This window comes from Amblyomma mixtum, chromosome 10, assembly GCF_055824585.1.
Source record: "Amblyomma mixtum isolate Tamu chromosome 10, ASM5582458v1, whole genome shotgun sequence".
NCBI classification, from domain to species: Eukaryota; Metazoa; Arthropoda; class Arachnida; order Ixodida; family Ixodidae; genus Amblyomma; species Amblyomma mixtum.
This window is the reverse complement of record NC_143021.1, coordinates 83,425,920-83,707,791: the sequence shown is the minus strand read 5'-3', so window position 1 is coordinate 83,707,791 and position 281,872 is coordinate 83,425,920. Positions and strand designations below refer to the sequence as shown.

Below are 281,872 nucleotides of genomic sequence, written 5' to 3'. Positions count from 1 at the left end.
CGCATGCTTCGAACGATGCCCAGCCCATATCCCCTTGTACCGCCTCGTTTATGGTTTTGCCATGGGCACCTAGCACTAATCCTCCAAAAGCTGCCTGATTTTTCTAGTCCCTGCTGAACTTCTGCCCTTAGGCACAAAACCACATTCCTGAAAGTAAGCCCTGGCACCATTATTTATTTGCAAACACCTCTCAGTACATAATATTGGTTGTAGCCCATAATGTACTATGTTTCATTATCCCGGCATCTCTTCGCCCTTTCGTCCTCACAGACTGTTTGTGATTTTCCATCTTTATCTGTCCTTCGTTTAGCCATATCCCGAGATATTTGTATTCGGCCACTCTGGGTATTTCGTGGCCGTGTATTGTAATCACCTGATCAGTTGCACCGTTGAAAATGATGATGTCTGCCAAGTCTTGAAGGCGCTGTCTGGCAGAAGAATGTTCTCGTCGGCATACTATATCAATACAGGTCTCTCTAGTTGGCCCCTTCGCCTGCAGGACACAGTAATCCGCGTTTCTATCCTCCCTGATGTACAGCATAAATAGGAGTGGCGATAAAGGACATGCTCGCTTAAGTACCGTTTTAACCGAAACTTCTGCACCTTCTATTTCCCACCAATTCACAGCTAATTTGTTCTGGTTGTAAATTTCTTTGAATAAACACAATGCTTCACAGCCCACACTCTTTTCATGTCTAACTATTTCGGACAAAAAATTTGAAAATTGGAAAATTGTTAGGTACTTTTACGGAAATATTGAAGGTAATGATCCATTCTTCTGACAGGTAGCAAAATCTCTCTTTTGCAGCGTTTCCATAGATCGCATCGAACAGTTAAGAATGCCAGAGAAAACCAATGGGGAACTCTTTTGACGGCAGCAAAAACGTTAATGGAAAAAAAATCAATACCGCTGTCGGGTGATCTGCGGATATATTGATTGTTATAATGAAATCTTTCATTGCATGAAAAAATTGTGTTCATAAGGCTTCCGGCTCAAAAATGCTTTTGTCAAGTATTGTTGGGTATGTTTCAAAAATTTACCAAACACTGCGTGACTTATATTGTCATAAGCCCCTTTCACGTCTAAAAACCCCAATGGCAGCGCTCGGTCTTCACTTGCAGCATTTGCGATAATTGGGTGACTGCGAACAAGTTGTCTCTTCTGGGATTTCTTCACTTCTCAGTACCTCACTTAAGTAGCGTACAAAGTCCTTCGTGAAGAAGTCCACTTCTTCACGAAGGAATGGAATTACCCTAATTGGTATTGTGTCCTAACCTGTTGCTGTATGCAAAGGGGCCCTTTCCTCCGCTTTTTCCCAGTCTAAATGGTCTACGTCCAAGCGAAAAACCTCCTGTTGGTAAAAGCCTGCATCAAGCTGCGTTCCGACAGCGCCATCATAGCTCGGGCTGATGAGCACGAGTTAGCCCGAGCTCTCTACTTCCGGGTAACCCGGCGCGCCAGCTGTGCGCCGTGTGACGTCACCCGCTCCTCGCGCATGCGCAGCTTGACCTTTCTAGAGCTCCGCGAAATGGCTCGGCGACTAGCGTAAGGTTCCTTTCGCATAAAAAAAAGCAATTCTGGCTACGTGCCTGACCCCTATACTAATACACTATACTAAAGAGCAACGCACGTTAAATTCCAGAAGTAGCGTATGTAACGCGAGCGTACGGTAACACTCGATTTGAAATAGCGTTCGGCGCAAGCGCAATACGAAGCCCGTTATCTATTTGGGTACCCTCTGTCTGTCTGCCTATGTCTGCGTACAGTATACTAAGACTGCCAATTGAATAATTTTGCGAAGCATGCGCACAGCCAGCCTATAGGTGCCTAGTGAGAGTGAGGGACTGTGCCCCACAAATTGAGAGGCGCACAGGGGTCACGTGACAGCACCATTCTCTAGGCCGCTTAGAGCCCTGACCACTCTTCCAGGGCAACCCAGAGCTCGCATTTGGTGAGCTTCCTTTTTCGTAGAAGGGTTGAAATGCGGGCCAGTTGGTACATTGTAAACTGAGAAAAAACCAGTCACACAAGACGACGGACAAGAAGAGAGTACACACCACAACGACTGGACTAACAACTGAAGTTTATTGGAAAAAACATGGTCCGAGCAAGGCCAGCAGAGCATGCGCAACAGCATCATCACTAATCACTGCGCAAAACTCTCTTCTTGTCCGTCGTCTTGTGTGACTGGTTTTTTCTCAGTTTCCTTTTTCGTTTCTTTTACCTCACTGCCGCTGGCCATCCCCGTATTGGAAACAGAGCTGGCTGCCAGCTATGACGTCCAGACAGCCGCAGCCACAGCGAAGGAAAAGAAAAAAAATTATGCCCAGGCTTAGCTTGGTTAAGGCAAGAATGCGTTGCATATTGCGCGGTCTTTTTGCGCGAGGTATTGCTTGGCGGCACTCGATTTTCTCAGCAGCTTTTCCTCCGTGACGTACGGATGCATGGATAGGAGCGCCCCCTTTGAAACGGGGCGGTGGCAACCGCCACCATGCTCAGCCTTTTTTTTCGTTTTTTTTTATTTTTTCTTCTTTTTTTCTTTTTTCCTTTTTTTTCTTCTTCTCTTTTTTTCCTTTTCTTTTTCTTTTTTTTTTGTTTTCCTGTTTACCGTGTTTGCATTTCTCACCAAGAATCGCCATCATCTTTACCTACGGTTTTTCCTCCGGCTGTCGTGACGTCACGTCACGTGGTTTGGTGGCTGCCCGGCCGCGCCCAAGGGCTGAACTGAGTGACTGCAATATGCTACGCATAAAAGCTACGGCTCCTGGATTGAGAGTAGTACGGACGGCGCGAAAACAACAAAGACAAAGGAGACACGAACACAACAGGACGGGCGCCCGTCCTGTTGTGTTCGTGTCTCCTTTGTCTTTGTTGTTTTCGCGCCGTCCGAACTACTTTCAAGATATGAACCAACTAGCCCAAATCAAAGTACTTCTTGGGCTCCTGGATGACGTTCGCTTCCTCTGATCTCAGCTTGTTTGTACGCTTCTTTCATTTTATTTCACTGACTGCTCTGTTACTGGCACTATTCGCTTTTTATTACTTGTGTTTATTCAATTTCCTCTGTTGCGTTTGTTTTGTGCCTCCGTATGTATGCGTACACTCCGGTGCCCAAGTTGGCACTGTTTCCAATAAATATTTATTCACAGCAGGCAACCTGTTCACACCTTCAACCTGGGTGGCGTACAGCCGTTGTTTTCAAACGCGCTTCCCTTCATCCGCCGCCAGTGTCGTGAAGCCGTATACATTCGGCACCCGCAGCGAACAGCACGGTTGTGGGCAGACAAAGGAAGCTCGTAGGATGTTCATGCAGAACAGTGCACTAGCAAGGCGGGCGCTGTCCATTTTCATCATAAAGAAAACGCTCGCTCGCTGTTGTCACCCTGCGGCAGGAGCTCTGGGAACGCACTGGGAGCTCCTTACACGACGGCTGGGAGTCGCTTCGAGCGCGTATTTACCCACAGTTGTTCGCTTCCCCCCAGGGCGTGGTGTTCGCGGCGTGGGCGCCCAAAGTGGTCGACATCGCAGTGTGTGCCAGCCTGATCCTGGTCTCGTTCCCGCTGCCCGAGACGTTCAAGGCGCCACTGCCGGACACGCTGCACGAGATCAAGCAAGCCAAGTACGGCGCCTACCGTGCCCCTTTTATTTATTATTGGATTGTTTCCGCCCTCCATGTGGCGCGGCAGCAGTACGGCATGGCGGACGAGGCGGTGATTTTATTTATTTATTTATTTATTTCATAATACTGCAGGCCAAAAGATTGGCCCATGCAGGAGGGGCTATACAAGGCATTGAAAATGACAAATACTAAGAAAATACATGGGGTTACAAACAATGAGCAGAATAACGAAATACAACGCTCATTCACTCGAGAAAATGCTTCTCAAGAGCTTTACTAAAATCTGAGGACTGGAAAATGGCCTCGGGAAGAGATTTCCAGTCGGAAACAGTCCGTGGAAAAAAACTGTGCTTGAATGAGTCAGTCTTTGCAAAAATTGGTTCCAGCGAATGAATTCGTGAATGGTGTGTTCGGCGCGACAATTGTTTGAGAATTACAGGGCGGGGTATGTTTAGTTTATGTGTTAAAAGGTTATGCATAAACAACAGATGGTAAATTTTTCTGCGTACTTCAAGTAATGGAATATGGTTGGTTTTCATTAGCGTTGTGATAGCGTCACAGTGTGCCTATGGTTCAGTTCGGCCTCATTAGGTATTTTCAGCGAGATCTGCATCAATCGCTGACACGCAAGCGCCACAAAAACTTTTGCGAGGTTGACACATGCACCAAACTCAGCTTTGTAAAGTGCAGTAAACATATGAAATCAATTAGTTTTTCACGATGTAATTCCCTGAATAATACTTGTTAATCTTCAGCGTACATTGCTCACGTATGCAGCAATAGAGAAGTGATCGCGCATGATGGGGCAGCAGAAATTAGATCGTATTTTCGACCAGTGGTAGATATGGCGTAGCGAGCAAAAAGGTATGATATTTCAGTTTTTAAAATTTACCTTTTTTTACCGCACTAATATTTGCGCACGATGTCGGTGGGACGACAGAATCAGACTTTTTATAGAATAGCAACGAATGTTTACTATATTAAGCGACAATTTGTACCCGCTTACTTTACTTACATATGATGTACCCACAGGAAATTTATTGAAGAACTGCGTTCTCCGCTGCGTGAAGGTATCGACAATTATATGATTTTTTTTTATTATAAAGTGAGGCAACAATTTTAAGAATGCGTTTTCACAATACCCTAATGCATCAGTACTTCACGCGCAAGCCTTTTCCGGCGAGCACCGCTTGACTCCGCCGAATCATGGAGTCCAGGAATCTGTCAGTGAACGTCTATATCGCAGGGTCTCCACTCTTGTAGCAGCTTCTGGACTTTCTCCTCGGCGCTGCTGGCTTTTTTTGTCCCTCGGACGATGCGCGGCGCTTATCCAAACGTATTTAATTTAAGTAATCGCAGTAGGCTGGCTTGGCCACTCCATAAGGTCCACCGTTCTCTTCCTGATCCAATCCTTCAAAAGCGTAGAAGAGTGCTTCGGGCCATAATTTTGCCGAAGCACATCCAAATCCCAGATTCTTGCGTGCATATGGAATCATAGCACTTTCAAGAATGCCCTGATCAGTCTCTTCGCTCACGGTACCTTAAATTCAGTCCACGAGCGGAGAATCAGCCCCGTGCCATTACGTTCCCGTCTCTGTGGTCTAACGTGAGAGGCTTATAACGAGGTCCATGCATATAAATTGTGTTTGGAGAAATATACACAACGAATCCCATCATCCCCGCATGACAGGAACTTCGATGCGTCTAATGAAATCACTATTTTTCATTCGCAACATAACCACACTAGGTGTTCCTTTCTCTACTTCATCCTGGAAACCCAATTCTTTTCACAGATGTGCCGGGTTTGAACTGGGCTCCCGTCGGTCAGTTGAGCACATTGGACATGGCGTCTCACAGTACATGGAGTTACTGTGGAGCCTGATAACGGGACCATGCAGTACTCCTTCGGAAATGTCGATAATAATGAGTCTGGAGTGTGTTAGGCTCCCGCAAACAATGTCTTTTTCGACAACTTGATTCTTCTCGCGTGTCTCTTGCGATGATCGAAAGACTAAACCTCCTGTTAAACAATATCTCGTCAAAATTAGTGAAAAAGTGGACTGAGCTGCTCTGAAAGCCAGTGAAGGCTGATGGTGTTTCATCCCTTCATCCCATAATTGTGGCTGTAGATAATTGTCATTTGAGCAGTCTTGATAACGATATGTTAACATCACACTCTGCCCAGTGCTTATACAAATATTCAGTAATGCAAGCTGCAGAATATGTTACCTGAAAGTGACAGCAAGCTAAAATTAATTTAGAACAGAGGAAAAGTGAACACAATGGGAAAGACCCATGAAAGGAGAAAACTGAAAAATGAACTGAAAGCAAACAGTTACGCCCACAACAACCCCTGACAAAACAGGGCATTGTTCCATTACATATTCAGAAATAACAAATGCCTTTTTTTAGATCTGTCATACTTTGAATTTATGTAAAAATTTTGAAAATATATATTTTTGTTCCCTACTGTATATGAACGGCTCCATGAGCCGCCGCGGTGGCTATGGTGCTCGGCTGCTGGCCCAAAAGACGCGGGTTCGATCCCGGCCGCGGCGGCTATAATTTCTTTGGAGGAGAAATTCTAGAGGCCCGTGTGCTGTGCGATGTCAGTGCACGTTAAAGAACCCCAGGTGGTCGAAATTTCCGGAGCCCTTCACTACGGCGTCTCTCATAGCCTTAGTCGCTTTGGGACGTTAAACCCCACAAAACCAAACCAAACGGCTCCATGATCAAATTACCTGATGCCAGTTTTCAAGGAACATTTGCGTGTTGTTCAGCTACACTGCGCAACACGTGCGAGAAACGGGAATGCAAATGTGAAATTCACGCCCTTCGCATCATATTTCCTCAATCGCGGTTGGGCCGAACAGACAGGTTTTTCTTCGGGATTTGCAAGACAACCTTATCAAACAACTGCGACACGATAAGGTCGCAGTGCACAAGATAAAATCGTGCGAAACTGAAGGAAAAGCTTTGGTTTCTTTCAGTAAACGTCCACCACAAAATATCCACCACAAATGAATATATTTCATATGAACATAATTTTAAACAGTGGACTTGTTTTTATGCAGTTGTGGTCCCCTCAAATTCGGTACCTATCAATGCGATTCGCTACGACGGATATAACGAACAAAACCATCAACAGGAAAGCACTGATGACGTGGCTCACGCCATCAAGAAAGTGCTTCGCTGAGAAACATGCGTAATTGGCTGAAGCGCCCCTACCGACCTCTCCAACCGACCGGGTCACGGAATTTGTTCGCTTTTTCTTAAGAGCAGGAACAATACGTTTTCTTCCAACATTCACTAATTCAGGCATCTAGAAATAGCATGAAAAACAGTAGAGAACACAAGATCCTTCTTAAGGGTGTGATGCGATAGCATTAATGGGTCCTCTGCGTATTAATCCGCAGACACGGTCATTCGGAGGTCATTCGGACACGGTCACGCGCAGGAAGAGAACGAAAGGCAGAGTGGTTAACTGCAATAAGAAACCGGTTTCCTACCCTGCACTGGGGGAAGCGATGAAGGGATAGAAAAATGAACACGTAAACAGAGCAAGAGAAATATCTTGTAGCAACATAGCATAGTGGGCGAGTTGGTATTGCATCTTTAAGGATGCATCGTTTTAGTTGCGCTGTTTCGTTCCTTAAAGAGAAATATGTAGTTAGTATGCGAAGTCACTATGCATGCGTTGAAGTCGGAGCCTATCGTGCAGACCCGACGCACTGAAGCAGGAGCAGTGCCTGGAAGGCCTTCGTCGCCGATGATCGCCGCGGCCAGTGGATGAGAATCTTCCTCAGTCAGCGGGCGTGGATCTAGACGCTCCAGAGAAGGGCAGAGGGTCTGTCTTTCGGTGCCGTATGCATGGCATACACAAAGAATGTGGGCTATAGTCTCGTCGCACCCGCAGATATGGTACATGCAGGGTTATTAACCATACCGATTACAAAAGGAGTAATGGTTGGTGAAAGCTACGCCAAGCCACAGGCGACACAGTAGAATTGTTTCGCATCGTGGTAGTCCGAGTGGAAGCCGGAAGCCCAGGTCAGGGTCCGTCCAGGGATCCTAGGCGTGGGTTGGAAAACTGTCCCGAATGGGTATACAAAACGTATGACGTCAGTTAAGGCGAAACATGCCATTCTGATAATTGAATAACACACAAATCACACACAAGAGCAAGAATCTTGGTGAACTGCTTTGGATGAAACTGAACAGACAAAAAGAAATGCTTGCAGGCCGCTTAGAAAGCCAGTCGAGGTGCTTCCTGAAGGATGCTGTAATGACTCAAGAAAGATAAACACACAGTGTCAGACAACGGCGCTCCTCAACACACCAGCTACCGATGGCACTGCCTGATGAAACATTGCTAAAATCTTATGCGGCGTGGCTCCGCAGATTGCTGCTGCAAGCAAAATTGCAAATGCAAACTCTTCTTCCTTGGTTTCATTTTAACACGATAGTGTTGGGCGTCCCGTTCCGCAGAGAAACCAGCGCAGCTGCTGGCATTGTCGTGTAAAAAAATTCGCTGTGGCTTAGCTTGGTTAAGCCCGGTAATTGCGAAAGCAATATCCGTACCTACGCCATGGTTCAGCTGGTAGTGTAGCTGGTGGTGGTGCTTTTGGTTAGACTTGTGGTGATGCATCGGTTATGTAATCCAATCCAATCCAATGCAATCCAATCCAATGTAATCTAATCTATTCTAATCCAATTCAATCCTATCCAGTCCAGTCCAGTCAGGCCGCCGTTCATGTGCACCGCCGTCGCACACGGACGGCGCGAGATCGCGAAGCAGTGTTAAGCCGCTGGTGGTTGGCACAGCTACTGCTTTCTAGCGACGTGAGCCGAGCCTAATCTCTTCAGCTGGATGGATGGATGGATGGATGGATAGGAGCGCCCCCTTTGAAACGGGGTGGTGGCAATTGCCACCATGCTCAGCTTTTCTTTATTTATTATTTTTTTTGTTTACTGTGTTGGCAATTCTCATTAATATTCTCCATCAACTTTGCCTACGGTTTCCTACTATTCTAACCTTATGCCACATCTCTGCTTTTCAGCCACCAATCCTCCAATCGCTTTTTGCTGACTTCCACTGCAGATTTATTTACATGACCATTGTTATCTTTAAACCCTAGGGCCTCAGAAAGAGTGACTGTGCCTGCATCGACATCCGGATGGATACCATCACATTTGATTACGAGGTGTTCAATTGTTTCCACAGATCTACCACACACTGCACATGTGTCATCTTCTTCGTTAAATTTCTTTTTGTAGCTGCGCGTTCTAAGACACCCTGATCTAGCTTCAAAAAGTAGGGCACTGCCTCTTGAGTTATCATAGAAAAATTCTTTCCTGATCTGCCTTTTCCAGAATCGATATAGTTCTACACTATGTTTCTTTTCCATTGAATTCATCCAATTTTTAACTTCCGCGTTTTTAACCTGTCGTTTAATGCTCTTTCTTTCTCCGTCCTCATGACCGGCATACTTACTGGCTAGTTTTCTAGTTCTTTTCCGCCACTGTGAGTCAACGTTCTTTCTGTATAAATATTTAAATACCTTAGCTGCCCATCTGTTATCGTCCAATTTCCTCAGGCGTTCTTCATATAGTATTTTACTCTTAGCTTCCCGTGCCTCGAACGATGCCCAGCCCATATCCCCTTGTACTGCCTCGTTTGTGGTTTTGCCGTGGGCACCTAGTGCTAATCTTCCAACAGCTCTCTGATTTACGTCTAATCTCGACTGAACTTCTGCCCTTAAGCACAGAACCGCATTGCCGAAAGTAAGTCCCGGCACCATTATTCCTTTCCAAATACCTCTTAGTACTTCATATTTCTTGTACCCCCATAATGCCCTATGTTTCATTATCCCGGCGTCTCTTCGTCCTTTTGCCCTAAGAGCCTGTTCATGCTTTTCCGTGTATATCTGCCCTTCGTTTAGCCATATCCCGAGGTATTTGTATTCGGCCACTTTGGGTATTTCGTGGCCTTGTATTGTAAGCACCTGATCAGTTGTATCGTTAAAAATCATCACACCTGATTTAGTTGCGCTAAAACTGAATCCTAGAGCGTCTCCTTCGTCTCCACAGCAATTAACCAAAGTTTGTAAATCTTCCTGGCTATCTGCTAACAGTACAATATCGTCCGCATACATTAAACCCGGGAGTCGCTGCTCAACTACATTTCCGCCTAATCTGTACGATAGATTATAACCCAGATTACTTTCTTCTAGCCTTCTTTCCATATTTATCACGTAAAGCATGAACAGCAGCGGTGATAGAGGGCAACCTTGCCTTAATCCTTTGTGCACCCCTACAGTTGTGGTACTTTTGTTGTGGTACGCCACAATCGCGCTCCTAGCGGAGAGCGCAGGAGTTAGGCGTCGGTGGTGGCACCGCCGCGGCTTGCGACTGCGCGAGTCGGTCGCCCTTCTCTTCGGCGTGACGTCACAACACCTGTTACGCTCCTAGCGGAGAGCGCAGGAGTTAAGCGCCGGTGGTGGCACCACCGCGGCTTGCGACGGCGCGAGTCGGTCGCCCTTCTCTTCGGCGTGATGTCACGCATGACGTCACACAGAGGTCAACTAAAGGTCAATGGTGGCACCGCCGCGCCACGGCAAAGGCTGAAAGTGCAAGTAGTAAAGCTTTCGCTTTAAAAACAAACGGAATAGGTCGAGAGGGTCGTGACGTCCGAACCACATTACCTCGCGCGAGTGATAGACCTCTCCCGGCGTACGTCACGGTTGACGTTTCGAAGGAGGGGCGAAGGGCGTGGCTTGAAGTGGTCGGCAAAACATTTTGCAACTGGCTGTTTGGCGCAGTGGATGTGGCCTCGCGCAGTGACAGTTTGCTGTTTTTCTCAGTGCGGTCGCGTTGTTGCTCTAATGATGGAAGAAGACCAACCGCAGATATTCCTTCCACTTTCCGAATCGCGAAAACCGGCGAAAAATACGTACTGGAGCCGGACAAACAGCAAAGTGACGGACGTCAAGCGCTGTCAAGATCTGCGGCATGCATTCGCTTGTAAGCAGAATTACTGGGCTACTCGTGCGCCGATGTATTTTCCGGTGAGCAAGGAAGGACTTAGTTTGCTTTGTTATCTTCCCGACCGAATCGCACTGAAATAATGACCGTTCGAGCTCTAAAAGGCGCGCATGGCATGCAACCCCTGGAAGTACTTCTAGGTAGTCATTTGCAGTTTATTCCAGTGCTGCAGATAGTTTTAATCACAAGACGGCTCTCAAGGGCATGCCAGCACGTATTCCTTGGCCGCTCGAGTACAGAAGCATTCCAAACCCGTATCGTAACATGCCACGCTAGATCAAGCGCTGCCATGTTCGAGTCGACAGTTTTGCTTGCGTCATTCAATGCGCTTTTAAATAGTGCTTTCTGCGCGAATATTATGCAATGGTGTACAAAACGCGCTTAATTACCCCGCTATTTTGCGTACAGCTGGTTCTACTGATGCTCACCGCTTTGGTTGTTCCGCACTGCTCTTACCCAGGGTGGTATACGTTCTAGCATTGATATGTTTCTCAGGCAGAACGTAATCTAAACGACGTGTACTGAAAACGTCCGTACTTGAGAGAAAAATCGGCCGGCCAAACACGGTTGGTGCTGCTGCCATAACTCGCTCTCTAGGGGCCACGTGCATTTCGTAGGGCTCTTTTGTGAAAGGCCTTTAGAACGCAGTAACCGGTGCCGCTTGACAACGTGCTCTTGCCGAAATGCGGTAGGTACAGTGCCTGCGCACAGCACGGGTTAGGGTTGTTCGATCTAGTTGTACGAAGATATCACCTAAGTGCACGTTTGCCGGATACTTAAAATTATTCTTCCGGTTGACAGTCGTTAATTGGTCTGGGTAACGGAGTGCCGCGTGCATGGGCCTTACTTAAACGCAATTAAGCAGAATTTCCCTTTTCGTTAGCCTCCACGTTGCTGCCCCATAGATGAGTACCCGTAAGATACAGCTGTTGTATACTTTTCTCTTGAGGGACATTGGTAAACTGCCAGTCATGATCTCAGAAGATTTGTGATATAAGCTGCACCCCATTCTTATTCTTCTACTTATTTCCCTCTCACGATTCGGATTAACGGTCACTACCTTTCCTATATACACTTACTCCCTTACCACTTCCAGCCCCTCGCTACCAATTGTAAAATGCTGTTCCCTTCTGAGACTGTTGAACATTTGTTTGGTTTTCTGCAAATTAATTTTCAGACTCATAGTACTGCTCTGTCTGCATAACTCATTAATCTAGTTTTGCAGTTCATCTCCTCAGTGTCTTAACAAGGCAATGCCATCAGCGAACCTCAGATTATTTCGGCATTCTCCACCCCAATCCAGGCCTCGGAACACCCCCTGTAAACAGGCGGTGAATAGCATTGGAGAGATCGTGGTTCCCTGTCTGACACCGTTTCTTATTGGAATTTTATTGCTGGCTCTCTGTAGGACTATGGTAGCTCTGCATCTGCTATAGATATATTCCAGTATTTTTAAAGGACATCTTAATTTAAGGGCAGGGCAGCGAGTTATGGAAAGAAAAACGATAGATGTAAAGTTAGAGACCCGAAGCGGGCAGAGTGGGTGAGGTAACCAACGTGGGTTGATGACATTCCAGTCGACCACAAGAGCAAGAAATGGGCTTGTGCAGGCCATGTAATGCGAAGGCAAGACGGAGTGGATTCCAAGAGAAGGCAAGTGTAGCAGGCGGTGCCAGGAAGATAGGTGGGCGGATGAGATCAGCAAGTCTGCGGGGATAGGGTGGCCGCAACTGGCACAGGACAGGGTTAATTGGAGAGACATAGGAGAGGCTTTTGCTCTGCAGGGGGTGTAGTCAGGCTGATGATGATGAATGCACAATTTCAGGCTGAAAAATTGGGCAGCTCCCGACGCTCCACACAGGTACACCGGACCCGAACGACCGCTTTGTCCAATCAGGCCTGTTTTCTTCCGGCAGGCCCCCTTGCCAACGTGTTCCCCTGACACTACATTGTTTGCAAACAGGCAGGAATCTAGATCAACAACCCACGACGATCACGCAGTACAAAAGCGATGACGTAACCGCCCTCTTTCTCATTGCTCTGCAGGATGGTGACGTGATTTCACGGCGTAGTGTCTGTCAAGAACGAAAAAAAAAATTCCGCTGAAATGAAAAAAACGGGATCATGCCGAGACTCGAGCTGCTGCCCTGGGGTTGTGAGCCGGGCGCGCTACCCTTCGACCACTTTTTTTTTCTTTACTGCATTTTCACAACGGGTACAAAGAAGTAAAACATGTCAGCAACACTTGCACTGACACGGCAGGTTAAAATTTTTTCGGTTCAACCAAGTCATCCAACACATTTAACCAAGTTGGCTGATCACGCAGTGCCTGATACACTTCCCTCAGACGCATGACACCTTCAATGAAATGCTCGCTTGGAGATCTCACAACTACTTCTGCATTGTTGAATTGTGTCCTTGTTTTCCATAAACTATGGAGGCCAAGGAGCATAATAGCGTCATAAGGGATGACCTGCTTTCCTACCGGTAAGAACCTGATGCCATGCGGGTGTAGCGGTAAATCATTCTTTAAGGTTCTTTGAAGCACATCCCAGAAGAAAAACGCATCCCAACAATCTAAACACACGTGATTTTCAATGCAGTACCTCTCCAATGTCACTAGAAAAAAATCTGTATAAAGATTTAATTGAATCAATGTTCCCTGTACCCATTTACCGATTGTCAAACTGCGGAGGCCCAGGAGCAGATGTGCTCAAATAGGTTAAAAGAATGCCAGTTTACCCATTTTTGAAAACTTTCTTCTTCAAACTTCACACCGGAACACTGTCGGTCAAAACATGGATGCACGATAAAGGACTCTTTGTCCCTTGGTCAACAGATTGTTTTCTATGTAAAAAACCTGCTACCCTTCGACCACCGAGGAACGTTCGTTCGACGTGTTTAAAGGAAGGCCTCGTGTGTCTCGTTGTAAACAATGAAAATAAACACAAGTGATATATACTGAAACAAAACAAATAATAAATGAAATATAAAAGCAGCGTCCGTGTCTGCCAAGCGATATGCAAAAAGGAGGCCTCTAAAGGCAGAGCTTAAGTGTCCCCGAATTTTTCATCAATCGAAATGTTTGACAGTCCATGCGCTAGCTGAACAGGGAAGCAGCCCATATCGGAGAACCATACATTATAACAGCATGCATTCTACCACCGAGCAGCGGTGAGCACTGCAGTGTAGGCAGCATAGAGAAGCGACACTTGCACCGCGGAGTGGCGTCCGCTGGGGGGCGTTGCTCTGCGCGCTGACTGTTCGAAAGCGCGCGTCTTTCGGCGCGAGACAGCCGATAATTGCTGAGCTCCAGTGATGCAGACAGTAGTTAATCTCGGTTTAGAAAATTTAAAAACTGATATGGCTGTTACTAACGGGCGGCTACAAATGCCGCCTTGCTGCAATAGTTATAAAGTTAATTACTAGGAATCAGTCGAACAGCGTAGTAATTAACAGTATTCATCTGTTTTCTGACGCCCGCTCAGTCTGGTGTTACTGTACTGCCGAAGTTGACTTCATACCTCAAAAAGCCGATTCCTTTTTAAAAACCTAGTTTTTGGACCGTAACAAAATGTACCCTTGGCAATGAGCCACAGGCTGTTGCTACAGTTAAGGGCCACGCGGGCACTGCGAAGCCCTTTGCGAATCACGTCCTTATGCTCAAAGACGCCTGGTTTTTGGTCGGGTGTTTACACCATACGAATACATCTCAAGACAATGCAGCAGCAACACCAAGTGACCATTGTGATAAACAAAACCTGCTGCTGCTGATATAGTGAATAGTTCGGTAGTTCAATTTTAAAACCCTCACTTTAGTCATCTCATGAACCGCGACAGGTGCTAAAGTTCTACGACCGTTTCACGCTTGAGCTGCACCGTGCAGCTGTGTCGCTGCTCCTTTCAGGTTTTGCTTCTTTGGGGCAAAAAGACGCCTTTGCTAGAAAAGCTTCGAAGAATTCCATGTGACGGGGGTAAAAATTATTCCAGGCTATTCCAAGCAGTCAGGCAGCATTCTGTTCGATTCTAATTAAATTTTAACAATTGAAACGTCATCGATGCGTCTTCTTCGGTAGGCATTAGCGCAGGCAGATTTGAAGTAAACTTCTTGGACATACTATGCTCGCTTGGCCGAAAGATCACTTGTGTGCCAATTGATTCCGTCCAGTGCAGAGCAAGCGGGGCCACGTCACTCTGAGGTGAACTGTGCGAATTAGTCTTTTCTTTGGACGTGTTACTCGCAATTATGTTCTGTTTTCTTTTTTTTCGGTCACGGGTACAGAAGGAGTGCCAAAGACAACACAACAGAAGCAGAAGCCCAGCCACTGCGGTAACAAACATCGAAGATGCGATGCTCCCCAAGAAGCAAGCCGGCCCTTATCGACTACTGAAATGCGACAATAAAAAAACTAGAAAACTCCGGCTAAAAGCTGTCTGTTCAGCAGCTTCCTGTCGTCATTTATCTCAGCGAAAACGGTCTCACAACCTGCGCTGCCATTCTCAGAAATATCTGTCGATTACCAGACATCGGTCATCTTCGCATTCGAGGCAACGCCTCGCGGAAGACGTCTTCTCACTCGTCGCGACTTGCTTTCAAGGGTCCGTAGTTTGAATGCTGTGTTGCGCAGCGTTTCGTGAATTTCGGACAAAAAATTAATCATGAATGACACTTCTTCCGCGGTGAGTTCGTGGGTTTAGAGCTGTCGACGGCGGCATCATTAACGACATTCACAGGCGTCACCTGGACTACAGCTCGAATGCTACGAGCAACAGCGTAGATAACTCGATCAGACGCAATGCGCACGACTGAGTACATATCAGCTATTTATGAGAAATATATTTATTCGGATAGAGCTCGAGTCTGCAGTGCAGTACCGCCCGCATTCAGGACCATCGAGCAGAATTCCTACGCGTCAAAAAAGTAGAGAGTTGTAAAAGATTTTCTTGTTACCAAAACGAGACTAAATTACAAGGTCAAGAATTTCGGTGCTTCTGGCGTGTTTGATAATATCATACTTTAAAAATCTGTTTTTGTTCACTGCGGCAGCTGCCAAGAGGAGTAATACAGGACGCCGCGGATCGTAGCCAGCGTTACCAATTGCAGTTTTGTTAAGTTGTATCCTACTATAGCAGCAATGTTATCTTTTTTTTTGGGGGGGGGGGGTGGAAATAAAGCGCTATTCATATCACGGCTAGGGTGTTTTTTTTTGCGCCAACTAGGGGATGCAGAAAGTAATAGTCCTCAAAATAATGAGTTAACAAGGTGTTGTCGAAGGGGTGTGACCCGATGAGCAAAAGCGCGAACTTTCGCTTCTGAGCCGATTCTGCACGTGTCGAGCGTTAACAGACCACCTTTCTTCTCCCAATTAAAGAGCTACGGCACGCAGCCATTTTTTGTTCCGATTGGAGCTGCTTCGGTACGCGCTTCACCTGTTCGAACATGCTGCCAGAAGTGGCATGTTGCCCACCAGGACAGAAACACGTGCGCTGATGATGTAGGCCGGGAGAGGTCTATTTATTCTCAGTGCTCGCTTTCTACGGAAAGAATAGGTGATTGCAAGGTCCTTCGAATACCCGTTTCTTTGATCGCCAGAAGCACTCCTGACAAGGGCGTGCACGTTGGGCGCCAGCGCGGCTGAATCCGGTTGTGAGGACAGAGAAGGTGGGGCCAGGCCGCCTGCTACCCGGTTGAGGCGTCGATGCACTGCCTCCTCACATGCTGGGGAGAGGCAAGCGAAGCGGCAAGCAGACGCAGTGAACTGTGCTCTCGCTTTCTGCTACTGCACGCAACTATCGGCAAAGGGACGCCTGCAGCCAGGAGGTGGTTCACACGCCCCTTGTCATCAGAGTTCCTTAGCTTTGCCCTGCCATCACCGCTTTCCCGACTCTGTTCACCGGGGAGGCGGCGCTAAAGACGAACCGTAAGCTACTTACCTCGTCGCTCACATGGCGACCCTGACAAAAGGCGTCGAAAAAGCGGAAGTACTAATGGCACTGCTAAACTGACTTGGCGTTGGACGTACGTCTACCGTGCTTGTTCATGCAGAGTAAGAAACCAACTGGGCACGGCGGAGGTAAAACAGTGCTCCCCTCTTTCCGCACTCACGAAGAAGGCTACACAAATCAGCCTCCAAGCAGGCCACTAAAGGCGCCAAATTTTCATGGCTAATTCTCAAAAATACACTGCAGTGGCGCTGTTTTTTTTTTTGCTTCACGGTGTTCGCGGTATTTTTTTAGTACCTATAGGAACAGAAAAAAGGGCGCTAGGCTGACACTGTTGCCAATTATTTCAGACCGGCTTAACCCCACAGTTACTGGACTTGCCCTGAACGGAAGCCCCTGGTTCAGAATTGCCACTGCTGTTAATCGTTCCTCTCAGGCCCCTGTGTGCAGAAGCGGGTACAGGACTAAAGGGAGACCGGGAAAACTTGGATGTTCGAGAGAAAAAAAAAGAGGAAAGGCACTGAACTTAGGGAATTACGATCAGACTAGAGGGAGGGATCTTTCGGCGGAGGCCCCCAAATGTTCTTGTCAGCTGTGCATGCGCCCGATGTGGACGTCTGCTTGTGCCTATGCTGTCGACTATGCTTATGAAAAATGCAAATTGTCCGCGCACTTATTTCTTAAGTACCACTTTTGAGCCGCAGGTTAGGCTGTCACCAATTGATTACGTTGAAACCACCGGTCCTAGCGCCTGTCGCAGCGGACGCTTTTCCTGCTTATCTTTTTTTTTACACAAAATCTGCAACAACGGAGCCACATTCTGTTTGCTTCCCTTACAGGCTGCTGTGCGGAAAGGAGAGGTTCTTACCTTCCGATCAGATACTTTTGCTACAGCTTTTCGTTTTGCATGTCTTTTCCTCAAATTTTGACTTCACGATTTGCCATGCTTTGACGTTTTTGCCTTCACAATTGTACCATAGTTTTGCACGCATGATCACATGAAACTTTTTGTAAAAAAAAAGAAATCCTCTCCTGTAATGCCCACAGGGCGCAATGTGGGTAGTACATGAATATACGAATAAATAAAAGCACGCGAGTGCAGAAAAAAAAACCAAGACAATATGCCGTAGTGGCCAGTCGAGCGGAAGAAGTGGCGTAACAGCGTATTTACCGCCTCGCTCCCAGAGGTGCCCCAGAAAAGCCGACGACCATGGAGGAAAGAAAGAACTCGAGAGAGGCGGTTACGTCACATTTTTTGAATACCAACGACGAAAATATTGTTCGGTTCGTGCTTTAATGGCCGTTAGCCATGAACTAAACAGAGTACAGATCGCATTCAACGTGTGCTAGGTAGATCTCGTGTTTCCGATCCTATGCACACAAGCGGGTAAATTCGTTGCGTGCAGGCAGTTGTTCGAAACCTGCGACGTTTTGAAACCTACTTCCTGGACATATTCACGGTTTTAGAAAGCTGGCACATTGAGCGAAAACAACGGGTCATGGTGTTGACATTTATTTATTCGAGTATCAAGCATGATACAATACAACGTCTGGTTCTGTATTAATTCGCGTTGATACTTGCAGTGAACACCCATTCTACGGTACCGTGCTTGACCACAAGTGTGCGCCTCTTGGAAATTTCCGTTGAACGATGGGCACCTACCATTAACTGGTTGTACGCTTGCACCAAAGCACAGATTCTTACCAACGTTTTCGATTAGCGCCTCCACATCTGCTGGCTTTGAAATGTCTCGCTGGAAAAACTTCTTTCCTCTTACATAAGGTTCAGCCGCAACAACAGACTTCCTGACCAAAGGTGTCACCGCACTTCCTTTTTCACTGCCGTTTCGGTTCGCGAATCGGTTTTCAGGGTAAAGTAGGCTTAAGTGAGTGGGGCCCTTAGTGCTAGTGCACTAAAACTGGAGGGGACAATTAAGGCCCACCTTAAGGGCATTACGCAATGGCATTAACGTGTTAACACCCACATTTAGGCGACATTAGCCATTCTCAACTTTACATTCATAGGTCGCTGGGAGTCCTCATGCCACTCCTGGTGCAGCGGTTAAGTGATGACAGCTGCTGCCACCGGAATGGCTTGTGAGGGCCAGGTAGCTCTTCCCGAGCTACCTCTCAATACCAGTCATTAACTGAACTGCCACGGTTGGCAGTTTACTCGTAATCCGGTGGCCAGGTCGTGACGACGGCGCAAGGTCACGTGACCTAGGTTCCCCCCCCCCTGCCACACAGGGACAGTGGCAGACACTATAGACCTCCTTCACCCCGCGACGTCACGAAGATGCGGTGGCGCTGATGTCAGTAGCGACTTTTGCGCGGTAGGCAAAACAGGTTCCGCCTGGCTAGCCTGGCCGTGCCTACCGCTGGCCGCATGGAGGAAGAAAAACTAGGAGGGACCATGACGTCACAATCTTGAAGCCTAGTCATAAAAAATATAATGGAAAGCATCATGGGAAATAGGCCCTCACGTGACAAGGCAGTGGTAGCTCTTAGCTGGATTTCGGTTTCGGTTTCGCTCTCTCGCTGTACGAGCAACTACGCGACCATCTGCTTGCGTTCACTGACGGCTCCGTGGTGAGCGCAAACTGCTCGCTCGCCGCAGCGGCCACCATCCCCGAGCGACGCGTGCGCTGACTGCGGCGCAGTGGAGACACTTGGAGCACATGCTCCTTCGCTGTGCCGCTTCTGCAGTGCCGCGTCGCGAGATTCTCGCGGCCTGCAGGGCGCTGGGAATCATTCCGGACAGTCTCGAAGCGCTCCTGTGGCCGCGCGGCACTGCGCGCATCCGTGATATTCTAGCCTCTATACCCGTGACAGAACAGTGGTGAGCCTCTGTGCGTTCATCGAACAGGCGGGCTTGACTTCCCGCTCGCTCTTTGCCAGGTAGTGCACGCGTGACACGAACGCTCCGTGGGTGCTACCTCCGACGGTATGCGCGGCCGGGCGCCCCACCCCGGCCGCTAGTGCAGTATGCCGCGCGCGCGATTAGTCCGAGACAGGACGCTACGAGCGCGCGGCTATGTATACATACAGTTTACTTCTTTTTGTAAGTGATTGTGCGCAGTGGCCGGGAGACCCCGCGCAGGGGCAGACGTAAAGCCGCCGGCACTCTCGACAGCGAGAGAGAGAGAAATACTTCACTGCTGAATTTCACGTCGGAACCGCCTATGTGCGCGCGCGTATTCGGCACGACTTGTGCCTTGAGAATAGCGGAGAACGGAGGGCCCATGGGCGGGCCGAAGTCCGCCTGCCCGAGAAATAGAATCTTGCGCAGCGCGCCGGAGCGCTCGTTCAACACGTCCGTCCGCCGTGAGCGCTCTGGAAGCCGCTGCACCCTTTTTTAGAGGCTCGTTTCTTCGCCTACTCTCGAGTTCTCCGCTCATAGCATGCGCTGAAATAAACGCTCCGTATGTGTGTATAACGACGAAAGGAATTCCTCTCCATTCTCTTTATGAACCACAGTTGAACAGTGACGAGGTCGCGGCCGCACCCTTTGATGAAAAGTTTACCCGCAGTTTTCTACAGTGCACCCAAAAACTCATGAGTGTAATCAACAGAGAAGCGGAGCCTTCAGACAACCTCGAGCTCGGTACGCATTCCGCCAAAGCGCTGCGCTGCGCTACTTCGGAGCACGGACGTTCACTAAAAAGCACCGCTAGCTGGCAGTCTGGTAACTGTGGAGGAGGGCCTATTTCCCATGAGTCAGTGCGCAAAAGGGCCCTCGGCAGCGGCGTCAGAGGAGGATGGCTTGCAGAGGCTGAGCGCACTCCCTCCTAGTTTTTTTACCTCCATGGCTGGCCGTGCCTACCGCTACCGGATGGCTGTATCATGCCTGCGCACTGCAGAAGCAGCATGTACTTACCAGCTGCGTCACTGTTGGATCCGCGTAGTATCATAAAATGGAAAATTAGATTAGCCTTATTAGGTTTCTGGCAAATAAATACCGCATTAGGAAATGGGCCGCGGTGGTAAAAGCGCGAAGTCTGGGAGTCGACCGGCGCTGCCGGTGAACGTACTTCACAGCAGGGAAATTGCTGAGCTCATTCACCTGAACTACAGCATGGTATGCTTACAATTGCGCAAGGAAAAAGAAAGCATGTATGTAGCTGCGCACGCATTTATCACCCTGAGCTGGTGTGCACGGGCGCCAGCAGGGTCACTCACCACTAAGAAGTGCGTTATTTTGTTGATAGCACAGCATGTTTTAACGTGTGTAGAAGTTATACGAACGTATAATGGCGCGTTGTTGGGCATTAAATATATACTTGAAACTATTTCTTAACATGACCAACATAATTATTTGATTCTAGTAGAAGTAAGTCTCGTATGTGGCAATCTCGCGCGATCACGTTGGCATGCTTCGAACAGTGTACTTTAAGTGTGCTAAAAGCCTCATTTCATTGCATCATGCATGTGCCATAAGCTGCTTCATACATGATCGCGAAGCCTGTTTGGAAAGAAGCAACCGCAGGCGGGCTGCCATCAGAGGCACGTAGCGAGATTGACAGGGGATGAGGCAATGAAAAGTGTTTCCTTTATTGATGCATGCGATATGGAACCAAATTTGGTGCAAATATGAAATTCCTCTGCTAATTTCAGTACTGCATTTTATTTTCAGCTATACCTGGTACAGTTCTTGGGTAATTATAATTAACACCTTCGTCAAGTCACATCGGGTCTTGAGTGCCGCCGCGGTGGCCCAGTGGTTATGGTGCTCGGCTGCTGACCCGAAAGACGCGGGTTCGATCCCGGCCGCGGCGGCTGAATTTCTTTGGAGGAGAAATTCTAGAGGCCCGTGTACTGTGCGATGTCAGTGCACGTTAAAGAAGCCCAGGTGGTCGAAATTTCCGGAGCCCTCTACTACGGCGTCTCTCATAGCCTCAGTTGCTTTGGGACGTTAAACCCCATAAACCAAACCATAAACCAAAACATCGGGTCTTGAATAACTAAGTAGAAGGTGCAGAAATTTTTTATGCCAGCATGTTCCCAAAGCCCTGTTCTCTATAATGGCTGTATTACTTTTTTTTAGATTGTCAGTACTTTTTCATGCATTAGTCACATGAAAACTTTTCTTATAAAAATAACTAACATACTACTGCTCCCGTAGAAAAAAAGTCGAGAGATTTATTGCACTCCTCAACATCTCTGGAATCGTTCACGACAAATAGAATCATTCTATTTCCATTCGATCCAAATTTAGGAAGGGGTGAGTGATGCCAATCCCAGAAAATGTGGTAGATCGCAGAACAAACATTTAGGTTCATTCCCTCGTTTATGGCCTCTTCGCTTTCGCTTTGGTCAAAGAAATGCGGCACTGAAATAAATGGAACCTCTGATCCCTCTTCTTCGAAGTAATGCTACCATTGGGGTGCTCCGTAATCGGAAACCCGCAGAGTTCGCGACGTGCCAGGACCATCAGGAACCCCATTACCTCAGAGTTTTTGGCGACCACAGATCTAAAAACCATAACTTTATGAATTTCTACTGAATATTTTGCTGTAATTTTTCGTCACCAAACAGAGGAACCAGGGCTAGGAAGGAATATAATTTCAGGAATCCAAAGTTTTAACCAAATCGACCAGTTTAAGACGGGGAGAAGTCGGCCTTGCTGGTGCTTGATCTGACGGCTAAAAACAGCGGTTACGCGAAACAGATGAGATCGGGACACGATCGACGCTGTCCTCACTTTTCGCACTGCGCAACACGTGTGTCAACAGACGGTGAGCGCACGTCGGCTGTGCCGAAAAAACGCCAGTGCTTCCCTCACTACTGCCCCGAGGTAAACTCATTCTGGCTAGTGCAGAGTGTCAAAAACTTGTTATTTTATTCAATTGTTAGGGTAGAAACCAACGGCAGAAATGCTTTCTAGCTATAATACAATACATGAAAAACGCTGTACATGGCCAACGTGAGCCCGTATACTTCGAGGAATACTAAGTTGAAAGCATCAACTATTGCTATGATCCTCAAACCGAAAACGCGCCGACAAGCCTTCAAAACAGGCACAGCTCCACCACAACTCGACGCCACTCCCTGGCCTCTTGCCTACCGCGAGATCGCTAGCGACTGCAGCGCCACCTCGCTTGTTTGTTTGCAAACATGGAGGAGGTCTATATGCGGAACATAAATATTTACAGGAAATAGAAATGACACGGTGAAACCTTATGCACACTGTATATTATTTGCAAATTGCAATTATTACAGTGGCGGAAATTGTTCAAGCACCAACCATTCATTATAAAAATGACGTTTCGGCCCCGCTACGGGAGCCTTGTTGGAAAAAGAAGTATTCTTTCACGGGTGTTAAAAAAATTGAAGGGGACATTTAAGCTCTGCCTTAGGGTATAACGCGATAGAGTAATTGGTTCAATCCCAGAAGGTCATTCTCTACTTTATATTCATAGATCCCATTAACTTCCCCTGGTATACAGACTAGTATTAAAGAACAAGCAGACATTTTGGGTCAACATTTTTCTACAGTTTTTACTTCATCACGCTACACGCAGTCATTCTAAAAATACAAAAACACAATCGAAAACAAAGGCTCCCTATAGCAGGCAGCACAAACGAGCCCTAAAACAATTTCATTACACTTCAGGAAATTCAGAGAGTACTGTCTATAGGTAAACAAACTGCACCAGGCTCCAATGAAATTCATTATGAAATGCTGTCCCATCTATCTGAACCCTCTGTAGAAGTTCTGTTAAAATTGTTTAACAAAATACAGATACTAGAAAAAACAACAGCAGCTTGCAAAAAAGCCATTATTCTTCCATTCCTAAAACCAGGAAATCCACCAACCTCCCCTGGTAGTTACAGGCCTATAACACTTTCAAGCTATCTAGCCAAATCTTTTGAAAGTTCTCAGTATTAGGTTAATGTTTATTCTAGAATCCCGTGAGATTCTTAATATTCACCAATGTGGTTTTAAAAAACCATGCTCTACAGCTGACCATCTCGTCCGCCTGGAACCCAGTCAAAAAAAAAACCATTGGAACCAATTGGACATTCCAAATGGAACCAAGTCGACATTCCCATTGGTTCCAATTGGATTTCCCAATTGGAACCAATTGGTTCCAGTGGTGTTTTTGGACACCCGACCGACTGGACCCAACTGGACCAGCCAATTGGACCCATTAGGCCAGGCAGTTATTTCACCCAGAAAATATTCACAAAATATGTTATGTTCATTGAGAGAGGTAGTTAAATGTTTGTGAATAATATGCTCTAGAATCTTGGACAAATATTTCTACAACGATCTGAACATATTATAATATGCAAAAGGAAAACTCATTTGTGAGGACTGCAGGGAGATGTCGTGCCTAGTGCCAATCAACATTGTTCTACAGAATTGAGATTAACATGTTTTTATGGAAATCAAAGTCAACAGGCACAAATACACCACACGCAAGCAACATTCAGGCACTAGTAGCATATATTAGCTCAATATGTACATCCAGAGAACATACTTCTGTTCTAACTTATATACCCCATTTGTGAGGCTCTCATGCTGGGGCCAGTGACGCTTGCCCACTGAGCGCAGTTATTTAATTTAATTTCAGCTGCAGTGGTGGTGCAGATGATGAGTACAATTTAGTAGGTTAAGCTGCTGATAGCTCTTATTATAGGAACCATATTGGTTCTACCTTGTTTGTCAAAAATGCAAACATTCATTTGGAAAATTGGGTGCAGTTGGGCGGTCCAATTGGATGTAATGGGTAAGACCAATTGGGCCCACCAATTGGAAACCCAAATGGTCCAATTGGATAGTCCAATTGGACCATCCAATTGGAATACCATTCCAATTGGAACCAGTTGGAAACTCAACTAGTCCAATTGGAACCATTTGGAACCAGTTGGAAATCCAATTGGTTCCAATGGTTTTTTTTACTAGGAAAACATAGTCCGAGAGGCGTTTATACACAGACAACACTGCCTTGCTGTCTTTTTTGATATGGAGAAGGCATATGACACAACATGGACGCTGGGGATTCTTCGTGACCTGGCAGAGCTTAGCATCCGCGGGAGGATGCTAAAACGTTTGAGCGACTTTGTGTCCAACCGTTCATTCCAAGTTCGTCTTGGTGCTAACCCCCCTCCCTCCCCCCCCCCCCCCCCCCGAATTTTACTCAGGAGAATGGTGTGCCTCTTTGAATGGCTTTTTTCCAAGCTGCTGGTATTTTTTCAGGGATTCATTTTAAGTACTACATTGCTCATAGTAAAAAATGAATTCCTAAGCCAACATATTTCCACAGTCCATTATGTACTCAGACTACGCCGATGACCTTCAAATTACATGCACACTCACTATAAACAAATTAGCAATTTGGGCTAATAGAAATGGTTTTAGGTTTTCCCGCAAAAAACAGTTGCTGTTCTTTTCTCACTCCAAAGAGGACTGCAGATTGATCCCACCCTCCACTTGAATGAAACCGTACTTCTAGTAAAACAAGAACACAAATTTTTAGGCTTAACTTTTGACAGAAAGCTCACCTTCCGACCACACACAAAACCCTAAAAAAGAAAGCAACCCAATCCCTGAATATACTCGAAGTACTGTCACAAAAACGCAGGAGTCCGATAGGATTTGCTTATTGCACATCTATCGATCAGCATTGCGCTGTTTCTTGGATGCATAGAATACGGGTCTGCGAGGCCATTGTGCCTTAAAAGGCTGAATCCAGTACAAAAACCTTGGTTTGCGCCTCTCAACTGGGGCATACACATCTCCCATAAATAGTCTTCATATAGAAGCAAACGAGCAGCTCCTCAACAACAGGAGATTAATGCTTGCCTGTGTGGGTACGTACTGAAAATAAGATCGCTACAAAAACATCTGTGTTACCCCACAGTCGCATTTATTTATTTTATTTATTTATTTATTAGTTACCTCCATCACCCCGCAGGGCATTACAGCAGGGGGGTACAGACTTCATTACATGTATAAAAAATTATTGCAGTGCATGGAAAAATGCATCATTAGATATGTGATGTATACAATGCTCGATGGCAAACTGTTCTATTGTAGAAAAAAACCAGCTCTTACAAACACGGACAGAGGACAAGGGAAACAGACTGACGGCGCCGTCAGTCTGTTTCCCTTGTCCTCTGTCCGTGTTTGTAAGCGCTGGTTTTTTCTACAATGGATCACCACCAACACGCCCAATCCTCAGTTCTTCTGCAAACTGTTCCAGTCTCGAACAGTTCTAACAAAAAAAGAATAACGCAAGACGTCACCCTTGCAAGAAAATTCCCTGACCTTCAAGCAGTGGTCCAGTCGCTTTGAGATATAATGAGGTGCCTGGATATATTGTTCGCGGTTTATGCCAGTTTTCGAATAATAAATCTCATGGAAAAATTTCAGTCTAATGCACCTTCTACGGTCCTTCAACTCTTGCCATTTAAGTTTTCGTTTGCTTTCCGTCATACTAACTTGTCGATTACAATTACCAAGAACAAATCTAACAGCCTTATTCTGAATTTTCTCTAATTTGTCTACACACTCAGATGTGTGTGGGTCCCAGCAAACACATCCATATTCAAGTATTGAGCGTACATGACTGATATATAGCTGTATATCTAATCTAATCTAATTTTGTATCTAAAACAAAAACTAAAGCAATTAAAATGAACATGTGCCTGCTGAAACGCTAGTGAAGCTGTTTAAGGTGCTCTACGACAGGCTGTGGGACAATCAGAGTGTCGATATTTTGAGCACACGCTACCAAGCTTCATTCAGAATGCTCCACAGAAGTTTTGGAAACAGCTGTGCAGGAAAAACAAACGTGTCGACCAAATTCTGCACAATGGTGTTCTCATCACCGATAAAACAAGCACTGCTGAGAATTTTAATAGATATTTCCAGTGTCCTCACGAATTCAAATTCAGTCTTATGTCAGCCTGCTGTATCATGTCATCCCGAACCAAGCATTGTATCTTCTGCAGGTGTGTTTTCAATGTTGTGGAACTTGAAAATAAAAGTGTCTCGTGGTCCGGACGGAATTCCAAATATGTTCTTGCGCCGTTATAGTGAAATTTTATCCCAATTTCTAGCCATAATTTTCCATGCGAGCCTATCAACATGCACTGTTCCTTCGGATTGGAGAGTTGCGCGGATTGTGCCAATACTGAAAAAAGGTACAGCCTCATCTTTTACTAATTTTCGTCCAATATCAATTGCACCTTCTATTTATAATGTTATCGAACACATCGAAGCCATTTATATAACTTCCTTTCTAAATGACAGATACATTATATCGTCCCACCAATATGGATTTAGAAAGGGCTTTTCGACCCTCACTCAATTAACATCTGTAGTTCATAGTTTTGCTGGCAGTCTAAACAAGTCAGGGCAGATGGATGTCATTTTTCTAGACTAAGAAATCTTTTGACCTTATTTCACATGCCAAACTAATACATAAGCTTGAAAATATCGGGCTTCCTTCTTTCATAATTACCTGGGTTTCTGCTTACCTTTCTAACAGCGCCAAGTTCGTCAGGATTGATGCACATTGTTCACACTGCCTTCCGGTCCCTTCTGGCGTGCCGCAAGGAAGTGTGCTTGAACCATTATTGTTTTTGGTCTACATCAATGACATTGCGGATGTACTTAGTGAACCAGTGCATAGGCTTTTTGCCGATGATTGTGTTTTGTTTCATGAAATCAGATCCTACTTAATTCTAACCTTCACAGCATTCACTCATGGTGCAGTCGATTGGAGATGAAGGTTAACAATGACAAAACAGTCTTTATGAAGTGACTAAAAAACAAAGCAGCCTACCATTTCCGTATGCCCTTCCAAATCATCCGCTTGAAGAAGTTAGCGAATAGAAATACTTAAGTGTTGCTATAACCAATAATCTTAGCTGGAATAAGCATATAACCAACATATATGTATGTCATCCTTTTGCAAACTTCGTTTTCTTAGGCATAGATTAAGGTGGCCTTTCTAGTGCAAAGCTTTTAGCCTAGACATCCATAATCAGACCAAAACTTGAGTACGTACGAGTGCACCGTCTGGGACCCTTACACAAAACATAACATTCTGGCAAAGGAATTGATCCAGCGAAAATCTGTTCGATTGACTCTCCAACCACTCTTATGGCGCAACACAAAATACAGACATTGCAAACACGAAGCAAAATTCAGATTGAAATTCCTTTTCTTACTCAAAAATAACAACATCTCCATGAGCCCCGATTTAGTTCTTAAACCGATCACAATGCGACTAACAAGACATAGTCCCACGGAGTCACTAACACCGTGCAGCGCTAGAATCAATCGATCCTTTCTAATACTCATTTTTTCCTCACACAATAACTCAATATGGATTGAACTCAGTGGATTCTTTTCTGGCACTCTTGTCCTTTTATTCTGTAGGCTTATGCCTAAGGAGCAAAGGAACTAGCAGCTGACTCGGATCTCGGGAAGAATAGAACTGCCTGCCGTGGCTTCACGCACGTGCCACAGTTCCGCGCTGTCGTTATTTTCTTTCTCGCGCAAGCGAGCTTTGGCTGTGCCCTAGGTGCAGCCAGAGGAGGGCACGACAGGGCACCCCGCTTGACGTGAAGTCGAAACCGCACTGATGGCCGGTGGCGCAGGCGGGGAAGAGAGGAGTCGGAGACCTCTTTCGGGGGGCAGCCAATAGAGGGCGGCACTGCGAGGAACTGGTGGAGGAGGTGCTCTTCGGATCACGCGTGGAGACCGGGACCGACTGCGAGAGCGACTGCGTAAAATAGATGAGTACTTTCCTTTAATATCTTTAAAAGTGTGTTTAGTTTTTAAGCTGTTAGGGGAAGTGCAGGTTAAGGAATAGAATTTAGGTCAGTGACCTATATTCGGCCCGGGCTATTTGGCCGGCCGGTTTTTTTTTTTCAGTGCTTATTTGTGCGTTATAACTTTTAGAGAGGTAGCTATTTTTTTCTAAGTGATCGATCGGCATTTGCGGTAGGCAGAATTTTATTTTGTTTGTGCACGTGTTTCCAAGTGTTTTTGTCATGAGCCTGTAGATACCTTAGCATTGGTGGAAGCGATAATCGCTTGTTGCTAAGATGGTTAATTAAGGTACTGAAGGTTAGGTGTATGGAGTTGAGGCGTCGGTGAATTTAAAAGAAACGCAGTTCGATTCGGTGGAGGAGGCCGAAGGCGCAGATTTTATGTGCAAATTCTGCGTATTAGGTGCACACCTGGACAGGGCTTAACAGGCGAACAGCAAACTAGTGCTAAGGATGGATGCTCTAGAAACAGAGTTACAGGTAGAGAGGGCAGAGAAGCGCAAGCTTCAAGAACAGCTTTGTCAGTTGGAGTCAAAAACGGCTGACACCGCCATTGGAAGCCACAATGGCGGGCATTCCAGCGCCAGCCACGTGGATGGGGCTTGCACTGACATGGACAGCGAGAAGGACATGTTCAGACAGGAACAGCTACGCACAGGTGGCAGCTGGGAAGTCGAGAGGCGATACTGAGAAGGGGAACGAGCTAATTCCAGGAAATGAGGTCACAGTCGCTGATAAGAGGCATCAAGATCAGGAAGTTAGGAGGGAGGGGCAGAGTACTCTAGTGCTGATCGCTGGTGACTCAAACATGAGGAACTGCAAAAGAGCTATTCTTGACCCTGTAAAGGGTGATAGGCGGGTAGCAGTCGGGGTGTTTCCAGAAAGGACAATGGACGATGTTCTGAGAGAGACAAAAAGTGCTCTTTCCGAGAATGTTGCAAGGCATAACTTGGTAGTGGTAGCGGCGGGGCTAAATTATGTCCTGAATGGCGACGCCGCACATGTAGGAAAAAGATTAGCAGGAGTTGACGATATAAGGGCGATAGTACAGCAAGCGCAGATCGTGGTGTGTACAGTGCCGGAGGTACAAGGAAGGAATAGAGAGGTTGCTAACGACGTTGTGAATCTTAATCGAGAGATAAGGCAGTTAAGCCTCGAGAAAGGCTTTGAGGTGGTAGACATAAACAAGGAAGTGCACAGAGCAGGCTTGGGCAGAGGCTTTCGACGAGATGCCATCCATTTCACTGGAAGGATAGGACGGTAGCTTTTTATGGGGGTCCACGGTGGCTCAGGACGTAGGGGTAGGTAGAAGCGGAGTAGTAAATGTAACAATGGCGGCTGAGCCCAACAAAATGGCTACTAGAATAAGGCCCAGAAAGAAAACTACGAAAAAGAAATTTAACGCCAGGATCACTTACTTAAACATGCAAGAGGGTAGAAAGAGAGCGAAATGGCTAGTATTAGAACAGCAGTTAAAGGACTGTAACGGCCTTTATTGACAGTTATGAAGGCCGGTTAGAGCGGGCAAGGACAGGTCCGGTCCCGGAACAGTTCACGCTCTCGTCTCGCGCCGCGCGTCGGCTTTGCTGCTTCAGCTGCCGATCGTCGTCTTCTCGTCTCGCGCCTCGCCTCGGTTCTGCTGCTCTGACTGCTGATCATCTTCCTCTTTACAGGAAGAATAAGTAGGTGTGTACGCTCTATGCGAGACACATCTGAGGGATCTAGAATAGAGCACTGCACGGGCCTCAATCTGAGGACCAAGCCCGGCCCGGGCCCGAGACCTGGAGCCCGAGCCCGGCCCAGGCCCGCGGCTTCAAGCCCGGGAATTATCGCTCTAGCGAGCCCGGCCCGGCCCGTGAATCCCGGAGTGAAGCCCAGCCCGGGCCCGGCCCGTTTCACAGTCACGCTTGAGGTATACTGCTCGCTCTGAGCACGTAGACCGCTACTAAACCGATAAGAAATTGGCCGACAAAGGTTCTGAAACCACAGTTTGGCTTGCAGAAAGTTGGTTCCTTTTAACCCAAAAGTGAGTGATTAAGCGTAGTGCTCGCCAGGACCGTCTTTTGGGCAGTGATCTCGTGTTCCAGATAAACTCTGAAGTTCCGAAAGCCAAATAAAAAGGGCTGCATACGTGCGTAAATGACTATTTTCCATTCCCCCATGATTTTAATCAGTTATATTTTGCCGCCGGGAAGTATAAACATTAAAGATGCCTAGCACGCAGTGGGATGACATTTGTTTAGTGAACGCGATCTTACAGGTTGAACTCATAGCTGAACTGGTCGCCTTTCAGCAGAAACGAAAAGCTACAAGGCTTGAGTATTTCACGGTGTGTGTTTTGTAGACTATAAGCGTCCTAAACTAAAATGTTCTTCGCAAATGCATTTCTAATAGTGTATGGGTATGTTTTGTGATGACGAAAGATCAATGGGCCATTAAGACCGGTTGAATCTTACTCTTACTGGTGGAGCAGAAGATAACGCGCGGACCACGTGATAACTTACAGGGCAAAACACTTGTCATCACAACCAGGCTGAAGAAGCGAGGAGGGATAGATGTGGTTACGAGATGAGATTTACAAACTCTCGCGAGCTTTTGCGGCTGTTTCATTTACGCGAGACATTCCGGTCAGCATGATCAAAAAGAAAACCAAACGCGCTTTGTGAATTTTCTCTCATGAGAAAAGTATAGTATAAAATAAAAGCTATGTTTTTGGGGCTTAAGGGCCGAAGGGGAGTCAGGCTGTGAGAGACATCGAAGCAGAGGGTTCCGGATCATTTGGACCACATGGGTTTCTTCAACGAGCAATGATACTACAAAGTACATGGCTGTCATGCTTTCCGCCTAAACAGAAATGCGGCCGCCGAGGCTAGGAGAAAACCCGGATTCACACTAAGCCACCGCGGCGTGGAAATAAGGAAATAAAAAAATGGCCTGGCTTAGCTTATGGTTAAGCCTAGGATGCGAAGCATACCGCCGGAGGAGGCTGCGCGTCCGCAAGCGAGCGCACGAGTTGAGCCCCAGCTTTCACAGCTGTTGTGACGTCAGCGCCCCTAGCGGAAGAAGCGGGAGTTAGGCCGCCGGTGGAGGCTGCGCGTCCGCAAGCTAGCGCACGAGTTGAGCCCCAGCTTTCACAGCTGTTGTGACGTCATATCACGTGGTGCGCCGATGTAGGTCAAGTGGTAGCTACGCGGCCGCGCGCGGCGCAGCAAGGAAGAGCTCGGTTGTGCGGCTACTATGCTTCGCATAATAAGTCAATGAATAAAGCGTAGTTTTTTTCTCAGCGCGTACTGTAACCCATAGCTCATCCGTGTCGCTGCTCCAATGCCGCAGTTGTGTACTTCACTCCGCAATAGTGAATGAATAGTCGGACACCAGCCGTTTCTGTACGGACCCAAGCCCGACTCGGGTCCGCAGCTTTAAGCCCGAGCCCGGCCCGGGCCCGCAACTTCAGACCCGGGCCCGGCCCAGGCCCGCCAAAACAAATTATGTCCCGGCCCGGCCCGCGGGCCGGGCTGGGCCCGGGCTTTCGGGCCAGCCCGAGCCCGTGCAGTGCACTAATCTAGAAGATCCACCTTTAATCAATGGCTATGCCTGGGAAGGGTGCAACAGAACCACAACGGAGAAAAAGGGAGGAGGAGTAGGTATGCTGATACATCAAGGTACTGTCAGTGTCAATTGAAACGCGAACAAGCCAATTGAAACGCGAACAGCACAAATCGCAGATATTAAACTAGGGAGGCAAAATACATGAGCAGTTGATTTTCCCATCGAAGCGGAAAAGACCGCTCTTCTGAAATGTTAATAGCCCACGCCTATATTTCACCTCCATCCTCTAATATGCTTGATTTTTTGTGCTCCCGTCTCATGTGTTTTGTTCGCATTTCATTTGACGCTGATAGTACAATTGCTGGTAAAAGGACATGGCTAGGGGTAGTTTATTTAGGGACCGGGCACAAATGCAGGCAAGAAAATAAGGATCTAGTTAAGTGCCTCAATGATGATATAAAGCAGTTTGGAGACGGTGTCGATATTATTCTGCTTGGAGACATGAATGGCCACATCGAGGATCTGGATGGATACACAGATTGTAACGGGAAGTTAATGCTAGACTTCTGTGAGCGGCACAACCTAGTTATTGTCAATAGAGAAACTAAATGTGAGGGACAAATCACGTGGGAATCCCGTAACAGGCGGACAACCATTGACTACTGTCTAATGTCGCAGGGCATCTATAGCAAGCTCGCAATAATGGAAACAGACAAAGAGGAGAAGTACAGCCTAGGAAGTGATCATAAACGTATTAGTCTACAGTTGGGAGCCCTAGTCAAAAGAGAAATGCAGCGAAGTAGAAAAGACAACGCAAAATTAAATGATGAACAAATAGCGCTAATATCAGCCGATATAGAAGAAGTAATTGAGAAACGCCACATGGAAAATTGGGATTATAATCAGTTAGAACTGCTCATCGCTACTAAAATGAAACAAGTGAAAGGAGTAAACCGCTGGAGAGGAAAGAGGAAGCCACGAAGCTGGTGGAATATGGAAATTAAGGAGGCCATCGAACAACGACGGGTGGCTTCAAGGGAACACAGAGAAGCAAAGAGGGCGCAGTTATCTGAAGAGGAAATAGGCGAAAAATCGGAATCTTATCGACAAAAGAAACAGCAAGTTCAGGTCCTAGTCCAGGCTAAAAATAAAGCAGTCCGCTGATAAATGGCTGGCTGAAGTTCGCGAGGCAAATAAAGGGGGCCAAGAAAATTCTGGAACCATATAAGCTGGTTGGGAAGAACAAATCAAAGAAAGCACGAACCGATTAAAGATGCTGAGGGAAAATGTTTAGAGGGAGACGATGCTGTGAACTACATTACGTAATTTATAGCTGCGTCTTTTAGCAACGACAATGGGGTAATCCCCCCAAGTGAGGCGGTAACACAGGACAGCAAAATAGAGAACAGCTTAGAACTGACTAGTCTTAACTGGAAAAAGGCAGAAGCAAATATTCCTAAAGCCACATCTGCAGGGATAGACGAAATTCCAATTAAGCTGATTAATGAACTGGGCCCAAGAAGCAAGGAAGCGCTGGTAAAAGCATTGGAGACAGTCATAAAAAATAAGCAAATTCCACACAGCAGGAGACAGAGTAAAATGAATTTGATTTGCAAAGGGAAAGGAGATGAACATAAAATCCTTCCGTCCGATTACGCTAACATCTGTTATGTACAGGCTGGCAATGGAGACGGTGAAATTAAAAATGCAGTCATGGGTAGAAGGTAATCGGATACTCGGGGAACTTCAGAATGGGTTCAGAAGGGGTAGGCGCTTAGATGATAGCCTGTTCATGCTTACTCAATGCATAGAAATAGCTAAGGCGGAAAACAGACCTCTGTATTTAGCCTTTCTGGACATAAGTGGTGCATACGGTAACGTGAACAGGGAACTCCTGTGGAGCATATTAAAAGGTTTAGGTATCGGCCATGAGGTAATTGATTTTCTACAGGAAATCTACCAAGATAATAAAGTTGAAATTACATGGGAAGGGAAAAAAAGTACCACAACTGTGGGGGTGCAAAAAGAATTAAGGCAAGGTTGTCCTCCATCACTGCTGCTGTTCATGCTTTATGTAGTAAATATGGAAAGAAGGCTAGAAGAAAGTAATCTAGGTTATAATCTGTCGTACAGATTAGGCGGAAATGTAATTGAGCAGCGACTCCCGGGTTTAATGTATGCGGACGATATTGTATTGTTAGCAGATAGCCAGGAAGAATTACAAACTTTGGTTAATTGTTGTGGAGACGCTCTAGGATTCAGTTTTAGCGCAACTAAGTCAGGTGTGATGATTTTCAACGATACAACTGATCAGGTGCTTACAATACAAGGCCACGAAATATCCAAAGTGGCCGAATACAAATACCTCGGGATATGGCTAAACGAAGGGCAGATATACACGGAAAAGCATGAACAGTCCCTTAGTGCAAAAGGACGAAGAGATGCCGGGATAATGAAACATAGGGCACCATGGGGGTACAACAAATATGAAGTACCAAGAGGTATTTGGAAAGGAATAATGGTGCCGGGGCTTACTTTCAGCAATGCGGTTCTGTGCTTAAGGGCAGAAGTTCAGTCGAGATTAGACGTAAATCAGAGAGCTGTTGGAAGATTAGCGCTAGGTGCCAACGGCAAAACCACAAATGAGGCAGTACAAGGAAATATGGACTGGGCATCGTTGGAAGCACGGGAAGCTAAGAGTAAAATACTATATGGAGAACGCCTGAGGAAATTGGACGATAACAGGTGGGAAGCTAAGGTATTTAAATACTTATACAGAAAGAGCATTGACTCACAGTGGCGGAAAAGAACTAGAAAACTAACCAGTAAATATGCAGGTCATGATGACGGAGAAAGAAAGAGCATTAAACGACAGGTTAAAAACGCGGAAGTTAAAAATTAGATTAATTCAATGGAAAAGAAACATAGTGTAGAACTATATCGATACTGGAAAAGGCAGATCAGGAAAGAATTTTGTTTAACTCAAGAGGCAGTGCCCTACTTTTTGAAGCTAGGTCAGGGTGTCTTAGAACGCGCAGCTACAAAAAGAAATTTAACGAAGATGACACACGTGCAGTGTGTGGTCGATCTGTGGACACAATTGAACACATCATAATCAAATGTGATGGTATCCATCCGGACGTCGATGCAGGCACAGTCACCCTTCCGGAGGCCCTAGGGTTTAAAGATAACAATGGTCATGTAAATAAATCTGCAGTGGAAGTTAGCAAAAAGCGATTGGAGGATTGGTGGCTGAAAAGCAGAGATGTGGCATAAGGTTAGAAGTGTAGGAAACCGTAGGTAAAGAAGATGGCGAATCTTAATGAGAATTGACAACACAGTTGAACAAAAATAAAGAAAGAAAAGCTGAGCATGGTGGCAACTGCCACCACCCCGTCTGTCCGTCCGTCCGATTTGAGATGGTCCAAGCGAGGTCTCCATGTAGGACAGCTTGAGGCTGTCTATTCTGACTGTCTCTTCGCGGCCATTTCGGAGGAGGGTGGCAATTTTGAGGGTGCAAAGGACATGGAATGGTCCGTCATAAGCCGGGGTGAGTGGTACTCGTATAGCGTCGCGGCGAACGAAAACATGGCTGGAAGTGGCGAAGTCCAGGTGAACAAAGATGGTGCGGCGGCGGTGAGGGCGAGGCGGAATAGGGCGGAGGTCGACTAGACGCTGCAGGAACTCATGCAGCTGGGCAGGTAGCTGCTCTGATGTGAAGAAGTCTCTGGGTAGACGCAGGGAGCTACCGTATACCAGCTTCTCTGCAGCGCACTGCAGGTCTGCTCGGAGAACGGCCCGTAAACCCGGGAGCACAATGGGCAAGGCATCAACCCAATGTGTGCGGTTGGGACGGGTAACGAGGGCAGCCTTCAGCTGGCGGTGAAGGCATTCCACCATGCCGTTGGCGCACGGATGGTACGCAGTGGTGCGGCAGTGCCGGGCGCCGAGAATGCGGTTAATGGAAGCAAACAGTGTGCTCTCAAATCGGCGCCCAAGGTCTGTTGTCATGGTGTCAAGACAACCAAAGCGAGACACCCACGAAGAAGTGAAGTCTCGGGAAACAGTCTCAGCGGTGATGCCACAAATGGGAACAGCCTCTGGCATCGTGTGAAACGGTCGACCATGGTGAGTACGGTAACCTTGGCGCAAGGGTAGAGGGCCCACAATGTCGAGATGAACATGGTCGAAACGACGGGAGGGCGGGGGGGGGGGGGGAGGAAGGCCTGGGGAGTCTTGGTATGACAGGAGACTTTCGTCGCCTGGCAGGGGAGACGTGCACGTCCACGTGCGCACATCGCCATTATTACCGGGCCAGACATAGCGCTGGGTGAGAAGGTGCCGAGTAGCCCGAATGCCTGGGTGACAAATGTTGTGGAGCGAGTGGAAAATGGTGCAGCGAAGTGCAGCCGGAACAAAAGGGCGGGGAAGGTCTGCTGAAAGATCGCACCACAAGGGCTCAGCCAAGCATGAATGAGGCACAAGCCGCAGTCGAAGGGACCAGGGGTTCTCTCGAAAAGCCTTGAGCTCGGCGTCATCCTGCTGTGCGGGAGAGAATGCAGCCCAGTCGATGGTTGAAGCTGGAGAGTCAGCAGCTTTACGCGAAGGGCATCGGCGGCACTGTTGTCGGCACCCTTCACGTGACGGATGTCGGTTGTAAATTCGGAGATGTAAGCGAGATGACGGAGTTCACGTGACACGACTCTGAAAAACTACTAAATCGCCATTGTTCCGAATTTTTGGGCATCACCCTCAACCCCAAAACAGTACACCGCACTCACCGTCTTGGGTGCCACGAACCTGATCGCTGCCGTCCGTTAATTGCCAAATTCGCACTCTTCAAAATGAAAGAAGAAATTCTACCTAATGGCCGCAAATTCAAGGAGACTGCTCCGTCGGCTAAGATTTTTCACGTCGCATTCGCAATGCGCGCAAGCACCTAGTTACCTTCACCAAAAGCAAGACTAACAGTTTTTTCTTTGCGATACAAGACCCTGTTAATCGGTGCTCGACGATATATCTTCGACGAATCATCGCAATCTGTAAAACAGATACCATAGTGGTTGCCGCGCCGCAAGCTTCCAGACGCTCATGTACCTGCCACCCCCCAGCCTAATCTTTCCTTTTCGACGATTTTCACTAACTTACCCAGTTTTCTTCCGAAACGCAAAATCATCTCCAATCTTGTCTGTTCATCTGCTAGTAACTTGCTGATACTTACCGAAACATGGCTCACTAATGACATCACTGATACTGAATTAAGTTCTTGCTGACTTACCGAACTTTAACCTTTTTCGCAAAGATCGTACATCCGCTCGAGGCGGAGGTGTCCTCATCGCAGTTAACAATCAGTTCTCATGTACAGTTATTAACATATCAGACCTCATGATAGTATGGCTACTTTGTTGCACCGCGCCCCAATCCGTACTGCTAGGCGTTTGTTACAGAGCGTCAAATGCCAACTCTGATTTTTCCCGAACACTTAACGATGTGATCAGTCAATTATCGAGGAAATACCCAAAAGCACACATCATTCTTTTTGGAGACTTCAATTTTCCAGGAATCAACTGGCAGACACAGACAGCAGTCGGCAACAGGGAAGCAAATGACTTCAATTGATGTCTGTCTAAACTTCAACTTAACTTAAGTGGTATTTGAACCGACCCGCATTGCAGGAGGGTTTGCAAACATCCTCGATCTAATCCTAACTACCCTCCCTGAAGCCTTCTCATCTATCACTTATCTACGCGAAATCAGCGACCCTAAAGTGAACCACGCCACATTTGTGTTCCACCCATCACGACAAAATCAAAACAAAACTATTCGCCTATACGACGAAGGAAACTATGAAGCCTTTAGTCTCGAATTAAGCCAATATCGCACAAAATTTGAAGCATCTTTTCACGATCATTCAGTAAATGATAATTGGTCCCTTTTTAAGAGCAAGATTAGTGAAGTAACCAACATACATCCCCAAAATAAGCTTCCACTTGGATCGCCAAAAACCATGTTATACCAAAACAATAAAAAGGCTTGACAATAAAAAGAAACGCCTTTTCCGTGCAGCAAAATTCAAGTTGTATGCCAACGCGCCCGCACCGTCACTTTTTCTGCATCCTTTTTTCTTTGCACTGCAAAAGAATGGGATGGCCTTCCCTACGATGTTGATGCCATCACCTGTCCATCAAGTTTTGTTCACAGTTTAAATATGCACTTCATAAATACCATGTAGGCAATTATATTCAATCAATATTTCCCCGCCGCGGTGGCTCAGTGGTTACGGCGCTCGGCTGCTGACCCGAAACACGCAGGTTCGATCCCGGCCGCGGCGGCTGAATTTCTTGAAGGCAAAGTTCTAGAGGCCCGTGAGCTGTGCGATGTCAGTGCACGTTAAAGAACCCCAGGTGGTCGAAATTTCCGGACCCCTCCACTATGGCGTCTCTCATACCCTCAGTCGCTTTGGGACGTTAAACCCCAACAAACAAACAAACAAACAAACAATCAATATTTGTACTCCCACTCCTTATGTAATACCCCCGAAGTGGGGTCTTTAAGGTAATAAAGTGAAGTGAAGTGAAGCTGGCATTTTCGTCTTCTGCAATGGAGAGTATAAAATTAATGCACTTTAACCAAGACCAATACAATTTTAAATTATTGTACTAAATTTTAAATTATTGTAATTAAAGCATTAAAGTTTAGGAGAACAATGTTTGCTCATGCTTTTGCACCGTGAACGTCGTGCACAAAAGTGTGCGCTGGCGCCACCCAAAGCAACGCTACCAACCTTGGGCAACGCTTGAAGGCCCATGAAACCTTGATAAGGGTTCTGTGCTGCTCTGTTGACTAAATGGCCATCTGAATCGGCTGTGTAGCAGCGCTCAGATGCCTTTAACTTTATATATTTATCGGTTCAAGGGCCTTCTAAATGTCCGTTTGACAGGGGTATTACAGACAATGCCTCTTGGCATAAAAAAACCATTTTGACTTTATTTTCTTCTCAAAATAAACAAAAAAGACACTGATGAGAAGTGCAAGCATCTTTACCTTTGCCCTCTCAAAATTCCTAAGGTGCACACCGAGCCACCAAGTAAAGAATACGATGCACTTTGAATACATTGCATATGTTCATTGTAGTACATTTATTATTTATATAAAAATGCAGTCTGTACAATTAAAAATGAAATATGATTCAACACTAAGCAAGGTAGTAGCCTGTTTGGATGATCATGCTTTCCTCAGCCTTGGATGCGTACAGTGTCACATCCAAACCTTCGCCTCCTGCCACCATGACCACGTCGTCGTTGTTCTTTCTGTAAAAAAAAGACACATACAACATCAGCATAAGAGTGCTGTGAAAAACAAAATGTGCACATGTGCTTTGAATGAGCAAATCTGCAGTGGTGAACAATGTGGACACCTTGCATTTTGGAAAAACTACTTTCTGTTTGAACATTAAAACCTAGGGGTGTTCAAAATTCAAAATTTCGAATACAGTTTAAATATGTTGGTAATTCCATTGGTATTCGATTAGAGAAATTGATATTCGAGAATTTCTGAATATTCGGCAGCGCCTGAATATCGCGTCCAACTTTAATAAGTTTGACAGTGATAAGACCGCAATACCTGGGCAAAATATCCATAGATAGAGTTTAAGAAGTCAGGAAAAGAGTACAATGGTGTCCTCTTCACTTTCTTCATTGTTTATTGTGCGGACCAATCACAGTTGAATGCTTTTAGGCTAAGGCCTAGTGCGAAATCCTGCAAGTGGGCGTTCCCACATTTTACACATGATAACAAGGTGACTGAGCCACCCTTTGAACAATCACAACACGAAGATGCACGGTTTTTGTCTGATCCTTTTCTAACATGCCTATACTCATGGCATTCATCTCGTAGCCTTCACAACTCTCCTAGAGTGAGCTCAGCCATTTCGTTTTGGTCAACTGCGGGAAAGCCCACTTGCGACATTTTAAATGGGCCCCTGAACGGGGCCCAAGTCGAGGTGTCACCAGTAGGGGCAAGCAATCACACAAAAATCACACCTACTGACTGATGCATTGTGACAAGCCCGCCTAGAACGTGCGCGCAATGATAGATGTGACGACCGTAGTTTGTTTCTGAGCTTCGCTGCCAATGTGTGGCAAGATGGCGACTATCGGCCACATATTCGCCATCCGTCCTAACTGACCTGCGCGCCACTTTCGGATGCTGACTGGTGTGTCGCTGGCCATTTCTTCACCTTTTCAGAAGAAGACCCGTCGTTCTGATGTCAATGTGCGTTTCTCACTGTTATTTTTTTCTCATGCAAAAACTACGCGCTCCTTAGGGGTGTTTGTGTGATGAAGCCTCCTCACAGAGCTTCACTGCATTTTTTGCAATTTTTTTTATGTGTGTGTGGAGTGGAAGGGGGGCGTCGAATAATACGGGCATTTCTTACGGCCCCTGAAAGTCCATCATGCTATTTTAGTTGCCAGTCATGTGTGGATTCATGGATTTCATTTGCAGTGCTACACAACAGGCGCCATTTTTTGTTTCCGTAGAAAACAAATATTTTTTCGCTTTGATAGTACTTTCATACCTTAAGAAAGACAATTTGTTATTTTCCAGCACAAAATACCAGAGGGCAAAATTTTACGGCAATGTGCAAGATATCGTACAAAGTGTCGCAGCAGTTGCAAACAAAAACATAGAAGTTACAAGATTTGTCAGGTAAGCACCCGAGGGATCTCCGAATAGACTTCTGTTTCGAAGATGCTCACTGACACAGAAATTGAGAAAAAAAAATTTACTTTACGGCCGGTGGCAAAATCTGTCTGCACAAAAATTACACACCTCACTATTTTGTAAAATATTATTTACTGCATTTGCTACAGGGCATAAAAAACAACCTATATTGAATATGAATGATGCTAAATTCACCTGAAAGAAAGATATTATTGCTAGGTGCAGCATACTCTCTGTTAAAGCTGCCAGTTTACTCTGTACACAGTCATGTACAGGTGCCATCAAAAGTAAATGGAAGGCAACATTGGCGAAAAAATTTAATGACTGCCCCCCCCCCCCCAATTAATGCATCCTAGAATACACATGTGCAGTCTAATTGTGATCCTGTGAATTGCACTGTGCACCAACAAACATGGGCCATTATGCTTTAGATTTAAAGAAATTAAATTTTTTTGACGAAGTTGCATTCCATTTACTTTTGACGGCGAGTGTACACAGTGCCTGAAAGGGTAATGCTGTCTAAAGAGGTAGTATACATTTCTGTGCATGCCAGGTTTTTCAAGGGGCTCTGCAACACCTCTTGAGCACTTATATAAACTCGTTCAATAGCTAGATTGTTTTGTCATGAATACCTGAAACAAATAATGCCCTCACACATGCAGCAGAGGAACCACAATCACGCTCAAAGGTTGGCAAGTCCTTTCCAGTGACTTTTCAAGCATGCGCCCTCCTCTGTTTCACGTATCTAGGATTATAAATGGCTATTGGTCAGACTCTTTCAGACGTCACACAGCTGCCGCAGCCTGTCAGCTGTGTCAGGATCGAAGCTCCGGGTATCAAGGCACCCTGGGTGGGGTCGGTGGAAGAGCGTTGACCTTTCAGTGTGACGAGGCGAGAGGGAAAAGCGCGAATACGTTGAAATTCAAATTTTGACCACAGATAACTTCGCTTCTATACCAGATACATTAAACAACATTCTTGATGGAAGATATTCATGAAGCGGTGTCATTTAAGCATAGTGTATTGAACAGTGTTGCAGGGCCTCTTTAAGTAAAGCACTGAGTTTTCAAAGACCATACACTGCTTTGAAAAAATAAGGACAACAATATTTACCTATGCATTTTTCCCTGAAATTTTGTTTTCATACTGAGCAGATTTGGAAAGCATTTTTTTCTTCATTATCGTATTGAAAAATTTTAATATTCACAAACCCCTGCTAAAATGAAAATGCTTTCTTTGTGTGACATCTGCATCTTTTTCCAAAAACTGCAGCAGTTAACAGAATGCCATGGTAGAACCACCTTCTGCTGGTTGATCCTAAAAGAGGCTCCGAACCACTTCAACACACCGCTGCTTGGAACTGAACAAATCAAGAGGCCTCATCTCCTGTGTGAAACTTCGCCAAAAAGGTGCTGTGAAGATTCCAGAGAAACTGGCTTAGCAGACTTATTACTTGCACTAGGCCATCAGAACAAATGGAGCAATGATTTCTATGCCAGCTGTGAAACTCTGAATGCGTTGCCAATGACATTGCATGCAGCTCTGAAAAAAATTTCTGAAAACCGCAAGCTGTTACTCTTTCATTTTTCTAGGCATGATTTTCCAGCAGTTGCTCGACAAAGCTTCTTTGCCTGCCAAATGGAAGGTCGGAAAGGCGATCCCATTCCACAAATCAGATGACAGGCATTCTCCGTACAACTACCGCCCTACTTCCCCACCAGCATTCCAAAGTAGAATGCTAGAGCACGCACTCGGCTTAGATCTGGCTAGCTTTCTCGAAACTGATTTTTGTCACCACTGCAACATGGGTTCCGAGGACATATTAATGTGAAACACAACCATTGTATCATTTACGCCTAAGCTAAAAGCCATCCTTGACTGCTAATCTTTAGATTTTTACAAAGCATTTAATAAAGCATGCCATAATCTATTAATGTTTAAATTACATCGATTTAACATTAATCCTAAACTTCTGGCTTACCTTGAATGCTTTCTTTTTAACCGTTCACAACTGGTTTTGGCTAATGACCCACACTCACAACCAAGTGGAATACAGTTGGGCGTACCTCTAGGATCCGTGTTGGTCCTCTCGTTTTCTTAATTTACATTAATGATTTACGTTGCTGAGTTTCCCCTGACATTCACTTATTTGCCGATGGCTGCATAATCTTCAGGAAAATAATGCGTGAGACTGACATATCCACTCTTCAAACTGACTTTAACGCTCAATCCACTTGGTGCCAATTATGGTCAACGGAATAAAACATCAACAAATGCAAATTTCTGCATGTGTCCAGAACGTCTAACTTGCTACCTTTTTGCTACCTTAATAATGTCCCTCTAGATCTTATTTCTTCCAACAAATATTTTGATACCCATATTACACTAACAACCCCACATCATCTGTAAAAACTTATGTAATTAATAACGCTAATTTAAGCTGGAATACCTAAAATGTAATCTTGCTAAGGCACCTTCTTCCCTAAGATTACTATTATATGAATCACTAGTCTGCTAGAATATGCTACAGCAGTTTTGGATCCCTTTCAGCAAAACCTAATGCATTCATTAGAACATGGAAAATGATCATGGAAGACAGTTGGGCTAGTTGGTGTTAATTCGTTAGTGACTGCGACATTGCAACTAGCGTGGAAAGCACAAGGACAGCGACAAAAGGAACCGACGGGACAGCACGCTAGACTTCAACTGACGTTTTAATGCACACATAACAGATTTTTACACTTCTATTCAGCGCATGCTCAGGAGACTGTACCCCCGCCCCCTTCTCTTTATCACGAAGCAGGTTGTCATAACAAAGAGTAAACATTTAAACCAAATTGACGCGCAAGTTTTTTGACAAATACATTATCTCTTTTTTCGTGAGGGCTACTGAGGGTGTGCTCACGCACTTGTCCCCTGCCTTATCAATGCAAAAAGCTTCAAATATCTCCCTATCACCCTGCCTATGAAGCCGCCTCAGCACTCTCGTGTCGCTAAAGAGTGGAACGCATTTTTCTTCATTACCGCCTGTTGTTTTTACTATGCATTTGCGGCAATGTGCGGCCAAATGGCCCCCCCGCCATCAGAGCTGCGACTGTAGTCCGGTGTTTTCGTAGCCTTTCGTTCAGGCACTGGCCTGTTTGGCCAATATAACATTTACCACAGCTCAGTGGGATAAGATACACTACACCGAAGGTGCAGTTCACAAACCGCGTGGCGTGTTTTGTTGCGCAGGTTTTTGCCTGGTAAGCATTGTTGACCATTCGGCACATCCTAGACAGCTTTTGTGGGGCTGTCAAAACGACAGGGATGCCGCACTTTCCCGCGGCCTTTTTGAGGCGATGGGACAAGTTGTGCATGTAGGGCACAGGCACCGGACGTCCCCCCAGGCTGTCATTGCAGCAGCCTGCTGTCTTGCGTCCCTGTCGGAGCTCTTTAATAAGGCTCTCAGCGACAGACGCGAGTATGCTGTCAGGGAAGCCAGCGCTACGCAGACGGAGGACCTGCTGCTCAACACTCACGTTCACTTTGTGTTCACAAGACTTCTGAAGAGCGGCTCTTAGGCAGTTCAGTGCTATCCCTCTTTTTACGGTTCTCGAATGGGCCGAATTATAGCTAAGAACAGGCTTTTTTGAACGAGGGAAGTATGTCCAGCATAGTGAGCTACTACTAAAGCTAATGCTGAGGTCAAGGTAACGTAAGCAACCCTCATCAGGAACCTCACGAGTAAAACTCAGACTCTTACCACATTCTTGGAAAACACTAAAAACACTCTGCACAATGTCATCTCTTCCATCAGGCGTCACACTTTTTAAAACAACAAGATAATCATCAACATATCTAAAAATTTTTGCAACAAAAGTCTTGTCCAGACGCGAAAAAATTTCTTTGTCAATAGACGCTAAAAACAAGTCGCTTAAAACCGGTGCAATACGCGAACCAATACATATGCCTTGCTTCTGCAAGTAAGAAGCATCGTCAAATTCAACAAGTGTAGAAGAAAGGTAAAAGCTAAGCAATTCTAAAAAATTATCTGCTGAAATCCCAGATGAATTTTGGAAGACAGTCACACCCAGCGCTTCAATTCGCTCTCGGACAGCTGTGCAGAGTTGTGTCTGTGGTATAGAGTAGAAAAGATCTACTACGTCAACGGAAAAGGCATAAAACGCATCACAGGTTTTTTCTTGTCTCGAAAGGAAGTCTATTACCTGATTGGAGTTCCGAATTAAAAACGGGTCATCCGGAGTCAACAAGTTAAGGTGTTTTTGTAGAAACTTGGAAAGCTCTCCCTGCCAGCAGTGTTTTTCAGTAACTATTGCCCTAAGAGGTATCCCTTCCTTATGGGTCTTAGCAGAAAAAAATAAGCTCAACCTATCCCTTTCCGAGCCCCCAATACTTTTTCCGAGTTTTTCAAGGTTCATGTCTTGGCATAGGGCTGACGCTCTTTTCTTCACTTTAGAAGGATGACTCATAACGCGGACGAAATTCTTGCTTATAGCTGCGGCTGCTTTCTCACCAAAAACTGACTTAGGCATAACAACAAAACCGCCCTCTTTATCAGAAACAAGCAAAGTCAGTGAATTACTCTTTAAGAACTCTACCGTATTTTTGACCGCTAATTTTTTTGCAGATTTTAAGGGACCTGAAGGAAGACAGTCGACGCCATCTGACACACACCTACACTTTTCTTCACTGCTAGCACGGTTCGCTATGTTCCTTACAATACCTAGAAGAGAAGCAGGGTTCTCTTCGGGCTCAACGCAAAATTTTGGACCAAGTTTTAACACTTCTTCGACCTTATTAGGTAGCTTCTCCAGACCAATACAAGTTACCGGTGCAGCCCTAGCAGGCAATTTTTTGCTACAGGTAGCTTCTCCAGACCAATACAAGTTACCGGTGCAGCCCTAGCAGGCAATTTTTTGCTACAATTTTTTGCTCCGTCTGCGTAGCGCTGGCTTCCCTGACAGCATACTCGCGTCTGTCGCTGAGAGCCTTATTAAAGAGCTCCGACAGGGACGCAAGACAGCAGGCTGCTGCAATGACAGCCTGGGGGGACGTCCGGTGCCTGTGCCCTACATGCACAACTTGTCCCATCGCCTCAAAAAGGCCGCGGGAAAGTGCGGCATCCCTGTCGTTTTGACAGCCCCACAAAAGCTGTCTAGGATGTGCCGAATGGTCAGCAATGCTTACCAGGCAAAAACCTGCGCAACAAAACACGCCACGCGGTTTGTGAACTGCACCTTCGGTGTAGTGTATCTTATCCCACTGAGCTGTGGTAAATGTTATATTGGCCAAACAGGCCAGTGCCTGAACGAAAGGCTACGAAAACACCGGACTACAGTCGCAGCTCTGATGGCGGGGGGGCCATTTGGCCGCACATTGCCGCAAATGCATAGTAAAAACAACAGGCGGTAATGAAGAAAAATGTGTTCCACTCTTTAGCGACACGAGAGTGCTGAGGCGGCTTCATAGGCAGGGTGATAGGGAGATATTTGAAGCTTTTTGCATTGATAAGGCAGGGGACAAGTGCGTGAGCACACCCTCAGTAGCCCTCACGAAAAAAGAGATAATGTATTTGTCAAAAAACTTGCGCGTCAATTTGGTTTAAATGTTTACTCTTTGTTATGACAACCTGCTTCGTGATAAAGAGAAGGGGGCGGGGGTACAGTCTCCTGAGCATGCGCTGAATAGAAGTGTAAAAATCTGTTATGTGTGCATTAAAACGTCAGTTGAAGTCTAGCGTGCTGTCCCGTCGGTTCCTTTTGTCGCTGTCCTTGTGCTTTCCACGCTAGTTGCAATGTCGCAGTCACTAACGAATTCATTAGAAATGCCAGACAATTCTGCAGATCTCATTTACAACTGAACTGCCATCATTTCTACAGTGAAATTAAATCTCAGCCTGCCATCTTTGGTACCTGCCGTGAGGCCCTTAGACTTTCTTCTTTCACAAGATATTTCATCATCTCTCCCTTCGTGATGAACTGATCTCAGCCCCCCAATACATTTCCTCAAGGTTCGACCTTAATAACAAAGTCCCAATTCCATTGCACAAAACCAATGCCTACCAATTACTTTTGCTGGACTGTACCTTTTTTGTAACCACGACCCTTTATAATGCCTCTGGCCCTGAGAGTATCCGAAATAAATAAATACTGCAGCAACGTAATCCTTTGCCACCGCCTTCGCATCGGTGGATGAAGAAGAGGATTAAGAGGCATGAGCTGCATGGCATGGAGTCCGGAGCATCAGGATTCCGAGCGCTTTAGAATAAACCTGCTCTGGAAGCCGGTTTCGAACGACCATGTAAGAGGGCAGCCCTGTGACAACCCGCATGGCCACCACCAGTTATGTACTAAAGGACATGAAGCTGCACTAGCACGCGCCAAGAACGCTGCTAACTTTTGCCTCGGCCAGACGCAGCCGCCCCCACTCCGTCAAACACACGCTGGCAAGACCTCGATAAATGCGGTCACACACTAGGCAACCTACGCAAGTCAATTTGCTTTCCTCTACAGCACCACTCGTAGCCACAGTTCTGTTTCAAGATGATAACAAGTGCTTATCAATGTGCACTGGTCACTCATTTCATGCAAGAATCGAGTAGTGCCACTGGTAGTACAGAAGCACAGAGCAGCACAGTACCCACAGCATTATTTATGCAATGCAAAGAAAACGGACTCCAATGTATCAGCAACTTGAGTAAATCATGTACGACAGCCATGTTTGCTTCCTCCCGAGGAATCTGAACCAATTGAGGAGTGGAGCTGAAGAGAGAATTTACAAGAACTGACTGAGGAATGCGAACGAGCATTCATGGAAAATACAAGTTCAAAGTACTTCATGTAGCATTCAGCTTAACACGAGGAGCACAGTGAAGAAAGAAGGAACACGAGACAATACACAGAGGGTAGACAACCCAAAAAGAGTGAACTCTCGAACCGCTCAGTCAATATCATTGAAAACTCCTGGGCTAGTTTACAGCAATGTTGAGACTCCGTGTAAATACTGCCTTGTTCTATACTAAGTGCAAAAAAGTTATGGAAACAACAAAGCACAGGCAGGAACACAATTGTTCCAGCATGTTGTTCTGAACTATTGTTCAGAAAATCACTCTCATTTCATTTTGTGTTATGTCAACTCATGAATGTGCATCATCAATCATCAGCCTGACTACGCCCATTGCAGGGCAAAGGCTACTCCCATATCTCTCCTGTGGCCACTGTATCCCCACAAACTTCTCAATCTCATCCGCCATCCAAACTTTCTGCCGCCCCCTGCTACGCTTGCCTTCTCTTGGAATCCACTCCGTTACCCTTGAGGACCAGCGGTTATCTTGCCTTCGCATTACATGCCCTGCCCAAACCCACTTCTTCCTCTTGATTTCGACTAGGATGTCATTAACCCGCAAATGTTCCCTCACCCACTCCACCCCTTCCGACCTCTTAATGTTACACCTATCATTTTTCTTTCCACAGCTCGCTGCGTTGTCCTTAACTTAAGCTGAACCCTCTTTGTTAGCCTCCACCTTTCTGCCCCATAGGTGAGTACCGGTAGGATACAGGATACGGTTGTATACTTTTCTCTTGGGGGATATTGGTAAACTGCCATTCATGATCTGAGATAACCTGCCATATGCACTCCACCCCATTCTTATTCTTCTAGTTATTTCCCTCTCTTGATCTGGATCAGCTGTCACTACCTGCCCTAAGTAGACGTATTCTCTTCCTACTTCCAGCACCTGGCTACCAATTGCGAACTGCTGTTCCCTTGCTAGGCTGTTGAACATTACTTTGGTTTTCTGCACATTAATTTTTAGCCCCACCGTTCTGCTCTGCCAGTCAAACTCATTGACCACGCTTTGCAGTTCATGTCCTGAGTGGCTTAGCAAGGCAATATCATCAGCGAATCGCAGATTACTTAGATATTCTCCCTTAACTCTTATCCCCAACTGTTCCCAATCCTGGCCTCGTAATGTGCAGGTCACACAAATTTGCTTGGCTTTACTAATTTTGCACACAAATGCCAGAGTATGCACCTGGCAAAAATTTCTCCATTTTAAACTAAACTACCATTCAAAACCTTTCAAACTTTAGCATGAAAAGAAACACACCCTTTCGTTCTCTCCAAAATTTGGTCAAGATAGATCACTACACCATCATTGATAATATTCTTGTAATACTTTTTCAATGTATCGCAGCATCACATTTCATATCAGTGTTCTAGAACATATCAAATGAACGTTTAAGTTTGCCAAGCAGACAAAAAGAGAAGTTGTTTTAAAGCTCGAACACCTTTTTTTTTACATGCATTTTCAGTGCTTACATTCCTTGTGCAACCCTAAAGCAGCACATGTTGGTAGATGTCAGTGCAGCTGAACAGCGGTGGTTGGTAGTCTCTTTTTTGTCCACTTTAGCACCCTCTGCAGCACTCTTGCTCACGCCCACAGCATGCAGATTTTTAGGTTGTGTTCTATGGGCCTATGCATGTGGCAAAAAAAAAAAGAAAAGCAAAGGCCATCTTGGCCTCCACACCATGCACAGAGTTGAAAGGCTTGCACTTCTCCATGTGTCTGCCCTGTGGTGGGAATGCCCCAACTGCCTTGCCACAGGTGTCATGACTACGGCCCCTAGTTTCTCACGATTCCTCGAAAAAGTGGTGGATTTTAGTTCTTTTCGCCCAGCTGTGTGTTAGCACCCACAGTCTTTCTTTTTATGACACTGTGTCAACGAATGTAAGCACTGATGGGGCTGTATAAGGAACGAAGTTCTGCTGAAGCCTTGACATGTTTGCTCCCCCATCAGTTCAAGCAAGCCAAGACCGTCAAGCGCTGTGGTTTTGGTAGCAGCATGCCCGCATGCTCCTGTAGGATCAGTCATAATACAGCTCCATGTAGAAAGCAATAGTCCTGAATTTGCATGAATATAACTCGAGTTTTCCTTTTCCTTAAATCATCTGCTTCAGAAAGTACCTTGCATTATATTTCGAACCAAACAATAGATATAGCACTGATTTTTTTTTTTTTCACTGTTCTTCGAGATATCCACAGCACTAGGCTCAAGAAAACAAACTTCTTAATGAATCGAGGCAAAACGCACAGCAGCTTCTGCGCAAACGATCACATATGCCTAAGGTGTGGAAAGCATTCCATGGAGCACTGCAGATTTTTCATTCACACTTTGTGGAGTTTCAAATTTACTGCCGCAGAAATTTAGAGGCCTTAGCCATGGCTAGCATCCGTTGACTATGACTGCAATAAACTGGCAACCCCTGCTCACTACGCTTTGCTTACATCAGGGCGGTCAGGCCTTTTAACTAATCGAGGCTTGCCTCGTCTCTCCCTGTTGAGCTTGTTTTATCCAGCTCTGAACACATATCACATTTAGCTCTTTGCAGAAGTGGGCATATTTCAATCTAAAGAAGTGAGAAGCCAAGTTCCCAATAAGGCACCTATGATTTTGAGTATTTCCCCTCAGCCTACAGCCATGAGCAAGTGATTTCAGCATCACAGAATAAGTACACCTATAAAACTGAACTTCGTATGTCTCTCTTATTCTGTTGTCCTTGTCTTTTTGAGCGCTTTCACTATCATAATGGAAAACCAACTTGCCCACTCACTTCCATTATTCAAAACTTTGTAGACAGGTTCTTCACTCATCTAGAAATGGAAAAACAAAAACAAAAACTACAAAAAAATGGATGTTTTTCACACATCCCGCTGTCAACTTGGCAGCTGCCTTCCATTACACATGCAAGGAGTGCAAGCAAGAAAGAAATGGAAAGTCTTGCCTCCAACATGTAAAGGCAGCAATATCCGGGATGCAGGAGAAGCGGCTGCAGTGCTCCTGCAAGGAACCGGCAACGCGCTGCCAAAGTCGAAGCCGCTGATCGACACCTGCCGACACAAGCCAATTGCCCCGGGGAGCCAGAAACTGTGCGCCTGCATAAAAACCAAGAAGTGCAATGCAAATTTGTTCCAGCAAAAAAAACCCGGCCTGCAATAAGCAAACACATGGCAGCAGTGTGTGCCATGAGCAGCCGCACGATGATCATTCGCGCAAGTCACTCGCTAGTTTTCAATCCACTGAAAAATGTAGCTTGTTAACTTGGAGAGCTATTGCACGTCTAATTTTTTATTACCCCATTCCATAAAAAATCTTAGGTGATTTTTGGTGAATCATTTGAATGCATTAGGCGCCAAACGTTTGGTATGTCTGAGGTTGACACAATAAAGTTCGTTATATCCGAGGTTACACACAAAAGCTCATTATATCCGAGGTGGAATAATAAGGTTTGTTACATCCGAGGCACGACAGTAATTTTATTCGTAGCCCGGTGGGCAGATGGCCACCTGCCACTGGACAGATGGCACTCGCCATTTCCTTTGCACAGACCCTTCCAGTGCTGGCTCATTCATAACTCAGCCCTCTTATTGCAATGGCAGTCTCAGCCACCACCAAGTTATTGACAATTCAGTGCATTCTTTCATGCACCATACTTCAACTTACCCACTACAAAATCAATACACAATAGCCACGCTTTGCAACTCCTCCTTTTTTTTCGTAATAATTTGCTTGCACCTTGTTTCCTATGCTACAATTTTTGCATGAGTTTGGCGTGCATGAGAGTTACTTAAAATAACTGTATGCAAAGACTTGCACAAACACATATGGCATGTGCAAAAGCTCCACACTTGGAGAGCATAGTATGATTCTGTGGAAGCCATCACAGTGAAAACTGGCACCCTTTGCCAGGATGTGATTCCACTGAGGTTAACCACCTGTTAAGAGCTAGCTAGCACCGGCATACAAAACCTCTGTAATGTGGGTTATTCCACACAACATTTCAATCCCTCACATTGTCCAGATGTCACTTAAGCAAACAGCAGCAGACCATGCTTCCACAATGCTCTATGCAATGCCCAGCGATTATGCCATCTGAAAGCCAATAAATAATAAAACTTCATACCTTTCTTTTCACTTTCACACACTCTATCCTCTCACTTATCACTTTCCTATATTTTAGTGCGCCCAAAAATTTTGCACTTTAGGTATGTGATGATAGAAAAAGCCACAGCGTCAACGGAATGTGCTAGGCATGTACAGAAGAGCGTGTTGACACAATAAAGTTGTGTCAGATTTGAGATGACAAAGATTCTAGGCAGGAGTACCAATGTAAAAGCCCGGCTTGTCTTAGAGGCTTTCCATGTTAAAAAACTATCTGATCGCTGCGTAAGTGATGCTTCGTTGCAGATCTATGATGCTGAAGTTTCATATCTTGATTCGTTTGTATAAAATTGCGGTCTTTGTGATGTGTGTGCCTGCTCTACCTTTACGCATGCGCTGTTTTTCTGTATATATGCTGTTGTTGTTTCACCCCATTAAACAGTTGGTAGTTGCGCTCGTGAACTGTTGTATGTGTTTCTTTCTGTGTCCTGTCTAAGTTGTTGCGCAATTCACTTATATACTAGGCATGTAGTTTGCTTGACAGCTTGGTCTTGCCTTTCCATCTGCCAGTGTTGTTTAAGAAGTGTTCTGAATCTGTGCATATGCTAGCTGAGATGTCACCATTATGTGCCATAGATGATTATGGAAGTAAGAAATATTACAATACAATGGGACCATGAGTCCACATTTTGAGAGTTCAAATGTGTGGCGACTATCTCTATAGAGTCAACCACCACTCAGCACCAATTATCAGTTGCACCTTCTAACACAATGCAGCTGTGACTGAAGTTAACTGCCACAGACATGATAGCAAGTTCCTATGCTAAAGGGTACAGAACACTGTCCAAATGTTATTGTGACTTCATCATCATCAGCTGGGTTGCACCCACTGCAGGACAAAGGCCACTCCCATATCTCTCCAAATAACTCTGCCCTTCTTATCATCCGCCCATGCAACTTTCTGCCGTTCCCTGATACGCTTGCCTTCTCTTGGAATCCAGTGCATTATCCATAACGGCCATCAGTAAACTTGCATTTGCATTTCATGCCCTGCCCTGCTCAAGCCCAATTCTTCTTGCTTATGACTAGGATGCCATTAACCCTTTCCGGCCCAAGTTAAAACTGTTCAATAAAAAAAAATTGGTATCCAGAGACTAGCATGTGTACGAGGAAGATAATTCTAAATGATCAGAAAATTAAAGTTCCGTCAGTTCTTTACAAGTTTTCTTGCATGATTCCACATGGAATCAGTGGACTTCGTGGGTGCAAAATGCTTAGTTTTGTGATTTCTTTGTAGATTTAATTAAATATCGATTGCTTTCAAACTACGCTTGTCTCTGCTAAGTTGATAAGCTAACAAGGGAAGGGGAATGAGGGGCTCGTTATAAACATGAAAGAAGCCAACAGCCACAGACACCAAGGGGCACAGGGGATATTTAATTGATTTATTTATTTTGTGGTGTTGATCAATTTAGAATGTTAGTGAATATGTTATCGCTTACAGCTAATTGATTAGAAAAGCAGAAGAAAAAACAACCACTGCCGCCGGTGGGATCCGAACCCACGACCTCCGAATTACGCGTCCGGTGCTCTACCTCTGAGCTACGGCGACGGCTGTCAAATCTTCTGCTTTCGGGGGTATTTATGTTTGCAAGTAACCTAACCTTGAGAGTGTTCATCAGCGCCACCCACGTTCATAAGCGGCGGACGTAGAATGTCCTGAGTTACCGCAGGTGCGACGTAGAACGTCATCGAACGGAGAGGGTGGAAGCTGCGTGAGAACCCTCTTATGCTTCCTATGGCGTCAAGGCTGCCAGAACCGAGGCCCTCGCTAAGCAATTAAGCAAACAAGGGAAGGGGAATGAGGGGCTCGTTATAAACATGAAAGAAGCCAACAGCCACAGACACCAAGGGGCACAGGGGATATTTAATTGATTTATTTATTTTGTGGTGTTGATCAATTTAGAATGTTAGTGAATATGTTATCGCTTACAGCTAATTGATTAGAAAAGCAGAAGAAAAAACAACCACTGCCGCCGGTGGGATCCGAACCCACGACCTCCGAATTACGCGTAATTCGGAGGTCGTGGGTTCGGATCCCACCGGCGGCAGTGGTTGTTTTTTCTTCTGCTTTTCTAATCAATTAGCTGTAAGCGATAACATATTCACTAACATTCTAAATTGATCAACACCACAAAATAAATAAATCAATTAAATATCCCCTGTGCCCCTTGGTGTCTGTGGCTGTTGGCTTCTTTCATCTGCTAAGTTGAGGTTGCCACAGTTCTTACCAAGAATACGCAAGAATGACAGGACACAAAGCTTGCACATATGTTGCTATTAGTGCAAAAGCACTATTCCGAAGGGTAAACCCCGAGCAAGATAGTGCGATGTTTGTGGGTTTGTGCCAAGAAGCAAATAAAGATAAATAAAATAAATATCCGCAACTGGGATTCAAATCCGTGGCAGCGTGAACAGATCAGCTTTGCTGACCACTGCGCGAGAGCCCTAAGCTATCACCGAAGCCGAACATGCCCCGTGTTAAGCTGCAATGCATTCTCGCATTGTGCATTGTATATTCTCATTTTCATCAAATTCCATCTGCAGCGTGAACACACAGACAGAGAATTCGCTGTCTTAATCACTGTGATTACCGGTCATGCAAATTTGCTTTCACACATTAAAAAAATTTAGGCAAAAAATCATTCCTTTTTTTCATGGTGTGCGGTCCTATGCAAGCGGAATTCTTGAGCTGAAGACAAGCACTGGCTCTTTTGAAAGATGCCATATAAGAGGCAGGGAGACCATGCTCCAGGTATCCAAATTTCCAGCCTCGAGCTCACAGCATCTAGCTTACAGCACAGACTAAAAATTTGTACTAAAAATTCTCAACCAATAAGTCGATGCAGAGGCATTTGAAGTATTCATACAGTGAAGATGTTCCTTGCAGTGGGGGCTCGTATTCTTGATTTCCATCTTGATCAGCAGTATGAAGCTGCATCCACAATACAAATTTTTCTGTGATGACTTTTTCAGTCACACACATGAACTGTTGGGCGAGTAGGTCGGCCTTTTGAAGGTTGAAAACTAGATGGCTTTCCTTTGGCGGCTTTCAACTTCCGGTGCAGTTGCACTACCACTCAGTTCTGCATCATCCTGCAGTTTTCAATTTGCTTCCTTGGCCGATATTCCATAAAGGTTCAGTGCTTTTGTTTTATGCTTTGTCTTTGGGTTGCTGCTGTTGACCTACGTGCTACGAATGCTATTTCGTGTTCATCCGATGAATCAACCCCTCAATGCATGTGGTCGGCTGCTCTTGAAACTTCTTCCTTTTTTCTTCATGAAGAGTGCCTGCACTGAATGTAGACATCTTCTTCAGAGGAAAAAATGTCCACTGTTGCATATAAACAGCGGAAGAGGCGACACATGACATAAGCAGCTACAGGCTACTCAAATACCATCCCATTGCTCATTCTGTACTCCATCTCATAAGTTCCTTGCAGCACTATGGAAGGTAGAGATCTCCTGAATCAATCAGGAGAAAGCGTTAAACGTGCACCTCCACACCTCGCTGTCTGCTCGTGGCATACACAGATATGATTAGAAAAGAGTACAAATCACCGCTGTCTAAAAACCATAAGAGATTGCATTTACATATGCTAAACGCAAGCATTTTACGGGACGTTATGCCTTTATCACATTCCTACATTTGGTTCAGCGTATGCGAATGGAGATGCAAAGATAAGCTCAGCCTAGTGGTGCCATCAGGTTGTTAGAATGGGAACCATTTTTGTCAATGAATTGGCACTCCCTTTAAGCCTAGAAGCGACAGAATCGTCATTCTAAATAAAAATTAAACAAATTTATCGCTCATACGTTTTGTTATAGGCGAGATAAGGTGAAACGAAAGCCCGGCGCACCATTTATGGTCAGTGAACTTAGTGAAAATGACACTACCAATGACGAATCCAATCTTGAGAGAGGAGTCTTCCTTCGAAGGGCGCAGTCATTTAGAAACAATCTTTTAGCGTAGGCAACAGCCATGCATGATTAACTTGGAAAATAGTGCAGGTAATGCAAGTGTACGGCAATGCTCGATTTGAAATGGTGTATGGCACAATCCCACTATGAAGCACGCTATTTTTTTAGGGCACGTTATCCCATATGACCATTCTGGAATGGCACTACATACTGCAGCGCCAGAACGTTGCCTCTACACTCATCACTGGTTTGGTAGTGCTGCAAGGAACTACTGAGATGAAGTGCACAATAGGGCCGCCACGTTCCACTGATTCCATTTGAAATCATTACTTGCGAAATATTTTAGTGCTATTATGTGTCGTGCCAAAATAATTTATTTTGGAGGAGTAACATAAGCGTTACTTGTACCCTTCAAAGTGACAAGAGAAAAACAAGTTTTCATTCTTCTACACAAGGAAGGACATCGCACCAGGTGATGGTGCCAGCAAAGCGTACACAGTCTCTATACCCCCTTCGTACCTAATAGCAAAGGAGGACCAGGCACCGGTGATGGTGACAGCAAAGTGTATGCAGCTTCTATATCCCCTTCCGACCTCCAGCAAGGGAGGACCTGGCACCGGGTGATGGTGACAGCAAAGTGTACGCAGCTTCTATATCCCCTTCCTACCTACTGGCAAAAGGGAGGATCTGGCACCAGGTGATGTTGACAGCAAAGTACGCAGTTTCTATATCCCCTTCCTACCTGCTAGCAAAAGGGAGGACCTAGCACCGGGTGATGGTGACAGCAAAGTGTACGCAGCTTCTATATCCCCTTCCTACCTAATAGTAAAACGAAGGACCTGGCACCAGGTGATGGTGACAGCAAAGTGTATGCAGTTTCTATATTCCCTTCCTACCTAATAGCAAGGGAGGACCAGGCACCGGTGATGGTGACAGCAAAGTGTAAGCAGCTTCTATATCCCCTTCCTACCTAATAGCAAGGCAGGACCTGGCACCAAGTGATGATGACAGCAAAGTACACAGCTTCTATATCCCCTTCCTACCTACTAGCAAAAGGGAGGACCTGGCAGCAGGTGATGGTGACAGCAAATATACGCAGCTTCTATATCTCCTTCCTGCCTACTAGCAAAAGGCAGGACCTGGCACCAGGTGATGGTGACAGCAAAGTGTATGCAGCTTCTATATCCCTTCCTACCTACTAGCAAAAGGCAGGACGTGGCACCAGGTGATGGTGACAGCAAAGTGTATGCAGCTTCTATCTCCCTTCCTACCTACTAGCAAAAGGCAGGACGTGGCACCAGGTGATGGTGACAGCAAATGTACGCAGCTTCTATATCCCCTTCCTGCCTACTAGCAAAAGGCAGGACGTGGCACCAGGTGATGGTGACAGCAAAGTGTATGCAGCTTCTATATCCCCTTCCTACCTACTAGCAAAAGGCAGGACCTGGCACCAGGTGATGGTGACAGCAAAGTACACAGCTTCTATATCCCCTTCCTACCTACTAGCAAAAGGGAGGACCTGGCACCAGGTGATGGTGACAGCAAAGTGTACGCAGCTTCTATATTCCCTTCCTACCTAATAGCAAGAGAGGACCTGGCACCGGTTGATGATGACAGCAAAGTGTATGCAGTTTCGATACCACCTTCCTACCTACTGGCATATGTCAGTCAGGTGAAAGCCCACTAACATGGTGATGAATTGCAAAAACTACTGCAAAAACAGCAGGACTTTCTTCCAACTGGAACCACTGGGCCTGAAAGGGTCAACCCACTCTTGTTCCCTGACCCACTTTGCCCTCTTCCTGTCTCTTAATGCTACAGCTATCATATTCCTTTCCATAGCTCTTGCATTGTCCTGAATTTTAAGGGGTCATGACAAGGCCTACCTACAAATCATGCGTTTATGTTGCAGCTACTAGCGACGACGTTATTATGTGCACTTCTAATATCTAACTCATCAGTTTAAAGAACAAAACATGCAATAAAATTACGTCTTTATAGTCCGTTAAAACAAGCAGTGAGAGGCGCAACAGATAGGTCTCACAACTGTAAATGTGTTGAATCTGCACGTAGGTCGACTCCTCCAATTTCCGATGGCCATTTCTGCAGAAAGTTGACACAGCTTCAATGCACTCCTTTTTATTTCATGTAATGGCCTTTTATGTTCGAAAAATAAAGGACTCTGAAAATTCTTCATGTGCTGAGTCAACTTTCTTTATGTACCGAAAAGCTTTTGAAATATTCGCTTCAAAAGAACCAAAAGAAAAAAAACACTTCACACAGGCCTAATATTTACGAATGTCTTATGCATCATTCAAAAACAAAAATATGATATGCAAATTTTGGTGCCTCTGCCTCTTAAATCAGTGATGCAGAATAATTGGTCATGGCTTTCCGTGCTGTGTGGTTTGCCTTATTTTTGCTTGCCATGTTTTTCCTTTACATGCTGGCTCACATCACAATAAATCATTTGGTTGCTGTCAGTCCAAGGGTCTGTCTCGTTCTTTCTTGTCCCACCTTCATAGCGCTGTTACATCTTTTTCTGTCAACTTCATGTTTATTAGAGCTTCTGTTGTAAAATAAAGGTGGACAGAAATGTTAAAATTTTTATAATGCTTGATCAGTACAAAGAATACTTTAAAACTTTGCTTACCTCAAAATTTTACACGGTGAAAAGCGTTCGGTGTACTTTTACTCAATGGGCATCAATGCTGACACACATTGGCCAAAAAATTAAGAAAAACAGAAAGCAAGTACCACCAACCTGTGATTTGGGTGCAGTGTGCGCTGCTGAGGACCTGCTCTTCCAAGACCACGATCGAGTTGTCCTCAGTGAGGAGGTAGTTGGTTAGAACCAGGGCATTGTCATCACCGCCTGTCACTACGAGCAGCATCCTGTCTATAAACCAGTGCACAGAGGCATTAGAGCAAGCATCAGTTGCGGGCGCACATGAATGGCAAACAATCAACACAATGACAATACAGCCCCAACAGTAACAACGATTTAGCCGCACATACTGCAGAGCACAACTTGTGCGCTCAAAGGCTGACAATATAGCTTTTTTGAAAACCGTGAGGCGTGCCTTCAAGGAACAGCTAGGAAAAAATCAACCCGATTACTGCTACTTCACTTTTTTGTGGAAAAAATGTTCCTGAAAAACGAAACATGAAACAACACTGTTTTATTACAGTGGCTGTTCCACAAGACATTAACTCTTTAAGACATCAAGTATGATTAAGGCTCCTAGTTTTCTGCTGGTGCATAAAAAAAACTGATATTTCATAGAAAGTGTAACACATGCAAAATAATGGCTGGTGGTTTAGCATTGCTAAGCACGAAATATTGTGCGAAAGCACAGCTTTTTGCCGGTGGACACCACCGCCAAATACCTGGAAGAATGACTGAGGTGTCCACTGACCCAGGGAGCCAGGTATGCGCATCTTTCAACTTTTTCATTGTCAATGACAGTTTACCCAATGTAAGCCAGAGGTCTATGCTCCAGTGCGGCGTTACTGCAGCAATGTTGTCCTGCAGTGTCAATGCGTATTGCTCTAGTGCCGTGTTTCTGCCACAGCGTCGTCCACGCCAAAGCAAGCAGCACACATATCCCTGTCACTACCACCACACAGCTCAAAGCACGAGTATTAGTTTGAAAGCAGTATTAGTTGATGAAGGAGACGATGTGCAATGCACAGCGCGAGAGTGTGTTGCAGTTTAACACGAGGCGCGCTCCGCTGCGGCGATAGCCTAGTGCTCTTGCGCAGCGGCCTTTGAAACTGATCTGTTTGCGCCACCATGGGTTCGAAACCCTGTCGCAGATATTTAATTTATTTACTTTTATTTGCTTCTTTCACTTGGCACAAACTCACAAACATTGCAAACCACTTGGCAAAAATCCATAAATGCTGCAAGATATTGCTCGGGGTTTACACATCGGAATACACAATTTCGGTGTACTTTTACTCAATGGGCATCAATGCTGCCACAAATCGGCCCAAAAAATAAGGAAAACAGAAAGCAAACAAAAGTAAATCTTGTTTTCAGCATCATGAAGACACATACATTCATCATGAAGACACATGAATACTAGATTCAAGTAACTGAATGATCTCTCTTATGATGCCCCAGTCCACAGTGCACATTATCTGCTGTGCTGATCGTACCCGCAAATGGGACACAGCCCTACAAAAGTCTCGCACCCACTTGCCACTCACTTTCATTCCTGGTCAGCCCAGTACTGCGACAGGCCCCAGCAGTGATGCTGAGTGTGACCGGCAAATAAAAATGGCTTTTGCCTGAGCTATTGATATTCCTTTTGAAAAATGATAGTATTGCGACAATTCCCATAGAAGGCTGAGGCTGCTAGAACTGCTGCCCTTGAAACACTAGCTTGCTTGAGAGAATGGGGGAGTAAGCATGTTAAGGCATCAGCAGAACTTCAGAATCAAAATCATGCTTATTTAACATCATGTCGATGTTGGGTGCGTTGACAAAAAGCCAGTGAAAGGCTTGACGAGGCTAACGCAACCCATAGAAGCATTGCAGTGGTACAAAACATCAGAGCACTTTCAAAGAACAAACAAAATATATAACTTTATTCCTAGATGCAGCTCTCGAGAGAGTTCAGATGACTAAATCTGCATCTTTCAGTGATTCTAACCAATGTCCACAATATAATAAAAAGGAGAATGTGGCCGCTTACACAAAATTCTGCAAAAACTTATTTTTCATGGAATTACTAGAAACTAGGGGCTTTAAGCATGAATAAAGCCTGAAAAGGCTTCATATTTTCAAACCTGAGAAAATTATGTGCCACAGCTTTGCAGAAAAAAAAGCTCACCAGGGACACTTAAGACGGCTTACGTGTGAGAAGGTGCAAGCCTGCCTGCTCACTTCGTGAACGCAGTTGCCGCGCGCTGTGACGTGATGCAACTCAATACCATGAACCTGGCAATTCTACCTCTGCATGGCTCTACGTAGCCGCCACGCCCCTTCTGATCTGCACGCTAACTTTGTAAAGGCAGTCACCGCTGTATACTGCGGCCCGCACTCTGCCTTAATGGTATGACACGATAGCTAATGGGTTTAATGCCCATACATGCAGAATTGGTTGCCCTCTACTTCACATTCATAGAGGAGTTTTCATAGCACTGCTGGCACAGTGGTGCAGCGGATAAGCGGTGCGCCGATGCTCTGGGATGGGATGGCAGGTGCTGATACGAGTGAAATTTGTGTGATCCAGGTTGTCCAGAGCAACCTTGCTCGACCAGTCATTAATTTAAGCGCCACCCGCCAAGACACCATCTTTTATGGGTACCATCAAGTGTTATCCCTCACACTCTCTCTCTCTTTCTCACACCCACACAGAGAGAGAGAGATGGATTTTTTTTTTTAATGGGGCAAGTAAGGCTTATGCCTTAAAAACGAAATTAAAGGCGGCGTTTATACACTTTGCAATGCATGCATTTGTGCATAGGAAGTTGTATTTTGCATGACTAGCAAACATACTGTCAGATATTACATGGTCATTTTGTTGCCACTGCATGGTGCTCCCCTAAAGGGGTCAACCATGCAAGTGCAGTCAGTACCAGAGCTGCTGTGCAGTCAACGCACTGCAAACCTTACTCGGAGAACACCTGGCACCACAGCCTTCTCCATCTTCACAGAAAGAACGAAATTCTACCAGCCTTGTCACTGAGACAATGGAAGTATTGTGGAATCTGCTGTGAAATTTATCCCAGACATGCAACTGACAACTTCCTCGACCAGGCCTTGCATGATCGTTTTGTGTGTGGCCTAAAGTGAGAAGGCATCCAACATGCCTTGTTTTTGTGGGAAAAAGGCTTACCTTCTAACTTTCTGTGGAAGAAGCCAACAATCTTTGAGGCCAGAAAAGGCATAGGAGAATGTTACTTTTTATACTATTTCTACTGAAGCTTGTGCGAGAAAATTAATTGGAGAATTCATATAAATATAATTTAGAAGAAAAAAAAGCGCCCGTCTATGTGTCTTCCTTCACTCCTCATCCATGTTCGCGCTGTTATTCAGAAGAAAAAAACCACATGCTACCAGTGAGATCAAAATCGACAAGGTTGGATGTCATCGGTTTGGATCCCACTGGTTACATGTGGTTATCTTCTACTCTTCCGTTCATATACCTCATATGTAAAATATTCCCCATCTATTTTCTCTAATCACCAAAAGCTGCAATAAAAATAGGATAAAAAGTAGGGGCGCATATTGTAAATTTCGAAAACAAATCGAATATGTTTGTTATTTGGTTCATTTTTGATTTGAGAATTTCTGCACATCCGGTAGCAACTGAATACTGTCGACAAGGAGGCTGTCAAATTACAAATGCTGTCATGAATAGAAGATAATAGGATACTCGGAGAACTTCAGAACAGGTTCAGAGGTGCTAAGATGATAGCCTGTTTATGTTTCCCCAATGCATAGAAATACTTGCGGCAAAAAAACAGATCTCTGTATTTAGCCTTCCTGGACATAAGCGGTGCATACAAGAAAGCCAACAGGGAACTCCTGTGGAACATACTAAAAGATGAAGGTGTTGGTCAAGAGATAACGGATTTTCTAAAGGAAGTACACCGAGATAATAAAGTGGAAATTTGAATGCCAACAGAAAAGAAAGATGACAACTGTGGATGTACAAACACGATTAAGGCAAGGCTGTCCTCTATCATCACTGCTGTTCATGCTTTATGTAATAAATACAGAAAGAAGGGTACAAGGAAGTAATCTAGGTTATAATCTGTCGTACAGATTAGGTGGAAAATTGGTTGAGCAACGGCTCCCGGGTTTAATGTATGCGGACGATATTGCACTCTTAGCAGATAGCCAGGAAGATTTCCAAACACTGGTTAATTGTTGTGGAGACGAAGGAGATGCTCTCGGTTTCAGTTTTAATGGAACTAAGTCAGGTGTGATGATTTTCAACGATACCAATGATCAGGTGCTTACAAAAAAAGACCACAAAATACCCAAAGTGGCCGAATACAAATACCTCGGGATATGGCTAAACGAAGGGCAGATATATACGGAAAAGCACGAACAGTCTCTTAGGGCAAAAGGACGAAGAGACGCCGGGATAATGAAACATAGGGCATTATGGGGGTACAACAAATATGAAGTACTAAGAGGTATTTGGAAAGGAATAATGGTGCCGGGACTTACTTTCGGCAATGCGGTTCTGTGCTTAATGGCAGACGTTCAGTCGAGATTAGACGTAAATCAGAGAGCTGTTGGAAGATTACCACTAGGTGCCCACGGCAAAACCACAAACGAGGCAGTACAAGGGGATATGGGCTGGGCATCGCTCGAAGCACGGGAATCTCAGAGTAAAATACTACATGAAGAACGCCTGAGGAAATTGGACGATAACAGGTGGGCAGCTAAGGTATTTAAATACTTATACAGAAAGAGCGTTGAGTGACAGTGGCCAGAAAAGAACTAGGAAACTAACCAGTAAGTATGCCGGTCATGAGGACGGGGAAAGAAAGAGCATTAAATGACAGGTTAAAAACGCGGAAGGTAAAAATTGGATTAATTCAATGGAAAAGAAGCACAGTGTAGAACTATATCGATAATGGCAAAGGCAGATAAGGAAAGAATTTTTGTATAACTCAAGAGGCAGTGCCCTACTTTTTGAAGCTAGGTCAGGGTGTCTTAGAACGCGCAGCTACAAAAAAAAATTTAATGAAGAAGATGACACATGTGCAGTGTGTGGTAGATCTGTGGAAACAATTGAACACCTCATAATCAAATGTGACGGTATCCATCCGGATGTCGATGCAGGCACAGTCACTCTTTCTGAGGCCCTAGAATTTAGAGATAACAATTGTAATGTGAATCAATGTGCGGTGGTAGTTAGCAAAAAGAGATTGGAAGATTGGTGGTTCAAAACCAGGGTGGTGACGCAAGGTTACAAGCTGAGGATTAAAGTCTGTATATAAAAAAAAATGGAAAATTTTTAATATAACACTGTTAAGTTTGACTTGCTTAAGGAAATAATAAGCAAAAAAAAAATGGCCATGGTGGCAAGTGCCACCACTTCATTTAAAAGTGGTTGGTTTGGTTTGGTTTATGGGGTTTAACGTCCCAAAGCGACTGAGGCTATGAGAGACGCCGTAGTGGAGGGCTCCGAAAATTTCGACCACCTGGGGTTCTTTAACGTGCACTGACATCGCACAGTACACGGGCCTCGAATTTCTCCTCCAAAGAAATTCAACCGCCGCGGCCGGGATCGAACCCGCGCGTCTTTCGGGCCAGCAGCCGAGCACCATAGCCACTGAGCCACCGCGGCGGCGTCATTTAAAAGTGAATGCTCCTGTCTTCCATCTACACATCCATCCAATGCATGGAACCACCATAGGCACCAGGGACGTAGCCAGGGGGGTCAGAACAGCCCCCAAAATTTATGAGCGCTGCATTCCCCCCTGTCCCCCCCTCCTTTAGACCTTTTTTTCGCCCCTGCTATTCACACCACATAGACACACAAAATGAAAAAAATTGGCAGTGGCTTAGCTCTGGTTAAGCCTGGACAGAGAAGTGAAAAGCTGCAGTTATGCTTTGTTTGACGTCATGGCTGTCGCAGTTCGCGCACAATGCACTGGGAGCATCACGATAACGGTATAGGGAAGCGCGTTATATAGCCCTCCTTCCGCATGCATAGCAACGGTGTTAAACACGCGGCTGCAGCGAAAGGGCAAATGGTGGCGAGGAGGCGAGCGCGCAGTAGCCAACACCCTAGCTACCACTTCCGGGTCTTCTTTTCCTCCTTCCATGGCGAATGTCTGCGCGTCTTCTACGGCCGCCGCCGCTGCTCACACGTTCTCGCAACGCCTTGCGAAAGAACCCTCTCCTCTTGAGACGGCGGCGGTGAGGGGTAAACCGGTGGCGAGGAGAAGTGGCGATGTAGCGCGCGCCGCGGCGGTGCCCAGGGGTGGCCCACGCGAAGCGCAGTGTTGACGAGCCTAGTGAAGCTTTTCGCTTCAAAACCGAAAATAAGAAGAGTGTCGGTTCGTTCACAAAAGTAGTTCTGGTTCTAATGGGAAGCGGAAGCTATTTCAGAAAATAGCCACTCTTCTTTGCCATTGCACGACGCATAGCAATCCTTTTAACTATAGGCCCAGTTCACCCAATACAGCATACCTTTTCTCATCAGCCTGTTTATTCATCTTTTGCAGTGTTCTCAGATGGTCACAAACTATCGCGCAAATTAAAAGCGCATCTACGTCTGGGCGCAGGTTCACATGGTAAAAGTTTTCACAAATGCCACTCGTTCGCAGTTGCTGACTTTCTTGTAGAGCAGAAGCTTTTGCGTTATTGTCTATTGTCTGACAATATTGGAAATTGCGCGATTTTTCGTACCAGTGCTTTTTTGTGAGCAAATAAATGTTCTTTATGAATCAAGTCATCGGGGCCCTGTGTGCACTCGTATTATACAGATGCTACAGTGAAGGCAACAACTATACGTTTGGTTTGATTACAGCAGAAAAATGACATACTGTATGGGTGCAGGCTCTCTTCTTATTTTTACCGGCGGTGAATAACATCCACCGAAAAATATTTCTGGCTACGTCCCTGATAGGCATGTAGGGCAGCATGCAGCTATAGTTGGGTACAAATCAAGAACGGAGCAGCAAGTATCCTTCAAGTGAATGGTCTGGACCGATTGTCATTACATTTCGGTTAAACTCATTTCACGGAGGCATCTGCCAGTCATCTGTGACTTCACATTAGGGGACTAACCGTGACATCATGAAAACCGGTCGCTACCACTGGCTGGAGGACCTCTTTTAAGGGACATTTGCCAGTGCGTTCTTGAGGTGTACCTGACAGTAGCTGGCTTTCGGTGCATCGTTTTCACGATTTCTAGCTTTGTTTGCAGTGCAACTATTACCTAAATGCGTAGACCAACGTGCATGTATCATGTGCACATTACAAACTGAATGCTGTGAAGGGACACAGGACGTTTAAAGGGGCTCTGAAACACACTCAGAGGAAAGTACATAAACTCGCTCAATCACTACATTCTCTCATCATGAATACCTGAGCCAAATAATACACTTTTACACGCAGCTTGAAGCCACATTTGACGCAAAAGTTTGCAAGTCTTTTCTGGTGACTTTTTCATGTTCGCACCCTACTGTGTAATCCTGTTCAGATATGGCTATTGGTTAGTTTCTTTCAGGCGTCACCATGGCCAGTCAGCACAGCGTCGCTCCAGTGGGTCAGGAAGCTCCACCACCCGGGAAATTCCCGTGCCTGTCAGCGGTGGGGCCGGTGGAGAAGCTCCAACCTTCCAGCATGCAAAAAGTGACGAGAGGAGAGGGAAAGGCGCGAAGACGCTGGAATTCAAATTTTGACTACAGACAACTCAGATTCTGCAAAAATGCATTTAAAAATTCTTGCTGGACGATATTCATGACGCGGCATCCTTTATCATTCCAGGCATATCGCACTTTTATTGAAAGCCCCCTCTTAGTGCATGCGGGCTATGCTTTAGAGGAGACAAGTTCAGTGCACTGGTATTTTAATGATTTGCGTGGATAACTGCATTTTTGTGCAAATGATTCAAGCAGCTATAAGACCCAACTCTACCTCTGTGGCCTTCATTATGACCCTCAGAACATCATTAGCTGCTACGAGCAAGTTCTTCACGGTTACAAAGGAAGGCAGGCGCTGAGGAAGCTCACAGTGTATCACTTATTTTTCCTAAAGGTATGGGCCACCTCTCCCCCAAGGCGGCAAAAAAGCCACCTTGTCTTGCCTTCCTTCAAAGTGCCTCCTGCAGCGAACAGCGGCTTGATTGCACCCAAGTTTCCACGACTGCAGGAGACGCATGTACACTGGCAGGTCAATACGCCAAACGTTCCTCATGAACATGCGCAGAAAATGTATCCTGTCGCTCTAAATGTAGAAATCATTTCACTTATTCTACATGATAATTTCATGACAACAGTTCTGCCACACAGCTCAAGAACAATGCGTGAATACTAAAAAGGGATACTGCAACATGAACAGCAAAATGAGGAGATTCTAGCCGAGAAAGGCCCAATACCAGCACTGTCAATTTTAACGAGAGAGCATTAAGGGTCCTGCTCAGTGGAAAATGCAGCAAAACAAGAAAAGTAGGTGGTACACCTGTCATCCGGGTCATGTGATGTTATCACAACCTGCCCACCATGGTAGGTGGCAGTAAATGACTGGTCGCTGAGGAAGGGCAACCCGCGTCTCACAAGCCGTGGCTGTGTTTGAAACAGCCACCTGCCGAGGCCTCCTCACTACTGTGCCAGTAGTGGTATAAGGGCTCATCACGATCTACAGATGCAAAGTAGAGAATGACTAAATCCGCACGTAAGGGCATGTAGGCAGAACCTCAGAGAAGGAGTACTCACATGGAAGGGATCTCTACTGGCCTTGCATTATATTTTTAAGGGTAGGCTAAACGTTATGTGGTGGTGACAGAAGGAACAGTGTCCATGTTTGGGAAGGGTCATTCCACGCCAAACGCTCCAGACGGTGCGCTCAACCACCTCCGACTTGTTAAAAAAAAATTCATGGCAACTTACCACAACATGTGTAATCTAAGCCTCAAATATTTTTGCCTCAAAAAATTTATTCGTGAGGCGAGCTCAGTTTGAAAGTTTCAAAAAGGTGTGAAACCAGGCATCACTCAATAATTAATAAAAATACAAATTACAAAAGAACACTCTATAAATCTTTTAATGACATTTTCACATATTGTGGCTTTCGATGTGATTCAGATCATAAATTTTTGTACAGTATAAATATTTTTAGAATTTAAATAAGATGCAAAAATTATAATATTTTGACATTAAAAAATATGTACCAACTTCCCATCGGAAATCAGGAAACATCCATCTTGTTTACTTAGATGTCTATTACCTATAAAAAATGTTACAGCCAATGAAACTGAATACGTCAAAGTAAAATAAAATACTCAAGTTGCAGAAAGTGCGTTTTGAACCATAACACGTGTTTATTTCACTGTGAGGTGGTCCGAGTAAAAATACAAATGATGGCAGGTTTAGTAGAAGAAATTATTGCCTTTCATTTTTGAAGATTTAATCAAGATGATTTTTGTTTAAAGCGAGAAAAAATTGCTGAGGCTCAGCTTGGCTAAGCCTTGGGAATGCGAAGCATCCCACGGTGACGGCGCGAGGTGGAGGCCGGCTCTCTCATCCGATGTCACGTGGTGTGACGTTACGGTGTCACGTGGCGTGATGGCTAGGGGTCCCACGGCGACGGCGCGAGGTGGAGGCCGGCTCTCTCATCCGATGTCACGTGGTGTGACGTCACAGTGTCACGTGGTGTGACGTCACGGTGTCACGTGGTGTGACGGCTAGGGGTCCCACGGCGACGCCGCGAGGTGGAGGCCGGCTCTCTCATCCGATGTCACGTGGTGTGACGGCTAGGGGTCCCACGGCGACGGCGCGAGGTGGAGGCCGGCTCTGTCATCCGATGTCACGTGGTGTGACGTCACGGTGTCACGTGGTGTGACGTCATGGTGTCACGTGGTGTGACGGCTAGGGGTCCCACGGCGACGGCGCGAGGTGGAGGCCGGCTCTCTCATCCGGTGTCACGTGGTGTGACGTCACGGTGTCACGTGGTGTGACGTCACGGTGTCACGTGGTGTGACGTCACGGTGTCATGTGGTGTGACGGCTAGGGGTCCACGGCGACGGCGCGAGGTGGAGGCCGGCTCTCTCATCCGATGTCACGTGGTGTGACGTCACGGTGTCACGTGGTGTGACGGCTAGGGGTCCCACGGTGACGGCACGAGGTGGAGGCCGGCTCTCTCATCCAATGTCACGTGGTGTGACGTCACGGTGTCACGTGGTGTGACGTCACGGTGTCACGTGGTGTGACGTCACGGTGTCACGTGGTGTGACGGCTAGGGGTCCCACGGCGACGGCACGAGGTGGAGGCCGGCTCTCTCATCCGATGTCACGTGGTGTGACGTCACGGTGTCACGTGGTGTGACGTCACGGTGTCACGTGGTGTGACAGCTAGGGGTCCCACGGCGACGGCGCGAGGTGGAGGCCGGCTCTCTCATCCGATGTCACGTGGTGTGACGTCACGGTGTCACGTGGTTTCACGGCTAAGGGTCCCACGGCGACGGCGTGAGTGGTAGCTTTAGCAATATGCTTCGCATAAAAAATTTTTGAAGTTGAGCTTGCGTGCCACAAGTTGCATCATGTCTTTAACACTTCACCACCGCGGAGCACGGCACCTGGCATGAGAAATTTATGGCCAGGTAAGCACGACACTGTCGCTTGCCGTCATTCGCAGTCAGGCATCTTTGGGCTGAAGCCAAAGCAGATATCGCGTGACATCCGGCAGGTGGTATGCAATAAGCGAGATCATTTGGGAAATTGGAATGGACCCGCTTTGTGCCACGTAGCCAACAGCAGAAAAACCAGGGTCTCCAATGTGCTGTCTCGCGTCGGCCACGACGAAGGAATGACCAGGTGGCATGGCAACTGTAACAGCAGTTCTTTATTTATGTCCGAATAAGATCAGGGTGCCTCAGAGTGCACGTGACCGAGCGAAGTCCTCACCACTGCTTCGAGTAACGTGAGATATGTTGGCAGTAAGCATAGCCTGTTTGCGCAAAGGTACCTCACTCTGGAGTGACCAAATGTACCGTGGCACCGGTGTGCAGTGTCGCCTTCTCCTTGCACCTTCTACACATGTCAAGGTTCTCACAACAATAACTGAGTGCGGCATGAATACACTGAACAACAATCTCAATGGTGCATGTGCTGTCTCGGCAGCACTAAGAAAATCTTTTCCCATCAATATCTACATCAACTATAGAATGTTCTGATGCCTGCATGCAGTGGAAACCTCAACGAGGAATGAGAACTGTACATTTCGTCTTGCCACAGTGTCGACAGCGCTGTGTTCTGAGGCGAAGAGGCACAAAGAGATCACATGAGCTCAACGTCAGAATTTTTTCCCCTCATTTTAAACAAAAAACACCTTAATTAGAACTTCCGAAATGAAAAACAATAATCTTGTGGTGTATGAGAACCAAGCAGACACCATTGCCCAGTGTCCACAAATATATACCTTTAGGCCCACTTCGCCAGACGGAAAACCAGCCTCTGTGCCGAATCCCTTCTACCCGTACGTGCGTAAGTTGTCGTTAGTCTTCTTCTTTTTCGGCCGCACCATCGTAGCAATCGCGTGGTAGGCCGCTACAGGGCCCCCCGTCTAGCAAGGAAGCCGTGAGCGTGACGAGTGGAAAACAGGGCGAAATGCACCGGCCCAGTCAGGAAAGGATGCGGCAGCACAATTAGATGAGTCTTCAGAGTCGAAGTAAGCAGGCTTCAGGCGATCAATGGAGATATTGTCCTCCCGGCCGCTGAGAAGCAGCAGAAAGTACTTGCTGCGCCACTTGAGGACATTGAACGGGCCGGCGTAAGGGGGACATAAGGGAGGACGCACGGCTTCGTTTTGCACAAAGACGTGCGTGCAGCTCTGAAGGTCGGGGTTGACGTACACACGACGAGTAGACTGTCTTGGACGAGGAGGAACGATGTCAAGCATAGTGCTGCGTAGACAGAATTGTCAGTGGGAAGGGTTAGGGTTAGGGAGGGGCCGAAGAATTCACCTGGGATGCGAAGAGCGGTGCCGAACGTAAGCTTGGCGGCCCTGGAGAAATGGTCACTGCGAAGAGTGGTGCGGATGCCAAGCATGACGAAAGGAAGGCGCTCAAGACAGGTTGTAGGGGAAGTTGAAGACATGAGTGAAGCCTTTAGTTGTTGGTGAAAACGTTCGATGACGCAATCTGATATCGAGTGGTAAGAGGCTGTTTTGATGTGGTTCACGCCGAGCAGCCGAGAGAGGTTAGCGAACACTGCAGAGTCAAACTGATGACCACGGTCAGTCGCAATGGTGGAAGGTACACCATAGCGGATAATCCAGAGTGAGTAGCACTTGAGCTATCGACTCCACTGTGGCGTCCTTGAGGGGCATCGCTTCGGGCCAGCGGGTAAATCTGTCAGTGCATGTTAGCAGGCATCGATGGCTCCGGCAGGAAGGAAGAGGACCGACGATATCAACGTGAAGGTGGCTGAAGCGGGCATCCAGGGACGGGAATTCGCCCAGTGGACTCATATGGTGATGGACCTACGCTTGCCTCCGTTGCTCTACTAAACTCGCCATCATTTGTATTTTTACTTAGACCACCTCATGGTGACGTGTTTATAGTTGAAAGCGCACTTTTCTGCAACTTCAGTATTTTATTTTACTGTGACACACTCAGTTTCATCACCTGTAACATCTTTTGTAGGTAATTTCAGTGAAAGTAGCACATTTGTTGTGATAGAGAGGTAATCCATCGATAAAGGTGAACTTGAATTTGTCCCCCTCAGTGTGGCAGTAACTGCTGTTGAGCTCTCAAAAGAGGACTTGGACTTCGCTACGAACTTGCCTGCTTCAACTCTGTGATGTGAGGGGAAGCTAATGTCAGGCTGCTCAGGCAATTTTACAAGACAAGCTGCCCAGAACATCACAAGCCTGTACAGCTTGCTCGTAGAGCAAGATGAATTCAGCGCACAGCTGCACGTCACCATGTCTGCCCCCGGCACTTGCGCTATGCCCCTGTCTGCGAGATCTGAGAGGAAACACAACTGGCGGCAGAGTGTCACAAAATAGAGAAGAGGCAGGCAAGCACAGCTGCTCCAACAGAGCAAAACCTGCATGTCAGCAACAAACCTGACTGCTGCCTCAAGAGCAGCTAGCATCCTGTCTAGTTCTCTTGTCCTTGTGCTTTTAACATTCGGAATGCTATACCAACTAGCTCAAGAGTCAACTAAGCAAAATGTGATAAGCAAACGATTCTCAACGAAAAAGCAGATGAAACAAAATGGCTCACGCTTTAGATGCTGCAAGCAAAGGTTGTTGGCAATGTGAAATACCTTCATTGTGAAAACTAACAAAAGAGGCTTTTCACGCTTCTGGATGTGATCCGGATGAATGAACTTAAGAAATAAATAAACTCAGGAGCAGTTTAGTTGACGAGTGTGACCTAGAAGCAAACAGCAAACAAAAAAAGCAGCAAAAGTCTCGGTTCAAGGCTCTATTTGCTCATGCTTTGCTCACTGTCTCGTGGATGTCAGCAACCAGTGTACAGGAGATGCCACATGCACTTTGCTGTGATTCGAAGAATCACTGACTTCAGTTGCCTTTGGAGTAACCTTTTGAAGTTGCATACGTGGAGCTGCAACTGAAAAGCCAACACGACTCCCAAGCGGAGTAATGTTCACAGCTTCTGTACTCCCCATGCCAACAGATCTACTCTTTGCAGATGATGCTGACACTGTAACCATCAAAAACAAGACTGAAATCCTCGGAGGTGTTCACAATTACTAGAGTTGCTAACAACAAAATTTGAAGGCTGAACTATGGATTAACCGCCTGCAGCGACATTCTTTGGGTGGAATCTGCAAGAACCTGTATGGGGCCCAAGAGCCATCAGAGGCACATTCACCACATCTGTAACCAAGTTCTTTGTGCAAGACAGCAACACTGGCACAGAAAGGCTGCCAGTGCAACTATAAGATTTCTGGGAATGTATATGGGTGCTCTTAACAAAAACCTAATGGTGGCAGTGATATTGACACCGCAGTCTTTGAGCAATTCAACTGAACCTTGCAGAAGAGCAATGGCAGACATGAGATGTGCTTTTCTTGGCGGAGAAATGAAAGTGAACCTGATGTGTCCATGACGAAGCACTCACTTGCTGTGACTGCACCATAGGTAAATGACTGATGGATTCACAAAAGCAAGAAGCATCAGGACCAGCTCATCTTCCACTGCACAAGGCCATCATTGGTAAAGCCCTTAACTTTCTGCAACTGAAAAATTGTAAATTCCGTGGCCGCACAATAAAGAATCTGCACAATTCTTCAGATGCAAAAATAAGAATTCCCGAAATTTCGTGAGAAGCATAAGACACATGAGAGAAACATGCAAGTTTATTTTTTGAGCACATGCCTGGCATGCTGCAGAGGTCCCTCTTCTAAAAATAAAAGGTGATTGTTGTAACCCAGCATCAAGGAATGTTTCCTCTTATCTTGACTCAAAGGATGCTGAGTGTTTAATACTAGATCTGCATAACGAATGAATGGTCCCTCGTGTCAACAGAGTGGATTGTGATAGCCAAATATTTAACAGCAAGGCAGGAGAGTGTTGGGGTCACTTCTTCCATTCCAGCCAAGGACGTTGAAATCTTCACCATGTTAGCCTTGCTTAGAAAGAAACCTTCAGGTGCACTTGCCGCTCAGCAGCTAGGACTGGTGGTTTCTAAGTTTGCAAGCTCCAAGCTTTTTTTCTTGCAGAAATATAATCTGCAGTGCCGGGTGCCGGGACACATCCGGGGGGGGGGGGGGGGGGGGGGGGGAGTTGAGCTCCCCTGCCTAAAAGTTGACAATATGGTTCCCCGGAAACAAAGTAGCAATGAAAAGTAAGGCTGAAAACAACTGAGTGCAGGGGGAGCAGAGAAAGGTAGGGAGGGAGGGGGGTGGGGCAAGGGGAGCAAACTGAGAGAGACGGGAAAGGAGGGAAATGACCATAACCTGCACCACACACACCAAAGCGCCCTGCTCGCAGTATCTGGAGAGCACCCAACAGTAGTGCTGTCACTGGCTACGATTTAGAGTCACATTATGATTACGCTATGGTCTTAATCTTACACTATGGTCTTAAGTAAAGAAAGGCAGCCAGCTTGAAGACATTCTGGAAGTCGCGGAAGCCAAATGTCCTTCAATTATTTGCGTATGCCAGCGCACCAGATACGGCGCGTGTAGCACGTTGGCAAATATCTGGTAGGTACATATCTGGGTGCAGCGCTGGCACTTATTCACGTCCTGTGCTGCGAGCATTTGCAGACCGGTTCCGGCATACATGTGGGCACGCACGCTTCGGAAGTGTCCATAGTCGGACCTTTAGTGATCGTCGTCGTCGGGTGCACAGTCTTCCGAGGGTCCCTTGTCAGAGATCTTTCCACAGAAACACGTCTTCTGCACCATGCAGCATGTTCGATATCGCGCATTTCTTGAAATCACAACTGGCGAGCTCCTCGGGAGTGCTGGCCCAAGCATTCACGATCCAACTGCACAGAATGTCTGGAGAGGCCTGTGTCTGGCGACAGTAACTGCAGGCTCTCCATACCTCATCCAGACCATGTAGCAATGCTTCATGCAGTACTGATGTTTTCAGCAGCTACGATTACTTTCCTTTTAAAAGCAGCCGAGTACTACTCTTGTGATCCCAATACCATGGGAGGTGCAATTGTCTTGGGTGTCGCGAGGTCAGGTCAGTGCAGTGAAATGTTGTCGAAACTTAAACTATTACACTAAAACTAAAATTTAAACCTATGCCACTGCTAGACAGCACCTCCTGTTGCTTGTAGCGTGATGATGATGGTGCTTGATAATAATGAAACTGGACGAAAACTGTTTGGACCTGCATGTAATACAAGGTGAAAATTTGACAAGCTAAAATCTGAAAAAAAAAACCTTGTACTATACAAGGGTTTTTATGGTACTTAGAAAGCAGGGTAATCAACTAACACACAAGTCATTTTCAGCTTTGAAAATTGGCCCCCCCCCCAAAAATAGGTGAAGGAGTAGCTCATCAAGAGGTGCATGCACTGAGTGCATCCACATCGGCGAGACGAATAGCTTCCCGGAAGAACTGCGACAACACAAACATGATATCCAAAAATGCGAAGCTGGAACCAGCAAGATGTCAATGGGGGCTCTGCCAAACATGGACATCCCGTGCTGCAAAACGCATCAACTGGTCTCAAAACCAAGATGATCTCTCCTGGCCCACGTGATGGATGATGTACCAGTACACTCTGAGCTGGCGTGCAGTAGAACCCTTCTATAGTAAAGTCACTTGGACCAGCAAAAATCTTTATTATTGCGTAAGCAACATTACGACAGGTTTCAGCCCGTCGCGTCGGGGCGGCCGCGAGGCACGTTTGACTTTGAAGGGCGGCGCGAGGCGCGCTCGCGCCGCGCTCTCGCCAGCTGCGGAGTGTGGAGAGGAGGCTGGAGAAAGGGGGGGAGGGTATAAAATGCGTTCGCTCACTTGCCGGCTCCATCGTTATGCCGCCTGATAAACAGAAAGGGAGGCTACGTCGGCTTGACGAAGCCAGGAAACGACAACGGAGACAGATGAAGAACGCGAACAGCGCCTTTCTAAGCGGCACGCTCAAGGCGCTGCTAGACGGGCGCACCGCGCCTCTATCGAAACCGAATCGTCTACAGCCGGTGATGATCCCAAATTGAACGCTATGGATGCTTACGCAACCTACCAGGTTTAACCAAAGCTAAACCCCAGCAAATTTTTATATCAGGGTCTTGGTGATGGCATGGCTTTGAGGATGCTCTCTGGCTACTTACCAAACACAAAGTGTTGGCTTGTAAAAGAAACAGTCAGAAATGCCTTCCATCCTGCTTTTATCAACCCCTTATGTGATAATTATTTATTCTCAGTTATCACATTTTATGTTATCACGTTTTCAGTTTCGTCTACGTCTTGTAGAAGCACTGCATTTGCATGAATACAACGTGGCTACAAATATAATACCAGTTTCACTCTGTGCAAAAACCAAAGCTTTGTGTGAACACAGCATCGTCTTCCACAGCCTCAGCGTCATTTAAGAGGCAATAGTTAAGAAATGTGGGGAACAGTGAAAGGCAGAAAAACCGCCCATGAAGTGCTGCCACTGCCGTGCTGTAAACGTTCGCCCTTTTCTTCCCTTCTCTACTCATCATGGCACATTTACTAGCTTTCATTCCTCAGCGAACTGCGCCACCTTCTCTCTACACTCATAGCCGGCTTAACTTTTTTTTTTTCCCCCCGTGACGACTGCGTGCTTTGCCTCAAAGCCCAAAGCCTTCGAAAAGTTCGCTTCTTCTCGCACTCTTGAGCTTGATGGTGAAACCACCTCAAAAACTGCTGTTCTATTGTCTTGGATATGCATTTTCGGAAACTCTGGGCGTTGGCCTCGCGATCCTCGAGTTCAGCTTGCCGCGATGTCATCATTCTACAGGAAGTGTGTCACCACGGCTAGACAGTCTTCACTACAGTTGTTTCTTGTAAAAAAAATCTTCACTGTAGACGAAAAAATGCACAGTCATCTATGGGAAGCGAAATAGGACCACAGTGTCACTTTACTATATCCGTGGAGTAGCAGTGCTAAAGCAACGCCTTGAGGTAAGTTCACTCAGCTCAAAAAGCTTAAAAGTAAAGAAAAAGTTTTGTGCTGACTTCTAAAGTAGAAATTCATCTCCTCTAGCTGCATTGCTGAGAAGCTCTTGCCTAACGGAGGAAATGTCTGATTATAGCGAGTTGTGCACTTTCATTTGAGGGTCGCAAAATAGCTGCTAAAGTTACCGTGTAATGGCCACAAACAGGCTAATGCCCGCGCTCTTCCGTGCTCCCAGTCCTGAGGGGCCGATGTTCGCGCAGTGCCGAACCTATTCCTTGCACCAAATGTGCATCGATACACATGATACACAACGATACACACTGTACATTCAGAAGGACTGCACATTCGAAAGAGAAGGCATTTACATGCAAAACACTGAAGCAGCCAAGAGGTGCGCAAAACATGACCATCGTAGCAGCGATATTCCTGATGTGACTTGACGTGCAAGTTATGTGTGCCGCACAGACTTTCATAAATATCACTGCGGCAAAACCAAAATATCTGAACAAATTATTCGAAGATAGAGTTTAAAATGTCAGGAAAAAAATGGCTGAGGCTTAGCTAAGGTTAAGCCTAGTCAGATGCGAAGCATATTGATGGCTAGGCTCGGTAATACATGGCTTTCCTTGGTTGAATACTTGGTCATTTTAATACAACCAATAGAAGTGTAGCAAGGATTGCCGTGGCAGCTATATACGGGATCATCGGTGAATTCAATGCAGAGTGTACAACCGCTGCCCCAGCACCAGCTACAACAGCATTCTTGGCACCCATGGAAAGTACATTGGAAACACCCTTAGTTATTCCACCACCGCCACCATTCCCTATAGACTGTATTGATGTACCCCCAGCAGCAGCAGGCAGCGCCTCTGATGTGGAGCCTCCACCGCCGCGGCCGACCGCGCGAGCCGGCAGCCCATCTCTCCTCTGCTGTGACGTCATGTCGACACGTGGTCAGCCGCCGCGCCTCTGATGTGGAGCCTCCACCGCCGCGGCCGACCACGCGAGCCGGCAGCCCATCTCTCCTCTGCTGTGACGTCATGTTGACACGTGGTCAGCCGCCGCGCCTCTGATGTGGAGCCTCCACCGCCGCGGCCGACCGCGCGAGCCGGCAGCCCATCTCTCCTCTGCTGTGACGTCATGTTGACACATGGTCAGCCGCCGCGCCTCTGATGTGGAGCCTCCACCGCCGCGGCCGACCGCGCGAGCCGGCAGCCCATCTCTCCTCTGCTGTGACGTCATGTTGACACGTGGTCAGCCGCCGCGCCTCTGATGTGGAGCCTCCACCGCCGCGGCCGACCGCGCGAGCCGGCAGCCCATCTCTCCTCTGCTGTGACGTCATGTTGACACGTGGTCAGCCGCCGTGCCTCTGATGTGGAGCCTCCACCGCCGCGGCCGACCGCGCGAGCCGGCAGCCCATCTCTCCTCTGCTGTGACGTCATGTTGACACGTGGTCAGCCGCCGCGCCTCTGATGAGGAGCCTCCACCGCCGCGGCCGACCGCGCGAGCCGGCAGCCCATCTCTCCTCTGCTGTGACGTCATGTTGACACGTGGTCAGCCGCCGCGCCTCTGATGAGGAGCCTCCACCGCCGCGGCCGACCGCGCGAGCCGGCAGCCCATCTCTCCTCTGCTGTGACGTCATGTTGACACGTGGTCAGCCGCCGCGCCTCTGATGAGGAGCCTCCACCGCCACGGCCGACCGCGCAAGCCGGCAGCCCATCTCTCCTCTGCTGTGACGTCATGTTGACACATGGTCAGCCGCCGCGCCTCTGATGAGGAGCCTCCACCGCCGCGCGAGCCGGCAGCCCATCTCTCCTCTGCTGTGACGTCATGTTGACACGTGGTCAGCCGCCACGCCTCTGATGAGGAGCCTCCACCGCCGCGGCCGACTGCGCGCGAGCCGGCAGCCCATCTCTCCTCTGCTGTGACGTCATGTTGACACGTGGTCAGCCGCCGCGCCTCTGATGTGGAGCCTCCACCGCCGCGGCCGACCGCGCGAGCCGGCAGCCCATCTCTCCTCTGCTGTGACGTCATGTCACGTGGGGTCACGTGGTCAATGGTAGCTCCACCGCCGCGCTCGACGGGCTGTAGTGTGCTTTGCATAATAGAACGAAGCTGTCCTCTTCGGTTTCTCCTCTGTCGTTTAGTGTCACACATTCGGACGCAGATAGGTTTGAACCTCACGTGAAATCACGTAAGTGGGCTTTCCCACCTAATACAAGTGATGAAAGCACGATGGCTGACCCCCCGCTTCGAACAATCACAACACAACAGCGTGTGGTTTCTCTGTTTGACCCTTCCATAATGTGCTACACATCTAACACCCACACACATGGAACCTGTCCTGTCGCCTTCACTGCAATTCCTCTAGCATGAACTGTGCCACATCATTTTGGGCAACTATGAAAAGCAGGAAAGCCCACTTGTGAAATTTCACACGGGGCTTCCGAGGGGGGCCAAAAATCGGGGTGTCACTGACCAGCAGGGATAGTGTAAAAATCCCGCCTACTGCATGGTGCACTAAGGCCCATGCACCTCATTGGCCATCGGAGGGCCAAAAGATAGCCTGGCATTGCAGTTTTGGCTGCTGAGCTTCGCTGCCAGCCCACGGCGACAGCGGCTGTTGGAGTCAGCCATCCAAACCAAGCTGCACGCCGCTTTCAGACGCCAAATGGCGCGTCACTGGTCATTTTTTTCTGAACTTTTTAAAAGCATTGCTGCCGTTCGGAAGCCAATGCGTGTTCCCTTCACTAAGTCTGCATTGTTCCTCCAGCACATCAAAACTGCGTGCTCTTCATGGGCTTTTCGTTGTTTGTGTGATGGAGCCCCTTCTCAAGGCTTCAACACAAATTACCTTTGGACAATTGTGGCATTTCTTCCAATCCCATCAAGTCCAAATTAATGAGGTGTTACTACCCATCACGTTATTTTCAATTGCCAGACATATGCCTTGCAATGGTTATGATTTTGTTACTCATTTTGCACGACCAAAGTACAGGTTATGTACTGTTGTGCTGTCTAATTAAGCGGTATACCTTTCTGTGCACATCAGGTTTTCCTTTGCATGGTGTTGAGTCAGTCTAGGTTTGTTTATTTTGGCTGCAAAGACTGCATACGCCTACCAATTTTTCCCTCACACTAAACACGATGGGAACTGTCTGCCGGATCTGTACTCCGTCTCATACATCAGATGCAACGCTGTCAAAGCTAGCACTCTTGTTTGCACTGCCTGCATCTGCAATCAAAAAGTAGTGCATTCTTTGTGGTGAGGGAAAATAATTCCGTATAAATGCGTGCAAGGGTCTCAATTTTTTTTTCCCGGATTTGAGGGCCAATTTTCAGGGTGCGGCCCGTACATGCGACTTGTGGAAAAATTTTTTTTTTTTAAAAGTAAAAACGCCAATCAGGGAATGAGTGACATTTATTCTATGTTCAATCGTCACTAGTGGAGTCTTCCGACTCCGAGCTGGCGCTGTGCTCTGGTCCATGCACATCCCACGAGAAGTCGCACACCATGTCCACTGTCAACGCGTTGTTTCGCACTTCCATCACATAAGAGAGCAGCTCTTCTTCCAGTTCGGGCAACTCGCACGGCTTGCCTTGGAAAGCGTGCTTTTTGCAGCTTGTGTTCCTCAATGCATCTCTTTGGTTGCACCATCATCGTCCATGTCGAATTCCCTGTCCGCCGCACGCTTGCCGTGTTCGAGAGGGCAACCCTGTAGCTATTAAGGTACTTGCCCATTGTGCTAAAACTGCAACGCTCGGCGGCAGCACACGAAAGCCAGAAGCTTACAAGGGTAGACGTGTGGGCTAGTTGGTGGTCCATGCTTCTTAAAACAGCTCACAAGACAAAGACGCAGACCTTTCTGTCTGTGTCTATGTCTTTTGACCTGTTTTAAGAAGCAAAGCCAGAACCACGGTGAACTACCATGCTACTGCAACTCCCAGGCCTTTGACAGCTACAAAAAAGCTGGAGCTGGTGATGCTGATGCCAATATGGATAGCGGGAGCTTGTGACGGAAGACAAAATTATGGTGATGATGATGATGAGCTGTGGGCGCCATCCGTGGGCTGCACGTGGAAGCTCCTGTGCGTGTGTGCGGCCTCCGTGATCAAGCGCACCGTTGCTCGCAGCCGGAGCCGATCGCAGAGGCCCCGTCACATACATTTAGAAGGCCGCGTGGGTCATGGAAAGTTCAAGTGCGGCCCTTACACAGATCTTTTTAAACAGGGTGCAGCCCGTACACGGGTGTGGCCCTTACACAAGTTTATACAGTAACTGCTTTGCCTGCAGCCTTATTACATGATACATTTACCATGAGGTCGAATAAATGCATTCTTGGTGCTGACAACACACTGTTGCTTTCTCGTGCCTAAGACCACTCAGCCACAAAACGAATGCGGAGTAACACGCCTCCCTTGATTTTTCAATGCAGACAATTTCCATACGTTTCCCAGCATTGCAGCTGATGTATGAAATGGAGCATAATTTTCAATGTGCCTTCTCCATCTTTTTTTTTCACATTGTTACATGGCCACACTTGTAAACCTTGACATCAGTGAATTGTTGTATTTTGTTCCAAGTTGCATTATGAGTGTGTTTAATGCATTGAGTCGAATGTCTACTGTTCACTGTGTTTCACACCTTCCCCCTAACACTAATGCACAGCAGGGCGCTGTACAAATTCATAAATATAAATAAATGAATAAATAAATAAATAAATGGACGCCACGTGAACACATGGAGCAAAGTTTCTTTTTTCTTCCATGGCTGCATAGAGCACAAGGGTAAATTAACAGATTTGTTGCACAGAACAAATCTTTGTGAGTTTATTTATATAAAGTTATCAGGAATTTCACTTATTTGGTAAATTAAAGTTGGAATGACTTTGTGGGGGGTGTGAATGTCTTTAAATGAAAAAGTACAATGGTCATCTTAAAACTGACTTATATCATCATGGTGGCACAGTTGGTGACATATCTACACCAAGTTTCACAAAATGCTATGGAAGAATAGCCAAAATAATTTCAATTGCCACCTCCTACCTCAACAAAAACACAAAGATGTGCACGCGGTGGAAAAATATTTTTGGTACTCTACTCCACATGATGGAAGAAGAAAAAAAAAATTGCACAGGCTCTCACCTTGCATGGGAAAGGCATCAAGGGCGTTGATGCCAGACTGGTGCCGGCGAAAGACGGCTATAAGTTCGCACTTCTGGCCTTCCAGCTTCCAGAAACGCAGCAGACCGTCATTGCCAGATGCCAGGAGTAGTGAAGCCTGGAGGAAAAAGAGTACATTTCCTTCCCCTCCACATCAGAGACCATGCAGCCTACAAGGCACCTGGACAGGGCACCAACTGTCCATGCGAATGTGCAAACACGACATCCTGCCGGTGAGGGTATTAAAGACCAATTGGAGAGCACCAGAGATCCTTTGAGATTACACAACTCGTGTGAGGTACTAGGCCTTAGCACAGCACGCGAGTGCGGGGTAAGTGAAGGGCAGAAGAAACGTATTGTAAGCAAAAGCTATTCACTGGAACACAACATCCAGAATGGTCGAGAAGCTCTTGCTTACTTCTACAACTCAAGGCAATGTCAGTGATCACTGCTGTACTCATTCTCTTGCTTTTTTCCTTTTTAGGGGAAAGGGGGGTTGAGGCACACAATAAAAACCCAAAGTGCGAACAAGGTGCCTCGATGACATACCTTTCCCATTTCTGCACCACGTGGCCTTTTAACTTTCTGTATGCCATACAAGGGGCAAACAGATCGCTCTGGAACAATCATGACCACACGCTATAGCTTCTAGGATGCTCGAGGTTCTTCTCTGTTTTTCGGAGGACTTACCTGCACCGTTCCCCAGCCAAATTTAAATACAGTTAAAACTCGATTTAACGAAGTTGAGGAGAGCCATGAATTATTTTGTTAAATCGAGAACTTCGTTAAATTGAATGAGGCATTTCTTGGGCACATAATTCGGTACATTCAATTATATGGTATGGCAGCATCCAGAAAGCTACCGCAGCATCATATTTGTGAAGCGTAAATGCTCCGAAAATGAAACTGCGGACCGCGGAAACGACCGGCGCCGCTAGCGCGTATGAAAAGAAACAACAAAAATTCTTACTCAACAAGAAAGGCCCGAGGGGACTACAAATTTATTTTCCACCAAAGAAGTCGGTGATCTTTGCCTGCGTGCGCTTTGTGAGCAACGGCCGCACCGATTTCTCGTAGGTCTGAAGTGCGTCCAGCGTGTCTTCCATCCCCTCGTGTGCGCTGGCAAAATGTCGCAGCAGATCGAGAGCATCCATCACCTGACCTGGTGTCGGCACGGGAACTTCGGCACCTGCAGGGTCGTCGGCAGCGTCTTCAGCCGTCACTCCCTCCACGCTTCCTACAAGCCGCAACATATCGGCATCAGTCAAAACTTCCGTTGTGACTGCGTTTGCGTCGTCGGCGTTCACGTAGTCTGAGAAACTTATGCCTGTGGGCACTTCATCCACTGAGCGAAGGTGTTCCCAGGCATCTTCATCCTCGTGCACGGCGCTCGCGCAGTCCGGACCAGCTTCGGCAGTTTCAGGGCCTAGTGTACCGAAACCGGCAGTCCTGAAGCAGTTGACAATTATCGACAGCCTTAATGCTCTCCAAGCCGCCGCCACCATCTCAACCGCCATAAAAATATCTATTTTCGTCTCGCGCTTCAGCTCCAGGTTGAGGAGAACTCTGTCGACGACTCGACACTTGTATGCGCACTTCACGCTATTAATTATCCCTTGATCCAAGGGCTGAACCACGGACGTTGCATTTGGGGGGAAGTAGCGGAGCTCCACGCTGGTCAGCTCGACCTCTGCAACGTAGTGGGCCGTGCAGTTATCCAGCAACAGGCACACTTTCCTTTTCTGGCGACACATGTCGCTGTCAAATTCCTTCAGCCATGTAGCGAAAATGGCACGCGACATCCAAGCCTTTGAATTGGCAACGTACTTCACAGGAAGCTTTTTGGTACCTTTAAAACAGCGCGGCCTCGCACTCTTTCCGATGACAAGCGGGTCTCGTTTGTCGGTGCCGTCCATGTTGACGCACAGCAAAAGAGTCAGCCTTTGTTTGCTGTGTTTGCCGCCGTGGCACGCCTGCCCCTTCAGGGCGAGTGTTTTTTTAGGCAGCATTTGGTAGAATAGACCGCTCTTGTCGGCGTTGTAGACGTCGCTGGGGGCATATTTTCCCAGAATGTCGGGCACATTTTCAGACTGCCAGTCGCCGACTACAGCCATGCTTACGCTGCTCGCTTCACCGCTGAGCACTTTCCTGACGATGCCGTGTCGTTCTTTGAAGCGCGACAGCCAGCCGGGACTTGCCTTGAACTCGTTGTCGCCCAGCAAGCACGCGAAAGAGCGAGTTTTTTGTTGGAGCAGGTCTCCACTCATGGGAATATTCTTCGCCTGCAAATCCATAAACCAGGCGAAGAGGGCCTCTTCCATTTTGCTTTGAGGAGTAGTCTTCAGCGTTTTTTTGTGCGAGAGATTCCCCGACGAAGTGGCGCGGAGGATGTCATCTTTCCCTTTCAATATTGTGGAGAGAGTACTCGCTGGAATGCCATGTGCTGCAGCCACGTCACATTTCTTCTGTCCACTCGTCACAGCCAGAATTATGTCCGCTTTCTCGTCCAGGGTAAGCCTTTTTCGTTTCTTGCAGGGCTCCATCTGCTAGTCAGGAGGGTTAGCGGCGCGCTTGCTCGCACACACCACGTCCGCGTTCACGATAGCAAGGCTAGACTGATGGAGGCCTAACAAGCTGAGCTTGACAAAGACGTGCGTTCAAAGGCACGGGGAAATATCCGCACAAGAGCGAACACAGAGCACAACACACAAACACACACACAAAAAAAACACGCGAACTGCAACAGCGCCATCTATGAAATGTGGCACGAAACTTTTTTACTGCTGGCGCCATCTCGTGAGCTCGACTCAAAATTAACTCGTTTTGCGCCGCGCAGTTTGAAAAAAGCGGCGGGCCGAAGATGCTCCGCGCTGTTACCGCTGACTCGCAATCAATAAATTTTGGGGTGCTGTCTACAAAATAGACCAAAAATTAACACTTTTTCACCTTTATTTCTCGAAAAAAGGTTCGTTAAATCGGGACAGATCACGGAACTGGTTTCGTTATTTCGGGTTAGTCAAAGCATTGAACCCTATGGGCGTCTGAGGGGGAATTAGGATACCTTCGTTAAATCGGGATTTTCGTTAAATTGGGTTTAGTTAAATCAAGTTTTGACTTACAGTAACAGCTCACTGCTTCAAACTGCACACAGATGCCAACCCAGTTCGAATTAACCAAAGTTTCAACTAACAAAAGTGAACGAAAATGCAGCACACTGCAATTTAAGTGCAGTTGGATAGTGAGATTACCCTATTTTATTGTCCTAAACAAACATTGTCATCATCTTCTCCTCTATTTTCATAGAAACTAGGGGTGTGTGATTATTCGAAATTTCAAATACGAATCGAATATGTTTGATATTTAGTTCATATTCAAATTCAAGAAATTCATATTCAAGACTTTCCGAACATTCGAGACTTTGAACATTCGCCAGCAATCGTATACTGCGCCGAATTTCATAAATTTGACAAGGGCAAAGTCACAACATCTGGGTGCATTATCCGACGATGGAGTTTAAAATGCACGAAAACAATTCAAATTCCTCCTCTTCTTCGCTTTTTTTTTCTGGCGTTTATCGTGTGGACCAATCGCGTTTGGACGCTGGCCTCATGCGAAATTCCACAAGTGGGCTTTCCCACATACGACACCAATGTGCACAAGGTGGCCGGATGGCGGAGCAGACGTTTTAAACAATAACAACAAGAAAACAAGCTGTTTTTTTTTAATCTTTCTATAACGTGTCTCATACTTACCGTATTTTCCAGTGTATAAGTCGCACCTTTGTATAAGTCGCACCCCCCTTCAAACGGCTGTTTATCCGAAAAAAACATAGATAAGTCACACCAGTGTATAAGACGCACCTGTTCACTCGGTAGAAAATTCGTTCCGGGTCACGAAAATCGTGGCCGAAATACTGGCAGCTGATAAACGATCTACAAAAACTAGACAGTACTCTTCAAAAATGTTTACTTAGATACCTACGGATGGTATGTAAAGGCGCAGTCAAAAGTAAATAAAATGCGCGGGTGGAAAACTGCATCCATCATACCCTTATCTTGTGCGTCCGGCACTCATCGCCGTCGGCTCAAATGGGTGCACGCTATTTCCAAAATACAGTACGAGGATTGATGCGTACAAAGAGCGGTTCGCGCAATTAACTCTCGCGTGTCCTGCGACACGACGTAACAACAGCACTGTACGACCAAACACTGAAGTCGCGGTCTGGTGTCACCATGCATGCGCTCGCTGCTGGTCATACCAGAGGCCGTGCGGTAGTTGCTGACTCCTAACTGTGCGAACCGCTCTTTATACGCACCGTAGCTAGCGCCGGAAAAAATCCTGGTACTGGTAGCGTGCGCTCATTTGAACCGCCGACGACAAGCTCCGGACGCACAAGAAAAGGGTATGCTGGATGCCGTTATCCACTCGCTCGAGCAACGCACTTACTTTTAACTGCGCTTAGAGAAAACCATCGAAGTCTTCTTCCTCTGAGTCGCTAACAAATAACTTGGCGCAGTTCCGCAGGTGCATCACTGTCGTCTTCCGACTTGCTGGTGTCTACTTCGCCATCTTCACCACTCGCGAACGGAATCAACCTTGCCTTTTTGAACCCAGCTACAATAGTTTTTGCTGAAACTGAGTCCCAGGCATCAGAGACCCATTTGGCGACTTCTCCAAACGTCGCGCGTCTCATGCGACCTGTTTTTGTGAAGCTGTGGTCCCCGTCTGACATCCACGACTCCCACAAACGTCGCAGAACCGCTTTAAAACAGCGGTGGACAGAAATGTCAAGTGGGTGCAGCATCTTCGTCATGCCGCCGGGAATGACCACTGGGACGCAGTTCTTCGCACAAATTTTTTTTTAACGAAATCCGTTATGTGCGCCCGCATACTGTCCATCACGAGCATACCCTTCGCATGAAAACATCCATCAGGTCGACGCGAAAAACAACGGTCGAGCCACACAGTCATCATGTCTTCATCCATCCTTTGGCATTGGCCTGCACCACCACAGCCGGAGGAAATGCGTCCTTGGGAAGCGTCTTCCGCTTAAATATTAACATCGGAGGCAACTTCGTACCGTCCGCGCAACAGGCAAGAACAACGGTAAAGTGCGACTTTTCGTGACCGGTTGTCCTCACTGTTATTGTTTTCTGTCCTTTCTCGGCGACGCTCCTCCAGAGGGGAATATCGAATGTAAGCGGGACTTCGTCCATGTTCACAATGTGGCTAGCGTCGGTTTCACTGCTCACAATTTCTTTCCTCACAGACGCACTGAAGTTCTCCAGTTTTTCTTGAAAGTCATTGGGGAGCTGCTGGCACATGGTCGTCCGAGCTTGTATCACCAGGTTATTACGCCGCATGAAGCGGAAGCACCATGACGGACCGCCCTTGAATCGAACATCGTTCATCTCCGTTGCAAGGGTCTTCGCTTTCAGACGGAGCTGCACTGTTGACAGGCCCCTGCCTTCGGCTCGTTGCTCGAGGACCCACGAACGTAGACGATCCTCAAGCTCCGGCCAGCGTGCCTTCTTGCCGCGGATGGCCTTCTTAGTAGACTTCATTGTTTGGAGCACATTGGTGGCTTTACGCCAGTCCCTAGTTAATTTCTCACTAACATAAAACTGCCTTCCTGCAGCCCGATTGCCGTGCTCCTGAGCAAATTCAACTGCACGCAGCTTGAATTTTGCGTCATAACTTCTTCGCCTCGAAGGAGGCGTCATAGCCAACGAAATGTCGGATACGAAGCACGCCTCACTGAAGATCGATCAGGATCATGTCGGCCTTGCCGCTACCGGCGAAAAGGCGATACGGCAGCGATGGCGGACGGAAGTCCGGAAGTGATGCTCACAGAAGCGGCTTGAAAATGGTTGAAAGTTGAAACTTGTTATTGACAAGCTCCCATTTTAAAAATAACACATTTAACTCCTTAACTAAAATAATTATAGGAATGTATAAGCCGCATTTCGTTTTTGCACGCCAATCTGATGCTACTTTGAGCGTTCCTTCTGAAATGTAGTTGCTGGGTGCAGCAGAAGGTGGCGCGCGGTTGTGGCGCATAATTTTGTAATTTTCCCGGCCAAGGCGCACGCCCTGCGCCCACTGCTATCTTGTAATTTAATATTTGCAAGTTGTTGGATTTAACGTCCCATAGTGACATATAGACTATAAGGGACGCGGTAGCGGTAGGCTACGGATTAGACTGCCTGGGTGCGCTGACATCACGCAGCACATCCTTAACAGCAAGCAAGCACCTTTTCGGGCGCGGCCGCAGCAGTCCGCATTTATTCCATATATAAGTCGCACCAGTGTATAAGACGCACCGACAAAAATTTCAGACAAAAACCGCGACTTATACACCGGAAAATACGGTAATGCCACATCCATGGCACTTGTCTTGTCACCTTCATAACTCTCTTATCGCAAGCTCCGCCATCTCATTTTGGCCACCTATGCTATGCAGGAAAGCCCACTTGTGAAACTTTGCATGAGGCTCCCGAAGGGGGAGTCGGGATGGCACAGCAGGGCAAGCGATCATGTAAAAATCCCAGCTATTTGCATTGTGCACAGCACATCTCTTAAATATGCTCAACGGTAGGAATGACAATGCGACCATCCTGAGGCTGCTGCTTTTACTTGAGAGTGGAGGAGGTTGCGCAACCATTTAGGCATGCTGCAGAACCACTGCATGCTGCCCGATTTTTCAGCCTTCCAACGCCGAGAACAAACCACTAAACCAGGGGTTCTCAAACAGGGTTCCGCGCAACCCAGGAGCTCAGCGGGCTGCTTTTGTGGGTTCCGCGAGCACAAAGGGACACTTCTGATGGGCGTGTGCGAAGCAAGACACAGTACCCTGTTTGTTAAAATTAATTTCAGAGCGTTAGCTCTTCTTCACTCCTTCCTCACTTTCGTGCTGTCAACGTCGGTGCCATCCACTGCACAGAGCTTGGCAAAATGCTGCGCGGCTGCAACAGCACCGCACGTTTGTTTTGACAGCAGCGCGGGCGGCGAAACACAATTATCAATGCTGCAGTGAAGGGAGCACAGTAGGCGCAAGCAGTGGTCTTGAAATAGAGTTTTAGCTTTCTGGAAAGTTGGTTTTCCCACTCTAAAATGAAAAAATATGAATGAGGTGAAGGTTATTCAAACACAACGAAGCATACATGGACTGAAACAATCTTGTGTGTGTGAGAGAGTATATGTGTGCGAAAACGAAAGGCACGATGGAAAAATGCATAAGCGTGCAATGAGCGCTACGCCATAGAAAAAATTTCAGAAAAAAACCGCAACTTATACACCGGAAAATACGGTAATGCCACATCCGTGGCACTTGTCTTGTCACCTTCATAACTCTCTTATCGCAAGCTCCGCCATCTCATTTTGGCCACCTATGCTATGCAGGAAAGCCCACTTGCGAAACTTTGCATGAGGCTCCCGAAGGTTCCTATAGAAAGTTATGTCACTCCGTGCTACCTCTGGCTACACCTGCCCTTCACCCCTCAACTAGAATCGTGGATCAGTGAAATGCCTTTCAAAGGGACGACAAGGAGAACGTTCCGATGTCAGTGCAGAGAGTGAGGAGGTTACCTTTGTCAAAAGGAAGCATGAAAGGGTTTTCACTTCCATCCCTTTTCGGGGCACTCATGGCTCTAGTATTTCGCCGAGGCTATCACTGACGCCTGATGTATGCATTGCACTTGTTTATTTAAAATATACAAATCTGGTCAGGGGCCCTTTAAGGCATAAGAGGCTTGCCGCAGAACACTGCAAATTCTTTGTTCTCAATTCGCAGAATTCAAAATTTTCCACCGCAGAAAATGGGGGCCTTAAGGAAAATGTCCTACTACCGAAAGTCAAAACTAATTACTGCAAACAATCTACTTTATTCTCGGCTCTCACTCTTTGAGACATACTACCTAAATTTATCAAATGATCCCGTTAAGAGCACTTGTTTTATACAATAAATGCTCATTAATTCAAACCCCATTAATTCAGAAATCTTAAAAAATCACAGAGCTGACGCAGTCCTGTCCAACACCCATGTACAGAGAATTCCGTTTTTATCTGGAGGATTTAAAAAAATTTCTGTGAGCAAACTACTGGCCCAATTTAAAGCAAACTTCACTCACGGGGTAGCATATTATGGTCTGTGTTATTTGAGATGTAATTAAACATCAGTACTTGCCTGCATTTCCTGAAATTAAGAAAAAAAACTGCTGTCAACTGCGAGTAAAGCTGTTGCAGACGCGAGCCAAGCAGCTACTTTGACAGGGCGCACCATCTGCCGGAAGGTGAGGCAAATGACGTCCCGGCTCAGTGGGTGGGAGGGTAGTGGGCTGGCTTCGAAGATGCCACTCGCCTGCTCATCGAAATGAATGCGACAAGAAAGAGTCATTGCTGATAATACTAAAAACCATAGTGAAAATGTGACATCGATAGCACTGCACACAATAATAATAACTTGTCGCTTGTGGTTGCGCGTTCGTTTCGGTGTCGTGGTCCCACGGTTTCTGGAGTTTAACGTACGCAAGCTGTTCGTGGGTTATGAAAGGCTTGGTTTGGTTTGGTTTATGGGGTTTAACGTCCCAAAGCGACTAAGGCTATGAGAGACGCCGTAGTGGAGGGCTCCGGAAATTTCGACCACCTGGGGTTCTTTAACGTGCACTGACATCGCACAGTATACGGGCCTCGAATTTCTCCTCCAAAGAAATTCAGCTGCCGCGGCCGGGATAGAACCCGCGTCTTTCGGGCCAGCAGCCGAGCACCATAGCCACTGAGCCACCGCGGCGGCGGTTATGAAAGGCGCCACAGTTGAAGGCTCTGGAATGATTTCTACCCAAGGTTCTTTAACAACCGCTGACATCACACAGCATACGGGCGTTCTTGCGTTCCGCCTGTGTCAAAGTGACATGATGCTGCAGTATGAAAGGGATGGGAAGATGATGCCATGAGTATCTTGGGTTTCAGGAAAATGTGCCTATACTTCGAAGTGCCCTCCTGCAGTGTCTTCACTTCACTTCACTTTATTTTCCTTAAAGACCCTTTTCCAGGGTGTTACATAAGGGGTGGGGTTTACAAAATGCAGGAATCAACAGTGCTTGAAAATGATGATGAACATGTTATGGCAGCAATATTATGGGGAAGGCCGTTCCAGTCAGCTGCTGCACGAGAAAAAAATGAGTTGGCAAAAACAGTGGTACGGCCACGTGGACGCAAAACTTGAAGAGAATGACCGATGCGATGGGACCTGCGTTGTGGAAGTGCGCAAATGTATGGTTCTTGTTTTAGTGGTGAATAAAAGAACTTGTGAAACAGGACAAGACTGGCTATGCGACGGCGACTAGGAAGATTAGTTAGACCTGACTGAGATTTGAGGGATGATATGCTCACGTCGTACGAGTATGAGGAGTGAATGAATCTGATAGCCCTGTTTTGAACAGCTTCGATAGCGTGTGTTAAATATTCTTGATGAGGGCTCCAGATGGGTGATGCGTATTCAAGTTTAGTTCTAACGAATGAGATGTACGCTTGTAGTCTTACGTGTTGTGGGGCTTCCCGTAGGTGACGTTTTAAGAAACCTAGTGTTTTATTAGCAGATGATATCAGGTTAGTCACGTGCAAACGTCAAGATAAATCATTAGAAATGGTGACTCCTAAGTATTTATATGACTGGACAAGGTCAACTGGGTTATTGCAGACTGTGTATTTGAAAACAAGAGGATTTCGACGGCGGTGAAAGGACATGCACTTGCATTTGTTAGAGTTGAGCATCATCATCCACTGGGAGCACCAGTCTTGCACATGGCGCAGGTCTGCCTGAAGGGATTCTTGGTCAGAATGGTTAGTCACTGAGCGATAAATGACGCAATCATCGGCGAACAAGCGGATGTGACAAGAGACATGCTGGGGTAAATCATTAATGTATATGAGGAATAACAAAGGACCGAGAACAGAACCCTGTGGGACGCCAGAGGTTACAGGAAGCGGGTTGGAAAGTTGGTTATTAATGACGATGGACTGAGAGCGATGCGTGAGGAAAGCTTTAATCCATGCAATTATGTTCGGATGCAGGTTCAGCTGGGAGAGTTTAAGAAGCAAGCGTTGATGAGGTACTTTGTCGAAAGCCTTAGCGAAATCTAGGAAAATGGAGTCAGTTTGTTGGTTAGTATCAAGGTTGGCGTGAATATCATGTAGAAAAATGGCTAGTTGTGTTTCGCAGGAGAACCCCTTGCGAAATCCATGCTGTGATGGATGGAAGAAATTATTTGAATCCAAAAATTGCATGATTTGAGAGTAAATGACATGTTCCATGATTTTGCACGGTACACTTGTTAATGAAATGGGGCGATAATTAAGAGGTGAATCAGTACTACCTGATTTGTGGACGGGAACGACCTTCCCCACTTCCCAGTCGTCTGGAATGGTACCTTCGGAGAGTGATTGCGAGAACAATGAACAAAAAATGCTGCAACAGACTGATTTAGTGTTTTTCAGGACCTTTGAATTGATTTCATCTATGCCGGAGACCGAGGAATTGTTAATTTTGTCGATTATGCACGAAATTCCAATACTGTTGAAGGTTATCGCGTCCATGCCTGTGGTGATTATAAGAGGCAATCTAAAACACGGTGCTTCGGATTCATTAGTAAAAACGGAAGAAAACGCAGTGTTAAACGCGTTTGCACATTCGATATCAGTCATCCTTTCACCAGAATTGTTAGTGAGGGTTGGAAGACGTGCTTCCTTCGGGTTTATCAATTTCCAGAACTTCTTGGGGTTATCAGAACTTCTTGGGGTTATACATCTTTGTAGCCTTTCTTCGAAACCTCTGAAAACCGATGGCCTCATGCGGTCCGTGACTTTTAAGCATGCATCCTCCATCTGCTGCTTGAGCTCGGTACAGGTTGGCACTCGACCACGGCTGTACACTCTGCTTTTGAAATAGCCCCACAGAAAGAAGTCGCACGGAGTTAAATCTGGCGAATGAGGAGGCCATCACATGTTGGGTGAGCCTCGTCCCATCCACACGTTCGGAAAAGTGCTGTTGAACCAGTTGTGGACGATTTTAGCGTAGTAGGCCGGAGCCCCGTCCTGCTGAAATATGCCTACTTCCTTCTGCATGTGTCTGTCTTCAAGTTCGGGAAGGACCTGATTTTCGAGCGTATCCAAATATCCATCAGCAGTAACTCTGTCTTCGAAAAAAAAAAAGGGACCAACGAGTCCTTTACGCCACAGTCCACACCAAACAACTGTGCGTGGGTACTGCATATTCCTTGTTGAAAAAAATCTTGGGTTAGTCTGCACCCAAAACCGTGTGTTATGTTTACTGAACCGGCCATCAAGATGGAAAAACGGCTTCATCTGAAAATAATAGAAACTGGAGGTGTTCACCCGCGGCTATGCGCTGTTGTTCCGCGCGGCAGAGGTCAAGGCGACGCTCCTTGTCACCTTCCGACAGCTCTTGCGTGGTTCTCATTCTGTACGGCCTTTGCTTTTCAAAGCTCGATTAATAGTTGCCTGCGACACACGTTGAACAACAACGCAGCACGCTTGCAGGACAACTGCAGGTCAGGCAAAAATGCGCCTTCAAGGGCATCGGCGATGCTGCGATGGGTTTCACCTGCATCGGTTCTCTTCTTTGTCGCGACACTGCCTCCTCCTAGGAATGTGCTTTTCCATCTCAGCAAAGAACTTTCAGAGGGAGGGTGATGGCGAAATTATTCTTTGAATTTTGTGCGTACGAAATGGATAGAGCCAGATTCAAGGAGCCAAGACACAGCTGCAGCCTTTTGGTTCGTTGAGTACACTGGCATATTTCACCACACTTGTAATGGAAAACGATACGTGACGAATCGCACACAAAATGTTAATCTTTCCCACAGGCACAGAATGGAAAGCAACTCAAAGTTGTCAGAACAAACCAACTGTCGAAAGCAGACGACACCGAAATGAACGCGTGGCCGCAAGCGACAAGTTGTCATTATTATGTGCAGTGCTATCGATGTCACATTTTCACCATGGTTTTTGGTGTTATCAGCTACGACTCTTTCTTGTCGCATTTATTTCGACAAGCAGGCGAGCGGCATCTTCGAAGCCAGTGAGCTACCCTCCCACCCACTGAGCCGAGATGTCGTTTGCCTCGCCTTCCGGCAGATGGCGCACCCTGTCAAACCAGCTGCTCGGCTTGCGTCTGCGACAGCTTTACTTGCAGTTGACAGCAGTTTTTTGTTAATTTCAGGAAATGCAGGCAAGTACTGATGTTTAATTACGTCTCAAAGAACGTAGACCATAATATGCTAGCCCATGAGCAAAGTTTGCTCTTGATTAAGCCAGTAGTTTGCTCACAGGAATTTTTTTAAATCCTCCAGATAAATGTGGAATTCTCTGTACGTCTATGATGTCAGATGCTACGTGTCTCTGGCCGCGTCCAGGTATGACTGGCATGGCAAGCGATTGCCAAAATAGCCCCATTCAAACCTGGATTGTGTGCTGCAGAGCTGCCTGTGCACTGCTGACATGCATGCAATGGCAGGCGTGACAAAGAATGGACAGCCCCATTTCCAAAAATAGCCCGACCACTAAGTTTCTGTTTCACTTTCTCGAGCTCTGTATCAGGCCATGGCGGAGGCAGCTAACACCGCACATCAGCCAGCCAACCGAGCCCCAGTGCACGCTGTTTAGGGCGCCAACTCGAGCCGTTGTGCGCTGCTCTGGCTTCCACCTGCGTGGTTCTTCCAGTGTGCCGAAATTGTGCGTCGGTTCCTTGCACCTTTCTCCACGCCCATTACCTAAAACTTTTTCCCCTCCTCTAAGCCCCACAGTGCAGTGAAGGTGTCCTCAATGAGGCAGTGGCTGTGCTTTTCACCTTTCTCCAGTAACCACAGCAACCACAACAACTGCGCACTTGTCGGCCATCATTTACTTTACTCCGTAGTAACAGCATTCAGACAGCAGTGCATGCTTCATGAACTTGTGTTTGTTTTGTGCTTGAAGCCCTATTATGCATGCCAATGGATGATACTATTTATGTCCTTTGTTATCCTATAAGCAGCCAACAGCAATAGCCGTTGTAATTCTGACAGCTGCCATGGAGCTGTTTTCTGTCTGAGGGCAAAAGTCTGCCCAACAAAGAGTTTTGAGCTCTGTGCCCGCCTCCTGTCTATGACTGCACCATCAAGACAGATGATTTGTTGTATGGTGCAAAGAAAAAAGTCGACAGTGGCTTGTGTGCAGTACTCACTTGTTGCTGACGAAGGTTTGGTGAAAGCTCTGAGGCCAGCGGTAAAGGTGTGCGCAAGATGCGAAACAAGCAGTGCTGGCCCGCTGGGATCGCCAACAGGATGTCGAGGGAGCCACCCCACTGATAGCGGAAGAGTCTGCAATGGTGCACACGAACATTACTTCATCTCAAGTTATGAGAGCACACAGCTGTACTTGCATTATGCTCACTTTGTGGGGGGGAATAGCGAAGTGTGGAGCAACAGTTTGCAAACAACTGCAACACTGTTTTTGACAAAGCGAGTACTAGACTGTTTATATCGTGAATTGAACAGCATGCACACTGCAAGTGAAAGATCCAGAGTGGTAGGAGAGTGGTGCCATGGTAGAGCCCTTCACAGAATGACCCCAGTCCAGCAGAGCTGAAGAAAGCTAAAAACAGGAACGACTACACAGGCATGCACTAGTTGGTGTTTTTTTCCGACACAGAAATTTCAACAGGAAGCAATGCATGAATGCACTCCTTAGCCACCAGCACATAAGCATGCCACTGGATGCTGTTGCTCTGCTCCAAAAGCCACAGATTTGAAACTTTTTTTTTTTATGCATAACATATTGCAATCACTCAGTTCAGCCCTTGGGCGCGGCCGGGCAGCCACCAAACCACGCGACGTGACGTCACGTGGTTTGGTGACGTCACCAAACCAGGGGGAAAAAAGAAAGAAAAGGAAAAGAAAAAACAAAACAAAAAAAAGAAAAAAAGAAAAAAGGACGGCTGAGCATGGTGGCGGTTGCCACCGCCCCGTTTCAAAGGGGGCGCTCCTATCCATCCATCCATCCATCCATACGTCACGGAGGAAAAGCTGCTGAGAAAATCGAGTGCCGCCAGGCAATACCTCGCGCAAAAAGACCGCGCAATATGCAACGCACTCTTGGCTTAACCAAGCTAAGCCAGGGCATCTTTTTTTTGCACGAGGATTATTTGCCCACACAGCACATGTTCCCAGTCCTAGCGTTGCACCCTTAGGATGGCGACATCAGGTGCTGCACCTATTAGGGAGTGGCGGCTGACCTAACAACCCAGCTGGTCTTCCAAACTTTGCTCCTGTCTACAAGGCTTTAGCGGACCACTGCTCCGGTGACTCCTATCACAGCTGCCTGTTTCTACACTAACCCACTTCACCTATTTGCAGTTAAATGACATACCTGATAAGGCCAAGGCCGAGATGCAGCTTAGCGTCACAGTCTTCCTAGCACCACAGGTAACACTTAAGGCAGTGTGCTCTGCTCATGCCTGTAGTGCTGAAAATACCTGTGCCCATCACAGGCATGCCTCCTTCCACTGTGTGTGTGCATCCACAACACTGCTGGGCTGCAGTGTTGGCGCTGAGCAATGAAGAAGCCAAAAGTAGCTCTCTTTTTATATTGGTGCCAAATTTGTTGCAACCAATGAAAAATACAATAAAAGACCCTTTAACTATAACATGCACCAGTCTCTATTCACTTAAACACCTGAAGCCACAATGCGAATACATCATGTTCACTTTCCACAGAACACAGAACACCACCGGGAAGCTCGAAGGAAGATGTGCTCAACATTAGGTGCATGTTGCATGTGCTCACGAGTGGAACTTATCTACTTTAAGAGTGGCTTGCCATTCAATATTTCTATTTTTCTCATTTTAGAAATTTTCAGCAGCATGCTTCCTAAAGGCATTCCTCAACAACAAAAATTTTAGAGTTACTCTGCAGTGGGCTCTGTTGCCTGCTTTTTTTTTCCAAGCCACATGATGCACAAGGTTGAAACAATTGCAAGCAAAGATAATCCAGTGATGCCACTGGTAAAATGCAATTTGGAGCAATTTCTGGAGCACTAAAATTTCCAAATTCGAGCCATAAAACATTGCTTTAGAAGCACTTTGGAGCATGTAGCTTTGATTTGTCAAATCTCTCAGGTTGGCAAAACAATGCTGGAAAAGTTCCAAGTGTGATGCAAAGGTGTGCTACACCACTGAGTTTGCCATGATTAGCTGAGAGTCATCCCTGACAGGCCTTCAGTTCTGTTTTATGCTCTAGATTTAGGGAGGAGACGCCGTTGCAAAATATGTCACACAATGCTTACTTTAAGATCATATACTTTGCATACACCCACTAGCACAGTGGCTCAAATGTGCTGATGTGTGCCTCTCCACTTTTTTTCTTCGTAAACGCTTACAAGGCTTTATTAAATTTCCTCCACATCGAAATCTGCCTGGTTTCTCATTTATGTCGGCCAGTTTTGTCGCCTTTCCTTCCACACTTGTGCTTTCCTCACTAGGAAGCGACGAATCAGACTCAGTTGCCTCCATATCCTTGCTAGTCAGACCAGTCGTTATCAATCGTGCTGGCTGAAGCATTGTCTTCGACAATTCTGTCTGGAGTACACTTCAGTAAAATGATCTTTTGGGCAAGTTGGTCACTTTCTTGAGACATAACTGCAGTGCGAAAAACACAAACACATGAGGAAGAAACACCCACAGACATGGACCATTGCTGCTGGAGTGCACACAAAGTCTGCACACTAACTCTGTATGATGTATAGCAATTAAATTTTTAGACGAATGGCAGATTGCAGGGGTCACTACGTTGCACAACTGAAATGAATGGCGAAGTCTGAATGCTGCAACTCCGTGCATTTGCGCCTATTTATAATGAACACTGGTCTAGTACGAATGATGTCGCACAGAGGTTAGAATGCACTTTACAGTTATGGCATTGAGACTGGGATAGAACAAACGCCCCAGGGCGTGGCACTCGGTTGCTCATGGTGCTGGTGACACTAGCGATACGCTGGTTTCATGTGACTAGCACAATGGAAAAATGTGTGCAGTGCGGATGTCATTCCGCAGAGCTGCGAGGTGACAGGAGCAGAGCTTTACACGAGTGACAGAAATCACAAAAATAAATCTTTCTCGTGAGCCCAGCCCTGCCCTGTCTCGCAGACACTTGGAGCTTAGTGGGGGGGGGGCAGTTTGATGACATTGCGGGCCAGCGAAATTCCCAGAAGTCTTCCATACCCTAATGCTTTGTTACAATCGGTAACCAACAAGCACAATTTACAACACTTGTGCTTTGTTCACTTTGCCAGCTGACTGGCAGAGAGCGTTTGTGCCGGCTACGCAAGAGCTCTCTCATGTATGTTGTGGTGACGTGCCGCAGTCAAAAAGTGAGCAGAGACACTTAAGACTGCTTACGTGTGAGAAGGCGCAAGCCCGCCTGCTAACTTTGTGAACGCAGTAGCCGTGCACTGTGGCGTGATGTAAGTTGATGCCATGCAGTTAGAAATTCTACCTCTGCATGGCCCTATGAAGCTGCCACTGTGACGCATCAGCACCCCTTCTGATCTGCACGCTAACTTTGTAAAGGCAGTGACCGCTGTATACTGCGACCCGCACTCTGCCTTAAGGGCATGACGCGATTGCTAATGGGTTTAATGCCCATACATGCAGAATTGGCCTTTCCTTACTTAACATTCATACATCCCTGTGAGTCTGCATACCACTCCTGGCACTGCTGGTGCAGCGGATAAGCAGTGCGCCACTGCCTTGGGATGGCAGGTGGTGCCACCTTGTGTGATACAGGTTGCTCTTTCCGAGCTACATTAATTTAACCGCCACCAGCCAGGTTGCCTGAGGATGCCATCTTTTATGCGTCATCATCATCATCAGCCTGACTGCGCCCCCTGCAGGACAAAGGCCTCTCCCACATCGAGTGTCAACACACACAGACGGGTTTTCGCTCAATGGGGCAAGTAAGGTGTACGCCTTAAAACAAAATAGGAACCAAATGAGTTCACAACTGGTCCCACTTGTAATGGTACAATGGGACTTGCAATTGGACGAACTTCGCTGTCCGGACAATGGACAGCGATGAGAATGAAATCTCGACTGCACCAACCAGGTATTTACTTTCATGTATTTTAAAGGGAGGACATAGCAAAATGCAGCCAGAAAGTATAAATGCCTGACTGGTGGCCTTTTTTTCCGGTTTCATGCTTTACAGTGCCAAGATAATCAGTCGACGTGCCTCACCATTGACTGTATTTCATGATATCAGCCAATGGCAATGAGAAAGGGCACAAAACAACTTCCTCTGCAGCTTGTGTTGCATTCGAAGCCACATTCAGCAGCTGTCAGCCAACAGAGACAGATATGCACTGGTGGTTCATGGGGTGAGAACAGCCACAGTAGGTAGTATATCATCACGCCACTAGGCACAATTCTCTCATGAACCACCAGGCACTTCAAACTGCCACATATTATTTCAAAGATAATGACAACTGAGATAAGCACTTGGAGCTCCCATGAGATTGTCTTAATTCTACTTTACTGCCCACCAGTATGCCCAGAAGCTGACCTTAATCACAATGTTTCTTTTTCTAAATATTTTCTTTTGTTTTGATGATTCGTTACCATAGACAGTTGCTTTATGGACAGTTTTACTCGGGAACCAAAGCGTCCGCATAATCGAGGCACGACTGTAATGGACCCTTCGTGCTTTTTTTTATCATTTTGTTTACGTTTGTGAGCATTTGTTTGTTTTCTTGCTTTCAGCAATCAGTTTTCAGAAAATGACCATCTCCCACTCACGCTCAGACCTCTACTCCAAGACGAGAATGCAGAAAACTAAGGTTACAAGACAAACGTTCGACTGCATTCATGCACTCGACCGGCTGTGCTGTGCACAGAATTACGTCACAGCTCACTCAGTTTTCATTGCCTATCTGTTGCTCCTCGCTATGGCGGCAGCACTGCGTTGGCACTTTTTTTCTGTTTCGGCAGATACTCGCTTTTCGGTGCAAATGGGCTTGCTGGCAGTAAAGCACCGCAGCCGCCATCGAATTGGCCCCGCTTCTTTTTTTTTTTCTTTTTATGCGTAGCATATTGCAATCACTCAGTTCAGCCCTTGGGCACGGCCGGGCAGCCACCAAACCACGTGACGTGACGTCACGTGGTTTGGTGACGTCACCACGTCACCAAACCACGTGAAAAAAAAAAAGAAAAAAAAGAAAGGAAAAAAAAAAGGACGGCTGAGCATGGTGGCGGTTGCCACCGCCCCGTTTCAAAGGGGGCGCTCCTATCCATCCATCCATACGTCACGGAGGAAAAGCTGCTGAGAAAATCGAGTGCCGCCAAGCAATACCTCGCGCAAAAAGACCGCGCAATATGCAACGCATTCTTGGCTTAACCAAGCTAAGCCTGGGCACCTTTTTTGTCTTGACTTGGCTTGGCTAGCTCAGCAGTGCATGTGGCCCTCAACTGGAGTCACCATGCACTAGGATGGAGACAACTGCATCATCTGCTATGGTGTCTGGCATGTTTGTGCCCACTCCTCTCAATGTGCTTTGCAAGCACGCATTGCAAACATTCTTTTTGTTTTTTTTTTGCTCGTGGAAAGCAACAAATAAGCAGGAAAGAAAGGTACAGTACGAAGCTGCTAATAGATGAAATGTTATGCACTTTTTAGGCTCATGAGTAATCCCAGTAATAAGACTCTTGCAGCCATACATCTTAAAAACAAACCATTAGTTTACGCAGGTACAAATGTAGTACGGTGTTTGACACCATATCTGTGACACCCAGCATAACAGCATAATTTGCACTACTTTTTCACCTAAGATGGCCAATTTCCCCATAACGTGAAATGTTTTTGGTGCTTTCTTCACCAGCACAGCAAATATTTTCTGAAATTGTGGACCTGAGTGTCAAAAATAAAGAATCTTGAGAGAAAGTTAGGGACAATCACTGCCAGAGGATGCTTTAGCAAAGTGCGCTGTGACGACCCCACATAATGCGCAGGTCCACACGGGACGGAGAGGCAAGAAGACACCGTATGGCTCAGTTTAAACAAAAATGATGTAATCAATAATTATACATGGTACATCAGAGGCTGGGGTGTCCGAGCTTACGTGGCGACGCCGTCATGGGGGCGATGGATGGTCTCCGGAGTTGCGATCCGTCGGTGGCTGGCAGAAGCTGCGCGCCGTCCGGCTTCGGCGCTGAAGGACCCTTTTCCGTGAACGATCTCGTCCTCTCTGCGTGCCCCTCGTCCGCACTCGCCAGCTATATCTGCTCCGCCGGCCACGCCCGATCTCCCGTCCTCCCGACTGGAATGTTTTTTTTTTTTCCTCCCTTCCACGGTGGCGCCCTGCGGCATCCCCGACATCTGTCGTTGGAATGTCGCCTGTCTCCCGCCGGCAGCTTTCTTCTCTTGTCCTTGTACGGCCAGGCATGCCTAATTGGGCTGGCTTTCCCTCCGGCCGGCGCCTTTGTACCATTGTACCCCTTCAGTGGCTTGCCGCCACTGGGGGCTCCGTCTAGGCGGCGCCGCCGAACACGTACCGCCCAAGGGGAGACAAGGGAGTAGGACGGCCGAGCACAAAGAAAATTCCGCCGAAGGCATGGGCCCTGGCATCCCACGCACGGAACGTCACACTCGCTCACCCTCCAGAAGAATGTTCTCAGGTATGGGCCCTGGTATTTCACGCACGGAACGTCACACTCGCTCACCCTCCAGAAGAATGTTCTCCGAACATTTGAGTCCAGGCAGCTCCCCTTCTTTTTCTGAATCGCCTCGCACATTCCGTCCGACAAAACACTTTTCGCTGCACACAACACCACTGCACTGCACCATATGCCGCAGCTGTCATAACTGGCGTCTCCAGGGGCAGCACTGATCTTCTTTCACAGACAAACATGAAACTCAGCACCCAAGCCTCTCCTTGCTAGTCCAAACTGGACGAAATAAATTTACCACAGTTACAAAGGAGCTCCCACTTCCAGCACAATCACGGCACAGACAAAAAATATATAGATAACGAAAGGAAGTCGGGCATGTTCTGCATCCTGTAAAAGTGTCACTTAATGGCAGAAAGGTTTAACTAGCAACTCCGATATTTTAACACATAAGCACATAGCAATGTTATGAGCTGCAGCATTACACAGTCTTAACCAGTCCCCAACTCCGCTCTGTTTACGCCATTAGTCCGACTTAGCTTTCCGATTTCGAAGCGGATATCGGCGTTCATGAGCCGTACCAAGTAATTCTGTGACCCCTTGTCTGCTTTGAGACTCGCGAGGGCTCGTGGCAGGAGCCTCTCTTGGCGTTATCTGCGCGGCAACCTCGCGCGCTCCTTCCTCCAGCAATGCATGAAGTAAATCAGGTGGCATTCCTGCCGTAACCTCTGGCGCTTGCCGAACAAATGCAGGAGAGGGCGTTTCTTGCGAACAATCTGCGCGCTCCGCTTCACTTCGGTCCCCATCAAAATCTGCGCTTTCCCCCTCCTCAGTTCGTGAATACTGAACCGGTGCCGACTTGAGGCGATTTGCGTGTATCCTTATCAAGCGGCGGTTCACGTCTCGGACCCTGAAGTTTACCGGAGAAAGCTTCTCGACAACCTCGCACGGTCCTCTCCACCTCGTCTGGAACTTACGAGCCAACCCAATCTGTCTTTGGCAGTTTTCGATGTACACGCTGTCCCCCACATCAAACGGCGCGTCTCTAGCACCGCGATCGTGCACCTCCTTCCTGCGCTTCGCCGCTTTCTTTAGGGCCTCCTTTGCGATGTCCCTCGCCACTTGCAAGCGCGATTCTAGCTCAACCTTATAGTCGTCCAGTGAAGCGTATGGGACACGACGGGGGCCCTCTGGCACTTCACTAGGCTGGTCCGGGTCTCGGCCGTAGAGAAGAAAGAATGGCGATTCGCCCGTGCTCTCGTGTGCTGCGGAATTGTAGGCAAACATTGCATACGGGAGCCACAAGTCCCAGTCCCGCTGGTCGCGCGAAACAAAATGCGACAGGAACCCGGCCACGGTTTGGTTCAGTCGCTCCACCGCGCCGTTGCAAGCCGGATGGTACGGTGTTGTCTGCTTCTTAGTGATCTTAAGCAGCTCGCAAACTCTCCTCATTAGCTGCGACACGAAGTTCGTTCCCCGATCTGTCAAGAGTTGCCTCGGAGATCCATGTCGGAGCACGATCTGTTCGACAAATGCTCTTGCAACCGTGTCTGCTTTCTGATCTGGGAGTGCTACCGCTTCCGCGTATTTTGAAAGGTGATCGACAAATACTAAAATGTACCTGTTTCCAGAAGTGGTCGTGGGCAATGGGCCCATTATATCCATACCTGTCCGCTCGAAGGGAGCCGAAACCTCAGGGAACGGCTGAATTGGTGCTGGCCTGCGTCCCTTGGGTGTTTTTCTTTCCAGACAGGAATGACACTTCGCACAGTAGTCTCTAACATCCTGTCGCATGCCACTCCAAAAGTACAAACGCTCGACGCGCCTGCGTGTCTTCGCTACGCCAAAATGACCGGCGCACGGCGCATCGTGGAACGCGCGAAGAACCCTTTCTGTCCACGACCGAGGTATGACGACTCTCTCCCAAGCGGTTTTCTCTGGTCTCCCTTTCCTGGTTGGCCTCGTGCGCCGACACAGGGTGCCGTCTTTGCCAATGAAATAACCTAGCTGTTCGGGGTGAGATGGTGCGCCCTCTAAGCTTTCGATTATTCGCTTCAGGTCAGGATCTTTGCACTGCTCTGTGCGTAATTCGGCGGGGTCGACTACGGGGACAAACTCATCTATAGCTGACACGGCAGCTGTACGGCTGAGCGCATCAGCATTCAGATGTGTCTTTCCTGACTTGTGCTCCACCTCAAAGCAGTATTCCTGCAGCTGTAGATTCCATCTAGCGAGTCGCGAGCTAGGGTCCCTGACACTCATCACCCATTTCAGAGGATGGCAGTCTGTGACTAGCTTGAATTGGCGGCCGTAAAGGTAGCATCTGAAGTGCTTTACTGCCCAGACAACGGCGAGGCACTCTCTTTCTGTAGCTCCGTACTTCTGCTCTGTGGGGCTCAGCTGTCGGCTAGCAAAAGCCACGGGATGTTCTTTGCCCTCGATAACCTGAGATAACACAGCACCAACTGCGAACTTTGACGCATCTGTGGCCAAAACGAAGGGCAAATTAAAATCCGGGTGGCGCAACAGCGGTGCACTCATTAGCTTCCTCTTCAGGGCCCCAAAAGCATCCTCCTCGTTTTTGCACCAGCGAAAGGCGACATTTTTGGCTGTTAAGGCAGTGAGCGGCTTAGCGAGCTTGGCGAACTCCTCAATGTGCCTTCGGTAGTAACCGATCAGGCCGAGAAACTGGCGGACCTGGCGGACACTAGTCGGGGATGGAAAATCCGAGACACACCTTAGTTTCTCAGGGTCCGGTCGCACGCCGTCAGCTGAAACAATGTGCCCGAGGTATTTCACCTCGTTTTTGAGGAATTGGCACTTAGAAGGCTTCAGCTTGAGACCAGCTCCTCTTAGTCGCACCAAAACCTGCTCAATATCGCGCAAGTGGTTCTCAAAACTGTCACTGTATATGATTATGTCATCCATATACACGAAGCACAGCTTCCCCAGAAGACCCGCCAGGATAACATCAGCGGTTCTCTGCCAGACAGCAGGGCTGTTGACCAGACCCATCGGCATTCTTTTCCATTCATAGTGCCCTGAGGGCGTGTTGAATGCCGTTTTCTCAGCATCTGCCGGATCCATTGCTATCTGCCAGAATCCCGCCGCCATGTCCACTACCGTGAAGTACCTGGCAGAGCCCAGCTGAGAAAGCGTCTCCTGTATATTGGGAATGGGGTATGGATCGATGCGAGTTACGGCATTTAGTTTGCGGTAGTCCACCACCAATCGATACGAGCCATCTGGCTTTTCCACCAATAGTGCCGGTGCTCCCCATGGTGACTTTGAGTGTTCGACAATGCCACGATCAATAAGGTCCTGCACCTGCCGCTCCATCTCCTCACGTTGGGAGTAAGGAATCCTGTACGCACGTTGGTAAACGGGCGATGAAGTGCCGGTTTCTATCCTGTGCTTTATAACGCCACAGCAGCCCAAATCCAGGTTGGACGCGGCGAATACCTCTGAGTAGTCGTTCAGCAAACCAGCCAGAGCCTCCCTCTCCCTGGATTTTACGTGGGAAAGATCGAACAACGCATTTGGAGGAGCCGAAGGACTAGCATGCTCTACAGTTGCGAGTACCGTATCGGTGGGCTCATGTGTCTCTATCGCAGAGGTGAAGAAAGCCAATGTTTTGTTCCTGGGAAGGCTCAGTGGCTGCTGGCTACAGTTAACCACCCGTAGGGGCACTCTGTGGGCGTCATTAACAGTCACGAGGCACGCGGCTGCCTTCAGTCCATTACTAAGAGAGTCGACCGGTTCAAGCACTCCCACGGCGCCGCTCTCTACATCTGCAGGCACATAAGCGTACAAAATGTGCTCCGACCACGGAAGGACGACAGCCTCATCGACCAGCTTCACGGCAACCCGCGAATATACCTTCTCTAATGATCCCACTGTTTGACGGATGTCAATATTGGTACTGCGAACCTCAGCCCTGCTCCTGTTCAAAAACGGAACTTTTGAGCCCCCCGCATTAACTTCTTCTTCAGAGAATGAGACTACTACCTTCCCTTTTCTCAAAAAATCCTGCCCTAATATACCTGACACTCTGTTTGGCAGAGACACCGAGTCCGGGCATACGTAGCAGGGGTGCTCCAATGCAATTCCGCCGAGAGTGAAGTGTAACCGGTAGAGCCCACTTATGCCAAGAGGATCTCCCGTTATGCCTACAAATTTGGTTGCCATACCACCAGACGCTTCCAACACCTCGCGATCCCCTTTCCTTCGAAGCGTGTTAAAGCTGCTTTCCTTAAGCAAGGTCACCTTTGACCCCGTATCTATCAACAATTCCATGCAACAACCATTTAACTTGCAACGCACAACAGGGCATGCCTCGTCGGCCACACAAACCACCACCACCTCATTAGCTGCTGCTCCCTCCCCACACTCATCAGGATGGGGAGGACAACCTAGTTTTTTGTCCCTGTATCTGGACCCTCGCTGTAGGCTTGCTTAGGGCGTGTCTCGCCTGCTTCTCTTTGTGGCTCCCCACGGCGCACGTTTGGGCAGAACCTTGCGATGTGTCCGCGACCCTGGCACGCGAAGCACGCGATTTCTTCGAAATCTCGCATACCGCGCCTGTAGCTTTGTGGCGGTCTCCGGTTTCCAGCGAATGGGCGCCGTTGAGCGCCCGCTTCAACCTGGCGTTCCACCTGCTGAGATAGCAGCTGCTCTAAGCGATCTAACCGCTCTGTCAAGAGAGCAACCTCAGGGTTGGGCACCGCTCTCTCTATGACGCGAACTCTCGCTGCGTCCGCCGTTAGCGCCTCATTTCGTTCCTCATCCAATGCGGCCGCCACGGCTTGGTCGAAATTGCTCGGCTTGCGCGAGAGCACGAACCGGCGCACGGGGTCTTGCAGACCAGCCACAAACAAAGCGGTCATTTCCTCTTTAACTAGTTCCTCCGCGTATTTCTTCTTTAGCTGGTCTCCTTCCTCCTCCCTACTCAGCGTATCGCGCGCTAGGCGCTGAAGCCGCGACGCAAATGTTCGCACGTCCTCCCCTACCATCTGTCCGGCGTCACGGAACCTCTGTACCCGCACATGACGTGGTTCAGTGTCGAAATGCTCGAACGCGAGCTTCTTAAATTCCGCAAATGATTTTGTGGATTTTACTTTTTCGTCTCGCCAAGCAAAATCATGAGCAGCTCCTGCCATCTTACACCTCGCCATTCCCAGCATTTGAGCATCGGACCATCCCCCCATTTTCCCAATCTCTTCTAGCATGGAAAAGAAATCGCCGATTGGAATCCCTGTCTTATCCCCCGTAAACGTCGGAACGACGCTTCCTAATGCCAGCATGCTTGCTCCGAGCGACGGCTGTGGAGTGGGAGCTCCGTCAGTTACAGACATTTTTTTCCGCTCCAGCCCTCCGGTGCCTCAAGCCTCTCAAATGGGGGTCAAAGTCCCACAATCAGTCCCGTGATTCCCCTTTCATTACAATTTTGAAGTCATGAATGTCGCAGCATTCAGAGGACATTTGCTTTTTAGACCCCACTTCTGACACCAGTGTGACGACCCCACATAATGCGCAGGTCCACACGGGACGGAGAGGCAAGAAGACACCGTATGGCTCAGTTTAAACAAAAATGATGTAATCAATAATTATACATGGTACATCAGAGGCTGGGGTGTCCGAGCTTACGTGGCGACGCCGTCATGGGGGCGATGGATGGTCTCCGGAGTTGCGATCCGTCGGTGGCTGGCAGAAGCTGCGCGCCGTCCGGCTTCGGCGCTGAAGGACCCTTTTCCGTGAACGATCTCGTCCTCTCTGCGTGCCCCTCGTCCGCACTCGCCAGCTATATCTGCTCCGCCGGCCACGCCCGATCTCCCGTCCTCCCGACTGGAATGTTTTTTTTTTTTCCTCCCTTCCACGGCGGCGCCCTGCGGCATCCCCGACATCTGTCGTTGGAATGTCGCCTGTCTCCCGCCGGCAGCTTTCTTCTCTTGTCCTTGTACGGCCAGGCATGCCTAATTGGGCTGGCTTTCCCTCCGGCCGGCGCCTTTGTACCATTGTACCCCTTCAGTGGCTTGCCGCCACTGGGGGCTCCGTCTAGGCGGCGCCGCCGAACACGTACCGCCCAAGGGGAGACAAGGGAGTAGGACGGCCGAGCACAAAGAAAATTCCGCCGAAGGCATGGGCCCTGGCATCCCACGCACGGAACGTCACACTCGCTCACCCTCCAGAAGAATGTTCTCAGGTATGGGCCCTGGTATTTCACGCACGGAACGTCACAGCGCGTAGCACATCGATAGGAAACCTGTTTGCAAGTACTGCAATATGTAAATGGGACACATATTGAATAGAATGTATAAAGTCGAGAGCTATAATAATGAGCTCGGTCACACCAATGCATATACCATATTTTCCGGTGTATAAGATGCACCCGCCATATATGCAGGCCGTCATTGAAAAAGTTGGTATATAAGATGCACCCGTGTATAAGACGCACCCCAATTTACCCAGTTAGGCTAGTGAGGCTTAATTAAACACGCTTGCGCGACCATCGAGAAATTCACCGTACCTGTGAGAAATTCTTAAGCAACGCTAAGTGATCAAAAAGGCAACACTCATGCCATACTCGCCCACATTCTAGAAATAAGAAAGAAAAAAAACTAAAGAACTCTCCCATATGTCCATAAGAACATTTTATTTCTACTTAAAGCCTTCGAAGTCTTCATCTTCGGATGCGCTATCAAAAAGTTTGCCCATTTCTGGAGGCAACGCGGCTGAAACATTCCCTTCGCACTACGTACACGGAGCAAACAAAGTTGCAAAGGGTGGCTAAAAAAGAATGCCGGCTTGTCTTGGCTTGTCTTGACAATGGCGAGAAGCCCGGTTGCCGTGTCATCTTTTGGCATTTCACATTACTTTGGCTTGGGGCCTCCGAAACGGCCATGTGCTTGTGACCTTGGAAGTCGTCATCCCCGCCATTTTATGACAAAGTTCACCTAAAAAAAGTTGTGCACGGCTGTCCCTGTATCAAAGTATTTACTGTGTTACAGCCGCGTCATTGGTAGTGATATTTTTTTCGGTAAAAAAAGCTTGGACATGAACCTGAGTAATTTCTGAACTCGCAAAAAAAACCCGAAAAATTTGCATATAAGACGCACCCTTGTTAGGACGCACCAGCAAACTTTTTGAAAAAAAGCCACGTCTCATACACTGGAAAATACGGTAGTTTATTTATTTATTAGAAGAATAGAGCAACAACTAAGAAAAAAGCAATTTAAAGTAGACCAACTATGGTGACATATGTGCAGGAGCTTCAAAGTTTTCACTTCACTGCAAGCTGACCCCAGCACGTGTTTTAATTGCTTCCATGGCCATAAACTTCTATTCCTTGAAGTTGATGCTGGTACAGATGCAGCCTGGTTATACGGTTGGCACAGCTGTTTGCCTTCAGCAACTACCTTCAATCCAGGCTGTTGTTCTCACAGAAGCCGCCCTTGAGGTGGGCAAACATGTTTAAAAAATGACATAACTGTAGGCACTCAAGTGTGCAAAGAAAAAGGAGATCAGCCCCCCCCCCCCCCCCCCTTCACATAACGTTTCATGTACATCAACTCGTGCTGCAGGTTTTGTGGAGCCGTGCACCTTGGCTCCATTTCCTCGGCTCTAAGCATTGAAGTTAAACTAAGAAATTTGTGCAAGGAGGAAATAGCCGACAGAAGGACAAGGACCCCAACTGGCTACCCTATAACACCCCGGCTGACACGAGCGAGAAATGTGCAGCAAGAGCCCAAGTGAAAATTCACTGCACTAACATAAGAAGTGGAAGATGGAATCAGGACATAAGCAATATAAACCACAAACGCAAAGTCTACTACCTCCACTATGCCAATCGAAGCTCTCATCAATGGAAGCTAAAGAAAAAGTAACAACTTGCTTAATCCATCACACAGCTTTTGCCCACATTAAAGAATAACTGGTTCCGACAGAAATGCCTCCCAAAATAATGCACAGTGGCCACTGAAGGGCTTCCTTTCATGCACATTACAACAGTTAATAACAACACTTTCAGCCCTAGGCAAACAGATCATGAACAGCAGTGTGCTGGCACTTAAATGCTCAGGTGCTGTAGCTAACGCGCATTTGTATTTCGTTTCACTCAGTCAAGATCAAGGTCTCTTGCAGCAGTTGCTTTGCACGAGAAAAACATATATGTCCATACCTGCGTGTTATAAGAAATGATTCTGCAATAAGCATCGGCAACAAAACGCACATTTCCAGCTGATATACTGGCATGAAAGGTTACACATGGCGGCATGAACGACTCCAAACGAATGCCTAGAGGAATACTAATGCAACTTCTTGCACAAACATTTAGTCTGCACTGGTAGGCGGGCATAACTACAGAAAAACTACGAAGAACGCTATTCGTAGAACTTACACTGCATTTACAACAAGTGTTTTGCAGCTGCCGCTTGTCTTTGTCTTTACAGTCCGCTTGGGCCCTCTTTTAAATCACTTGGGAAAGCGATCATTCTCCAGTCATTTCTGGAGTGATTCATGCACAGTGGCACATGACATGCCCGAATCTTGCCAGTCCTGTGGTCAAAGAAAACAGAGGCCAAACGGACACTGAACCTCTCACAACCAGCCGGCGCAGGCGAAGCGGGCACAGATAGGCCGGCTGTTCCCAAGGAGGCTGTTCCTGACCCCTTCAAAGAATGGCACCACGCTCCGAGGAGGAGTGGGTGGCACACTACCATGCGTGCGCGTATGGCGCCATCTGTCAATGAGGAACAGAAGTGCATAAAAGGGGGTGGACTAGCCGATGTAGGTGGTTGCGGAACCCACAAAAGCAGCTCGCGGAGCCCCTGGGTTCCACAGAACTCAGTTTGAGAAACCCTGCCCTAAATATTGGACTAACGTCAGTATACCACTTCGAGTCATTGATCAATCCGCTCTCGCCCAACCATCAGCTAGCCACCCTGGTTAGCTTATTCTTCGACTTAAAACAGTGTGCAGGGACAGGACACAGTCGAGAAACACACAGACACAGCACTGACTGACAACTGAGGAACACGTCGGCAACATCGAAAAAGGATATGGCAGCAAGCTAGCGGGACACGTGTCGGACTGCGAATGCATTCCACACTTTCGACGCTGCAAGATTCTGAGAAGATACCCCCAAAAGCTCATGCGAGAGATATACGAAGCGTTCATCATTCAGAAGAATCGTTCCACCTGCGTAAGCACACCATCACTAACGTTGACGAAAAAAGAAATGCATTATCTGGACAAGCAATGACGACAGAAGTGACAAAATGACGATTTCAAGGCTTTCTTTGTATTTTAGACGATACTTTCTGTATTTATTGCAAGCAAAGCAGTAAATTCCTCAGTTGTCAGTCAGTGCTGTGTCTGTGTGTTTCTCGACTGTGTCCTGTCCCTGCGCACTGTTTTAAGTCGAAAAATGAACCAACTGGCCCCGCTACTTCCCATGATGGTTAGCTTAGTTGGTAGGCAACTGCCTCAGACAGGCAGTGGTCTTGGGTTCAAACCCCAGACCACGACAAATTTTTCTTTAATTACGAAGTTTCTGTGAAAGCTGTAAAGCTTTTCTGTGTAGCCGTATAGCTGTGTTTGGGTAGGTGCTAATGAGTAATTACTCTTCATTACAAACAAATTCATATGTTGCACTTGTGCCGAAGCAAAAAACAAGCTGGGAAAAAAAAAACTTGCCAGCTTACTTCATGCAAAAAACAAACTGAAAAAAAAAAGAAAAAACTTGCCAGCTTACTTTATCCCCTATAGTAGGCCTACAGTATGAAGGGCTTTCTTTTAGTCCGGACACACTGAACACTGCTGATGCTGCTTCACCGAAAACTGACTTGACAAGGGCCACAATAAGCCAAAAGCATGCATGGCTGGAATAACCAAAGTGCCCCACCTGTGACTCCCATGTGGGCACAAGTAGCGTTCAAGTGTGCTTCGCACAGCCACTGTGACTGCTTCAACTTCATGGCAGCAACACAGATATAGCCTCACGCCAATGGCAGCCTCCTTTTATGCGTAGCATACTGCAATCACTCAGTTCAGCCCTTGGGCGCGGCCGGGCAGCCACCAAACCACGTGACGTGACGTCACGTGGTTTGGTGACGTCACATCACCAAACTACGTGTAAAAAGAATAAAGATATATAAAAAAACAAAAAAAAAACAAAAAAGAAAAAAAATCAAGAAAAGAAAAGAAAAAGAAAAGAAAAAACGGACACCTGAGCATGGTGGCGGTTGCCACCGCCCCGTTACAAAGGGGACACTCCTATCCATCCATCCATACGTCACGGAGGAAAAGCTGCTGAGAAAATCGAGTGCCGCCAGGCAATACCTCGCGCAAAAAGACCACGCAATATGCAACGCATTCTTGGCTTAACCAAGCTAAGCCTGGGCATCTTTTTTCTTGATTAGAATGCTTTTGAATAACAGAAGGGTGTTGTGATTACTTCTACCATATTTTGTAAATTTTCAACAATCCATAAAAAGTTTAATTGAATTCACCAAAATTATCACAAACGATGCTTCTTCCTGGTGGGTATCCGTTATTGGTGTGGTCACTAAGGGTGACGGACCGGATAGCAACAGAAGCTAAGCATAGCAGGGGGTGGCGAAGGACAGGGTTAGTAATTGGAGAGACATGGGAGAAGCCTTTGCCCTGCAGTGGGCGTAGTCAGGCTGATGATGATGATGATCAACAGAAATCTGACAGCTAATAAAAACTGCACAAGAATGTAGATAAGGAAGACACCACATAAACAGTGCTGACTATCAACTGACTCTACTGAGAAAACAGACACAGATGTGAATTGAATACCACTCTTACAGCGGAGGCAGGTGGAAAACAATGAGCCATCGGATCACACAAAAACTATCTCAGCTCACCATCTCATCTTGCCACATCAAGTAACAAAACTTCCTCCCTTGACAATACAAAGTATGCTATGTTTATATAGGATTTTTTTTTTAAATGAGACAAATCCATTAAAAGAAACAAAGTCAAATTATCCTGCAATGGCAAGCAAATCCATACATCTCTCCTTTCAAAAAACTGTACTAAGGAAAGTGCACCACAAACCTAGAAAACCTGCACACAAATCCTGTTTCAAATAAAAAATAAGCAACATCCGCTAGCGAGAGGCTTTTTAATCAGCTTGAGCCTTACAGCTCAGACTTGTTTCATGCGTGGTTTCATTTATTCCTTCTAAGTCGCTACTTCATGATCGATTGCATAGAATATGAACAGATTGGCAGTAGATACAAACCCAAAATACTACAATAACGAATGGATCATTAGACCCGATGCCATGGAACCAAGGATTCACCTCAGCTACAATGTACTTTAAAGGGACCGACCACTGATTCTTCTTGATTTTGATTAGGATGTCACTAACCTGCGTCTGTTCCCTCACCCACTTCCAGTCTCTTAACGTTACACCTATCATTTTCCTTTCCATAGCTCGCTATGTTGTACTTAACTTAAACTGAAATCTTTTCGTTAGCCTCCATGTTTCTGCCCCACAGGTGAGTAATGGTAAGAAATATAAGACACTCTTTCGCGTACGCAACTTTTAACAATTGTTCATGAAATCGCTCTAACATTTGATCAGGGGTGGAAGCAGGCTCCAGCTTTTTGGAGCAGGCATGGGAGCAGCAAAAGTCTTATTTTGGAGCAGCTTTGGAGCAGCAAAAGTCCCAGTTTGGAGCAGATATGGAGCAATAAGTAGGCTATTTGGCAGCACTTCTGGAGCAGACTGGCAACATTTTAATGCGACTGAGAGCAATTTTGTTTGCAACTCGCCCAAAAACTGCACAAATATTGATCATCAATCCTACAGGCCAGAATTCTTTAAAAGGACTGCAATCGCTCTAAAGATATTGGCTAGAGTTCATAAAAAATAGACATGTGGCAGCTGCTACAAACAGTAGTTGCAGTAAATTAGCTGTCATCAATTCCAGTTCAGAAAAAAAGAAGAAAACATCATATTGGCGACAGTTCATCAAAACCGTCAAAAGAGTGCTGCAGAATCTCGAATATACTGTCAGGACCAAAAAAAAAAGAATCAATACCCGCCAACCGGTGGATTTTAAAATTCTAAAAATTGTTGCAGCCAAACTAACAAGAAGGTAGTCACATAATTTGCGCCCTCACGTAAATGCGCACCAAGAATTTAACACCCAAGCATATGCAAAAAAAAAATGCCCCAGCGTACACGCGGGTGCACCCAAGACAGGCTGTGGAAGAACGCGTTGCTCTGTACGGCTGTGAAAGGTGCGAGTAGCGAGGGGACGCCGGCCGCGACGCTGTGAAGATGTAACCCCATAACTGGCCACGCCAAACCAAAGCAACGCCAACTGCGTGCGAGGTAAGAGCACGACAGTACCTCGCACGACGGGTAGTAAGCCAGGTGTCCATTCTCTGGCAGCACCACGTGCAAGAAGTTTGTAATTTGTTTGTTAAATTAGCCCCAGTAAATAAAATTATATTCGCGCGCCGTTTACCCTGCCCACTCGCGCTGGCGGTTGCTTTGCAGGTCAAGGTGTCCGGAATCCTAAACAACTGATTCGGTTTGGGGCTAGTCAGCCAGGCCTATGGCAAGGACGCCGTTTTAAGTGCTGTTTATCTCCAGAGTGAAAGCCTTTAATGGCTCATGCTCACAGTGTCTGTCCTTGCGCTGGAATCGTGCCAACTGTGGCCTCTCCTCCAGGCTAGCGCCACAGCACAACCACCTCCTCGAACAATTTCCTTTCCTCAAATTCATTTTCTTCATTACGGGCCCTCTTTCTGTACCTTCTGTTGCTAATTCTTGGGGCGCATCAATTCAGCCTCTCTTAAATTTGAGCGAGCGGATTCCTAACATCACCAGGACTCTGGAGCCACCAAATTTCACCAGGTGGGCCCAATTTTCGCATTGCTAGGGGCGATTTCCACTTTGCCGCGAGGAGTGGACGCTGCGCCTAACGGCTGCGTCGCTCCCGTGGCGGTGACACCCTCGCTACATCTCAAGATGGCTTCTCAAGTCCCTCTAAGGGGCTACGACCCTTCCGAAATGGCCTGGACGACTGTTCCGGCTACCCAACCTGAAGCTCCTGCGGAACCTGCGCGCTTCGAGCACGAGGAGCTCTTCCAACTCGTCAACCGGCGCGGCAGAGCCGGCTCCAACAAGCAGGCTGCCACATCGCCGGCCTCCCAAGCTACGCACGGGCCTGCCTCATCACATAGAAAACAAGCTCAGTCGCGTCTGTGGAAGCCCCGTCCTATGCCACAGATGCATCCTGAAGATTACGTGGTCATCCTCAAGCCCAGGGTCACCGCCGACCTACGGAATACCTTCCGACGTGGTGAGTTGGGCAAAGCTCTAAACGCACACCTCGGCATCTTTGCTGCTGAGAACATTCTCAACATCGTCCCCGCCTGGGAGCAGAATCTTCTCGTTGTAGGAGTACGGAATCCGCACCTCGCCGATCGCCTGATCGGCGAAATCAGCTTGACTACAAGCAAAGGCACCCTGCCCGTACACGGGCATTTGAAACAAACTGGAGACGTATGCCGTGGCGTCATCGGAGGCATCGCCGACGACGAAACCAGCGCAACGCTCACCGCCCAAATTGTCTGGAGAGGCGGGCAGATTGCAAGCATTCGCCGCCTTGGAAAATCATCGATCGCGGTGATCACCTTTGTGGGAAAGGTGGTCCCGCGGTACGTCCACTACAACGGGGAACTTACCCCCGTCCGAGAATACAAGCGAACCGTGCCCGCCTGTGTAAAGTGTGGTACTGTGGGACACCGCACGGACACTTGCCCCACGCCGAATTCGTCTAAGTGTGGCCTTTGCGGCCAAAATGTGACTGTGACGCAGATGGCCCTGCGCCACACGAGTGCAACCCGACATGTGCAATCTGTGGACTAGCCCACCCCACAGGCTCGAAAGCTTGCACGGCAAAATTCCGTCGACTTCACCTTGCCGGTGTCAAGCCCTCTCGACATGGAGGATTCGAAAAGCCAGAGTCTGGAAACAGACAAGATCCCACCACCGGCGGAGCCAATGGCGGTGCGGTACATGGCAATAACGCCACCGGCTCGCGCGAGGAAAACGTCAACGCGGCTTCCTCATCTCCCGGACAGAAGACAACGGGAGAGAAGAAGAGAAAGAAGAAAAACAAGAAGAAAAAGCAGGCACCGCCACCGCCCCCTAGCGGAGACTACGCCAAGCACTTTCCCGGCCTCAAACCAAGTGGCGCTGCCGGAGCCCGGGCCCCGACGCAGCAACAACACACTCAGGTGAGCAGCTGGGCAGGGGTTGCTTCCTCCCCTCCCTCCCCTCCCTCCCCCTCGCCCACTTCCCCCTCCTGGACTTACGGCGTAGATGTCGAAAGCCGCAGACAAAATGAGCAGCTTAGAGCACAGATCAGGCAACTGCTCGCCAAAATTCAAAATTTGGAAGAAAAGCTAGCTGCCGCGACGGGTATCCCGAGTCCCGACGCCATGGAGAGTGAGCCCGAACTGCCGCCCGCGTTCGCGTCGGCAATGGTTGCGATGGAGGCGCGTCTCACCTCCCAGCTTCAGAAAATGGTAGAAACGGCTATGAACTGCATGGAGTCCAAATGCTCGTCATCGGTCCCTGCAGCCATAAGCCGCTGCATGAAATCGAAAACCACCCGAACCAGTCGGCGGTTCGAGGGGATCTGAGCCTTCAATACACACAAGAAAATTATCTGTAATCCCAGAGACGCGGCATCGCAGGACTCCAACCCCGCACCCCCACCCAGTGCTAGCTGTAGGCCAGAGTCCAATCAGCCCCCGTCTCTCACCTCCAATCCTAATGATGGCGGCACGGCCTAACAAGCGTTCCCCACCTCCGAAAACACACACGTTGGTAACCGTAACGCAATGGAATTGCAGAGGCTTCAAGGCTCGCCAGAAACGCGTGAACCTGCGCCTCTACCTAGAAACTTTCGAGGCTTTACCCGCCGTGGTCGCCCTCCAGGAGCCAGGAGCGGCGGCGAAATTGACTAACTACGTGACGTTCTAGCGAGACCCCTCGTCGTGTCTCCTCGTACACAAGTCGTACACAGCCACCGAAATCGACCTCGATCTCAACATACCGTACTCGTACGCCATGGTAAGGATCCTTCCCCTTCGCCGATCGGATCCTCCCCTGCACGTACTTGATGCATACTGCTCCCCGAAACTGAAGCGAGTGACCTTCGCGGACCTCTTTAGCCGTGCACTTAAAGAGGCGGGTCGCGACCCCCTGCTGATTGTGGGCGACTTCAACGCCCCTAGCCAGCTATCGGGCTATCGTAAGGAGGAAGTGCGCGGACGCATGCTGGCGGAGTTGGCGTCCACACTGGGCCTCACCCTCCACACCGACCCGGCATTTCCTACTCGCGTAGGCAACTCGGTGACCCGAGACACATGCCCGGACCTCACCTTCACTCGCAACATAAGACACGCAGACTGGATCAACACCGAGGATACCCTCGGCAGCGACCACTGCATCATCAACACCACTGTTTATACACGCCCCCTAAAGCGCCCTACCACACTAGCACGCATCCCCAATTGGACCACCTTTCGCCAAAATTTCCCGTCCGACACCAACACGAACATCACAAAGCAGGGATACGCAAACTGGTCCCGGTCAGTCATATCGCACCTTCGCTCCCACGAGAAGCAGATACAGCTCACCGAGGTGGTCACGGACGTGGACAACCACCTCCTCCACCTCTCGGAAGCGCGCCGCGGCCTCACGCGCCGTTGGAAGCGCCAGAAACACAACAAGAAGCTCAAAGCGCGCATTGCGGACCTCACCCGGCAGGCAGCAGAGTACACGGCCCAACTCGCTGACTCAAACTGGGTAGACCGCTGCAACACGGCGGCGAGGCAGATGTCGAGCCGCAACACGTGGCGGCTCTTCCGAGCCCTCATCAACCCAACACATACCCGTACAGAAACGCAGAAGCAACTACACAAAGCCATGCACTCATTCCAAGGAAATACAACGCAGTTGGCACAGGCGCTCCGGGATCGCTACCTGTGCACAACTCAGGATGCCCGCAGATCGGCCTACTCCTACGCTGGCAGAGAAAACTCGAAGTTGGATAGGCCTTTCCAGCTTCACGATCTCTGGGCGGGTCTGGCCAAAATGAAGAGGGGCACCACGCCGGGCCGGGACAAGGTCACCGTCAAACTTTTGGCGAACCTTCCTGATTCAGCATACCAGTGCCTTCTAGAATACATCAATGCGATATGGGCGGGAAAAACCCCGCTCCCCATTGACTGGAAAACGGCCCTTGTCACCTTCATCCCGAAGGCCGGAAAACCGATCGACACGGACAACCTCCACCCCATCTCTCTCACCTTGTGTGTGGGCAAATTGACGGAGACGATGGTGCGGGATCGGCTGTCCGAGTACCTCGAACAACACAACACCTTCGCGGACACAATGTTCGGATTTCACCCACATAGATCCGCACAGGATGTCCTGCTCCAACTCGACCGCAAAATCTTGAACCCCATTACACACCCCCAAAACGACAAAATAGTCCTTGCGCTCGACCTGAAAGGAGCGTTCGATAACGTAACTCACGAGATCATACTCACACATTTCAGTCAAACTCACTGCGGCACCAATACCTTCAATTACGTCAAACAATTTCTCACGGACAGACTATCCTACATCAGAATACAGGACGAAGAGCACGGACCTTTCCTGCTCGGCACGAGGGGGACTCCACAAGGCGCGGTGCTGTCCCCTCTGCTATTCAACATTGCCATGATGCGCCTACCCGCCCTACTGGGTGCGGTCGAAGGGGTCCAGCACGCGCTGTACGCCAACGACATCACCATCTGGGCTACGCAAGGGCGCCTGGGGGATATGGAGACAAGCCTGCAAACGGCCGCCAGCATAGTGGACCGCTATGCTCGAGACTGTGGTCTGCAATGCTCCCCGCAGAAATCAGAATTCGTGCATTTGCGTCCCTCGCGCACATGCTCGACCCAAATCAATCGCTCGTTGCAAAGCGGTCCCATTCGCGAATCAAAGGAAATCAGAGTCCTCAGACTTTTCATACACAACCAGCGACGCTGCGACACAACACTCGCCAAGCTCCGGCAGGTGGGGGACCAGGTGGGCCGCATGGTCCGCCGGGTTTCCAACAAGCGCGGTGGGTTACGATGCAAAGACGCCTTGCGGCTGGCGAACGCATTCGTGACCAGTCGAATCTTGCATTCGACTCCCTATCTCCACCTGTGGAAACAGGAGGAGGATGCCCTCGAGGTCATCCTCCGCAAAATCATGAAACGAGCGCTGGACCTCCCGGTCTCTACCTCTACCAGCCGTCTTTTGGCACTGGGGATGGTTAACACTTTTAGGGAGCTTCGGGAGGCCCACCTCAACAACCAATACACTCGTCTCACAAAGACAGGGTCGGGTCGCCGCCTTTTAGCCCGACTTCACATCCAGCACACTCAATTCACAGAGGAGAGATGCCGCCTTCCCGTACACTGCAGACGCGCCCTCCACGTGCGGCCTCTCCCCACCAATATGTCCAAAGAGGATCATAATGGCAGGCGCCTGGCGCGGGTGGAAGCCTTGGACCGCCATTTTCGGAGCAAACCAGGAGTCTTCTACGTGGACGCGTCCGGCCCGGACCCCAGGGGATGGTACACGGCCGCGGTTGTCCACGAGGGTAAAACAGTAGACGCCCTTACTTTCAAGGCCCAGTCAGCAATTCACGCAGAAGAGGTTGCCATCGCTTTGGCAGCCTCTCACACCTCCTCCAAATACATAATCACCGACTCGCGAGGGGCTTGCCGTAACGTCACGCAAGGGTGGGTTACTCCCCTAGCTTATCGCATTTACCAAAATTGTAACCGAGACTCGGATCCCGCGCACCGATCTCTCGTTTGGGCTCCAGGTCACCAAGGCGTCCACGAAAATGAGGCAGCCGACGCCGCCGCCCGCGCGCTCTCTCTCCGGGCATTTCCCACGGGACCCGACGCCGACCAGGACACTGATTTCAATCCGATTTATACTTTTAAAGAAATATGCGAGTATTACAAATCCACGCACCGAACTCTTCCCACCCCGTGCAAAGGGCTGGGGAAGGTCAACGAGCGGGTACTCGTGCGCCTGCTCACCAACACGATGTTGTGCCCGGCAACTCTGCAACATTTCGATCCTCAATTCGACGGGCGGTGCTCACACTGTGGGGAGGTGTCTGACACTTACCACATGGTGTGGGCCTGCCAGCAGAACCCATCCCTACCCCCTATCCCAAACCCCACCCGAGAGGACTGGGAGGCGACCCTGTCCGGTTGCTGCACCCTCGAGGCCCAAAGGGCCTTAACGCAGCGCACCCGGGCTGCGGCAAACGCCAATGGGGTACCTGTCTAGGCATCCCACCTAGTGGTTGTAAGGGCGTGACCCTTCAGGTCACGACCGCCAACACCTCTCCCTATGATTTAATAAATGTTTTCACCACCACCACCACCACCCCCCCCTTCCTCCCTTCCTTTGCAAATGGATGACGGGTGTCCACCGAGAGATGCTTGACAGTTACTGCGTAATTTCCTTTCCTCAAATAGAATTTTCATTTTCTTCACTACGGCCCCTCTGTCGTTTTTCTTTCACTCCCACTGCCTCCCTTCCTGTACAGCCATGGTTGCTAGCAGCCGCAACAACAACCCAAAAGTGGGATTCAGGCGTCCACTGACCCAGGGAGCCAGTTATGAGCGCTTCCTTTCCTTAAAATTATCCGAGTGTAAAACATCAACGCCAACGCCAATGAACAAAGTGAACACAAACAGACAATGGCAAGGGCAACGTTTCTGCCAAAGAGCTCCCTCTAAAACACTGCAACGCTTCCTTTCCTTAAAATGATCTGAGTGTAAAATGTCAACGAGCGCCAAAGGTAGAACACTGCAATGCTCTAAAACACTGGCTATAAAACACTGCAACGCTTCCTTTCCTTATATGATCAGAGTGTAAAATGTCAATGCCAATGAACACCAGCGAAGGCGACGCGGCCAAAAGAGCTCGCTCTAAAACACTGCAATCAAAATAGAGACCGCAGTCACCAAAGACAAAAACCGCACACGCGGGAAGCCCGCCACGCGCCAAGCGGTTCGGGAAAGCGGCTGTGGGTTGACCACAAGGCTTTCGCCAAGCACACTAGAATTTCCAGTGTATTCGGTAATTTTTTTCATTCCTCCAAGAGCGAACCCAACTGTCGATGCCAATACAGTTGCGTCCGTTTCGTAGCGAGCGCCCAGTGCTGCCCAGCTGACAATAACACTCGGCTAAATTTGGCTCAGTATACTTGCAATGGGCGTAAATTGCCGTTTAGGCACATCTTGGCGCAGGAGATCAAATTGGCGCAGCATGGCGCAATTGGCGCAGCACTTCCACCCCTGTTTGATTCTTCTGGGCAGGCTGATCTTATCTTCCTTGACTTCAGCAAAGTGTTTGATTGTGCCCCTCACGGCAAACTTCTTGAAAATCTTAGTAATCTTGGTCTTCCTACATTTATCATAAATTGGATAACAGCGTACCTTTCGAACTGTACTCAATTCGTGGATGTTAAAGGTCATGCCTCTGCTGCAATACCGGTTCCGTCTGGAGTTCCTCAAGGAAGCTTACTGGAACAGATTATTTTCTTAATTTATGTTAATAATATAACTAGCGCCGTTCATCCTCATGTTAACATCACACTGCTTGCCAATGATTGTCTGCTCTTTAAACTGGTGACATGCCATGCAGATCAACTTCAGTTAATCACTAGTTTACCGAAACTTCATGAATGGTGCATGACCTCGTCTATGACCCTAAACACCGAAAGACGCCTTACTTCGCGTCCTCGTCCGGCGAAGCAAACTTATTATTATGACCAGTGTGAAGTGATATTCAAAAAAGTGGGCAAGGTGATATGGGAAATCTTTTAAGTGCATTAAATAAAAAAAACGGAAAGGAATGATGCACAAGGGTGTCATAGGAAGTCTTGTTTCTTGATGTGGCTTCAGGTCACAAGAAGAGATGAAAAGCCAGGAGTGACTGCTGTGATGCGACAGCATGGGTTTTCCATGTCTCTGGTTTTAGAGTGGTATTTATTTAAACCATATCTGTTTTAGCATCTCCCTCTGCATCTGTGAACTTGTGCAGCTCTTAGAAATGCAGAACCAACTAGCCTAAGGCTGCCTGATGGCAAAGCTGTCAACCTTGTAGTGCTAACTTGCTGTCCTTAGGATCCCTGCAAAACCCTGAGAACCTCTTTGCAAATTCACTGGTGGTCTTTGCATCCTTCAAAGTGTTTTCACTTGACAAGAATTTGAGGAATGCCTTTAGTTGCCAAAAGTGGTGCACAGACTGTAGTTCTGCACCAAGTTACCGAGTTATGCTCACTCCTGTTCATGGTGATGCCATCCCCTTGAGGTGATTTTTGCCCCCTTCGTGACTCAATCACCGATACACAGCTTGTTCCTGAAGTGACACCGTAGCCACTCACCGTATCAAGGCATCAGACGCAGCTGTGACAACACGGATGTCAGAAGGGGCATTCTCCCAGACGCGGACGTCCAGGTACCGTGCGAGGGGGTCCGTGGACGGAAAGCGGTGGGCACCACGATGCTGCCGGTCCAGAGACCACAGTCGGTGGTCATGGAGTTCTTCGCTCGTTATGCTACCTGCACACGCCAGCAGAGAAAAGCTCCACCCCCAAACTGCAGGAAGCTGAAGGCCACAAAGTGACAAAAAGACCACACGGTCAGAGGAAACCACTTGGCAGGCTCCTCTTTGTTATGAGTGAAATTTCAGTGGACCCTCAAATACAGGACTGAGCCTGCATTGGGGAGCTGAACGACAGAAGATCTCGGGCAACATGTCAGATGTGGTATCACTTCACCTGCCCTGTGGCCCATACTCCATCTCATACGTAGCAGTCAATGCTGCCAAAGCTAGTGCCTGTGTTCCCCATATAACAAAAGTAAACACAGTCATTTCCGTTGTGACAAATATAAAGTGCCGTCACTGGCAACCTCCTGAACGTCACTTCACTTCTAGCCATATTTTTGTCCTCTGACTCATCGAGAACTGAGAACGTGAAGTGACACTATGATACAGCATGAGCGTCGACCATGATTCGCAATTCAAGCACTTCATTTTAAATATTGCTCTATATTTTTATACTCCCAAGGACTTATGAACGTTAAGTAGAGAAAGACCAATTCTGCATATACGGGCATTAACTAGACATATGGGAATAGTGGTCTTTTGGTTCGAAGTGAATTTTTCAAATAGTTCTGGTACACAAAAAAAGGCTGAAAGGCACAATTGTCATTTTCAAAATCATGTATGTTTTGGACACACAAGGCAATTACATGAAAAAAATAAAATTGGCTGTGGTTCAACATGGCAGAACCTAGTAAGACGAGTGAAAAGCTCGGCTATGCCTACGTGCAAGTTTAGGCACGGCTTTGTTTCACTTTTTTCCTCGGCTTTTCTGTAAGCGAAGCAGATGCAGCGGCCTCGGCTGAGCGCTTCCTCTCCTTATGTTCATTTACTTTTCGACAACTATTTTTTCAGTCTCTGCTCTTGTTCTCCATCTGTCTCTGTATCGCACGTCACACGTTTTTGCTGTAATGCAGCTTGTCTCCGAGCTATATAAGCCGGATGATCAGACTCTGCTTGCCTTCGACTGCAAATCGTTTGCCACAAGGGCCCGGCACGCTGTTCAGCCATGATGTCGTCTAGAGAGGCTTTGCCAGGCAGCCACTGTTTATTTTGTCCCTCTCCACTCTGAGCAGGTGATTTGGCAAGTGGTGGCACCGGTGTTGCTCAAGGCAAGGGAGGCAGCGGCGAGAGAGGCACGTGATCTGACGTCACAGCTACACCTCCGCCCCTCCTCCTGGCTCAAGGTCATTGTCAAGCAGTTTTGATCTTGAGCTTTGCATAAGGAGAGTAGAGCGTTTTGCTCTAAAAGAGAGAACGCATTGAAGCTTTGTCACGTGTATTGAAGCTGTGTCGACTTCCTGCAAAAACGGCCATCAGAAATTGGGGCAGCTGGCCTACATGCAGTGCCTACGTATCTGTGAGTGTGAGACCTATAGGAGAGGCCTCCAAACGCTACTTTTGATAGCGAATGCGTCGTTCAGCAGCTGTTGCTTTTATGCAGTGACTCCATTACATCTGCTAGATGTATGTGCCACGGATGGATGGATGAAAGATAGGAGTGTCCCCTTTGAAACGGGATGGTGGCAGTTGCCACCATGCTCGGCTTTTTTTTCTTCATTTTTATTCAACTGTGTTACAAATTGATCTTAAAATTCCCCATTTTCTTTCAGTAGGTTTTCAGTCCTACACTTCTAACCTCATGTCACCTCTCTGCTTTTGAGCTACCAGTCTTCCAATTGCTTTCTGCTAACTTCCACTGCAGATGTATTTACATGACCATTGTTATCTTTAAACCCTAGGGCCTCAGAAAGAGTGACTGTGCCTGCATCGACATACGGATGGATACCATCCCATTTGAGCATGAGGTGTTCAATTGTTTCCACAGATTTACTACACACAGCACATGTGTTATCATCTTCGTTAAATTTGTTTTTGTAGCTGCGCATTCTAAGACACCCCGACCAAGCTTCAAAAAGTAGGGCACTGCCTCTTGAGTTATCATAGAAAAATTCTTTCCTGATCTGCCTTTTCCAGTATCGATATAGTTCTACACTCTGCTTCTTTTCCACTGAATTAATCCAGCTTTACCTTCAGCATTTTTAACCTGTCATTTAATGCTCTTTCTTTCTCCTTCCTCGTGTCTGGCATACTTACTGGTTAGTTTCCTAGTTCTTTTCCGCCACTGTGAGTCAACGCTCTTGGGCATCTAAGGTATTTAAATACTTTAGCTGCCCACCTCCAATTTCCTCAGGCGTTCTTCATATAATGTTTTACTCTGAGCTTCCCGTGCTTTGAATGATGCCCAGCCCATATCCCTCTGTAGTGCCTCTTTTGTGGTTTTGCCGTGGGCACTTAGTGCTAATCTCCCAGCAGCTCTCTGATTTACTTCTAATCTCGACTAACTTCTGTCCTTAAAGGGCCACTGACCAGGGGTCTGGACATTTTAAACAAACAAGCCCAGTGTGTAGATGAGGCATAGAAGATAACTTCTGCAAAATACTAGAGCCATGCGCACCCCAAAAAGCAGTCGACATTCAAATTAAAGCTTGTTCACTCTTCCTTTTGAGAAGCCAACCTCCTCATCCTCTATGTTGGCTCCCGAGCCTTCCAGCTGACATCATCCAGCAAAACTTCGCAAAAGGCATTCCATTGGTCTGTCGTTCTGACTGACGGCGAAGGACAGGAGTTGCTGAAGCATGCCGTCGTCTGCTTGTTGTGCACACGCTTTTCCTAGCACCTTCAGTTCACGCACATATATACAAACCCCCCATAAAAAAAGTTCTTAGTTACTTGTCCCAGTTCACGTATGCTTCAGTGTGTTTTGTGCGCTGTGACGTGTCAAGTGTCATAGAGCCTTTCCCTCATTCACTTACTCGACCATTCCCAAACACACTGCCTCTCGCTCATCCATCTTGTCTACACTGCCGGTGTCCTGGTTTTTTTTCAGCTCCGCTGAAAGACACAAACTTAAGAATGGAGAAGACACAAATGCACAGAGCACACAAACATACACAGAGAAGCGCACACATGCATGGGCTTGCTTTCCAAGAAGCCCCGGATGGTTCCCAGGTCCACGCTTTGCCATGTGTTTCGAACGAAAAGGACTCCCACCCTTCCGGTCATCAAACGGTGGGGAGGCCTTAAGGTAAAAAAAAAAACACACAGGCATGAAAAGGACGCTCGCTAACTAGAGATGACCCTAACGAAAACAAACCTCTAGATATATAAAAGGGTGCACTCGCTAACATGTTGAGGTGGTCTTGGTGTGGTTGGACTTTTGGTGTGGTCTTGAGGTGGTTGGACTTTCTGTCCAAAGACTCACCAAGGCTTTGAGAGGAATGAATGATTCGTGACGCAGTATTGGTTCTGTAGGTGCACTACTTCCACAGCTTCCTTAGCACTGACCGCTATGTGTGAAATGGAGCATAACGATGGCAACTATAGCATGGCGCAAAAAGCAACCATGGCAAGCCACCATGCTTGGAGACTCAATAAAGAAAATGTGACTCACTGACAGAAATGTACCACTCTTTAAAATGATATGCCATCTAGCTAATAACCAGGAGGTGTTGCTCCTTGAGATAACGCTAAAAATAAGAAGTGGTCAATCAGTCCTGCAGTGATATTGACAAATATTCACCCACACAGAGACTGGGATGACACTTGTGGGTCTAGCAGGACACACATGAAGGCACATATGCTTTGAGACTATGTGCCATAGTCAAAAAAAAAAAAATCACGTGAGTTCCACCTGCGTACAGCTATTATTAAAGCTAAAGAGATGGAATGATGTTCACCATGGGCTCATGCCCTCCTTTAATAGACAGATTTTTATTAATTTCCAATGCACAGGGACAATGACAACTTAAATCTAGCCAATTAGTATGAGTCCCTCAAATTGCTCCCTCAGACTATAATGCTGATTTCTCCAAATTGATGCACTCTCACATCCATTCCATTGGCCCCTTGACCTTGTTTCACTCATTTATACTCCCCGAAAACTGTGGGGATTGTGCCTCCTGAGTGACCCGAGCATGCAGCTGCTGCTGCTGTTTTTATCATTAGAGATCCACCATGTGTAAGTGGCGACCACTGCTTGTCCTACTTTGAAAGGAAAGCTAGAAGTCACCCTCCCTTCCATTCATACCATTTTGACCTCCCATCCACAATGACGTTGGGGATGGGAGGTCAGCAAATATCGTTGAAAGACTTGGGCACATAAAGAAACACTGAAAATAAACGCTCCGTGAGATGATCTTGCACAGTTGTTTTGTTTTGTGGTGCCCAAAACTGGTGAAATAGTTTTGGACCGGAATATTCTTAAACTGGCTAAATTGTCAAGTGTCTTTTGTCAAGTGCCTGCTGAATAGCACTGAAGTAGCTCTAAAAAATGAATCCATGAGCACACAAAATATTTGCTGTCTCAGCTAACCATTAGTCTGACAAAACATTGGTTACGAAAAAAAAATTCTGTGCCCATTCAACTCCTACCAAGGCTCACCTCTTTGCAGTACGAAACTTTTACCCAGTTTGAGACCATTCCGGTCCAAAACTATTTCACTAGTTCTGGGCACCGCGAAAGAAAACAACAACTGTGCAAGAACATCTCATGGAACGTTTATTTTCAGTGTTTCCTTATAAGCCCAAGTCTTTCCCCGATATTTGGACAGCATGTGGATTAAGAGATCGCGCATCATGCGTAGTGAGGAGAATACATGTGGTTTAACCGCGGAAAAGCTTATCGGATGGTGCCTGAGAGCAGATTGGAATGGCCACGTTGCATTGTCGGGAGGGGCCCGACCAGGGACTGCAGAGGGTTAAGTCTAGTTAGTAGGCCTGATGGCAAATTACAGCCATAACTGTGGATGTGTATCACTGGCACTCATAACAGAGACCAGTGGTTTCCTGTTTAGTGCTTTTATGGTAGCACACTGTGGAGTGAATGAAATGAGGACCCCTGGAGTGACTCACACTGTCGGGAAGCAGAGACCTTCCAGAGGCAGAGCTGGGCGCGACCCCCTGCCGAGGCGAGCAGGCGGTCCTCCCGGCCAGGCAGGTGCGAGGGCCGGCAGCAAGCCAGGGCCTTGACCGAGGAAATGTGGCCGTACAGACGGCACGCAACACGCTGCACTAAGTGCGTGTGCTCCTCTGAAAGCATATGGGGCGTCAAGGGCCATGAGCCATGCTTTGACTGCTGGAGATCTAGAAATACCACCGTTGGCCATTTGCACTGCACTTCCTACAGCACTGGCGAGTAAAATGTGGCGCATGAAACGGCCTTTAAATATCCATGACCTGTGCGCAAAAATAAAACACACACATGCATGCACACAAAAGCAACTTCTGAGAATAAGGCCCTTTCAATAAACTACTGCAGTTTTTGATTTGCAGTTTCTTCTGATGGTATGTACTCAATGTTGAAAAAAAAAAAATCTCTGCCTCTCCCGTAACCAAGAGTAGAGTAAGCATGAAATGTTTACGGGCATAACACGGCTTAGGTAGGCAGCCGTGAACCGTGGCGGCCTTGTCGCTTTCGTGAGCGGCCGCATAATCATGGCATTGTCGGCAGGGGCGAGCAGTCTTCTGCTGTGGCGTATCACTCGCAAAGCGATCGCTTTCCACAAGACGCTTCCTACCTCTCGTTTTATCAGGCTCCATTGCTCGGCTTAAGCAACTGTGACGGTGGCGGCATTGAAATGCAGGACGATGCAGAAGCGTACGCGGACACGATGAGACGCAGGCCTGACAAGAATGTATATGCAGCGCGTTCGAAACTTTCGAAACCGTTTTCCGCACCACTTTGACTATGTGACACTGGTGACGTCACCACTGGATTACGTCACACATAACTGATGACGAAGTAATGACAAATTACTAATTAGTGACTAATTACGGATTAATGACTAAATAATAATTAATTGCTAATTAATGACACTTAAGCTTCACCTTTAGGAGTGGAACGCAACAGCGTGTTGTAGCGCTGCCAAGGTGTCCACGGAACGCCACCACCCGTTCGGCGCGATGCCTTGCCCTTTGAACGCAACGCTTTTTGAGGAAACGAAATGGCGCAGTAATCTTTTGTCATCTCGGGGGACACCCGAACCACACCGTACAGGAATGGAGGAACACCACCGGATGCTCTCGTTTCAGAGCCCGGATGTTGGCTCTCGGTCTTGGCGTGACTATCACCACACTGCCGACAACGGGAGCTAAAAGCATTTCATGCTTAAAAGGAAGGGGGGAGGAGGAGGAGTGAGGTTTATAGCATTTGCCATCAACAATACTTAACCAGGGGTAACTGGAAGTTGTTGAGAGATGCCTTTGTCCTGCTGCAGACTCAATCCCATTGATCACGATGCACCACGAAACTTCACTTTGTATGCCTGTGCAATCTTGACCCTAAGGCAGCTTTGACCTTTTGTGAGGTGGCCCAGTATACTAACCCTAATGCTAGACTAAGCATTAGAATGCAAAAGAATGGTGTGAAAAAAAAAGGGCTCAGTGTAACTCTACCTACTGTGCTATAGGCCATCAGTCAGATATGACCGATGTTTTGAACCTCACACCAAAAAATCAAGACGGCACACCCCAGGTAAGCTGCGCAATTTATTTTGCATTTATAACACCATTTCTTTGGTTTCAGTTTTGTTTTTCATTTTCTGATGTAAGAAGGTGACATCAAAAATGAAACTCTGACTGGATGTGGTCCGCTGGTCGCTGAACATGGTGTCCGTTTTGCCGCATACTCCTCAGGGGCAAAAGGTTACGCTGAGCGCTTCTGCCGGTTCTTAAGCCGTTCTGTTTTTTTTTTAGAGCCGTAGTGGTGAGCCAGACGACCATGCAGAATGGTCGGATTTAAGTTTCAATTGTGAAACTTCGTCTCAGAGGCCCTGGACATCAGCGCGTGCTTGCATGCATTTCGTTTTACCATTCATGTTGTATTTTACTAAGTGTGCTTGATTTGTAAATGATGAGAGTGGTTTTATTGCGAAAGCAATATTACGATCGGTTTCAGCCCTTCGCGTCGGGGCGGCCGCGAGGCACGTTTGACCTTGAAGGGCGGTGCGAGGCGCTGCCCTCGCCGCGCTCTCGCCGGCTGCGGAGTGTGGAGAGGAGGCTGGAGAACGAGGGGGGGGGGGTATAAGATGCGTTCGTTCGCTTGCCGGCTCCATCGTTATGCTGCCTGAAAAACAGAAAGGGAGGCTACGTAGGCTTGCCAAAGCCAGGAAATGACAACGGGCTTCGGAGACAGATGAAGAACACGAAGCGGCGCGCTCAAGACGCTGCTAGACGGGCACACCGCGCCTCTATTGAAACCGAATCGTCTACAACCGGTGATTACGAATGGAATGCTATGGATGCTTACGCAACCTACCAGGTTTAACCAAAGCTAAACCTTAGCAACTTTTTTGTGTAGTGCTTGAGAATGTGTGGAGCACACTGCCAAGAACAAGAGCAGATTTTTGATTATGATGATGTCAAGTGTTCCAAATTTGGAACATGCATTGAATAGGCATGTTATTTGGTTTGTAATTCGTTCATGAAACTGATATACTAGTGTATAATATCGAAATATCCACCAGCATTTGAATACCACACCAACTTTCATAAATCTGACTGGCAAAACCACAATATCTGGGCAAAATTATCAGATGGTCGAATTTGAAGTGTCTGGAAAACTCGAAAGTGGTACAAAAGCATCCTTTTCACCTGCTTCTCCGCTGTTCATCGCACTGTTTGTCCGTTGTTTATCAAGGCAAGCTTTCCCATATACTACACATGACGAGAACAAGATGGTCGACCACCCGCTTCGAACAATCACAGTGAAAAAAAGCGCGGTTTCTTTGTCTGATCCTTCCACACTGTGTTAAATACGCAACACCCACATCCATGGCCTTCCAAACTCTCCTGGGATGAGCTCCGCCATCTCGTTTTGGTCAACTGTGGTATGCGGGAATGCCCACCTCTGGAATTTCTACAGTGGTGTTCCTCTTTGCTGGGATGCTTCTGCAGTGGTAGACAGCCATCAAAAAACAACAAATCCGCATGCAATAGCTTTCAGAGGAGACAGAGAAACGCCCCTTGCTACCATCGAAGACAGCTTTTCCTGGCAGTGAAGGGAAGGCTACAGGGACGGAACGTCCAACTGTCCCAATCCACCAAATCGTTCGGCCGCACGACGATGGGCCTGGCTGCCTGGAGTATTGCTCTCTGTGCGGTGCCTCTATTCCATTGCTGATGTAGCTGGTGCTATTTATGACAGCTTCTTGTAACAAGACGCGCCTAGCCATGGCCACCTAGATTGGGCACGCACTGCATGGGTTTCTCTGGCCATCCCAATCGGAGTGCGCCCCAGCAGAACAATGTAAATGAGGTGTTTACTCCACACGCCGTTAGGTGGCGCTGTCACCCCACTCCCCCCCCCCCCCCCCAAAGAAAAGAGGAATGTGGCCATAATGAAGCATAGGGCAATAGTGGAATAAATTGGTTTTTGAGGAAAGGAAATGGTGCACTGTCTGTCTCGCACATCTCGGCGGACACCCGAACCGCACTGTGAGAGAGAGGAGGAAGGTGGGAATGAAAGAAGAGAAAGAGGTGCCGTAGTGGAGGTCTGCGGAATAATTTCGACCACCTGGGGACCTTTATAACGTACACCGACATTGCACAGCACACGGGCGCCTCTTGCATTTCGTCTCCATCGAAACGCGGCCGCCGCGGTGGGGTTCGAACCCAGGTGCTCTGGCTCAGTAGACGAGCACATTAATCACTGAGCTACCACGGCGACTCCTATCAGGATACAACAGATATTAAGTAATAAGAGGACTGTAGAAGGGTGTAATGGTACCAGGACTGATTTTTGCGAGCACGGTACTGTGATTAAAATCAAACATGATACAAAGGCTAGAGATTAACCAAAGAATGGTGGATAGATAAGCTCTAGGGACCCATAGAAAGATAACAAGTGAAGCTGTAAATGGTTTGGTTCATGGGGTTTAACATCCCAAAGTGACTTCCTGGAATCTTTCCTGGAAGATTCATATTAACTACATAACATCCAAAGCCAATTGCATCATGCTTGGGTATCTAAAACGTAACTTTTCACTAGCTCCATCTGCACTGAAAAAACAGTAATATACTACCTATGTCCGACCCAATCTCGAGTACGTTTCACTCATATGGGACGCCGGCCCTGTATCACTGAATAGCACCCTAGAGAGTCAAAAGAAAACATTCGACAGAAGTCTGTCTGGTTGGGAAATTTAATGTTAGGAGAAGGTAGGTGACGCCAACCAAGTAAAATACAGGAAAAACACGACGTTTCGGGACCGGCTCGGCCCCTTCTTCACGGTGTGACTACGGGCGAGCGCAGCTTGGCTTTTTAAGCCCCTGTGTGGAGGACCTGCGGGTCAATGGCCGCAGCCCATGGACGTAGGATGAGGGGAGAGTCCCCAGGGAACGATTAACATTCTCTCGTGTTTGCTGTATGTGCCACGACTCGAGAAGAAGCCTCCTGCGTGGGTTAGCTTCCGTTTCCAATACAATGGTGCTGTCGAAGTCAATTGGGTGGTCACACCCTTCACAGTGTTCGGCCACGGCGCTGCGTTGACGATTCATGTGACGGACGTCCGCTTTGTGTTGGTTCATCCTTTCCGCGAAGTTCTTCGTTTCCCCTATGCCCGGCGTCGTACATAGGGGAAACGAAGAACTTCGCGGAAAGGATGAACCAACACAAAGCGGACGTCCGTCACATGAATCGTCAACGCAGCGCCGTGGCCGAACACTGTGAAGGGTGTGACCACCCAATTGACTTCGACAGCACCATTGTATTGGAAACGGAAGCTAACCCACGCAGGAGGCTTCTTCTCGAGTCGTGGCACATACAGCAAACACGAGAGAATGTTAATCGTTCCCTGGGGACTCTCCCCTCATCCTACGTCCATGGGCTGCGGCCATTGACCCGCAGGTCCTCCACACAGGGGCTTAAAAAGCCAAGCTGCGCTCGCCCGTAGTCACACCGTGAAGAAGGGGCCGAGCCGGTCCCGAAACGTCGTGTTTTTCCTGTATTTTACTTGGTTGGCGTCACCTACCTTCTCCTAACCCTAGAGAGTGTACAAAACTGTTAAGCTCGTTTCATCTTCAGTAATTATCACCACATAGCAAGCGTTGCTAACATGAAACAAAGTCTAAATTTGCCTCCCCTCGCTGTTCGTCACAAGATTTCCCATATTTGCCTTTTCCATAAGATTTATCATCATAACTACTAACTCACATTGTGCCTGATTACACATGCTGCTTACACATGCTACACGTGTCGAGCATTGCTTCAAACACCATGACGTATGCACATTCATTTCTACCATGAGCATCCTGTGACTGGAACCACCTACCTGCTGCCCTGGTCGCCATCACCGACAGCCATCGCTTTCATTTCACATTTCACTTACTAACATAATGTAACAGCTTCTATTCACAAAGGCAATTTACATAGGCAGGTCGACCCGAGCCTGGTGCGTCAGCTGCAGGATACTGAACTTCCTCTTTTTCTGCGTGCGCACTTCTTCATTGTTCCTCAGGGCCCATGCGTCGCGTGACACTTCCCCGTTCGCAGACCAAGCCCTCTGGGCCAGTCAATCAATCTGGATCCCGAGAGTGGAAGGGCTTTAGCCGTGCGACATGCATGACTTGGGTTTTCCTAGAACGGCGTCCTTTCATAGATTGGGGAGAGACCACACAGTTCAGGTGATTGAGGCGAGCTAGAACGATGAACGGGCCTGTGTAGTGGGACAGCAGCTTTTGGGATAAGCCACGTTTGCGGAGAGGCGTCCACAACCATACATCACCGGGCAGGCAGCAGACATCCTTGCACTGGCGGTCGTGACGCTGCTTAAAGCGATCCTGCGATGCCAAGGTGCGTATGCGGGCAATCCTACAGGCTTCTTCAGCTCGACATAGGGTGCTTGCAATAGAAGGCTCGGTGTTGAGAGAGAAAGGCAAGATGCTGTCAAGGGAGCTTCAACGTGGAAGCAGTTGTTTCATGCCTCGACGTATTATAGGCGTACGTAATGAAGGGAAGCACAATGTCCCAGTTCTTAAGGCAGGAATCGACATACATGGCATGTTCGTAAGTGTCCAATTTGGACGTTTAACGAGTCCATTCGTCTGGGTGGTGGTACGGCGTCAAGTGACAAAAATGGCACGAACAAAGGCGTGTAAGCTCTTCCACAACGTCTGCCGTAAACTGCGACCACGGTCACTCATAACAACTCAAGGAGGTCCATGCCAGAGGATGACAGCACGAAGAAGAAAGAGCGAGACCTCAGCAGCGGTGGCGCAAGGTAGGGCGGCGGTCTCACAGTAACGGGTGAGGTGATCAACGCACACGATGACCCAGTGGTTACCGTTGGACGAGCGGGGAAATGGGCCGAGCAGATCGAGACCCACTTGTTCATGCGGTGTGCTTGGAAGTCTCACAGGATGCAGGCGTCCCGGCGGAGAAGTTGTGGGAAGCTTGAACCGCTGACACTGCACGCAGGTGGCCACGTAGCGCTGGACCGTGCAATCCATTTTTGGCCAGTAAAAACGCTCTTTGGTACGGTTAAGGGTCCTGGCAAACCCCAAGTGCCCAGCCATAATGTCATTGTGCATTGCGTGTAGAACAGAGGAATACAGAGTAGCCGGAAAGACGAGGAGAAAGCGCGCACCTCCAGACGAGTAATTCGTTCTGTAGAGTAAACCGTCGCGAATGCAGAAAGGGCTTTTGCGAATGTCGGGTCACAGGCTTCGGCAAAAAGCGGCACCAAGTGCTGATTCTTGCGTTGTTTGGTCTGGAAAGTACCAAGATCCAGAAATTCTTGGGAAACGGCAGAGAGATAATCATCAAAGTTTTCATCATCGGAAGTAGTAGCCACGAGCAGCAGCCATGAGAGGCAATCTGCGTCAGCGTGCTGGCGGTCACTTTTGTAAGACACTTTGAAGTTAAATTCTTGAGAGGCGTAACGCCCAGTGGGCCAACCGACCGCAGGGGTCACGCAGATTCACAAGCCAGCACAGAGAATGGTGGTCTGTGACGACTGTAAAAGCATGTCCATAAAGGTACGAACTAAACCGTTGTACGCCGAAAACAACAGCGAGACACTCTTGCTCTGTTACAGTGTAATTGCGTTCTGACTTGCTGGGGGTGGGACTTGCATAAGCGACAACGTGTTGATTGCCCTCATGGCGTTGGATGAGCACAGCACCCACGCCGATGCCGCTGGCGTCAGTGTGGAGTTCAGTCGGTGCTGTCGGGCAGAAATGACGCAATATTGGCCGCGAGGTGAGGAGAAACTTGAGCTGGCGAAACGCGGAGTCGCATTCGGGAGTCCACTGGAAAGGAGTGTCTTTCTGCAAGAGACTTGTAAGCGGGTAGGCTAAGTCAGAAAACTTGGGAACGAAACGACGAAAATATGAGCAAAGTCCTAAGAAACTCCTGAGCTCTTTCACTGATTTGGGCTCTTTGACACTGCTTACAGCTTCAACCTTCTGCGGGTCGGGCCTGACGCCATCCTTGTCAACCAGATGACCAAACACAGTAATTGGGCGTTCACCGAAGTGACACTTCTTGGAGTTCAGCACGAGGCCCGCTCTTTCTATGCCGTTTAGGACAACGGCTAAGCGGTTGTTATGTTCGGCGAAGGTGCTTCCAAAAATAACAACATCATCCAGATAACACATGCAAGCTTGCCACTTCAGGCCATGTAAAAGCGTATCCATAAATCGTTCAAAAGTGCCAGGAACACTGCAAAGGCCAAATGGTATAACATTAAATTCATACAACCCGTCAGGGGTCACGAACGGTGTTTTCTCTTTGTCTTTCGGGTGCATCGGGATCTGCCAATATCCAAACCGTAAATCCACCGAGGAAAAGTAGGAGGTTGAGTGGAGGCAGTCGATGGCATCATCAACACGTGGGAGCTGGTAAACATCCTTCTTTGTGACTGTTAAGCCAGCGATAGTCGACTCAAAATCGCCATGTGCCATCTTTCTTTCTGACGAGCATCACCAGAGCGGCCCAAGGGCTTGAAGATTCCTGAATAATGCCACGGAGCAACATGTCACGGACTTGTTCATCGATTATCTGACGTTCGGAATGCGAGACGAGGTATGGCTTCTGTCGAATCGGTTGAGTAGATCCAGTATTGATCATCTGATGGGTACGAGAAGCTGGAATCGGCGGTTAGTCGCGACCGATGTCAAACACGTCCGCCTGCTTCATAAGAATGGCCACTAGTAGCTGGTGGCCACTGGTGGGTAGGGATTTGTTGACCATGGCAAGGAATTGAGAGTCAGTCAGGTTGCACTGTCTAGTTGGACGGGAAACGTCAGTGAGCACGGCAACTGGTACAGAAAAACTTTCTTCAAAGCCACAAAACCACATGGCAGCTTCATTGGAATGATTGACAGTCCAAAGAGTGGCATGGCCCTTGGTCACACAGACGAGGCTGCGGGGTGCCAGCACACTTTTAATTGCGCAGTTAAGGGAAGCAGGTTCCACCACAGTATTGAAGGCATCAGAAACTGCGCTCGAGGACGCAACGGGAACGAATATGGCAGACATCACTGGAACGACAGTATCTGCGGAGACAGAAAACACTTGGGCAACCACCGGCAAGTTTTCTATGAGAGCTGACCGAAGGCCAGGCCCTTAATGATATGCCGCTACTGCAGAAGTCGAGAGCAGCGCCGCACTGGTGTAAAAAGTCAATACCTAGGACGATGTCGTGCGTAGAATGAGGTAGCACCGTGAATTCAGTTCAGAACACGTGGCCAGCGATCGCTACATTTACAAAACAAATACCAATTGGAACCAATGATTCTCCCCCTACACGACGGAATGTGACAGCACTATCTCAAACGAACATTATTTTACGACCCAGACGGTTCTTGAAAGCTGAACTCATCACCGACACCGTGGCACCAGTGTCCCCTAAGGCCATGACACAAATAGCGTCCACTAAAACTTCAAGGCGGTTCCTTAGCATAACAATGGGCACAGGAATTGGCAATTTCGATGACCCTACAACCGCACCTCTACTGGCCGCATACGCTAGTTTCCTGGTGACTGTAGGGAACGACGCTGGGGAAAAGGTGAGCAGCGAGAGCGGTGCAGAGGTGGAGTCAGGCTTCGGTCAGGGGCAGGGAAGTCATTCCGTAGTGGCGCGTAACTGGATGGACGCTGAGATGATGCAAAGACACAGTCATGAACAGGCGCATTGGAACTCGGACGAGGGTGCGACCATTGGTGCTGATGGCGGGAAAACTAGCCTCGGCGATGGCAGAATCTGGAAATGTGACCGATCAGACCACATCGGTAACAAACTGGTGGGTCGCGGGGGCACTCGGGATAACACTCCTCATAGTGTCGAAATGGCCATCGTATTCCGGCTGCCACAGGTGGCATTGCGGATGAGCTGGCGCACTGGGGCTGGGGCGGGTGATCTGGGGAGCATCGCTGCAATCGAGGCGAGTTGCACAGGTAGGGGCCTGACTGGACAAACTCCAAGGGGAGGAGCGGTAGGCCGGAGCTGCCTGCAGAGAACAGCTCTCATATGGAAGTTCACTGCGGCGCCCAAGATCTTGATGCCGGGAGAGTTTGTCACGGACGATTTGACGAATGACGTCGGGGAGAGTTGCAGCATTCACAGGCTCGTGGAAATCCACGCTGGCGACGGTGGTGACGTTAGGGGGCGGCCGAATTTGGGAGTAATTTGACGCAGCTTAAGAGCCTCAAAGGTGCGGCAGTGCTTGATGTTATCCGTGGGAGAGTCTAAATTTTCTGTAGATGTCCTCTGCGATGCCCTTGAGGAGATGGCCAACGCGATCTTCATCGGACATACGGGGATTAACGACTTTGCACAGCTTCAATACCTCTTCTATGTATGTCGTGCAGGCCTCTCTAGGCACTTGCGCTCTCTGAAGCAAAGACTGCTCAGTGCATTTTCGTTAGGCAACGATATCCCCGAAGCAGCTGCAGAGCTCTTCCACGAAGGGTCCCAAATCGTTAAGGATGCTTCATGGTTTTCGAACCAAGTTAACATGGTACCATCCAAAAAGAAAACGACATTGGCCAGCTGAAGAGTGGCATCCCAGCAGTTGTATTTGCTCACCCGCTGGTAATTGGTGAGCCAATCATCCACGTCTTCGACAGCCTTGCCAGAAAACGTCCGCAGCTCACGGTAGTGCTGCCCAGCGGACGCTGCTGCTCCGGTCGGACGTGCGTCGGCTTCCTTGGTCACTTGCATGGGCAACGGTGGCAATCCGGGAATTCTTTGGCTGCAGCGATGTCGAGAGGGGTCCGTGGTGATCGACCCAGCACCTGTATCCCACTGTTACAGGTTCTATTCACAAAGGCTATTTACATGGGCAGAGTGACCCGACGCGACAGGATACTGAACTTCCTCTTTTTCTGCGTGTGCACTTCTTTGTTGTTCCTCAGAGCCCATGTGTAGTACGTGGCAATATTTTGAAGTCTGTTTTTTTATTGTTACTCGCATTTGGCGTTTATCCTGCTCTGTATGACTGTTCCTTCCTTCTTTGAGATGTTGGTGCAAAAGCAACTGACTTTATATGTGGCAATCCGTTCAAACCAATCTACTGCACATTTAGCAACCTACAATTGTTTTGGATAAGTGCCGTTTTTTGTTGTTGTTGCCTTTATATTTTATTTTTCTACTTCAATGAAATTGCAGAGTGGCATTTGTGTTTCTGCCCCTCCCCTCTAGTGTTTTTGTAAGCCCTGAGGGTAAAATAAATAAATAAAAATTGCTGGGGTTTAGCTTTGGTTAAACCTGGTAGGTTGCGTAAGCATCCATAGTGTTCCATTTGGGATCATCACCGGTTGTAGACGATTCGGTTTCGATAGAGGCGCGGTGTGCCCGTCCAGCAGCGCCTTGAGCGTGCCGCTTAGAAAGGCGCTGTTCGCGTTCTTCATCTGTCTCCGTTGTCGTTTCCTGGCTTCGTCAAGCCGACGTAGCCTCCCTTTCTGTTTATCAGGCAGCATAACGACGGAGCCGGCAAGCAAGAAAACGCATTTTATACCCTCCCCACTTTCTCCAGCCTCCTCTCCACACTCCGCAGCTGGCGAGAGCGCGGTGACGGCAGCGCCTCCACTTGGCAGCAGCGCGGCTACAGCTGTAGTGCGCCGCGCCTCACGCCGCCCTTCAAGGTCAAACGTGCCTCACGGCCGCCCCAACGCGAAGGGCTGAAACGTGTCATAATGTTGCTTACGCAATAGAATTCCATTGGCAATAGCGATACGCGCAAGAAGCTTATACCACTGTGACTTAAAGGGGCTGTCTTGTTTTTAACTGCCCAGCGATAAACACGCTTCATTTATGTGATTAATAATATCAAGCAGATTCGTAAAAACAATTCTTTCTGACCAGCTGCAACAGCACACCTTACAGAAAAAAAAAACTGGTCAGTAAATAGTAGGATGCTTTGCGCGTAAGAGTGCACGGTACCAGAGTGCGGGTGCCCCAGAGCTTGCTTTTGCTTATATATTCCCCGCAAATAAAAGCATTACATGGCAGTCCATTTGTACAGCTTGAGTGGCACACGCATTCGGTGGCAGATGCTTCCAGACTTTCACGGCTAACACAGGTAAGCAACTTCACAGTTTGTGCAAGAAGAACTGCGATGAGCTCGTGTGACAAAGGACGCGACCTAAATGAGCGACAGAACAATGCAGTTCTGACAGGTTTGCAACTTAATCGCCATGGAAGGGCACACCAAAGCCCTCATTTTTCCAAGACAATTTTCAGTTGCAATTGCGTCATTTGTCTTGGACAAACTGAGACATGTAGCTTTACATCCCTACCTTTGGACTGCAGATGGCTCAGCGGGGCCAGGTACCCAACAAAACAAACAAAAAAGACAGGACCCACCAGTGAATTTAGGTGCCCTTACGTTCATCACAGCTTTGTGCCACTTTTTAGGTCAAGTAAAACTCGGAAAGCACAAAAATCACCCTGCGCCAAGCCGAAAGTGGAAGTGCGAGGGGTCAGCAACACGTGCTGCAGTGCAGCGAGAACAGCAGCCATGGCCCTTCCTGTAATTGCAATCATTCCATCTGACTGCGGTGGCTGCAGCCTAGCAAATTCACTGCAATCAATAAATCTGCTTTTTCCTCGCTTTTTAACGTTGAAAGTTGGCAGTTATGTTAGAAATATGTCTTAAATAATGAATATTGACAGCCTACTATGCTCTCAGAGGAAACTAATAACTGCACATGGGGACTATACTCCTCTGCATAGGGTACGTTTCAGCTCCATAGCTTCCACTTCATTGCCAAAAAAAGTTGCTGCGGAGTATTATAATGAAGCACGAAGTAGGAATGATAAAGACTGCTCCAAAATCCACAGTGTGTTAAGCCTCGCCAAATAATGCTTTCAGAGGAAATTAATAACTGCACGTGGGGACTATACTCCTCTGCATAGGGTACATTTCGGCTCCATAACTACCACTTCATTGCCAGAAAAAGTTGCTGTGGAGTATTATAATGAAGCACCAAGTGGGAATGGTAAAGACTGCTCCAAAATCCACACTGTGTTAAGCCTGGCCAAATAATGCTTTCAGAGGAAACTAATAACTGCACGTGGGGACTATACTCCTCTGCATAGGGTACATTTCGGCTCCATAACTACCACTTCATTGCCAGAAAAAGTTGCTGTGGAGTATTATAATGAAGCACCAAGTGGGAATGGTAAAGACTGCTCCAAAATCCACACTGTGTTAAGCCTGGCCAAATAATGCTTTCAGAGGAAACTAATAACTGCACGTGGGGACTATACTCCTCTGCATAGGGTACATTTCAGCTCCATAACTACCACTTCATTGCCAGAAAAAGTTGCTGTGGAGTATTATAATGAAGCACCAAGTGGGAATGGTAAAGACTGCTCCAAAATCCACACTGTGTTAAGCCTGGCCAAATAATGCTTTCAGAGGAAACTAATAACTGCACGTGGGGACTATACTCCTCTGCATAGGGTACATTTCGGCTCCATAACTACCACTTCATTGCCAGAAAAAGTTGCTGTGGAGTATTATAATGAAGCACCAAGTGGGAATGGTAAAGACTGCTCCAAAATCCACACTGTGTTAAGCCTGGCCAAATAATGCTTTCAGAGGAAACTAATAACTGCACGTGGGGACTATACTCCTCTGCATAGGGTACATTTCGGCTCCATAACTACCACTTCATTGCCAGAAAAAGTTGCTGTGGAGTATTATAATGAAGCACCAAGTGGGAATGGTAAAGACTGCTCCAAAATCCACACTGTGTTAAGCCTGGCCAAATAATGCTTTCAGAGGAAATTAATAACTGCACGTGGGGACTATACTCCTCTGCATAGGGTACATTTCGGCTCCATAACTACCACTTCATTGCCAGAAAAAGTTGCTGTGGAGTATTATAATGAAGCACCAAGTGGGAATGGTAAAGACTGCTCCAAAATCCACACTGTGTTAAGCCTGGCCAAATAATGCTTTCAGAGGAAACTAATAACTGCACGTGGGGACTATACTCCTCTGCATAGGGTACATTTCAGCTCCATAACTACCACTTCATTGCCAGAAAAAGTTCCTGCGGAGTATTATAATCAAGCACGAAGTGGGAATGGTAAAGACTGCTCCAAGATCCACACTGCGTTAAGCCAGACCAAATAGCATATAATAAATATTGACCAATAATCCACCCATTATGGAAGCAAGGTCTACCTGCTCAGCCAATCAGGAGAGTGCGTTCAACGTGTTACTCCGCTCCTTCATGTCTGCTTGCAGCGTATGAAGATATGGTTGGAAAAGCGTATACAAGACGCCTACATACTAAACACTTAACATTAGGCAGCTTTAGAATAGCGTATGCATGCTTACATGCGCTAAACGCAAGCATTTTGCGAGAGGTTACACCGTTTGTCACATATGCAAACGAAGACACAATGAAAACTTCGGTTTAGTGGCGTCATTTGCTTCTTTGAACAGAAATCATTTTTTTCAATAAACAGAGATTCTTCTTTAGGCCTAGGCGGAGCGAGAAAATCGCTATTTGAAATAAAAAATAAAGCAAATTGATCGCTCAAGGATTTTGCTTTAGGTGAGAGGAGACAAAATGAATGCCCCATACTCTGTTTATGACCAGTGAATGTAAGAAAAACCTAGTAACATCAATGATTTCACTCCGCAGTGAGGGGTCCTGCTTCGATGCACAGTACCATCTTGGAAATACATTTTTAGAGAACACAAGAATTGTGTATGCTAAACTCTGCAACTAGTGTACGTAATGTGAGTGTACGTTAAGGCTCGATATGAAGCAGCACCTGGTGCATGCGCTCGATTTCAAAGCACACCATCCAAAATACCCATATGCCCATTTTATACTAGCACTACATTCCGCAGCGTCAGAATGTCACCACTGCAATCACTGCAGATTTGGTAGTGCTGCAAGAAACCACTGGGATGGAGTACATGAGGGCAGCGTCTACAATGGCCTACCAGGTCATCATGTCTGGCAGAGGGCAACAAGTCACAATGGAGACCAAAGGGACACGTTGGCAATAGCATAGCAAGCAGAGATACAACAGAAACAGAGAAACTTATTTTCATCACTCAATACATACAGGGCGTTTTGGGACAACAGGACACTGTTGGACTGGGAGGGCATATGTTCAATTTTGTCAACAGACTGACCTTAGCAAGAGAACACTAACAGTGACTAAAAAGACCTTAAAATCCTGCTTTACCATGTGACTCCGGTTTGCAACACTAGAAAAGGTTAAGGCCCCTAGTTTCCCGAGATATTGCAAAAAAATTGCAAATTTAAACCTTTTTTGTGGAATTTTGTGCTTCCAGCCAGTCTCATTTTTTTATACAAATGTTACAGACATCAGCAGGAATGACAGAACGAAGAGAAAATGACTAATACCTTATTCACACAAATGTAACTCGAGGGGGAGTTTGAGACCTCAGAAAAACTTTAAAAGAAATATTAATAAGATTATAACAAAATCCTAAGCCATTTAGATCAACCATAGCCAAAGGAAGATTTGCTGCAGGTCAGTTTCTTCTAGAAAAAATTGAGCAACGATTATGGTACTCTCTAATGCAAAATTTGAGAGCAGCTTGATTTTGAGATATATTAAAGCAGAAAACATAGACAATGCTTAAACTACCCTTAAGAGTACGATGAGAAGCACTGCAGCTTTGTAGCAGAAGCCTTTCAAACTATCGCACTAAATGAACACTCCTCAACTGTGTAGAGGGGTGCGGTGCAAACCTTGCCCAGCTGCAACATTCTTTCCCACGCTTGCTGTTCCCCGCAAGAACACGCAATGCAGTATGCTCGTCTCATTGCTTCAAGGAGGAACGCAGAAGCCACAAAGGATGTGTCTTCGTGTGGAGTGGGCCACGAGGAATGTGGCCTGTACCTTCAGAGTAGTGCGTGCCCGTTGTCTTGGTAAAGGGCACGGACAACACAAACATTCCCCATAGACGCCCATGTATGTGCTGGTTGACCGTTCGACTGCTGATTCATGGCTGACTCAAGTTGTGGCTAGCAGTTTTGTGGTAGGATCTTGCGCTGATTCGAGCATAATAAGCCACGCACCTGGAGACAATTCGGGGGCCCACAAGCTTTGTGCAAGCAACCACCTCACTTGGGCAAGGAAGTGCGTCGCTTTTAAAGTATGCCGTCCGAAATGGAGGGGTTGTGAGGTATCCGCCTCCTACCCTATCCAATCCTGCAGCTTATCACAGATGGTCACAGTGCACGTTCTAAGCATGACTTTTATCTCTAAACACATTAACAGGCGCAAGCTGAGTGAGACCTTTTTTGCCTGCTTCTGCCGTAACTACCTCCTCCACAATCCACCATACGCTTCCACAATTCTCTTTCTCCCTTCCACTGCTACCCCCCTCCTCTCCCTTTACATTCTCGCCGTCCTTTCGTTATCATCCCACTTTCATCCTTTCCCGTGCTGTTGGCTCTGCTATAGTTCTGCCGGTGTGCCGTGCTCTTAGCTTGGCAATACCTCTGCTGGCTACAGCGAGGAACGCAACAGCCGCCGCAGGGTGCGACCCCTCTAGCCTGCCCCACTGTACCCTCATCCTCCACTTTCCACATTATGCTTTTGCCTCTTCCACTGCTACCCCCTCCTCTGCCTTTTCATTCCCACCGTCCTTTTGTTATCATGCCACTTCCATCCTTTGCCGTGCTGTTGGCTCTGCTATAGTTCTGCCGGTGTGCCGTGCTCTTAGCTTAGCCATACCTCTGCTGGCTACAGCGAGGAACGCAACAGACGCCGCAGGGTGCGACCCCTCTAGCCTGCCCCACTGTACCCTCATCCTCCACTTTCCACATTATGCTTTTGCCTCTTCCACTGCTACCCCCTCCTCTGCCTTTTCATTCTCACCGTCCTTTTGTTATCATCCCACACCCATCCTTTGCCGTGCTGTTGGCTCTGCTATAGTTCTGCCGGTGTGCCGTGCTCTTAGCTTGGCAATACCTCTGCTGGCTACAGCGAGGAACGCAACAGCCGCCGCAGGGTGCGACCCCTCTAGCCTGCCCCACTGGACCCTCATCCTCCACTTTCCACATTATGCTTTTGCCTCTTCCACTGCTACCCCCTCCTCTGCCTTTTCATTCCCACCGTCCTTTTGTTATCATCCCACTCCCATCCTTTGCCGTGCTGTTGGCTCTGCTATAGTTCTGCCGGTGTGCCGTGCTCTTAGCTTGGCAATACCTCTGCTGGCTACAGCGAGGAACGCAACAGCCGCCGCAGGGTGCGACCCCTCTAGCCTGCCCCACTGTACCCTCATCCTCCACTTTCCACATTATGCTTTTGCCTCTTCCACTGCTACCCCCTCCTCTGCCTTTTCATTCCCACCGTCCTTTTGTTATCATGCCACTTCCATCCTTTGCCGTGCTGTTGGCTCTGCTATAGTTCTGCCGGTGTGCCGTGCTCTTAGCTTAGCCATACCTCTGCTGGCTACAGCGAGGAACGCAACAGACGCCGCAGGGTGCGACCCCTCTAGCCTGCCCCACTGTACCCTCATCCTCCACTTTCCACATTATGCTTTTGCCTCTTCCACTGCTACCCCCTCCTCTGCCTTTTCATTCCCACCGTCCTTTTGTTATCATCCCACTCCCATCCTTTGCCGTGCTGTTGGCTCTGCTATAGTTCTGCTGGTGTGCCGTGCTCTTAGCTTGGCAATACCTCTGCTGGCTACAGCGAGGAACGCAACAGCCGCCGCAGGGTGCGACCCCTCTAGCCTGCCCCACTGGACCCTCATCCTCCACTTTCCACATTATGCTTTTGCCTCTTCCACTGCTACCCCCTCCTCTGCCTTTTCATTCCCACCGTCCTTTTGTTATCATGCCACTTCCATCCTTTGCCGTGCTGTTGGCTCTGCTATAGTTCTGCCGGTGTGCCGTGCTCTTAGCTTAGCCATACCTCTGCTGGCTACAGCGAGGAACGCAACAGACGCCGCAGGGTGCGACCCCTCTAGCCTGCCCCACTGTACCCTCATCCTCCACTTTCCACATTATGCTTTTGCCTCATCCACTGCTACCTCCTCCTCTGCCTTTTCATTCTCACCGTCCTTTTGTTATCATCCCACTCCCATCCTTTGCCGTGCTGTTGGCTCTGCTATAGTTCTGCCGGTGTGCCGTGCTCTTAGCTTGGCAATACCTCTGCTGGCTACAGCGAGGAACGCAACAGCCACCGCAGGGTGCGACCCCTCTAGCCTGCCCCACTGTACCCTCATCCTCCACTTTCCACATTATGCTTTTGCCTCTTCCACTGCTACCCCCTCCTCTGCCTTTTCATTCCCACCGTCCTTTTGTTATCATGCCACTTCCATCCTTTGCCGTGCTGTTGGCTCTGCTATAGTTCTGCCGGTGTGCCGTGCTCTTAGCTTAGCCATACCTCTGCTGGCTACAGCGAGGAACGCAACAGACGCCGCAGGGTGCGACCCCTCTAGCCTGCCCCACTGTACCCTCATCCTCCACTTTCCACATTATGCTTTTGCCTCATCCACTGCTACCTCCTCCTCTGCCTTTTCATTCTCACCGTCCTTTTGTTATCATCCCACTCCCATCCTTTGCCGTGCTGTTGGCTCTGCTATAGTTCTGCCGGTGTGCCGTGCTCTTAGCTTGGCAATACCTCTGCTGGCTACAGCGAGGAACGCAACAGCCGCCGCAGGGTGCGACCCCTCTAGCCTGCCCCACTGTACCCTCATCCTCCACTTTCCACATTATGCTTTTGCCTCTTCCACTGCTACCCCCTCCTCTGCCTTTTCATTCCCACCGTCCTTTTGTTATCATGCCACTTCCATCCTTTGCCGTGCTGTTGGCTCTGCTATAGTTCTGCCGGTGTGCCGTGCTCTTAGCTTAGCCATACCTCTGCTGGCTACAGCGAGGAACGCAACAGACGCCGCAGGGTGCGACCCCTCTAGCCTGCCCCACTGTACCCTCATCCTCCACTTTCCACATTATGCTTTTGCCTCTTCCACTGCTACCCCCTCCTCTGCCTTTTCATTCCCACCGTCCTTTTGTTATCATCCCACTCCCATCCTTTGCCGTGCTGTTGGCTCTGCTATAGTTCTGCCGGTGTGCCGTGCTCTTAGCTTGGCAATACCTCTGCTGGCTACAGCGAGGAACGCAACAGCCGCCGCAGGGTGCGACCCCTCTAGCCTGCCCCACTGTACCCTCATCCTCCACTTTCCACATTATGCTTTTGCCTCTTCCACTGCTACCCCCTCCTCTGCCTTTTCATTCCCACCGTCCTTTTGTTATCATGCCACTTCCATCCTTTGCCGTGCTGTTGGCTCTGCTATAGTTCTGCCGGTGTGCCGTGCTCTTAGCTTAGCCATACCTCTGCTGGCTACAGCGAGGAACGCAACAGACGCCGCAGGGTGCGACCCCTCTAGCCTGCCCCACTGTACCCTCATCCTCCACTTTCCACATTATGCTTTTGCCTCTTCCACTGCTACCCCCTCCTCTGCCTTTTCATTCCCACCGTCCTTTTGTTATCATCCCACTCCCATCCTTTGCCGTGCTGTTGGCTCTGCTATAGTTCTGCCGGTGTGCCGTGCTCTTAGCTTGGCAATACCTCTGCTGGCTACAGCGAGGAACGCAACAGACGCCGCAGGGTGCGACCCCTCTAGCCTGCCCCACTTGTCCCTCATCCTCCACTTTCCACATTATGCTTTTGCCTCTTCCACTGCTACCCCCTCCTCTGCCTTTTCATTCTCACCGTCCTTTTGTTATCATCCCACTCCCATCCTTTGCCGTGCTGTTGGCTCTGCTATAGTTCTGCCGGTGTGCCGAGCTCTTAGCTTGGCAATACCTCAGCTGGCTACAGCGAGGAACGCAACAGCCGCCACAGGGTGCGACCCCTCTAGCCTGCCCCACTGCACCCTCATCCTCCACTTTCCACATTATGCTTTTGCTCTTCCACTGCTACCCCCTCCTCTGCCTTTTCATTCTCACCGTCCTTTTGTTATCATCCCACTCCCATCCTTTGCCGTGCTGTTGGCTCTGCTATAGTTCTGCCGGTGTGCCGTGCTCTTAGCTTGGCAATACCTCAGCTGGCTACAGCGAGGAACGCAACAGACGCCGCAGGGTGCGACCCCTCTAGCCTGCCCCACTGTACCCTCATCCTCCACATTCCACATTATGCTTTTGCCTCTTCCACTGCTACCCCCTCCTCTGCCTTTTCATTCTCACCGTCCTTTTGTTATCATCCCACTCCCATCCTTTGCCGTGCTGTTGGCTCTGCTATAGTTCTGCCGGTGTGCCCTGCTCTTAGCTTGGCAATACCTCAGCTGGCTACAGCGAGGAACGCAACAGCCGCCACAGGGTGCGACCCCTCTAGCCTGCCCCACTGCACCCTCATCCTCCACTTTCCACATTATGCTTTTGCTCTTCCACTGCTACCCCCTCCTCTGCCTTTTCATTCTCACCGTCCTTTTGTTATCATCCCACTCCCATCCTTTGCCGTGCTGTTGGCTCTGCTATAGTTCTGCCGGTGTGCCGTGCTCTTAGCTTGGCAATACCTCAGCTGGCTACAGCGAGGAACGCAACAGACACCGCAGGGTGCGACCCCTCTAGCCTACCCCACTGGGCCCTCATCCTCCACTTTCCACATTATGCTTTTGCCTCTTCCACTGCTACCCCCTCCTCTGGCTTTTCATTCTCACCGTCCTTTTGTTATCATCCCACTCCCATCCTTTGCCGTGCTGTTGGCTCTGCTATAGTTCTGCCGGTGTGCCGTGCTCTTAGCTTGGCAATACCTCTGCTGGCTACAGCGAGGAACGCAACAGACGCCGCAGGGTGCGACCCCTCTAGCCTGCCCCACTCAACCCTCATCCTCCACTTTCCACATTATGCTTTTGCCTCTTCCACTGCTACCCCCTCCTCTGCCTTTTCATTCTCACCGTCCTTTTGTTATCATGCCACTTCTATCCTTTGGGTGCTGTTGGCTCTGCTATAGTTCTGCCGGTGTGCCGTGCTCTTAGCTTGGCAATACCTCTGCTGGCTACAGCGAGGAACGCAACAGACGCCGCAGGGTGCGACCCCTCTAGCCTGCCCCACTGTACCCTCATCCTCCACTTTCCACATTATGCTTTTGCCTCTTCCACTGCTACCCCTCCTCTGGCTTTTCATTCTCACCGTCCTTTTGTTATCATCCCACTCCCATCCTTTGCCGTGCTGTTGGCTCTGCTATAGTTCTGCCGGTGTGCCGTGCTCTTAGCTTGGCAATACCTCTGCTGGCTACAGCGAGGAACGCAACAGCCGCCGCAGGGTGCGACCCCTCTAGCCTGCCCCACTGTACCCTCATCCTCCACTTTCCACATTATGCTTTTGCCTCTTCCACTGCTACCCCCTCCTCTGCCTTTTCATTCCCACCGTCCTTTTGTTATCATGCCACTTCCATCCTTTGCCGTGCTGTTGGCTCTGCTATAGTTCTGCCGGTGTGCCGTGCTCTTAGCATAGCCATACCTCTGCTGGCTACAGCGAGGAACGCAACAGACGCCGCAGGGTGCGACCCCTCTAGCCTGCCCCACTGTACCCTCATCCTCCACTTTCCACATTATGCTTTTGCCTCTTCCACTGCTACCCCCTCCTCTGCCTTTTCATTCCCACCGTCCTTTTGTTATCATCCCACTCCCATCCTTTGCCGTGCTGTTGGCTCTGCTATAGTTCTGCTGGTGTGCCGTGCTCTTAGCTTGGCAATACCTCTGCTGGCTACAGCGAGGAACGCAACAGCCGCCGCAGGGTGCGACCCCTCTAGCCTGCCCCACTGGACCCTCATCCTCCACTTTCCACATTATGCTTTTGCCTCTTCCACTGCTACCCCCTCCTCTGCCTTTTCATTCCCACCGTCCTTTTGTTATCATGCCACTTCCATCCTTTGCCGTGCTGTTGGCTCTGCTATAGTTCTGCCGGTGTGCCGTGCTCTTAGCTTAGCCATACCTCTGCTGGCTACAGCGAGGAACGCAACAGACGCCGCAGGGTGCGACCCCTCTAGCCTGCCCCACTGTACCCTCATCCTCCACTTTCCACATTATGCTTTTGCCTCATCCACTGCTACCTCCTCCTCTGCCTTTTCATTCTCACCGTCCTTTTGTTATCATCCCACTCCCATCCTTTGCCGTGCTGTTGGCTCTGCTATAGTTCTGGCGGTGTGCCGTGCTCTTAGCTTGGCAATACCTCTGCTGGCTACAGCGAGGAACGCAACAGCCACCGCAGGGTGCGACCCCTCTAGCCTGCCCCACTGTACCCTCATCCTCCACTTTCCACATTATGCTTTTGCCTCTTCCACTGCTACCCCCTCCTCTGCCTTTTCATTCCCACCGTCCTTTTGTTATCATGCCACTTCCATCCTTTGCCGTGCTGTTGGCTCTGCTATAGTTCTGCCGGTGTGCCGTGCTCTTAGCTTAGCCATACCTCTGCTGGCTACAGCGAGGAACGCAACAGACGCCGCAGGGTGCGACCCCTCTAGCCTGCCCCACTGTACCCTCATCCTCCACTTTCCACATTATGCTTTTGCCTCATCCACTGCTACCTCCTCCTCTGCCTTTTCATTCTCACCGTCCTTTTGTTATCATCCCACTCCCATCCTTTGCCGTGCTGTTGGCTCTGCTATAGTTCTGCCGGTGTGCCGTGCTCTTAGCTTGGCAATACCTCTGCTGGCTACAGCGAGGAACGCAACAGCCGCCGCAGGGTGCGACCCCTCTAGCCTGCCCCACTGTACCCTCATCCTCCACTTTCCACATTATGCTTTTGCCTCTTCCACTGCTACCCCCTCCTCTGCCTTTTCATTCCCACCGTCCTTTTGTTATCATGCCACTTCCATCCTTTGCCGTGCTGTTGGCTCTGCTATAGTTCTGCCGGTGTGCCGTGCTCTTAGCTTAGCCATACCTCTGCTGGCTACAGCGAGGAACGCAACAGACGCCGCAGGGTGCGACCCCTCTAGCCTGCCCCACTGTACCCTCATCCTCCACTTTCCACATTATGCTTTTGCCTCTTCCACTGCTACCCCCTCCTCTGCCTTTTCATTCCCACCGTCCTTTTGTTATCATCCCACTCCCATCCTTTGCCGTGCTGTTGGCTCTGCTATAGTTCTGCCGGTGTGCCGTGCTCTTAGCTTGGCAATACCTCTGCTGGCTACAGCGAGGAACGCAACAGCCGCCGCAGGGTGCGACCCCTCTAGCCTGCCCCACTGTACCCTCATCCTCCACTTTCCACATTATGCTTTTGCCTCTTCCACTGCTACCCCCTCCTCTGCCTTTTCATTCCCACCGTCCTTTTGTTAACATGCCACTTCCATCCTTTGCCGTGCTGTTGGCTCTGCTATAGTTCTGCCGGTGTGCCGTGCTCTTAGCTTAGCCATACCTCTGCTGGCTACAGCGAGGAACGCAACAGACGCCGCAGGGTGCGACCCCTCTAGCCTGCCCCACTGTACCCTCATCCTCCACTTTCCACATTATGCTTTTGCCTCTTCCACTGCTACCCCCTCCTCTGCCTTTTCATTCCCACCGTCCTTTTGTTATCATCCCACTCCCATCCTTTGCCGTGCTGTTGGCTCTGCTATAGTTCTGCCGGTGTGCCGTGCTCTTAGCTTGGCAATACCTCTGCTGGCTACAGCGAGGAACGCAACAGACGCCGCAGGGTGCGACCCCTCTAGCCTGCCCCACTTGTCCCTCATCCTCCACTTTCCACATTATGCTTTTGCCTCTTCCACTGCTACCCCCTCCTCTGCCTTTTCATTCTCACCGTCCTTTTGTTATCATCCCACTCCCATCCTTTGCCGTGCTGTTGGCTCTGCTATAGTTCTGCCGGTGTGCCGAGCTCTTAGCTTGGCAATACCTCAGCTGGCTACAGCGAGGAACGCAACAGCCGCCACAGGGTGCGACCCCTCTAGCCTGCCCCACTGCACCCTCATCCTCCACTTTCCACATTATGCTTTTGCTCTTCCACTGCTACCCCCTCCTCTGCCTTTTCATTCTCACCGTCCTTTTGTTATCATCCCACTCCCATCCTTTGCCGTGCTGTTGGCTCTGCTATAGTTCTGCCGGTGTGCCGTGCTCTTAGCTTGGCAATAACTCAGCTGGCTACAGCGAGGAACGCAACAGACGCCGCAGGGTGCGACCCCTCTAGCCTGCCCCACTGTACCCTCATCCTCCACTTTCCACATTATGCTTTTGCCTCTTCCACTGCTACCCCCTCCTCTGCCTTTTCATTCTCACCGTCCTTTTGTTATCATCCCACTCCCATCCTTTGCCGTGCTGTTGGCTCTGCTATAGTTCTGCCGGTGTGCCCTGCTCTTAGCTTGGCAATACCTCAGCTGGCTACAGCGAGGAACGCAACAGCCGCCACAGGGTGCGACCCCTCTAGCCTGCCCCACTGCACCCTCATCCTCCACTTTCCACATTATGCTTTTGCTCTTCCACTGCTACCCCCTCCTCTGCCTTTTCATTCTCACCGTCCTTTTGTTATCATCCCACTCCCATCCTTTGCCGTGCTGTTGGCTCTGCTATAGTTCTGCCGGTGTGCCGTGCTCTTAGCTTGGCAATACCTCAGCTGGCTACAGCGAGGAACGCAACAGACACCGCAGGGTGCGACCCCTCTAGCCTACCCCACTGGACCCTCATCCTCCACTTTCCACATTATGCTTTTGCCTCTTCCACTGCTACCCCCTCCTCTGGCTTTTCATTCTCACCGTCCTTTTGTTATCATCCCACTCCCATCCTTTGCCGTGCTGTTGGCTCTGCTATAGTTCTGCCGGTGTGCCGTGCTCTTAGCTTGGCAATACCTCTGCTGGCTACAGCGAGGAACGCAACAGACGCCGCAGGGTGCGACCCCTCTAGCCTGCCCCACTCAACCCTCATCCTCCACTTTCCACATTATGCTTTTGCCTCTTCCACTGCTACCCCCTCCTCTGCCTTTTCATTCTCACCGTCCTTTTGTTATCATGCCACTTCTATCCTTTGCCGTGCTGTTGGCTCTGCTATAGTTCTGCCGGTGTGCCGTGCTCTTAGCTTGGCAATACCTCTGCTGGCTACAGCGAGGAACGCAACAGACGCCGCAGGGTGCGACCCCTCTAGCCTGCCCCACTGTACCCTCATCCTCCACTTTCCACATTATGCTTTTGCCTCTTCCACTGCTACCCCCTCCTCTGGCTTTTCATTCTCACCGTCCTTTTGTTATCATCCCACTCCCATCCTTTGCCGTGCTGTTGGCTCTGCTATAGTTCTGCCGGTGTGCCGTGCTCTTAGCTTGGCAATACCTCTGCTGGCTACAGCGAGGAACGCAACAGACGCCGCAGGGTGCGACCCCTCTAGCCTGCCCCACTGGACCCTCATCCTCCACTTTCCACATTATGCTTTTGCCTCTTCCACTGCTACCCCCTCCTCTGGCTTTTCATTCTCACCGTCCTTTTGTTATCATCCCACACCCATCCTTTGCCGTGCTGTTGGCTCTGCTATAGTTCTGCCGGTGTGCCGTGCTCTTAGCTTGGCAATACCTCTGCTGGCTACAGCGAGGAACGCAACAGCCGCCGCAGGGTGCGACCCCTCTAGCCTGCCCCACTGGACCCTCATCCTCCACTTTCCACATTATGCTTTTGCCTCTTCCACTGCTACCCCCTCCTCTGGCTTTTCATTCTCACCGTCCTTTTGTTATCATCCCACTCCCATCCTTTGCCCTGCTGTTGGCTCTGCTATAGTTCTGCGGGTGTGCCGTGCTCTTAGCTTGGCAATACCTCAGCTGGCTACAGCGAGGAATGCAACAGCCGCCACAGGGTGCAACCCCTCTAGCCTGCCCCACTCAACCGTCATCCTCCACTTTCCACATTATGCTTTTGCCTCTTCCACTGCTACCCCCTCCTCTGTCTTTTCATTCTCACCGTACTTTTGTTATCATCCCACTCCCATCCTTTGCCGTGCTGTTGCCTCTGCTATAGTTCTGCCGGTGTGCCGTGCTCTTAGCTTCGCAATACCTCAGCTGGCTACAGCGAGGAACGCAACAGCCGCCACAGGGTGCGACCCCTCTAGCCTACCCTCTGGACCCTCATCCTCCACTTTCCACATTATGCTTTTGCCTCTTCCACTGCTACCCCCTCCTCTGCCTTTTCATTCTCACCGTCCTTTTGTTATCATCCCACTCCCATCCTTTGCCATGCTGTTGGCTCTGCTATAGTTCTGCCGGTGTGCAGTGCTCTTAGCTTGGCAATACCTCAGCTGGCTACAGCGAGGAACGCAACAGCCGCCACAGGGTGCGACCCCTCTAGCCTGCCCCACTCTACCCTCATCCTCCACTTTCCACATTATGCTTTTGCCTCTTCCACTGCTACCCCCTCCTCTGCCTTTTCATTCTCACCGTCCTTTTGTTATCATCCCACTCCCATCCTTTGCCGTGCTGTTGGCTCTGCTATAGTTCTGCTGGTGTGCCGTGCTCTTAGCTTGGCAATACCTCAATTGGCTACAGCGAGGAACGCAACAGCCGCCACAGGGTGCGACCCCTCTAGCCTGCCCCACTCTACCCTCATCCTCCACTTTCCACATTATGCTTTTGCCTCTTCCACTGCTACCCCCTCCTCTGCCTTTTCATTCTCACCGTCCTTTTGTTATCATCCCAATCCCATCCTTTGCCGTGCTGTTGGCTCTGCTATAGTTCTGCCGGTGTGCTGTGCTCCTAGCTTGGTAATACCTCTGCTGGCTACAGCGAGGAACGCAACAGACGCCGCAAGGTGCGACCCCTCTAGCCTGCCCCACTGTACCCTCATCCTCCACTTTCCACATAATGCTTTTGCCTCTTCCACTGCTACCCCCTCCTCTGCCTTTTCATTCTCACCGTCCTTTTGTTATCATCCCACTCCCATCCTTTGCCGTGCTGTTGGCTCTGCTATAGTTCTGCCGGTGTGCCGTGCTCTTAGCTTGGCAATACCTCAGCTGGCTACAGCGAGGAACGCAACAGACGCCGCAGGGTGCGACCCCTCTAGCCTGCCCCACTGTACCCTCATCCTCCACTTTCCACATTATGCTTTTGCCTCTTCCACTGCTACCCCCTCCTCTGCCTTTTCATTCTCACCGTCCTTTTGTTATCATCCCACTCCCATCCTTTGCCGTGCTGTTGGCTCTGCTATAGTTCTGCCGGTGTGCCGTGCTCTTAGCTTGGCAATACCTCAGCTGGCTACAGCGAGGAACGCAACAGCCGCCACAGGGTGCAACCCCTCTAGCCTGCCCCACTGTACCGTCATCCTCCACTTTCCACATTATGCTTTTGCCTCTTCCACTGCTACCCCCTCCTCTGCCTTTTCATTCTCACCGTCCTTTCGTTATCATCCCACTCCCATCCTTTGCCGTGCTGTTGGCTCTGCTATAGTTCTGCCGGTGTGCCGTGCTCTTAGCTTGGCAATACCTCAGCTGGCTACAGCGAGGAACGCAACAGACGCCGCAGGGTGCGACCCCTCTAGCCTGCCCCACTGTACCCTCATCCTCCACTTTCCACATTATGCTTTTGCCTCTTCCACTGCTACCCCCTCCTCTGGCTTTTCATTCTCACCGTCCTTTTGTTATCATCCCACTCCCATCCTTTGCCATGCTGTTGGCTCTGCTATAGTTCTGCCGGTGTGCCGTGCTCTTAGCTTGGCAATACCTCTGCTGGCTACAGCGAGGAACGCAACAGACGCCGCAGGGTGCGACCCCTCTAGCCTGCCCCACTGGACCCTCATCCTCCACTTTCCACATTATGCTTTTGCCTCTTCCACTGCTACCCCCTCCTCTGGCTTTTCATTCTCACCGTCCTTTTGTTATCATCCCACTCCCATCCTTTGCCGTGCTGTTGGCTCTGCTATAGTTCTGCCGGTGTGCCGTGCTCTTAGCTTGGCAATACCTCTGCTGGCTACAGCGAGGAACGCAACAGACGCCGCAGGGTGCGACCCCTCTAGCCTGCCCCACTGTACCCTCATCCTCCACCTTCCACATTATGCTTTTGCCTCTTCCACTGCTACCCCCTCCTCTGCCTTTTCATTCTCACCGTCCTTTTGTTATCATCCCACTCCCATCCTTTGCCATGCTGTTGGCTCTGCTATAGTTCTGCCGGTGTGCCGTGCTCTTAGCTTGGCAATACCTCTGCTGGCTACAGCGAGGAACGCAACAGACGCCGCAGGGTGCGACCCCTCTAGCCTGCCCCACTTGTCCCTCATCCTCCACTTTCCACATTATGCTTTTGCCTCTTCCACTGCTACCCCCTCCTCTGCCTTTTCATTCTCACCGTCCTTTTGTTATCATCCCACTCCCATCCTTTGCCGTGCTGTTGGCTCTGCTATAGTTCTGCCGGTGTGCCGAGCTCTTAGCTTGGCAATACCTCAGCTGGCTACAGCGAGGAACGCAACAGCCGCCACAGGGTGCGACCCCTCTAGCCTGCCCCACTGCACCCTCATCCTCCACTTTCCACATTATGCTTTTGCTCTTCCACTGCTACCCCCTCCTCTGCCTTTTCATTCTCACCGTCCTTTTGTTATCATCCCACTCCCATCCTTTGCCGTGCTGTTGGCTCTGCTATAGTTCTGCCGGTGTGCCGTGCTCTTAGCTTGGCAATACCTCAGCTGGCTACAGCGAGGAACGCAACAGACGCCGCAGGGTGCGACCCCTCTAGCCTGCCCCACTGTACCCTCATCCTCCACTTTCCACATTATGCTTTTGCCTCTTCCACTGCTACCCCCTCCTCTGCCTTTTCATTCTCACCGTCCTTTTGTTATCATCCCACTCCCATCCTTTGCCGTGCTGTTGGCTCTGCTATAGTTCTGCCGGTGTGCCCTGCTCTTAGCTTGGCAATACCTCAGCTGGCTACAGCGAGGAACGCAACAGCCGCCACAGGGTGCGACCCCTCTAGCCTGCCCCACTGCACCCTCATCCTCCACTTTCCACATTATGCTTTTGCTCTTCCACTGCTACCCCCTCCTCTGCCTTTTCATTCTCACCGTCCTTTTGTTATCATCCCACTCCCATCCTTTGCCGTGCTGTTGGCTCTGCTATAGTTCTGCCGGTGTGCCGTGCTCTTAGCTTGGCAATACCTCAGCTGGCTACAGCGAGGAACGCAACAGACACCGCAGGGTGCGACCCCTCTAGCCTACCCCACTGGACCCTCATCCTCCACTTTCCACATTATGCTTTTGCCTCTTCCACTGCTACCCCCTCCTCTGGCTTTTCATTCTCACCGTCCTTTTGTTATCATCCCACTCCCATCCTTTGCCGTGCTGTTGGCTCTGCTATAGTTCTGCCGGTGTGCCGTGCTCTTAGCTTGGCAATACCTCTGCTGGCTACAGCGAGGAACGCAACAGACGCCGCAGGGTGCGACCCCTCTAGCCTGCCCCACTCAACCCTCATCCTCCACTTTCCACATTATGCTTTTGCCTCTTCCACTGCTACCCCCTCCTCTGCCTTTTCATTCTCACCGTCCTTTTGTTATCATGCCACTTCTATCCTTTGCCGTGCTGTTGGCTCTGCTATAGTTCTGCCGGTGTGCCGTGCTCTTAGCTTGGCAATACCTCTGCTGGCTACAGCGAGGAACGCAACAGACGCCGCAGGGTGCGACCCCTCTAGCCTGCCCCACTGTACCCTCATCCTCCACTTTCCACATTATGCTTTTGCCTCTTCCACTGCTACCCCCTCCTCTGGCTTTTCATTCTCACCGTCCTTTTGTTATCATCCCACTCCCATCCTTTGCCCTGCTGTTGGCTCTGCTATAGTTCTGCCGGTGTGCCGTGCTCTTAGCTTGGCAATACCTCTGCTGGCTACAGCGAGGAACGCAACAGACGCCGCAGGGTGCGACCCCTCTAGCCTGCCCCACTGGACCCTCATCCTCCACTTTCCACATTATGCTTTTGCCTCTTCCACTGCTACCCCCTCCTCTGGCTTTTCATTCTCACCGTCCTTTTGTTATCATCCCACACCCATCCTTTGCCGTGCTGTTGGCTCTGCTATAGTTCTGCCGGTGTGCCGTGCTCTTAGCTTGGCAATACCTCTGCTGGCTACAGCGAGGAACGCAACAGCCGCCGCAGGGTGCGACCCCTCTAGCCTGCCCCACTGGACCCTCATCCTCCACTTTCCACATTATGCTTTTGCCTCTTCCACTGCTACCCCCTCCTCTGGCTTTTCATTCTCACCGTCCTTTTGTTATCATCCCACTCCCATCCTTTGCCCTGCTGTTGGCTCTGCTATAGTTCTGCGGGTGTGCCGTGCTCTTAGCTTGGCAATACCTCAGCTGGCTACAGCGAGGAATGCAACAGCCGCCACAGGGTGCAACCCCTCTAGCCTGCCCCACTCAACCGTCATCCTCCACTTTCCACATTATGCTTTTGCCTCTTCCACTGCTACCCCCTCCTCTGTCTTTTCATTCTCACCGTACTTTTGTTATCATCCCACTCCCATCCTTTGCCGTGCTGTTGCCTCTGCTATAGTTCTGCCGGTGTGCCGTGCTCTTAGCTTCGCAATACCTCAGCTGGCTACAGCGAGGAACGCAACAGCCGCCACAGGGTGCGACCCCTCTAGCCTACCCTCTGGACCCTCATCCTCCACTTTCCACATTATGCTTTTGCCTCTTCCACTGCTACCCCCTCCTCTGCCTTTTCATTCTCACCGTCCTTTTGTTATCATCCCACTCCCATCCTTTGCCATGCTGTTGGCTCTGCTATAGTTCTGCCGGTGTGCAGTGCTCTTAGCTTGGCAATACCTCAGCTGGCTACAGCGAGGAACGCAACAGCCGCCACAGGGTGCGACCCCTCTAGCCTGCCCCACTCTACCCTCATCCTCCACTTTCCACATTATGCTTTTGCCTCTTCCACTGCTACCCCCTCCTCTGCCTTTTCATTCTCACCGTCCTTTTGTTATCATCCCACTCCCATCCTTTGCCGTGCTGTTGGCTCTGCTATAGTTCTGCTGGTGTGCCGTGCTCTTAGCTTGGCAATACCTCAATTGGCTACAGCGAGGAACGCAACAGCCGCCACAGGGTGCGACCCCTCTAGCCTGCCCCACTCTACCCTCATCCTCCACTTTCCACATTATGCTTTTGCCTCTTCCACTGCTACCCCCTCCTCTGCCTTTTCATTCTCACCGTCCTTTTGTTATCATCCCAATCCCATCCTTTGCCGTGCTGTTGGCTCTGCTATAGTTCTGCCGGTGTGCTGTGCTCCTAGCTTGGTAATACCTCTGCTGGCTACAGCGAGGAACGCAACAGACGCCGCAGGGTGCGACCCCTCTAGCCTGCCCCACTGTACCCTCATCCTCCACTTTCCACATAATGCTTTTGCCTCTTCCACTGCTACCCCCTCCTCTGCCTTTTCATTCTCACCGTCCTTTTGTTATCATCCCACTCCCATCCTTTGCCGTGCTGTTGGCTCTGCTATAGTTCTGCCGGTGTGCCGTGCTCTTAGCTTGGCAATACCTCAGCTGGCTACAGCGAGGAACGCAACAGACGCCGCAGGGTGCGACCCCTCTAGCCTGCCCCACTGTACCCTCATCCTCCACTTTCCACATTATGCTTTTGCCTCTTCCACTGCTACCCCCTCCTCTGCCTTTTCATTCTCACCGTCCTTTTGTTATCATCCCACTCCCATCCTTTGCCGTGCTGTTGGCTCTGCTATAGTTCTGCCGGTGTGCCGTGCTCTTAGCTTGGCAATACCTCAGCTGGCTACAGCGAGGAACGCAACAGCCGCCACAGGGTGCAACCCCTCTAGCCTGCCCCACTGTACCGTCATCCTCCACTTTCCACATTATGCTTTTGCCTCTTCCACTGCTACCCCCTCCTCTGCCTTTTCATTCTCACCGTCCTTTCGTTATCATCCCTCTCCCATCCTTTGCCGTGCTGTTGGCTCTGCTATAGTTCTGCCGGTGTGCCGTGCTCTTAGCTTGGCAATACCTCAGCTGGCTACAGCGAGGAACGCAACAGACGCCGCAGGGTGCGACCCCTCTAGCCTGCCCCACTGTACCCTCATCCTCCACTTTCCACATTATGCTTTTGCCTCTTCCACTGCTACCCCCTCCTCTGCCTTTTCATTCTCACCGTCCTTTTGTTATCATCCCACTCCCATCCTTTGCCGTGCTGTTGGCTCTGCTATAGTTCTGCCGGTGTGCCGTGCTCTTAGCTTGGCAATACCTCAGCTGGCTACAGCGAGGAACGCAACAGACGCCGCAGGGTGCGACCCCTCTAGCCTGCCCCACTGTACCCTCATCCTCCACTTTCCACATTATGCTTTTGCCTCTTCCACTGCTACCCCCTCCTCTGCCTTTTCATTCTCACCGTCCTTTCGTTATCATCCCACTCCCATCCTTTGCCGTGCTGTTGGCTCTGCTATAGTTCTGCTGGTGTGCCGTGCTCTTAGCTTGGCAATACCTCAGCTGGCTACAGCGAGGAACGCAACAGCCGCCACAGGGTGCGACCCCTCTAGCCTGCCCCACTGTACCCTCATCCTCCACTTTCCACATTATGCTTTTGTCTCTTCCACCGCTACCCCCTCCTCTGCCTTTTCATTCTCACCGTCCTTTTGTTATCATCCCACTCCCATCCTTTGCCGTGCTGTTGGCTCTGCTATAGTTCTGCCGGTGTGCCGTGCTCTTAGCTTGGCAATACCTCTGCTGGCTACAGCGAGGAACGCAACAGCCCCTGCAGGGTGCGACCCTTCTAGCCTGCCCCACTGGACCCTCATCCTCCACTTTCCACATTATGCTTTTGCCTCTTCCACTGCTACCCCCTCCTCTGCCTTTTCATTCTCACCATCCTTTTGTTATCATCCCACTCCCATCCTTTGCCGTGCTGTTGGCTCTGCTATAGTTCTGCCGGTGTGCCGTGCTCTTAGCTTGGCAATACCTCAGCTGGCTACAGCGAGGAACGCAACAGCCGCCACAGGGTGCGACCCCTCTAGCCTGCCCCACTGTACCCTCATCCTCCACTTTCCACATTATGCTTTTGCCTCTTCCACTGCTACCCCCTCCTCTGCCTTTTCATTCTCACCGTCCTTTTGTTATCATCCCACTCCCATCCTTTGCCGTGCTGTTGGCTCTGCTATAGTTCTGCCGGAGTGCTGTGCTCTTAGCTTGGCAATACCTCTGCTGGCTACAGCGAGGAACGCAACAGACGCCGCAGGGTGCGACCCCTCTAGCCTGCCCCACTGTACCCTCATCCTCCACTTTCCACATTATGCTTTTGCCTCTTCCACTGCTACCCCCTCCTCTGCCTTTTCATTCTCACCGTTCTTTTGTTATCATCCCACTCCCATCCTTTGCCGTGCTGTTGGCTCTGCTATAGTTCTGCCGGTGTGCCGTGCTCTTAGCTTGGCAATACCTCTGCTGGCTACAGCGAGGAACGCAACAGCCCCTGCAGGGTGCGACCCCTTGTATGTCTCTTTCGTGCACCTTGTGCTTGTCACAGAATTTCGTGAATTCTTAATTCTGCATCTGTGGAATTTTGTAGAATCTTCAATTGGCATTCGCGAAATTTAGGATTGTCCACTGCAGAAAATTGGGGGCTTAACAATGACCATGTAGGAATACATAGCATGCACCGAAGAAGCCATGTGCATAGGTGTCCATTGTTGTTTCATAAGTCAGGTCAGCATGAAATCGAAATAATGAAGGACAGGGATGTACTCTAGGGGCACGCATGCACAGAGATGGCTAATTATACCAAGGCTTCATGAAATGAACAAAGGAAGCATATAGTAACGCTCAGAAACATAAGCCAGACACATTTCAGCTTCCTAAAATACAAAATCCGCCACCACACACAAAAAAAAGAGTAAAAGTCCAGCAACTACAAGGTATAAAGTGTCACTAGGAGATAGGTACACAGTTTGGCAGCCAATATGTATGTCAACTCACTCAAGTGGAACAAGAACTGTAAAGGATACGGTAGAGTTGAGATATGGTGATGATATTGTCTTCACCAGCAGTCGCAATATAGCTCTGGGAGACTGAAATCAGAACAAAATGCTTTATCAAAAAAAGTACACAACCTGCCCCTGCTCAATATATTACCAACAGCAAAGAATTTTCCACACACTTCGATCACAGAAGGATCCATACACTTTCAAGGAATACAGGGAGCAGCAGGTGAAACGGGCAAAAGCAGAGTGAGCGAAAGGCTCGTAACTAGGCCTGCGCGAGTAGTAGTTGTTTGGTTCGGAGTGAATTCGAAGCGATTGTCTACGAATAATTTCAAATCAATATTTTGAATACTTCTGGAACACTAAAGAGGTTGAACAGCACACAAAACCTATTTTCAAAATCCTGTATTTTCCTAACACATAAGGACATGATCGGAAAAAAAAAGGGACTGCATTAAAGCTGTGTCGACTTTTGGCTGAGACAGCCATCGGAAACTGGGGGAGTCGACCTACATGCAGAGGCTGCGTTTTTCTTTCTTTCTGGCAACCTGCTGGTTCCAGCAGTAATGGCTGAGTGGAGTATTTTCACCAGCTACTAGTTTCAGCAGCTGCTCGGAATATGCTAATCAACCAGTAGGTGTTGGAACCATTAATGCCCTCGTAGCACTGGAAAATTTAATTCTGTTTGAATAAACCATTCGCACAATGTCCTTTCATTTCATAATATTTCTAAAACCTCAAAAACAAATGTTAAAAGAGTACAGATAAAAAATTTTTGTTCATTTTCTCTGTTTAGAATGATGCACAGCACATTGTAAAACATAAAAAGCCATATGGATTGCACAAACAAGTGGTAAATATTTTTTTATTTAACTTTTTCTTTCATGCTGATTTAGTTTCAGTTTCAGCGACCAAATGTCGACTGTGGCTTGCAAGTCATGTTCAGGTCACGTGAGACTTAAAACCTCCAGTATGGCTGCTGCTTTCTTTGTTTTAATTGACATGAACTTTACGCAAGCCTGCTCAAGAGTTGGAATGGCAAGAAATGATCAAGCAGTGATTATTTTGCAGTTTTTTGTGTGCCTTGCATGAACACATACATGTCTTGTACATCACAGCTGCCACTCAGCCTTTCAAATGAAGGCGAAACGACAAGAGAAAAAAGATTAAATTATAAATTATTCAGCTTCCACGGACGAATTCAATGCTGTGACGTATCGCACCAAAGAAAAAGATATACGTATAAAAACTTAGTTTCTGTACTCCTCTAAGGTAACTTTCTAAACGTTAAGCCCACACAAATATTATAAGAAAGCAGTCACAACTACCATATGGGCACATGCCTAAATATGTCCTCTCATTTGTATTTTCGTACGCCTCAATTGACGCCACTGCTTTGCGCGCAGATCTTCACCATGGCCTGCTTTCTGCCGCACGTGCTCGATCCACACTGTGTTGGAAGCGGGTTGACAGCGCCTCCCCTGAACGCCTCAACGCCTGCCAGAGCAGATTCACCACTGGCCTCTTCCAGCCGTACACCACACACTAATGACCGTCTCCCGATCTGGACTGCCTCTGGCCGCTGCCTTCATTGTCACCCCGGACAACCGCATCACTACGGCCATCACCACTACTTGATAAAAGGCGCACGGAAATCTACTGCCGCCTCCAGTGGGTTTGGCAGAGCAGCCACACTGCCTCACTCCACGCAACTGCTCAGTGTGCAGGTAATGAATCGATACTCCCTGTTCACGTTGTGTACTTCTGTACGCTGCTGTGGCAGTGCTGCCAAGCCCAGGCTTTTGTGCTTTCGCTGCTTATGACTATGCCTGTTTGTTTTTGGACCTGCTTAAGTTATCTGGTGATGCTGCAGAAAACCCGGGACCCGACACCCGTTCTAATGAAGCTCAGGTATCTTCTGACATACTAGCTGCCCTTGATGAGATTCCAAGTGGACAGGCATCTTTGCTGAACGAAGTTAAATGAATTCATGACGAGCTACCACAAAACGAAAAGACATTCGACAACGCCTCGGTTAAATAGAAAATGACTACTCTGTTCTACTCGCAGTGAGGGAAGCCGCTGAAGGCATCCAGACAATCGCCGAGCAAAATGCAAATAGCGTAAATTCACTACTCCAAAGAACTGATGAGGGAGAAGACAGAGCACATCTCTGCAACCTTTTGTTCTTTGGCCATGACGAGAGTGCGGGTCAAACATGGGCACAGGCTGAGAAAATTATCCTTCAGCACAGCAGTATTGATCTGGTTATCAGCATGCAGCCCAGAGATATCGAGCGCACGCACAAATTAGGTGCCTGTCAACCTGACAAAAAAGAACAATTGGTGTGAAATTCACGCATTTCAAAGATCAGGAACGCATTCTGTCATGTGGCAGAAAGCTAAAATGAACTAATTTTAGCATATCCGAGGAATTTTCACCTAACACTCGGCTCACATGTAAACAGCTTTTTTTTCTTTTTCCTCACTACAAAATGTGCATTGTAATTAAGCCCTTGTTCCTTCAATGATTGTAAAAGTGCTGCCTGTATGCTTGTTTGATTGTAAATTGAGTTGCTTGCGTATTTTCTTTTTATTTGCATTTCCTGCTTTTTAGGCTGTGTTTGAGTTGTCTTCCCCTCCCACTGTAACGCCTCATGGCGCTGTGGGTATAGTAATAGCTAAATAAACTCATAGCATTCGGCAAAGGCCAACCCAGTAAATTTAAGCTTCGTCATAATAGACTAGAAACAGACAAAAAGGCATATATTTTGACCATGCTACACAAAACGTCATTCAACACCCAGCGTAGGTACCTGCTAAAAGCCGCCAGAGATTAAGTCATAACTGTCTTTCATTACTATACGCCAAAGCGCAATTCACTTTTTAACCTCACTGATACCACCGATAGTAATATTGTTGTATTAACCGAAACATGGTCGAATTCATCAGTTTTGAATTCTGAATTACTTCCTTGCTCTAACAACTTCGACGTATTCAGACACAATCGTGTGGGTAAACGCGGTGGTGGCGTCCTTATCGCCGCGCATAGCAGCCTACAGTGCACTGCACTCACCACACCCTGCTCTCCTGAGTCCGCTTTGACTTCTCGTGGTGCCGCGTACCCACCCGTGACTATTGCAGCTTTCTACCGGAGATCTGATGCCAACAATTCCTTCATTGGACATTTTCATGATGCACTTAACGATCTAACTAGGTTACACCCCCATTTTCCGACAATAATACTTGGCAACTTCAGTTTCCTTGCTATAACCCGGATAGATGAGACGATAACAACATCGAAACATACCTCCGAAAGTGAATTTGTTAATACTTCTCAAACATTTGGTTTACCGCAAATGGTCGATGTCCCAATCAGGCAAACTCACAAATCTGCTAACATTCTTGACATCATCTTCATGTCACGCCCAGATAACGCCTTGTCGGTTTCACAGCTTCCCATGCTTAGCGATCATGCTACACGCTACATGCCAGTGCCACATCACATGCCCCGGAAAAGTAAAGAAAAAAATAACCACGTACGATAAAGCTGATTACCATAACATTAACGAAGCGCTGACTCAGTTTTGTAACTGGTTTTTGACTGGTTTTCACGAGCACTCTGTAGACACTAACTGGAGACTTTTTAGAAATAAAATGCAGGATCTCATACAGGCTCATGTATCGACAGTCACCGTAGCTGAGAACCCTAGATCCCCATAGTTCAATAACACTCTAAAGCGTCTTTTTAAAAGAAAAGAACGATTATTTCATGTGGCGAGAGGGTCTTGTAGCACAACGCCTTGGAAAAAATATCACGACGCAGAGAAAGCATTTGTTTCCTTGGCAAAATAACAAAGCTATCATTCCATACATTCACCCTGCCTTCCATGCTTAGGAAAAACCATAAAAATTTTGGGAACTTACTAATCCCACTCAATCCAAGCCCTTGTCATTACTCAACCTAGATGGGGCCACAGTTCCAGACTAGGACGCTGCCCAGGTGTTAAATTCAACTTTTTGTGCTGTTTTTACTCGTGACCCTGATACTGCCTTGCCACATTTTCCTCATTTTTATCATCCTTTAATGCCTGACTTAAGACACAAACCCCCTGAAATCAAAACTTACAGAATCATTTAAATTTACTTGATCTGCTGGTGAGGACAGAATTAATGCAAAGATATTAATCGACACGTAGCATGCCTCAAGTATTATCTTATTCCATATTTTTCAGCAGTCCCTTTCATCCGGTTTGGTTCTGCAGGACTGGAAGGTAGGCAAGGCCATTCCCGTTCTGAAAAAAGGCCCTTGACAGTCACCCAGTAACTATCGCCCTACATTTCTCACATGTGTTTGCTCTAAACTAATGGAACATGTAACTCATTCACATGTGGTAAACTTTCTAATGTCTTCTAATTTCTTTCATCCCAACCAACACGGGTTCTGGAAGGTCACTCTTGTAAGACTCAATTAGCATTATTCATTGGATCTTAGTTCTAGCCTTGACAATAACATTACAGTTCATGTCATATTTTATTTTTTATTTCACAATACACAATATTTCACAAAAGGCTTTCGACAAAGTTCCCAACAAACAATTATTTTTAAAACTTTCCTGTCTTAATATTGATCCAAACGTGCATGACTGGATCTGTGATTTCTTGACTAACCGACAGCAATTTGCTTATGCTAATATTACTCCTTTCCCCAGGTCCCCCCGTGCTTTCAGGTCTGCCTCAGGGCACCACCCTCGGTCCCCTGCTCTTTCTAATACAGATAAATGACAATCACTTCAAACATTTCACCTGTCATTCACTTATTTGCTGACAATTGTGTTATTTATCGCCCTATTAGCAATAACGTGGATGCTTGTGGCCTCCATGCTAACCTTTTATGAATTGAATATTGATGTAAAACCTAGTTAACGCATTTAAACTTTAATAAAACTTCGTCATTTCTTTTTATAGGCAACGCTTTTATCCAATACCTGCCTATGTACTATGTGGCACCATTATTTCTCCCACATCAGTATGCATGTATTTCGGAATTAACATAACACGTGATCTTTCTTGGTGCACCTATATTACGATTACTAACAAAGCTAATTGCATCGTGTCTTACTTATGACGTAGTTTACCATTACCATTAGTGTAGCCACCATAGCAGCTCAGTGGTTATGTTGTTTGGCTGCTGGCCCGAAAGGCGCGGGTTCGATCCCGGCCGCATCGGCTGAATTTTGATGGAGGCGAAATTCTAGAGACCCATGTACTGTGTGATATCAGTGCATGTTAAAGAGCCCCAGGTGGTTGAAATTTCCGGAGCCCTCCACTACGGCGTCTCTCATAGCCTGAGTCGCTTTGGGACATTAAAACCCCATAAACCAAACCAGTTTACCATTACCTTCTTTTTCTGTTAAATCTCTCACCTATACAATGTTAGTTCGTCCCAAGTTGGTATATATATGAACAGTCTGGGACCCTCACATTTCTTAACTGACTAAAGAATCAGTTCAAAACCACGCAGCTAGATTCATCCACTCGGATTACTCATATCACTCTAATGTCATTGCCAAGAAATCTAAAGGTAACCTACCTGGCCTCGAGATATGGCGCAAAATCTACAGACTGAGCCTGTTTCACAAATGTTATCGCTTATTCCTCGCAGATTTTGAACCAGCTCACCACGTCTCCCTTCGTACCAGAATTAGCAGAAAGCCAGTAAACGCCCTGCTGGAACCAGTGCAACTAGCAGAAAACCAGCATAGAAACCCGTACATACCAGAACAAATTCTCACCTGGGAGCTGCAGCTGGGGTGTGAGACCTGTCTGTGGCACCTCCCACTGCTTGGTAATTGCGATTGTGTCATTGCACAGCTGTTGCTTTTAAGCGGAGACTCCATGGACACCTGCTAGGTGTACGCACCTCGCGCCTACGTGACCACCCCGGGTCAGGCGTCGGAACGAGGCATACACGTGCCTCGAGCTAGCTCCTTCTCGGGATAACACCAGAGTGCTTGATTAGCAAATTTCACGCAGATAAGAGCAGCAGCTGCAGTCAGCTAGCTCAGAATTGTCCCGCGGAAGTCAAGGGAGCTGCGCACCGCAGGAAGCGCAAGCACGGACGCCTGGCACGTACAGATCTGGGTGCTGCCCTCTGCGCCTGCTCGCGTTTGCTGCTGCGCACATGTGCGGATGGACCGGCTCGCGGGCACGTGGCTCATACGCCTAGGAAGTGTCCAATGCAGTCAGGGCTTTGCATGTGCACGCGTCGCGGTGCCATCCCGGAAAAAGTACGCTGAACCCAAACGACACGAAGCAAGTGTTCCAGAAACGTGATTCGCTTAATTGATACAAACACCTGGATATCGAAGACCAAACATTTGGATGCAATCAAATATCAAATACTTTATTATTCTATCAAATATTCGCACAGGCCTACTCATTATCACCAAGGAATCATTTTCAATCTCATTTCATGTACAGGCTTTCACTTGTGTAGAGGAATTTACAAGGTTGGCCTAGCTGGTGCAGCCCTGCCAACTGATCACTCCGGGCACGACAACCCACAAACGCCAGCCGGCAGAAAGTAGCTGCCTCTGCTAACACCCATTTCTGCTCGTTTTATCAACATACTATGGTTTGGTTTATGGGGTTTAACGTCCCAAAGCGACTAAGGCTATGAGAGACGCCGTAGTGGAGGGCTCCGGAAATTTCGACCACCTGGGGTTCTTTAACATGCACTGACATCGCACAGCACACGGGCCTCTAGAATTTCGCCTCCAAAGAAATTCAACCGCCGCGGCCGGGATCGATGTTCTGTTGCCACACACAGAACATTCTTCTTACAGACCCGTTTCCACATGCAGGGGGGAGAGCACATCATCAAAATGGGCACGCTCAAATACAACAAGCTGAGAGCCCGAGGCATTTCAGGCCATGCTTTGAGAGAGATATAGGGGGTACTGACTGCGTGAGACAGCTGCCCACAACACAGCTGCAGCTCCAAGCTGTTACAAACACCAATGGAGATGAGAGGAGCTGGTGAGGAAACACTTCCTTAAAGGGGCCTGCAACGCTATTCAATAGAGTTGCAGTATGCCTGGGATGTTCCTTCAAGGACACCGCTTCAAGAATATCCTCAATTTTCTTAATGCATCTTATAGAAGGTTCATTTATCTGCAGCCAAAATTTGAATATCAGCCTCTTCAGACATTTCCTGACCCTCCTGTCCATATTTGCACACTCAAGAGCAGGTGCGCTCCTGTATTGGCTCAGCCCCCCAGCTGGACTGCCCACACATTGGCACGACGCTGCTGACTGGCTGCAGGCACGGTAGCTGCGTGACCTCTCAAAGAATCTAACCAGCAGCCGCCGACATATGCAGATAAGCGACACGGAGGACGTTTGAAAAGCAGCCGGAAAGGGCTCGCCAACTTTTGAGCACAATTGAGGGTTGTCTGCTGCATGCACAAGCATTATTTGGCTCAGATGTTCATGACAGCACAGCAATTGGGTGAGTCTGTATAATGAGCTCAGAAAGCGTTGCAGGGGCCCCTTTCATCTCGAGGCACCCGTGGTCAAGCATTCTGATGAAAGTTGTAGCCTTTTCTGTGACAAAGGCTCTTTTGCCCAAACATGTCCCAAATTATGTGTAACTTGCAAGGCTGCCTTCAACACACTGTTGCTCCTGCTAGGCTAAAGGAAACCTCTCCAGGTTCAAAAACACACACTCTTGGCTACTCTCAATTCCTTGCTTTCTCTTTTCCACTGTCCCAGCTAACTCCATGCAATACCGTGAACAACAGCCCAGTGTGAGATTTATATTTTGTAAACCAGGTGCAACAACAGTGAATGCATTTGTTGTAAAACACGAGGAGGTCGAACACTGTCTGGGGAACCTCCCGTGAACAATGCCAAACTGCACATGCCCCAAAAGAAGGGAGCACACTGTGCATCATTGTGCCTTGCCTGTTCCCATTAAGTAAATCACCGGCTTGCCCATCAACACCTGCTTGGTGCTGTGGAATGCTAGTCAGTAATTCTTTTTGACTAAACAGCAATCCTTCAACTGACCAGCTTGTCGGACAGCCCCAAGGTCTGATAAAAATACTCCACGTCTTTTCATCAGCCTCTTACCCAATCAGAGGGAGACACAATTCTGCTCCGAGTGTTGACCCAGCTGCCAACAAGTGAGGTTACTGCCAGCGACCTACCAAGACACGCCGAGAAGGCACTCACCCCCGGACGCATTCTCCTCGGTGAAGAGCAAGCAAATGGCCGCAATCTTCTTCCGGTGCAGGGGTGCCTGCAGGCGCACATGACGAGCAACGTCGCAATCAGTAAATCACTTACCACTACAAGTAGGCTGCACTCCTGGACACAGCAAACACATTAGTCAGCATTTAAATCCCCGTCTCTCCCCAACTTGAGAGGCGGAGAAAAAAAAAAAAACTTCTGCCCTGAGTTTTGTAGTTTTAACCGATGTCACAGTTACACTTTCCATTCTCTGACAAGCTACTTTCCATTAATCCAAAATCATGACAGAATCAGATGGCTGACTGAATGATGCCTTTACTTTCAATGTATAGAACGGTAGCATTTATGTCCGTAATGTTTAACTCCACCCCTATCTCATTTGTTCTGCTAAAGCAGTTAACTACTGATTTTTGCAGCAAGATAGAACAAATTTATTTCAATTTGAAAAAAAAAAAGCTTGAACTTTACTTTCAGGCAGGATGCTAGTCCAAAGCTTAAATGCTTGTGCCTGGCTGCACAAAAAGCTGGACACAAAGCACTCGTTATTTCAAAAAGCACACCAAGAACACTTCTCCCATTGTTAAAGCTCTGCGTATGTTTGGGTGACAGCCTCGTTACCCGTATGCACGACCGGTGGAGCATCTCCCGGAGCCCACAGCGCTGCACCATGATGCGCCCCGTCTTGAGGCAGGCGAAGAGACCCTCGTTGGCGTTCATCGCAAAGTCCCAGGACCGGTGACCGCCGCCACAGTTCAACTGGAACACTGCCCGCTGTTGCCACGTGCTCCACAACACAAAGTCACTCTGTCGAGGAAACCAGAGAGAACAGTTGAACAGCAGCGCCCCCTACCTCAACCCCAATGGCCGCCCTGTGGGCAGCCAAACTTGGCAGCTGAGCTCTGGACCCCATGTGTGCGGGCTGTTAACTGCAATGAAATCCCTCACAGCAATGTATCCGCATAAATACGCATATGGCAATGGCAGCACAGGGGAGTGCATTCGAGCTGAGAAATCTGATGACATGATGTATTTTTATGACAGCTGTGGCTAAAGAGCATGAGTGTAACAACGTTAACAGTCTCCATGGATATTTAAGACATGTCACGTGGGTGAATTTGCCCAAAACCTGCCCCAAAAACGGCCAAGGTGCAATAAGCCTGCTGGTAGTTGAGTATGATTCATGCAATGCTCTGTGAGGGTCAACAGTTCAATATAATTTGAAAACTCAGATGGTATATGAGGCACAGAAGTGTTGAAAGGCAAACCATTACTAAAACCTAGAAAAGGTGTCAGGTCATCCCAGTGGTCAGTTTAGGAGTTGATGTGAATGTTAGCTGTGGCGATGCAACCATGAGAAATGACCCTACCATCGCAAAAAAAAAAACGAAATAATGCTCAGAATTACGCTGGTGACTCCAGTGAGAGCTTCTATAGATGGCCCTCGAGAAACAGACATTCAAGAGCCAGGGTGAACAAGGTACAACTGAGTATGCTCATTGTTTAAGCCCTCCAATATTGCTTAAAAGATAGCAGACTGAAAACAAAGAAAGAAAGGAATGTTTCTACATTCTCCCTAAGCAAGCTAAACATGCTTTGTAACCTGCAAAAAAGCTTAAATTAGGGTCAACTATTGAAAAAATGTGCTGTGAAATCATGGTGGATATTTAAAAAATTTTGCCCTGTACCGAGGAAATCAATTACTCCAATGGTGATGAAACGAGAATTTATAATTGCAATCTGGCATAGAAAATTACATAAAACAAACCTGTAGGTGCATCTCAACATGTGACCACAAATGTGTAAAGCATTCATCACTGCAGCAGCGATTTTTTACCCCTAATCTCAATGCGTCATAGTGGGCGACTCTTGAATTTTCCTGGGTCCAGTGTGGCCCACCCATGAGCCAACGGCACAAACAGTTTCTCCCACAGACGACAACAGTGACCTTGCGCTCTGTGTAAGCTGCTTGAAACTAGCTATCCCAGGGCTTCACCACACGACCAAAGGTGGTTCATGTCACTAAATTTTGAAGAAGGCTTTCAAGTTTTTGGAAGTATTGAACAATTTCTTTTACATATATATATTTTTGAGAACATATAGTTGAGTTGAATCACTGCCAAAAAAGGTGCCACCAAAAAATTTCAGTCCTTAAGATGAAGTTGCCAGTTCCAAGTATGGAAAGGGCTTGTTATCAGCTTTCACCTCTCGTGTGTGACATTAATACGGTAGGAGAAAAAAAAATAGCAGCAGGCGGATGAGCAACAAGAGGCTACAAGTTACGTTTGAGATACACTACTCTACACAACTTACAGCAGTAAAAACTGTGTAGTAGTCATCTCGTTTTAATTTAACTTAATACTCATTTTGATAGTATGTGCAACTGAAACCACATCTGACTGAAAGGCAAAGTTGCAAGTGAGACTAGTAGCTCACTCGGCTAGCGAGTGCATTACCTATGATGAAATGTTCTAAACATTTCACGCAGGTTAATAGTGATTCGTTGAAGGTGAAAGCACTGCAGAATGGATCTTGACGCTGTTTCATTAAAACATAGCTAAAACACAAATGACCACAGGAATAGGACAAAAATGCGCACCACAAAGAGCACTCACCATATGGTATCCACACAGCAGCAGCCCATTGTTCTGGAGAATCATGTGGCCGATCCACTCGAGCGTCGTCGAGCTCTGCGCTATGCACAGCCCAAATGCACAGGTGAGCCTTATAACATCCGACACTCAAGCAGCAAAACAGCACGACACAAAGCTTTCCTATACCTGGCTGCACCTGTCCAAAGCCATCCAGTGGTAAACATGCAACTTTACAGCCCTTTTATAATAGTACTGTATACTGCTGGAGGTAAATTTTTCGGATGTTTCCAAGGCACACTGTGGTCCATGAAACCACAAGCACTGGCATATCAGTGCAGTGCATCATTACATTTGTGCACGAGTCGGTGAAAGGGTTAAAAGTAGCGGTGTGCAAATATTCGACATTTCGAAAATGCATCGAATAAGTTTGTTATCAGGTTAATATTTAATTTGAGAAATTAATATTCTAGAACTTTTGAATATTCAAAAATTTCCCAATATTCAGCAGCAGTTGAATACTGTACTGACTTTCATCAATCCAACTATGGCGAAACCACAATATCTCGGCAAATTATCTGAAGATAGAGTTTAAAGTGCTTTCTTCTTCATTGTTAATCACGGAAACCAGTCACATTTGGACGCTGATGGGCGTGTCCCGTCAAGAACTTTTCTTCGGTGCTTCACCTTCATGTCCATCACTAACCAGACGGGTTTCGGACAAAATGTTAATTTCAGGCACGTACGTGGTGCCAAATTCCACACGTGGCCTATCCCCCATATAACTTGTGATGAGAACAAGATGGCTTCGATCAATCGTAAGAGGAAAGCACATGGTTTCTATGTTGGAACCCACTGTATTACCGTATTTATGCTATTGTAAGTCAATCCATTTTTTTTTTAATTTGAAAGCCCAAACTTCAGGTTGATTGACTTACAATCGAAACCACAGCATGGCACCATCAATAAAGGCGAGACAAACAAGATATCACAGATGCTTCTACGAAAAATTTTCTTTTTTTTTATTTACTTTTAACTGCACACATGGCACTCATGAGGGTGTCAATAGTTTATGGAAGGGCCACTGTTCCCATTGTGGCAGCACTGCCACTTGGAACAGCAGCAACAAGTTTCCCACTCTGTACATTGTTTGGTGGCTTGGGTATTCGTGACAAGTATGAATGAGGTCCGAAAAATTGAGCAGTCAATTGCAATGCATCCAAAAATTTCAGGTACTCTTATACACTGACTCTATGGGCATGTTGCGGCGCTCCAACAAAGTCTGAATACAGTGTAGACCGCTTATAACGTAGGTCGCGGGGGCCATGGAAACCCATACTACAAGCGGTACCGCACTATAACTAAAACATTATCCTTTTCAGGTCAAAATACACGCTACATGGGTACCTTCCCTTTCAAAAACAATTATTTAAATGCTGAACAAAAAGCAACGCACTAAGTCCGCCACACAGTTGTATTAGTTTTTGCACACCACACATAGCGCAACCACAGAAATTATCACGACCGCCTCCATGGAAGTGCGCATGCACTTATCCGCCAGTATTTCGCTTCGCGCCGCCGCATAATAAGCGGTATGACTTTACACTGAGTTTTATGAGAGGCAGACAGATGGCAGAGAAAAAAATGCATTATATTCGGTCCTGCACTATAAGCGATTACTGTGTTTCCTCGCATAATAGGCGCACTTTTTTTTTCAGAAAATCTGGCTCAATGTTCGGGGTGCACCTATTACGCGGGGTAAAATTTTCGACAATTTTTCAACTCACAAAATTGAACATACTGCATAAACGCACCCGTGTACAGGCCGGACCCTGTTTTCCCAAAGAAAATATTTTAAAAAAGATCCATGTAAGGGCTGCACCCAAACTTTTCGCGACCCATGCAGGAATAGCCTTTCAAATGTATGTGCCGTGGCCTCCGCGATCAGCTCCGGCTGCGAGCAACGGTGCGCTTGACTGCAGAGGCCACACATGTGCACAGGCGCTTCCAGGTGCCGCCCACGGATGGCACCCGAGGCCAAGCTCATCATCATCATCAACTTGTTCCTCCGCTGCGAGCTTTCGCTATCCATATCAGCATCAGCATCACCAGCTCCAGTTTTTTTGTGGCTGTCAAAGGCCCGAGATCTGTGGTAGAATGTTAGTTCATCGTAGTTGTGTCTTTTGTGTGCTGCCGCCGAGAGTTGTTATTTCAACTCGACGGGCAAGCACCTTAATAGATACACGGCTGGGAGTTTGCTCTTGAACACGGCAAGCATGCGGCGGGCCGGAAATTCGACGTGGCCAAGAAGTGCGGCAGTTGCGACTGTGGCGTGCCTCAATTTTCGTATGTGACTCGTAACGCCGAGGTTTTTGTGGGCCTAAGTTGGGAAGGTTTCCGGCTGGAGATGAAGCTTTCCAAACAGACGTTTAAAGTGAGCATCCCTGAAAACTGTGGGCGGCTGTTCCATGAGATGTTGTTGTACGTGCGGTGGGTCTGCAGCAGCTGCGATGGCACAGCACTAGCGAGGACTAGTAGTCAGTTCAGCAAGAACTTCGTTAAAATAAAGATTGGGGGGAGGAGGGAGATGTCGGCTTGCAATCGTGTAAATACGGTACTAATCACAGTGCCAAGTTCGGGTTGCGCCTATTATGTGAATAAATACGGTACGTTGTAAGTGGTCTCCACTGTAATGATACCTGTCCAAAAAATCAGGAGTATGAATTTTCAGTCGTCGACTGTATAAGCACACTCATACGCACTTGCTATCAGTCTGCATATATTTTTTTTCCAGGTTTCTGTCATAATGTCATCAGTTTCACATCCAGTTAGACGCTGATCCATTTCCTCACCAATTCGTTGTCATGCATTTTATCATGCATTTGTTCACCGCAAAAGCATGTATTGTGTGTTCACGTGTGCCTTATATTTTGTGCTTTATGCTGCACTGTTAGCAGGAGGATTCCCCGTGACTGTATTTCAAAGTCTCGCCAGCTGTCAACTTGAGAAGGGAGACGAGGCCTTGTCAGACTTCAGGCCCTTTGCTGACTCTTTCACTTTCATTTCAAAGAAAAATAAACTGAACTGAAAGAAGCACAGCTGAAGAAATATGCAGACACACTGAAGCAAAAACAACAAGAAACAGTGGCACAAATGAATTCAAATAGGACCTGCACTCCATAAAGGTGAAGGAGGAAATGAAATGGATGTATAAATGAGGCCAGGAATAAGCCCAGCTTTGATGTGCTTTACGCACTTCTTACCATGCACATCCTCAATGAAAAGGTGAAAAACCGGAAAAGAAAGATGCAGCATTTTGCACTCACCCAGAAGACACGCAGGAAGCGTAAATCTCGATCTCGCAGGGAGTAGAGCAGAACTCGGCCATCCCGTCCCGCAGTGACCAGCGTTTCATTTTGCTGCTGAATGTCCGTGACCCCATTGTTGCCATGGATGCCCGCATATGTCCGGAAAGGCTCTATGATCTCCTGCGTAGCACAGCCCAAAGATGGCGTCAGCCAAACCGCCATCAAAGCAAAATGATCAATGGGGGGCTAGCCAGCTCAGCAACCTGTTCCATCTCGAGGGTGTGGCTGTCCAAATCTCTTTGTGCGTGGAAAGAACTGCATCACCCCAGCACCACTGCAATGCACACACGAGAGAAGCGGGTCCATTCAGACATTGTCAACCCCATCAATCCCCCGTGAAAACACAATTTGATTGAGTCCAATTGTTACTAAAGCAATTGGAACCAACTGAGGTCAAAAGTGGTCCCAGTGAGAAATTTTGTTACAAACCCTTTCAGCTTGTTACCGTATTTTCCTTTGTATAAGACGCGGCTTTTTTTTTTTTTTTCAAAAATCTTGCTTGTGCGTCCTATACAAGGGTGCGTCTTATATACCAACTTTTTCAATGACAGCTTGCATATATGGCGGGTGCGTCTTATAGAAGGGTGCATATTATACACCAGAAAATACGGTAGTATTTTCATCTTGGATAGTACCAGCGTGCACCTTTTCTTCCAAGAATAGTTTCAATGCCACCACACAACTCATGCCAAATCACGGAATGAAACAAAGAGCAGCTGAGATGGCTTGCATGCTTGCGCCACCCATGCACTTGGGACAACCACTGCCCACAGCTGCACTTTCACTTTCATTCCTGGTTATTCGGAACTCACGCCTGATACGTGTGGGTATGGCCAGGCAAAGCCTAGGCTGTGATGCTTGTGAAACACCAAGGAACATGCCAAGTCGCGAACCCAGAACGAACTGATGTTTATTTCCTGCCGCACCACTGCCTCAGTCACCAGGCATGGTGCAGCTCACACAAAGTATCAGCAACACGTGGGGGCGCTGCACTTGAGCCAACATTGTAACACACCTCCCCTCTTGAGATACTTTTATGGGGAGTACCGCACTACTGGCTTCCTAGTCCTTGTGCTATGTCGCAACATTGGTGCGCTAGGCACAGTCATGACAGAGTCACTGCTCACACGCACACCACTGTTGGCTGCAGTCACTGTCCGTGGCAGGTGGCTGTTCCTCTTGAGGCACGCGTGGAACAGCTGGCACATGGAGGAGCTACTGCTCCAGTTGTGATGGAGCTGCAGTACTAGCGAGATGAGGTGGGTCCCTTTCAGTAGGAGCCAAAGGTGCCCTTGTATGCACAAGGCGCAGATGGTCACCACGTCAGCTCCCTGTGGTACCATCTTCAAAACGAACATTGGCTGACGAGGGAGTGACGTCCACAACAGGTGCCCATGGTGCGCCTCTGCAGAAGTTCCCAGCGTATACCTCGTCTCCAGGTTGCAGTGATGGAGCCTGCCAGGACCCTCTGTCGGCATACAACTTCTGCTTCAACTGCTTTAGAAGCATCGATGCCTGCAGGTTTGGCCGCAGGGCATCCAAAGGAGCCCTGAAGGTTCTCCCCGTTCAGAGCTCGCATGGTGGCCGACCAGTTACTTCATCTGGTGTGGCCCTGTAGTGGAATAAAAGCCTGGAGAGCTGTGTTCGGAAGTCCCCACAACCGGACTTCTTGAGTTTGTTCTTTACGGACTGTACCACTCGCTCTGCTGCACCGTTTGAAGCAGGGTGATAGGGCGGTACCAGCATGCGGCGTATTCCATTTTGAGCTACAAGCTCGAGGTACTGGGCACTGGTAAAAGCAGGACCGTTGTCAGGAACGATTATGTCGAGGAGGCCATGCTGAGTGAATGCACTTCTCAGGACAGAAATGGCAGCTTCTGCAGATGTGGAAGACACAGGGATGACTTCAATCCATCTTGAGAAGGCACCAACAATAACCAGGAACGCATCTCCTAGAAATGGTCCCCTGCAATCAATGTGAAGCCTTGACCAGGGTCACTGCGGAAAGGGCCAGGGTATCTGCTGGATAGGCTGCGCAGCTCGATGTTCAGGCTGGCATGTAGCACAGCTCTTCACATTGATAACAATGCAATTGTCTATGCCTGGCCACCAAACATGGCTCCAAGAAACCATCTTGCACTTCTCGATACCACTGTGGCTGGCATGTAACAAGCCAAGTACATGGGACTCCAGTGATCGTGGAACCACGACTCCTGATCCCCACAGTAGGCAACCCCCATGGAGACTGAGCCCAGTGCTTCGGGTATTGAAGGGGTTCCACTCTGGTCCCACTGGGAGGCTTTCTCCTCTTCAAACAGAAAGAACAACATGACCCAGAACTGGATCGTTGCTAGGGGCTCGTGCCACATTCAGCAGGTGACAGGAGTCGTGGACATGCCCCCTCAAGCAAGATCTCGGCAGGGCAAGGCAGTGTAGTGCTGTTGTAGGGCAGTGGCAGTCTACTAAGAGCATCAGCATGACCGAGCTCTTTGCCAGGCTTGTGCACAAGTTTGTACTTGTCGGCGGAAAGCTTGACCTGACCACTCGAGACAAAGCTTGCACTGGAACAGGCTTGTTGGCACCCCACAGTCCAAGAAGTGGCTTGTGGTCAGTGTGTTCCTCAAACGATAAGCCCCACATGCACTGGTGGAACCGATCCACACCAAACAATATAGCCAGTGCCTCCTTGCCAAGCTGACTGTAGTTTTATTCTGCTTTAGACAAGCTCCTCGAGGCAAAAGCAATGGGATGTTCTTGGCCATCAGCATCTTTGTGAGCCAGAACTGCACCTATGGTGATGCGTCGATGCACACAGGCCTATCAGGGCGGAAATGTGCAAGAACTGGAGCTGAAGTTACCAGGAGCTTGCATGCAGTGATTGGATTGTGTTGGATTTAATGGCGCATAAGCAGCTAAGGCTATCATGCGCCAAGAACAAGCTTGCATGCAGTGAATACATGTTGCTGTTCCTGTCCCCACTCCCACTTCTCAAAGAAACAAGTGCAGTAGACGAAGCAGTGCAGAAAGAATGTGCAAGAAACGCCTTTAAAAGTTATCAAGGCTCAAGAAACTTTGAAGTTCCTTGACATCTTGTGGCACAGGAGCAAGCAGAATGGCAGCTATCTTGGCAACGTTCGGGGAAAGGCCTTTTTTGCTGATAATGTAACCTGGGTGCTCAACTTGTGACCCAAAGAAGTGGCACTATTTGAGTTTCAACTACAGGCCAGATTCTTTAAGTTTGCCAAGCACAGCACGGCAGTTGTGTAGGTGCTCCGCATCATTAGCACTGGTAGCAAGAATGTCGTCAAAGTAGACTGCTACATGTGGCAGTCGCCTGAACTAGTTCTCTACCTCAGGCTGAAATATTGCAGGAGCAGATGAGACACTGAAAGGCAAGTGGGTGCACTGAAATAACCCCATATATGTCGAAATCGGGACATACTCTCTAGAGGCCTCATCGAGGGCAACTTGCTGGTGCGCGTTGCGTAAGTCCAACTTTGTGAACTTCTCACCTCCAGCAAGCTTGGTCCACAGATGCTCAATCCTTGGAATGGGGTACTGCTCCACTGTGGCTACTGGGCTGATGGGGACACCAAGGCCTCCACAGATTCCGATGCGCCCATCCTTTTTGGTCACTGCAACAATGGGTGCAGCCCACTTGGCTGTCTTCACTGGGACAAGGATGGAATCTCTTACTAGTCTTGGAATTGCTTGTGTGACTCCATCTGTCAAGGCAGAGGGCGAGGCTTGAAAAACCGTGGTGGCACATCTGAAGGAACATAACGTGAAGCTTTAGCACCTTGAACAAAGCCAAGCTTTCTTCAAACACTTCAGCATAGTCCTGGACTAGGTGTCTGATGTCAGAAAGTGCATGGATGTTCACTTCAACGTCGGAGATGCCGATGCCCAGTTCACGCATTTGGTGGTGTCCTAGAAGAGTCGGTGATCCACCTTTGGTCAGAAATAAAGGAAGGTCAGCCTCATTGCCATGAAACTGAACAGTGACTTCAGCTTTGCCTTGAACATTTTTCAGTTCCTCGGAACAGCTTTGCAGAAACACCTGCGACAGCTGCACAGGAACCGAAGGCAAAAACATAGGAAAAGTGACTTGGCAATGAAAGAGACACTTGCTCCTGTGTCCACTTCCATGCGGAGCAGCTTGCCGCAAACGGAGAAAGGAGGAGGCAGACTTGCCACATGTCGAAAACTTTGGAAGACGAAGCTGTAGCGGTGTCTTCACTGCGGACAGTATTCACGGGGTGGCAGTTGCTCAACGACAGTGAACTTCATGGCATGAATGGGAGGGCTGTTGCTTCGGGCTTAACTGTCAAAGGACAGCCAAGCATCTCATACTGCAAACTTTCGCCAAGTGACCTTGTTTGTGACAGTGCAGACAGTCTTCCTGTGCTTGCATTCGGATGCAAGGTGTCCATCCCCACAGCGGTAGCAAGCGACACCCCCCATGCCTGATGAGACACACTGAGTCGAGAAAGCGCTGCTAGTGTTAGCTCGCGTTATCTCCCCTGCAGCCTTTTTTGCTGCTTCCATGGCTAGGGCGGTCTGCACGGCATTCTCGAATGTGAGGTCTGCTTCTTCCAACAGTCTTGTCTGGATGTACGCGTTGTTTATGCCACAAACAACACGGTCACGGAGCATGTTTTCAAGTTTAGCACTGAAGTTGCAATGCTCCAAAAGGCTTTTCAGCACTGCAATGAAGTTACTGACGGACTCACCTTCCCCGCGAGTGCGTGAGTTGAAGCGGAAGTGCTGCACAACAGCAGATGGCTTCAGGCAGTAGTGGTTTTCAAGAACCCAAAGAATCTCTTGCATCGTCTTGTCATTGGGCGTGCCGGGCTTGACCAAACTGCGGAGCAGCGCATACGTTTTCCCCCTACAGCAGCTGACAAATACGGACTTCCTCTTGGGCTTCGGCAATATTGTTAACCAAGAAAAATGCTTTGAGCCTGTCCATATAGCACTGCCAGTCGTCTCCTCTTCCCTCGAATGGCTCAAGATTATCGAAGTTAGGCATGCGTACAGATGGTCAAGTGGTGACAGACTCACATGCAAATTTCTTTCATCCTCGTCACCAGTAGATACATCACCGCGAAACACCACGAAACATGCAGAGTCGCCAACCCAAAACGAACTGATGTCTATTTCCTGCGCGCCACTGCCTCAGTTGCCAGGCATGACATAGGTAACACAAACTATCAGCACCACGTGGGGGCGCTGCACTTGAGTCAACATTGTAACAATGCCTTACTGTCTGCTGCTGTTTTTCTTGAGCAAGACCTTCACTTTCACTGGATGCAGGGACTGGTGCTCGTTTCCTAATGCTCATTGTACTGCTGCGAGCATACAATGCAACAACGGGCCATCTGAAACTTCCAATAGGCCTTGTGGTGAAAGGGCTTACAGCTGGCAGATTTCTCGCACAGAAAATCTGTGCTTTATTGGCAGGGTCTGTAAATACTTGAAATTCTGAATATGAATAGAATACACCTGCTACTCAGTCCATATCTCATTTGCGAACTAGATACTTAGTTTCCAAATAATTACCAGCAAATGAATGCAAGTCAGCCTTTATACATCTGATCTCGACAAAACCACAACATCTCAACGAATTACCCGAAGACTGAGTCAAAAGAATATGTCAGGAAAATGATAAAAATTCGCTTTAATCGGGATGTGTGAATATTCCAAAGTTTGGCTTCGAAGCAAATAGCAATATTCAGAAACCTCAAACAGTTTTGAAGTATTTCCAAGTTGGAGAATTCAGGAAAATAAGCAGCTGGATGAAGCCGTCAATGATCTTATGTGCGTTGTGATACTTCTGCACTATCGCACCACTCTGGATGCACTGTGCCCATGGCCCGGCAGCCGCATCCACAAACTTGGCCTTCGAAGGCTGCACGGTTCGGCACATCATGGGCGTATGCGCCGACGAGCGCATGTGATGGAACAAGGCCCCAGACAGCCCAGATGCGAAAGTGAACATGTTACGATGGGAACTGCACTGCGCCCACCACACTGAAGGCCCGAAAGACAAAAACGACAAAAAAGATAAGAATGCAGAACTGCCAACAGAATTGAGGTGAGCACTTCGTCAGCATTGGCTTTCATAGTTGCAGTGTTGCTAACAATACCTCATTGTTTACACCCTTCGACAGTTGAAATTAGTTGGCAGGTGACACACAAGCTATTTTAGGTACCGCAATGAGAAAGCTGGCACTGCGAAGCGTTTTGATCCGTCTTTGCTTCAAAGAGCATCGCCATTTTCTTGCACGCCTGGCCTTCACACAGGGTTAGGCCTCCCTTGCACTTCCCTGCTATCCTTTCGCATATTAAGACGAAAGTATTCGCTTCAGAGAGGGTTCCATTTACACCTGCTCAGCAAGGACAGGTGCAACCCATGCCTTTACGCAGCACTGCATCTGGCCATGCAAGAGGGCGTGCGCACATCTCCTCGTGCCGGCCCATGCTGACGACGCGCTTCTGTCTGGAGCAGTGCAACGAGCAACGTTGGTCTCCGCAAGGACCCGTCACAGAAATCGTTGGCACTGTCTGCCACTCGCCACATGTGCGCGGTGCCTCATCTTTCAACTTCTGCACAACGGGCGGATCAGGCTGGCAACGGTACGAACGGCTTGATCATGAGCGTGGTCACGTGACCGTATACCATGCGAATGAGGTCTAAGAAATTGTGGCAGCTGAAAAATCTGTCAGCAGTGTTTATATTTAAAATCAGCAGCATATAAAGAATTGCATGGTAAAGGATTGGGACTATGATCCTTAGTGCACTTTAGCTAGCTGCTGTTTGAACAATGCGGAACTCAAGTTTTAAAGCATTTTTTTTTTATTTTGCTTCATTTCTTACTTCAGTTGCCTTAACTACATCTTTCGGTGTATGCTATTGAGCTCTAATGAACTGCCCCTGTTTTTTTTTTTTTTGACTACCACATTTCGAGTCGCAAACTATTCACTTCGATTCGAAAATGTTCGCCTCACTTGAAAACTATACGTACATGCCTACACTTTAAAGGGACAGTGAGGAGAGCTCTACTGATATTTTTTTTAAAGCAAAATCCGATAGTTCGGCATGTCACGGCTTTGTTGCCACTTGGCCAGCAGCGAAAGATGCATTTATTTCTAAGAAATTTGAATTCGAAGTTGAAAAAGTTTTTCCCGCCGCTCAGATTCAAACTTGGGACTCTCTTATGACGACACAGGACTAAGTGACGTGAAACATGACATGCACATGACGTAACGCAGACTCCGTAATTTCTGGTGGCCAGCAGTGCGGCCTGGCAGCAGCCGAAAAGGAAGCTACCGCTGGCCGCACGTTGAAGGCATCTATCGGCTATTGCGGCCGTCGCTATCGTCGCTTCGTTTATGTTTGCACCGGCGTTTTGCCAGCGTTCCGATGGATCCCGTTCTCAAAGTCGTCAACGAAGTTCTCGCAAATAGACACCTTTAGCATACCGTGTACCTTGTTAACCCTGTTACCGTTAGCGGAATACCAGGATCCCGCCTACCACTGGTGAGCAGGCGCACGCGTAGCTCCCGGGTACGTGGCGCCATCTGGCGACGTCAAGGAGACTTGCGCATGCATTGGCTGCGCCTCAGTGATTCGTGGCTTTTCGTGTCCTAGTGTTGCTAGAACCATTGGTTCTAAACACTGTTTTGTCCTATGACGTCAGCACGCTTGTACTTGCGAGTTTGGCCTGTGGCGGCGATACCTGTATTTTGGTTCTTGCTCTTTTCTACGTTGCAAGAGCTTTGTTGTCAGTAAGAGTGGTGTTTTTGTAATCAGGAGCTGGTATTCTGTCGATACAAGCCAACTTCAATTTCTCCTCAGTGTCCCTTTAATTACTCAGTGTGGTCCATGACTGCCCCCCCCCCCCCCCCCCCTTCTGAGAGCTGCCTTTGCCCAATCTTTGTGTACCCACCTCGTCTTCGTCGACGTAGAAGCCGTGCACAGACCCACAGCGGTCCCCAACGTAGAGCGTGTCCAGGCTGGCACAGAAGAGGGCCGCAGTGGCCCAGCGCTGTCTGCCGCGAGGCAGGGCGCACTGAGCGTACAGGTCAAAGCTCTCGGCGTCGTCCACAGAAACCTCATCTGGAACTCGTGACAAAACCTGCGGTTGTACGTTCCTTCTTTATAATTATGCGCAAGACATCAGTAAACAGTAAATGCACCACATGTAATGCACCTACACAAGTAAGTAATTTATAATGAAATGTTTCAGCAGCCAGTCAGTGGTTACGACATCAAGGCCAGCTTCGGGGGTTCTTCAAGGTTCTAATCAAACTTATGCTGTAGGTTTTCATCTTGTTCCTGATTACTTCCATCAAGTTTGGCAGCCATACAACATTTCATTCAGGAGCATACAGTTTTCATGGCCTCAGTTCACAGGATTTCTACGGGCAACACTGCATTTTTGACGTCACAGGCATTCCACTCATGACAATACCCACTCTCCTTCAATGACAAGATTTTGAGGCATGTATTAGGTCGGCTCAGGCATTTTATGAAAGGGCTCATAGTTTTCAGTCGCTACTTCACTCATTCACAAGCATACGAGTGTTTTTGTAGTAATGTCTGTGGCATCATCACTGTGCCAGGCGAAGCATCATCTCTGGTCCAGGGCCGAGTTTTGGTTTCAGTTTGCTGTTTTCCTCTTTCTAAAATGGCTTCACTCAGTATTTTTAAAACGATTTGTTGTTACGGAGAATGGGGACTGTAAGGAATGATATATGACCATCAACTAAAAATGCCTGAAAAACCCCTTGAGTTGTCCTTTAAGCAGGGTTCATGCTGGTTTTCAGCCATGAAATTCAAGGATTTTTAAGGACTTCCAAGGACCCCCGACTATTTCTTTCAAGGACTTAGCAACACAGCATTTTATTAAAGAAACTTTTCTTACATCTCGCCCATCTAGCATTTATTGCACAAGAGACTTTTAACGTAAAAATAAACCTCTCTTGAGCGCTGTTTACCAATAAAAAGTCGCTAGTAAGAGCGGTAACTGTGATACCAACAAATTTCTGCCGTTTCTACCCACAGCTGCACCTCACATCTGTCCTGTTGAAAGCATCCGTTGAAAGCGTCGTGGAACTTGACCCCATCTTTATTTTATCATAAGCTGATGGATTTGACATCTAGCTGTACCAAAAGCAGACCTTTCATTCAGATCTGGCCGCATTATATGCGCTGTCGGCTGCGGTTTTGGTGTGAAACAGGATAGGCCTAGCAACGACTACGGCGGCCAAGCAGCAGTGTAGTCTGTCGCCAGACGTGCCTGCACGCGGCATCATTGCGAAAAGATTGGCACCTGAGCCAGCATGCTCAGTCTTTGCTCGAAATCATTCTAATAACAAAGCTGTTTCGACTTTTCTGGTGCGAACTTTACGTATGTATAGCGAGCCAAGCAGCGCTCGATCACTTGTGAAAAATCAATGTGTGAAAAAAGAAAACTTAAAGGATACTAGCGTTTTTTCACGGCCACCTCCCTCACCCCACCTGAATTCAAGGGTTTTCAAGGACCCCATGAAAATTCCCCGACTCTCAAGGCCCTTGAAAACAGTCCTTACAAATTCAAGGATTTTCAAGGTTTTCAAGGACCCGCAGGGACCCTGTTTAAGGTATATACTAGTTTATTTCATCACACGAGGCACAGAAAAGTGATAATTTGGCAACTTCTTGGGGCAGGCCAGCATAAATGCAGCAACAAAGCAGTGATTCTATTGCAGTTGTTAGGGTGAAAAGCTCTCACAGGGAGCTGAACTGCGATGGACGAGCGTGCACCACAACCAAAGATGGTGAAGGTGATGCGAGGAGTGTGGCAGTCATGTGACCTGTCCCTCAACCACGAGGCGCGCACCCGGCGAGCTGCGCAGCCGTGCAAGCACAGACAACGACAAGCGGCCGCTACATTGACTGCGGCAGTGGGAGAGCTTTTCGCACAACTGTCCATGTTAAGCTGTAGCTTGGTGGTTGTAGTATCTTTTTTAATGCCTCACATGACCTGATCTAAACTTGGATGCCATAGCCACCAATCAGCTGAAGAAACCAAAACTGGGACACGAGAGAGTTGGTGGTTTCTCTTTGTATTCACCAAATGTGTTTGTTTGAGAGAGAAATTTCGGTTCCACAGACACTGTTTGGCACGCCAAGTTATGGTGAATGGGGACGCTGCGTCGCTACGACGTGAACTGCCCAAGCTTGACACTGTTCTTAGGATATCTGAAGGGCTCCCACAATAATTAACCGAGCCCAAACTACACGCTGTCAGCCATCAATGAAGCGTTCCCATACCACATCAGATGCCTGCACAGCAGCGAGCAGTTGGGATAACTAGTGCCCGAATTACCATGACATTGGCAATGCTACTACTGAAGCAGCAAATTACAGTGAGCCTCAGCGTCAACACAGATCGCTCACTAGTGTCAATGTGCCTGAAATGCTAAAAGAAGGCACTGGCTGGAATGACACCTTTCCATTTTTTTTTTTCTAGATGTTGTACAGTGTACACATCACAGTTGCCACAAAGCCTGCCAAACTGTAAAACCATTGTGAAAACCCAGGCTGCCTCGACTTAAATCGCAGCTCCGCAACTGTACATGCAAAATGCCCAGCCAGTTGAGGCAAAAATTTGAGCCACCAGAAGCTGCTATGTTGACGCTTCATTTTGTGCTCTTGGAAGCATTTGTGAATAAATTTTTAACTCAGTACAAGACACTCGCTTTTCGACTTTCTGCATGTACACTGCCGAAGACGGCGATGGGTACCATATTTACACGACTGTAAGTCGATGTATTTTTTTTTTTAATTTCAAAATCTGAAGTGCGGGGTGAACTCACAACTGAAACCAAAGCATGACACCATAAATAAAGGCGAGACAAACGAGACATCGGATGCTACAGCATGGTTGCAATTTTATGTTTGCTCTGGCTCTGCCCAGTATCATTTGGCTGTTCTGTGCACTTTTTAGGAAGATTTTTATTTTTATTTTTACTTTCAAGAAACGGTTGATAGTTGATGGAAGGGCCGTTGTTCCAATCACAGTGGCACTGCCACTCGGAACGGCAGTGCTTGCAGGGAGTGTGTGTAGCTGATGGAAGAGTCGATGCCGCTCACATGTACTTTCCTTTTGGCCCTGTTTGACGCATTTGATGCTCGGCGCTCGTTCACGGCTACATTCAAGACGGCTGTCATTCTTGGCGCCGAGGAAACGGACTGTGTGCCGGGCCGCAAGTTCAGTGTTTCAGGACGGGTGATGCAGGTGTGGCGGCTGCAGCGAGGAATACTTTTTCAGCTGCTCCACGCGATGTCGTGGTGTGGTGGTTTGCGAAGTGTGGGATTTGGTGGGAGGATGAGGTGCTGTGGTTGCTAGCGAAGTGCAGGATTTTGCTGGACAACGTTGTGAATAATTTGGACCACTATATTAAAGACGACAACAGTACAGTGCTACATAATGTGCACCTAAGCGCATCACAACTCAGAACGGCATCATTTGATCGGGACTGGGGCAGTTAGCAGCGCCGTGCCATTGCGTTGTCTCTGTACAAATAGCAGCGCCCCGTTGGCAAAATGGCAAAGCTATTCCCATCGAAATGCACAATTTATAAGCTCAAAAAATGAACAAGTGAAAGTACCCTCTGCAGCGCAAGTAATGCGAGTGAAATCAAACCAACTGCACTTCCAAAAGGTGAACGCAGTGGTGCCATGCATAGCAGTAACCAGCGTAGCATTTTGATGTGTTCATCGGCTAAAGTTGGAGACATTTAACCATGCACTAAACCCTTCATTATGATCCCATGTTGGATCAATACCACTTCTGGACTCTCAACTAAATCCCATCCCTAACACTGGCAGTGCTAACGTGCATAATGAAACTTCTGCCAATGCCTTTTGCTTCACTTCTAGCCCATCACCGCCGGATTATGAAGATCATATCATATTTCCAATGGATCCCATTTGTTTTGACTTTGAAGGCATTATAAGTATCACAGAACATTTCAAACAATCCTCTTCGTGTGGTGCCGATGATATCAATAGTAAAATTCTGAAACACACTAGAGGATATTCTTCTATAGACTGGAAATTGGGTAAGGTGGTTCCACTGAACAAATCAGATGACAAGCACCTATCCATCAACTATCAGCCCATATCATTAACCATCATTCCTTGCAAGACAATGGAGCACATCATCCTGTCTCACCTAGCGAACTTTCTTGAGTCATCTTCGTTCTTCAACTGTGCACAACATGGTTTTAGAAAACACTTCTCTTGCGAAACACAATTAATAAGTCTTACGAGCAATATTAACTTCATACTTGATCACGGCAGTGAAGTTGACTGTATCTATAAAGAATTTTACAAAGCGTTTGATAAAGTGTCTCACAGCTTGCTCCTTTACAAATTACGTAAACTTAACATTGACTGAAATGTACAGTCGCGAGCAAAAAATATTAGCACAGATCATTGGCGATCAGAATTCGTATATCTCACCACACGGCGCTGCAGTAGCAGACCTGCCTAACGGGCCGTTTCCATGTTTGCAGCGTAGGGGGGGGGCGGCAGGAACTAAGCTTTATCAAGCATGCACCGCCCGAGCGTTGAAGGGCCGACCCTACATGACTGTGCTTGCGGCATTTATTTTGGCTCGGCTATCATGAGCAAAGATTGCTTCTTTTTATTACTGTTTTTTTTATGTCCGCAATGGTTTGTCAAAAGGAACTCGCGGGAACAACAGATGATAGCGCTGCTTTTAGCCAGTAATTTTGTGGTCCGTGGCAGTTCGCTGAACCCCCCCTAATACTGTAGAATGGGAACGGCCCGGCACTCTCGTTGTCAGCCTCTCCGCCACCCGCAGTGCCACGCGTTGTCATTCCGGCGCTCTGGTGTTCCGCCATGTGTGCTAATCTTTTTTACCCACGACTGTACCACAATAGATTGAACGCTTTTTGTCTAACAGGTTCCAGCATGTGCAGGCTGACGGCTTTAACTCATCATCGGTTCCGGTTACCTCTGGTGTCCCACAAGGTTCTGTCATAGTGAACATAGCAGGTGCAGTACGTACCATGAGTCCGTTGGGCCCACTGCTGAGGTAGGCAGGAGGGTCGTCACAGACCCACCGTATACTGTGCACTCGGCCATCATGCACATGCCATTCACAGCACAGCGTCACGGCCGAACCAGGTCCTGCACCAGTTGCACCCCCTTTAGCACAGCCAACACCGATGATCTGAATGTTGGCAATGCCACCACACTGCACATGCCTCGGAAGAGTTACTGCACATTCCAGAAAATGCGCGCTCCCTGCCTATACTTCCCCTCCCATCGATTCAATGCAAGAAAAGTGAAGACTTTTCCTGGCAAACGAACGGGATCAGCGCCAACAAATTACCGGTCACAACATTGTTGCAGGCAACACATCACACCTTTTCCGAGCCAAAGATGGACTGCCCAATGAGGAACATTTTAATTTGCACCTGCACAAAGAGGAGAACCTCACAAATGCTGCCCAACAATGTCTGAGGTGTCTCAGTGCATGCTGACATTCAATATGCTATTACCAGACAAGACGCCACTAAGCCATTTATTTATTCATGTGCTTGGGCACCAAATGTGTTGAAAGATGGAGTGCAAGGACAACATTTTTACTTAGGACGTAGTCGCACACAATGCCCAACTGAGCTTCCATTCAACCTCATGCATTTGGTGCTCGTTTACGACATAAAGGCTTATTGTGAACATCTCTGTTAGTGCGTACTTAACACAAAATAGGATGCTGAAGGGGTCTCTCATAGGTATGAGAGCTATGAACTATGAACAATGCCACCCGTGAACTAAGCCACACATTGCAAGAAAGCTTCACCCAGCACGTAAATTGCGGTGACACATCGATACTGACACAGTGTGTATCTGCTACCATGCCTGAAGAGAGGCCACTTTCCCCCCCCTCCCACCGTTTGCAGGCACCAGTGTCCAAGCAGTCCCAGTCTGAGCCACGCGGACGTGCCTGTCGCACAGCTGTCACGTGACTCGGCTTGTCTGCAGCACGGTGGCTCAGTCGGTTAAGCTGGCCTCCTACACTAAAAATTTTCATTTTGCTCCATGAGCCGTAGCCGCCACTGAAAGCCTGTGCGAATATTCGATCATTACCAATATTTGGTCGAACAGCAAAGTACGCGCAGTGGCTGCCTATGGAATCAAATCGCCATAGCGGCCATGGATTGTGCTATGCTAAATTTCTCCACTTGGAGATGTGCGGTTCTCTCGATTTCCGCAGAATGAGTATGAGCAGAGTCCAAGTGCCGCAGCCACTCTTCTCCGCACAAAATTCGCGAATCAAGCGCCATGGCGCAAGCACGAGAAAGCTAGCATGAGGCACACTGTGACGGGTGCCCCTTTCCAACGTCTGACGTGGCGCGACGCTGGGTGCGCAGTGTGTACGCTCAGCAGATGTTCATGGAGTCGCTGCTTATTAAGAGCAATAGTCGTGCAACGACTCAATCACAGTTAAGATTAGCACTCATGGGTCTCATAGATAGGTCTCACAACCCACAAATATGTTGCCTCTGCATGTAAGCCAACTCCACATTTTCCGATGGCCACTTTTGCAGGACGTCAACAAAAGCTGCAATGAGTGTGAGAAAGTTCAATGCATTCTCTCTTTTAATGCGAAAGTACTCATATGCTCCCTAACACCGACCAAGAATCTTGTCACCATACATACATACGTTCTTTCAATCTTGTGCCATTCAAGTTACTGCCCGAGCTTACCCAAGTTACTCGGGTAAGCTCGAGTAAGTTCGAAGAAGCGCTGCACCAGCTGTGCGAGAGGCAGCTCGGGAAGAGCAGCATGGGTCGCACAATCCCTGCCAGTCGCTGTGATAGAAACAGCCACCTGCCTGTGCACAGGCGCACTGCATAGCAGCTGCACCACTCTGCTGGCAGTGCTATATGAGGACTTGCCGCCATCTAAGAGTGTTAAGCAGAGAATGACCAATTCTGCATATATGGGCAGTAACCCACTAAACATATCGTGTTATATCCTTAAGGTGCAGCTTACATGTACCCTCAAATTGAAGAATGAACACCCCTTTCACACATCTACTCGGTTTAACGTCCGATTTTAAGGCGAAAGCCTTTAATGGCTCATTCTCCCGTCCGTCCGTCCGGGGTTACATCCAGCGCCTGGGGTGACTCATCAACGAGGTGTGGCAGCGTTGAGCGCTGCTCCGTCGTCAGTCGGTGTGCGGCAGCCAGTGGAGGAGGATGGCTCCCAAGCGACGCAGCGATTCCGTGCCAGGTGGTTCGGCTCAGCAGAGGAAGGGCGACTCTCCGAGCACGAAACGGCGAAAGATCAACGAACGCATGCGTCAGCGGCGGCTGAACGCATTGCCGGGCAGCAAAGCCAGGGAGGCTGAACGAAGGTGTGAACAGAGTCAAGCCGAGGCTTTCACCTAGCGCACTTTAGGCTGTCAAAGTGCCCCCATAGTTTTTTTTTTCATGTAATGGCTTTGTGCGTTTAAAAAATAAATGATTTTTAAGATGCTTGTTGCGTCATTCAACCTTTTTTGTGTGCTGCAACTATTCGAAATATTTGCCACAAAATTATTCGAAGAAAATTACTATTCGATTTGAATCAGCTTCAAACCAAGAAAAAAACACTATTCGCACATGCCTGCACCATTAACATATTGCTAGCAGACTGGCATCACTGCACAACTGTGATTTGGCCCCATCTCATTGCACTGTCACATAGCTAGTGCTGTCAAGGACTGAGTGCTTCCCATGTGCAGTTATCAAGTGACATCCCCCCAACACGTCTCGCACTGGGGCGAAGCTCCAAGTGTTGACCACCGCAGGCGAAAAAGCCTGTGAAGGGCTCTTTGCTCAAGTTTTGCAGCGGGAAGGCACTGAGGGAACTGCCCCCTTTTGCACGTTTAGAGACACAGACAGCGCAGTTCAGCCTTCCCGAGCATGGTCCGATAGTGACACTGATGCCCCCATCACTGACAAAACGCCATACAAAGCAAGTGACGCTGACAAGGAAGCTGATGACAGCCCGGGCCCTACCACTGGAAAAACTGCATGCGTGTTGCGGAAAACCTGCTTCCCCCCCCCTTCGTTTCGACGCGGCCGACCAACATCACTGTGCGTCAAGCCAGTACTGGCTGGGCAAGGAGGGAAGTTTTCCCTCTTGGGGTAAGCGGAAGCAGCGATGGGAGCGCCACCTCGAAGGCGACACAGAGCTCCGCAGAGCCGTTAAGAGTCTCTTCGGGATCCGGCCAGAATCACGAGCGGTTGCAGCCACACTCTCACGTCAACTTCCACGGCAGGCACACGGGGACCCGTCGCGCCTTGCCACTGGACTTCTGGTTCCAGGCAGCGAAGCTAGTGCAGAAAACGCAGGCTCTCCTCACCAGCCCCAGCAAATGCTCGAGGTTGGCTTTGCCCCAAGAATGCGGCGCGCACAGGAAAACCCGGCTGCCATTGTCGGTGCATACAAACGTTTGCCGCCGATACCCCTGAAGTCGCACCCCTGCCCCAGCCGGTGAGTCGGAAACCCTTCTTACATTAGCCTTCTATTTCCGAGGAACGCCTCGTTGATGTTGTGTAGCCAGCCAGCCCGCTCTCTGAATTAATTGCAAATGTAATAAATAGCATATTATTGTTCACGCCTTGTCATCCCTTCATCCTTTTGTCCCTCGAGCACGAACTCCTCCACAATTAGCGAGCCGAAACGCTGCCTTACTGACAACCTCATTGTTTCATATTAAAAGAAATATATACGGTTGATTTCAGAAAGCCTTAGCAGAGAAGTTGGCGTGCAAGCAGATCGGGTCGGCCGTGCTGCAATGGCAGCAGCTTACACGTCTGTGAACGTAAAACTAGCTTGTATCGCAGTTATTACTCCTACCAGCAATTCAGTACAGCTCAGCGATCCTCAAGAAGGGTCCATTTTTGACATTCCCATATCCCAGGGCTTATTATTCACTAGAACAAGAAAGTTTAGCACAGTTTTCTGACACTGGCGCCAGGGATCCGCCATAGCGGTGTTTCCTTGGCACGTACAGCTTGCGAGCGGCGCGGCGATGTATTCGACTGTGGAGGCAGTGCTGCAACCGGTCAGCGCTGTTGGACAGCACTCTCAACACTGCGTGGTATGATATGTGCAAATGTCGCTTCGCTCTGGATCACCGCGTAACTTTGGTCGTTGCACCGCAACACAGACCGGTGGTGAGCGTTGTGACAACAGCGAACCGTGATTCGAGATAACCGCAGTTAAGTTTGGTATCCGCAATTAAGCATAACCGCGTTTAGACTGCCTGTGTGACTGCAGGTCAACCAACAGGCGGCTGCCGCTGTAACAGTGTGGGACATCAAAACCAAAATGGCGGCTGACAGAGCAAGATTATGGATAGCAAGATGGTGATCATCATTAGCTAGACTTGGCACACGGCAAATCGTAGCAGCAAGTTCAGGGTGTGATCATTACACAGGGAATAAAAAAATTGAATTCTGACAACAAAATTCAGGGGTGCGATCATTACGCGAGTGCGATCATTATGCGAGTAAATACGGTAAGCTGTTTTTTTGCTTTGCACATAGTTTTTCTGCAATCCCGCAAGATGCCTCAACGATGTTTCACTGTATATTGGCAAAAAAATTTTGTTTCACGCCTGCCTTTGCACACAGTCTGGAAGAGATGTACACAACCTAATCCTGACTATGCGAACCACACAGTGCATCACTGAAGCCCTAGCAACACGCCCTGGATGTGAATGAATTTCTTTTCCATAGCTACATTCCATAGACTTATGACAGCAGGTGTACAAGTTGGTCTGGTTCAAGCAATTATCTGGCAGACAAGAGGCTGATGTAGCTTCCACAGATTCTGTCAAACTTTCACGGTAAGGACAGACGCAGCGGGTCACCTAAACACACCCACAGCAGGAGAATGCAGGAAATGCTCCCCACTCAACAAAAGCTTCCACAAGGAGGCCCAGCCATCCCCCATGCTATGAACAAAGCCTGGTTCATCGAGTAGAATCAACCACTAACAGTTAAGCATATCGTGAAATGTGTTACTGTGACTATCACTGGGAAGCTGACTGGGCATGCACCACCAATAAACCGGTGTGTGCCAATAAATGGCAGCTCCAGCAATTTCTAATGCTCACAGATGTCACCGACATTTGTACTGCAAGTTCTTCTCGAAGTCAAGACTGTGTGTGCCAAAAGACACCCGAGAACAAATTAGTTTTCCTGCAAAACAATTTCAAAGACAGCCTCCCATCCTCCTGATTCACTCTGCCAAATGGGCTGCTTTTTTTATGGCCCAGCCCTGTGACACGACAGACAGCGACAACAGGTCTCGTGGGTTCGGCTGTAATCTTCACTTGCAGTTTGTGGTCGTTTAACTGACTGTCATAACTGGTTTCGTGTTGTGGGACACTCGGAGAAGACAATGGGAGTGCCTTTCCATGCATTTCCCAGTGAACAAGGCGCCTCATAAAAAATGGATTTGTGCTGTCTGGCTCCTCAACAGGTCCCCGGCTGCGAGAGTGCACTTGCTCGGAAGAGTTCGTGCGGAGGTGCCATAAAGGAAGCGCAATTCTGAAGGAGGAGTTCGGTGTCACAAAGCAACTGCAGAATAATGTTGCTGAGGTCGGCGGTCACTGTGTCAACAATGCTGCCCTAATAAGCGACACCTCTTAAGCTGCCCATTTCCTGAGGGGCCAGCTACGAATAGGAATCGAGTAACAGCAAGTTTAGCAGATCGTTCGGTGTCTTATTCAAGTTAATTACCCCTGACTTGGTAGACTACCGTACGCAGTGAGCAGCAGCAAAAATACTTGTGGCTATGGTACAGAAAGCTCGCTGACGCTGAGGCGGTCGCATATTGGAGGAACCCATGCATGCACCCAGGACACCTCATCCGACTTAATGCAAAAAAAACATGATTGTTGCTATTTTTATTAACACCATATTTCCTCGCATAATAGGCCCACTTTTTTTTTTTTTTCAGGAAATTCGGCTCTACTACGCGGGGTAAAATTTTCGAAAATTTTTCAACTCACAAAATTGAACATACTGCATAAACGCACCCGTGTACGGGCCGGACCCTGTTTTCCCAAAGGAAATAATTTTAAAAAAAGATCCGTGTAAAGGCCCTACCCAAACTTTTCCCAACCCATGCGGGAATAGCCTTTGAAATGCATGTGCCGTGGCCTCCGCGATCAGCTCCGGCTGCGAGCAACGGGTGCTTGATCATGGAGGCCACACACACACACAGGAGCTTCCAGGTGCCGCCCACGGATGGCGCCTGAGGCCAAGTTCATCATCATCATCAACTTTTTCCTCTGCCACGAGCTTTTGCTATCTATATCAGCATCACCAGCTCCAGTTTTTTTGTGGCTATCAAAGGCCCGGGATCTATGGTAGCATGTTAGTTCATCATAGTTGTGGCTTTCGTGTGCTGCCGCCGAGCGTTGTTATTTCAGCTCGACGGGCAAGCACCTTAATAGCTACATGGCTGGGAGTTTGCTCTTGAACACGGCAAGCATGCGGCGGGCTGGAAATTCAACGTGGCCGAGAGGTGCGGCAGTTGCGACTGGGGCGTGCCTAAATTTTCGTATGCGACTCCTATCGCCGAGGTTTTTGTGGGCCTCAGTCGGGAAGGTTTCCGGCAGGAGATGAAGCTTTCCAAACAGACGTTTAAAGTGAGCATCCCTGAAAACTGTGTGCGGCTGTTTCATGTGATGTTGTTGTACGGCCCACTAGGTCCGCAGCAGCTGCGATGGCAGCAGCACTAGCGAAAACTAGTAGTCAGTTTAGCAAAAACTTTGTTAAAATAAAGAATGGGGGGTGCGCAGGGAGAAGTCGGCTTGCAATCGTGTAAATGCAGTATTGATCACAGTGCCAAGGTCGGGGTGTGCCTATTATGTGCGGAAATAAAAAAAATCTGATTTTTCGTGACCAAACTGGGGGTGCGCCTATTATGCGAGCAGATAAGGTAAATCAAGTGTGGACTCTCAACAATGTTCACTAACTGCCATACTTACATTAATAATGTTTAATGAAACATGATGCTTGCACCAAAGTGTCAACGTGCACAAACAGCTTAAGAAAAAAAACTGGAGGGAACACTTAGGCTCGGCTTTAAGGGTATGACACGACAGCGTTAAAGGGTTAATGCCCTGATACGCAGAATTGGCAATTCTCGACTTCACAACCCCAGATCACCAGGAGTCCTCAGACTGACCCTGATGCAGTGATGCAGCGGTTAAGCGAAGCACCACTCGCCAGTGAGGCTTGTGCAACCCAGGTTGCTCTTGCCGAGCAACCCCTCACAACCAATCATTAATTTAACAGCCATCTGCTATGGAGGTCAGTGGGCAGGTTATGACGATGCCACAGTGTCCCGTGACACAGCCAGCCCACCTAGGTTGCCGGAGTGGCCAGCTGCTCTGGCTGTGAGGCTTCAAACGGTCACCAACGCTGGACAATTTTTTCCAAGATAGGGGCATTAACGCCCTAGCGTTAAAATTATAGCAATAGCTTTAAAAAGCTTGCAGCACTCATGCTTCAGTTGCACTCACTCACTTGTCGCCTAGCCTTGTGCTTTTGCCCCTACCCACAACCCTCCTTCATGTTTCATTTATAAATCATGAAGGCTTCGCCTTTGCACTAATACTGAAGCACGATGCGCTGTGCTTGCCCAAAATCACCCCGATGAGGCACTTGTGGCGGCAGGTACCGAGGCTGTGTCTATGTCAGAGCATATGGAGAAAGAATCGCGGATTTGAGCTCCATCTCCGGATGTGTTGCTCCATCGTTGATTCCTTTTTGGTGCAGTGTGCACAAGTGGCTCACTTGCCAACGGCGGTGTCATCACTGACGTAACGCAAAGCAGCCCTCCGGGATGTGCGTGCATGTAACGTCTCTTCGACTGGCTACACTCACTGCAGCAGTTCAGCAAAGATCTGCGGTGATGCCACAAGCGTGCAGCACAAGTTCCGGCAGTTAAAGTGCAGCAAGGCACTGGCTACTCTCATTTAAAGAGCTATAGACACCTAACTTTGTTGACTGTTTTCTTCTTTCAAAGGATGTGTGATGTTCACCTAGGGCTGCTAAATAATTTGTAACTGACTTACTTCTCTCACGCTGCTTCAGTTTCGGTTTCACCAACCGAACAGTGACTCTGACATGTAATTGAACTTTCGGTCACGTGAGGCATGTAAAAAATGCAATACAAACGTTGATACATAGTGTTAACTCACTACAACACTTAAGCCAGCCTGCTTCAAGATTTAGATTTATACAACAAATGACATATCGGCAGTTATATTGCCATTTTTCTGTGCCTCACGCCATCTAAAGCACAGCCATCATTCAGTTGATGAACCGAAACAACATCAGGAAGAAATTCAATTATAAATCATTTTGCGCTCATAGGCCAACACCACGGGGTGCTCCATGTATACCAATGTCTAACATACCATTTGAAAGAAAAAACATGCAAAAATTTGGCGTCTATAGTTTTTTAATCAAAACCACATGCAAAAGCTGCGAGGCATCTTGAGAAAAAGCACGAACTCCTACTGGTTCCCAAAACAGATTCCTAGTGCCATAAAACTGTTTTTTGTTTGTTTGTTCAGTTTTTCAACATTTGTCTATTGCTGCTGCTACAAGGTCTAATCGCTCCGTTTATCACACAACACAAATGATCAATTTTATGCTCCTCATATGTAACTTCGCTGTTTTGGAAAGTCACCACAGAATGCTGTGTAAGTGCTTGGGACATTTATCAGCCCCTACTTGTATAATGATCGCACCCCTGAATTTTGTTGGCAAAGTTTTATTTTTTTTATTCCCCGCGTAATGATTGCACCCCAACCTTGCCGCTGCAATTAGCCGTGTGCCAAGTCTAGCCGACGATGACCATACTTGCCATCTGTCTGACAGATGGCACGTGCAGATGACCACCTTGCTTTGTCAGCATTACAGTGGCAGCCGCCTGTTGGTTGACCTGCAGTCACACAGGCAGTATAAAGGTGGTTATGCTTAACCGCGGATACCAAACTTAACTGTGGTTATTTCGAATCACGGTTCGCCATTGTCACAAGGCTCGCTACCATTCTGGATTGCGCTGTAACGAACAAAGTGACGTGGTTGTCCGGAGCGAAGCGACATTTGCAAATATCTTGCAGCGTAGTTGGCGCAGTGTCAAGAGTGTTGCCCGACGGCGCAGTCCGGTTGCAGCACTGCCTCCATGACCGAATACATCGCTGCGCCGCCCGCAAGCCGCCTGCGCCAAGGAAACATTTCTATGGCAGATCCCTGGAGCCAACATAGGAAAACCGTGCTAAACTTTCTTGTTCTCGTAAATAATAAGCTCTGGGAAACCGGAGTGTCAAAAATGACTCCTCCTTGAGGATCGCTGACCTGTACTGAGTTGCTGGCAGGAGTAATAACTGTGATACAAGCTACTTTTATGTTCGCAGCCGCGTAGCAGCTGCCGCCGTTGCAGTGCGGCTGACCCGATCTGCTTGCACACCAGCTTCGCTGCTAAGGCGTCGCTGAAATCGATCGAATATATTTCTTTTAATATGAAACAATGAGGTTGTCAGTAAGGCAGTGCCATAAGTAGACCATTTAGTATAGTGTTGGTCAATTCAAAAGCGCCGTCCACTGTGGCTTCGATGCAAAACAAGTTAGGCCTAGCGACGACTAGGGAGTAGCACACCATAGCGCCGTTGTCTGTCGCGCTCGCGGGTGGCACGATTGCGGTAAGCGCGCGAAATCCGGTGCTGTGAGTGTTGCAAACGTGTCACCTAATTTAACGCTGTGGCAGGGTCCAGACATTTTTTGGTGTAACGGCAGCAAAATGCGTAGCTTGAGCGCCACGAGACGTTGCTGCAGTAGACTGTTGCTGCGCCTTCAGACAAGATCGAAGTCTGCATAAAAGCGCCGTCGCGTGGCACTATACACGCTGCCTATTTTGATGTGCTGCTCTTGAGACATGATTTAGTGCGAAGAAAGTACGTTCTTGAAGCGGGCCAGCCCGTGCACTTTTTGCACTCTACCTTCTTGGTTAACAACGTAAACCGAGGTTGCCAAGCTCGTTTTGCGATAACCGTGTTTAGCGGCGTAATGTGTAAACCGTGGGTAGCGCATGCGTGTGGCAAGGGTAGTCTAACATGCTACTTGTTTGCGTTTTCGGTGCTCAAACATTTTTTATAGAAAATTTACCCCATGCGAATAAATACGGGTGAGTGCGGCTGATAGCCACAGGCATTTGGATGCTGGCAACCACTGAATGCACTTGCTGTTATCGCTGCCGTGGTGCTGTTAATTCTCTGTGGATGCCAACCTGGCTGTATGCCGGTATTCTGACAAGGAGCCGCCGTGGTGGCTCAGTGGATATGGCACTTGGCTGCTGACCCAAAAGATGCGGGTTCGATTGCAGCTGCGGTGCTTGAATTTCGATGAGGCCGAAATTCTAGAGGCCCGTGTACTGTGCGATGTCAGTGCACGTTAAAGAACCCCAGGTGGTCGAAATCTCCGGAGCCCTCCACTACGGCGTCCCTCATGGCCTGACTTGCTTTGGGACGTTAAATTCCCACAAACCATAACCCATCCTGTCCACTGCTTGCTTTTTGTGCCCCAAGCTGTGGACCAGTGGCAGATGGAAAGCAGCAACTCCACAGGGGGCAGTCAGGAGATGCAGGAAAAGGGAGAGAGGGAAAAGAAATGAGCGACGGTAACTCCCTGCAGCAGGAACCTCAGACACTGATAGCTATTCACAGCCGTGACACTTGAAGCAAACCGCTGGTAGACATGCCCTGAGCCACTTGGTCAAGTTTTCATCCATCAGCCATGCACAAGCTGAGCTTAGCTGAAGGTACCTACCACATCGGATGATGGCCACGTCTCCACGGATCCCTCCGAGGGCCAGGTGATTACGGTTTGGGGAGACAGCAAGGACGCTGTACGACGCAAGGTAGTCTCGCTTAATAAGCTCCTCCCGCTTGCCACCTCCAGGGCCGCCAAGGGACCACCGCAGAAGCCGCCTGCATGAGCCAGCAGCCTGCTCAGTTCTCGGAACAGTGAGCATCCTTTCTTCACTGACTGAAACCAATGGTGATCATACACTCACTAGCTTCGCTGCTAGCCAAACGGGTTGGCCAGGATTTTGAATTGGCACACTGGTCTGGCGAGTGATAATGCTCATCGGTCGTAACTTGAATGAGATGGCTGATAAATGAGCGAAGTAGAGGCTTTGTGCACCATCTGACTGTGCAGTTCTTGCTGCCTCTGCAGCACAAAGAGAGCTCCACAAGTGCTAGTTATTGACACCCCCTTCTTTTGGTTAACATTAGGAGGGCCACGAAGGCGAAAACTGCAGCCCAGCCGGCGCCATCAGCGTGGTGTTTGGGGGATTTCCCTCCCTCCACTTGTAGAGAAGACGCCAGAAGAAGGTGACTCAGCAAAAGTGACACTAAACAGACAGCCTTCCGAAGAACTGTCCACGCAAAAATGAGACTGGTAGGAGTTACTCCTCCTCGCACTTGTGAGGAAGAGCAACCTGGGTCCCACACCGGTGGGTGCGTTTAAAACAGCCTCCTGCCAGTGCAGTGGCACAGCAGCTACGCGATAACACCGTTAGCGGAATGAAGACTCACCGCAATCTATCGATGTGACATATTTTGCGCAGCTGCACAGTCTGAATTGGAATAGAATTACAACTGGAACAACGGGCAAGTGAAAGAACCCAACTGTCCTTTTTTCTTCATCTTGCCCATTCTCTGTCACAGGTAGAACTCACAGATATCATTTGTGCAAGCCTACGGTGAAGGTAGTTTCAGAATTGCATGCATCAAGAAAGGAGAAAAGGGGGCCAAACAAGGCATGCTGCAAAAACCTCTCTAAGGGCTGCACTTTATTTTTTAAATTCGGGTCCAAATTTTGAAGGTGCAGGATATACACGAATATAAAAAAAATGTATAACCGTATCTTTTTCACAACTGTCAAGTTCAAAACAGGGGGCGCGGCCCATACATGGGTGCGGCCCTTACACAAGATTATAAGGTATACTACACAACACCAGAAGGATTCATAATGCACGATAAGAAAGCCCACTTCTTCTGCGACGTCAGATGGCCTAACACAAGAAGGTGCACATATTGCCAGACTGAAGGAGAGAACTGCCCACCCTACCACTCTATGGCAGAATGCATGTTTTGTTTTGCTCCCTTGTTTCTTGTGATTACCTGCATTAATTTCCCCCCAGGATTTCACAAATAAATCAGTCAAAAGTTACTGCTCTGTGAGCTTCTTCATCTACCTGTTGCATCTTTTACACTACAACACACTTAAATGAATTATAGACAAGCCCAGATATGGAGTTTACTAGCCCTTAGTAAACGTTAACACATGGACCATTACTTTCTCTCAGGAACACATCAATCACTGTAGCCATGAACAGCAAGAATTTTCCTGTCCACTTCATTCTTTCTAACATAGCTAGGCTATCTTTATGGGCTTACAGTTCAATGCCTTGCCACCACCAACTTCTTAGAACAAGGCCTGTTAAAGTTTACAATGAAAAAAATACAAATTCATTCACATTTTCTCGGTGTGCTCCAATATTTGAAAATTTCGATATATTGTTATGTGGCGGCCAGCCGGAGAATGAGGCGTGGTGAACCATGGACAAGAGATGATTTAATGGCCGCTGGCCTAGTGCGAGCACTCCGTCTCGCGCCACTGCCAGCTTCGTCGTCTTCGTCACAATATTCAGCAGCGATTGAATACTTCGCCAAGTTTCATCAATCCAACCGTGGCAAAACCCCAATATCTGAGCAAATTATCGGAAGATCGAGTTTAGTGTCAGGGACACGATAAAAATGCATCCACTTCGCTTTCATGTCCGTCATTTATCACATGAACGGTCACATTCGGACGCTGATAGGTTTGGACCTCGTGCAAAGTTCCGCAAGTGGGCTTTCCTGCATAACATACCTGATGAGACCAAGATGACCAACCACCTGCCTCGAACAATCACAATGCAAAAGCGTGCGTTATTTTTTTTTTTGTTTGACGCCCGCATAATATGTTCCATGCCAAATGCACAGACCCATGGCACCTGTCCTTTTGAGCTCTGCCACACCGTTTTGGTCAACTTGTAGAATATTGCATGGGGCTCCTGAAAAGCCAAAAAAAAAGAAATCCTGGCCGAGTAGTTTCAGGTCAGGAGCTTTGCCGCTAGCTGTCAGCTGCGTGTTGCTTTCAGGCACTGACTGGCGTGTTGCTGGTCATTTGTCCCTTTAGAAGCAGTACCACTGTTCCGACGTCAATGTGCATTCCCCCCACTTGCATCCATGCTGTTCCTCCAGCAATTCGTATTTGTCATGGGATTTTTACTATCTGAGCGATGGAGACTCCTCAAAGCTTCACTGTATTTTAAAAGTTTTGCCAGTTTTTTTCAGGGAGGGGGGGGGGGGGGGGGGGGAATGGGGAATTTAATAATAAAACTCGACTTCCAGACAATCGGGTCATTTCTTCCGTTTCCTTTGAGTCTGAGTTACTGAGGTTTTGGTATTACCCATCAGTTAATTTTAGCTTCCAGTCATGGGTCGTTTGTGGATTTCATTTCTGTACTCAGTTTGCATGACCAGAGCACAGGTTGCATGCTGTCTAATCAAACAGTAGGGTCATTCCATGCCAAATGATCCAGCATTTTCTCAACCATCATAGATTCCCCACACTTAAAAATAACACTTTTCAGATCACTTTTTCAGTAATATTTTGACATCTTGATGGCACTTAGATTTTCCGATATAATGGGTAGAGGACCGTATGAACTAAATTTTTTCTAGAAGTATTTCAATCTGATGAAACGGTCTAATGGTGCTTATGGAAGGGTAAAAGATTTAGCAAATGACAGAAAACGTTTTATTTAGAAATTTCTGACAATGCAGCGATAGAGCACACAGAAAATGCAAAAAATTGTGGAATTATTTTTCTGTTGAAAATGTACCAAAACAAGAAGGCAAGCATTGGATATAGTCTTGCACAGCACAAAACAGAAAACCTTAAAAAAATACTTTGTTAAAAGTAATGAGCGCAGCAATGAGAAAAGCTGTAACATTAGCGAGAATGTCCCTTTGGAGGGGAGGAAGAAAACTCCCCCTCTCCACCCAGTGGAGAGAGGGAGGAGGTGGAGGGCCATGCAGTCAATGCGCCACAACCCTTCAAGCAAGGAGAAGACCTCTCATCACATAATGGTAATTTAGTGGCCCCGTAATTTTTCTCATCAATATATTCATTATTTTTGAGCAGATGTTTTTTGACCTGACATTATTTTGAGCATATTTTTGACCAGAAGTTCTCTTTTATGGTGTACAAGTCTATGTCAACATTTATCATTGTGTTTTGGTGCATTTTAAACAAAAAATTTCAAATTCCACAAATTTTTGTGCTTTTCTCTGCGCTATATTTTACGAGTTACAAGCGAATTAGAAAAATTAGACTTTTTGTCTACCTCCAAAGCTCCCAGTATGCGAAAAAATTGTCTGTGGTTTAACTCTGATTGACCTAAAGGAATGCGAAAGCACGTTGCTTCTTCCTCGCCTCTGTCTGTCTCCTCAGCTTTGTCCATGACAAGACTGTTCAGTCGAGCCGAAGCACACCGGTATATACACCCCCCTCCTCTCCCGGAGAGAGCGAGAGGGAGGAGCTAGCGCCCTCTGCTAGGCGGTGGCGGAGCGCGTGTGCGCTGTCGTGTTGCTAGGCACACCATCTGCTAGGCATGGCGGTGGCTATGGTGGCCACCTGAGGTCTCGCTTTGGCTGTCCAAGTGTTGCTTTTGCCAAGGTTGGATGTGTCAGGTTTGCGGTGCCACTTGAGCTGAAATTTGGCTTTGCAAGGTTCGCTACCAGCCCGCAGCAATAGCGTCTATCAGTGACGGATCAGTGAGCCATGCCCAGCTGCGCCCCATTTCTCACTCAGACTGCCACTTTGTTGGACTTTTTTTAGAGCGGAAGCTCTACTACTTGCACTTTCAGCCTTTGCCGTGGCGCAGCGGTGCCACCATTGACCTTTCGCATGACCTCTGTGTGACGTCACGCCAAAGAGAAGGGCGACCGACTCGCGCCGTCGCAAGCCGCGGCGGGGCCACCACCGGCGCCAAACACCTGCGCTCTCCGCTAGGAGCGCGATTGTGGCGTTACGCTGAAGAGATTAGGCTCGGCTCAGGTCGCTAGAAAGCAGTAGCTGTGCCAACCACCAGCGGCTTAACATTGCTTCGCGATCTCGCGCCGTCCGTGTGCGACGGCGGTGCATCCTGACTGGACTGGATTGTACTGGACTGGATTGTACTGGACTGGATTGTATTAGAATAGATTGGATTAGATTAGATTACATTAGATTACATTGTATAACAGATGCATCGCCACAAGTCTAACCACAAGCACCACCACCAGCTGTACCATGGCGTAGGTACGGATGTTGCTTTCGCAATTACCGGGCTTAACCAAGCTAAGCCACAGTGAATTTTTATTTTTAGAATGTGTGTTCCCCTCACTTCTCTCCATGTGGTTCTTCCTCTGAGCCGAAAATGTGCGCTCACCACGAGCTGCCTGCAGTGTGGTCACTGCTACTTGTGAGCAGGGTCCACCACTACCGTGTTGCACCTGTGAACTCGACACTCCCGACAGTACACACACAACAAAGCGTTGGCAGAACTGAGAAAAACCAATGTTCTGCCCCAGTGAAAACTGGCCCGCAAGACAACCAATGCCCATTTTTTCATTAGATAAATTTACTATGATGAGAGACGGTGTTTTTAGAGGCCATGATATAATTTGTCTCATATAATTTGGACTTTTTTTACCTGTCTTTTCATGTCCCAATTAACGTGTTGTACTCTATGAGGAAACCATGCACATTATTCTTCTTTTCCAACCACCCAACCGGTTGGAGTCTGCTGGCTAAATCAGCAAATCAGTGCTTTTCAAGCATATTTTATGTTGTAATATTGCTTACAGCTAAGCTTTCGTGGAGAAAAAATTCCAATATACTATATACAGGGCGTTTCACCTAAGACTTTACACACTTTTCAAAAATAGGGTTTTTGAGCTTGCTCTGGCATAGCATTTTAAGCGGTGTAGTGCATCAGAACGCAGCTAAGACGTGCTAACTAGCAGGCTGTTACCTAATACTAAATAGTTAACTTTTTAACTAGCACTGTTAGGCTATTTACTGAGAGGCCTGTAGCCACCAGTAATATACATATCAGTTTTTAGGATTTCAAAAACCCAGTTACCCTCGCCGCTGTGGCCTAATAAATTCTGGCTACACTGCACCAAAATACATGCGTTTTCGGGATTGCATGCCTCAGCCGTGCATGTAACTCGTCGAAATAGCCAGAATTTGTTGGGCCACAGCCCCGAGGGTAACCGCATTTTACAAATTCTAAGAACTGATATGGATATTACTTACATTGGGCTACACGCCCCTCAATAATTAGGGAGCCTAACAGTAATGGTTTTAAGGAGCCTAACAGTAATGGTTAAAAAGTCAACCATTCAATATTAGTTAACCAGCCTGCTCGTTAGCACATCGTAGCTGTATTCTCATACACTACACCGCTCTTCTAACTCCAAAAGCTTATTTTTAAAAATTGTGTAAAGTCTTGGGCGAAACACCCGGTATACATGCATACACATCCACAAAGCAAATCACATTATGTCTTAGATCCTATTATAAGGCGCACATCTGATAGTTCAATCGAAAACCTATAGTCCCATGAGGTTTGAATTAATGAGCCTATTGTATGCTGTACTGTCCTCTCCGTTGTAACGTGTTCTGCTGACCACATATTCAGTAATTGGGCTGACTGCATACCAACAAATTACACAACTTCCTACCCACCTGTCCAGAACTTTTCAACAAAAGACGCACAAAACACTGATGCTACAAAGCTTCATGACACTAAGATAGGAACACACATTGACGCCTCTCCTACTGATAACTCACTTTGCCACAGGCACTCGAGATATATAAAAAAAAAAGCTGACACCCATTTAGTGATAGAGTGAAGTTACCTTGGAAAAGCATTTTGACAAATCAGCTAATGCTGATCACCTAAAAGTAAATGTGTTGAGGTACCTTGAGCAACGTACAGTTCGCTCAGTAGCCCTAAGAAGTGCAGGTAAAAGTATTATGACACCAAACTGCACATTGTGCAATCAACTGATACTGTCAATTGGACTGTTTTTCATGTGGGCAAAACATCAATCCAAGAAATGCTTCACCCATTCACTTCACCCGCTTATCTAGGACGTCCAAACTGCCCTGCAAAGCTGAACTTGTTGGCCTGAGTCGGCTTAATTTTCTTCACATGTTAGACTCAAACATTATGTACACAAGGTTACGTTCAGCCCTGGCGTCCACCACAGCAAGAATGAAGCCTTCACAGTACCTAGAAATGTCATTGTTGTAACGGGAAGTAACTTCACAATGAGGCCTTAAGCATAGCACAAAGGAACCTCCCATCACCCCTTCCCTCAAAACGCACCCTTCGTTGGTGGACACGACAAGGGACATGCTGGCGCCCGTGTTGAGGATGGCCAGGTTGCGGGGGAAATCGGTGCCATCCTTAAATGCCTCGATCCAGGTCGTCTTGCTGGACTGGCTCACCACCTCCGGAATGTGCCACAGGCTCAGAGCCGATCCGCTGCTCCCCGTCACCTGGACAGCAACCAACAGAGCTGTCTCCCTGCCCCCACCGACACTGTGCCTGGCTTGCAGCAGTGTGAAGTCTGAGCAGGAATGCAGTTTACACTATGCTAAACAGCAGCCACATGGAATGAGCCAAGGCTTTTTACCCAGCGTCAGTGTGCACACAGAGTCAAGAGCTGTGAAAGCAGGAGCAACCAGCACTGCTCTAAGATGGCAGTAAAAACTTCATTTTAACACAAACCCATTTAAATGCTGCTGCAGTGCTCCCCTTTTGTTCCTGCACTGTGCAAACAGTTCACCTGTGTTCACAGTACCATACAGTGCGCAATAGGGCACTGAGTACGGGGTATTACAAAATTAATAGATGCAAAAATACAATGTGAAATGCAAGATTAATTTGACCCCGGCAGTCCTTACAGCTACTGCAACCACACACCACAATATATTTCGCATTAAAACATTTCAATCAGAATCCACAGCAACAAGTGCAATGGGAGGCCTCTGCAAACCAATCTTGAACAGCAAGCACAAGCGGCCGACTCGTCACGCCACCAAGTGAACGTTTTTCCACACAGGATACCCGGTCGCAGCCATCGTCCTGCTTCCGGCCTATTCTCCCTGGACAACGCGCTTCTCGGTCACTCCCTTGCACGCACATATACAATGCAGCAAGATCACTACTACAGGTCACGCGTAATTTCCAGCCACGAACAGTACCACAAAGCATAACAAGCAGAGGAAGGCTGCTGCAACTCACCGCTAGTGTCTCTTCTTCATTGACAGCGAGGCACCAGATACTGCCACCCTGGGTGAAGGTATAAAACGGCCACTGAATGTACAAGAAACACTAAGCCTAAGTGCTTTAGGTGACAAGTCTTAAGGTGGGACACTACCCTAAAGAGTAAATTTTTGAACCTCTTGCTTGATGTCACTGAAACTTGCGGGGCTGGTTTATGTCACTGCTGAGACCATTTTGGCCAAATTTCATTATTCAGCTGTGGGGTTTTCTGGAAAATAAAGTGGGGTGATTTTCAATCTTGCAAGCCCATTGTCTCATTTCCTATTTCTTCAGTTCATTGTCAGCTCAGGAAAACTATCATGGTGATATTACTTGATAATATTGGTATTGTAGCAGGATTTCTAAAGTGAAATTCTGTGAGGAACGCAACTGTAATTCAGTCTGCCTATTTTTTCCTTTCTTTCATGGTAAAAAATGAGTTTAAAAGAATGATGCAAAATAAAAAACCAATGCCATGCCATTATTTATACGGTAGCATTCTTTTAAAATATACAAACCTCGATGTAACGAACACGGATATTACGAATTATCGGCTATATCGAACTCTTCGTAAATATTTTGACTAATTCATGTAATTTCTACTTTATATATCGAATGCAGCTGGCCATGAATTGGGTATATCGAACTCCCCGGCGCCAAACTGTGCCGTTCGGATGGCAGGCAGCAGGCTTCGCCGCACTGCACAAATGACTGGTGGTGATGCGGCACGCGTTCGCACCAAGGTTTGCACTTTCATCTCGCATTCGCCAAAAGCGGTGTGTAGGGTTGCAGTCCGGCAGTCAGCACGCGTTCACGCCTCTGGCATCCGTCGAGAGCGCCATGGAAGCGGCACTGGTGGTTGTAAGCACGCAGTAACAATCCTGCGCTCATGTCGGCTGTCGCAGTGGTGGTGAACACGGCGGCAGCTTTCGCTCTGGCGTACCGCTTTCCACGCGACACGGCTGTGATGCAGGGAAGCCACAGTAGCCGGCGCTTAACCTGCGCTTGTGGTGCTGTGCGGGGGAGCCAACCTAACTGGCGCTCGGTTTTTTGCGGTCTTCGGAAATAGCCGCGAGCGTCTTCGAAACGCCACCAAAACCTGGGAAAACATCTATCCGCTTCTCTTGTAAGGATCGCCAGAAATGCTGTCCTTTCAATGACTAAATTGCGCCGTTATTGAGCGCGTTTCGGACGAAATTTTATATTACGAATTTCAGCTATAGCAGACTGTTCTACGATTTTTTACTAGCTCGCTATAACGAGGTTTCACTAGCAAGGCTAAGCAAAACACTTCCACAGTTATGTGCTCTGGATGTTCCCAAGGCCATATAACACAAAAAATTGAAAAGATTACCCTTATTTTCTGAACAATAACTTTCTTAAGCAAGCATAGTCATGCTTGGCATGAAGGTTGCATAATGTGCTTCATACTTATTCTAGAATAATGAAATTTGGCAGACATGGCCCCAGCAGTGATGTAAGCTAGCCCCAGAAGTTTCAATGAAACCGAGCAAGCGGTTCAAAACTTCACTCTTTACGCTAGTGTAGAGCACTGCATCGGCCGTAATTACTGGTCTGAGCCTGGCCTGGTTTCTGTAATACATGACTGGGCCCGGCTTGAGCCTGAGGAAGCTCTAACCTACCTGGGCTTAACCCAGCCAGATAGGGCAATGCAAACCGCAATCCGAACACAGCAGTGGGTGCTGGGTTTTTGTTTTGTAAAGACTGCCGAAATGAAACACAAATACTGCTGTAGTCGGCTGCACAGGCACATGCAAAAATTCCCCCAGGAACCTTGCTGGACAGTTTTCCAGGCAGGACATGCTCGTCCCCCGCAAACGGTTCCCTCACACACACCAGCGTTTGTCGGTGGTAGGAATTGTTATGCAGCAATGTCGGAAGAGACCAAGGTTGTGCAATTTAACATTTTGCTGGCAACATGAAAGCTAATGAGGGGGACACAGCTGCCTTACCACAGCACCCCGTGACCAGCTGTGGCGACACTGGGCCCCCTTGCTAAGGCAACCTTCTCTGCAGCACTGAGACCTTGCTGCATAGGTCTTTACAAAAACGACCATCTGAAATGGAGGGGGTTGACCCACATGCAGAGTCAACCTATTTGTAGGGCATGCGCCCTGTGCTGGGGACTGCTCCTGGCAGAATGTATGGAGCTCCATCCGTCAAAGGAAATCAGTATTGCGTGAACGCAACTGAAAGCTATTTTATAGTTCAAAAAATGAGAGTAAACTATTATTATCGTGTTCATAAACAAATGTGATATTTTTTTCTTGGATGAAAAAAAAAAATACATGAAATTTGTTCGTACCACTATTATTGCACCTTGTTTTTAGCTCCCTCTGATGGTCTTGCTGACCTGCCAGCCTGCTGACCGCGCCAACAGCGCGGGAACATGGGCGGCGCCATATTTGGTCACATGACCATTCCGCCATCACCGGCCTTCCGACCTTCGCGTTTCAACGGCTCCAGCTCTCGTTGTGGATAACGAGCTGCCGGACGCCACGAAAATTTCATGTGAGTGCGCATAGAACGTGTTGGAGCTGGAAAATGTTTGCTTCAACCAGCTGATTTACTCGTCTCCTTCAGACTGCCAGCATTGGCTCAAATGTGTCAACAGACAGCAGTCAGCTACCTGCGCGTTCATTTTTATTCAATCAATTCACCACGTAACGATATTTGTGGACTGCATAACTCGTTGTCGGACTGCAGATTAAAAGCAAGCCAACGCCTGAAAGCATGCTTTTAAGAGCTCGATATTTTTTCCAAATGGAGGAATATGTGTTCACAGCTATCAAGAACTTTCGCTGCTCAGCACTGTGCACGCGACTTACACCCGAACGTCCGCGTGCGTGTGATCAGCGGCCGATTGTCCAGATATTTACTTTATCCTTCGTTAACATCCCGGCTTCCAAAGGAAGAGTATGGATGTTTTTCAAGGACTCCTTCAGAACCTCAGCGACGTTCAACTGTGCTCTGTTACTAAGTAAAACTGAAAACTGCTCCGGAGTTCAACACCCACAAATGTAGCCAGCCGGAATTAGCGAAAAATACAAAGTCCTGTCATGATAAATTTCACCGCTGTACCATGCATTAGCGCACTTCTGTAGAGCTTTGCACTAGGCGACAGAACTGCATGTCGAAGTGCCTCCTTTGAGAACTCTTGCAAATGCTCAGTTGCCGCTTCCACCGTGCTAGCGTTAAATATGCACGGCAGTTTAGTGAGCACATGCGGGCGCCAAGGAAGCACTTATTGCAAAGGTCTAAAAAAGCACCGATCATTCGATGTATTGGATCGGTGTTTGTCGGAGGTGAGAAAGGTGACAGGCATGTTAGCTCATTCTGCCATTCCCGCAGCTACTGCTGGCGTTGAAATAAACTGGTGTGCAGCATTTGTTATATGCTTATTTTCTCGTAAAACAACACATTAACGTTCTGTTCTGCTTGGAAGCAGCATGAACTCGCAAGAGATCTCCTCCAAAAACGGTGGCAATTGTGTCGCGGTTTCCTTCATGTAACAAGCGCATCTATTTTCCCAACACTACACTACGGGGATATTAGCTCTAGATATTAATTCAACAAACAGCTAAATTCCTTCACAGCTAAATAAATTCAACAATACGCATGACATCCTCATCACAGCTGGGTTGTTTAAGAGTCACTTGACGTTCGTACACAAGCTGTGCAACAGCGTTTCGCACTGCGCGGCGATGCTGCTAACGCCGGCTTCGAAGGCCAGAAGTGGCGGTCTTCCGAGCAGTGCCATCTGTCGTGCACAAAGGAAACTGCTCTCTGTAAATGGCCTATATGAAACTAGGTTCATGTGGGGACCTTTTCACATACAAGGAGACAGCAGCAGAAGTTTAGTGTTACTGCTTTGTTGTCGTGCTACTTTTCTGGTTATCTGCGTCAAACATTTTCGCATTTCACTGCGCTGGTAGGGGTTCAGCTCGTAGTGACAGCAAGGCGAAGGCAGTGAGTGTGCACAGAGATGAGAACTGTGCCAAACAAAACATAAAAACAGCGCTAAATTTAACATAAACCACACAGAAAGGTGGACAGTGCTAAATTTAAGGGCCACACTTCTTTCTTTCCGCGGTTTTGACGGGGCACGGCTTTTAGATGGGACCAGTACTGTTCTGTAAAATTTTTCCGACTACAGCGAAGCCCCAGTTATGTGTCCCTTTTTTATGCTGTGATGCACATTCTTATTACGAATTAGAGCAGTCTTCGCGAATTCTTCAAATACATCATGCATTGAAAGTATCGCTGATTGGACACATGCCCAATGGCCAGCACAAATTAACCGCAAAAATAAAAGCACGTTGCTAAATCAGTTCACTGGCAAACATCACGTCATTCTAAGTTAAAGGACTATGGACACCAAATTTTTGTTTCTCTGTTTTCTTCATCCGAATGATGCGTTAGACATTGCTATACATGGAGCACCCTGTGGTGTTCACCTGCGCCTGCTAAATAATTTATCATTGAATTTCTTCTCGGCGCTGTTTCGGCTTCATCGGCCGAATGATGGCTGTGACGTAAAGTTGAACCTTAGGCCAAGTGAGGTACAAAAAACGGCGATATAACTGCTGATATGTTGTCTGGTGTGATTGTAGCTCCTGAAGCAGGTTGGTTTAAGTGCTGTAGTGAGTTAAAACTAGTGTCACCATTTATATTGTCACCGAGAGCTGGCAGGTCTTCAGCAGAACGGGCAGAAAAGCACACCACAACTTGCACAGCTGGCACACTCAGCCAACCCACGCTCGAGCAGGGAAGAACGAGGAAGACCAGTGCATGCTGTCGCACCGCACGGTGGCGCCAGTAAATGGCTAACAGTGTAGCACTGCTCCTCCTCTTTGAAAGAAGCCGCCGCGGTGGCTCAGTGGCTATGGTGCTCGGCTGCTGACCCGAAAGACGTGGGTTCGATCCAGGCCGCGGAGGCTGAATTTCTTTGGAGGAGAAATTCGAGGCCCGTGTACTATGCGATGTCAGTGCATGTTAAAGAACCCCAGGTGGTCGAAATTTCCGGAGCCCTCCACTACAGCGTCCCTCATAGCCTCAGTCGCTTTGGGACGTTAAACCCCATTAACCAACCAACCTCTTTGAAAGGGCATCGACCCGATGCCATAGGGAGAAGCAAGGAGGGGCAGAATCACGGGGTACGGAACAGAGTCAGTGGCGCCGGAGCTGGCCGAGTAAGTCCTAGCGGACATGGTAGGGCTTCATCCTGGCAAGATTTTTATGATTTCGGAAGCTGCCTGCCGCCTGGAGGAGTGAACAGACTCTTGCGGAAGCACTTCGTGGTGACATCACTAAGGTTGCGCAGTACCTCATAGGGGCTGAAGTAGTGGCGCAGAAGTTTCTCGGAGCGACCCCGCAGACGGATTGCGGTCCAAACCCAAACTTGGTCACCAGTGTGGTAAAGCACCGCCCAGTGATGAAGGTTCTAGCGTTGAGCATCGATTTCTTGCTGGATACTGGTTCGCTGTTTAGCTAGTTGGCGGGTGGCTTCTGCATGCCTAACAAACTGTGCAGCGCCAGCAATGAAGGGATGCTCTGTTTTTAAGCAAGGACAGACGTGGTGAAAGCACCAAGAACAGCAGGATCATCTTCGAAATCAGCAGGGGTGTATGGGATAGGAGCACGGGACAGGCAGTCAGCATCACTGTGTTTGCTGCCAGACTTGTACACAATGGTAACATCAAATTCCTGCAACCAGAGGCTCCAATGCACTAGCTTTCCTGAGGGGTCTTTAAGATTCGCAAGCCAACAAAGAAAGTGGTGATCGCTCACTACTCGAAATGGGTGACCATACAAGAACGGGCGAATTTTGGTTACTGCCCAAACGACAGCAAGGCACTCCTTTTCTGTGGTAGAAAAATTCACCTCGGATCGCGACAGTGTGCGGCCTACATAAGCAATCATGCGATCAACTCCATCCCGCCACTGAACAAGAACAGCAGCCAGGCCGACTTTGCTGGCATCGGTGTGCAGTTCCGTGTCCGCCCCCTCGTCAAAGTGGCCAAAGATGGGTGTAGTTTAGAGGCGGTTTCCGAGGTCATCGAAGGCCTCCTGCTGTTCTTGGGCCCAGATGAAAGGCTGGTCGTCCTTTGTCAAGCGAGTTAGAGGCTCGGCTAGGTGGGAGAAGTCTCGCACAAAACGTCTGTACCAGGCGCAGAGACCCAAAAAATGGAGCACAGCATGCTCGTCAGTGGGGGTCGAAAACCCAGCGATGGCAGCCATCTTGTCGGAGTCAGGGCTAACGCCCTCAGTGCTCACGACGTGGCCCAGAAACTTCAGCCGCTGGGAAGCAAAGTTGCATATTTCTGGTTTAAGCGAGAGGCTGGCTGAGCGTATGGCCGCCAGTACTGCACTCAAGCGCTTGAGATGCTCGTCGTAGGTGGCACTCGTCGTAGGTGGTCCACCTTGATGACAACGTCATCAAGGTGGACGAGGCAGGACTGCCATTTGAGGCCAACGAGGACAGTGTCGATCATTCCTAGAAAGGTGGCAGGAGTGGAACGCAAGCCGAAGGTTATCATCTTCAGGTCGTACAAGCCGTCGGGAGTAACGCACGCTGTCTTCTCGCGGTCCCGTTCACCCACCTCAGTCTGCCAGTCTCAGGAGGTCATTTTCGCGAAGAAAATCGAGGCCGAGGATCAGGTCCTTGGAGCACTGAGCCAGTGAAGCGAAGTAGCCAGTGAAGATAGTGGCCGAGGATGGAAAAGGAAAGCCCATATTCCAGCAGTCATTCAAATGCACCCCAGAAAATGGGGCAACTGATGTTCGCATACTGTCGCATAGAGCTCGGCGCAAAGGAGGTTGCAATGCAGCGAGACCACATTCCGGAAGGCGCTGGCACATTGGAAGAAAAATATTAGCGGTACAATGTAAGCCTCGTGACAGTCTAGACACATGCCTTCCACGGAAAAAAAGAGCACAATTAGGAAACTGCACTTTCTGCGATGACCAGATGAAAATTTGTTTGCATTACCAAGTGGCCACACTAAAGGGAGCCCAATCTCATGCATTTTACTGCACTGGAGATATGTGAGCGTGTGCCTTTCCTTTTCGTCAGCCATTCGTCACCATGGGAACAGAGCAGACAAAAAGTGGCATGTGCTGATGGCAGCTCCAGTGGTTGCTGGTGCTGCTGGGTGAACCACCACTCTCTGGCTTCACCTGCTGCATGGCGTCACGCTTGCATAACAATGACACATGTGTTAAATTACTGGGAATTTCTCTCATGCTGAACCTCATTATAATGAAACAATGGATGTAACGAAGGAAAGACGATTCCCCTTCGAAATCTGGTCAACACGGGCTACAACGAAGCTATGGTTATAACAAAGTAAAATCACCGGGCCTCTTCAACTTTGTTATAACAAGCCCCAGCTGTATGTGCAACTCTGATGGGACCCAAAACTCTGATGGGACCCAAGTGAACAAACTGGTGGCCAAATTAGGTAAGTCTGAACTGGTAAGATTCAACTCTGACTGAAAGCGGTCTTAATCATAGCAGTTTACAAAAACTACCCATTTATTTTCAAGAAATCCAAGGAACTCTACCACTTCTGAGAAGATTTCAGGGCTCTTGAAAGGGTCTTCAGGGGGCATTATGAACCCTTGTCAACATCCCCACCACAGTGTCCCAGAACCACCTGGAAAAGACTCACCCCTGGTGCTGTCATCCGGTTGATGAGGTTTCCTGGACAGCCCCAAAAGCAGATGTGGCCATCCTACAGCACCCCAGAGGAAGAAAGACCCCACTGAATGTTGTGCCACCAAAAACAAAAGTTCACACAAAAGATGCAATCCCCACAGGACCCCCTCGTCAATGCAGGTGTGCTGCTATCTTGCACTGGTGGGCTCTAACAAAGGATCTGGCCTTCCCAAAGCTCCACACTTTTCTTTGCTAATGGAGCTGGGTAAGTTTATCTATCAAAACCATACGCAGCAAAAAAATCTCGCTAAGTACTCAGGGATAAGCAGCTAGTACAGTGATTGCTACAAGTTGCACTGAAGCAGCTTCTGAAGCAACAAATTGAAGATTTGGAACATGTACATGCATTCACAAGAAAAGAAGGAAAAAAAGAAAGAATGAATAAATGAAAAACGTTTATTCAGTCGAGTGAAGCCTTGTATTCACTGCTTTCAACGCAAATGCATCAAAATGAGTCGTTCAGGGTGTGCCTCCGAGCGAAGTGCTGCCGAGCAAAACACAGTTGCCTGCACAAGTAGTAGAGCTTATTAACTATACACACTACTGAAATAAACCCAACAGCCTTGAGACCGAGGAAAGCATAGGGTCATATTACTATTACTGCCTTTTTTTTTTTTTGTCAGGGAGAGATGGTAATTAAGTAGGGGTGTGCGAATATTCCAAATTTCAAACACGAGTCAACTATACAAGCCCCATCATGGAGTCTGGCAAGCCCAATACACAGCAGACTAAGTGAGCTGCATCTTGTTGTGAACGCTGCATTTATACTGGTGAACAGCGCAAAAAAAGGCGGGACAACAACAAGACAAGCGCTGACTATCAACTGGGTTTATTGAAGGACGGAAGGGTATATATACAAAAACAAAAACAAAAACATAACACAAAGAAGTAAGAAGATAGTGTGAAAAGGGCCGTGAAAATCAAAACTTATGTCACATGTGAAGTGATGTAAGCCAATTCCTTGTTGCTAAGTGCCACGGAAGGACTGCTGATGCATTCGACACCTTGCCTTTGGATGTGATGCGCTTCCATTATTTCGCGCGTGAGTTTATCTTTATGGCGGAACAGAACTTCAGTTTTCTTGTACTCCGGTGCGCACTTGCACTTTTTGCAGCGGAACTTTGTGCGCGGAAGCCCGCCGTCCTGTTCCGATTTCCTTTCTTGCTCCCTTTCATGATGGCATTTGCACTTTTGACAATGAGCGGCAACGTGGCTAAGAGGGTCACTTTTTCTTGTGTTTTCATGCTCCATGAGCCTTTTGTTTACGCATCTGCCGGTCTGCCCGACGTAAACAGCACCGCAAGAGAAGGGAATTTTGTACACCACGTTTTCTGCACATGGTACAGAGGGTGAAACATGGCGTACCTGGCAGCCTTCCTTCTTCTCTTCCTTAGCCTGTGCAACCTGCTTGCACATGGAGCTCAGTTTGTGGGGAGCAGAAAACACAACATCGACATCATACCTGCCGGCAACCTTCTTGAGACAGTGAGACAAGCCGTGCGTGTAAGGAACCACCGCTGGTCTTTTCGCCTTCTTGCCTTCATTGGGTCGGCCATTTTTTACAAATTTTATCAGCTTTTCGGAAGCCGGCAGGTATGATGTCGATGTTGTGTTTTCTGCTCCCCACAAACTGAGCTCCATGTGCAAGCAGGTTGCACAGGCTAAGGAAGAGAAGAAGGAAGGCTGCCAGGTACGCCATGTTTCACCCTCTGTACCATGTGCAGAAAACGTGGTGTACAAAATTCCCTTCTCTTGCGGTGCTGTTTACGTCGGGCAGACCGGCAGATGCGTAAACAAAAGGCTCATGGAGCATGAAAACACAAGAAAAAGTGACCCTCTTAGCCACGTTGCCGCTCATTGTCAAAAGTGCAAATGCCATCATGAAAGGGAGCAAGAAAGGAAATCGGAACAGGACGGCGGGCTTCCGCGCACAAAGTTCCGCTGCAAAAAGTGCAAGTGCGCACCGGAGTACAAGAAAACTGAAGTTCTGTTCCGCCATAAAGATAAACTCACGCGCGAAATAATGGAAGCGCATCACATCCAAAGGCAAGGTGTCGAATGCATCAGCAGTCCTTCCGTGGCACTTAGCAACAAGGAATTGGCTTACATCACTTCACATGTGACATAAGTTTTGATTTTCACGGCCCTTTTCACACTATCTTCTTACTTCTTTGTGTTATGTTTTTGTTTTTGTTTTTGTATATATACCCTTCCGTCCTTCAATAAACCCAGTTGTTAGTCAGCGCTTGTCTTGTTGTTGTCCCGCCTTTTTTTGCGCTGTTCACCAGTATGAATGCATACCAACTCGCCCAGATCTCAGCCTTACTAAACGCTGCATTTCTTGGGGTGCATTGCACAACCGGCATGCAGTATCCAGGCATCGCGAGGCAGCACACAAGGAATGGTCGTGTTCGCATTGCAGCCAATGCTGCTGCTTTTGCACCCGTTCCATGAGTTGTCTTGTTGCATTTTGTCAGCAGTGGCTCTCGCCCCTCTCATCGCTGACACCACTCCTCCAGCAAGGAGGTATCTGCCCACCTGGCAATACAGCATTCAAGAGGCCCCTTTTTCATGTGAGCATTACGTCAGACTGTCATATTATCATACTGAACTTTTTTTCACTTCATCCAACTGCTCTTTAAGAAACTGCAAACAATATATTAGTCTATACAACACAAATTATTACCATCAGAACTACATGATTACCCTTCCCTTACAGTAGGCCTTACAGGTAAAGTAAATTATGCTTACGACGGGCAAAAACAAAATTTGCACCACAATATATTTGTTTCTTATCGCAGCAGAAAGCATTTGTCTTTAGTTTGAACTACCTGCACTAATACTGGAAATTATCCGAAAATATTCGATTCTGTTCGCACCCACACCTTATTATTTGTATTCAAAAAGCTGATCTTTACACTACAGTGGAAATAAACAAACTGGCAGCCCTAGCTTCCTTACAGAGCAAAATAAATCGTCAAAGTCCCTGTCAAAGTCTTAGGTGAAGTGAAAATAGTTGGTTGTTAGGGCAACTACTCACTGCATTAACATCCATGGTTTGCTGATGGGGAATAGCAAATAGAGAACACTGTGATGCTGGTGGCATTTAGCCTGGAGGATGTCCTTCGCACCGCTGTTGCTAAAAAGCACGCAGCCACTGCAATGCTATAGCTGCCTTCACCACATAGTGCAATGTTGTGGCAACCATGATCCAGACACTAATGTGCAACAATCCCTCAAAAACACAAGACCCAGTGGCATGCACAAGGTTGCCGATTTTTCCCTGCTCCATTCACTGTTTGAGCATATATTTGACTACTGTCGCTTAGCTAACAAGAGTAGCCATAAAGTGTAGAGCGGTACTGTGACCTCACACCTATGAGGCCTTGCTTGCAGATTAGGACCAAAAGTGCACACAAAAATGAAAGAACTTGGGGCTGCCTTAACCCCATTCTTAAAAGAGCGATAGAATTTAGGTTGCCTGCTATGGTGTCCACAATGAGCGTCAAAAGTTCTTCTGATTTTCCCGCCAGAACTCCGGCTGGAACCGGTTGATTGCCCTTATATGGTATGCATGAGTCATCCTCTCCTAGAATGTTCAAGTACCTTCGATTGGATTATCATACGGGATTTTACTAATCTAACCAACTAATCCACATTAATTAATCTACACCCTCCCACTAATCCACCTTAATCCATTTTCAGAAGTAGGCCTACTTCCAAAATTTTGAGGGTCCTTTGGAATTTTTGGGAATAGGTGGACTTCCAAATTTTGGGGGTCCTCACATTTTCAAATTTTGCAGTGCCTTATGATTGGTTCACTGGTGGTCACATGGTGTTGATGACGTCACCAGCCTCTAAATGGCATTCACAGGTCGCGGGCAGTCCTCACGCCTCCTGCTGGCACAGTGGTGCAGCAGTTAAGCAATGCACCACTGCCACGGCAGGCGGCTGCTTCAAACACAGCCACCGGTGGGCCTCGTAATTTGCTCTTCCCGAGCTCCCGTAAGGCTCATGCTCAGCACCAAGGTGGCCAGGTTGCGATGACATCACAAGGTCACGTGATCTCTCTCGACCAATCATTAATTCGCTGCCATCTTCCCAATTTGGTGGCCAGGTTGCGATGATGGCATCACAAGGTCACGTGACCTCTCTCGGCCAATCATTAATTAGCTGCCACCTTCCCAATTTGGTGGGTAGGTTGCGATCATGGCATCACAAGGTCACGTGACCTCTCTCGACCAATCATTGATTAGCTGCCACCTTCCCAATTTGGTGGGCAGGTTGCGATGACACCACAAGGTCACGTGACCTCTCTCGACCAATCATTAATTAGCTGCCACCTTCCCAATTTGGTGGCCAGGTTGCGATGATGGCATCACAAGGTCACGTGACCTCTCTCGACCAATCATTAATTAGCTGCCACCTTCCCAATTTGGTGGGTAGGTTGCGATGATGGCATCACAAGGTCACGTGACCTCTCTCGACCAATCATTAATTCGCTGCCATCTTCCCAATTTGGTGGCCAGGTTGCGATGATGGCATCACAAGGTCACGTGACCTCTCTCGACCAATCATTAATTCGCTGCCATCTTCCCAATTTGGTGGCCAGGTTGCGATGATGGCATCACAAGGTCACGTGACCTCTCTCGGCCAATCATTAATTAGCTGCCACCTTCCCAATTTGGTGGGTAGGTTGCGATCATGGCATCACAAGGTCACGTGACCTCTCTCGACCAATCATTGATTAGCTGCCACCTTCCCAATTTGGTGGGCAGGTTGCGATGACACCACAAGGTCACGTGACCTCTCTCGACCAATCATTAATTAGCTGCCACCTTCCCAATTTGGTGGCCAGGTTGCGATGATGGCATCACAAGGTCACGTGACCTCTCTCGACCAATCATTAATTAGCTGCCACCTTCCCAATTTGGTGGGTAGGTTGCGATGACATCACAAGGTCACGTGACCTCTCTTGACCAATCAGGAAATTTTGTGACATAGAAGCTGGAAATTTTTTGTGAGACAACCTGAGCGGTATCGCATTAACACAGTCTCTGGGTGTGTTGTGCGCAAGTGTTCTGGCAGAGCAGCAGGGCGCCCCCTCACCTCGCCCACCGTCAGGTAGCATGTCCTCAGAATGGCTGCCCGCCACACGCGTGACTCGTGGCCGTAGAGGGCGTGCACTGAGCTGAACCAGCCGGTGGCCAGCTGGGCCGGCCCAAAGGGCAGCTGCGAGGAGGTGGCCCCACTGGTGGTGGTGCTGCTGGTGGGACCAGTGCCTGGTGGGTAGCTGCCCGGCTCCCGGCCCAGGGCCTCGTGGAACCGGTAGACGCGCAGCGACCGGTCATCCGAGGTGGAGCAGAGCAACCGCTGCGGCACGTGGAAGCTCACCGAAAAGATAACGCCCTGTTCAGAGAGACAGCAACCACACCACTAGCACACACGGCACTGATGCTGAAAATTTGTTTCTAGCTTTTTCTAGCTCTTTTCTCAGTTTTCCACCACTGCCATCCGCGAGCAAGCCCACTGCTGGTCTAGAACCTTTGAGCCAGAGACCTCCCTACACGTGCTGTACCACACTTCTGGTGGGAGACTGAAATCCATCTTTTTCACACAATCGCTGTGCGCATCTCCTCCCCCAGCTCCACTGGTTGAAGCCTGCTCCTACTGCACAGTCACAGTCCACACTAGTGACAGGAACATGCACCAGATGGCGGCACCTGTCAAGCACACACTGCACAGGCACTTGCGCCTCATGGAACCGGATCAAGCCTGTGTCTCCCACGTTGGATTTTTTTTTTTTTTCAACCAGTAGCAGACGAATTTGCACCACTCTCCAGGGGGAGCCACGTCTTATGAATAAAGGCGCATTCAGGCAAGCAACATCAGTTTCGTTTCATCCATGACCTACAACTCCCACTAAGGTTACAACTCATAACCGACCCCAAAGCAGTCACCGCATCCACAAAAGCATACGCTGACCGTGGCTTTCAAAATAGACATCTAATTAAAAATAAGCCACATATAACGATGCATTTCAGTGGTCACAAAGATCCTATCGCTACCTTAAAGTAAACAACTTGATATGTCTTCAATTCTTCGCGATCACAAGCCAGCTCACATAGCATCAACTGCATTACAGATTTAATTCGCTTTTTCAAACTGGGTGCAGACAACAAGAACAGTCACTGCAATGTATTCTACGCACTTTGCCTACCAGCAATCAACACATTCAATTTCTGAGGGCAACTTGCTATGCCTAATCACAAAGCTAAACTTAGCATCAAAATTCAGGAAGACAATTTTGGCACTGACGATGACACCAATAATAATGGCAATAAAATCAACTATCAGTTATTCAAACTAGCAGAGGACCACACATCCGTATGGATCAAGTCAAGTTCGAAAGAACGGAAGCCTTTTTAATACACCTGAAGATGGGATCAAAAGCACCAGTTTGAACAAATCGGCAGTCCAAATTAACCAAGTCCAAATCAATGCATGTACACTAATACATTTCAAGTGGAATGCTTCTAAATTAAACAAACATTTCGTCTTCTGCATGCGCAGGCTGGAAGCCCTTCCATCAATACAGATCTACAAGCAATGCTGTATAGGAAAGAATGCAACAGATGAAATGTGGATGTTTATTATTCTCAGCAAACACCTGAGCAGCTTAGCAGTGGCCTCAATGAACTAACAACTTATGATCCCCAGACTATTTCATAAGCAATCCCTAAGTTATACACTTCCACAACATGGCGAGAGCTGCTTGGCTAGATCTTCTTCAGCTGCCGCGGTGGCTCAGTGGCTATGCTGCTCGGCTGCTGGCCCAAAAGACGCGGGTTCGATCCCGGCCGCGGCGGCTAGAATTTCTTTGGAGGAGAAATTCCAGAGGCCCGTGTGCTGTGCGATGTCAGTGCACGTTAAAGAACCCCAGGTGGTCGAAATTTCCGGAGCCCTCCACTACGGCGTCTCTCATAGCCTCAGTCGCTTTGGGACGTTAAACCCCACAAAACCAAACCAAACCAAACCAGATCTTCTTCAGGCCTGAGCAAAAGTTTGGTTTGTCAGTGCCAACCAAAATACATTTCTTGAGTTTGGGTGTTCCCAGAGCATACAGGTGCAGCTATGCACCTGACAGCTGTTTCTCTAAAGACGTTTCTCCACAGTGTGTGCTACAAGCCTCTATGCCTTTCATGCAACATGCAGCAATGCCTTGCAATGCATACTCAGTGAAGAGCACCGTCAATACTCTCCGACTTGCAATGGCACTTAGGCTGCAGTACTGATGAGTTCTTTACAACGTGTGTGACAGGGACATGAAGACCAGCTGACAGGCAAAATGGACCACTCACCTGGTGGCCAGTTAGTCGGTGGAGAACAGGGGCAGGTGAGGGCTGAGACGGCACCCAGAGAAGCACCTCCCGGTACACCGTGCCCACTACAGCAATCAGCTGCTTCCAAGAAGTGCCGACCAACTGTGCCGTGTATCTTACATTGGGGCCAGTGTCAAGGAAAAAGCTAGCACTTCAGGTGACCACTTAAAATAGTGCACTGAAGGTAGACAACGTCGATAAAGAGAATGGCACCAACAGCAGTGTATGCCGAGAGAAAGTTGTTGACAGGGAAGGCAGACCTCGCAGCCTCTATACATGCACACACACTGCGAGGGCTGACCTTACTGGCACCCCTGCAACCAATGTTTCTATCACATTCAAGCATCAACAACTGCAATCGAGAGTATGGAGACATCAGTTCCCAGAACTACCAGCAAGAAAACAAAAGCACACTACCCCCGTTCTTCAATTACCGAACAAATACACAGTCAGTGGTGGGCAGCTCGATCAGGCATTTGCGAGCCCATTCAGTTATGTGTCACGACAGCTGCCTCCCGATCCAGGTTTACCTCCAGCCTTGAATGCACACACTTCCTGCTCCTGTTGGCAACGCCTGGCCTCGCCTTTTTGCTACGCTCACAGCTGGCACTGTCTGGGGATGCACCTTTGTCGCTATTCAGCTCGAAAGCCACTAAGTGTTCACACATTCCTACTGGTGACGACTCGATACCAACTTGAACGGCTATTGAAAGACCTCTCGTCTTCGACTATGCCTTCCACTTTCACTTCAAGTGGGGAACATGGTTGTATCCACAGTCCCATCGCTTACTGCCATGCTTCAACAATGAAGACTATCCTTGGCAGTCAGAAACGACACTGCAGCTCCAGCCAATGCACAGTGCTAATGCACTGTGTAATTCCTTCCTTAGTCTGTCACAGTTGCCTTTCGACAGTGGACACAGTGCGGGGGACCACACAACAGTAGAGATCTGAGGGATTTGTTTTCATAACACACGATGCAGACAACTTCATAATCCCACTACAGCACTGAATCATGCTCAGGATTGTACCAAACAGAATGCCCTCAATCTTTTTGGTCTTGTGGAACCCCAACGACTTTCACAGGTTGCCCTTCAAAAAAATGTCCAAGTTCAATTAATGATGGCTGGATGTATAGTGAAACCATCTGCCATAGACCAAAATCGTGGTTACAAACACAGAGGGCGCTCACGGACGCCGGCGCCTAAAGCCCCTTGATATTGGAAGTAGCGCATTTCTGTGAACTTCGCCGCCGCGCTGCGAACCCTCGCACATCCTCCTCGCCCATGTCTCTGTTCAGCGCTTTTCTGAACGATGATTGGCCCCCTCCGACAGTCGCCCTGGAAACGAATCATTTTGGTTGTGTTTTCGTTTTTCTTCACCACCATGCGCAGGCCGTCTGCCTCTGCTGCAGGTCGAGCTCCCTTCAGTTGCGCGCTGAAAATTCGAACTCTACTTTTAGTGCCACGTTATACCCGTTTGCATAGCAGTGCAAAAGCCAGCGTGAAGATGGCTTTGTACTGTTCACGATTTTTCGAGGAAAAAGTGACAGCCGCAGAAAAAAGTGAATCCACAATATCGGCCTCAACGACTCCACTCCGACAAAGCCCACTGTCCTCTGCTAGGTACTGGACATTTCTAGGTATCTGAAATGCAGTGTGTCTGCTCGAAACTTTTTCGAGATCATCAGGAAGTTGATAATCTTGCTTAATTCACTAGTCATTGTGTGCCTTTTCGCACGCTATTCTTTCCATTCGATGACACTGCTCTGTGTGTTCTATTCTCGATTGTTGGCATACGCAATGCGCCTATAATAGTCACTTTAATTTCTGCATCTCAGTGTGGGTTTCCGCAAAAAACGGATGCACCGTAGACATTAATTTTTTGCTAGTAAACACGCATGCTTCCGATGTGGCGCAGAATAGAGAACATGTTGATTTTCGTAGTGTATAATGGCAGTCTATCTTCCGTATGCCCAAGAGATCTATTGTACTAGTAGCTGTAACGACGCTTTAGGAGTGGTTAATCTTTAACGCAATTAAGGTGCTCGTTCGACCGTTGCGACTGCACAACTCTACCGCGATTCCGAGGTTTATGACGCCTCGTGAGGAGCGAGTCACAGAAAAGATGTTGCTTAGGGTGAGCTTTGACTAGTCATGGGTGAAATCATTATGATATACAACAGTGAATGATGTTTTCAAACTAACATCAGATTCTTCAACTCCGCGGTTTATAAAATAGTACGAACTGTTTCCGTTAACTTGATTCTATCACATGATGACTACATCGTTTCCGATCGTTCTTTACAGTGCTGAATATTTATTCAGCATGGACATTAGAAGCACTTCTTAAATTCCTTCGAGGAACTATTCTAGATTAGTCATCAAGAGAGCATCATCTTTGCAGTACTTAATCTCATCATGTCTTGGCACCAGCAATCACTCAGAAATTTTGAGCCAACCCTGGTCAGGCATGCTTCTGCAGGAGTCAACAAAATAAATGAAAAAACTAGAAAATAAAATTGTCCTCTTTCAAGCAGCCATGAAATTTGTACTGACCAGGCAATAAAGCCGCTGCATGTATACCACTCCAAGAAGCCAAGCTTAAATGTTTCGGTCCTAAACTTGCTGAAAAATGCATAGTGCGCATTAAAGAAAATGTCTCAGCATTTTCGCAGCAACTGTCGTGCTTCTGAGACTTTTCTCGTGAAATGACATCTTTAACTAAATTACCGGAATCCTTGCTTTGCTCGATTGCAAAAGAACAGCGTCGTAGACAACATTTCTCAAAAAATCAGCGCTAAGTGAAATCTGCTTTTAGCGGAGCGTCATTGCGCCGAAAAGTACTGAAGAATACATAAATTTAACGTTACTTTTGTCCTACCAAAAAACTGTGTCGCACTGAGGAGGACGGAGTGCGCTATGATTGTTGATGCCGCAAGCGCTCACGTTTAGCGCTGTCAGTGCTCAAGCGAGACGGTGATAAACGTGGCTCGTGATCGAGTCCACCATGTCGCATCACTTTCTAGTGGTTGTGTTTAATTATAGACCGTGAAAAAAAAGTGCGAATTTCGGCACGTTCACGTGTACAAGTGAACACATTGGGCCGGCGAGCGCCCGATGGCCTTCAAAGCGTGCCGTGCGCAGCGCACACAGTCGGCGGGCGAGGAGAATTGAGGAGGAAAGTGCGGGAGTGGAGGAGAGTGTCGCTACTTGCAATATCAAGGGGCTTTACCAGCGCCAACTGGGGCTATAAATTAGGGCCAGTGCATATGGGATTATAGTAGCCTGCCATTAAGACAAACATCTGTTAGGGCAAATTCTTCAATAATGTGAACAATGTGAAACCATTTGGTTGGTTTCCTGCAGGACTCATGAAAAAATAACCCATTAAGACGAACTGTTTCACGTGTCTATCAGTTAAGACAAACTTTCGCAGCGACTGTGAACCACCCCATGCAACAGCACTCACGAAGCGTCCTTGCGGAACTGTCCAAGAAAGAAAAAATATATAAAATTCTTCTACGCAAGAAAGCACACCTCCCAGAAGATGGCTTCCACACACCTTCATGCAAAACTGCGGGGAAGCTGCCTTGCAGGAAAGTAATTTCCTTCCTTGCCAGAGCGAAAAAGGCAACACCGCACCAGCGCCTGCACATTGCATGCATGTCACATGCTGAGCACTGCCTTCAACAGTCCGGCAGTGTGCCCGCTCACAGACTTAGAAGCTCCACATTTCCAACTGATGTGACACGCACGCACACACACACAGCAGCCACCGTGGAATAGTCAGAAAAAAAAAAGAGACCATAAAAAAAGAAAACTAGACCAATGCAATTTTCAAGTGGGAAAATGTAAGCTTGTTTCATGCTCTTAAGTCTTCACCTCACCTTAGGCACGGCGCAATAAATGATCTGTTTGCAATTGTCATCTCTCTGTAAGGTTATTTTATTTACAGTTTTCCTGTAAGATATATATGAACACACCTAGCATGCTGATGCATCCTTTTTTTAGGGGTACTTCTATTAAGATGAACTCCTGATAAGACGAACAAATTTTCTGGTCCCTTCGAGTTTGTCTTAAAAGGAGTCTACTGTACATCTAAACAAAACTTTTCAAAGCCGTTCTCTGATTTTGCAGTGCACCTATGGCGTCGTCCCTTCATCAAGAAAAGCTGGATACCGTATTTACTCGCATAATAGGCGCACTTTATTTCCAGAAAATCCGGCTCAAAGTTCGCGGTGCGCCTATTACGCGGGGTAAAATTTCCGGAAATTTTTCGACTCTCAAAATTGAACACACCACGTAAACGCACTCGTGTACGGGCCGCACCCCATTTTCCCGAAGAAAATATTTTTAAAAAAAAAAGATCCGTGCAAGGTCTGCACCGAAACTTTCCACGACCTACGCGGGAATAGCCTTCGGAATGCACGCGCCGAGGCCTCTGCGATCGGCTCCGGCTGCGCGCAACGGGCGCTTGATCGCGGAGGCCACACACGCGCACAGGAGCTTCCAGACGCCACCCACGGAGGGCGCCCGATTTAGAGCTTATCATCATCATCAACGTTTTCCTCCGCCGCGCCGTGAGCTTTCGCTATCCATATCGCCATCAGCATCTCCAGCTCGTTTTTTTTTTGTTTTTTTTTTGTTGCTGTCAAGTGCCGGGATCTGCGGTAGCGCGATAGTTCATCGTGGTTTATGACTTTGTCGTGGAGTGTTGCTGTTTTAGCTCGACGGCCAAGCACCTTAGCAGCTACACGGCTAGCGTGCGGCAGGTCGGAAAATACGACGTGGCAGAGAAGTGGGGCAGTTGCGACTGCGGCGTCCCTAAATTTTCGTACGCAACTCCAAGCGCCGAGGTTTTCGCGTGCCTAAGTCGGGAACGTTTCCGGCTGGAGATGAAGCTTTCCAAACAGACGCTTAAAGTGAGCATCCCTGAAAACTGTGTGCGGCTGTTCTACGCGATGTCGTTGTACGTGCTGTGGGTCCGCAGCGGCACTAGTGAGGACTAGTAGTCAGTTCAGCAAAAGCTTTGTTAAAATAAAGATTGGGGAGCGGGGGGGTGGCGAGGTGTCGGCTTGCAATCGAGCAAATACAGTACTAATCAAAGTGCCAAGTTCGGGGTGCGCCTTTTATGCGCGGAAATAAAAAAAAATCTGATTTTTCGTGCCCAAACTAGGGGTGCACCTATTATGCGAGTGCGCCTATTATGCGAGTAAATACGGTACGTCCTAGAACAGATGGTGAAAGTATAAAATGTCAATTCAATGGCAATTTATTTTCAACACACTACGACACGTCTGTGTGGGAGTCACCCCCCCCCCCCCTTTCACACAGAGTAGGAGAGTGCGAGCAACAGAAAACATGCAAGGAAATCTTTCTGAAATATTTTCCTCTTCATATAGGGTACCTATGGAGGCAGCTGTTCTTTAAAGGCACTATGCAACGAATTAAAAGTCGCTTGTAGATGTTTTCAATGCATAGAAATGATGCTAAGAAGCATTCACACCAAGTATGAGTGTTCGAAACTGAGCCGGCAATTTACTGTGAAGTTTTAAAAACCTTGTTTTCTAAAATTCGCGGGCCGAATGGTGTCCTCGTAGTGACCAATTTTGAAACTAAAATCATGAAAATAGATGTGGCCAGTCCCGTGACGTCAGCAGGCCACCACACGTTGTCATTTGCTGGAGCCACGGCTGCCACGATGTCACGGACACGCTTCCAGTAGCTGTGAAAATCGTCTGCGCGAGCCGCCGTGCGACCAACTCGGGCAAGTGCGAGCCAGCTAGGCATTGCCTTCGCGCATATGGTTTCAATTTACCTCTGCCACCTCTTTCTGTTGGGAGCGACTCGCAGTGCCTTTGCAGTAGCAACAAGCAAAGAAATCCGACGCACGCCGCAATCCAGGAAGGCGAATAGAGACCAGAGAGATGCTGCCGACGCTTCTGCTGGGGTGCTCGGTGTGACAACTGGAAGTCACAGACCGAACGTCAGCGAATGACGCATTCATGGGCCAGGCCCAGTCCCAGAGCTGTTTCATTTATTTTTTTCTAGGGCGCCCTGCGTGTACGAGTCGAGGGGGATAGAAGGGGCGTAATTTTTAATCGTCTCTAACTTTATTGTTATTGATGCTCGCTCAAAAATTCTTGTGCTGGGGTGACGAGTGACGGAATGCCTATCTCTCGCCTGCTTTATGCAATCTCATTTAATTTATTGCACAGTCCCTTTAATTAACAGTCAGCAACTACTTTGAAGAAGAGCGTGATGAAATATGCAATGTCATTTCAAGGGCAATCTATTTTTAAAACACCACGATAAATGTGTGGTGTGAAGCTGGACATAGCCCAAAAAGGCACCCTATCAGGTGGGTGCTTCCCTGAATCACACAAGCTTCTCGTGCAGTCCAACATGCTGCCGTGTGTGCTACCTTTGCTTACTAATGCAGTCATTCAAACTAGAGAGCCTAGAAAGGATTACATGCAAAAAGCAGTCTTCAAACACCATGAGAAGCGAACGAAACAAAATTACACACTTCAGCAGATAATGGCATAGATGACACTACCTGCCTGCCACCTCCGCGTTCGGCATCCACCAGAGTCACCTATGTGTACAATCACTACGTTGGTCATCTGCTACAATGAGTACCTCATTTTTCGTGCTGTTTAAGGACTGTCTTCAATTTAAACCTTGCTATCGTTCAAACAGCAGTATTTGCGAGGGAATGCAATGTGTGAGGAAGCAATGCCAGAAAACACGAGGAGCTTGCACGACGCAGAGAAACACCCAGTGGATAAGAGCACCTTTTGGGGTAATGTCTGGCCTCACAACACACTTTTATCGTGCCGTATTAAAAAGGTAGCTTCAAAACGACGTGATATACTTTTTCACACTCTTCTTCAAAGTACTAGACAATTGTTAAACACCTGTATCCAGGGGTAGTCTGTGAAACAGGAAAATCATTTTCGAAAGTTTTGCTTACACATGTTTGCACAGGTCGTGCTCCCACCTCGCACCCCAGCCAGGGGAAGACTCCCACGAACACGTATGGCAGTGTTTTAAATATACATCGCCTTTGAAATGATGTTTCACAGTTTCACAATCTGTTCAAAGATGCACTTGGTCATTCTTTACGAGGGAATTACATTACAGATGCCCAGTGGAATCAAGAAACTGCTTTCTAGACTTTTGTGTAGATTTACTCCTACGGGTGCTAACCCTACTTAACACCCCCAGTCGGCCACAGCAGTGCCACCGCACCTTATTTATGTCACAGATCAGGGTCGGTCCATAGGCACGCGCAGTATGATTGGTCCCAAAATAAAGCAAGTGAAACGAAAGGTGGGTGGGATTGGGGCATACATGAATTCATGCACCTGGGGAAACCAAAAAAGCACTCCACGGAACGTAGTTTGACAACCCCCACAGAGAGCCGATTGTCCCAGCCGTGTCTGACACAGTCGCCTTATCTCGCTCCTTAGCTCTTAAATTTAAGGGGAGATGAGGGTCTTAAAAACTTGTTTTTTATTTTCAATCATAACTTTTTTAAACTTGGCACACAGGTGTATCATAAAATGCTGATTTCAAATATCTCACCTTGAAGAATATTTATCACAAAATAACATCCAAATTAGGGTATTTCTTACAGGCCTTTATAATAACTTATCAGTTAAAGAAAGCTTTTAAGAATATGAAGACATTTCCAAAGGTCCATCGCACATCCTCAATCCTTCTTTTTTCCTTTAAACATGATATATTAGCAATTTTTTAGGCCATGTGTGGGCTAATTACTGCCATGTAATTTTTCTTTCCAACTTTATTTATTTATGATAGCTTTAGGATGTGCTTTGGGCCTTTGCAAATGTCTGCTTATTCTTAAAAATCTTTAACTGATAAATTACTAAAAAGGCCCGTAAGAAATGACCTAATTAGGATATTTTATTTTGCCATATATTTCCTTCCAGCCGAGATATTCGAAATCGAAACGCATATTCGAAATCAACATTCAATGATATACGTAGGTGCTAAGTTTCAGAAATATATGTTAACAAATAAAGAACAAGTTTTCAAGACCCTCATCCCCCCTTAACTGCTCAGTGTGTGCCATACTGAAAGCTAAGCAAGCAACAACCCATTTGAAATGTCCCAGTCGGTGGAGATACACTGCCGACAAGGATACAAGAGGCAGTAGTCAGTGCAGGCAGTGACTGCGAGCGCCTGTTTGGCCTGCCAGTCCCAGTGAACCACCCGGTTGTGGCCCAGGCACAGGGCCAGGGTGGTGGCAGTCGCACCCGGGACCAGGGGACCGGCCTCCGGGTGCAGCCAGGCCACATCCCAGATCCAGTCGTCAAACATCACTGGCTGCAGGAGAACCTTGAACCTGCAGGCATGGAACCCTTGCAGCGCAAACTGAAGGGGCAACCTTCAGGAAAGTTCACTCAACCGAATGTTCATGTGCCAAAGATTCACTACAAGCACTACCAGTACAGGCTCAGGGCAAGCTCACAGTACAACAGCCAACAGCAGATACATTTGCAACAAGGAGAGGTGCACTGAAAACCTTGCTCATTAAGCTGACGCAAAGAATCTAGGGCAGTACGAACCATGTCTTGCGCATTTATATGGGTTCACATTTATATAATACAAGCAATGTAAAGTGCACAGGTAGGTTACAAAAGTAAACGAATACATGCCCACAAACGGCTGTCTAAGTGCAATCACGGTAGACTCCCGATAAGATGAACCTGGTTAGGGTGAACTCTCGGATAAGATGAACAATGTGAGAACATTTGGTTGGCCTCCTATTCACTCAATGTAAAATAAATTCCACTTAAGACTACTTTTCACAACAACCGTGACCCACAGTGACTCCATGCAACAATACTCGCAAAGTGTCCACAAGGCATTCCAGAGCCAAGCTAGAGAAAAAAAAATGAAAGACCGCTTCCCTCGCCAGAAAAACGTATCCTGTATACAGCTTCCTCCATCTGTCAATCACCCCCACAAGGCAGCTTCCCCACACGAAGGTGTGGGGAAGCATTCTTGCAGGTGCAGGTAGGAAAGGCAGAGCCATGCCAGCCCGAGTGTGGCACAGCAGTCTGAACTCGGTATCATGCGTGCTTCCCACCAGCGGGCAGAAAGGCGCACAGTACACCTGCCAGTAGACGTGGCACTTGGCAAATCAGACCAGCATTACAGCACAGGTTTTCATCGCACAGGGGTCAGACATGGCCACACAGCAGCCCACGCTGCCTGAGGTGAGCTGCATCTGCTTGTACACTTGATGGCAGCCATGGTGCAGGTAAGAGAGAAAGCTGCTCATAACGTGCTTGCCTGTGACACATAACTAGCCAGCTGCGCGCAGGGGAAGGAAAAAAACACGAACAGTGGTCACTGCAGAAGGGGGAAAAAAAAGAAACTCAACACTCCAGCTCAGTTCACATACAATGCTCTCTTTGTTTCATCATCACACAACCACACCTCTGGTAAGACAAATAAATGTGGTCACTTCAAGTCGTCTTAGAGGGAGTCTAGGGAACTTTGCTGGCACACTGGTAGGATGGACGCAAAATGCTTTCAATAAGTTTACGGGACTTACCCCACAGAGGATGCCGTGGACAGCTCCGCATTCACGATGGTCAGGAAGCGAGAGCCAAAAATGGCACACGTTGCCACCGACTTCCCCACTGCGGAAGAAAACCACAATTCAGACCAACCTCCACCTGAGTGAAATACGACACCTTCTGATGAAAACACTGCTGCTCCCTACGCAACAGCCAGCAAACAGCGCCAGGGACAGTGCAAGCATGTTAATATGGCCACAGGTGCTTTCCAGCTTCCAAGTGCTATATGCTCTAGCCATTTTCAACATCAGATGCCGCATTCACACACCCAATATTTTTGCAAAAATAAAAACCAATGTTTATGAGAAGGATTCACTGACAGTGAAGGAAATGGAGCATCATCTAAGCACAGCTCAATGCCAGGAAGAATTGTGAAAATCTCCTCCGCAGGTAAACTGTAAGAAACCAGCACCTGCACACAAACTGTGGCTTCAAAAAAAAAAAAAAGAATGTCAGTCACAAATAAAAACACAGAATGTGGCATAACTTGTGCAGTCTGTGCAGCTACATATTCTAGAGTATTCGGAGAAAAAACATTCCTTGCGTATACATGCATTTAGAAGGTCACCAGCAGAGAATCTAGAAATGTCACAGCACTTCAGGGAGATTTCAACAATTTGTGCAACCTAACAGGTAAATTCCAGACTTCTGAAAAGCAATGACAGAACATTCTGGCCACGCAGACAAGCAATCTCAACTATAGATTTTCCTTTTAGCCTCCCAAAACGCCTCAAATTACTGTCAATACTTCAGTTACCAAGGCATACATTTATCTGAAACCTCAATGCACATTATTATGCACTTTCACTTCTCATCAAGCTAGACACTGCAAGCAAAACAAGAGCTTAATGACAGCACCTAACATCCTGTGATGTGCGACCATCAGGAGTGCACAGAGGCATGCATCACTTCCACTTCACTTGTACATGCGCACATCATCTTGACTGGCACTCTAGCCAATGCTATGCACTTCAGTGAACAGTATTCTTAACCCATCTCACAAAATGTACTTTGTGGGCTAGTTGGTACAGGTAGAAAAAAGCAAAGTTGCACAAAAAGTTTTACTTGGCCTCTTTCATGACCTCACCATTATGTTCATCACAGCTGTTGCTGCTCTCCACTCTCATCATCCATGAGCGTGACATGACCTTTTTTTTTTTGGTCTCCCATTTGGAATGCATTTGCTTTAGACGTGGCATCCAGGAATGATAGATTTTCTGCCTCTCACTACACTGCGCTTTTCTGTTTCGCGCGGTGCATTTTTTCCCCCTTTTTAAAAATAATATCCTTTGTGTTTGTGAGTAATGAGTCCACATGCCCCCACGATATATTTGACTGCGACCCTGACTATTACTGTTTTTTTCTGCATGTGTTGCCCTTGATTCCTTCCCCCTGCCAAACAGCTGGAATTGTGTACTAGTCGTGTAACTGCTTCCTGTCTCCCGCCTGTCCCCACACTTTCAGGCATTCATTTTGCCCTGCTTCCATACTGCTGGACTGCATGCGTTCCCTATGAAGAGAGTGGGTGCTCACCAACACGTATGCCGTGCACGTTGCTGGTGCTGAACACTGTCTGGAATCCCACCTGATTCAGTGTCTCCAGGCAGTAGGCATACACCCGGTCACCTTCCCCTGTGCACAAACAATTGCCTCAACATTCCCTGCAAGCAATGCCTCAAAGACATACAAGCTTCAACTATTTTCTTTCATCCATAGGTGATTTTTCATCTTTTCTTTTAATGCATCTGAAGCCTTGGTTGGCAGGTGGCAGTATTATAATATTAATATCTTTATTTGCCTTCGCTATGTACAGCTGGAAGCAATTTGAGAGGGAACACAGGAGTGCGTGGCCACCGCACTTCGCAGACCACCAATATGCAGCAAGAATCAGCGGCAAAGGGGCAGGCCCAGTAAGTGTGGCCAGCTGCGGCATGCCCCTGGTGCCACCCATTCTCCCGTCCCGAAGCGCGGAGACCACGCGCTCCGGTGTTCCCTTTAATGTTGCTTCCAGCTGTACATGATGGCTGGGGCATGGAAGAGAAGCTGCCCTAAGGCAGCTTGACAGAGCCTCAAGCCCCCACTTTGACAGTGGCAAACTAGCTGTCACAGGTATCAACAGCATCTGCACATGTAAATACCAACAAAACAGTGCAATTACAAACACAGACTACACAGTGTTAACGAATAGAAGCATGATTAGTGAATACAGAGAGAAGGTAATCCTCCTCTCTACTTTCAGGGGAAGGAAAGTTGGAGAGAAAGAGAGGGACACTGCGGCCGCCAATCAGAGTCGAGCGGGTGGGGGTAGTGGGTGAGGCGTCACACTGTGACTGCTGGATTTCAGTCGAAGAGTGCAGTGGCACACAAACACATAGAAGGGAACTCAAAGAGAATTCGCCTCATGCTAACGAACTTCTGCTCCGTCAATTACATTGACTGCTATTTCCTCAATGTTTAATCCCTCGACATCCCCACATTTTCCTCGCTGACGTGCTGCCGGTGGCGACTCAAAATAGTTAGTAGCACCCCCATAGCGCTTGCCGAAGGCAGTTTTCATGTTACTTTGATCGCGATTTTCTTACTCGCGGAATTCACTCTGTTGAGAAAAATCTCCTACAATGTCTCGTGCACTGCACGTGTCGGCAAAAATCTGCATTTGCAAACAGTGCTGCCCGGTGCACGTCTTGCTGACCGAGACCACGCAACTTGGCATGCACCCTGAGCGCGCAAAACCCCGCTCCCACATTCGGATCGAGTTAATTGGACAAGTGAAACAACAGCTAGCTCCGAACGAACTTTCACATTTCTCGCAGCAGTCCTCAATGTGTGTGGGAGCCCAGATGGACGATCTGGGCTCTCACAGAGCAAGATCACACACAAGCAGACCCAACAATTTGCCGAAATCACAACAGTAAAGCGAACGCCGGCGACAGATCAGCGCAGCCCAGTGATGGATTTCGGCCCTTGCTGGTGTGAACCTACCAACGAGAATGATGTTATTCCAGAATGTCGCCGCTATAATGTGCGTCCTCGATAACAAACACTCCATGGCGAACAAAAGTCAAAGGGCTCCCTTTCTTGAAAGGCTCCTTTGAAGGAATCACATTTCATGACCGCGAGCAGACATGGGTCATATCACCGCCAGCTGGGCAACGTTTTCAAAGCCGCGCACATGGAGCGCAGCCATGTTTACAGTGAGCAGCCAGCGTGGCCAGGCGAGGTTCGTCACCTCGCCAACCTCGAGTTCTTATGAAACTGTGATATAGAATAAACACTCATCATTAATTACATTCTTTATTAATTGAAAATTTTTAATAATTTGTAGGTTTTTATACACAATTTATTTATAAAAATTGTTTTTCTTCTAGTTGTTAATCTTGTTACGTGCATGCAGTGCAAATTTAAAAAATTTGAGTTAGATTTCATGTTTCATGCATTACATCTCATGGCTTGTTCAAATATAAATAATGTATTTTAGTGCAAGCGTGAGCAAAACAGATTACGAAAGTTACTTTGCCTCAGCATGCCAACATAAACAAAAAAAACGCCCATGATGGCAGCCCCCTTGCTTTCGCCCTTAGCGGTGCTACGCCACCGTAGCGGTGCTCGTCTTGCACCGCCGTAACGGAATTCAGCCGGCACGCACAGTTCCAGACAGGCTGGTCGAGTGCGAACGCAGCTGTGCTGTTGTGCCATAGCGGCGCCGAACCAGAGCTCTGCGAGCTAGCTGTGCTGCGCTGTGCCCACGAAACTATGAGGATGTCGAGTGCTGCCAACGTGTGTCGGCTGTCGTCCTTGCTGTGCCAAAGGCTACCAGCTGTTTCATCGCTGACTGCCGCGCCGGCCACATCGGTCCTCTCTTGCAAGCTGGTCCACTCCGGTAATAAAGGGCATGGTGGTGTTCGTGAATGTGAAAGGTTGAACGAATGTTACTGCACTCTTTTTGTTAGCAAACGAAGCAATGAACGTTAGTGTCGCAGGTTGTCCGGGGCCTTCACTTTTGTCGAACGCCAGGTGTTGGCTGTTGTGCACTCCGTAAGTAAACTGTGGTAGTGCACAACAGACTTCAAAGACCACCTGCTCCCTTGCAGTACTGTCCTTGCTGCGTTTTGAACATTTCCTGCTGTTAATGCTTTATCTTTGCAAGCTACTTGGAAACTACGCCGCGGCTGTGACAATGAAAGAAAAAGCAATTTCATCTTAGCTGCTTGTTTTTCAGCGTCCTTTGGGCCTTGTCAACATCTGCTGCTAGAGAGAGTGGTTAGCACTTGTTTACAACATGTTTTATTGCTTTGTCATCCTTATTCGATCCCATTGTGATTGTGCCAATGAATGTAGGCTGAAGAACTGAGTTGAGCAGGTTTGTTATGCAGCAATTGCAGTCAGGGAAATCTTCCGTGGTGCTGGTCAGAGGAACATGCCTACTGTTTGTCGTTATTCATTCATCAAAGATACCTCGGCAAGATCACGAGTGCTCACTCACAAAAGTTTGGTCATCCTATGGGCCCATTCGAACTCACACATGTCCGAGCTCTCTTGAACTCGCTCATCATTTGGACTCGCTCCGGCTTATGGTTCATCCAGGGTCAGCCACTCATTACAGCTCACCGTGACTCACGACCCATCTGGGCTCGCTCGCTCATTTCGACTCACGATGCACATGGGCTCATGAAGGGCCCAAGTGGCACGCCTCCAAGCCAACCGAAACACGCGACAAGGGAAAACCCCTTCTGACACACCCCAATCACCGTGTAGACTATCTAACGGTATGGGACAAAACGCCGTCTTCCTCACTTCCGTGGCAGAGGGGGCCTCTCCTTCAAACGTCCTTGGTCACCGCAGTAAATATTTCCTCCTCTCCGCTTTTAACAAACAAGAAAGGAAAAAAAACTAATTGCACACCATCATCACGAAAACACAGACCATGATCTGAGCTTGAGCCTGGACTTGCGACTCAGATCATGATCTGAATGCAAGTCTGAACGATTCAGGTCAAAAATGAATGCGAGTCCTAACTTGCTTGCAACTCTGATCATGACCTGAACGGGACTGTGAGTAATCCGTAGACCTATATTACTGTCAGATGTTTGTGCAAAAGCAAAGGTGCAAACTTAGAAAAGGAAGATTGAATAGCCGGCATTTTCAGTGTGCAGTCAGGATCAAAGTTGTGTTTAGTAATTGAGTGATTGAGCAAAGTGATTACTCGATGTATGTGCTTAGTTCTAAAGGCTACACTTTTGGAAAGTGCAGCTATGTAGGCTTGCAGGCCAGGTTGCTGGGAGCACCTTACCTGAAACACTGCTGGCTGCTGCGTGATTTTGCCTTTTATTGCCAGCTGTGCACTGCTCAAGCACCTGCACATTTTTGACACTGACTGCATGCAAACAAAATAGGAAAGTCTGTGTTCATCCATAATGATACTGCAGCACAGGACAAACTTTCAGCAATGCTTCTGTGCTTTTTAACGAACATTTAAACTGCTTCCATTTGGCGTGGTGTTGTGCACCTGTGTAAAACATCAAATGAATGGAGCCTACATTTGGACGACCCAGCCCCCTTGTCGTCATGCGTGCAATGTGGCCCTTCTGCAGGCTCCAGTGGCCCCAGGAGATTGCGGTCGTCTTCCGGCCACCGCTATGCCATTGGGGCAGGCGCATTGCTGTCGGCCTACGTCTTTTGGAGGCAGCGCACACAATGGCTGCCGACCGTGTCTGCCTCAACCGCTCCTCCGCCCTCTGCACGATTCAACTTCATCGCTGATGCTGTCGAGAAGACGGCGCCTGCTGTGGTCTACATAGAGATACTGGGCAGGCAAGGCATTTTATTCAGTTGTCAGTGAGTGCAGAATAAAAGTAAGCTCTTAATTTTATTGAAAGGTCCCTTACCACTATTGCTAGCTAATATTTTAGTCTGAGCCAGTTGGTTGTAACGAGACAGGACTGGCTCCAGTCCTTTCTCTATGTGTTTGGTCCCCATGTCTTCCCGCCAGTTTGCATTCGTGCAGTTATGTCATATTCCTACCTGCTGCATGGCTCAGAGGCTGTGGCATTCAGTTGCTGAGCATCAGATCACAAGATGAAGCTGTCTTTCGACGCAGATCAAGTGCAAATCCCACCTGATCCCACCACTGTGGCACTGCTCCATTGTATGTGCATGACAATAATTGTGCCAGCCTGACTGTTTCTGTGAAACCTGGAGCACATTGCCAACATGTGCGTGAGAGAGAGAGAACTGCTGTGGATGTTTGCGTTGCCAGGTTCAAGGTCCTACACGTATGCATTGCAGCAGGTGACAGAAGAAACAAAGCAGCAGCATTGCATTTGTGCTTTAGTTAGGCACTTGCTTACATCGTTTCATTAAAGCCTATTTCTACAAGTGCTGAGATGGTGCTTGAGCATTTTACATGGGTTATTGAAAAGTTGGCTGCCGTATTGATCTCAATCCAGTTGTGGCATGGTCTGCAGAAAAAGTGGTTTCCGGTGCTCTCATTTCTTCAAGCATTCTTTATGTATTGTGTTGTGCTATGCCATCAAGTCCGCTAATTGACTTTACTAAATGTGCCTCTATTTTATTTATTTACTGCTTTTAAAGTGCTAAACAAAAGGGCCTAATGACACATATAGTGGCTTTTGCATTTTTTTGTCCAATTTTTGTGATGTGTAACAACCTATGGGAATCCATATTTTCTTCTTTCTTATAATCTTAGAACAAGTTTTGCACATGGGCGGTCACGAGGTATTTGTGTCGTCTGAAATTCGTATCATAGGAAGAATCCATGTGGCGGGGTTTATCTACGGCAGTGACTGGTGCTCGAGAGCGTTGCTGCCGCGTTGACGTCATCCGTGGTGGCACAAGGGTGTGTTTGGAACAACCGGATTTCTGCGCACTGTACGCAATGCACTCTGGCCCAAGAATTTCGCATAAGCAAAGGTCATCGGATTCTCCAGTAAAATGTCAGAAGAGGTGTCGATTTCGCTCTTCAAAAGCATCAGGGTCCAAAGTTTTGCCCTGTTATTGTATTTGAGTATTATACTTGACTAATGTAGCTTGGATGGCATCCTTTGAAACGAAGACAAGAATAGGTAACTAGAAGAAACGTGGAGGAACACTTGGCACATTTATTTATTTATTTTATTTATTTATTTATACATACTGCAGCCCTATTGGGCTATTGCAGTGGTGGGTGTGAACAACAGTGTAGGAAAACATGGAGCACAACAATGGCAAACATCCGAAACAGTACGAGTGAAAACAAGAAAAACGAAAAAAACTATTCAATAGCCGCTAAAAACAGCTCTAAAGGAAGAGAGCGAGTAGAACCGGGTAAACAATTCCAATATTCGATTGCACGCAGAAAAAAACTGTATTTAAAAGCGTCCGTGCGGGCAAAATAAGGCGTGATGTTTAGGCTGTGGTGACTTCTAGTTTTAGATGGTATAGCAGGGGTTAGGTAATCATTTGCAGAGGTCCGGCAGAAAGAGTTAATAATGCAATACAAAAATTTTAAAGACTCAGTCCTTCGTCGAGATGAGAGTGGTTGCAGGCCCAGTGATGAAAGTGCTGTGGAAGGCGAAAAATCTCTACCAAACCTGTGACATATGAAGCGAACGGCTTTCTTCTGCACTGCCTCGATTTGGTTAATTTCGCGTTGTTTGTGCGGGTTCCATACAGGGCAGGCGTATTCAAGTAGTGGACGGATTAGCGATTTAAACATCAGTAGTTTCGTATCTCTAGGAGCAGCTTTTATTGTGCGACGGAGGTATCCTAACTTTTTAAGTGCCTTTGAGGTTATGAAATCTATATGTTTGGACCATGACATACTGGGTGTGAAAATAAGACCAAGGTATACATAGCGAAGAGGAAGCTTTCGACAATTACTGGGAATACCTTGTGATGTCAGGGTGATGCAGGTGGCTTGTTTTGTTTTGTTTTTTTCAGTTAACTTCAAAAATTACCTGCCTAACTGCCATTTTAAGCACCAGAACCAGGCATCTGGGTGAGCAGAGGTGTCCTTTTCCTTGAGGGGACAAAAGGGGCAGCCTGAAAACTGCCCTGGTTGGTGCCGAGTGCGTGGCCCAGCAACCCGCGTGGGTGGTGACCGTGCTGCGTGCACTGATTGATGCAGGCACCCGTTCACGCAGCAGCAGATAGCGGTCTCCAATGGGTCGGGCTTTGTGGTGCGCTCGGACGGCCTCATCCTGACCAATGCCCACGTGGTGGCCGACGGTCGGCTCGTCACCGTCAAGCTGCATGACGGCCGCCAGTTCACGGGGAAAGTGGAGGCTGTCGACCGTCGCTCGGACTTGGCCACCGTTCGCATTGCAGCGGTGAGTTGCCACAGGCTGGCCCACTCATCCTGTCAGAGAATTTGTTGGCTTCTTTGCTGAGTGAAGAACGGTCATGCCTGCAGCCGGGGACTTAACCTGGAATGAGTCCTTGCAGGGGGCGCTGCGGTCGTTCTCTTCACTCTGGTGTCAGCCAGGATGGCACACCTCCTGTCTGCTCAGCTATTCCACGCCTTTGCTCTCGACCCTCTCAGATGCCTTTAAAAAAATCGTAGCCTATCATGTCACTGTGACAAACATTCTCCTGCCTTGTGTATGGCGCAAAAAATTTATCTGGTCTAGCCAATATATGGACTTCCACATAATAGCTGAATTTCATATGTACAGGAAATGTTGTTCGCTAATCATTAGCAGTTGGTACCTTAAAATACCTGCGGTGCAATGCCAAACTCTTCTGTTTGCCAAGTTCCAAATTGTTAGGTCCCGAGTTGGAAAGTGCAGCAGAAAAAAACTGGTTGCCGACCGAAAATTCGGACCCCTGGTTTTTTGGACATGGTTGACTATTCGGAGTTTATCACGGCACCGCGACATGGCTCACAGAGCCACTGTATGAGAGCGCCTGAAATCTAGGGTGCACCACAACTGACTGCTCATTTTTCGGTCCTTATTCGCACTCGCTGCCAACGCCCCAGCTGCCGTACAGCATGCGCAGTAACGGGTGTAGTGCAACTGCCCAAGGGCATAGTCTCAGAAGCCCCAGCAGTGTTTGCCTAGTGCCAGAAATTCCAAAAGTCCCGTACCATAGTCTGCATGCCAAAAAGCTTTGTGTGTGCGCACTCACACCCTAGAGACTGTGGGAGACAGCATACAGCGATAGTGTTTCAATGACAGCTGTTTTTTTTATTTGTATAAATGAGAGAAGCATATTTTCATTTGTCTCACATGTGTTGATTATTTTATTTTTCATTCCGACAGTGGAGCGATCTTTTTGGATTTATTTCTGTGCATCTGAAGCATTTTACATCTTAATACGGCCTCAATTCTAGTTATTATTCATTCAGTTATTTTTGCATTCTGCTGCTCATCTTTTTGTGAGGTGCAATGCATTTAGGTAGTTTCTGCAGCGCAGTTCTATGCACCTTATATAATGCATCCACTGGGGGACATTATGTGCTGCTTTTCCCAGTGCCTTTGTGTGGGCCCACGAGCAGTCTTCGAGCCCCTGGTGGTGGGAGGCAAGGGAAGGGAAAAGAGGGAGGTTGCATTGTGATGGAGGCCACCGAAACCAGGGAGCATAGGGGATGTGTGGGACAGCGTTAAGGAAGGAGTCACAGAAAATCTGGTGGCGGCTTCGTTGGCCGTGAGCGAGAAATGCCCAGAGAAGCAGCCTAGGTGGCCCACCCAGGTCACGTGACCTTGTGGTGTCATCGCAAACTGCCCACCGGGTTGGGAGCAAACTGCCCACCGTGAAATTAACGGGGCCGCACAAGGCCCACCAACCTGCCATTGCAGGGCATCGCTTGACCACTGCGCCAGGAAGAGGTACGAGGACTCCCAGGGATCAGTGAATGTAGAGAATCACCAGTTCTGCATATAAGGGAATTAACCCATTACGCTGTTGTATCATACTCCTCCAGTTTTTTTTAAATGTTGGTTTATTGGTTTATTGAGCTTTAATGTCCCAAAGTGACTCAGGCTATAAGGACGCCGTAGTGAGGGGCTCCGGAAATTTCCACCACCTGGGGTTCCTTAACGTGCTGCACTGACGTTGCACAGCACACGGGCGCCTCTTGTGTTTCGCCTCCATCGAAATTCGGCCACCGCGGCTGGGATTGAACCAGCGTCTTTCGGGTCAGCAGCTGAGTGCCATAACCACTGAGCCACCGCAGCGCGTCTTTTTTTTTTTTTTTAATGTGTCATGTTCATCAGTGGGAGATTAATAGGATAATTATTTAAACATAGTTGAATAGAAACTAGAAGAAAAACAACCACATGCCACCATTTTGGTCCGAACCCACGACCTCCGAATTTCGCGTCCACTGCTCTACCAACTGAGCTACGGCGACGGCTGTCCGATCTTCTGCTTTCAAGGTGTTTATGTGCTGTGTAAGTGAACCCTGAGAGTGTTCACGAGCACCACCCTCATTCATAGCAGCGGACAGAGCACGTCCTACATTAGTGCGAGTGCCACGGGAAGTTTGACTGAACGACAAGGGTGGAAGCTGTGCGAGAGCCCTCCAATGCTACCCACAGCATCACGACTGCCAGAACCGAGGCCCTCGTCAGCTGTTGAGCACACAAAGGGAGGGAAACGGAACTTCCCCTGTGCTCCAGTGTTTCAATGACTGTTGGCTTCCGTCATGTACTTCTTAGTAAGGGTGTCACACAGAGCGGGATCACCCAGACCGAAGAGAAAGGTAAACAGGACGAGCGCCCTCCTTCACACAGAGCCATGTGCGAACACATCGCCTGAGTGGTATGCCCTGAAAGCAGATTCGCACAACAGATGGTTGGCCTGCATACCGGGTGTCACGTGGCGTGGCACTTACAATTCGTCTGGCTCACTGCTGGCTATAAATGAAATGAAATTTAAGCGCACACGAAAAACGCACACAAGAGGAGATACACACAGGACAGGCGCTAACTTCATCTGATTTATTCGCAGGTAAGAGAGCGAAAATATATACATAAAACGAGACATGCGCAGTAAAGAAACAGATCGTCATATCACAATGCGTGCTCAAGGTATCTGCATTCTGCCTGCAAAAGGTTAACTGATGTATCACTCACACAGTCATGCCCCCTCTTCCTGATGTGAAATGCTTCTAATAATTCACGTGCCGTCTTATCACCGCTCCTCCCAAGAATCTTTATCTCCTTCAGCCGCGGCTCGCACGCTCTGCAGTTCGCACAATGGTCAGCCAAATGTGTCCCTCCACCCCTTAATGCCCGCAAATGTTCCCCCGCCCGGTCATTGACACACCGCCCAGTCTGGCCTATGTAAGCCCTACCGCAGGTCAAAGGCATCTCGTAAACGACACCGGAACAGCAGTCGACATATTTCTTTGAGTGCTTCTTCCTGCAGCCACTCTTCTTTTCCGTGCACGAAATGCGTGAGCAAAGGTGGGCAAGTTTCTTCGGTGCGGAGAACACCACAGGAACGCCGTGTCGGTTTGCCACCTTCTTCACATGATGGGCAACCTTGTGGATATACGGAACCACTACTGGTTTAAACGAGTTCCTTTCTAGTACGTTCGCTTTGGCGAACATGACCTGCTTGGTTTTTCGAAGAAGGGCCTCGGCCACAGAAACAATGACCGCGCAGGGGAACCCAGCCATAAGTAGCCGGCGTACTTGCTTATTAAAGCTACACTGCATAGCATGCGGGCACGACTTCGAGAGAGCAGACCCCAGGCATAGGCCGGCAATAGACCTCTTAACTGTTTTGGAATGAGCGGAATCAAAAGGTAAAAGCTCTTTCTGTGCCCTCGGAGCGTACTCCCAACAAACATGATCAACTCCTATAGTAAAATTGACATCTAAAAACTGCAACGAACCTTGTAAAGGGAGTTCGTGCGTAAATCTCAATCCCCTCCCGTTCTGCTGAAAGCTCTCCAGGATGCTGCCAACTGCTTCGGTGTAAGAAATGTTGTTTAGTTTTTTCAAAACAATAAGAAAATCGTCTACGTACCTAAAAACTTTCAGCACTCCCTTCCCATTAAAGCTTTGCTCAAGGGCGCGGTCAATAAAAGCTAAAAACAGGTTACAAAGCACGGGGGCTACGCAGGACCCAATGCAGATCCCTTGTCTCTGACGATAAAATTTATTCTCAAAAGAGATAAAAGTGACACCTAAATAAAACTCAAGAACGCGCATAAAATTGTCCACTGTGAGACCGCATGAGTTCTGGAACTCCAACTCTCCGCTTTCTTCTATCGCACTCCTAACAACACCGAACAAAACATCGTGGGGCACAGAATAAAACAGATCTTCCACATCTGCCGAGAACATATACCCAACTGCAGAATTACCCTCGAGAAACTGTACAACCTGCAGCGAGTTTTTTACAGTAAAGGGGTCATGGACCTGTAGAGAGCCTAGGTGTTTCTGCAGGTACCTACTGAGGACGTGCTGCCATGTACCGTTTTCGCTTACTATACACCTAAACGGTGCATCTGCCTTATGGGTTTTAGCTGTGAAAAACACAGTGAGGGCATTAAACTTAGAGTCAATAATGATATTCGCTAAGCTGTTCAGCTCTAATTCCCTGCACATGGCCGCCGCCTTACATTTCACTCTAGTCGCGCTAGATTTCACTGTCCTGAAGTTCTTGGTGATTGCCTCTTCCGCTCTCTTCTGGTACTCCTCCTCCGCCAGCACAACAAAGCCTCCCTCCTTGTCTGATTGAAGCAGTCGCAGATGATTCTGTTGGAAGAAGGTAACCACTTTTCCCAAACCGTCCTTGGAACGACTAGTGGTGGCCTTGCTCGTAGTCTTCATCAGCACATCCACTCCATCAAGCAAACAACGTTCTTGATTTTCATTCGTCGCTTTTCTTGCAATCTGCCGGTTCAAACCGAGCAACTCATGTGCGGGGACACTTGGTTCTTTGCTAAATTTTGGTCCCTTTTTCAAAATATCACTAACGTGCTCCGGAACAACAACGTCGCCTATAATTGACAAATTATTCTGCGTGAAATCTTTCTTCTGCTTGGCCGCTGTCGAGAACAACGCTTGGTTCAAGGTCTGTGCCCATAGGGCCTCCGTCAAGTTAGCCGCGAGGCGATTGATGGCACGCAGCTTGATCTCAGCAAGCCATCCAGGATCCAACACATAACACAGCACACGCAACTGGTCTTGACACCTTCTAACTTGTCGCCACAGCTCACACCTCAAAAGCTTCAACAAACGCTTCAGAAGACCCCAAGGGGGACGCAGAAATCCCAACAGGGCACTCACATCCGCCGGCACCAGACCCTTGCGAAGGCAGAATCCAAAATATCTTGCACGACATGTCAAACCGACGATGAAAGAAACACAAGTGTTGACTTGAGAAGACGAAGGGGACGAGTTACATACAAAAGAGCCCTCATATTTGGATAGATAATTTAACAAAACTTCTGTTTGGGCTAGATGGTGCATAGCTATAATAAATCAGATATGCGAATAAATCAGATGAAGTTAGCGCCTGTCCTGTGTGTATCTCCTCTTGTGTGCGTTTTTCGTGTGCGCTTAAATTTCATTTCATTTATAGCTATGCACCATCTAGCCCAAACAGAAGTTTTGTTAAATTATCTATCCAAATATGAGGGCTCTTTTGTATGTAACTCGTCCCCTTCGTCTTCTCAAGTCAACACTTGTGTTTCTTTCATCGTCGGTTTGACATGTCGTGCAAGATATTTTGGATTCTGCCTTCGCAAGGGTCTGGTGCCGGCGGATGTGAGTGCCCTGTTGGGATTTCTGCGTCCCCCTTGGGGTCTTCTGAAGCGTTTGTTGAAGCTTTTGAGGTGTGAGCTGTGGCGACAAGTTAGAAGGTGTCAAGACCAGTTGCGTGTGCTGTGTTATGTGTTGGATCCTGGATGGCTTGCTGAGATCAAGCTGCGGGCCATCAATCGCCTCGCGGCTAACTTGACGGAGGCCCTATGGGCACAGACCTTGAACCAAGCGTTGTTCTCGACAGCGGCCAAGCAGAAGAAAGATTTCACGCAGAATAATTTGTCAATTATAGGCGACGTTGTTGTTCCGGAGCACGTTAGTGATATTTTGAAAAAGGGACCAAAATTTAGCAAAGAACCAAGTGTCCCCGCACATGAGTTGCTCGGTTTGAACCGGCAGATTGCAAGAAAAGCGACGAATGAAAATCAAGAACGTTGTTTGCTTGATGGAGTGGATGTGCTGATGAAGACTACGAGCAAGGCCACCACTAGTCGTTCCAAGGACGGTTTGGGAAAAGTGGTTACCTTCTTCCAACAGAATCATCTGCGACTGCTTCAATCAGACAAGGAGGGAGGCTTTGTTGTGCTGGCGGAGGAGGAGTACCAGAAGAGAGCGGAAGAGGCAATCACCAAGAACTTCAGGACAGTGAAATCTAGCGCGACTAGAGTGAAATGTAAGGCGGCGGCCATGTGCAGGGAATTAGAGCTGAACAGCTTAGCGAATAGCATTATTGACTCTAAGTTTAATGCCCTCACTGTGTTTTTCACAGCTAAAACCCATAAGGCAGATGCACCGTTTAGGTGTATAGTAAGCGAAAACGGTACATGGCAGCACGTCCTCAGTAGGTACCTGCAGAAACACCTAGGCTCTCTACAGGTCCATGACCCCTTTACTGTAAAAAACTCGCTGCAGGTTGTACAGTTTCTCGAGGGTAATTCTGCAGTTGGGTATATGTTCTCGGCAGATGTGGAAGATCTGTTTTATTCTGTGCCCCACGATGTTTTGTTCGGTGTTGTTAGGAGTGCGATAGAAGAAAGCGGAGAGTTGGAGTTCCAGAACTCATGCGGTCTCACAGTGGACAATTTTATGCGCGTTCTTGAGTTTTATTTAGGTGTCACTTTTATCTCTTTTGAGAATAAATTTTATCGTCAGAGACAAGGGATCTGCATTGGGTCCTGCGTAGCCCCCGTGCTTTGTAACCTGTTTTTAGCTTTTATTGACCGCGCCCTTGAGCAAAGCTTTAATGGGAAGGGAGTGCTGAAAGTTTTTAGGTACGTAGACGATTTTCTTATTGTTTTGAAAAAACTAAACAACATTTCTTACACCGAAGCAGTTGGCAGCATCCTGGAGAGCTTTCAGCAGAACGGGAGGGGATTGAGATTTACGCACGAACTCCCTTTACAAGGTTCGTTGCAGTTTTTAGATGTCAATTTTACTATAGGAGTTGATCATGTTTGTTGGGAGTACGCTCCGAGGGCACAGAAAGAGCTTTTACCTTTTGATTCCGCTCATTCCAAAACAGTTAAGAGGTCTATTGCCGGCCTATGCCTGGGGTCTGCTCTCTCGAAGTCGTGCCCGCATGCTATGCAGTGTAGCTTTAATAAGCAAGTACGCCGGCTACTTATGGCTGGGTTCCCCTGCGCGGTCATTGTTTCTGTGGCCGAGCCCCTTCTTCGAAAAACCAAGCAGGTCATGTTCGCCAAAGCGAACGTACTAGAAAGGAACTCGTTTAAACCAGTAGTGGTTCCGTATATCCACAAGGTTGCCCATCATGTGAAGAAGGTGGCAAACCGACACGGCGTTCCTGTGGTGTTCTCCGCACCGAAGAAACTTGCCCACCTTTGCTCACGCATTTCGTGCACGGAAAAGAAGAGTGGCTGCAGGAAGAAGCACTCAAAGAAATATGTCGACTGCTGTTCCGGTGTCGTTTACGAGATGCCTTTGACCTGCGGTAGGGCTTACATAGGCCAGACTGGGCGGTGTGTCAATGACCGGGCGGGGGAACATTTGCGGGCATTAAGGGGTGGAGGGACACATTTGGCTGACCATTGTGCGAACTGCAGAGCGTGCGAGCCGCGGCTGAAGGAGATAAAGATTCTTGGGAGGAGCGGTGATAAGACGGCACGTGAATTATTAGAAGCATTTCACATCAGGAAGAGGGGGCATGACTGTGTGAGTGATACATCAGTTAACCTTTTGCAGGCAGAATGCAGATACCTTGAGCACGCATTGTGATATGACGATCTGTTTCTTTACTGCGCATGTCTCGTTTTATGTATATATTTTCGCTCTCTTACCTGCGAATAAATCAGATGAAGTTAGCGCCTGTCCTGTGTGTATCTCCTCTTGTGTGCGTTTTTCGTGTGCGCTTAAATTTCATTTCATTTATAGCTATGCACCATCTAGCCCAAACAGAAGTTTTGTTAAATTATCACTGCTGGCTGTAGCTCACTACACTCCTGGCCAGTGTCACTACTCCTGGCCAACACTGTCAGTGAACTGCCATGACAGGGGGCCTGCCTAATCCACTTATCACCATGTGCAAAGATGAAGGCCGGAGGAGTGACGATAAGCAGATTAGGTAAGCACACTCCCTTTCTCATTACACGGGCGAAGAAGCAATCTCAGGGAAGGGAAGTGGAACATGGCCTGGAACATCCTCCTGTCCGTACTACTCTTTCATTAAGCCACTACTACTACGTGGTAACTGTTCGGCAGGCGAATGATCCGTCAAGTCTACATGGTGCTCACTGTAGGTGCAGAGAAGGGAAAAAAAAAAACGGCTAGCAGAAGAGGGCGGCCAGTGAACATGAGCAGTGCTTCGAAACAATTCGATGCAGGAAGAAATTTTTGTGGGAAAATGATTCAGAAATCTATTTTTCAACGAATAAAGTCAGTGAAATTATGTGTGCAAATGCAATAGTCACTCATAGATCCGTTGGGGGCATTCAGAATGGGACATTTGAAACAGGGCAATCATGTCAGAGCCTTCTGAGCACGGGACTTTTGAAAATGGGGCATGTGCTGTGGGGCATTCCGTGCGGGGCATTTGACACGGGGATTTCTGACATCGGGTGCTTTTGTGCGCCATCTCAGTGGAAGCTCGTTAATTTAACGTAAAAAAAAATTAGCTGCGGTTCAACTACTGTTGAACCTGGTTAGAGAGCGAAAGCTGTGGCGTATGGGCCAACTATACGCGGCTTGGCGTCTGTAACGTTGAGTGCGTTCCGGCCACTCAAACCATTCAAAACACACTCAAAGCACACGCATTAAACCATTTAAGTGCTGTGAAGCAACTCAGAAATTGAATTGATCTGGTTGAATTCCATAGCCACTAATCAGCATAGTCATAATTAACTGTGCACACATCAGTACATGTCGAACGCATTCACCAGGTCCACCCCTATCCCGCTTAAACTGACGAACGTTTGTGGCCTATAAGTCCCATGCCTGCTTCACAGTCCAAGGCTGGTGGGTTTCAATCCCACCTAATGCACCCCAATTTACTCTTCTCCCCAATTTGCTTTGCATAAACAACCTTAAGACACCTGCGACCAATCTGGGCGCAGTAGCACCACTTTGTCTTTCACTGTGCTGGTGCCGCGCATTGATGGAGCAGCGTGTACATATGGGAAGCAAGAGTGTGATCACACCAGAGTGGTTGAATTACCCACGCAAGGTCATGTGGATGCGACATCACGAACCGGTCGGTTAGTCTTAAGTTTGTGGCCATGCCGCCGGTCGATGACGACACCAGTCTTATGCGACAGTCCTTTAACACGTTGATATTGGTCGTCGACTGTAGTCAGTGCAGGGCGCTCTTTGTCAAACGTGGTTTGGTCATAGGGATGTAGTTAGCATACATAGCGTTCTTGTGCAGTAATTTATGAAGTAGTTGCCACCTTTAAAATCTGGAAAATGAGTGCACAGTGGTAGTGGGTATATTTTTTTTGCTCACAACATAGCTCCCTTTTTTTGAAAACTAAGTTAGCATTTATTTTTCTGCTTGAAAAACCTGCCATGTATTTTTGCATCACGGAATGCTCAAGTTTTCTGGAATTCACTTTGCCTGCAAATCTGTCGAGGCATCAAATGAGCATGGAAATTTTTTCCCTGGATAACCTGACCCTCTTCCTTGGTGCAATCTCTTCTCTGAGGCTTGCCTCACCTCTCAGTGGCAACGCAGGTGGCGTGTCCAATTGTGCATGGGAACACTGAGCTGGGCGAGTTGGAGTGGCTTCATATTTGGAGTTGAGCTGATGAGGACGAAAGGAAGTGTTCGTGTGCACATGCACTGGATTTTATTTTAGTATTCTTCTTTTTTTTTAATCGCTCTCGTCAGCATGCTCTTCCCCAACACAAGAAAAGCAGTGCCATTTTATTTTCATGGATTGAGCACTAACTGCTCAGGATGTTTGAAAATGTACAGGTCTCTTAATATGAGGGTGGGAGCAGGCTAAGGTGCAAGTGGCTCCCCAAGGAAAAAGTGATGTTTGGCTCTGGGTCACTCAGTTTGTTGGAGAATTGGGGTGAATTCTTTCCCTGCTCATAGCCACACTTCTCTGGCTGTGTTGAGTGGCCGAGAACGTTGCCGACGACCTGTTGTGTGACACCTGGGACTGCGCTTCCGCAGAAAGGCCTGCCAACGCTCCCGCTCACCCGCACGGACCAGCTCCGGCCCGGCGAATGGGTGGTGGCCATGGGCAGTCCGCTGGCCCTCAACAACACCATCACGGCTGGTGTGGTGAGCTCAGTGCACCGTTCCAGCAAGGAGCTGGGCATCCACAATGAGATGGACTACATCCAGACGGACGCAGCCATCAACTTTGGCAACTCGGGCGGACCACTCATCAACCTGGCCAGTACCCCTCTCTCACTGCCTGCACTGCATTCGCCTGCACGGCTGTCATGCCTCATACAGTTGGGCTGTTGGCACAAGGGGAGAGGGCATTGCTTGTCCACCGACTGCACTTCTGCCATTCAGCCTCACTGCACTGCAGCTAGGGTTCTCAGTCTTTCTAGTTTTGGCAAACCTCTGCGGCTTTTGAAAGGTGTGTTTGTGTTTGTATGTGTTGTTTGTTTGTTGAAAAGAAAACTGCCTTTCCTCATCAGGTGCCCAAATCCGTTTAAGCACTGTGTGCTTCATTCCAAAGTAAAGTGGGTGAAAAGAAAGGTGGGAATACTGGACTTAGGTGCTTGGGAGACCCGAAAGCCACTCCAAGAAATGGAACCCATTTGGAGAACCTTTGTATCCCAGGGATTTAAGTGAACGTGAAGATGAAGGTAACCTTGGTGATGCTTTTTGGATGAACATGAAGGGAGCTTGTATAAACTTGTCTAGCTTGTCAGATGTCGAGCTGAACAGAAGTGCCTAAAATAGTGGGCTCTGCAAGAGTATGCAGGAGCAGTTAGGCACTGAGACGAACACGAATGAGGAGGAATTTGCACGGAAAGATTTATTAAGCTCCCCAAAAGATTTTTGAGTAATCCTGCAGAGCACTTGCACTCAACTGTTCACTTGTGGTTCTGGACTGCTCGCTTGCCTGGACCACCCTTCCAATACCTTCCCATCTGTCATAGACGACTAGTCTCTCCCCACACTGATGGACGTTCCTCTGGTTTCCTTCATTTTAATTTTTAATTCTATTGTTGTGATTTGAGTGTTTTACGTCATCATTATTGCACTGCAGTTGCCTCCCCAATTTACTTAAAGGGAAACTGAAGCGGTTTGAAATTGCATGAAGTGCAGTGGTTGGGAACAAGGGGCTTCGTAAATCGTGTGTGTTAGTTTTTTCGCAATTCCGTCCATAAAAAGAGCTGAAATCCCTTGTTAAAAACCCACCACTGACATGCTCTCATCGCTTCCGGGAGCGCCGACGAAGTGCGGGTAACGGTAGTGGAGGGCCAGGAAATTTTAACAGTTGAGGGTGAGGGAGGAGAGGTGAAAATGGGGGAATTTGCCCACGTCTGTTGACAACTATGTGGTCTGCCATCTTGCAGTGAATACCAGCATTTCAATTCTCCAGAGCAACGTTTTGCATGCACTAGAATAGCCTATTTGGCAGTGTTACTAAGACTGCACCAATATTTTTTACTGTCAGCATAACTACATTTTGCCTACTGATAAGGTCTTACTCAGAAAGGAATATTCATTGCATAACTGTTAAAATATTCAGCCAGTAATATGGCTCACAATGTAACGTGGTCTCACCTATTAATCCTTGTCATCATCAGCCTGACTGCGCCCACTGCAGGGCAAAGGCCTCTCCCATGTCTCTCCAATTAACCCTGTCTTTTGCCAGTTGCAGCCACCGTATCCCCGCAAATTTCTCAATCTCATCCGCCCACCTAACTTTCTGCCGCCCCCTGCCACACTTGCCTTCTCTTGGAATCCACTCTGTTACCCTTAAGGACCAGCGGTTATCCTGCCTTCGCATTACAGGCCCTGCCCAAGCCCACTTCTTCCTCTTGATTTCGACTAGGGTGTCATTAACACGCGTTTATTCCTTCACCCACTCCACCCTCTTCCGGTCTTTTAACGTTACACCTATCATTTTCCTTTCCCTAGCTCGCTGCGGGGTCCTTAACACTGAACGTTTCATTAGCCCGTGAAATTCGGAGGTCTTGGGTTCGGATCCCACTGGTGGGACGTGCTTGTCTTTTATTCTGCTTTCTGATCAATAATCTTTACAAAATAGTCACCCTATTAAGCTCCCATTGATGAACACCACAAATTACTTTTTAAAAAAATTTCCCCTGTGCTCCTTGGTTTCTGTGGCTGTTGGCTCCCATCATATTTTTACATAAGGCGCTTCCACACCCTGATTCTGCAGTGCCTGCATGACTGCTGAGGTTTCCACCGAGTCAAATGCTTTCTCGTAACAATGAAGGCTATATATAGGGGTTGGTTACTTTCTGCACATTTATCTACCATCTGATTGATAGCGTGAATATGGTCTCTTGTTGAGTATCTTTACGAAAGCCTGCCTGATCATTTGGTTGACTGAAGTCCAAGGTTGTCCTGATTCTATTAGCGATTACCTTAGTGAATACAGTAGACTCCCTTTAAGACGAACTCCAAGGGATCATGAAGACTGTTCATCTTATCAGAAGTTCATCTAATTAGGAGTGCTTCTTAAAATGATGTTCGAGCATGCAGTGTGTGTCCAAATACTTCGTATATGTGAACAAAGCCATGGAATAGTCTTTTAGGAAAAAAATAATTGCAACATAAGCATTTATTGCACTACTAGTGCAGTGCATCAGGCACTGCACTAGTAGGCTACAAGCGTAGGCATATCACTTAACCTTCCAAGATATACTTCAGTGCCCTCACAGGGGAGGAGCAGCGACAGTTCTGCTTTCACAGAATCGCCCTTTCAACGGAGACGTGGTTAGGTCTCTGTGCCTCCCCGCATCGCATGGATCGTCGGCGGTGCAAAAAAGCTTTCAATTTTTTAGCTTTTTTTTCTTTCCTTCCGTTGAAATACTGCTCGAATGGTCGAGTAAAGCTGCATGGCTTGGGCATGGCTGGTCGTGAAAATTCATCTTAACCAATTAGCATGTGTGCAGTGTACATCTTAAGCAGATTTTTTTTGCATTGATTCTATGGGAAACCAAACAAATGACCACCACTGTTCATCTTAACCAAGGGTTCATCTTAAGCGAGTTCGTCTTAACGGGAGTCTACTGTACCTTGTAGGCAACGGACAATAAGCTGATCGGTCTGTAATTCTTCAAGTCCTTGACGTCTCCTTTCTTATGAATTAAGATAATGTTAACGTTCTTCCAAGCTTCTGGTACTCTCGAGGTCACAAGGCATTGCGTATACAGGGTGGCTAGTTTTTGTAGCACAATCTCTCCTCCGTCCTTCAGCAAATCTGCTGTTATCTGATCCTCACGAGCTGCTTTCCCCCTCTGCATTGCTCCCAAGGCCCTCCCTACTTCCTCCTTCGTTACTGGCGGGATGTCCCATTGCTGTGCTCGACTGCCTCCATCAGTAACTTGATGATTAGATTCGCTACTGTATATATTTGTGTAAAACTCTTTGGCTACTTTAGCCATCTTATCCATATTGCTGATGGCATTGCCCTCTTTCTCTCTCAGAGTGCATACACCTGGTCTTTGCCTCTGCCTGGTTTCCTCTACTCCGTTCTTTAGAGCACGGAAGGCGGAGCTTAAGTGCCCCCCGAATTTTTTATAAACAGCTCGATATAGTCAATGATTCGTAGTATCCATGTTCGTTATATCAAGGTTTAACTGTATCAAAGTTCACTAAGGTGCTCTTCCCATTCCAGCCCTCTGAGTAGCCTTACGTGGTGAGTGGCAGTGGAGAGATGCCCTTGCAGGGCACCGGTCCTGTTCAGTATTTGCTGGGCATATTTTAGTGTCCTAACCAGCATAGTTTCTGCATTGAAAATATGGGACTGTCTTCTCGAGAGCAGGCTGCAGTCGCAATCAGCAGCAGAGGGTGCCTGAAGAGGGCGATGCGCAGCTTCCGCCCAGCTAGAATCTTTCATTGCTCTGCATGGGAAGTTCACTCTGTACTTTCTTGGTTTGTTTGGTTGTGCAAAAGATGTGCATGGATACTGTGCACCCTGGTGGCGGCTTCAGGGGTTCATTGCTGCTGCATAGTGCATGCATGTGGAGAAGAATTGGGACAAGGCTCCGCCTTAAAGGGACTATGAAATAAATTTATTGAGATTATGTAAAGATAGGCAATCGATCACTCGTCACCCCAGCGCAAGAATTTTTGAGCTAGCATCAATAACAACGAAGTTGCAGACGATTAAAAATCACGCTCCACCTCTCCCCCCTCAACTCGTACGTACGGGGCACCATAAAAAAATTAAGAAAACAGCTCCGGGACTGGGCTCCGCCCATGAATACATCATTCGCTGACGTTCGGTTTATGACTTCCGGTTGTCGCACTCCCGAGGAGCAGCGTGCATCGGCAGCTTGGAGGAAGGAAAATTTAGTTCTCTCCATGGTCGGCAGCGTCTCTCCGGTCTCTGCGCTTTCTTGGCTCCCGAACTCGCTACAGAAAGAGGTGGCAGAGGTAAATTGAAACCATACACGCGAAAGCAATGCCTAGCTGGCTCGCGCTTGCTCGAGGGGGTCGCGCGGCGGCTCGAGCAGACGATTTTCACCGCTACCGGAAGTGTGCCCGTGACGTCGTAGCTGCCGCGGCTCGAGCGAATGACAGCGTGTGGTGGCCTGCTGACGTCATGGGACTAGTGACGTCTGTTTTCCCGATTTTGGTTGCAGAATTGCTCCCTACGAAGACACCAAGCGGCCCGCGAATTTTAAAAAACACGATTTTTAAAAATTCATAATAAATTGCCGGCTCAGTTCCGAAGACTCATACTTGGTGTCAATGCTTCTGAGCATCACTTCTAACATTTGCAAGCGGCTTTTAATTCTTTGCATGGTCCCTTTAAGGGTATGGCGCAATAGCTTAGTGGATTAACACCCATATATATGCGGAATTGGTTACCCTCTACTTCACATTCATAGGTATCCCTGGGAGCCCCTATAGCACTGCTGGCGCAGTGGTGCAGCAGATAAGCGATGCACCACTGCCCTGCAGGGGCTGCCATCGGCGGAGCTTGTGAGACCCAGGTTGCTCTTGCTGAGCAACCATTCGTGACCAATCATTAATTTAACTGCCTCCTGCCACGGTGGGCAGTTTACTCACAATCAAGTGGGCAGGTTGTGATGACGCCACGGGGTCACGTGACCTAAGGTGACATGACGGTCATGTGACTGGCCCATTTCTTGATCACGGCGGGTTGCACGAGGCCAAGCAGAATCTTGTGCCCAAGGTTGGCTGTAGGGTGGCCACCCTGGGTAGCCACCCCACTGCCAGGGTTGGCGTCAGTGAGCGAAAAATCAGCCAGGGTAGGGTGGCCACCCTACCCTGGTTGATTTTTCGCTCACTGACACCAACGACGACACCAGATCTTCTGCAGAACGGGAGCCTTAATGCTATTGCATCAACAATGTCAAGAAGAAAGTGTCATGTCATATGGAAATGTTACTCGCTGCCTGTTGTAAATTGTGATACGCTGTTTATTATTTGAAAGTTTTTGTGTGTTGTGAAGCACATAACACCAAATCTAGAGGTTTTTACAAAACTTTGTGAGTAATTTTGTTTCAGGAAAGAAGGGCTTTGGTTTGCTGCATTTTCAAGACATATTCTTGAAATGCCCTCTTTGTTGTGTTTGTGTTGTGACCATAACTCTTGGAGCATTAAGACATAGTGCTTGTGGCAAGCTACAAGACTGCAGATGTTTGCCGGGAGAGTTGAGACTATAGGCCTTTTCACGGCCCTCGGGAAAACCAGTTGTTGAGGGACAACTCTTCCCTGTACTACGAGCACAGCCCAGTGCCCAGTATGGCGGTGTCCATCTGCCTGTTTTTGAAAAGGTCTGTAATATAGCGCTATAGTACTGTACCACTGTTCCATGCTCTCAAGTGCTGTTCCTCAGTGACTAGGCTTTCTCTGCCAGTTTCCTGCCCCCAGGTTCGAATGGCAGAGCAGCTGTGTGACAGCAAGTGAGGCAGTGTGCACTTGGAGAGAGGGGGAAAGAAAAGGGAGAAAGTGTGTCTGTGTTTTAATTTAGGCCGTTGTGCAGGACTCTATGCTTTGCATGTGGCTCTTTCACTTGTTGACCCCCTCACATTTACTATTACAGTCAAGTCCACTTATAACAATATCCAAGTGCCATGAAAATACCATTGTTATAACCAATAATTGTTATAACAGGGTTGTGCCGAAAAAAAAGAAAGGATGACAAACTTCAGAGCATTTACTGACAGTAAATACCCGGTGGGGTTTGGTTGTCCTAATACCTGTAAAAGGTCATTAATTCGAACTTCAGGGAACCGGAACAATGTTCACCGTTCACCGATGACCAAAGCACCACCATCACTGCACCCCTGGGTGCTTCGCACACCTCCATATCACAGGAATCAAGCCGGCTTTCCGGAAGTGATTCTTATCAGATATTCAAGAAGCATGCAGGACTAAGGGTGCGGCGACAGCTGACTTGAGAAAAACCGCGCTGGCTGCACGCACACGCACTGCACCGACTGATTGGGGGTACGCATGGCGTGCGTAGCCAATGCAGCAATGCAGCAGCTCTCCTGACGCGATGACGCCTGCCCCTGGGACATGGGAAATGTATGAAGCGGGGACCGTGGGGAAGTTAGCGAAGAACAGCGGAAGATGGGACAACGTGCGCGCCGCCAGAGCCAGCCGTAGCTCAGAGTGTAAAAAGAAAGAAAAATGCGTCTTCACATTTTTTTTTCTGCGAGCGGCGCACCCCTCGGAAACGTTAATAATGGACTACTCCGCTAAGGCTCCCTACCATGCTCCCTACTTTCTTCTCTGCATGGGCCTTTTGCTCAGGGGAACGCTTTCACGGGTTCTTTTGCTTTCGTGGCATTGCTGCGCCAGCTCAGTCCATTGGTCGGCCCCACACGCGCACGCTTTTGTGTTGTAAGCATGGTTTTGTTGGTGTGGTTGTAGCATTTCCTTGGTTTTTTTTTTTTCTATAATGGTTGACACTCAATTACCAGATTTAATTGTTATAACCAATAATGTGCCCTGACTGCATTGCTATAAGCAGTTTATTTTACCATAGAACACATGGCAAAGCTGATGGTGCCACGACTGACCATTGTTATATCCAATATATTGTTATAACCAGTATTGTTATAAGTGGGCTCGACTGTATCTATTCTTGCCTGCTCAAGCTACAGGGTGGGAAGTGTTTTTATGAATTTTATTGTTTTGTTTTCTTCTTGCAGGATGGAAATGTGATAGGCATCAACACCATGAAGGTTACAGCAGGAATCTCCTTTGCCATCCCAGCTGACTATGCACTCAACTTCCTGCAAGAAGCGTCAAAGAAAAGCCGTGAGTGGACTGCAGCTGCCTGTCTGTTGGGCGGGGGTGGAGGGAAGTGTCCCCCCCCCCCAGGACTCAAGTGGCCGCCTCCTGAACGGGTGTGGCTCGGTTCCTTCCCTGTTTGTCAGGCATCAGCTCCATTCTCTCTGTGAAATCCCACCAGCATACTGTGCCTAGCAGGGCAAGTGGGCTGCTGGGGGATAACAGTCCTCAGGACACACCAGGGGCAGCCAAAGTGCATAGCATTGCTACTGGCTGGTGGTTCCAGGGCACACGTGTGGTGGTAGTAAAAGTTTCAAATCAAATCAGGCTTCATTTTCTTCAACAAAGGAGAAAAGGGGTGACAGTAAAAGCTGCTTAATTGCAGCTTGACAAAGCGCGGCCCCCTGTGTATACATTTCGGCCAGCAGTTCTAGTACATTATAAAAATATAAAAAACAACAGCATACTGTGTTCAGTTCGCACTTTATCAGTTTGCACATCCATATCAGCAGCCTTCAGGTCAAAACACTTCAGACAAAAAACACAATTTTAAATACATACGTATTTGAAAACACATGCAGTTTCACACACTTCAGTTTGAAAATCAAAGCCTGTAACACTTAAAACTTTACACTTGGGATCCCTAATATGGGCTACTGAAATCAGGTGATCATTGCCTTACATTGCAGTACCAGTCGCACGTCCTACCTGAAGAATAGAGTTTAAATGACTTGGGGCAGTTGCATCTGGTTTCTAGGTGTGTTGCATGCACTACAAGGCAGCCTGCCTTGTCTACACAGCACTACACTTCGTTTCATACATCAGGTGCAACGCTGGGGAACGTATGGAAGTTGTCTGCTTTGAAAAATCAAGGGAGGCGTGTTACTCCGTGTTCGTTTTGTGGCTGAGTGGTCTTAGGCACGAGAAAGCAACTGCGTGTCGTCACCACCAAGAATGCACTTATTCGAGCTCATGGTAAATGTGTCATGTAATAAGTCTGCAGGCAAAGCAGTTATTATTTTCCCCCACCACAAGGGGTGCACTACTTTTTGATTGCAGACACAGGCAGCACAAACAAGATCAGTAGCTCTGACACTGTTGCATGTGATGTATGAAACTTCCCTGGGGTCAACATAGCTCAGAGCCATTGGTCTCACTCTGCTCTTTCCAATACCTTTTTGTGAAGACCGGTCATTGCATCCGCCTCTGATGGCCTTACGGGTGGCATGCAGAAGAAGACACGGCTGCTGACCGGTGGTACCTGGGCATCACGATGCTGACGCTGACACCCAGCCTCATCATGGAGCTGCAGCAGCGGGACCCCATGTTTCCACACGTCACCACTGGGGTCCTCGTGTGGAAGGTCATGCTGGGGTCGCCAGCCAACCTGTGCGTTGAACCGGCTTTCCTTGTAGCTCTGCTTGCCGGGATGCATCTGTTTGAGGCACATCTTTTGCATTGCTGCTTCACAACTGCTGGCATAGATACCAGCGGATGGAGTGTTCGAGTCCCCCCCAATAATTGGAGGAGGCATTTTAGGAATAAAATTTTTTCCACACACCTCCACCCGATTAACCTCAGCTACCAGCTGTACTTGGAGCTGAGGGGCACATCATGGAGTGTATGCTCACCTACTCTTCCTTAACTGTAGCTGCAGTTCAAGTAAGGGGTAACATGGCAAATGAAATAGCAAATTTGGTGAAATTTTTGTATTTCTCAATTTATTTTTTTTGCCACCCTCGAGTCTTCAGTTTCGTGATGAAATATTATAGGGAATTGACTACAGGAAGTAGAACTTTAGAAAGTAACATTTCTTTTATATGTGTGCTTGTCAAAAATTGTGAGGGAAACAAACTTGTGTTGTTCCCGGCGCATTGCGGATCCTGCAGCTTTCCGTTGCCAAAGAACTGCCATCTTGGTATCACCGTGAAGAGGAGATATTGGAGTTTTCAATGGCTGCACTGCATTTTTTTTTAAAGTGGAAGCATACAAGGCTATCAGAGAGCAGCGAAAGTATTCCCACAATGAGCTGCGTGAGTCAGGTTCTAGAAAGAGAGCTCCACCATTGGCTGAAGTGTGTACACATCAGCGGCACCCTCGACATGTGCGCATCAAGATGTGGGGGGATGCGCATTCTTTGGCAGCATGTTTGGCATCTTCAGTGGGCACATTTCACAAAGACAGTGGCATTCCCTCGCAAGCATCTTCTTTTTGCCTGGCTGCTTCTATGGCACACTTCGTGTGGTTCCAGTGCAGTAAGACCTTTCCAACCTGAATTCCGACTGGACCTGGAGCTCCACTGTGCCTGCGGGAGGGGGGGGGGGGGGGGGGGGGGCACATAGCAGCTTAGTAAATAGAAGTTCAACGCTCATGGAGTTTTCGTTTTGGGTACAAAGGTGGGACACAGCGCTGACTCTCAACCGATTCTTTGTGCATACCCCATTGCTGGCCGGTGCAGGAAAAACACTGCACACATGCTATTGTGCGCAAAAAAACAAAAATGCCAGCAGATAACTGGTGAGTGTCAGCATTCAGCTTCGAGGCTGTGTTTTTCTTATTATGCTAAAGAGGATGCACTGGTACACTTTTCCTGAATCCTTGCTACGTATCATATCCCCTTCTGGCCCAGTTTCCACATATGCATCAGTGACCTGAATGCTATCAAATCTCGCTTATACAAGAGGCAGTTTCCGCAAATGCGAATGCAAAAAATGCTCTGAAGTCTTGAAGAGTTTGTGGATCAAGATACCAGGTCAGGCATGCAAAAGGAATGCAGGAATCGAGATTTTTAAATGGATGGCTCCATGTTTTACAGTAGCTCTGGTAGGGGGGCTCCGATGAGTGTTTTGCAATCATGAATGCTTGAAAGTGCCTACAATGTATCGATTTGTCTGCCCCCTGTGGCAGAAATGACTCAAAAGAAATATAATTGTTTCACTGAAAATAATTCAGTGTAACGATGTGGACATAGAGAAGTTGCATAATTTCTTATAGGGGAAAGCTGAAATTTTTTGTATGCAATCCTGGCCTTGCAAGAAATCTGGAGTTATAAAAATTTTTTCCCCACTGGATCATAATCCTTGCCCTAAGAGGGGATATGCAGTAAAGAAGCCGTGTGAACACAGAATGGAGCTAGGCTTCTGTAACAAAAAAGGTCTGACGTAGGCTGGTTACCCTGGTTTCTGTGGCAGAGATATTTCAGAAAGCGTTGACATCAACAGCAAGCAGAGAAAGAAAGGGAAGGCTGCCCTGTACAACCTGAGAGGAATTAGGGAGCATGGATGTGGTGCCTGAACAACTTTTAGCTGAAGAGTTTATTCTACAAAAAGAGAACTGCCCTGGTAAAGGCATGGTGAACGTTTTGTTCCTTGCCAGGAAGTAGTCATATATTCTTTATATTATGTGGGAAGAAATAAGTGGGGCAACCAGGCTGATGTCTCAAAGGAGCTTGATTACAATGTCACAGATGTCCCCATCTGGGGTCACATGGCACTGCACTGCAGGGAGTGCAAAGGTGACACCTGCCAACCAAAGTATAAAGAATGGTGACAAAAGAAAAAAAAATAGAAGCACATCTGGTAGCCACTCTTCAGGGTGAATGCACCAGCACACCCTCTGTAGCGTTGTCCCAAGAAGAATATTGCTTTGATGCTCAACTGTGAGCATTTTTGTTTTTTGTTGCAAAAGCAACACAATGCCAGCCAGCTCGGCTCACCGCGTGGTCGCACTTCAGCTGTATGCTGTGGCCCACGAACGACCTTGAGCTGCCGTTGCCTAGCAACGCCGCAGCCGCGCTCCAACAGATGTGCTCTGTTGGGGTAGAGGGAGAGGAGGTGTCGCCTCGCGGGGGGGTATGCGCTTCGCCTCAGTGGATTCTAGTCGTTATGGAGAGCGCGAAAGAGAGGCAACCACGAAAGAACAAAGTGAGGAAGAGACAACGCGCTCAAGAGACGGCAGAAGAACGCGCCGCAGGACTCGAGAAGCGTCTTAATGAAGTTGTGGCTAGAAGAAGTCATGCCACGTCCCGGAGTGACTCTTCAACAGCGGAAGAGACCGGTCTGAGTTCTCGAGAGCGTCGGAATGAGACGCTGCATAGACGACGTGCCGAGGAAACGGAGGAAGAAGACTTGAGACACGGCGGCTCGCCGATGCAACTGAACGAGCTCGCTTGCACTCTGCGGCAACTGAAGGAGAACCCTCAAGTTCAGCATCTTCACGAGTAGCCAGACTTGCGAGGCGCAATGAAACCCGGAGGAGGCAGCGTGCAGAAGAAATGGATGAAGAGCGGGCTGCTCGTCTCGAGAAAAGAAGGAAGGGCCTGGCCGGTTTAATCGTTGAGCCTGGAGACGTCAAAAGTTGGCGGCACACAGACTTTGCACAAAGAGTGAGTGAGCACAAGTCGGCCACAGGCGTAGCTGTGCAGCTCTTGCTTTCGCAATTCAGCTAGGATTAACGAGAGCTAAACCATAGCCAATTTTTTATGCCTGATATCTGGGCGTCGTTTTTTTCTCACCTGGCCAGCACTGGGGGTACGTATAGTGGCTGGGTAGCCAATAAAGATTTCAGTTGCGAGTCTGCACAGTGTTTTGTTGTCCTTGCTGTGTCCCATCTCCTGTGCCATGGCCATGGCGTACAGGAACCAACGCACCCAATAGTCTGTTGGGTCTGCTGAATTTCATGACGTAAAATGCTGCGGATCAGCTATAAGCACATTGCAGTCTGTGTAAATGTTACTCGTGGAGAGCAGAGCATTCTGCCGAAGTCTTGAGAATGGTGCAGGTGTTGATCGCCCATTTTGAGACTGTGACAAAAGCACAGGGCAGGTGCTGCATTCTTTTTGGAGGCAAAAGGTGCCCTTCAGATTACAAACTGCAGTGTGCTTTTCCCACCTTTTTTGTTGCAGGGCGGGCCTGCAGCCTGGTGATATCATTGTCAAGATTGGGGGCCAGGATGTCAAGTCTTCACAGGACATTTACAAGGCCCTGGAAGTCTGGAAACCACTCGATATTGAAGTCATACATAGGGGCACCAAAAAAAATCTCAAGGTTCAACCATGATTAACATAGTCTGAACCCTTTATTGTTGTCCTGCAGTGCTATAGTTTGCAGAGCTGTTTAAAATAAATTTTACAAGGGCTGATTGGTTGTAGTGACACAGAATGTGCATAGTAGACTAATATTGCACAGCCATCAGACATACAGGGTGTTAAAATTTTGGCTTTTTTAAAAACAAACTATGAGTGCAACATGGGAGCTGTTTCCGTGCATAGGTTATGTGACTTGGTGGGTGCAAAGTGAAAAGGTTGTTGTTGCTGTTAATCTCATAATCAGTCGAGATCAATTTTTGCTTTCAATGTGGGGACACATTTAGCAGCTACATTTGAACCTCTCTTTGTCCGCAAGTTTGGTCTAGTTTATGCCTATCCATCTAGACCCCTTTTTTAGGACCTGCACAAGTGCGAAAGGTGCTGCTAGAACGAGGTTCAAAAATTTTTCCTGTTTCTTGCAAGTATTAGTTCACAATATCATTGGTTTGAGCAGGGCCAAATACGCAGGGTTTTAAGTTGTCACCTACAATAAGAAACTGAAAGGAAATTGTTGCAACCCCAGGCAGTGGAAGTCTGGAGATGCCTTCCAGCGCGAGCGCACTGGTGGCGTGCAGTACACGATCGTGCATACAAGAATTGCTATGAGGGCGCCGCCGGCAAGTTGTGGGCGCACGCCTGCTGAGTCGGGACCAATTATTGCATGTGCACACTGTCACCTGGTGCTCGAAATAGAGCGACTATTGTGACTTGCTTCCGAACATTTCACTTGATAGCTGTGCTGCTATACACAGTGTCGTCGATATCAGCGGAGCCTTCCACAAGTGTGCATGCCGATCGCCAAGCATTTATTTTGTTCATACTGTCAACCCTCTGATGAGGGTCATTACAGGGAGGGAAAACATATATATATATGAATACAATTAGAAATACAACTCTCATTGTAAAAATACATTTACAAAAACAGAATTACAAATTTCCACCCTGTTCCTGAAAAAACGTCTGGACACCTGAGACAAATTTTTCAACATCAGTCTGTTTAACAACATCACTTGGCAATGTTTCAGAGGTGATTTCACATAGTATTCCCTATTAATTATTAATTTGCCTTGCATTATCTGAAAAAAAAATTAATCTGTGCTTTTGCCTTCTCATTCCTATTAACTCTAACTCACATTCTTTTAACATTTCTGCCACCAAGTCAGTGCGCCTATAAAATGGGCTACAATCCATTGTATTCTTTCCAGTTTCCATTTTAAACCCTTTCGATGTGGGCTCCATACATATTCTACAATTCGCATATTCTACAATTGGCCTTATAAACACTCATAGCAATCAACTTAATATCTCTGGTTGCATTAGGCAAAAGCAAAGCTTGTGGTAAGCTTTTGAATATATATTTTCAATGTGGCTGCACCAATCAAGATTATATGTTAATGTTACTCCCAAGTACCTAAAACCTCTGAACCTCATCCAAAGCATTCTTACTAATATTATATAGAAACATGACAGCATTCTGCTTTCTTGCTACATGTGTGTGCGTGGATTTTTTGTAGTTTATTTCCATGCCACATTTAATGCACCACAAGTTTAATTACTGAAGACACGTATTGATTTTAACCTGATCTTCCGGGCAACCTACAGGACAATAAATTAAACAATTGACGGGAAAATTTTGATTGCAACAGGTGGTTCTATGATAGCAGGAATATCATTTATGTACAACAAAAACAAAAGTGGGCCCAAAACAGAGCTCTGCGGCACCACTGACAGTACTCCACACTTTTTTGATATGCTCTTTCCTATTCTAACAACTTGATAATGACTTCCTAGATATGCACGGATTTTGTTGCAATTTCGAGATGCATATCTTGGAACACAGGCATGCTCCTAGAATTCCACTGAATATAATAGGTTAGGGATAGGCTGCTTGTTAGCTTCCAATATAAACATGAGTGCTAGCTGCAGTTACTGGAAAGTTTATTGTGGGTGCTACAGCGCGAAACAGACGAAAGCACAAGAAAGACACCACAGATGAATGCTGGCTTGCAGCTCAAGTGTTTATTGAAGAGAACACGAAATTTATACATCAGAGTCATGTGACATTACAGAGCCAAGAGCACTTGCACAAGCGCTTCCAAAGGGTGACTAGAGGGTGGCATTTTTTCTTTTCCTTTTCTTCTTTCCTTCAATCACAGTAGTGGTCTTATAAATGGGGATATCTAGAATCTGACAGTGAATTGAGATGCTCTCAATTCACTGAGAGCAATTCTCAATTTTTAGATTGGAGGTCCTCTGAAAGGTCCGTTGTAGCGACCACAGAATGGCAGGGTCTCGCATTAGCTTAGATTTGAGAAGGGAGCGCAGGAAATTAGTGAAGCGGAAGTCTATTAACAAGTTAGCATTAAGAGAGAAAGTAGAGGAATTCAGGATTTTGCGGCAGAACAGATTTTCCGCTTTAACTGAAGATGACGACCGTAATGTTTGAAAATGACCAATCATCTCACAGATATCATAACGGAGTGCCGTAGAAGTAGGCGGTAGGATGGTTCGACAGGACACCGGGAAGCTATCTCGGGAGACTAAGGATCTGATTAAGAAACGGCAAAGCATGAGGACGTCTAACTCATAGGTAGAGTAGAGCTAGTAGAGCTGTCGAAGTTAATAAATAAGCGCAAGGTAGCCGACATAAGAAAGTTTAACATGGAGAAAATCGAGCATGCTCTAAAGAGCGGAGGTAGACTAAAAACAGCGAAGAGAAAACTAGGCATAGGTAAAAACCAGATGCATGCGATAAGAGACAAAAAGGGCAATTTCATTAGCAATATGGATAAGGTAGTTAAAGTAGCCGAAGAGTTTTACACAAATCTATACAGTAGCGATTGCAATCAGAATGTTAATGAGAGAGGCAGTGGAACACAGCAATGGGACATGCCGCCAGTAACGAAGGAGGAAGTAAAGAAAGCCTTGGGAGCAATGCAGAGGGGGAAAGCAGCTAGTGGGGATGAGGTAACAGCAGAATTGTTGAAGGACAGAGGAGAGTGCTCGGAAAACTAGCCACCCTGCATACGCAACGCCTTGTGACCTCGAGCGTACCAAGAGCTTGGAAAAACGCTAACATTATCTTAATTCATAAGAAAGGTGACGCCAAGGACTTGAAAAATTGCAGACCGATCAGCTTACTGTCTGTTGCCTACAAGGTATTTACTAAGGTAATCGCTAATAGGGTCAGGACAACCTTAGACTTCAATCAACCAAAGGACCAGGCAGGCTTTCGTAAAGGATACTCGACAATGGACCATATTCACGCAATCAATCAGGTGATAGAGAAATGCGCAGAATATAACCAGCCCCTATATATAGCGTTCATTGATTACGAGAAAGCATTCAACTCAGTAGAAACCTCAGCAGTCATGCAGGCATTGCGAAATCAGGGTGTGGAAGAGTGCTATGTGAAAATATTGGAAGATATTTATAACGATTGCACAGTTACCATAGTTCTCCATAAAGTCAGTAATAAAATTCCAATAAGGAAAGGTGTCGGGCAGGGAGACGCGGTCTCGCCAATGCTATTCACTGCCTGTTTACAGAAGGTATTCCGGGGCCTGAAATGGTAACAGTTGGAGATAAGAGTTAATGGAGAATACCTAAGTAATTTGCGATTTGCTGATGACATTGCCTTGCTAAGTCACTCAGGACATGAACTGCAAAGCATGATCAATGAATTAGACAGGCAGAGCAGAACGGTGGGGCTAAAAATTAACATGCAGAAAACCAAGGTAAATGTTCAACAGCCTAGCAAGGGAACTGCAGTCCGCAATTGGTAGCCAGGTACTGGAAGTAGTAAGAGAATATGTCTATTTAAGGCAGGTAGTGACAGCTGATCCAGATCATGAGAGGGAAATAACTAGAAGAATAAGAATGGGGTGGAGCGCATATGGCAGGTTATCTCTGATCATGAATGGCAGTTTGCCAATATCCCTCAAGAGAAAAGTATACAACAGGTGTATCTTACCGGTACTCACTTATGGGGCAGAAACGTGGAGGCTAACACTGAGGGTCCAGCTTAATTCAAGGACAACGCAGCGAGCTATGGAAAGAAAAATGATAGGTGTAACGTTAAGAGATCGGAAGCGGGCGGAGTGGGTGAGAGAACAAACGCGCATTAATGATATCCTAGTTGAAATCAAGAGGGCTTGGGCAGGGCATGTAATGCGAAGGCAAGATAACCGCTGGTCCTTAAGGGTAACGAAGTGGATTCCAAGAGAAGGCAAGCGTAGCAGGGGGAGACAGAAAATTAGGTGGGCGGATGGGATTAAGAAATTAGCGGGAATATGGTGGCCGCGGCTGGCGAAGGACAGGGTTAATTGGAGAGACATGGGAGAGGCCTTTTCCTTGCAGTGGGCGTAGTCAGGCTGATGATGATGATAAGATGCTCTCACAAACAGTTGTTAATGCAGCGACTGGTCTGACCCGTATAAACTTTCTTGCATGACAGTGGAAGCTCGTACACTACTGCGCAGGTGCAATCTACTAACCTTGGTCTATGTGATACCTGGCATCTAAACGGGCTGGTGTTAATCACCTTCTCATGGCAATCCCTAATGGCAGGGCAGAGCGCGCTAAACTTATATGGAGCTGAAAAAGCGATGTCCACCTCAAAATGTCCTGCCACATTCTTCAAATTGTGTGCTATTTTATGTATGTATGGAATCACAGCTACTTTCTGATGTACTTTTTCTCTTTTTTGGACTGACAAACCTGGCCCTCACCACTCACAAGAGCTTTTCACAAGTTGCCGAGATAACAATCTGGAAAACCTGCAGCTTTGAGCCTACGAAACTGTAGTAGCACACTATCATGAATACAATGATTGCAAGAATTCATTAGGCTCGAGCGTATGCAAGACACTGCAGTTCCGTTTTTTACAAATTTGGATTGCCCAGATGAATAGTTTCGCACCGGTTTCTTGGACCTTCGTGAATACATCAAGCATACGTAGCCGCTTTTGAAAACCGCTTCAGACTCGGAGTGTGGACAGCATCATTCGATGGCACCTCAAAAGGGAAGGACAGTCCCCTTGGACATTTGCGGAACAGCTTCAAGATGTCAACCATTCTCCTACTGAAGTTGTCTTTTTCAACCAGAACCAAAAAATCATCTATATATATCTGAAAATTCGCCACGCCAGTTCATTGATATGATTATTAATAGCTCTGTCTACTTGATCCAGAAAAATATTGCTCAGTACTGGTGCCACCTTCAATCCAATACATATGCCCTTTTTCTGTACATATACCTTGCCTCCCCACGCTACGTAAATGGTTTTTAAATTGTAGTGCCCTCCTCTGGCTGCGCCTAGGGCACAGCCAAAGCGTACCCGCACGAGAAAGAAAATAAAGACGGCGCGGGGCTGTGGCACATCATTAGCTTGGCAATCAAAGTTCATTAGTTTGGCCCAAGTTTGCCATCTTTTGGCTCTCACTGAACCCTGGCCAATCCCCCGTCGTGGGTATGTGCCATGCCACCAAGACAACTACATGATGCCACGGCAGGCAGTTCTATTCTTGCCGAGATCGTCAGCTGCTCGTTCCTTCGCTCCTTAGGCATAAGCCTACAGGTGGTGACTTAGGACGAGCACCATGAATGAGCCGGGCGACTACTCCACGGAACAGGACTCGCGCCCGCAGGACGTCACGTCGCTGCAGCTTCGCCTGCCTCCCTTCTGGCCTCGGCACCAGCAAGTCTGGTTTTTGCAGATCGAGGTGCAGTTCAGCCTCCATCGCATCTCCTCGGAGACGACACGCTACAGGGAGCTTGCACGAACGCTGGCGACACTATGCATTCTGGGTAGTCCGCCATCTTGTCGTCCTAGGTAGCAGTCGACGCAGCCAAGTTTATACGGTCGTGTAGGGCGTGCAAACGGTGCTGGCATGATGGTGTAGTGTCATGAGCTTTAGCAGCCGAACCCAAAGCAAAGCGCAGAAACTAAAGACAGGATGGGCAGACTGCGGGCTCTTCAGGATACCGAAGATACGCCTGCACGAGTGCGAGAAGGCAAAACAGCTCTCAAGGCGACGCCTACGCGAATGACTCGCGCGGATTAACAGACGGGAGATCGACGCCAGCCTGGACAAGTGCAAAGTCTGTTCATGCCACTTCGTGTCATGTGGAGAGTTTGATAGTGGATTTGTTTACTGCAGTCCCTGCTTTCTACGCTTCAAAAGGAAGTTACCTGGCGACGCCTGTACCTACTTTTTGCGCCACTTGCACCTCGAATGTATACTTAAAAGTTGAGGATTGCTGCCCACACTGAACATCTCTGGTTACGCGCATACATTTCCTAAATCAACCGTTGAAACTTTTCGACGATTGCAACCCTGACTGCGCCCCATCTCTTGGTGCAGTTGACTTCCAACAGCGCTGCAGGGTCATTCCACGCGAAAGGAGACGCGTCGATTTTTTGATGTTTTTTATCGGCGTGAAAAAATTGCCCCGGTTGAACACATGCACTACGACGGCGATATTAGCTTTATTTTTTCAAAAAAAAAATTGTGCCACTGACGTCATGGCCGGAAGTTTGAGAAAATCCTTCATCCTGGGCAACTTCTCTGTGCTCTCCCAGAGACCTATCATGGCATATAAAAGCCCAAGTGGACGTTCTTTCTTACCGAAAAAGATTAACCTTGAATGACGTGAGTTTTGTGCAAAATAACGATACATTAAAGATTGCTGAATTCTTGCATTTTCACGAATTTTTTATTCGCACTTCAAAAACCATTGCACCAACTATACTTTTGTAACGTTTCAGGGACCTGGATGCTGTTTTTCATATGTTGCAACGCCGGAATTCTTTAGCATTATTTTATAAATAAATAACAAAAAGTCGTCAATTTGTGAAAACTGCCACATTGAGGCCCCGAAAACTCTCTGTGGGCAACGGTCCCTGGCATTCTAGAATAATCCAAACGTTAGGAGCATCCCTTAATTCTGCTTAACATATCAAAAATTTAGGAGAGTACTTTTCGTTGATGTAGAGAAATTATTTTTCAAGCAGGAGTCGCCGCGGCGTGGTCCACTGGTGCGCGGGCCGCGCACGCCGTCGTCTGCTATGGTCGCGTGACGGGCGCTCTGCACTCGGGTCGGATGTCGTCTGTCACTTTCTCTGTATCATCTGTTTCCTTTAATATAGCTTTTCAACATGCATATTTCCTCTGAATAACAGAAAATAGTAATCTTTTATGCCTTGCGTAGCGTTTGAGACTGCGGGCTTTTGACATAATTTTGGGAGCGCAGACAACACTTTAGCAACTTATAGCGTGTGTCGACTGCTGCCAATGATCAGCCCACAGACCCAAAAACAGCGATGAAGAACGGTGAAGGTGATGTGGTAGTTGCTTCTGACTTTGACTTATACAGGTATGACTGTGTATTGTGAGTGCAACCGGGAAGTATTTGGTACGTTGATAAAATATCAGTGCCTTGAATTACTTTTACTGGTCAGCCTTTCGCTAACTGCACTGATTAAGCTGCCCACTATGCATGCATTACCGCTTGTGAAGTGTGCGTTAATATTCAGTGGCGATGAAAGGGGAAAAACAGTAACAGTTTATTTTTGCTCTGAGCATAGATATTTGTTGATTTGTTTATAATATGGAGTCAAGCTAAAAATAAAAATTTTCTCTGCAAATTGTTTCAAATAAATTGAAGAGCACAGTACGTGTACGCAATTGCAAGTAAATATGCTTCGCTATTTGCTTGATATAGTCGGATACAACTTAAGTCTGCGGTGAAGCTCCGCCCACATTCAGCCTCCGCGCATAGAATTCCTCCACGACGAAAAAGTAGTCCGCTGCTTAAACGTTTCTTGTTACCTAAACAAGAAGCTTGTCACGAGAAAAAAATTATGAGCTCTAGAATTTTGATACGTGGATTGATACAGTCAAGCATTAAAAAGCTGATTTCGTTTACTGTTGCGATTGGCTAGCGGAGTAATACAGGACCCTGCGGACCGCGACCCAGTGTTAGCAACTGCTGTTTTTTTAAGTTGTATCCTACTATAAGATTGGATGTTTTCTACCCATTCCAGGGCTCCAGATTCTCCGCAGGATTGTTCTTTCGGACCAGGAACATGTACAAAACGCACTACGTACGAAAAACATGGCTTCAACTTTTTTCCGATTTATCTATTGAGCAGTAGGACATTATTTGCAGTCGAGGCTGTAGAGCCAAGGATGGAATCAGTACAATATGTGCGCACCACTTTTGTGTGTATTTTTCAAAATATACAACACATACAGCTTCAAAGCTGTGCATAGACCCATTCAAGAGGCACACGAGGCCATGCCGTGGAACTACGGTTATTTCAACTGTTCTGGGCCAAAGGTTAACGACACTAGGCCTAATTTCAGGCCCAGCTTTGCCCGAAATTCAACATTGAGTGCACAGACTTGAAGGAAGTTCCCGTGGTTAGGGAACTGCAAGAAACATTCGCCCCAGGCCATCATAATGCAGCGGACCTTCTGTGCAGCCCTTTGCTAGAACGTGTAATGAGAACAAAGCGAGTGGCTGAAAACAACACCAATTTAGAGCCTTGTAAACGAAACAGAAAATCCGATGTCAGCTCCCCCAGACATACTTTTCTCTGTACACCTGCTACCGCCTCCCAAGAGAACGTTCTCGGTGATGAAAAAAAAGCAGCTGCTGGACTACAAGTCGATGTTAGATAGTCTTCTACAGAAATATAGGGAAACAAGGTCAAGAAAGAGGAAGTTGGAAATTTTAGCTCTTTGTCCACGACGATTCTAGAGGCAAATGGGTTTTTCGGTATAGTTCGATCTTCCAGACATCTTCGAGACTCAAAAGGCATCCTTGAAATCCCTGATCCGCGAAGAAGTCGCCAACTGCCGGCAGAAGTTAAAGCATCAATATTGGATTTCTACCAAGACGACAGAGTATCATACTGCCTTCCTGGCATGAAGGATACTCTCAGAGGCTACCAAAAGCGTCTACTTTTGTTGAACCTGAAGGAAGCCTTCGTTCAGTGGAAGCAAGAAAATCCAAATCTCCAAGCATCATTTTCGAGTTTTGCGTCTTTACGACCCTCCTGGTGCGTGTTAGCCGGCTCCCCTGGTACACACTGTGTTTGTGTCTGTGAATATCATCCGAATGTAAAACTCATGCTTCATTCTCTTTGCACATGGGAGTCTTCTGCTGAGCTGATGGCTCTCACTGTTTGCTCTCTTGAGGAGGAGAACTGCATGCTGAGTGTGTGTTCGAAATGTCCGGGCTTAGAACCGCTTAAGAACTTGTTTGAGAGCTACAACTTCGATGAAGCCGAAGTTAGATACAAACAGTGGGTGCGCACGGAATTCAAAGTGTTCACTCATGACTTGCTTCACCCACGAATGCAAGGGAGGAGCTCCTAGACAAGCTACAAAAATTGAAACGGCATCACTTTGTCACGAAGTGGGAGCACGCCACCAATGGGCTCCACACTCTGTTACCAATTCTAGGGGAGGAGAGACAAACACCTCCACCCAGGTGCCAGATCTTAAGCAGGACCGAGTGGCTAACCGGCGATAGGTCCACGCCTGACCAGCCGCTGACCAGAGGCACGACACAGGAGTCGGGAATAAGGGTGAATAGAATTTAATTAACAAAGAGAACAACACTTTCACCAATTCATCAAGAATAGCACAGCATAAAAACAGGACAGACGGAACAAATTTTAGCTTTGGCACACAGTATCAAATATGGCAGGCGAGAGGAAATACAAATACAAGGCACTTTTAAAGGAAAGAATTTAGGGTATAGTTCCTAAAGGTGGGAGTGGCGGGGACTTAGCTGTTCGGATGGTTGAGGTCCGGTCCGAGATAGGCGTCGGGCTGTCGATGTCGGGTCGCCGGAGTCGCTACTCGTTGCCCAGACCCTTCGCGACGAGCCGACCACCTCTCGGCTGACACTTCACACACGCGCGCGGTTAGCCAGCCCACCACCACATCCAAGATCTCCACCTCGACTGCTCTCCGCAACATTCCGCAGTCCCCCCGTAGTGTCCCCCTCTCTCCCTCCCCATCCCCAGACAGCCCGGGGCCCGGGACGAAACGTAAACTATCGCGCCGAAACGTCCCGCGCCGAGCCCCGGCTGGCCCCGCAGACGCTCGAGCCGGAATTCCGCGTACAGGAGGTCACTGGCCAGGCAACTGCTTTCTCACTGTCGGAGACCAGACAGCGAGAAGTGTGTGCGTGAGGGGGGGGGGGGGGGGGTTGCGCGTGGGGATGCTTAGGACGGAGTCCCCGCCGCCGTGCTCAACCGCCGCTGGGGAAAACCTCAACTGGCGCGAATTCTGTTTCACACTTCATTAGTAAATTTCAGTCAAACTACCTTGGGTCCTCGAAAATCACACTGGGTTCAAATGAGGCGATAGTACTGATGGACTTCGCAGAAAACTATAATTTCATAGTTCAGGACGCTTCCCAATCATTTCACTAAAACAGCACACAAGCTACAATCAAATTGTAGCCTACATCCGAAACATCACCGAAACGGGAGACTCAGCTGTTACACTTTCTTATGTAATCGTTTCCGACACTCTTGTACACGACATTGCCACTGTTCACGCCTTTCAGCGGTACTTTCTTCAATAACTAAAAAAGCGAAAGCAAGATTTGAATAGAATCCATTATTTCACTGATGGTGCCGCTTCGCAATACAAGAACCGAAAAAACTTCCGGAACCTGTGCTTGCACCAAGAAGACTTTCAGCTGGACGCCACGTGGAACTTCTTCGCCACATCGCATGGAAAGAGTCCGTGTGATGGGTTAGGAGGCACACTTAAGAGATTGGCTAGCAAAGCTAGCATTCAAAGGCCCTTCAAAGACCAGATTCTTACACCCAGAGATCTGCACGAATGGGCTACGGGAGCATTGAAGACCATCAACGTTATTTGGGTCCCCGACAGTGTCGTAACTGCGGAAAGAAGAGCTTTAAGCATGCGATATAACGCACCCACAGCCATTCCAAAAACTCGTGAACATCGCTGTTTCGTTCCTATAGGAGATACGCAGTTGCCAGTGAAGACGACGTCAACTTCAACAGAAGGAAAAGTTTATTAGAGTGTTGCGTTAGACCAGAAGCGCCTGACAGCATTGGTGCTTCACGCATCTTCCTTCCATTTTGCAGGCAGTGCTGCACAGTGACTGTGGATTGCTATAGTTGTAAAGAGTAGTACTCAACTGAACTCATTTCGATAACTATTATAATAAAATGTTTGTGAATACCTCTTTTTCATTCATTTTGAGAAAATTTTCACCAGTATTTTGTCGCAAATCGGTGAATCATGAAATTGCACAGCACAACCGAGCGATTACAAAATATACAAATTAATAAAATAGTCAGTATAGAGCATTTCCTTTAGGAAATGGCAGAACCGACACCTAGAAGCATCAATAAGAAGATAAATACTGCTTATATGCCACTGCCACACTCACTGCACTCCGAGAGTTCACTATGATACATGATCAGGGCATTTTTTCTTCACAAATCTTGCATGATTCTTAGTCACCACGTGACCGCTCGTGTCTATTCTGTGATCCGTGGCTACTACCCTAGGTCAGTGCACATACGTATTTAGACAGCCGCGCTGCTGCTTCGTTCTATACCGGCAAAAGGTCTACAAACCTATGTAGGCGTTTTCAGAACTTGCATTCAAGACAAGTAAATTTCACACTTATGCGTGCGCCAGGGCAAGAAAAGGGATTCGCTAACACCACTGCTTGTACTGGATGTGACGCAGAGCAAAAGCGAAATCAGGAAGGATACGGAGCTTTCACATCGTATGACATCGTCAAAAAAAAAAAACAATCTTGAGAAAGCAGCCTCGACTTGACCTATGGGCCACTCCTGCTGTAACAGCTCCCGTTCCTGCTTGCCTCCTGGAGGTAACCGCCCTCGCAAGTCAACTTTTGGGGCTGTTTTTAGGCGCTCAAATTTATCACCAACAATTACAAGAATCAAAGGCAGCCCGTCACGCGACCATAGTAGACGACGGCGTGCGCGGCCCGCGGGGCGCGCACCAGTTGACCACGCCGCGGTGACTGCTGTTTGAAAAATAATTTCTCCACATCAACGAAAAGTACTCTCCCAAATTTTTTATATGTTAAGCAGAAGGGATGCTCCTAACGTTTCGATTATTCTAGAATGCCAGGGACCGTTGCCCACAGAGAGTTTTCGGGGCCTCAATGTGGCAGTTTTCACAAACTGAGGACTCTTTGTCATTTATTTATAAAATAATGCTAAAGAATTCCGGGGTTGCAAATTATGAAAAACGGTATCCAGGTCCCTGAAAGCACGTTACAAAAGTATAGTTGGCGCAATGCTTTTTAAAGTGCGAATAAAAAATTCGTGAAAATGCGATAATTCAGTAATCTTTGTATCGTTATTTTGCACAAAACTCACGTCATTCAAGGTTTCATCTTTTTCGGTAAGAAAGAACGTCCACTTGGGCTTTTATGTGCCATGATAGGTCTCGGGTTGAGACCTATCATCAATCAGAGAAGTTGCCCAGGATGAAGGATTTTCTCAAACTTCCGGCCATGACGTCAGTCACACAATTTTTTTTAATAAAGCTAATATCGCCGTCGTAGTGCATGTGTTCAACCAGGGTAATTTTTTCACGCCGATAAAAAATATAAAAAAAATCGACGCGTCTCCTTTCGCATGACCCTGCAGCATTCGACCTTCTCGTCAGTCGTTTCTCTTGCGCTGTGCGTCTCGAAATATGCTAATGGCTAGCCCGAAAGTTGTTTGGCGTGCTTCTAGCGGGTGCAGCTTTACAAACGTGGCTGTGCTATGGAGTTAGGCTAAAAGCACGTCTGGAAGGTAAATGACGTCCTAAAGCGAAACTTCGCCGACTTCCGGGACAGGCCGTCCAATTTTCATTGGCTTCACTTGCGTTCGCCACGGAAAGCGGGAATGCAGCATCCAGCCGCCTAAAGAAGATCAATGATCCATCCATCGTCTGCAGTTATCATCATCACTGTGTGCTGTTTTGTGCACTCATTTCGCCTTTCTCTGAAAACAGCCATTATAACGACCTTTTCTGCTTCAGCAGAGTACTAAAAAGAGTCTTGATAGAGGATATTAACAGGATTTTGGTATCAATAGGTGGGTGCCGCCATGGATGGATAAAGCTGAACCCTTAAATCAGGCGGCGGCTCACGCCACCTAACCGTGACTCGTAAAATTGAACTCGTCTTGATTTTAGCCAGCAATCAGATAACCTTCGCTTGGTTATTTCTACCCATTTAAAATTATTTTTCCTCCATTGGCCTTAAACCCCAATGCTCTGAATAAATCCACCCCGTTGATTTCAAATGTAAGGTGGAGCTCTTTACAGAAAAGCATCAAGGATCTGCTTCAGATGAGGCTGCTCGAACATGGCACTGCTGGTGGAAGCAGTGCGAATGGCCCGAGCACTGCCGCCGCGATCCACACGGCTTGCGCTGGGACCAGGGGTTCGCACCCGCCGTCCAGCCACAGGGACTCCAGTCCGACCAAGAGCAAGAACTGTGGGTTCGGTAACAAAAGCACGTGGTTCGCTTCGGCGTGGGCAACAACAGGGAGTGGGTGCTCATGACCTACATGACGTCAAAATCTTCGGCCATCGCGAGCTTCTGCGCCGAAGGCCGCTCAGCCACTCAGCCATCCACGAGGTAAGCTAAACAGTACCATGGATATGCTGGCGCAGTGTGCCTAAGAGGAGCAGGTGCGCTACCTGCTGGAGTCCGGGCCTCCATCACCGCCCAGGCAGCACAACAACATTGGCCGAAGGTCGGTCAACTGTTGGCAAAAATTGGCACGAACATCGGTCCTACACTGGCATTTGGGCCGAGCGCTACCACATCACACATTGGACCTACTTTCATGCCAGTTTTGGGCCAATGTTCGGACGATCAAGCGGCCAACGCAGTACCAATGTTCGTTCTGCAGCATGGGCCAGCAAGGGTCTCATACTGGTATCCAACTTTCAAACATTGGTAGCCAGCTTTCAAACATTGGTAGCCAACTTTTAAACATTGGTAGCCAGCTTTCGAATAATGGTTTCCAGCTTTCGAATAATGGCATCCAGCTTTCGAATAATGGTTTCCAGCTTTCGAATAATGGCATCCAGCTTTCGAACGCTGGCACATGCAATTAACCCACTAGCCAATGACCGGCACTGTGGATGGATGTACATACCATTCTACCTAGCAAATATTCATAGTAGAGGGTGCGAAAGAATTCCAGAAAAAAGACCCGTTTATTGCTTTGAGTTACAAGAATCACGCTTTTAGCCCGCACAGGATGGTTTGCGCTACCACCAGCCACCCTGGGGAGCAAAGAAAGGGGGTGCAAGAGCATGGTGGTAGAGGCTGTGGGAAAACAATTTATTTTCAAGTTTGGTGCGTGCCGATCAGGTTGGGCAAAGCATCTGGGCAAGCTGCTGCAGCACGGCTAAGGCATCCATAAAATGCTCAATGGAGCTGTCCTCCAGTGAACTGATCAGTCATATCCGAAGTAATCGTTGCACTCCGCTTGCAAGAGGGCTGCTGGACTGCATTCAAACAAATTCCTCGTCCAGCTCTTGCACGATGGCCTCACGATGCGCCAAGCCTGTAACGATCGAGATGCATGATGTCATGGTAAGCTGAATTATGGCCATCACAGAAAAAAAACAAAAATGATTAAATAACACCGAATTTTGTGAAACACAGTCATCGTGAAGACACTAGCAACATATTTTACAGGATAATTTTAAATTTATTCTTAAGAACCAGCACCACATTAGTTGCACAAAGTGGAATTTAATTTACTAAACTTCCGTTATACCAAATGGTTTAATTTAGTCCAATGCGTCGTGTCGCACTCCCAGTAAATATATTCAATGCGAGATAAGCAAATTAATGTGATATTGAAAACAGATTAATGTATTATTTTGTTTTAATATCATAACTCGTATCTAAATTGCGAGCTAATTTTTTATTCAAGTAAATATGCACAGGTTGTAGCGTCTCTTCCACATGGACGTGAAAACAACATTTTTGATTAGTTTTTTTTAATAGGGTTAAAAATACGGCTTGCGATTTTTTGCGAAATACGCTGAACGCAAGGAACTCAAGGCACCTTTGTTTTACCTTAGTCGCTTCGCATGCATGCTATAATTGGATTCGAAACTGCGACTTGCAAACCACACAAAAATACTAGTCTGATAGTCCAGAGTAATGCCCTTTTTCATTGCGAGAGAACTTGGGCAAAAGCTTTAACCAGAAATTGCGGATTTTCTATTTTGTCTGCAAGTGTAGAAGGCAAAAAAAAAAAACAGTACGGAAGTATTACACATATTCTTACCAACTGGTCTGCAGTGAAAAATTAATTAAACGGTTCTGATTTCCGTCGTGCATAAGCGGTAAAGGACATATTCCCGAATGCATCCCATATCAGGTCATATGAGTTCAAACCCGCTGTTAGCCAAAGTAGTGAATCTTTAGTGAGTTCATCTCACCAAAGACGAAAAATTAAATTCTCACCATTCGGCCACAATTCCACTGCGCACAACGTCAAGCAAGCCATTTCGCAATGAGAGTGGGTACACAGAAGTCGTCCTCGTGCTTATTGGCTCGCTCTCTTTTCCTGCCGAAAAAATAAAGGCACATGTAATCAAAGCAACGTTTACTACAAAAACCACTTTAACTTCCAGACGTATATCAAGATAAAAGAGTTTTAGTACTTACAAATAAGATCTTGCAGGCGGTACGAACAGCGTCGGAGCTCTCCTAATATATGAGCGTGGCTTTTCGCGTGCACAGACTATGAACGGTGCTAGATCGAGTGTGCATGCATTTTCGTCGTGTTGGTTGTGCACGTGGTTGGGCTCCGCCGTGGAGTCAAGAATGTTTTGTGATGCGTCGCGCGGTTCCAAGACGAGCAGTGGAGACGATGGTGGGGGGAGGGGGGGGGTTGGGGGTTGGCTGGAGGGGAGAGAGTCGTTTTCCTTTACACAGGTTTTGTGGTTCCGAGAAAAGTTCTCGAGCTGAAAGGTGGAGACAGGGAGATCGTGGAAGGGTGCACAAACAGCGAAGCGGGTAGCTGCGCGCGAGGGAAAATAGCTTTGAGGAAGTGACAATCAAAAAGAAAAAAAAGCGCTTCGCGGGGTGGGGGGGTTAGCCCCCTACCTAAAAAAAGGGCGCGGCCGGGAGAACAGGTAGGGAGATATGGGAAGACTTGAAAGAGAGAGGGAAAGGGGCCAAAACACGTGAAAAGGGTTTGGAATTTTTGGAGAATGAGTCACATGGCCACAGGCAGTACGGAAAGCAATACCTACAAGAAACAAGTGGATGGGAAACACGGAAGCGTCAAAGTATTGCTACAAAGCTGCAGCAAAAGCCCGAAAATTTTGAAGTGAAAAACTTGGAGCTTCAAGATGAATTTCGCCAAAACGAGTTCAGACACTCGCGTATTTTGTGGGGCCGTATGATGTGGCTTCTGTTAGTTCAAGATAGCTTAAAATGTTACCACATAATAACAAAAATATAAAGCAAAAAAAATATCCAAGCAGAATGCGTGCTCTTTCATAGTTTCATGTACCGTACATACGCCAAACAAGCTAGGTTAACATGCGTCTAACGCCAGTTGTCAGTCCATTTATTCAGTGGTCGTCGAGGAATCCTCAAATTGTTTGTTGGTGTGGAAGTTTCGCGCAAAAAAGCAAAAATAAACAAAGGCATGTTGAATTGTGGTTCGCAACTACTTTCGATGGTTTTCATCAATAAAGGTCATGTTCGAAAGAAAAAAAAAACTTGCGAGTAAATATGCCAGGACGTGAGCAAGAGCTATATTGCCCCCAATGCAAATTACGCAACAGAAGAATAAAATGGTCAAAAACAACAATTTCCAACACTACGATTTGCAGAAAAGGAAGGAAATAGCAAATCAGAAAACACGGGAAAGGCGCGATCACAGGGCACTAGGTAGGGAAGCGTAGGAATCGCTTAGCACGTGTCCGCGTGCGTTTATGAAGCACCCGCCTAATATTTCACGAGCGCAACGCATAATTCGAAATTACGAGGCGACTGCTTCGTTTCTGGACGTTGCCAAAACTGAGCACAATTTCGGTTTAGCGAATGCACTTGCGCTAATCTATTACGTTTGTATCGCGATCTCCAAGAAGCAGACACCAGCTGCGCACTGCGGCAGTGAATTCCTAGAGCGAATAAAAAAAAGTTTTTTTTTATTCCAAAAATTTAATCAAATCAAACTTATTTGATTTTTGTTGAAGGCGCCTGTTGACAATTTTTGTTGAAGGCGTCTCGGGTGTAATCAGAATGTTAATTCTGATCAACAGGACTTCGATCGCAATTCTCCTAAACGTATTATTGCTGCTCACTGCGCAACCAGAGTGCAGCTCTTCCAACGGAATCATGGGTAGCTTTGCTCACAAACTGCAAGTGTTCGGTTAAAATATAATAATAAATAAAACCAAATCTTTGAACTCGCATGTTTTAGCGCGTTCGAAAATTATGAACTGCCGATCTGGTACTCGACAATAAAAATAATTTTGAAAACCCATTTTAATGGATGACACAATGTTTACCAACGTTTGCCAGTATACTTTGAACACTGGATAAGCGGTGGCAATCCTAGGCCAATATAGCCAGCTCCCGGAAATGGCATAGCCAATTCTGGCAAAGAGTGGAACAACACTGGCTAACATGGCCCATGATAGCCAGGATTCGATGATGGCACAGCCAGCAATGGCAAACAGTGGGGCAATCCTGGCTAACCTGGCCCATGATAGCCAGGATCTAATTACGGCTCAGCCAATACTGGTAAAGCGACGGACAACCAGGGCCATTGTTGGATGTGCTAAGGAGTGGCACAACCAATATCGGATGCTCACTGGCAACTCTGGGCCTAGTTAGGGCCACGCTTTGCCAGTGGATTTCCAATATTGGCCCGCTGCCGTGTGCTACCTGGGCGACTGCACACTATCGCGTATACTCAAAGGTGAAAACGTCTTCTTCACCGTCTGGCTGATGACGATTAACTGTTCCGGGGATCTGGAAGCTACCAGCACGACATCTACTGGACCATGAACGGCAACTGGAAGACTTACGAGCAGGTCACGAATGTTATCTGGCTCCACTACATGCTGGTCAAGATGACCGCGAAGTGCGCACCACTGTCCAAGCGTAACACAGACGAGAGCGGGTCCTGTGGAAAGAGCATGTTGGCCACCTGGGCGGCAACTATCCGCGACTTCCCGTCGAGGCCGGCATTCGTGGCCCAAAACATGCTTCCTCATCATTCCCCTCCACCTCTTCGTGATTCTCCGTCTTTTCAGGAGAAACCCCGTCTCCCAGAGAAGCGTAGGCGTCCGTTGCTTGTGAAGGCTACCCCGCACTCGTTGTGCCTTCGTAGGCGTCCGTAGCCTGTGAAGGCTACACCGCACCAGATGCGACTTGGTAGGCATCCGTTGCCTGTGAAGGCTATGCCGCACCCGATGAACCTTCGTAGGTGTCTGTTGCCTGCGAAAGCTACGCCACACTCAATCCGCATGAATAGGTGTCTGTTGCCTTTGAAGGCTACGCCGCACACAATGCGTCTTCCTACGCGTCTGTTCCTTGCGAAAGCTACGCTACACCCGATGCGACTTCGTAGGCGGCCATTGGCCGTGAAGCCTACGTCGCACCCGATGCACCTTCGTAGGTACCTGTTGCCTGTGAAGGATACGGCGCACCCGACGCGACTTCTTACCTGTCTGTTGCCTGTGAAGGCTACACCGCACCCGATGCGACTTCGTACGCGTCCGTTGCCTGTGAAGGCCACGCCGCACTCGATGCGTCTTCGTAGGTGTCTGTTGCCAGTAAAGGCTACGCCGCACCCGATGCACCTTCGTAGGTGTTTGTTGCCTGTGAAGGCTACGCCGCACCCGCTTTTCCTTATGGTATCTCTTGAAATTTTCAGTAGCTTCAGAATGTAAAATCAGTGTTGCGTCCCAGAGATCCTGTAGACATTTTCTGTTGGGCTTTTTGTGCTGGGAACCTAGTCGGAAGGAGAACCACCAGCCCGTGTGCGGACAGGTATCCTCAATCGTTGGAACCTCAGGTGCTAATGCATATGTACAGAAATGTGGAAATGTATTACTTATGCACTTCATGCAAAGTGTTCAAGATAAGGTAGTTAATAAATAATACTAACAGCTAGGCAGAAGAGCTTGCCTTTTTTTTTCCTTATGAAAACCTCAAGTCAAAGCAAGGCACCATCGCTCCGGACATTCTTGCCAGCGTTCAATTAGTTGCCAACCAGGAAATGCGCAGAAGAGAGGAAAAACACTCGAAATCCCAAGAACAGAAGATGCAAGCATTACTTGCTAAAAAAGAAGCAGGCACCACGGCAACAGCGATCTTCTGAACAAAGAATTTGTCATCCTGAAGTCTGAAACCCGCTAAGGCCAAGTTACTCAGCCGAGGTTTGAACTTCAACCAAGGGAAAGTTCCGAACCCACGAAAGGTTGCTTGTACCGTCGAAGGAGCGGTGCGACTTCTCGACCGAAACGTTCAAGACGAAGTTAGAACGAAGGCAATAGGCGTGCTGTCTCGTATGAAGAAGGCGTCACCAGACTACTCCCTGCTTCAAGTCGAACGTAAGGCAATTCGTAGCCTTTTTATTGCGAAAGCAATATTACGACCGGTTTCAGCCCTTCGCTTCGGGGCGGCCGCGAGGCACGTTTGACCTTGAAGGGCGGCGCCAGCAACACCGCGAGGCGCTGCCCTCGCCGCGCTCTCGCCAGCTGCGGAGTGTGGAGAGGAGGCTGAAGAACGGGGGGGGGGGGTGTATAATATGTGTTCGCTCGCTTGCCGGCCCCGTATCTGTTCTCGCTTCGGCGAGCGCGGCTTCGGCCGCTTATCTGTTTTTTGAGCAGCGTCCGCTCCGGCGGACGCAGTTGTTGCTGCGACGCGCGTCTTTCCTCTCCTCTCTCTCCTTCCTCTGATCTTTTAACTCTCCTCTATCTGCACGTGGCAGCGGTGGTGGCTTTGGCTCGAGCCAGTAGCAGGCCCGTGCAATTTCCTTTTCATCCTTCTCTCAGTCACAACAACAACAACAGCCGGCCCCGTCGTTATGCCGCCTGATAAACAGAAAGGGAGGCTACGTCGGTTTGCCGAAGCCAGGAAACGACAACGGGCTTCGGAGACAGATGAAGAACGCCAACAGCGCCTTGCTAAGCGGCGCGCTCAAGACGCTGCTAAACGGGCGCACCGCGCCTCTATCGAAACCGTATCGTCTACAACCGGTGATGATCCAGAATGGAACGCTATGGATGCTTACGCAACCTACCAGGTTTAACCAAAGCTAAACCCCAGCAAATTTTTTCTTGACGGCGTTGTTAAGGTTGGGTTCAACGAGCACACGACGGATGCCTGATCGATCGGCAGAGCAGCGTACGGGCACAAACATTGCCGCCTGAGCTGGTAACAGTACATCTTTCGCGACACACAATACGCCTTTAACAGGGGCGGCTGAATCTTCAATTAAAGCAGGCAATATTCCGCCGAAGGATAATTTCGCCAGCGGCACAGTCGAGCGTCGCTCCACACTCACGTCAATACCGAGAATAACGTCGTGCGTGGCTCGTTCCAAAACCGTGAACTCGACCCTAAATATTTCCCCAGCGATGGCGACCGGCACACAGCAGAGACTCACAGGTCGCGAATGTTCGCCCCCAACTCCATGAAAACTGGCGCTGCGCTCCAAAGCAAACATAACCGTTGGCACCAGCCGATTTTTAAAACACAAACTCATTACAGACACTGCGGCACCGGTG

The 281,872-nt window shown here is 47.7% G+C and overlaps 3 protein-coding genes and 1 long non-coding RNA gene across 11 annotated transcripts in view; 2 read left to right on the top strand and 2 right to left on the bottom strand.

The window, feature by feature from the left end:
• LOC149326312 (organic cation transporter protein-like) overlaps window positions 1–15,084 on the top strand; it is a 198,203-nt gene extending 183,119 nt beyond the window's left edge. The window contains exons 11-12 of one of the 2 annotated variants that reach the window (XM_089562552.1): window positions 3,484–3,620; window positions 14,950–15,084. In XM_089562552.1, coding sequence (XP_089418678.1) covers window positions 3,484–3,620; window positions 14,950–14,998 — 186 coding nt within the window. In that variant the 3' untranslated portion in view covers window positions 14,999–15,084. Of the gene's footprint in view, window positions 1–3,483; window positions 3,621–14,946 lie in introns of both variants that reach the window. The other variant, XM_089562551.1, reaches the window with a different exon arrangement.
• A 23,982-nt stretch (window positions 15,085–39,066) lies between these two features.
• On the bottom strand, window positions 39,067–233,526 carry LOC149326311 (tRNA (34-2'-O)-methyltransferase regulator WDR6). 4 transcript variants are annotated; one of them, XR_016286457.1, is made up of 25 exons: window positions 233,330–233,526; window positions 231,881–231,979; window positions 230,323–230,410; window positions 228,904–229,104; window positions 220,708–220,843; window positions 218,456–218,755; window positions 213,300–213,362; window positions 205,585–205,632; window positions 204,664–204,836; window positions 197,994–198,154; window positions 187,147–187,268; window positions 182,011–182,199; window positions 174,017–174,178; window positions 170,715–170,789; window positions 168,721–168,906; window positions 168,085–168,151; window positions 159,872–159,934; window positions 126,396–126,572; window positions 121,261–121,438; window positions 94,276–94,411; window positions 81,018–81,153; window positions 58,359–58,493; window positions 50,457–50,607; window positions 48,993–49,147; window positions 39,067–39,256 (listed from the first exon to the last, which is right to left on the bottom strand). XR_016286457.1 is itself a non-coding variant. In XM_089564005.1 (24 exons), exons 1-24 carry the CDS (start codon window positions 233,394–233,396, stop codon window positions 39,142–39,144), a joined length of 3,228 nt encoding a protein of 1,075 aa, XP_089420131.1. In that variant the 5' UTR covers window positions 233,397–233,526; the 3' UTR covers window positions 39,067–39,141. The 4 variants fall into 4 exon arrangements, 2 of the variants coding, with proteins under 2 accessions (XP_089420131.1, XP_089420132.1); XM_089564005.1 differs by lacking the exon at window positions 48,993–49,147; XR_016286458.1 differs by lacking the exons at window positions 39,067–39,256; window positions 48,993–49,147 and having other exon boundaries at window positions 50,472–50,607; window positions 58,359–58,489.
• Window positions 233,527–233,894: 368 nt separating this feature from the next.
• HtrA2 (HTRA2-related serine protease) lies at window positions 233,895–261,103 on the top strand. 4 transcript variants are annotated; one of them, XR_016286058.1, is made up of 7 exons: window positions 233,895–234,227; window positions 235,939–236,158; window positions 238,473–238,674; window positions 248,702–248,926; window positions 255,883–256,080; window positions 257,197–257,353; window positions 260,868–261,103. XR_016286058.1 is itself a non-coding variant. In XM_089562688.1 (7 exons), the coding sequence occupies exons 1-7, from the start codon at window positions 234,101–234,103 to the stop codon at window positions 261,019–261,021; spliced, it is 1,194 nt and encodes a 397-aa protein (XP_089418814.1). In that variant the 5' UTR covers window positions 233,895–234,100; the 3' UTR covers window positions 261,022–261,103. The 4 variants fall into 4 exon arrangements, 3 of the variants coding, with proteins under 3 accessions (XP_089418814.1, XP_089418815.1, XP_089418816.1); XM_089562688.1 differs by having other exon boundaries at window positions 255,883–255,991; XM_089562689.1 differs by lacking the exon at window positions 257,197–257,353 and having other exon boundaries at window positions 255,883–255,991.
• A 14,314-nt stretch (window positions 261,104–275,417) lies between these two features.
• On the bottom strand, window positions 275,418–276,953 carry LOC149326309 (uncharacterized). Its single transcript, XR_016285977.1, has 3 exons — window positions 276,783–276,953; window positions 276,579–276,681; window positions 275,418–275,664 (listed from the first exon to the last, which is right to left on the bottom strand). It is a non-coding gene; the product is annotated as an uncharacterized LOC149326309 (long non-coding RNA).
• Between the last annotated feature and the right edge of the window lie 4,919 nt (window positions 276,954–281,872).

Bases quoted from the DNA above. Each gene is read 5' to 3' on its own strand.
- LOC149326311 (XM_089564005.1), bottom strand. From the start codon at position 233,396: ATGGAGTGTTTGTTATCGAGGACGCACATTATAGCGGCGACATTCTGG. The intron at 220,844-228,903 runs GTATCCTTGTCG...CCCCAATGTAAG, and splicing joins TGCACTGACTACTGCCTCTT to ATACACGGCACAGTTGGTCG. The intron at 213,363-218,455 runs GTGAGGGGGCGC...GGGGTGCTGTAG, and splicing joins GCTACCTGACGGTGGGCGAG to GATGGCCACATCTGCTTTTG.
- HtrA2 (XM_089562688.1), top strand. From the start codon at position 234,101: ATGAGGATGTCGAGTGCTGCCAACGTGTGTCGGCTGTCGTCCTTGCTG. The intron at 234,228-235,938 runs GTAATAAAGGGC...GCCCTTCTGCAG, and splicing joins TTGCAAGCTGGTCCACTCCG to GCTCCAGTGGCCCCAGGAGA. The intron at 257,354-260,867 runs GTGCGTTGAACC...TTTTTGTTGCAG, and splicing joins CTGGGGTCGCCAGCCAACCT to GGCGGGCCTGCAGCCTGGTG.